Here is a 281,457-nt window from a genome sequence, read left to right on the forward strand (position 1 = left end):
GTCAGATTTGGGTAGGATCTAGGAATTACCAAGTCTCACTTAATCAGATTCAGATTCAAATGATAAAATTGACTAGCTTAAAACCTGATATTTATACATAATTAGATTGACTTTTTAGTCAGACTCGGGTTTTAATCAGATTCGGGTTTGGGTAATTTGAATGCAAAACTTAATACCAAATATCGGATCTGATTATTAATCAAATCTATAATGGGCTAGCAAATCCTTTTTAACAGACTTGGATTTGGATATGGATAGGGTATCATGTTGCACCCGACTCGTTGACATCCCAAGTAAGAATCGGCTTTTGAAACATCTAATTATAATATGTGAGCAGATTTCTATAAGGATTCAAAATTCAATGGCTATAAATTTTAAATATCATAAAATCATATTTATTCATAAAAAAAATATGATTCAACAATCGATTCTTAGCAAATGGATCCGTGGAGTCTGATTCATCAAACATGACTTGAAATACTCAAAATCACAAATGCCCCACCAACGGTTAATAAGAGGAACAAATTCCTCAAGAATAGCATATAAGAGGACACCACAAAGATGGTAAGCTAATCCTCATAGTTTGTAATGCATTTCAAATACTCACTCAAGAAATAATAATAGAAAAACAATTTTTTTGTGTTGCAACATTAGCAAACCTAAGGAGCTTCACTTTTGGAAGCCAGAAGGATGTAACGAAAGTGATGCAAAATGGAAAATTCATACGGATTTTCTGACCCTTCCAAACGAAAGATTTTTTTTTAGTTGAGAGTTTTTTTTCTAAAAATTCACTTTTTATAGGAAACATTCCTGTAAAAGGAGATGAAAGAATGGTTTCTGTCAAGAGAAAATTTATTTTTCCACTCTCCATCACCCATCTCACCGCTTTCACCACCACCATCCATCTCACCATTGCCACCACCATCCATCTCACCACTACCTTCCTCCTCCTCCTTTCTCTCATTTTTTCACATTTTTCCTGTTCTTTTTTCTCATGCTACACAAAAACAGGTGAAAAACTTTCTTTAGAAAACTTCTCATATAAAAAACTCTTAGGCAAAAAGTTTTCTCTCTTCCAAATGTGCCCTTTGATTTGACAATGAGGATATGAAAAACATGACCGCGATTTGGTGTAGTGGGATGGGGCCTAGGTTCAAATCTCATGAGCGTCACCACTGTGCAAGCCCAAGCGTGGTGACTTTCAGAAACTGAGGGTTAAGCCCTCGGAGTTTCAGCGATCGTAGGTTCAGTAAGCAGTACCAGCGCGATTAGGTCTTTGACCGTTAGATGGTTTTTTTTGAGTGAAAAAAAAAATACCGCGACAGGAAAAGTGGAATGACAGTGTCGTAATTATATAGAAGACCGAGGGCCTTTTCTCGGTTAGCCGTTTTCTATACATACCTCCAACTGTCAGAGTTTCTCCCTCTCTCCATCCCTTCGCTCTTGGCTTTTCCGATAAGGCAGGAAGAGGTAAAAAGCTTCCTCATTTTCAAACTCCTCCTCCTCGTAATCTAGGTAATTTTTTTCTCTTTTTCCTTGTCAAATGTTAGATCCGATATCGAGATTTGATTCCTTTATCGCTTTCTTTCTGGTTTCCTTTTTCTTTTCCCTGTTTTTTTGGAATTTAAGTTCGTATTTTGTGGGCGGTTGTCGCCTCGCCAGTGTTTTTTAATGTGAATTTCTTCTTTTCTTCAGTTTTGACTGTAAGAAATGTAGAGGAACATGCAAAGAAAGTTCAATCTTTAGAGAACAATGTGTCTATTTTATGGTTCTGCTATGATTCCCTTGTTTGAATGAGTTTGATAGATCGAAATCGATGTTCCTTCTCTGAATTTTGGTGCATGACTCGGAAAAACTGGGTTTTTTTCGCTCGTGAATTTGTTTTCAAGGATGTTATATGTTGCTTTCGGGTTTCCTGGTTGTGGAATAGAGTGATTGTCTTTCTTTCTGATTCAGAAGCTTTTGTTGTGTTGCTTTGTTCTTCTCTTTATAGCCTAGAAATTAGGTGTTTTCTTGCTGCTAATTGATTGAGTTGCTTCTACTAAACGTAACTTTGGATTGAGTGCTTGGACTTGTGTGTTTAGCTACAACTGCAGAGATGCACCTGGTGAACTATATAACATGGGTACTACCACCACGTCCCCTACCCATATTGATGCGGTAGGGACCGGTATAAGGGTCAATTGGGTTTTGGAACTGTCATGATTTTATCCATCTTATGATCCACCCAATGTGTGGTCAATGTACAGGATCAGAAGTATCCAATGTTCGCTACATATGTATTGGTCATTAATTTTTTGTCGAAGGAGTATCTTTGTCATGTTTTTGATTTTCAGTTCACGATTCAGTCTATAACTTCATCTTGCAGAGCATTTTGTAATAGACTTCTTATTATATGCAGCGTTGCTGCATGGTGGGCATGCAGAGACCTGCTTGACAGCCATCCATCTTGACATTTGATAAGATGGGTGTAGTGTTCATCTTGAAAAATGTTGAGATGGATGGTCATCAGCAGGCGCCACTGCATAAAAAATGACCTTTTTGTAATATATATCTTTTTCGTTAGGTCACCGTTAGGACCCTCTAAAAATCATAGTTTTAGGTGTTTTATGCTAGATAGGAACCATTAGGTGTGTTTATCATTGCTTATTTACTGAGAAGCAAGCTTTTTTTCAAATTGATTTGATGTTATGCATATTTTATCATATCAAATTTTAGTACAATATCAACCATTGATTTCTTTACCTCTTTAAAATACACATTTAAGAAAAAAAATGCTTAATCAAAGACGTGTTTTCTATTGAATGAGCATTGATAAACACATCTAATGGTTCAGATCAGTGTTGTGAAAAGCGTTGAGGCGTAGCGAGGTGCTCCACCAAAATCTGAGGCGAGGCGTAAGCCTCTCCGCGTAAAGCGTAAGCCTCGATTTTTTTTTTAAACTTAAAAAATATCTAAAATTATAAATAAATAAAAAATACTTTATTGATGAAGCAACAACCAACAAGAAATAAAAAATCTCAAATTAATACTGAAAAAATTGATCGACCATAGAGACGAACTCAGTCTGACAGATTTCCAACATCTTATCTTTTTCATGGGCCCTCATCGTCTGTTCAGTGGTAATTTTTTTAACATGTGGTGCAATGAAATTGATTTCATCAAACTCCAGTCGTGTCATTGAGACTCATAAATGAACCCACCTCATTGATAACACAGTTGTTTTCATGGCATCTCTTATTGGAAAACAGTATAAAATGTGATGTATTAGACAGTCAGGGAGTTTGCTAAGACGGTCTTCAGGACTTGCATCCCTCTCTTCCATCATGACAAGTACAAACAACTACAAAAGACAATCAGGTTATTATAAGAACATGCACTGGTTTAACGAAGGTAAAAAACAAATATACACCCCACACACTGTAAAAAATGAAGAAAAAAAGAACAACACGAGGGATATAGCAAATATATTCACCTGACATATAAGGGAACATCGATTCACATGCACGAGATAAAATTGAAACATGCACAAAAGAATCACATGAGACGGGGGGGGGGGGGGGGGGGGGAGTAGATCGATTTTGTTTTTGTTTTTTAAGCAAAAGAAGATGTGTAAATGCGCTGAGAAGAAGAAGAGGAGAACGAGAGAGAAAGAGAAAAAACTAGAAACGAGAAAGGGAGCGTACCTGTTTTGGGGGTCCACCACGAGAGAGAGAGAATGCTGTGAGATCCGAGAGAGAGACTGCTGTGAGAAAAAAAACAGAGAGAGAGTGGTGTGAGAAAAAAACGAGGGGCTTAAACATAAAGAGCCCCCGACCCCTTTATGTTTAAGCCCTAATTTTTTGTCAAATGAGGGTTTTGACCCTCATTTGACCAAAAGTAACTAGGCATATGTGCCTCATCCTGAGGCACGCCTCGCCTCGAGGCGTATGAGGCGCACGCCTCGGGGATTTGCGCTTTACACATACACCTCAAGGCATAAAGCCCCTCGCCTTTAGGTGAGGCACGCTTTTTGCGCCTTGAGGCGCATTTTTAATAACACTAGTTCATATATAGCATAAAACACCTAAAACTCTGATTTTTAGAGGGACGTAACAGTGACCTAACAAAAAAAACGGGCAGCACAATCCCCAGTCTCTCTCTCTCTCTCTCTCTATATATATATATATATATAATGTACTGCCACACCCATTTGTTTAGAATTTTTCATGAAGTACCCATACTGCAGCTGTACCTATATGACAGTTTTATTTGGGATTGCTTAAACTTTCTAGGGAAAAGAGTTTGGTTTACTGAGGTTGACCAAAAAATTGAATATTTTTTATGCAAAGACACCTTTCAGTTGGAAGAGTAAATTGGAACTTTTATACCCTTTAAGGTGGTTGTTGACCGCCATACTAAAACAGTTAAATGGGCAAGAATCAGCTTAGTCTTCACCGAAACTACAGCCTTTAGTGCACTTACATCTAAGATGTATCTCTACTGCTTTATACATATGGAGTTGCCCAAGTCATGCATGAGAAAAAACAACCAGGATGAAAGTTAACTAATGGAAACACGTTTGAAACCATCTCCAATGTTCATATACTAACCTGCAAGTGGCATCTGAAGTCATGTGACTAATCTAACATTGTTTGTTTGACAATGCAGCATAATTCTCAGAGCTTTCCTTTTTAAATGTTTCAAGTCTGTAATGAATCAAGGAAAAAAAATTGTAATGATAGTTAAGGGCTAGAAACTGACAATTGCCTTCCTTTTTTAGTACCTCTCCCACCTAATGAGTGCTTCTTCCAGACCCTTTTTAGCAACCTTCAATTTCAATAAAGAATAGTGTGATTCAACTAGGGGAACAATACTCATCTAGTTATTTTCAGTCAATATCGGATTGGGGCGAAGACTCGTTACACTCTAAACAAATGAAACCAAAATATGCACTGCATAGACCCAAGTATCTGCAGAGGTCATCACACATCATCCACTAGAGAAGTCAACAAGTGTGCATGCTCTATGAGACATCTACTGATAATTGAACCAACAGAATAAAAGTCTGCATCATAATTAAGTGTTTAAGCATCTAAACTGGATGTAGGCCATGAATGAAGAAATGAAAGTACTTTTAGATGTATGTGGTACATGGACTTTAGCTGACCATCCCAATAGAAAAAAGATAATCAGATGGCATTGGATTTACAGGATTCAATTAACTACACTCAAATAAAAAATGCAGGAGAAAAAAAAAGGATGGGAAGTGCCTCTACTAAACTGTATCACATATACATCAGTTAGAACTTTATATAGCATGTATATGTATTAGTCCCCAATTTGTGGCATATAGGGACAAGTTGATAATCTGGTTATGTAACTAAACATCAGAATTTCTGTCCTTTTCCTCCCTGCTTGTTTGTGCTGGATTTCTTGTATTTCACATTTTTTTACTTCTAATCACTTAAAAAAGAATGAAAGGGACTGGTGTGCATGTATGCAGTCATTCTTTATTTCTTCTAAGAACAGTGGTTATGATCTTTTACATTTTATCTACTTTTTCATCTTTACTGGCTTTTTTCTATCTTTCAGAGAATACCTAGTTGAAAATATGTATGAATTGTGTATCCCAATCATCTCCATAAGCTTGTTTCTGTTTTATTAAAATTTCCTCTTAAATTTTATGCATAGGATATCTACTTTTAAAGGACAACCTGAAATTAAGCTTTGATATTACCTTGCAGGCAATTATTAACAGCAATATATATTGGCAGCTATGGCATGCTCACTATCTATTACTCCATCTAATCTTCAAGCCATCAAATCCTTGGATAGGAAATTGTACAGTGGCCTGAAATTGCCAAACTGTGGGAAGCTTGTCCATACCAAGCAATCAGTGAGGCAACACCATTTATTTGTTCCTAGAGCAATACTTGAACCCCAAATTAAGATGGAACTAAAAAAGTTCGGTTTAAGTGATAAAGAATGTGAAGCTGCTGTTGTAGCTGGAAATGCTCCAGAAGCACCCCCTGTTCCTGCTAAACCACAGGCTCCTGCTGGGACACCAGTCGTCCCTTTACTAGTATGTTCTACTTGGCATGTCCAGAATCATGTTGAAATTTTTTAACATTGTTTGGATGTGATTTTCTGGCTTGCTTAGTTTTTTTACGTGCACAAATCCATATATAAACATGTCTCTCTCTCTCTTTATATATATATATATATATATATATATATATATATATATATATATATATATATATATATAGTTACTAGAATATGAGAACTACTCTGTGAACTGCGATTTTCATGGACTTTTTTTTTTCTTCTCTTAAATCTAGCCATACAGGTGTGGCCTACATGCTTGGCTTTAATGGAGCAGCTCTTGAATCATCTGATTATGATGCATAAACAAGACTTTTAAGGCTTTAAAGTCAACAATTGATAATCTCATAAATATTCAAGTATCCAAAAATTGTATTTTTTCATCGAAAATACATGATCCAATAGTTGGTTCCTAGCAAATTCACCATGCCGAACACATCTACATGGATCTGCAAAAGAAGTGTTGGCAATGCCTAGTTCACATGGTAGTTCTCATATTTCTAGTGACTCTCTCTCAACCTATATATATATATATATATATATATATATATATATATTGATTCTATGGTGGTACTGTACTGCCATAACTTATGGTGGTACACACTAGATTTTCATGGATCGAAGCTTCAAATGCAAAATCTACCTTTGGATCATGTTTAGCAGGTGCTTTTTATGATGTTCATGTTTTAAAGTTGACTGAAATGACGTTTTATACCATTTATAAACCACCTTTATTTTCATAAATTATGAGTGGTAGATTTTTCACCATCTCAAAAATGATTGTGGTGTATCAAACATGATAGAACCTTCTATCACAGTAAACAAACCATGCTAAACACATCTGTGTTGTTATCTCTCTCTCTCTCTCTCTCTCTATATATATATATATATATTGGTAATGATAGGGTGCTCCCTGAGTACCTACTCCCACCTAATAGAAGCTTTAGATTTTCAAATTTCTTAAACTTTTTTTGTTGATCAGACCCTATAGATATGATCTATAAGCATTATTCAGTAGAAAACAAGTTTTGGATCATATGATTATAGCATACATGTATGTTTTTTAAGACCTTTAAAAATCAATGGCTCACAATGTATAAACATTTCATGACTTAAAAAATTCTATTTTTATGTTCAAAAACATTATCCAAAGCGTGATTCCTATCAAATAAACTATGTTTCGTGCATCCATAAGGTTTAATTGAGAAGATACAAACTACACCCATGATTTCTAGTCCCGGAGCACCATACCATTACTCTCTCTCTCTCTCTCTCTATATATATATATATATATTGTAGAGGGTAGTTATCTACTCCGTTTTGTGCCTACCACGAGTGAACGGGGGGGGGGGGGGGGGGGGTTCCATGTTTTTTCCAAATCTGACCCCGCGTATGCGTTCGGCACGGTCAATTTGCTAGGAAACAATACTTGGATTGTGTTTTTCGATAAACAATGTGAGTTTTTAAGCCTTGGATATTTATAAAATTTTTACACCATCAATTTTCAAACCTCTTAAAAACCTATCTGTGCATTGGAGTCAGATGATGCAAGAGTCGATTCCTACGAAATCAAGTACACAGTATTCATCTGTATGGCCAGATTCGAGAAAAACACAAAAAAGAACCCTTCAAAAGCCTTGTAGGCTGTGGTAGGCACGGGTCGATGTAGGCAGATACCCTCTACTTTCTCTCTCTCTCTCTCTCTCTCTCTCTCTATATATATATATATATATATAAGGATTTGTGGATATACAAAAACTTTAAGGAAGCCACAAAATCGCATCGGTATGCATGCATGTCTTAATGTATGTAATGATCGTTTTTTCCCAGTTTTTAGTTTAGTGATGTTTTGCTTAAATATGATTTTTTTTATTTATTTAGCCTCTTACCAGGCGCCCTCGCCGAAACCGCAAGTCAGCTACATTAAGAGCTTCTTTCCAGGAAACACTTTTGTCCCCTGCTAATTTCATCCTTCCCCTTTTTATTCATGAAGGTTAATGGAAAGAACTTTGGCTTCATGTCTTATTTGTATCTTTATGACACATTGTCACTTGCTATGCATCAAGGTTTGAACATGTCCTTCAACTGACATCTTACAGCAATGCAGGTGAAGAAGATACTCCTATTGGAGCTATGCCTGGATGCTATAGGCTAGGATGGAGACATGGACTTTTAGAAGAGGTGATCCTTTTAGAAATTTGGATCTTAGCCTAATTCTAACTTACGTGACTACCAAAATGCATTTATGATAGTCTAATATTAGTTTACATGAATATTTGTGTTAGTTTTCTTGGTACTCTCATCAGATGTAATACTTATAGCCTTGGCAAGAAATGAACTGGTGATTATTATTTGCTTATAATAAACTTTGAGCTGTTGTTTTCTCATGTAGGTATACAAGGCTCGAGATGTTGGTGTTAATAATGTTGTCCTCTTTCCAAAAATTCCTGATGCACTGAAGGTTTATTCTTTTTGCCTTTTTTTTTCCTTCCCCTTTCTTCTCTTAGTTCCTTTTTGTGTTATTGACATTATAGGAACCTTTTGATCCCATATCCAGTCAGCCGCAGGAGATGAAGCTTATAATGAGAACGGCCTGGTGCCTCGAGCAATACGCCTACTTAAGGACAAATATCCAGATATTGTGATCTTATATCCCTGTCTACTCATAATTTTGCCTCATAAATGAGATGCTATTTTTGTTATTCTAACAAAGTGTAGTGTTGATTTCTTATTTAAGGTTATCTATACTGATGTTGCTCTAGATCCTTATTCTTCTGATGGACATGACGGTATTGTTAGGGAAGATGGTAAGCCTTCTTCTTGATAAAAAGTTAAGTTGATTTCTTCTAACTTTGTGTATAACGGTATCTTCACAATGCTTGGATGACTATCCTTTTACTGAAGCATGTATCTAAACTCACTCTAACTATCCCTCAATTGATTTTTTTTTGGTAAAACTAAAAGTTATGATGAAAAAGCTTTCTCTCACCTTCAGCTAGCTATAAGATATATATTATTTCAAAGTAGACTAGAGACTTCTCTAGAAGGATTCACAGTTAGAACTGCCTTTGGTTTTCTGTTGTCTTCAGGGTGCCAGCAAAAATATTTAGATAAGTTCATTGATCCATGACCATGAGGCTTACACAACAAATACATGTTATGTTTCTTTAATGACAGGCATGATAATGAATGATGAGACAGTTCATCAGTTGTGCAAACAGGCTGTTGCACAGGTGAGCTCTGATGCCTTCAGTTTTTGTATGTCTATCCGCACTTGCACATCCATTTCTAAAGAAGTATGTAGTTTGACACATCTTATCCTGTTAATAGGCTCGAGCTGGGGCTGATATTGTCAGTCCTAGTGACATGATGGATGGTCGGGTTGGGGCAATTCGGTCAGCTCTAGATGCAGAAGGCTTTGAGAATGTCTCAATCATGGCATATACTGCAAAGTAATTTTTTGCACGTTTTCATGCTAGTTGCTGTTCTGGAAAAGCTATGCTTGATTTAGGAGAAGATCCAGATGTTCTTCATACAGTTACTATAGCAATTTTGATCTCCTTTTGCTTGCTTAACGACAGGGATTGGTTTATGATATGACAAGGATAACATTCTTCCTATTGATACCCAGATATGCAAGTGCATTTTATGGTCCGTTCAGAGAAGCGCTTGATTCAAATCCTCGTTTTGGAGACAAGAAAACGTAAGTATTTATCTTTTTCATCTTGACCTGTGCTGCTCTTGCAATTTGTCTCTGTCAGCAATTGTTATTACAGTGACTGATATTGTATGGAAAATAAAAGTTATCAGATGAATTCAGCCAATTATAGGGAGGCTCTCATTGAAACACGTGAAGATGAAGCTGAAGGAGCTGATATCCTTATGGTAACTTGTTTCTTTTTATCAGATCATTAGCTGCTATAAACTCTTTTTATTGGCTTCTTCTCATGTATGCAATATATGCATCCTATTATCTCCATAAGAGTTTGCAATTTGAAATTTGTATGACAGGTGAAACCAGCCATGCCATACTTAGATGTCATAAGGCTTCTTCGAGATAATTCTTGTCTGCCTATTTCAGCATATCAGGTGATGCATGTTCTTTGTTTGTCTTTATTTGGGTGATCATGGGTCTTGACTCATCCAGCTTGCATCTCTAGCTGCTATTTCTATGTATAAATTTTTTTTTGTGATATTGTTTACAATAATTCAGCTCTCAGCTTTCTCTGCTATTTCTATGTATAAAATTTATGACATTATATTTCTTCTCTTGTTGTCATCATAGCTAGGTCTCTCATAGTAAGGTTTTGAAAAGTGTTGTGGTTTGTAGTCATTTGTATTGGTACCTCATCTTGACACAACCAAAACATTATCCTTGATCTACTTTTAACTCCCTTAAGACTCTCTTCCTTAAATTCACCATCGGCTCCAACAACCATTCTTGTGAGAATTGGTTGTGGTTTCAATGTGGACCCATCAACAAATTGCCACATATCTTACCCATGAAGGTTCTTTTCACCGCCGCGGCTCACATAATGTAGTTTTTCTCATCAAATTTTATGAGAACAATCGATACAATTTCTTTACCAGTAAATAGCGGAGAAGAAAAAGCGATGGAGAGACAAAGACATGAAAAAAAAAGATTTCAAATAGAAAGGTCTTGAAGAAGTTTGATGACACACCTCCCGAGGCAACGAACCAACAAACCAATGTTCCACCAATCTCATGATCCTCTTCTTGATTTTCACGTACAAGTTACAACCAAAAAACACCAAAGCTCTGATACCATGTAATGTAATGTGAAAAATACAAACAAATGTATATTATGAGCAAATACAACATGCACAAATGGAGACCACTTATGGGTCAAGCTACAACATGCAATTATCACCACACCACTTTATTCTGCGTGAATTCCAAGTGGGACCCATTGACCAAAGTAGCCGTGTCTATTACATTGCAATCATCCCCTCTTCCGTGTCTCTTACATATGAAATGAAAGAAACTGCTTTCAATATCATCAAGCTTTTTTTTTTTTTTTTTGCTCTTCTAGATGATGAGTTGTACTATTTCTCACTGCCGCTTAATTTTGGTTTCTTCCTGATAAAGGTTTCTGGTGAGTACTCGATGATCAAGGCTGCTGCAACGCTGAACATGCTTGATGAGGAGAAAGCAATGATGGAGTCCTTGTACTGTATCAAACGTGCAGGTGCAAATGTCATCCTCACATACTTTGCCTTGCAAGCTGCTAGATGTTTATGTGGCGAAAAGAGATGAAGGCGGCACTCTTTTTTCATGAAGGGAATATAACGTGGTGTTAAATGTATAATACATTAAATCTTGTGTGAAACTATGATGGTTATCTTTTTTTTACTGGTGTATTCATAATTAAATTCAGTTTTTAGATCTAAGGATTCCACTCTTTTCACTGTCTTCATGAAGGCTCGAAAAAAGAACTTTTATTTTCTTGTTAATTCCGCAACTCGTACAGATAAGGCTCAAAATAAAAGAAGCGTGGTCAGCTTCTTTTCTCATAGAATGGTGACAGGAGAGAGAGAGAGAGAGAGAGAGAGAGAGAGAGAGAGAGAGAGAGAGAGAGATTAATGCAGCAGATCAATGGATGTAGCAGTTGGTTGCTGATTTTCCACTTCTGCTTGGAGATGAGCTGTATTGAAAGGGAACTCTTCTTAGTCTCGACGAGTTGCACTTGGATTCAGTTGCAGATCTCTGAGCTTCTGTTGGAGTACGGTAGCTTCTTTTCTAAGGGATTGGTTCTCACTCATGATCTGCTCATGCTGGTCAGACAGAGAATTAAGCCGTTCTATAAGCTCACGGTTTTCAGAACGCAGGTGCACCACCTGCAACCAGAGCTCATCAAGGAGCTTTTGTTTGCGCATGCGTGATCTGCGTGCCGACTCTCGGTTTGAAAGCATTCTGCGCTGTTTCCTCTCATCAATCATGTTCTTCTGTTCTTCGGCTTCATCCGAAGCCGAACTGCTCCATGAAGAGGTCTGTGAATTAAAGTCCTGGTTAAGGGAGTTAATTTGGAAGCAGGCTGGCAGGTAAGGCATGGAGAAGCTGCTAGAGTTGAAGCCTGGTATGCTGCCCTTTGTAGCAGAAAAGTTGGCCTGGAGGCCTCCGATGTAGGTAGCCTGCGAGTACGCTATGGTTGCAACTTCATCCATTTTAATCTTGGGAAATGGCCTGGTCTCAAGATAAGGTTTCAGGAAGAGACTTGCGGGGTTGGGGAGAGATAAACAGTGGATGGCCTTGAGTTTGAGAAAGAATGCAGTTGCTGTGTTGGGGAAGGGGAAGGAAAGAAGAGGTGAGGATGGATGTTTATAGGGGGAGTAAAGGCCAAGTAGGCCTCTTGCAAAGATAAAGAGAGCAACAGTTCTACAGTTCCTCAAAAGAGCAGACAACAAAACTCTCATTTGATTGCCATGCGTAGTTTTCAGCACCACAACTTGTGCACGTATCTACAAGGATTAATGGATAAACAAACATGTCTACTCTTTCATTTATGCTTTGTCCATTATTTATTCCATGTGCTGCCACCAAGCACTTTGTCTTAATGGCAGCATTATAAACAACATGAATATCATGGTGCAGTTGATTAGTGCCTGTGCCACGACTTGCAAGGAAATTTTTGGGTTGTTTATCGAGTATAGAATTTACAGATTTGCCCCTGAATCTACATTGAGGTCGCAAAATGTCATGAATGTGTGTGTAAATTGAATTACTTCAGTAAATGGTTTAGATGAGAACCTCAATATTATTATTGAGTCTTCTAAGAGAAACAGCCATGACGGAGGGAAGACACATGAGAGGATCAAATTTGCTGTCTGAAAAACTGTTATCCTTTAATAGAATCCACTGCCAGTGATGCCTGAGCTCTCAAAATTACATTGCAGAGAATCTGGCGAAGACGAGGAGCCTCCAAGTGGACAGAATATGAAAAGACAAACCACCTGAGTAGTTTTAGTTTTTGGAATTTTTGTGATTGATGTATTCTTCTATATGATGTACTGGTCGGGGTCTTGCCTAACCCCAGTTGATTATCCAAATAAATAAATAAATCATAATTTCTTGATCACTCAAAGATGGTCATTTTAGGCAAGTGGTTTGAGAATTAATGACATGAAGATAGTGTGTTAAACTCGTCTTTGGTGCTTAACATGTTTGTTTATATGTGAAGGATGCCTATATGAATGTATGTAGGTGTGTACAATTATGCGTGTAAATGGGTGTATAAATGTGGAAGTTCGAAAGGTCCTTGTTTTGTCTGCCATAGGTTCATGTTATTTCTGAAAAAGGAAAAAAGACGAGCCACAAAGATTTCCGTACCAAGCCAATATGATTGAAAGCACTTCAACGTGAAAACATGGACCAAGCATTAAAATGAGATCAAAGTAGAGATGGTTATGCTGTTTACTATGTGTTTGTTGTGGATGAAACCCTAGTGTGAATTTTATCAATTGGGGTTGCAAATTTGCCCAACGTTTGGGATTGAGAGTGATGGGCTCCTTTTTTATGATTAATTTTCTCAAGAATAATTGTGTTTTTTGACTTTTAAAATTCTAAACAAAGGAGCCAATAATTGAGTGATCCAGCCGAGCCAGGCCAAAGCCAAGTTCAGCATCGGCTATGGTGTTATACTCCTTTCTAAAGAGGAATTATACGGTGAGGATACATCCATTGATTTACAAATCTGAGTTTAATTGGGATTCTTTTTTTTCTAAAGATTTTACTTTTGTAAGTGCTTTTTAGATCAGGATTTCCATTATGGTCATGCACTCATGGTAGGTCCAACAATTCTGGTTGGAAATATCCTCTCAAGGGATACAGGAAGCAGATGCAGGAAATGTGAGAAGTGAAACATTTGAGAGGGATACAGGTACGAGTATGCAGGGTAGAAAATGAGTGAACTAGAACAATCATATAGAGTGAAAGAGGTAGGACTGTACAAACCATCCAGCTCTTTATTCAGTAAATAATTAATGGAATTGAAGGTTTCCACTTGGGTAGGGAGCTTCTTTGCCACTATGGAAGCTTCCACTGCCCATGAAAATGAGTTGCAAACATGATAGTTGTCGTTGGCTCACAATCTCCATCTCTTAGCATAATTATGTCTCTAAAGACAATGTTACTAATGAGCTCATCATGGTATGAGCATGTTTAGCTCTCCATGTCGTCTTTACCAAAAGCATTTTCTTGCTAGGTTAGATGTGTCCATGTCATGGAAAGCAAGCACAATAGCCACACTACAAGGATGAGGGTTAATAGTGGTGTTTTTTTTCGCCGCTTGCTTTATTTGTCGCCACTATTGTCCTATAACGGCACAAATAAGTCACTGAAAGAAAATAACATTTGTTGACCAATAACGACGACATTCATAAGGCGTCATTAAAGGGTGAACCAATACCATCGAAGAATTTTGTCGAAACTAGAAACACTAATAGCGGTGAGGTATCCTATAACAACGAGGTTGTTTTAATGGCGAGATACCCTATGGGTTTCTGTTATAGGCTACCTATAGGTTATAACATTCTTGTCTCATTGTTATAGCTAATAACAACAAGCATTAACTCATCATTGTACGCGATAACAGCTAGACAGGATCCCACCTATAATGGCGAGATATAAATGTCACCGTTATAGGCTATAAACCTGCAAATTGAAAACTAAAAATTAATTCTAAAAAATTATTTTACATTTAAATACATACACTTCAAATATACTAAAATTAACAACCGAAACATACATTCAACAAAAATGAAACAAAAACTTTAAATACACTTTAAAAAACAAACATACACTTTAAAAATACAAACCCTACATATATCCTCTCCAAGCCTACAACAAACACACTTCAAATACAAACCCACTACATTCTCAAACATACATCCCCAAACATTCAACAAACTTTAAACTATTGACATGCACTTCAAACATACATTAAACAAAAACTTGAAATATACTTCAAAAAACAAATATACACTTCAAAAATTCAAATCCCTCTTGCATCCTCTTCAAGCATGCAATAAACACACTTTAAATACAAACCCTCTACATCCTCTCCAAGTTTGTAACAGACACACTTCAAATACAAACCCCTTACACTTCATTTCATCCCCTCAAGCTTACAACAAACATATACACTTCTAATATTCACATAAATCAAAATTTAATCATAGCAATTGTAGCAAAGAGTAGTCTATAAATCAAAACATATACATTTCTCATATAAGCAAAGAGTTCAAAAATTACATCTTTGTACATCCATAAAGGTCTGCATCTCCTCTCTGAGTTTTCTAGTTGCTTCTCTCTCTCGCTCTATTTTATGTCTATTTGCTTCTCTCTCGCTTAATTTCTTGTTTAGTTGCTTCTTGTTGTTGTTCAATTTTCTCTCTTAATTGTTGGTCCTTCATCTGCATCGCCTCTAACTGAAAAGATATCTACACAATTTGAGACTAGGTGGAGTTGGATGGTTTGTATGGAGAAAAAATGCACTCATCCCCTTCACATGTCTGTACCGCACCTTGATGACTTTGGCAAAAACGTCTCGCTACATCATCGACATGCCTCTTTGTGAAGAAGATATTGAATTTTTAATCTCCATATATTACAATTTTGTCTGCACGTCGTTAATAATTGATTATATATCAGTAACTAATGATAATATACAAAAAAAAATGGATGAATATGATAAGACAAAGTGTAAGTTACTTATAAAGGTGTCTTATGCTTCACTACAGATGAATGTTGTGCGATCTGAATGGGTGTGTGTCTCTTTATAGAATGCACTCACTGTCGATTCTTATCCATCTATTTTAGTCTACAAATAATAAATTAAGAATCTATTAGATCAATCATATTTAACACTATAAGCATATACAAAAAATTAACTTATACTAAAGAAACTTATCCTTGTATGATACCTCTGGAGGTACGAAAATGATCTATTAGTATGTTAGGCCATCTATTTTTCTCTATTCGTTGAATTTTTTTTTGACGTCCACTGTTAACCAAAGGAAGATCAATTAGTAAATGAAAATCTAAAAAACTGAATATTTATTTACTTATAAATATATATAAAATATTTACTATCCAATAGTCTTCAATGAAAAATGTGCAAATCACTTTTCACACTTCAAAGTTGACCCCCTTTAGAGGATGTTTTCTCCTACATCATGGTTTTAAAACTTCTGGTAATGCTTATAGAAACCTTCTTTCACCCTTGAGTATGATCGTTGAAGTCACTTCTTCACGCAACATTGATGTTCATGTATATCTTTATCTAAATCAAACTCTTTTTGCACTAAATTATCAAAATATAGTTAGTAACACTCATTTTATAGATTAATTTGTTTATTAAAATATAATTAGCAATATACTTATAAAAATTTCTTTACACAACACCATCTTCTCGTCATCTGGGACCTTCTTTCATGAGTTGTGAGTGAGTATGACCCACTCCTTGATGATGCATGAAAGACTTTTAGAGAATATAGAGGAGCCATCACCCACGACTCCTTGTATCTCAAGCTTGATAGTTACCGACGCCTTTCCTTGTTTGATTTTCCTTTGGTGGGTTACACATTTGTTCTTTTCATGTTTGCACTGAGAAGATTATGAAGTTGCTATTTTGTAGTAAGAAATAAAACAAATATTAATTGAAATCATAATAATAAAGTTTTAATTGTAATAAAGAAATCCTGATTAATATTTACCTGAGGTTGTTGTAGATGACTCTAGAGCTGTAGTGACCTTTGGTGTGTGGGGGGTCGTCTCTTTCTCCCTTGAAGTATCACTCACCTGTGATATGAAGTCGATCCCTTTTAATTTTTCACCTTGGTTAGTGGGTTGTGATTTGAATCTTAGGGAGGAAAAATGCTCATGTCCTCATCGTAAATATGTCAATATTTGTTAATTTTATGAAAACAATATTAGATCAAACTACAATGTATAAAATTAAATCATACAAGAACAACATTAAATTTGATTCATATTATAAAGAATCGATTCATAAATTGCAGATACATTAAATAAACGACAACAACAAGATCATAGAGTTAAGATAGCACACAATTATGAAATATAAACAAGAGCTATATACATTTTTGAACTCATTTGAAGAGAGAAAAAGAACACAAAGGTAGAAAATAGAGCAATAACACATGCACTTACATTACATTTTTTTGTGACTCTAGATTCTTTGTCAACTCTTCAATAGGTAGATGTTCAATTGTACCTATATCAATTTTTTGGTATAGCCATGAGTCCTCTGACCAATTAGGACTTTCTGGCAACAAAGGGTCTTCCTTCTCCATTTGTGATGGAGACATGTTGCAATGTTTATGAATCCTAAAATAATACACGTGGTTTATTAAGGTCTACATATCAAATTTAATACCAAATTCACCCTAGAGTAGTAAATCACATAAGCATTCATTTCAAAAAATATATTTCAGAACCTCACATAAGCATTCATTTCAAAAAATATATTTCAGAATATAATCATATAGGCACATAAGCATTCATTTCAAAACATATTTCAAAACTTAATCACTTATTTGAGTATATTCATAAATCTTTGATATAAGAAGTTTTACAAAGAATTGAAAGCTTACTTTTCTAATACAAAATTGAAATTGGAAATTAGAAATTGGAAATGCAATTTTTATGTTACAAAAATATAATTTTATTTCAGTGTGAGGGCATCAATTCAATAAGGATAAATGCATTCCAACTATGTTTAATGTGTAAGGGCATCAATTTAAAAGGGTTGACAATAATCAATATACCATAACAAAAGTCATTTGCAAGTTCACTTGTCAAGGTGATAACTGCAAGTTTTAAAGAGAGATTCAAACACCCATATCATGCAAAACTCCAATATTTGACTGGCCTTTCCCACAAATGGACATAACCCCCAATGATTGATTCTAAATTAAACGACTAATTAATATTTGAGGGAATTAGACATTTGTGGTGCACCAAAATTGCTTCTTAAAGTTTTTGAAAGTTCACAAGATCATGCTGCAAGACATTTAAAAGGGGAGATATTTGTAACTATGTCTCACGAACAAGCCAACTTATCCCAGTCCTTGTATACACATCAAATTTGTTGTCAGCTTTCACTCTTGAAGGAGAAATGAATTTAATTTGCATAGTAAATAAAGCAAATATTCAAAGCCTAGATTTCTCCAGTCAAATATGATAATAGAACATCACCTCCATATTCACCACAACCTAAATGTAGTTGCATAGAAACTCTCTCTTGTTTTAACTATTTTGCTCAATGCTAACCAAGTCCAAAACCATAAGAAAGGGTGTGCAGACAGCACCATTACGGCACTGGTCTATGCCATTACCAATGGACCAAACAATCATCTACTTTGGCCTGACCAAGCCAAAGTAACCAACGGTCCCAAGCACCTTTAGTTTTATCGGCTTAGCTAACACAGATCCAGTTCGGCCAAGTCGAGTTTAATCTTAGCTAAGTTCAGAATGATGCATATTACATCATAGGAAATCTGATCTCGCCTTGGCATCATCAATAATGATAAACTCATGGTCCACTATCTTTGGGCTCAAGGATCGCAGAATTGTTCTGAATTATCAATTGCAACTTGCTCCACCCGGGCCATGTTTGGATGTAGCACGAGATCCTGATCTTAAAGGTCAAGAACATAAGCGTCAACCAAGGAATAACAGCCAAACTTTGATAACTGCAACTCTATTATTATTGGATCCTTATTTTAAAAAGTGGAGAAGATTCGTAATTTGGACATCTAAATTGACTATACAAAGCCTTAAACTTTCCCTTAAAGAAGAAAGATGAATCTATACTGAAGTTAAGCAGCAGAACAGCTCCGTACTCAATCCCCTTGCTTGACCGTCCATCTAAAGGATGGACGGTGATAAAAGAAGTAGCATTTGTGGTCCTACAATTCCCAGCCCATGAAACGCCATCACTATCTTTGAGGTGGACAACAATGGTGGGCCCAAGCACGATGCCACCATCTTGACTCCTATATGATATCACACATCCAATCATAACAAGATTTTGGAGACATTTTGCCTCAGAAGAGCAGTTTTTTCAATTACATGGGGCAAAATGAATGGTGTGAAATGGATATGTCTCTCACCAATCACAAACCCAGAATAAATCAGCATTCTTTTTTTGCAAATCATGCTTCATGGTAGTACCCACAAGCCATAAGTGAATATGCCTCATTTATTTGATTGATTCAAAGGCTTGGATTCTCTGGATCCATGCTTGGCCATAGTTTTCTATGAAAAAGCTAACCACACAAAGAACACAACTAAATAATTTTCTATTATGTGGGAAGTCTATCCATTCTCCATTTCTTTTGAATCATATTGGAAATATAATGGTGATCTAAGAAAAACAACCTGGTTTTGTACTTTAACTTTGTCACAAGACTTTTATTTTTTATGTTGATTGTTTAGTTCATTTTGCAAAGTTAGTGCTTCTTTGCTTTACATGGAAGCTGTGAGTAAACAAGCTAGTCATTGTGCCCTTGAATTTTGATAGACATCCTTCATATTTTCAATGACGACATATTCTTTAATCACCTTTTGGTATTGCATGGGCCAAATTCTTTCATTGTATCATTGTCTTCTTTACTATGAGTGTTTTCCTCATTATGTGGGACGTGCATAGTAGCCTGTCTTTGGCTGTCAATGTTGCACCCAAAAAGAAAAAAAAAGAACTGAAAGAAATTTAGGGTAGACTATATAGTATCTGATGACTTAACCTGGACTCAGTTGTATCTTACCTGAACTGAAACTCATGTCACATAATAATGGAGAGTAAAAGGGTTACCTTATTTGGTCTAACATAACTGCATGGGTCCTAAACCGGTTCTTAGTCTTAATATGACAGGTTATCATGTTACACTTTAAGCTATGAATAAAGGGTAAAGATTTAATACAGTCAATTGGACTTACAATCTAGTTAGAATATCACGATCCAAGTTGTTTTGACTCAATCTAATATTGTAGATGTGTTCAGCATGGCTGACATAGTGGGAATCAACCCTTGGATCATCTTTTGTGGATGAAAAAACATGTTCTTTTTAGTTGAGAAAAATCAGTGTCTTTATAGTCATTTATTAACCTATGAATAAGTATTAATTATCTGAAAAGATGGAACAGCGATTAGGAATTGATTCACTAGCTTTTCAAGTATCACGCATGAGCTTATTCTGAAAAGATAGAGCTACCTGAGATTTCAGGGCCTTGGCCAAAACGAGCCATAGGATGGTCACTTTAAAGCTTAGCTTTACCTTTTTTTTATTAAAAGTGGAAAAAAGAACTACAGATTTTTGTAATTTTTTCATTTTTGTTTTCTTCCTACTATGAAGTAGAACATGGCTGATAAGATCGTTTGGGGAATCAATATTACATATCAAAACAACTGTTCTTATGTTTTTGTCTTGTCATCTATCTTATTCAAAATGACTAATGTGCATTTTAATGTTTTCTAATTAAAAAGAATGTGTGTGTGTGTGTGTGTGTGTGTGTGTGTGTGAGAGAGAGAGAGAGAGAGAGAGAGAGAGAGAGAGAGAGAGAGAGAGAGAGAGAGAGAGAGAGAGATCTTTGGTGCAAATGTGCATTTCATAAAATGAGTGTCAATGAGTAATATCTCATTGCTCACACATTTTGTGCAAATTTTACCTTATGTAGATTTATCATGGTTCATTTACTTTAGAAAGTACCTTGGAATGAGATTTTAAGTAACTAACTATATTTTAAGTGAAAATGAACAGTCCATATTGCACCAAAATGTAATTATAAAAAATGCCGTCGACATCCAAAATGTTAGACTATATACTAAATAAATAATATTAGTCCATCCGTATGGTCTTGCCTACTTGAAAATGTAATGTATGATGAGATGAGATTCTTGATAATGTACGGACATCCACATCAAAGATTCGACTTATCTGCGACTGCTTTACTCATTAAATTCAGTAGCAATAACGCCACTTCATGTCAAGCAGAAGACATGATTCACGGGTGCTTATCTTGAGACACTTCTTTTTTTTGTTTATTTTGAGAGAGAGAGAGAGAGAGAGAGAGAGAGAGAGAGAGAGAGAGAGAGAGAGAGAGAGAGAGACAACAGTTTGTACCAAAATGTTGCAGGTGGAATTGGTTAAAAGATGGCAATTTTACAGGTGATAGTTAGAGACACTTGCACAACAGTTTGTACCAAAATGTTGCTGGTGGAATTGGATAAAAGATGGCAGTTAACCAATAAAAAGTAAAAAAACTTTCTGCCCTCAATAGTTTCTACCAAAATGTACAGTTTGTGATGATCGAATTGGTTAAAAGAAAGCAATTGGTAAAAAGTAATGACATTTTGCTCATCAACTTTTTGGTCAAAGAGAAATTGGAGGAATATCTTGTCCTGTCATGCTTACTCCCAAATCAACTAGCCCTTGATGCACTATGTTATTTCACATGACTTTGGTGGTACTTTTGGATGAATTCAAGAAGGATATTACATGAAGCAACAAAGGAAAATTTATATATTCAATAACAAAAAATCCCACTTGAGATTTCTCTCAAGAAAGGGAAATCCCACTTGAGATATAATGATATGTTCTTCAGGGAATTTGGCAATACAAAGATTACTATGGAATATTTTATTTGCACACACAAATATATCTATATATGTGTTATTATTTTTTATTCATTTACATGTTTTTAATGCAATATAAACATTTATTGTCCCTTTAAAGAATTGAAGTATTAACAGTGCACTTGAAAAGGATGCATCAACTATTAGATGCACAACTTGGAGAGCTTGCCAATACCATTTCAGTCCTTTTCGAAGTTGACTGGGCGTGGCCAAATGGGTTTCAAATTTAAAAAGAAAAATTATATTCAGGGGCCAACTTTTTGTCCCCCATCTCAAAAATGCGCTTCACTTTTCTGAAATTTCTGATGTTAGCTATAGTATCCAGAAATTATCAAACAGGGCTTTAGTAACATCCATCATTTTGAAACCTGAGTTTGTGTGTGTGTCCATTGCATAGTTACCAAACAGCCAAATGAATATAGGAAGCAACGAGTGAAGCCAAATCAGAGAAGCAGGTGTTTAAAAAAGCAATATAAAGCATGAAGCAAGATTGGTTTTAAAAGAAATTATTAAAGTCTGTAGAAAACCAAAAAGAAAACATGATAAAAATAAAAGAATCAAAACATAAACAAAAAAGAGGTGAAAAAATAAATGAAGGAAAAACGAGTGAGAAGGGAGGGAACTAAATGAATGCAAGAGAGAAGTGAGAGGGAAGCACGCTTCCTCCTTAAGTAGGTGCTTTTGATAACATTTGATAAAAAAAGAAAGGCAAGAGTAAATATTTTGAATATTTGATAATAATGGTTATTATTTTAATTTGACTTGTGATTTAACTTGAGTTAATACATAATAGCAGCGTTATTTTTCTGTTTTTGCAATTTCTGAGAAAAACAAAAGCCCTTATCACAAAATTTCAAAAATGTGAAACACATTTTTTTGAATTAAGAGCAAAAGGTTGGCTTTTAAATGAAAACTTTCCTAGTTTTAAATTGTCCATTAATTGATGAGGGCATAAACCATGTTATGTCAATTTGTGTGTAGAGAACAAAGGACACAAAATGGGCTAAAAAAAGAAAGTGGGACTCGGCGACTAAGCGTGGCTGTGAGTGGGTGATGTGGGTGTGGGGTCCGTTGGCCAACCTAGCCGAGCGTGGGTGACGGCTGCACCACTCCCTCACCCAATTGCTCGGCCTCCACTTCCAACAAAACCCATTGGTTGGGATCAGCCGGCCACTACCCCTCCTTCAATAAAATCCCTCCCTCCCCCAACGTATCGATCGTACGTGATATGAAGTGAATCCATCCGAAGCAGGTTATATGTCCCCCCCCCGAACAGGGGAGTTAGCTACATCTCATGTTCGGGGGTCCCAAAGAGCACCACGTATGTAAGCATGTGCGTCTCGTATCCCCAGGTTTGTCAGCATTAATTAGAGTTAAAGTTTGATGCGATTGCAAAGACTTAAGTACCCTCTTCTCCATTGGTGCAAAAAAAAATGACGATTCTTGAAAAGGAGTGGTTGTAAAGACTTAAGTGCCCCAAAGATGATTATTTAAGACCCAGTCTCTGCACTGCAGGATTATTCGAGAAAGAAATCTCCCCTGGAGAAGGCCATGAACATCAACCCTCTCACTCTCTCTCTTCCTTCTCTTTCTGCTTCTGTGCACATTCATCAGAAGATCCTACATTGCTCCATCAAGCACCGACTGACCTGCACATTGACTGTTGTGGAGCCTGATTCAGAGTTTTTACCCTTACAGGAGGAGGGTCTGGGGGCTCCTCCCAGCGTGGGTCATCATTCAACTTGCAAAGTTGTGGAGTCTGATTCAGAGTTTTTACCCTTACAGAAGGGGGGTCTGAGGGCTCCTCCCAGCGTGGGTAGCATCATTTAACTTGAAGAGTTGTGGAGTCTGATTCAGAGTATTTACCCTTACAAAAGGGGGGTCTGAGGGCTCCTTCCAGCGTGGGTAGCATCATTCAACTTGATTCGTTGTGGAGTCTGATTCAGAGTTTTTGCCCTTATAGGAGGAGGGTTTGGGGGCTCCTCCCAGCGTGGATAGCATCGTTCAACTTGATTTGTTGTGGAGCTTGATTTAGAGTTTTTGCCATTATAGGAGGAGGGTTTGGGGGCTTCTCTCAGCGTGGGTAGCATCGTTCAACTTGATTCGTTGTGGAGCCTGATTTGGAGTTTTTGCCTTTACAGGAGGGGGGTCCGGGGGCTCCCCCCGACACGTGTTCCGGGTGTCGTGGTAAAAAAATGCACAGGGTATCATGGTGAGAAAGACATATTTTTGTTTCAAGCAAGGTTGGGAGAAAGCAATGGAAAATCCAACAAGGAGCATGCCATAATCAAGATGTGGATGTCAAACGAGAATGGTGTTGTGCAACTCAAATAACATAAAATAATAGGGGTCTGGTTTTTAGTTAAAATGATGAATGAAATGACAATAAAAATCACTGAAAATTTACAGAAATAAACTAGACTCAATAACGAAGACACCACTTTTTACGGATTTGGAATATGACCTCCGATTAGAGAGATATGACCCTGACAAGTTGGTTCTAATTCGGGTAGCGATTTACAACGATTTGCTTACTGAATAACACTACAAATCGCTATAGTGATTTGCAGAAGACACTACAAATCGCTATAGTGATTTGCGGAAGACACTACAAATCGCTATAGTGATTTGCGATAATACTACAAATCACTATAGTGATTTACGGAAGACACTATAAATCGCTATAGTGATTTGCGGAAGACACTACAAATCGCTATAGTGAGATCCAACAACACAATAAATCGCTGTGGGGCTCGTTGGAGACCTAAAAACACTATAAATCACTATAGTGATTTGCGGAAGACACTACAAATCGCTGTTGAAAAGCCGGATAACACTATAAATCGTTGTGGGGCTCGTTGGAGACCCGAAAATACTACAAATCACTGTTGGAAGGCCCAAAAAAATTTGGTCTGGATGGCGCTGCCCCCCGAGCCCCCCGCTAGGGGCGCCCCCCCCCCCTGGACCCTCGCCCACTGACCGCGTAGCGGGATCCGCGCCGAGGGGGAGCCCCGAACCCCTCTCCTGTAAGGGCAAAAACTCTAAATCAGACTCCACAACACATCAAGTTGAATGATGTTACCCACCCTGAGAGGAGCTCCCAAACCCCCTTCTGTAAGAGCAAAAGTTATGAATCAGGCTCCACAACTCATCAAGTTGAACGATGCTACAGTCAGTGTGCATGTCAGTCGGTGTTTGATAGAGCAATGTAAGATCATCTGTTGGATGTGCACAAAAGTAGAGAGAGAAGGGAGAGAGAGTGAGAGGGTTGATGTTCATGGCCTTCTCTAGGGAGAACTCTTTACCTCCCTTTGATTTCTTCTCTAGAGAGAGAGAAAGGGTTTTACATTGTTTTACGGAGAAGGAAGAAAAAGAAGACGACGATGAAAAGTTTAAACGGACATTTTTGATGGCTAAAGTTTGTTTCGTCGAATGACCATCGGATTGCCGACTCACCATCGGATCGTCGGCTCACCATCGTTTCGCCGGATTACCATCGGCGAAACGATTAATGAAGGTTCGTTTCGCTGGGTAAACTTTGAAGAGTCAACATCATCCTTGACTTTCTGGATAGAGGACATGTTTATCCTTTTTTTGAACGGTTTGTTTTTTCTTTTTTGAATGAAGGGCATTTTTTGTTATTTTCTCAAACCATCGCTTTATGAGAAGAATAGCAAGAAAGGGTACTTAAGTCTTTGCAACCACACCAGACTCCAATGCTAAGTGATGTCAACATACACGGGAATACGAGCCCCCATGTGCTTGTATACGTGATGCTCATTCAGACTCCCGAACACAGACATGGGATTCAGTGAATCATCAGGGGCGAACATACACCACCCTCCCGAATCCATCTCATCACCAACTTTCTTTCTTTCTTTTTTTCGAAAGGCAAGCTGGGGTTAAAAGCAGACCCCTACAAGTTATACAATGATACCATTGGGATTCGAACTTGCAACGTCCCAACACACAGCGTGAAGTGCACTAGCTGCTCCTACCAGACAAGCGGAGCTAGCCCCCCGTTGGTGTCTCTTCACCAACTTGCTTTGCTTGAAACTTTGAACATCTCAAGGGGGTGCAACCTCCATGATCCAACGGAAATAGATGTTTGTCAGGATGGTATCGGATCTTGGATTGATTTTCAAAACGATTTAGAGAATTGGTCGATTCTGATTCTGAGCCGAATTAAGCTAAAATCTACCAATTTTTAACCAATAAAATATTAAAAAATATCAAAATATTTTACACTTATTTAAAAATAAGCCATCGTTTTGCATCATTTTTTTGCCGATACGATACAATACGATATTCAGGCCGATTTGCAAAGATACTTAAGAGACTGGTTTAAAGAACTTATAATCATGGCCTACTGAAAAAAGATGCTTAAAGAACTTAGTTAAAAGAAACCAATGACACCACAGTGCGCTAAAGATTGTCAGTGTTTTTTAGGTTGAAACATTTAAGAAGTCTGTTGCAAGACGCAAGGGGTGAAGTGTAAAAGAGAGAAGTAGCAGTCAAAAAAGTGCCATTTATGTGAAGTGTTCAGCATTTTGGAACTGTAGGATGAAAAGAATAAAAAGCAACGATGAAAGCAAGTAAAACATATTACTAAAAAAAATCTGTAGATAAAAGTTTTGTTTTTCATTTAAATGCTTTTTTTCATGTCTTTTGTAAGTTTTGCAATAAAAAAATTATCATATAATATGAGAAAAGCAATTTTAACATTAGTGAAAGTTCATTTTGATATATCTTTGGTGCGGATGTACATGCAGCATCAATGAGTTGAAGCGGCCAATATCTTATTGCTTATATTTTTTAAGTAAATTTAACTTTATATATATGATGTACATGGTCTGTTTGTTGGAGAACGACTTTTAAATCACTGTGTGTGTACAAGATTTCTTGGTAAATCAAAATCAATGACCATAAATGCACCAAATTATTACAACTAATTAAAAAAAAGTATTTTTATGTCATAAAAACATGATCTAAGGGTCGATTACTAACAAACTAACTATGTTGAACACATGTTCCGGGTTAAATTGAGTCAAAACAACTTGCACATATGAGTTTTAACTCATTGATACTGTATATCCGCACCAAAGACTTATCCTATATGCTTGTATTTGGTTCTATTGAAGGCATAGAACTATATATTGAGTATAAATCACAAACATATCATGGTTTTTAGTTTTCTTTATAAATCACATTGATTTCATAGCTTTATTTTATAGATGTGAGTATTATTTGATGAAACTTTGTAAAGGAATGCACTTTGGACTGATAGCTTTTGACATAAAATTGTGATTTTATTAATCATGAAATTTCAATACATTGTAGACCCGGACCTAGGTGCGCCCCTCTGAATGCACCTAGTGTTGCTGCAAATGTGCAAAGTGCATCATCAAAGTGCCACAATATTTCACCTTAAGAGCCCTTGTGCACACGGGCACGCGAACGATATATTTAGTTTTGTGCATTGCACAACAGTGTCTGCAGGTCACCCTATGATACAACAGCTTTTAAAATATTAAAAATAGAGAAAAGACTTTATTTAACCCATCAAAAAAATTCTCTAACAGGATCTTTATAAACAACAAGTGTTATGTCTCATAATAGAAAATAATTTATTTTGAAACTTTTTTCAACACTTTGTTAAAGTTTGTCACCAAAAGAAAACCCCATTAATTATATGACCTCCTTTTATATTCGTTAACTCATTTCTTTGCTTTGTTTTCAAATATTTTTTTGACCTTTTGGGCTATGCTGGCGTCATTGGCACATTATAATAATTGTGGTTATGCGTTTGTTATTTCTTTATTTAGATTTGGAAAGGATGTTTACATTGGTATGTAGAGGATAAGCTCATCATCATCTCATAATTATACGTTTTATAATTACCATATTATTGATGTGGTGCCCAAGATACGTGTAATTTAGACAAGATGGAGAGGGATCAGCAGCCTCTTTTTTAGTCAGAACCTTTTCTTTACTAATTATAGTGCTCATTGCAACAAGAAAGAAACTTTTGATCTTTTACAAACCTAACACCATGTAGGCGTGTTTCAGAATATGAGAGAAATTTTAAGGAAGTTGTGGATATGGTTGCTGAAGACATTGAGGTCAAATGACACTGAAACTCTATAAAATAACTTGGCCCAATGAGCTAGTTGGAGTTACCATCCAAATTGGCAGTGACCAACTTCAAAAAAGTTAAAGTTGCCTGCAAGGACTTGGCACATCTGGATAGATGGATCGGCCCAAGCATTCAAGTTGAAGGATGTTGCAAGTTCGATACCCTTCGTGTGCATTGCCACAAGATTGAAACCAATGAAAAACCATGGGTGGGGAACGTTCACCCCCCCCCCCCCCCCCACCACCACCACACACACACTAATGCTCCTCTTTAAGAGGAGTTACCCCTCTCTCGCTCTCTCCTACTACCAAAATGGTAGAAGAGAGGGGAGGAGGTGGGTGTAACGACCCCGATTTATAAGTCGGTTTTTCTCGTTAGCCCCGGTGAGCAAAGAGGAGGGTTTGCAGAATTTTGATACCGTGGACAATGAAACAAGGCTACGGTGAGCATGACACCTCTTAACAAGGGGTGTCTCAGCCGGTCTGTTTCAATCACAGGTGAATCCAAACCCAGATCTGACTCTGAGGTGCTGGTACCAGCGTCGGACTTGAGTCTGATCAGGTCTGCCATAATAAAAATCATAGCTGGGTCTTATAATGATTACATGAACTAGACGCAAATTAATATTCTTTATCCTTTTTATATTGAAAAATCAAGAGTCTTAATTGGAACTCGAGTCAAACACGGGTCTTGTATGAAATTTCACGAATGATACACACCTTCATGTATAGTAGTCGGACTCTTAATTTGGATCTGACCTGTTTTTTAATCGAACCTCCTTCTTTATCACCAACCTTGACCCTGTAGAGTTTGGTACGATGGTTTCTCCTCATTTTTATGAAAAAAAGGTTCAAAATTTTAAATTGGCACCAAAAGTTACGTCTGACATCATGTTCAAACTATCCAAGTTCATGAACTCAAAAAAGCTTATTACTTCAGCATCCGAGTATGTGCTTGGGTTTCATATCAGATGTGTGACCGAGTTTTGTCAAATCCAGTACTTGCACTACTGAACCTTTATGCTAGAGATAAGGCTGGGAAGTTAGGCGAGTCACTCATAGTTGGGCTTGTGCTCAGCCCATAAAAAACTCATTCTAACTCATAAAAATGGGCTCGGTGAGCTGACCATGAACAACATTAGGTTTGACTTGGTTCATATTAAGGTTGCCAGACTAGAAAGCGGAAGCGAAAAATGACATGGGAAGTGGAAGCGAGAAGCAATGTATTTGAAAATATATAGGAAGCGAAAAGCGAAGAATAAAAAAATAATATAAGAATTGAATGAGAATCAAAATGGAATGCAAATAAAAACTAAAATAAAAGTAATTATTCTTAAATTTCATGATATTTTATTGTAAGAATTAAATTTTTAACAAAATCTAAAAACAATGGCTTCCAATTTAGAGAAAGCATGGAAGTGAATGGAGCACGAAAGGAAATACATAAAAAACAAGAAAAGTAGAGTGAGAGAACATATGAGAAGAATAGATAAGTATGTGAAAAGTATAAGAGAAGTGTGGGTGAATCAATATTCTCAAGTTTCAGAAGTGAGGAGTATTGCGCTTCTGAAGCAAATTTTTGGGAAGTGGGCTTTCCACCTATCTAAGAAACTTTCGGTAACTCTAATTCATATAGACTTGTTAAGTATTAATATATATTTTTCAATATATCTTATATCACGTAATGTGCTATACAATAAATAGTTGAGTGTTCAACTTGGAAACAATAGGTTTATAGTTCAAATCCTATTGTTTCTAGATCTGAAACAAAGTGTTTCTTTGTGTGTAAATATACCAGCTTGAGTTGGCTTCAATAAGTAAAGAGTTCAAATTCCATCACTTGCATCTTTGAAAGTGTTTCTTTTGTAAATGAGCCAGCTCAGTGCAATTTGTTTAGCTCAGGCTCGTCATGAGCCCGTGCCCAGCTCAAACTGCTAAAAAATGATCGAAGCTTGAATCAGATCATTCCACTCATTTGTTGCTATTTGCTTCAAATTTATGGTCTTTTGAATCATCGTTTTTTTATCACTCTTTTGTCTTTTGCATAAGTTTTGGGAAATATTTCTTGAAGGGTATAACTGCTACATTTAAAAGGTTTAATCATATATTGATCATTTTTGAGAAGTTTATGGGTCCTTTTCTGTCCCATTTTTTAATATACTTTATTCCTACAGGTGTCCCAATGCCTTGGGTAATGAACAGATATGCTGTAGCTGTTTGGGTGATTGCAGGAGTGCCTAACATGTCTCATCACGCTTATTTATATCCTGGTCGTGCCTGGTCTCGACCTCTTTTTGGTTTTCTGTAGGTCTCTTTCTCTCTTTGCCCTTCTTCTTTTCCTATTCTTTCTTTTCGAGGCTGGTCAGTGTGGTGGCCGGGCCGTCTCAACGTTATCAGTATCAGTATAAATGATTTTAATATGTCACATTACGATTGACACATAATATTTTTTTATTATTTTCTGATTGATTCACTTGAGTATCAGTATCGGTATCGGTGGTGGCCCAACGATTCATTCAGGGTCCATACTGATAGTGACAACATTGGGCTGTCTTTGCATAGTGTAGAAGAGAAGGAGGTTGTATCAGGAATCAGATGCATCAATTCTTTTAAAGGACAGCTTTCCATAACTATTTTTCTAACGTCATTTATTAGCCTTAAGAACTCTTTTGCATGCAACCTTGCACCAACGGCTTCATGTTGAAAATGCATGGTGGGCGTCTTAAGGTTTTGGTTTGGACATCGATCATCATGCAAAATGTTGCCATGCTTATGAAGTTTCTTGAATATAGTTTTATTTCATTTCATGGCAAACATATCCTAAGCTTGTATACCACCGTGGGGTTGCTCGAGTGACAAGTGAGGTGGTTGCTAAGGTGTTGAGTTGAAGACCCCGGATCAAGCTCCACTGGCAAACGAGTGTCTGTAGCTTATAGAGCTGGGACACTTAAGGCAGGATAGTCGTGGGGTTTTCTCTTTGATTCAGCAAGGGTTTCATCATAATAAAAAAACTAATACTGTCCCTAATAATTATTAAGGTCTCTATATCATAAATAAACAACATAAGGATATGTATTTTTATCTTGCAGGGATGTCGCCCATTAGGGTATGATTGATGGCTTGTCTATGAAATTATGGAACGTACTCTGATGTTGTGTTCCAAAGTCCAACGTTTGTTTTACAATATGGATATACATGGATAATGAGTCGGATTACTTTGTTTTGAATCGTATGATCCGATCCAGCCATCATTTTACGTGTTTTAACAAGTTTATTATGAAATTTGGGCCCGAATATAGATCCAATTAAGAAGGTATGATAGAATTAGAAAAAAGAAAGAAGAAAGCTTCATGAAGCATGTTAGAATTTCCACGTAAAGCAACAATCAAGAAATTATTTGTAGATGCAGTCAATGGGCATTCATCAAACAGTTTGTTCCTTCAAAGGAAAAAAAGAAGAAGAAAGAGTGGTAATACATACCAAGGATCAATATTTTACTGTAGCAGTTCACAGAAAAAAAAAACACCACAAATTCACACCAAGCAGAAATCAAACTCCACATAAAATTCTTATCCTTGAAAACCAAAAGGGGAACATTCCAATATCAGATCTATGGAAATGCCAGCCAACTCATTCTAATTCCCCTATTTCAAATCACTTAAAGAAACAACAAACACCTAAAATCAGATAAGAGATTATGATTATCCAATCAAAATAAGAAAAAAATGAGTAGAGACAAATCCATGACTAAAAACAAGAGAGAGAAGCAAAAAATCAAAGGCAGTGAGAGTAAAAAAAATGAATAGCAGAGAGAGAGAGAGAGAGAGAGAGAGAGAGAGAGAGAGCAGGGAAGGAAGGACTCACAGTCTAAAGAGGAAAGAGAACGACGATGAGGAGGAAGTGTTGGAATATGGATCGGATCCAACCTTATATGATTCGGTTTGACATGGGTACATCATGGGATGTCTTGACCCATGGGAGTTACAGGGCATGCAAGGTTACCACTACACTAAAGCCTCCCACTACTGGATTCTATTAGAAGTTTATAAAAAAGAGGCCTGGTTGCTTGATGAGAACAACCAAGGGGTATCCGCTTTCTATCATTTGGGTTCAGGGTCCTGCGGCCTAGGCTCATTGTGAGCGTCAATAGGCTGAGGGGAACACCAAGCACCTGCATACACTCGTCTCATCCATGGCGTCAATGGGTATGTATATATTCTTGCTTTTACATTCTAGTTCTATTTTGTAAGAACGCCAACAGAAGACATAGACGAGGCTGTCACATAAAGAACGATGAGAGCAGGGAAGGCCATGGCCGTGACAAAGAGGGCTATGTCATTGAAAGCACCCCAAAAACTTGCCCCTTCTCAGATTCCACCATCATCCAACAACCAACAACATCCTGACGATCAACGAAACCCCAAAAACTTGCTTGTTGTCGTCATCGCCATCACCATTGCCCTTTCTCAAACTCTCCACCGGCTGCACAGAGGAGAGAGAGATCTGAACTAAGAATATCAACATTACGACAGGTTCAACAGACATTGAAAATGGAAAACAAAACACACATGACCCAGACCGGCAAAGAACACATAAGCCAAAAAAAAGGGCACAAAATACAAATAAAAAACAAAGGCGATCAGTCCGGATCTGGGAGAGGCCTTAGCGATAAGTGGTGCTGAAGATCAGGAAGACAGATGCGTAATGAGGCGTATACATCCGCCAGAATATAATTTACTAACTTGTTGAAATTAACCGGGATCTGCCTGAAAATAGCATTGTTGCGCGACATCCAAACAACCCACCAGGAAGAAAGCAACCAAGTTCTCCAAATGATCCGCCAACTTTTACATTTATGAACTGGCTGGGGGTCCCACAAGAGGTCCACATCGAAAGACTCCTAGCGTACGCACATGACCAGCTTATTCCAGGTAACCTTAAAGATATTCTGAAAGACCTGGCATTCCCAAAATAAGTGCAACACAGATTCCTCGACCCCCTCGCAGAGAGCACATTTACTCACAATACAGAAACCTATAGACTTGAGGAAGCTATCCGTCTGCACCCGATCTTGCAGAATAAGCCAAGCAAGGAAGCGCGCTCTCAAAGGAGGACCTTTGCCCTAGATAATACTCGTAGGGAATCAATTCACACTTGCCAAAAGGAGAGAAAGGTAGGTGTCTCTGATGCGGAAGGAGTGGTTCAGGGTGATCGCTCTACAAAGGAACTGACTCTGATCAACGTCGTCGTCTTCGCCACCCCACACAACAGACCAAGCTTGAATCCATGATCTACGCAGGTGCGAAAGGGGCGACCTAATCGCGCGCTGACCCCCAAACAAAGACTCCACCGATTCGTATTTAGCCATAAGAAAGTTTGCACAAGGGGACCCCTGTTGGTGCTCAAGCTAGCTTTGCTTAACAACTAGAACAATACTTCTTAACCTGGAGTTCAAAATCCCCAACCCCCCTCTATTCTGCGGCAGCCTTATATTGTCCCAACCCACAAGGTGACACTTTTTATTGTTACCTTGCCCAGACCACAGAAACCTAGTCAATAACCCAGAGAGCTTCTTATTGATCCACATAAGCATAAGAAACATAGACATAAAAAAATTTGGCATCGCATTTAAAACATGCTTGATGAGGGTAAGTCTGCCAACAATCGAAAGGTAGGAGGCTTGCCAGGTCGAAATCTTAGTCTGAACCTTTTGGAGAGTGGTGTTCCAAGCAACCGATGAAATATGTGAGAACTGAAGCGACAGACCAAGGTAGGAGAAAAACTTATCTGAAGTGGCGCACTGAAAGATCTTCTGACCGATGGCCTGCATATGCGAATGAACATTGATCATGGAAATGCAACACTTATCATTGTTCAACGAGAGGCCCGACATCGATAGGAAAAACAGGATGATGAGCTTGACTCTTAACATTTGTTCGATGGAGCCAACGCCGAAAACAATCATGTCATCGGCATAAGTAAGAATATTGCTCTGAAACTCCTGAACTCCGAGTGGCTTAATAAAACCACACCCACGACTCTCTTGAACAAGACCATAATGCCTTCTGAAACGATGTTAAAAAGCAGAGGAGACAAGGGGCATTCTTGCCGAATACCACGCCCAAGCTTGAACTGCTTACCACGGACCCCGTTAATCTGAATTTGGGATTGTGCATTAGTGACCAACTCACGCATCCAACTAGAGAAGCGTCGACCAAATCCAAAGTTCTCCAACATGTGAAAGAGGAAATGTCAGTGCACCAAGTCATAAGCTTTGTGGAAGTCAAGCTTAAGAGTAAAGAACGACCTCCCGCTGGACTTGAGAGAGTGAACCACCTATGTGGCCAGAATAAACAAATGTTGCATCCGTCTATGAGGAATGAAGGCAAATTGAGCATCTGAAAAAATCCGATTAGCGATAGAGCGCATCCTAGTAGCCAATACCTTGGCGATGATCCAGTAGATTCTCCCTAAGACAGAGATAGGACGGTACCGCGCTATGTCTACCGACGTAGCGTCTTTCGAAATAAGAGATACAATGGTCAGGTGATAGATAGATGGTAACCGACTGTTGTGATGGAACTCAATGAACATACTCAGAATATCATCCTTAATGCATGTCCAAACGGTGCAATAGAAGTTTACAAGATAACCATCAAAACTAGGGCTTTCCAACCGGACAAAGCTGTTATTGCCACAAAGATTTCCTCTTCAGAAAAGGACACCTGCAAAGACTTGGATAATGCGTGGTCAATGCAACGAACAAATTCCAGACCCATCGACCTACCGACCGAGGGATTTCCGACATAAAGCTTGATGAAGAAATCGGTCACCGCTGGGAGAACCTGATCCTCAGAATGGTAGACACCTTCAATGTAGATGAAAGGAATGTCCTGCCTTCGATACCTATGAGAGGCAATGGAATGGAAAAAGTGAGTATTTCTGTTACCCGCTTTAAGCCAAATGGCACGAGACCGCTGCCTCCAACGGATCTCCTCTTTCATGCGCCATGATCGTAATAATAGAGTCATTTCTGCAGATCTAGCATTCAGGCTGGCAATATCGGAGTTCAACAAGGAGGCTGAATCCGAGAGAGACTAATAGATCAACGACAACTCACACTCCCAATCCTCCAGATGCTGAAATTTGCTGATATGCCTCGAGATAAGCCATGATTTAATTGCTCGAGACAAGCGGCGACACTTAACCACACAACGAGTAGCCACCCTAGCTGCGGTGCATGAGCCACACCAAGATAGACGAACTACAGACTCAAAGTCTGGCTCCCTGATCCACCATTGTTCAAATCAAAAGTTGATGTGTCAAGAAAATCCATGACCCCATCAGATAACCAACTAACTATGGTCAGAGACAAATGGAGGGAAAAGACAACATGAGAGGTCATTTAGCGAGGCCAGCAGATCCAGGGAGACGAGCACACGATCAAGCAGGCAGTAGCACGGGTGAGAGCGGCAATTAGACCAAGAGAAAGCTTCACCACGATGCGGAACATAATACAGCTGGTTCAATTGAATAAAATTTTGGAACCCAATCATAGAAGCCGAGTAGGAGATAGGATTACTCAAGTCAGAGGAGGACAACAAGCACTTAAAGTCACCCATGATGAGGTGTTGATCCCTGAAAGACTAAAGGATCCTATCCAGGTCAGCCCAAAATTTTTTTCGATAGCTCTGGCGGTGCAGACCGTACACCATGGTGACCACTGCTAGCACCGGCTTAGCCAGAAGAGGAATGACAACGAATAGGGAAAATGTGCGTTCATCAAGCTGGTAGACTCCGAGAGACGACCCCCCAAGAACAAGGATACCGCCCGTAAAGAGCAAGGATGGCTTAAAGAAAGAAACCGCGCCATGCCAGATCTCAGAGACTACCAAGCGAGGAACCTCCGCCATCTTGGTTTCACAAATCGCGACAAGGTCAGGGTTTTTCTGTTGGATCCAACTGGCAAGGAACAAGCACTTTTGAGGGCAGTTCAAGCCCCTGATATTCCAGCATAGAGTCTTCATGTCAAAAAATCAGAAAAGCCCCGCAGAGAGCGGATCCACGCATAATGCCTTGGAGATACCCCAAACTGAGATGCGAAGAACTTTGAAGGTCGTCGCCTACCCCTAAGGGAGGCGCCCTCCCGCCCCGATGGAGAACTCCCTCTGGTCGCAGACGAGGACGACAAGGAGACAAAAGGAGGACCAAAGGCATCAACATCCACCAAATGCAAATCCTCGACGATATCAACGAATGACTCCCTTATCAGGATAGAGATGCTGTGAAACTGCGACTGAGAGAGCGAGAGATGAAGACGCCGAGCTGCTACGTCCACTGAACAACCCAAGAAGGAAGATAGATGGATGCATTGGGAATATAGATCGACCACCAAAGACGATGGTTGAACGGGAGAGACATCTTGACCAATAAAATCCAACTCCCCGAATGGATGCAACACGATAGAAGATGAGCGGGGCCCAACAATCGCGAAGAAAGGGAATGGAGGGATGAAACTGCATGAAATCCGACATAACGGAGAGGTGTAACAACGATCCCCGATAGTCGACACCACGAACGAGTGACCCTCTTCGAGCAAGCAGCGTATACTAGGCGATGCCAAATCACCAAGCTGACGTAGATAAAATACCCCCACAACTACTACACACGTCGAGAACTAATCCGACGACCGAAGCAAGCACACCTGACCAGAGCAAACCTTAGGAATAGGAGAGACGCCAAAGCCCATAGCCCTAGAAGCCACCGAGATGCCAATGCCCAGAGCCCTCGGCGCCACAAAGGTAGAGACCATCAAGATTAAAGGCAAGGACACAACACACCAATCGAACATTCTCCGAACCCCTCAATACCAGGGGGGGAGATCGAGGCATAACAAACCCGATAACACCGCCAACCCCACCACAATCGAGCTTGATGCCTCAGGAAAGGACATTGAGAGGGGGAAGAACAAAAGGAAGAGAGTTGCGGATACCACCCCCCATATGAGCCCCAACATCCCAAGCGACTCGGGGCACCCCCCAAAGGCGACAATCAATATCGGCTACCGTGCTCATCAAATGGTAGGCGGCGGTAGAAGAAAGCAGCATGGGAACTGATAGGGGAGGATAAATGTTGCATGCAGGCCCTAAGATAGGCCGTATAGGAAGTTGCGACAGATAAGACGGTGCACGAAACCGAGTACCACCGTGGAAGACAGGACCCATGGGTGATATAACCTTGAAAGGCGAGCGGATCACTGTCCACGACCCCTCGAAGATCTCAACTTGGCACGAGAACCTAGCAACGACCAAAAAAGGCGCCACCAATTCCAAAGGCAGCATCGAGCCTCGAGCAACGCTAAGCCCACGCACCCTCCCAAGGCAAGAAAAACGAGCACGAGGGCGAGGAAAAGTGAAGGGGCAGCCTGCCATTCCCCTGGCCTCAAAAATACCTCGAAAAGCAGAAAAAAGGTTAGGTGAGGATAAAAAATGCCTGCTAAGGGAAATCATAACACTCTCAAAACCCACTGAGCACATGGGCGACCTCCCAGACTTGTAATAAACACCGAAAGGAGACCCCGAACATCTGACGACATCACACGAGAGCGCTGGGACAGACAAGGCGTCACGTGATCCAAGTGGGGCGAATTGTGCTAGAGGATCACCGGGGTGGACACGACCCAAAATAAGCAGGAATCACTTACCCATGAACGACATCGGAAACGACGGTGACGAAAGTGTTGGCATCCAAAATGACCCGATCTTGATTGCCAGGAAAAAAGAGGAAGGATCCTGCAACTTGGCGATCCTCACCCATGGCGAGAAGGAGGCCTTGCGCCACGAGATCTTAACCTTGGACGGATCCCAATCGCAAGGAGGAGGATAGCTGATATCACCAGAGCGCCTGCAAAACGGGTGGTGCCTGAAACGAAAGGGCGAGGCACAATGAAGGCAGGCGCGACGCTTACGAAAATTGAGTGTCAAACAAGCGGCACACCACCAGTCACCCGACTGAGTCTAGAGAAGACACGAACCAGAAATGCTCCTTGAGAAGGACCGCTGCCTGGAAGGCGAAACCTCCTGTTAGTTGCGAGAGTCGCTCGAACACGGAGAGCAACGATAGAAAAACGGGGCCCGGAGAAGAGCACCAACAGAGCAAGCCTGAAGTGGTTCAACCTTGACGGCCTGCATGAAGTGACAGACGTCACAAGGAAACATCGAACCGGAGGCCAGACATGAATCAAACACCTCCTAGAGGGAAAGAAACAAATGAAAAGATAGGCGGAATGGGAGGGCAACAAGGATGCCTCAGCAACGCAAGGTGAAAGCGAGCCCCCATTCGTTCAAAGCCTCTTGGATCGAGGAAAGGGTCAGGTGGTTGGACCACAGAGAGAATGAGAGGCATAAGCCCCAGAAGAAGGGGGAAGGGGAGGGCATGGGGCCAGGTAGAAAAATCACGCAAAATCTATCCCAGAGGAGACAAGAGAGAGAGAATGAAAGAGAGAGCAGAGAGACCTTATAGGTAGGAGAATCTCTGTGGTTGTGGTCGGTGGAATACCGTCAGGAGACACAGGGCGATGGCGCTGATAGAGTGGTTGTGGCCTAGTGGGCGAAGGTGTCGGAAGATCGAAGCCTCGGTCGTCCGGAAGAGGGGCAAGGGGGGGGGGGGGGTCCATCCTAAGGATGTTACCCATGAGATGATGATGATTTAATTACATATGTTGACTGTGATATGATGTGTAACATGTATGAATGATATATTGCATATGTCTATGATGTAACATGTATGAATGATATACTACATATGTCTATGATGTGTGGCATGATAATGATATGTATATAATGAATTGAATGAATATAATACTAGGACATGCAGTATTAATGCATAAGATGCATATAGGGGTTTTAAATGCATGTAATGTTGTTTGCATAGCATGAGGTCATGATATATTACTGATGTAATGCATGCATATGTTAACTATAGCATGCATATGGAAAGTGGTAGCATGATATAAACTATGCATATAACATGAACCTTAATGTGAATACAATATGTTATTTAATAAAATGCATGTATGCTTTGACAAGAATGTTGAGCATTGGTTCTGAAAGAGAACATTTGACATACTGGAAGGGGTTAAGGCCCCCTGTATGATTAATATTGCACTGACCTATGACCTTAATAAAGATAACCCCATGTTTGTGATTTTTACGTATACCCTAAGGAGGTATATGTTACTAGAAATCCTAGGTTCTCGGTATATCTTGCAGAGGTGTATGATACCAGTTAACTCAAGCTACATTTGAGAGGGTAGTGGTACACACTCTTGGGACCCTTTGTCGGAAGATCAAGCAATGGGTCCTGGTGGGAGATGATTCCTCTGGGGCCAAGAGTGTGATGGCCGTTGGATTGACGTTGGTGGTCAAAATCCTTGACGAAAGTTGACGAAACTCCGAAATCCTTAAAAAAGGTTGACGGAATCCCGAAAGAGAGTGAGAGTCTCGCTTTTGCTGCCCGACTCTGAGAAAACTCAGTGGGAGATGGAGCGGAAAGGAAAGAGCCTCCGGTTGGAGTGGATTGAAGCCTCCGCTGGACAGAAGCAATACCAGCAAATTAAGGGGGGCAGGAGATGAAAGGAACGACGGAGGAGCAGTCGATGAGCAGCAGACTAGTGGATGGGGAGGAGGGTTTAGGGGGTTCAGGGACATACAAGAGGAGGGATTGGGCGGGTAGCGAGGGTTGCAATGGCGAAGGAGGAGGGTATCGGTGGGTAGCGAGGGTTTGAGTGGCGGAGGAGGATGGTGGGTAGCGAGGGTTTCAGTGTGGGGGGGGGAGGGTTTCAGAGAGAGAGGGCTCATGCGAGGCTCGCTTCGCCTGACGCTCGAGATGAAGGGAGGGGGAGAGGCGAGGTTCAGTGCTCCACTGGTGTTGGGCGTTGCGGAAGGGATGGAGGTAATGGAAGCAGCGGATGTATATCGATGGTGAGGGAGATCGACGATGAGGGAGGCAGGTGACTCAATGGTGAGGGAGCTCGGCGATGAGGGAGGCAGGTGACTCAACGGTGAGGGAGCTCGACGATGAGGGAGGTAGCAACGGGGAGGCTCGGGAGGTGGCACGCCGGAGGCAATGGCTGTTCAGGAGGAGGAGATCGACGAGAGAGGGGAAACCCTCGGAGAAGACACCAACGAGAGAGAGAGAGAGAAATGTATCTGTGTGGGCAGTGATGACCACCTTATGTTTGTGAGCAGTAATGGTTGATTATGGCAAGCAAGCCATGAAACTACACTGGTGGAGGAGGCTGGCTCTTGGTGTGGCCAGAGACTCAGGGTGAAGTCAGGCAAGGAAGGAGGGCAACAGCAGCAGCCCGGGGGGGGGGGCATCAAAGCGTGTATTTTTTTTAACTGTGCGTCCCTGTTTATTTCGTAACGGGAGGTGGAACGCCGTTTCTCAACAAAGTTGGACGTAGCAGACGGTGTTTCTTGCGTCCACTGCATCTAACGTTTGTTAAAAAAAATGTGATCCAATCGGCCACGGCGTTCTGCGCGATCAAACAACCCCTTAAGTAACCCGGTTTTGGGCGAGGATTCTTGATCATTACAAAAAAAAAGAAGAAGAAAAAAACATAAAAGTGGGTATGTAGTGGACATTACATATGCATGCATGTACGTAGCAAGGGAACACCTGTGCAGAAGAGCTAAAATGCCGCACGCATCCTCAAGTAAGAGAACTTCATTAGAGACCCAAGTTGTCCCGAGTCAAGAGGATAAAAAAGCCTGGCACGTAAAGGTATTCAGGTAATCACGAGGGCGTGTAGCATAGGACCATAGCCCTTATTCATGGGCTGAATGCAATAAAACTGTACCAAATTAGGCACTTTCCTTTGTACGGCTTGTGCACTAGCTACGGTTGGCTTCCAATGAGTGGGCCCAGTTTCATATCTTATTCATTGCTTAGATTCCTGTCTGGTTGCAAATCTTCCACACAAACACCAAAAGCTAACCTATTTGCCCACAAGGGCTCTGCTCATCTGGTAGAGGCAACTTGTGAACTTCACCAAGTTCACTGGACCGTCATAAGTTTGAAACCCAAGGAGAGTGTCCTTTGCCACAAGGTCAAAGCTCGGTGTACTCTCTTGATGGGCAGGAGGACCTCAAGGTTCTACCAACAAGAGGCCAGCCAATGTATGGTCAGTAATGGGGGAGGGGGGGTGTTTCCCTTGACCTAGCCAAAAAGAAGGGCTAATCTATTAATTCAGATATGCCCTACAGGGATTGCCGATCGACATAGTTAGAGAGGCAGGTGCAAGAATTAGAGATATCCTCTTTGTCTCGTGTTTGATTTCCACCATTGGCATCTCCTGTGAACAGGAGGGGGCAGAACGGCAAAATCTAACGAGTCAAAAACTCGGGAGATTTTGATTTTTTTTCATAAATCTCACATTTTTTTTGGAAAAATCTCGGCAATAAAAAATAAATTAAAAAATACAAAAAAAAAAATTATAAGAAAATATAAATAAAACACATTTAAAAATGAAATTCTTGAGATAAATATGTGCTAAAACTGTAAATATCGCGATATTTGTCACGGTTTGAAAATCTCGCGAGAAATTGCCATTTTAAACTTTCAGGTAATTTCTCACGATATTATCAAGAGATTTTTTTATAAATCTCGGGATATTTGTTACAGAGCATAGGACATTCTAGGGCAGCAGGTCTCCCTCAACTGACATCATTTTCCCCAAATAATAAACAAAAAACATCTTCCTTCAAATACCAGAACTTTAGAGATTTACACATAAAATGGCTGGATCGCTTTTGGAACTACCCAAGTTTTCTTCAATACGCTTTCAGATTGGATCCGACCTAGTGAGTTATTTAGACCCAGAACTAGCTAGGTTGGCCTGGGTTGGTCTTAATAGAGCAGCACTAGGATAGGGGGTGACCTTCTAGCAGGCCCTCATCCCCCAACTTGGATCAAAAGGAAACAAAAGAAGCAAATCATGAAGGATGTGGCTGCAATCAACTGTTTTATGAGGAGAGCAGGGATTGATTGCTGCTTTAGACTTTGTTGGTTTTGATCTGCTTTGCTATAGTGATTGGAACACCTTTTTGTGATATTGGTTTTTGTTCTCTTGTGCCCACTAACCCAACCTCTCTCTCTCTCTCTCTCTCTCTCTCTCTCTCTCTCTCTCCTTTAGCATTATAAATAATGAATTACAAAAGGTAAAGAGAGGCTTATGTCAAATGTCTAACAACATAATCAAGCTTTACATTGCACCATCTTGATCATTTGGAATGGTGCTTACGTGAGGGGTGCTGAATGGTGAGGGGCCAGCACAACATACCCACACAAAAAAAGTTTTTATCTTATTGCATTCACTGTTGCATGGGCACTTCTGCCTCTCCCCCACACATTCGTCAGCGCAATTTCTGCCCACACCTATCCTGTCCTGTCATTGGACCTCCCACATGCGTAAGCGCATCTCTCTCTCTCTCTCTCTCTCTCTCTCTCTCTCTCTCTCTCTCTCTCTCTCTCTCTCTCTCGTGGCTTAAACTATTATGTGCAAATAGGTTGGCCCAGTTCAGCCCAAGTGGCTTCCGATTTCAACCCTGGCATCCAAGTTTGAGATGGTCCAACCGAAATAGGGTGCACTTCCTACTTCCAAAGATGCATGTAAAAGAGCCTGTCTTGCTAGTGGGGGCAAGAATTTGCTCGGCTGGACCAGGTATGTTTCTGGGAGGATGACAGTCACAAATTTGTTTCTCAAGATCTTCTCACCAGTGTTGTGAGAGGCGATAAGCCTCAGTACCTGAAGCGTACGCCTCAGAGGCGAGGCGCACGCTCAAGGTACTGAGGCGTACTGTGATGCGCAAATTGCCCCTCATCAACCTCCAGAACCCCCTCCTTCATCCCCAAGTCTTCCTCCGCCCGATTCGTCGGCTGTGCTAACCCCAAGTGCCGGTGGATCCACCACCACGTGCCGGCCAGCTGCTCCACCGCCGCTCCCTGCCTCCCCTCCCACCGCTTCACTTTCATACCAGTTGTGAGAGGCGTACGCCTCAGAGGCGAAGCGCAGGCTCAACGCCTCGCTTCGCCTCATCGCATTTAACAACCTTGCTTCTCACAAGGGAAAATCATGTGATTAACTAAAAATAAGGAAAACCTTGTTACGTTAAACATTTTAAAAGTATATTGAAACTAAAGAGACAAAAACCATTATCTACGGGATTTATTTGGAATTTTATCACTCTCATTGTGATTTATCTTTGTATGATTTATTTGCGATAAATTCAAGATATCAGTTACATGCGTAGAATATAAATACGGATCCAACACATGGGGATGAGTTAGGTCCAAGTAGACGGATCTATCCAATGGGGAGCCCTGTATGGCAATGCCTAGGCATTATCGAGGGAAACCTAATCAGATCTGCTCTAATCAGATTCAGATTCAGAGTTGATGGGATCAAATAAACTGAAACTTGATCCGATAGCTTAAAATCCAATATTTATACATAATTGGATTCAGACTCAAATTTGGATGCAAAACTCAATAGTGAGTCTGGATCCACTATTAGTCGGATCTGAATTTGGCTACGGAATCCAACTAATTGGATGTGGATTTGAGTCAGATCCGGAATCCAACTATCATTGCCTGTATATCTCCTTCATCTTCCACTTTGACATGTATGTTAAGGTTTTCATGAGGGTTCCTAGTCTTGAATCCCACCATTTAGCTATGTAAGAATATAGTTGCATATCCTAGGACATGCTTCCATTTGGATTTGTCTTGTATGGACATGTGTGCATGCATGTATGTATGTGTATGGGTATGCATATATGTATGTGTGTGCGTGCATCCATGCAGTTATTCTGTTAATGGTCTTATCGGACCCCCATAATTTATGATGGCATACGAATGATTTACATAGATCTATTCTCCAAAAGCAAAAGTTAACGTTTGGATCACGCTCAGCATGTTCTATATACTGTCCCTTCAGCTTGGTGACTTTAACAAGTAGCTCCTATCAGATGAGTGGAGCCCTCGTAGGCAGTAGGGTAGAGACCTTGTACATAGGAACAATGAACAAGTGTAACAATTTTCCAAGAAAAAGCAAAAGTTTTTCTTTTTTGAGAAGCACATTCTACCCCACAACAGAAGTTGTGGCTACACAAGTAATAGTAGTTCAGATTGTAAATAGTTCCAACAATTCAGACCTATTAACCATGGACAGCGATAATACTGACCGATAGACATAAACCATGACAAGTTTCAATTTGCTAAACTCAGAGAAAGGCTCGTGAGGCTAGCATAATCCAAAAAAAAAATTACTAGCAGGCCTCTCTCTCTCTCTCTCTCGTATGGGTGGTTTAGGCATCCCGGTGCCCAGACTGCGAAGCATTATTCTTGTCGCCAAGCAATGTTGGTTGGCCCACCAACCGGATAACCCTTGTGCTAGTTTTCTTCTTGCTAAATATGGGGATCCAACTCTTATTCCAGTTCGTCTAGGAACCCGAGGTTTGGCGCTCTCGCACTTGCGTAAATCGTGGTTGAGGGCTTTAGCCTGCTTTAGAGACCATTTTGAGGTCTCCGGAAATTTTGGTCAGTGGTTGCAGTGGGCGTTGGCACCAAGCGGGGAGTTTCTCACCAAAAAAGTCTATAGATCGTTGCTACCGCCAGGGGCTGATTGGTTGCCCGAGGATGTGCTTTGGGCAAAGGGTCCTTCCCCCCGTTCGCGAGTCCTGGCTTGGTTAATTTTGCACGATAGGATCCAGACCCACAGTAATTTAAAGAAGTGGGGCATTCAACTCCCGAGTTGGTGCGTGCTTTGTCAAGCTGCAGAAGAATCAACGTTTCACTTGTTCTGGTCTTGCCCAATATTTATGGAAATCTTTAGTAGAACCTGGAGGCATCCGGAAGTATTTGTTAAGGAGGAGTCATTTGCGCTAGATCTGATATTGGGGCCGGTTTGTATTAGGCGCAGCAAGAGGTGGAGGTTCATCTGGCGGACGTGGTTGCTTACCTCTTGGTGGTTTGTTTGGATGGCGCGTAACGATACTCATTTTCGTCATATTCGAGTTAACATTCAAAACCTGGTGCATAAAATTTTGGTAGATGTTTATGCGATCTTGCGTATGCATCTTAGTGATTTCACTCCCTCCTGCTGATGCTACCTATCCTTTGTCACAATCTGGGCACGCGGCTATGGCGTGAGCCATTTTATCTGTCTAATGTTCTTTTCTCTTGTGCTTTCTTTATTTGTTTTGGCTTTTGTTCTTGTTCAGTTCATGGGTTCAACATTTTGTTGAACTTCATGAGTGGTAATGTTGAATTACTTTCGTCTCTCTCTCTCTCTCTCTCTCTCTCTCTCTCTTGGTAGAAAAGAGGGCAAGGAACACTAAAGGGTCGTGCTATCCTTGCTACTCTTGGTAGAAAAGCCAGCAAATGAAGAACAGTTCAGCTTCCAGCATGATAAAAAGAACCAAGACGTACTTTGTGAACATGCAAAACCAAAAGCAAAATAATATTGGTTTTTTCAATTCAGGCCAGATACCCAGAGAAGGAGCAAGCACAGTTGCATAAAGCTGCATTGGTTGGAGCTCAGATAACTAGATATTACTTGTAGACAACCATATTTTGAAATACGAAGAGGGGGGTTGATCTTTTGTTGGAATGGTTTTGTATAAGCACTCATACCTAAGATCGTCAGGCTTGAACACTCAGCAGCTTGACCTGCATTACCAGTAGGATTATTACCTGCAACCAGGTGATAAATCATGACTGTCCAACTCTGAATATCAGACCACGTCATGGACAGCTTTTGTAGGAGACATGAGAACCAGAAACAGTAATCACCTTTCAGGGTACCATAGGCACCATGGTCAGGCAGTATTAAACATTAGGCCACTAGCGATCATGGAACTTGAAAACTGAGAGCAAGCTGTTTGCTGGTTATGACTTTTCTGGAAATGACATAGAACAAGATTTCAAAATAAATAAAATTTTTTCGCTTGTTCTCACCTTCAAGATTAAAGCCGGGTAGCCACCCAAGGATGTAACATCCAACAAGTGCAATCACTCAACCATGTTGACTTGGTTCCAGAATCACATTACCTAGGTGGGCTGCTGGTCATCCGTAGCTACTCAAACAAGGGTGTATAAAAAGAAAAAGCCCACTGAAACTCTTAGCTAGAGAAATGTTCTTGAAGTAGAAGCAGCAGCAGGAGCAAACAGCAAAACACCACCACCACCACCAACAACAACAACAACAACAAAACCAATGGGGGATCTGCTTGTCTGGTAGGAGCAGCTAGTGCATGTCACCTTGTGTTGGGACGTTGCAGGTTCAAAACCCAATGGTATTGTTGTATAACTGACAGGGGTCTGCCTAACCCCAGCTTGCCTTTCAAAAAAAACAACAAATATTAAATAACATAGATTGCTGTTATTATAATTGTTATTAACTGCTATCACTATTCCTAATAAATGCTGACAAGGAAGAAATAGTTTGGAAGGCATGGCATTCCAGAAGGAACAAATGGTTTGCAGAGCTTAATACAGGGCATTTGTGTGCATACAGGAAAATCACCGAAATGTGAGTTCAAAATGGGAAGTTTTCATCATGAAATATCTTAAAGGCATTTCTGATGGTACCCTAAAAATCTGACAAGATGATTCTATTTAGCACTCGATTGCTTCTTGCTATGAACAAAGCTTAAGATGCAGCTTCATAAGATCATACCCAAATTCAATAAGAATGAGAAAATGAAAATTTTCCAACCATCTAGAAAAGAATTATCACCTACAAAAAATTATTAGTATTCTTGCTAGTGCAAGTCCTTAGCCCATTGTTAGACAGTAAAAAGTAAGAGCAGAGAATGACCAGAAGCAATCACAAGGAGAAATCAGCCACAATAACTTCAGATAAGTTTTAGTAATGAATACTGAAACTGCATAGAAAAGTTAAATTTTAGATCAGCGCAGCAGTTAGCAATTATCCGTTCAAGCAGGATAGCATAGGTAGATTAATAACTGCTAGATACAAGGAAATTTTCACCGACTTGAATGCACTTAGACAAGGTTGTAGTGCATCAACCTATGTCAAGGTTCATTGACAGCATTTTCATCAGCTTAACACCTGACTTCGGGAAAATAATGGAATCCGTGCACATGTTAATGACTACAAAGACTTCAGGTATATGCAAGTCTTCAAAAATCTTTTAACAGAAAGGAATAACATGAGGATGTGCTCTTGAACAAAAGAATAAACATAAACCCCAAGCAGAATTTTGCAAAAACCTTCCTTACAGCAATATCATTTTTTCCTAAGGTCAATGCCAGCTTCTTTAGCCACAGCATCTAAACCTTTCTTCTCAATGGTCTTCAATGCTTTGGTGGACAGCCTCAATTTCAAGTACCTCTTTCCTGCTTCCCACCAAACTTTCTTGTACTGTAAATTTACAAACTGCAACTTCTTTGTCTTATGATTTGAGAAGGAGACCTTATTGGCACGGTTTGCCTTTTTCCCTGTAAATGGGCATACACGACCTGAAAGGAGAAGGTAAATAAAAAAAAAAAACTACAGATTAGCTTTGCCATTTCAAGAGCCCAAAGTGATGAATAAATCATTTCTCAACTAGAACATAAATCAAAGGAAATAGCAGTGTCTATGTTTCACTTCCATTAGATAAATTATATATTTTTAAACCCATCTCCACCATTAGTTTCATAAATTGAACTGAAACTGACATAAGAAATGTGAACGATCAACAATCACATGCTCATGGAATTGGAATAAAAGGCTTCTCTTTATCATTGATTTAAAATCAATGAAGATGCTTTAAACCATGAAGAACTTTCCATGTTTAGGATAAAGCACGAACAAAAAATAGGCTTGGCATGATTCTTATGATTCCACCGCAAAATGCACATCCAAGATTGCAAAATGATTATCATAATATGAGCCAAAAGATTTTAATAAAGGTCCAGAAATGGAAACTTGAATTAATCTAATTTTGAGGCATCACAAGCCAAGCAAATTGGCTGACCAAGGCCCTGTGCAACTAGAGCAATTCAAGCAAGGATGAACACACAACCATTCAATTGCTTAAGTTCCCTCTAAAACTAATGTAACTTCTAAACGGTTTACTAAGCAGCAGGCACTGCTTTCCTTTCTCTCACAATAATTATCACTAACTACAACCCAGTATATAATAAAATTCTCTACTTACCAAAGTAATACAAGTACATACTCTCACAAATGCAAGTGTAAAGGACAAAACCTGAGAGGAGTTGTACGTGACAAAGGACTGAGCTATATGTGCTAAATGAATCTTTCATAAAGACAATGATATAATCAAATAAATAAGACTATAGACTTAATGGATATTCATGGATCTACTCCCTTGGAAGAGAATAGAGGCATGATAACCTTATAAACAAAACATTTTGACCATATAATAAATGAGTGCATACTATGCTGCATGAATATATGCTATAATGCAGTGTAACAAGGAAGTGCAGAAGACAAGAAAAATTAACTCAATTTCAAAATATGAAAAAAAGCTGCTTGGGAGATGGACTGAATAATTCCTAATAGTCTAGTCCCAAGAACAGTGGAAGATTATGTTTGGCCATCAAAGGAAACATGGCCAATGTCGAGAGGCCCAATATTTTTATCAGTAAAATCATGGCCACTGGAAATGAAAAGTAGCTTAGAGAGCTTGCTCTCAAAGTGTGATTCTAGCCACTTGGTTTAACTGGGAGAGAAGGATCACATATAAAACCAAGGAGAAATCATATCCCAAGATATGGACATCACACGGCAAGTGAATCAAGATCTTTATCAAGTAAGAGGAGCAAGGAGAAATCATTGCCCTATTTAAGTGACTTTTAAGGACAAATGAAAATCAAGCTCTCCTCTGTGAATTTTTGAAAAGGTAAAAGCAATATTGTTAAAAACACGCTTCAAAGCGCAAAAAGTGTGTCTCTCCTCAAGGCGAGGGTCTTTTTGTCTTGAAACTCAAGCCCAAGGCACAACTATGGTCGAGGCGTGCGCCTCATACGCATTGAGGTGCACACCTCGTGATTAGGTGCGCCTCACGGTGAGGCGCATGCCTCATTTTGGCATGGTCAAAGCCCTCATTTTACCCAAAATCCATTTAAAAAAGAAAAAACTAAAAACAAAAGGGGTCCTGATGTTAGGGCACTCCCCTTTCGTCTCCTCTCTTCCCTCCTCTTCACTGTCAAAGAAGAAGAAGAAGAGATGAGCAACTGAGCGTGCTCTCTCTCTCTCTATGTCTCTCTCGTCTCTCACTCTCCCTCTCTATGTCTCTCTCGCTCTCCCCTCTCTTTCTCTCTCGTCTCTCACTCTCCCCTCTTTTTCTCTCTCATCTCTCTTTCTCGCTCTCCCTCTCTCTATGCCTCTCCCTCTCGTTGTCTCTCTCGCTCTCTCCTCCTTCATTCTACTTTTTTTTGTTTGTCATTCTTTTTTTTATGTTAGTCATTCCTTTTTTTTGTTAGCCATTCTTTTTTTTTTTGGTTTCTGCCAACACAAGGAGCGTTGTTCTTATTATCTGTACTCTTCTGTTTGGATAAGATTGCAGTTTTTTTGTCCCTACATACACATTAAATGAAGGCAGTAATTCATGAAGACGAGTTTCCTAATCATGAGCAACATATTAGTAATAGCATGTTAAAGTGATTTTTATATTTATACCCTAGTCGGCAATAATATTAAAATTTGAAAAAGAATACAAATAATAATGAAGAAAAGAAATAATAGATTTTATTGATTGTTAGAGATTTTGTTACTTAATTTTTTATTGAATGCTCATATTTTATTTCTTAGATACTTACATAGATCAAGTTGTTGCATTAATGTTACTTTTACATCTTAATCTCATATTTTTTGGTATTTATTTGAGATTTTCTCTTTCTTATTAGTTGTTACTTCATCAATAAAGCATTTCTTTTATTTATTTATATTTTTAGATATTTCTAAAGTTTATTTTAAGTTTTTAAAAAAATTTGAGGCTTACTTTTTATGCCTCACTTCAGTTTTTGGTGGAGCGCCTCACTATGCCTCAACACTTTTCACAACATTGGGTAAAAGTAAAGATATTATTTCCAAAGAAATCATAGTTTTATACGTAATTCACTTAAGAAAAAGCCTCAATGCTTTTTTCTTACTGTAAGAGGAATGTATGACATCACAAGTTCACATGCATGTGATTCAAATACTTTCTGCAAATGTTAATTTAGATGTTGCTAGTTATTAGTTCTCGTCGTGCAAATGGATTATTTGTTCTTGCAAAAGTTTAAGATTAACAGTTTGCTCATCTAATTGTACAGTTCAAAGAGCACAGAATGGATTTGTAAATTCAATGTTCACGAAGGTGCAATTTTTTCTATTATTATAGATGTTTTGTGTAGAGTAATCAAGATCACTTTCCTAATATTGAAAAATAATGATTTTAGTAGACATGACAGTCTTACAGTACTCCAACTTCTGAGTCCTTAAAATCCGCGAGATGCTAGCAAAAGGATCCTTCAAATCTTATAGAAAAAGTTCACAATCTTTTCCATTCCTTTCTTTAGCAAATGAAAAAACTACAGTTCAGAGAAGCGATCTCGATCTTGTTTATCCAATTATGAACAGTAACCAAGCACGCTACCAATACCAAAACAGAATTAACCAGACTTGGACATTAAAATGAAAAAGCTTCCTAGAAAAATTTTCTCTCTTTTGCCTTCAAGTAACAATGGTAACATTATCATGGGCGTTGACCAAGATCAATTTCTTGAATTAGCAATTGATGGCTAGATGAAATTCTCCATCAGACAACACAGTTTTCATTTTATGTCCAACCAAAAAATCAAACTGAAACATCAGATTTGGTGAAGAAACCCTTATCCGTCCAAAAGTCAAGAGACTGTTTGGACATATATGCTTATTCAGCAAAATGGTAAAAGCGAGGAAATTGCATTATGCACCACACTCTAATATCCCAGCCTATCCCATTTTCCTGTACAAGCGGGTGCACCAGAACGCCCACTAAAGGAATACTCGAAGAAGTCAAGAAAAAGTACCAAGCCCATCGAAAAGCAAACAAGCAAAACGCAAAATCAGAAGACGGTTCATAAAGAGAACGACCAACCAAAGAACATTTAACATGATTCTGCTCCGACCATCTGATAAGTTCCACTAATTTATACCACCAACTGTTGTTCGGACGCCCACACTTCTCCAGAAACCTGAGATAAGTTAGCAACTTTATCTCGCTTTTCTGGATAAATAGACGCACCAAAACAATCCAAACAATAAACAATGCAAACAAAAAAAAAGCCATCACAAAAGATAAGCAAAAAAAAACACTGACAACATAACAAATGTAGGGCTAGAACCAATAACCAGAATTCATGAGAGAGAGAGAGAGAGAGTTACGAGCAACGATTGGTGAACGAGCAGAAGAGTCAGAAAGAGGGGAAATCGCGTTACAGTGAGCGACTGAAGAGGAAATTTTGAGGCCCCTGAATTGGGAGCTCAGAGACCCCAACTCCGAGCGCTTTGAAACAGGAACCGAACAATGTGCAGAAGAAGGTTTGGGGTTGTTAGTGAGGAGGAAGAGCGAGGAAGGTGAGAGCAGAGCTGGTGCAGCCATGGCTAAAGGATAGCGTTGGCTCCCGTTTGGCTCGTTCTACTTCGTACCCAAAAGCAAGAAAATGGTAGTTCTCAGGGAACGAGTGGGGTGGGTCATTACCTCAACCGTTGGTTCCTTTGAATCGAGGATCCAATTTTGTCAGACGGCTGTACTTGCACTCTGGTGAGAGTTATGGGTGTCAATGGGTCGGTTTTAATCAGGACCCGACCCGTACTAAACCTTATAAGGTCAAGTTTGGTAATGGCCCGATTAAAAACCGGGTCGGATCCAAAAGGTTCGATTAGTACATGGAGCCGGGTATGGTTTGTGAAAATTTCTGAGTAAGAAATGTGCTTTTCAATATAAAAATATTATTTTATCAGGTATGTATCGGGTTTGGTTCATGTAATCCGTGTGTAAGACGTGGTTATGGCTTTTCTTATAGTGGACCGGGGCTCCGAACCCGGTACTGCATCTCAAAGTTAGATCCCAATTTGAACTTACTGGGTCCGAATCAGATCGGACCCTTTGACAGCCCTAACGTGAGTGGAATGAGCAATGGATGTGGTGATAAGGCTTATCATCATTCACTGGTGATAAGGCATAGCCCTGTTCATCATAGCAGTCAATGAGGCCCATTGACCTATTTGGACGAATTCTACGATGGCATGTGGTTGGGCATGCGTGGATTAGGGTTGACCGAAATTGAATAATTTGAATGGGTCTGGATCTAGGTAGAGATCCAAAATACAAGTTTCATGGGTTTGGATTTAGATAGAAATCCAAATTGAATCTCAATATAGAGAGATCAATTTGGGATCCAAATATGGTAAAATGGTACCAACTTGTAGGAAACCTAAAGGTCCATTGTCTTCGGTTCACTTGATAAATGGAAAAATGGGCAAGCTTTGGAAATCATTTTTGGGAAAAACATATTTTTTTATATAAAAACATTGGATCTTATGTTTGATTCTCAAGGTTTTGTAGTCCACGCTACATCTTACATGTGTCTAGTGGCAATGTTTTAATCTCTAAGAGTCACCTAAGAATTTCTGAGCAAATCTCAAGATACACACGAGGTACGTACCTCCAACAAAGCACTAAACTATGCCTCACCTAGTAGAGTTCTTTATTATGCTCTGTATTATTATCCTATACACATTATTCTTTCAATTTTCATATCTTTAAGTTAGTACCTTATACAATTAACAATGTATGTCCACTAACCACTTTTAACACAGAATCACATGTCATATATTTAAGGATAATGACCCACTATAGAGTCTATTTATTAAGTCACAACACCTACAATGCCCCTCCCAAGGCATAAGCAGGACATTCCAGAAACTCTAAAACTCTACACACATTTTTCAAGATCATATATCAATCTTTTACATGCAGCAATATCATGATTATCTCTATACAAAACACATTTATAATTTAAATCGTGTCATAAAGTAAGAAACATGCAGCATGTATCATCTCATTTAAGCACCATACAAAATATCAAGGTTATTGATTCTTAAGCATGCTAAACAATTATTCTATTAAAAATAAAATAAAATTAACATACTTAAAACTCATGGAATCATATCAAAAGATGCCTAAACAAACTAGCATGTATTTTATTTAAGTAAGAAAAATTTGCAAATGTTCACCTACCTGGAATACTTAAATTTTAATTTTAAGGAATTGCCTTAGTCTTCTCGCAAGTTTTGATCTGAAATAGACAAATATCCTATATAATCATTTAAAGTCTCGTCTTTATAAAAATTATGAAAATATCCTTAGACTTTAATGTCAAACTTTGACTTTATTCTTTCAGAGTTTATCATCATATCCCCTACTAATGGATCCTACTCGAAGAGAAGAATCCAACAATCCACAAATTACTTGAATCCGATCTCAAGGTACCAAGTTATACCTTGTTTACTAATCGGCATACCAAGGGCAAAATAGTCTTTTTATACCCCTAGGTTCCTATAAATTTTCTGTTTTGTTTTATCTTTATACCCCACCTAATTTGCATCCATTACAGTTCAAAGGATATTTCGATTAAATTCTGGATCCAGATCTACTCTTATTCTAAAGCGGATCATTAAAGTTTCAACTATAACTTAGACTAGATCTTGAATCTGATACGCCCGATCCAAACATTTTCGTGATGTTTTGGCACAAGTATGGTATCAATGCTGGAAAAGACTTAGATTTGGACTAAATCCAACTAGTTTTAGATCTACTTTAGGTACACACAATCCGATTTGAGATTTGATCCAAACCCATATTTGAGTCATATTGAAAAAATTGAGGTCTTCGCCATCTCGATTTTCACTCCGCTCTATATACCTATCCAATTTCACTTACGTATATATATATATATATATATATATATATATATATATATATATATATATATATATATATATATATACATTTTCTAAAAACCCGACCGACTTGGTCTAGATCGAGTCGATCTAGCCCAATCATGGGCCCGACTCGGTCTAGACCAAGTCGGTCTACCAACAACAGAACCAACTCAGTTTGAACCACGTCGGTCCGCTGAAAACAGAACTGACTCAGTCTGTTTAGATCAAGTCGATCTGCTTAAACTATGGGACCAGCTCGGACTAAACAAGGACTTACTTGGCCGGCGATGGCGTCCCTCGCTGCCGCTGCGCCTCCTCCTCTCTTCCCCTCTTTCTCTGAATCTCACTCTCTCTCAAGGTGTGCCTTCTGCCTAAAAAGATAGGGAAAGGAAGAGGGGACCCATGGCTTTTATAGTCATGGGTGGGGTAACTTTTATCCCCTCACACCTCTATTTCCTTAATTGGGGGAGATGTTTCCCCCCTCCCTCTCCCCACTTTCCATTTTGTGGGAGAGGGGTAATGCTCCCCTCTTCTCATAACCGCCCCAAGCGGGCGACGTCATTGTTGTTTCTCTGCCACCAACAATGTTGCCGCCAGTCAAACCAAGGCGGGTGGCCATCGTAGAGAGGAAGGTGGGGCAGAGCGCCACCATCGCCCCAGGAAAAGGTCCCAAGGGCGGGGAGTTTTTTTTTTTGCTAAAAGAGGCCCAAAACTTATAATGTTTATGCTATTATGAATCCAATAAAGATCCAAAGTCCATTTAAAATATCTAAAATCCATTATTGGATTATCTGAGATCAAATATTAAAGATTCAATATCAGACAATGTAAGAATTTATAGATGCCAATTGGGTCTGATATTATTCAATATCCGACCCAGAACCAAATTAAATTCTAATATAAAAATTCACACACAAATAAGAATTTAGACCACATTTAAATCAAAAATTCATTTTTACTTATAGAAGACTTATGAAAAATTCATAGGTATTACAACTCTGCTATGCTTTCGTCAAGCAGTGACAAACATATAGTTGTCAAGGAGCCTGCCCTAGGCACTTGAGCCTCTAAGGTACCCCCTGTGGCTCCTCATTCTCTCAATTGATCTAGTTTTGGGGCAACAAGCATGGCAAGGGAGGAGCCAGCCCCTCTAGGTCTTACCATTTGGTTTGGTAGGTTGGGTCTCCCTCTAACCCGGGTCACTCCCTCAAGCCTGAATCCTCCCGAGGGTATCCCTTCAGTTCTTATTCAAAACGGCGCCAAGCCGCAGGTGTTGTTTGAGGACCCAATGGGCAGAGTCCATGAGGGTTGTGTGTACCCCCCATAGTCTAGGCACCACTCCGTCGGGTTTAGGGGCAAACCCAGTTTTCATTGGGTTTTTTTAGCAACCCCTTGGTGATGTTAGCGGTTAGCATGGAGTTGAACGTGGTTGCATTTGCACACTCACGATAGTTGTCAAAGGGCCGTTCAGTGGGGGCCCTAGCTAATGGTGTTTCATCATCCACAACCTCAAACAAAAGATGATTCAACGCATCCTGGTGTTTCTCATTATGTTGTTTCTACAATAACTAGTGGTTTTTCTGGTGGCAGTTCTGCTACTTCTCGCTTTTGAGACCAGGTGGTAGGCTGGATTTTGTTTTATCTAAACCTTCCTAGGCAATCAATGATTGATGGAAAATATATTATTTTTATTTCTCAACTTCTCGCTTTTGAGACCAGGTGGTAGGTTGGATTTTGTCTTATCTAAACCTTCCTAGGCAATCAATGATTGATGGAAAATACATTATTTTTATTTCTTAATCATTTTGTGATGAAATATAGAGATCTTTCGGCCATTGTCTGGTTTGCAAGTGGGATACCAAAGCAAAGGAACAAGAATTTTATGTTTGTGAGATCTATAAGCGATGAAAGCTTCATGTTTACCCAATATTTTTTGCGCTTTTGGACAATGAGTTTCGGGTGCATTTTTCATCTGAAGCTGATTTGACGTCGGTTCTTAGGAGAGGACCGTGGATGGTTTCTGGTCACACTCTACCAGTGGCGGAGCCAGAAGTTTTTCCTTAGGTGGGCAGACTTTGGGTCTCGGGGACAATGCTATGGTCTTGAAAGACGATCCATTTATTTGGACTAGTTGCAGAGCAAAAAAAAATCGCTGGAGGAACAACCGTTCGTGGAGAGATAAAACTTAAATAAGCCTTTGAATTAAAATACAATTGTTACAAACACAAACAACTAAATTTATGAACATAATAAGATAAAACCTTAAATTATACTTTTAAACTAAAATAAAGATTGTTCACTTAAGAAATACAAACAACTAAATTCATGAAAATTTTCAATTGACATTTTCTATTTTTCATATTTTGAAAACAATTCATAATTGCATCATCACTGATGGTATCAAATGTCTCCTTCTCTATGTAAGTAACCAAAGCATCATCGATTCATTCATCTCTCATTCTATTACGTAGACGACTTTTGATATTGTTCATAGTTGAAAATGCTCTTTCAACACTTGTTGTTGCAACTGGCAAAGTTAATGCCAACTTAATCAATAGATACATATAAGAAAATACAATGTGCTTTTGAGTTGCTATCATCATCTCTGCTAGCTCTGCTAAAGATTTTAAACTTGAAAAATAATCACTGTTTCGCATGTCTGCAATATATATATATATCCAATTGTTTTTCAAGTCTAATTATGTTCACTGTAGAAAAGTCCTTGGGGTAAAGCTGAGCAAGACGAATCAACTTATCTTTATCAAAAGCAGAAAAAGAATTCTTCGGACTCAAGCATGCCATTAAAAGGAGGAGCTCTGTATTTGCTTCAGTGAAACGATCATTCAACTCTTGAAGTTGTAAATTAATAATAGCATAAACACATCAATACGATAATGATGCAATGTGGTGATCTTTTCAACCTTACGTCTTGGTCGTCCTTGAGGTGTATGTGAGTCCCCTAGACCAGAAATCAGAATATCAAATCTCTTACAAAACATGAACACTTTGTTTATAAGAGAGTCTCATCCATTGTCTCTCAGACCTTGAAGGCATTGTTTTGATATAGTGACTAAACGCATAGCCTTCACGATGTCTTGATCTTTTCGCTGAAGTGCTTGTGAAAGATCATCAGTTATTCCCAAAACTTTACACATCAAATGTAAGCAAAAAACAAATTCAAAATCTTGCAACTGATGATATAAAATAATTGCATCTGAGCTTTTTCCTGAATATGTATCTTCTGCAATGAAATCTAACACTTGAATAACAGAAGAATACATACTGAGTAAATTAACCAAAGCATCGTAATGAGAACCCCACCGAGTATCACCAGGTCGTTTGGAACTTATTTCTTGATTTAATCCTCGTCATGTTTCAAGTTCACCCAATGCAAGTGCTTCAACAATTCGCATAAATTCTGCTTCTCGAATAAGCACAGATCTCTTGCATGAAGTGGCAATCAGAAGCAAAGCCCCAACCGATAATCGAGGGACAGAGGGCAAAGCCCCCTGTCGTGAAGGGCTTGCAGAGGCAAAGGGGGTGAATCCCCCCACCGGAAAAACACAAGTTGGGAAAGTCAAGCGATCCAGATGATGTATGAACTACCATTTTCATTCAATGATCTGACAAGATAAATCTTATACATCTTCCTACTCAGATAGCACAACCAAGCAGAAAGCATTCACACTGGCCAACCTAATCCCCAAGCAAAACATTGACACCACAAATAGTACCTAGCAGAAGTCTCATAGAATTGTAGTCCTATACTTTATGAGCATAGAAACTACACCAGAAGTGTGAACTATAAAAGGGTCCAGTTGATCTACAAAAGCCAAAAGAACTGATTCATTGTGGATTTTGCATCCAAAATAATAGACCATCTAAGTAGATGGCCAAGAACCAGAATGGAAAGAGAGGTCAAGTGGTAACAATAAATTCATGATAAAACACATGGGGAAAGAAATCATAAACAACAACAAATAAATGAAAAGATATGCTTTATTGTCTGATCTGCAAGTATATATAACTAAAGCAAAGCATTAGAGCGAAGAATCAACATGCAAAGGAAACAACCATTCTACGTACCCATATTCAGATGCCCTTAACATCCTATAATAATGAAAACAAAAAATCTGTTTTAATTGATTAACTAGAAGACAAGCATGCATTCTGAACAAATCGGCTAGGCATAAAACTTCAAAAGATGTATTACATGTAAAAGCAAAGATACTGAAATATATCTCAGCTTACCAAAATCAAGCAAACTCAAAAGTCAGAGATAATTAAGCTCTTGATAAAAGTCAAATTTGTGATGAATTTTAAACCATGACAAAATATGTTCTCATTTGATGCGGGAAATGTTTCAGATTTTTTAGTATAAAGAAATATTTTGGCAGATAGACTCTGTTTTACATTAGCAGGGTTTTTCCCCTTTTTGCTTCCACAGGTGAGGGTCAGCTACCTCGGTCAGTGACCGATAGCCATGATCAGCTGTCGATTTTCTGATTACCTGCTGATGCTCGCCGAGGAGTTGAGGCCCTGAGGGGCTTCGATCACAACGGTCTCTCCGGCGCCGCCGACATCCCTGTTTCATCGCCGACATCACAGGCTCACAGCCATCACCAGACCACCGAGTTGGCCGGAATCCTGAAACCATCGTTGGATGAGTTTCTTTCAAAGGGATTCCGACCATGGATCGTCATCGGGGAGCCAACAATGGTTTTTATCGCCGGGCGTCGCCGTTTTCACCGGAAATAACGGCTTCTCTGTGAGGTCAAGGGGGTTTTAACTTTTAAGCTTTGGCCGGCCATCCAGCTGTCATCGCCAGAAAGTACAGGGGATCAGATGTTCGCCGAAGTCCACTGGGCGTCGTGCTGGCAGTCGTCGCCGACAGGTCTTTCGGTCGGCGACATGGGTCGTCTGACGCTTTGCGGTTTCTGAGAAACCGAAGGCTTCGGTTTCTCAGAAACCGCAAACATGGTTATCGTGTTTTCAAAAACAGGGTTATCGTGTCTGTCTGCCGATCGACTAGAAAAGCAAGACAGAGGGGAGGTTACCTGCGACAGTGCGACGGTCGGCGGCTACGCCAGCTAGCGATGGTCGTCGGCGAACGAGGAGGAAGGTCTGACTGCTACACCGGTGCCTCACATCGTCAGAGCTTGGGGGGCACCGCGGGTTCACCGAAGGGAGGCCGGCGACAGTCACCAGTGGATGCAGAGGACAGGGGAGGAGAGCCGGCGAATGGGGTTGCCGGTGACGGAACGCCGAAACAGAAGGTTAGAGCCCATAGGAAAGAGAAAAAGTGGCGAGGGTTTTACCCCTCGCCCCTTTCGACAGGCTCTAGACGCATCGAGAGCCCGAGTCCCAACTCGACTCGGTTTCATGAGACAGAGTCGACTCGGTTTCCCGAGTCACGAGTCGACTCAGTTTCGAATTCTAGGGTGGGCGACCGCCCACCCATGCCCACCCGTGGCTCCACCACTACACTCTACATATTAAAACTTGAGACATATGTGTCATGCCCAAATTTCAGGGTTTAAGGTCTATTTTGGTATGAATTAGAGTGCATGGTCTTCCATTTGCTTATTTGTGCAATGATGCCTTCTACTTGATAGCAGATGCTTGGAGGGAAAACTGATTGTTATTGATGATAGAACCTCTACCCAAACTCGCTTGCACTGTGCTAGAATCCTCGTAGAACTTCAATCCCATTCGGAGATTCCTTATTCGATCCCCATTGTCTTAGATAGGTTATATAAGGAAGATCTTCATATTATAGCTGAATTGGGCATACATATTTGTGAGGTGTGTAAGGTAAGATCACATGCCACTATAAATTATTAGCAGACGAATCCAGCATCCAATGCGCTACTCCCCCAGGCGTCCAAATGAGGATGCTAGCACTTCTCACTCTAGAAAACATGTCACTTCTGCTGTTTAGATTGTCGGTTGTCGTATTTTGAAGAAAGAAGTTTATACTTGCCTCTCTGCTCAATACATCGAAAGCCCTTCTCCTTCCTTTATGCCTGTGCATCACACCACGAAAGATACCATTGATGAGATTTTTTTTGGTAATCTTTTTTACTCTGACCCTTCTTCTCCTCCGGGCTATCCTAAGAAGCAAGAGGTTTAGATAGTGGCTAAGGTGTGCAACAAGGATCCTTTGCGTGATCTTGCTTCATTACCTTTGAACATGGCTTTCAGACCATTGATTACAGGAGATCATCATACACATGCCCAAGCTAGGTGTATGGTTGTTTCTCCTATGCCTCCTATCAAGTTAGTGCTCAAGAGTGCTATAAAGGTGCACTGGCCTAAAAGGACTAAAATTGAGATGCTAAATGAACTCCAAGTAATTTTCTTGGGGGGTTGAGTAGGACCACAAGATATATATGAGTTACTAAAAAAGAAAAAACAAAAAGTTAGAAACACACCACTCCCATGAGAGCGCAAGCCAGAAATGTGATGAGACTGATCAGGAAAATTTGCTGTGATCTCCCTCCAAGAATTGAAATAGATATCTCTATCGTAGGAAGAATAGATGCTCTTGTAGAGGCTATAAGGCCTCATGTGCAAATCGCCCCTCGACCTACCCTCAGAATAGTACTGCATAGAAGAATGACGGGTTCCTCAGGCTATGCAGCTCCGCTGTGCTCTCCGCTCTCCTCTATCACGTCTCTCTCTCAGGAAAGGAAAATCCCTCATCTGGTGCAGTGGTGAAACATTAACATTGTCAGTCATTCATCACTACCCATACTTCTTTGCATTGAAGCACTATGGGTTTTCCTGAGAACATAAGAAAAATCAAAATTGAGGTGGATTTTCTCCCACCAACGATCAAAACCAGTAGTGGTACCCCAACTCGCAGAAGTTTGCAAAGTTGCCAGAGCAATGTTTCCAAGAAAAGCTTACTGAATCAAAGAATGTGATCCAATCATACGAATCAAGATCCACTTCTTCTAAGCTTATCCTCAAAGACTGTTAATCATGGTCCCCTGAATCTGCAAGAATTGACACAGACACCGAGTAGAGTGATATGATATCATATTTTAGGCTTTTTGATGAAGAAAACTGATACTATTTTAGTCTTTTAAAAATCAATCAACAGTTATATAGCTTTAGTTTGAGCTTGAGCAACTAAAAAAACTCAAACATTTTATGCTATCATATGAAGTTAAAATCATATCCAGATTAGATCCGATCCAATACCTTTTCGAGAAACCCACTCAAACTTTGAAGAACTACAAGATGGGAAGTGTTGCTTATAGAGTTTGATCTAAAGGTTGTCCATCAAAAGTCAATCAAAGGGCATGCTTTGGTCAACCACCTAACTGCTTAATGGTAGATGTTACAAGCATCTTGACAATGGCTCTGATCCTAGTGAATTTATCTCAATTCCTTGCTAACCATAAAGATTAAGAATTTTCCACAATCAACCCGGAAGACATAATACGGATAAGAGTTAAAAACCCTGACAATGAACTCTAGGTTACCTTCCCTAGTTCTGGGTTTCACAAGAAGATCTTGGTTATCAAATATTATGAGCATGCTCTCTAATAGGTTGCCCTAGTGTTCATAAGATTGAAGGTGTTGACACCAGAAACTTTTTGGGTTTCCAACCAACAAGTATGTTGGCCCCAACACATTATAATCACCTCGATAACTCGTTGAAAATAGGATGATCGATTTATTCACATGCCAAAGATTTAAATGTAAACTTAAAGCATTCTCGCTTGCAAGGAGCAAAATACTTTGCGAAAGACTCTTTTGCATAAGGTTGATGATAAATTCTGGGCATGTTCATTTAAAAACATCTTCAAAAGTTGAGAGAGATCTTTTCATAAAACCACACAAAGAGCCCAAGTATATTTTAAAAACTTTTCGACCAAAATTGGTTTTTTGTTGTATTTGGCATCCTCTAGATATTTGTTCAAAACTAGAGGTTTCAAGCTTTCTAGTTAAACAAAAATAACTTTGATCCAGCATTGAGTGAAAAGTTATAAGAATTTTTTTTTAAGAAAAATAGTTTTGAAAAATAGGGCTAGCTTTAAATACATTTTTGACCAATCAATGGGTTAAATTTGACTTTTCACACAAAAAGATTTTTCATACAGGAGGATGTTAACTTTTCAACACACCAAACCATGAATTCATGATGCACATTTTGTTTTTTATGGCCAAAATACCAAAAGACATTCAGCATAGAATACATATGTGTGTCGGCAAGACCCATACTTGCGAACACACTCTGTCGGCAAGTCTTATACTTTATGTCTGGCAAGTATGTATTTTTCACTCCTTTTTTTTATTTTGTGTTATTTAAGAGTGAGAATGAGCAGGGGAGGATCCCAAGGCCTATAAATAGGCATCTCCTCTACCCTTTCTCCTCATCTTCTGTCCTTTGTCCCTTTGGAATAATAAGAGGCTTCTTGATGCTCTATTTGTAGGGTTTTTGAGGCTTTAAGGGATTTATATCCCTTGGGTTCTTAAACCTCTCTCTCTCTCTCTTCTTATCCTCCAACTGAAGTGCAGCCCGAGCTTGGATTGAAGCCCCAACCTACAAAACCTTCACATATGAGGAGAGGGACCCAAGATAAATCTTACATTCTCTTTAATTCATTTTCAATTGAATTTTCATTTCCTATAACACTGTTTTCTTGCATTCTTTTTCCAAAAAAACCTCTTTTATTGGAATCTTTATTCCAAAATTTATCATTACTGTAGGAAAACCCCTTTTCCCATTAGAATCCATTTGGTTTGAGCCCAAAAACTCTTACTGATTTTCATCCTAGTCATGGATGGGATGCGAAAGTGCTGCCGGAATCATTCCAAGAAGGGTTTAGGTTTTCTCTGAAAATCGAGTAACTTCTCTCTATTTTTTTTGTTTCTTATTCCTTTCTTAGTTTCTTGCATCATTTTCTTCAAAAAATTTGATCTTTCTTGAAAATCTTGTTTTCCTAACTAACACATCTTTCTTGACTGGGTTTCGTTTAGGTGAGACCACCATCCAAGCTTACCTCAAACTACTTCCTCAGGTAAAAGATTTCAACATTAATCAAGTTATCTCCTATCAACGGAAGACATGACTTGATCTCGTAGGAAGTTTAACTCGTTAGTTTGATTTTTTTTTTTAAATAAAACCAAAGATCCTGAAAATTTGTAATTTTTGCTAATAAAAATATTTTCACTATTCTAATATTTAAAAAAATATTTTTTTATTGATAACAACATAAAAAGTGTTAAATATTAAAAAATATCCATACTTGTCGTTTGCTCGTATCGCCAGGAACGCGTGGGCAAAATGATGTGTCCCTATGACAGTCCACTACGATGAAGGCTACTTTCCACTCGATCCAAATCTAATTCAACAAATTATCAGCACAAAAGCTTGCATAGTTGACAAGCATCGGATTTTTTTTTAATGCACAAAAAAAAAGAAAATTGCCTAGACAATATATATATATATATATATATATATATATCATTAAATATTGCCAAGAATTATTCTCTTCTCCTTTTTTTCTTTTGTGAATCTTTTGTATTCTTTAAATAATTTTTTTGCAGATAAAAACGCAAGAAAAATAAAAAAAATTTAATTTCTCACGAAAAAACAAGTCGTTATCTTCCAGGTTTAAAAGTCGGCCAATAAATGTCTCTTTGTGGGTTGCTTTCTGGGTTCAAAAGCAAAAGTCAAAGTTGGAGTAAATGCCTTTATAACAGCTTTCTGAACAGAATCTCAGCCACAGACAACAAAGGAGGCCAGGACGCAGAAACACAGTAAAAAAACTATTAGCTTAGAAAAAAAAAAAAAGCACTATTGTGAATGACATTGTCCTGTCCGTAAGAGAGAGAGAGAGAGAGAGAGAGAGAGAGAGAGAGAGATTCCCCTGCACCAAATCTAATGCAGTCAGAAGGGATTATCCTCACATTGAACATGTGTACTTGGTCAGGCTCTACCACGCAAATGCGTGTACAGTTTTTGAACCATCAATGTCTGCAACAAGTTCACTTGTTCACAGTGATTAAGGTCAAAACAATGTAGTAAATTAGTGGCAAGTGAAGATAAAGGCTGAAACTGTATGGAACTAAACATATGACAAAAAAGTCGGTGGGCTCTACCTGTTCAACCAAAACTACTTGTTTAGAACTGTTCATAAGCTGTCGACAATTAATTAGCAATTCATGAGACCATTCAAAAGTATCCAAAACTGTGAGACGAGATAATTTCCCAGTCCTTTGGAACATAGCGCTGAGGGAATCTAGATTCCCAATCATGAGAATCGGGATTCCCATCTTGGAGAATTGGGATTCCCAGTCATGGGCATCAGGATTCCAAATCATGGTAATTGGGATCCACATTTCATGGGAATCGTGATTCCGATTCTGCTCCCTGGGAGTCACGATTCTCATACATCATAAACGATTCTGGTAACTATGACTTGAACTTTATTTTACTTACAAGGCAAGCTAGTTTATATCAGAGTGGGATTATGACTAAAATCCAAGTAGGGTATTTTGCCCAATGATTAAAAAGACTTTCAACCAAACGAACTACATACTCTTAATTATGATTGACAATGTTGCATAACCAGAATACATTGTAATATTCTCCTTTCATTAAGAGAGTATATCACAGGAGAAAACAAGTCAACAAGCCTGACAAAAGTTGACACAGGAAATTTTTTAGTTCTGAGAGCCATCCTCATAAGATGAACTTGCTATAATCAGTCTTCACTATATGAGCCATGCAAGAACAAGATAGCACACCCGTGCCGTGAATCATGGAATCTAAAAATATAAGCTAATGCAACTCGGCCTCAACTGAATCTGATCTAGCTTGGTTTATCTACCAACAGAATCAGAGATAGGCTAAACAATTATAACGTGATAGAGGCTTTTATTAAGCAAAATCATCATCATCATCTTAGTAGTCACCACGTCAAGCAAACACTTAATTTAGTATGTGCTTCCGGTGGCGACGCCTTAGTTGTCAAAAGCACTACTAGGCCTAGGGATGGCACTGGACCGGGGGAAAACAGGGCCCCATCCCGCCTCACCCCATTTGGACCGGGGATGAAGGGTATGAAACGGGGATGGAGGCGGGGACGAAAGGTTAAAATCCATCCCCGTTCGGAGATGGACTTACACTTTTTCCCGCCCCGCCCCGTCCCCACCACGATCCCTGCCTAGCCCCGCCCTGCCCTGACCCATCCCATCCCATCCCATCCCATCCCATCCCCAGTCCTTCTAAAGGATGGCAATAGACTACGGGGAAACAGGGCCCCGCCCCGCCTCATCCCTGTTTGAACCGGGGATGGAGGACATGAAACGGGGATGAAGGCAGGGGTGGAGGTTAAAATCCATCCCCATGCGGGGATGGAGGTTCTAATCTTGAGATGGGGGCGGGGGTGGAGACCCTGTCCCTCGCCCCCGCACCGATCCATTGCCATCCCTAAGTAGGCCCCTAGGCGGACGACCCCCAAGAAAGAGTAGTCAGGGCCTAGGAAGAACTAGCCAGCCTATGCAGGACCAAGAAAACAAAATATCAAGAAAAACATAAACATTAGAATAAATAGTTAATTTTAGTAACAAAAATATGATTGTAATTATGAATTTAGCACAAGTGTGTAATTCAATGTAAAATATTGTAAAATTCATAAAATTGCGTATCATTGAACATAAAGCATATCTATAAACACGGGCATACATGTAAAAAAATAAAACACACGAAAAAAGGAAGAAAAAAGAAAAAGAAAAGGAAGAAAAAAGAGAGTGGAGGGGGGAGAAGGGAATAAAAGAAAAAAAATTCAAAAGAGAAAAAAGAAAAAAGACAAAGGGTAAAAAGGAAGAAGAAGACAAAAAAGAAGAAGAAAAAAAAGAAGAAGAAGAAAAAGAGAAAAGACAAAAGAAAGGGTTTGAGACACGAGGAATAATAAGAAAGAAAAAAAAGAACAAAAAGATAATAATAATCGTGTCCTTATGGCCTAGGGGGGACAGCCTAGGCAGGAAAACAATGCCTTATTGCCTAGACCCATAGGCCTAAGCGGTATCCTTGCACCCAGCCCGCCTAGGTGGCCTAGTCACTGCTTTTGTCAATTAAGGTCGACACGACACTCAAACACTTCATGAACACGACATGACACTTCATGGACATAGTCAAACTAGTTTCATATACACTCAACATTGAGTCATTAACTTTGTCTATTTTCTTTTATGATCTTATTTACTCATTTTGTATTCACCTGAGTTCTTTCTTTTAAAATTTGTCATCAATTACATCATATTCCAGTTTCAACTAGTTTCATTGTTTGATTGTTTTTTTATACACATACATACATCTATGTGTGTGCACGGCATTGTCCCCATATACTAATTTTTGAAAATTATCATATAGAACGAAGTGTATTTGTATTGTGTCCCATTCCCGCATCCGTATTCATGTGACAAAGGTAGTCGCCATCATCATCATGATGCAAACTAGGTAAATGTTAGACACTTATTCAGAAAGCACAACAATGTATACATTTGTGTTGCATAACCGTTCATCCATTAACTCATCACCTTGGCTTGGCTGGATATGGAGGACACTCGCTTTAGATAGAACATGCAGAGATGTTATATTCAGAAAGAGAATCTGAATGGAAGAAACAGACAGTGGCTTTCCACTACATGGTACGAGATTTGGAAAGAGAGAAACCCAAGGATTCTCAACAGGGAAGTCATCTCCCCACAACTCTGTTCAACATGAGATTGCAACACTGCAAGATTAAATGGCCAGCTTGAACAAAGAAATAGATTGGAAATTGTAGAGTGGGAACTGGCTTCTGACTTTACCTGTGAATTTTCTGGTTTGGTCTCTTGTACATTTGGAGAGATCAATAAAGTCTAGTTCAAAATGGACTGCACGAGACAAAACTCCTCCATACAGAAAATCTTGCATAAATATTAAATGACAAATAGCTGCACAACCATGTTGGCACGAAGCATATAGGAAATCAAATTAAGCAAGAAAAATCTTCTGCAATAATACAGTCATTTACAGGTTGTACATGCTGCTCTGCTAGTAGTGAAGTATCTCAGGCTTGGAAGGTCTGAATTCACCATGTAAAACTTGTAATACATGTAAGTCAAACAGAATTTTAAAGAGATCCCTAATGCTTAACAAAACAAACGAACAAAATTTCACATCAATACCGAAGAAGCTGTATCTACATAAGGAACCATTCTCTCAGATTCACTGGGTCGGTACCTGGCAATAAATTTTATATGAAGCCTATTGTCGGCTTTGAGTCCTCCAATGCTCATAGTCAGGATCATCGGTTGGCAATTGATACCGGCACACAGGACAAGTATTTCGAATGCTTAGCCATGGTAAAATGCAGTCACTATGATAATAATGGGAGCATGGCAGACGCTTAACCAATTCCTCCCTTGAGATATCATCCTTACAAACAGCACAGAGGTTTCTTGAACTATCTAAATCTTCCTGTGTTAAAAGGACCAAAGGCAAACTATCCACAAAAGCCTTTGAAGCTGGTGGATCTCCCTTTGGAAAATTATCATTGTCAGCAAATTGCCCCAGTAATATCTCATATTCTGCAGTGTACACAAAATCCTCATGATCACCTGTATAAAACTCTGCATCATGTTCTACATTATCGGAATTGCTTCCCTCCAAATTATTGACTGCAAGGAGAACGGCCCAGTCGAGATTCTCCATTGTTTCCATGGCATCATTTCCATTGCCCACACCCATTTCAGAGTGAACTTCAACATTTGAAATCTCAATACCATTTGATTCATGTAACTCCCATACTTCAGAGGGCATGATCCTATCTTCTACATTATCAACAGCCATCCTTTCTTCATATATAGAATCAGCCTGGCTTAAAACCTCGCTCTCATCAATCCCACCGTCGACTTCTTCCCATTCGAAGTCTTCATTAGAGTCTCTTCTATCATCTAAATGGAGACAATCCCAACATAGGGGAATACCCAAATCATTACTCAAGGCATCTGATTCAGATCGATCATCTACATCCAAATTAGATCCCAATCCAAGGACGCATGAATCGTCATCATGAGGATCCACACCCTCCTCTTCATCCGAGTCGGATTCCAACCCCACAACCCCAAAACCATCGATTCCCATTCGAAGATCACCATTCTGACAGGAACTCCCATCCACAGCAACGACATCCGAAGTTTCAAGGCCAAAAATCGACGACGAAGCCCCGACCGAACCAGCTTCAACGCTAAGCATCACAGAAGACTCACCAGATTCGATCATGGAACCACTGGAAACGAAACTCCGCAAGGACGCAGTAATTCCTACGGGATAATGGGCGCCCGATTCTTCTTCCACCACAGACCCATCATCAACAGAAGGATCGAGACAACGTTCTCGATCACAAACAACATCCCCATCATCATCTTCTTGATAATCATGCTCCGAGAAGCACCTCCAATCCCCGCTATCGAACCCTAACCCTAGTCCCAATCTAAATTCAAGCCCCAGCCCAAGATAATCGGAACCCAAATCGTCGTCTCCCTCATGGCCCCCAAAATCGACGCCGGATCGGCCGTCGACGGAAGAATTGGTGGGAGAATCCAACTGGGTGCTCGAGAAATGATCGAAGAGATCAAGAACGAGGTCTACCTGGTCGAGATACCTCTGGTCCGAGTCCTCCACCGGCCTCCCCCGGTCTCCGGAGAGATCTAGGGTTAGGGTTTCATCGAGTTCGAGGAGAAGGTCACGACGCGCACCGAAAGAATCGCGCTGCCCACCGCCGGAGGGATGGATCTCGTGATCGTAGCCCCTGAATGCGAACGGGATGGCAAGATCTAGGGCTTCTTCTTCTTCCTCCTCCTCCGCTTCCTCGGTTACGCGACGGTGGAGATGGCGGAGCTCGCCGAAATCCGCCATTGCGGAGAGAGAGAGAGAGAGAGAGAGCTTAAAACCGAGGGATGTCAACGGGTCGGATATATAACCAAATCTGGATCAGTTTAGTTGGTTGGGTAAGCTGCGTCCGATTAGTAATCAGATTCGGATTCATTGTAGGGTTTTTCGGGTGCAAACGGGTCAGACATGGGCTGCCAGATGTGAATTTGAATCCGAAATACCAACAAATACAAACAGTATATCCAAATCCGGATCCAAATCAAATCCGAGGCGGTAAGGTTAAATCCATATCCGAAATACATGTGCTAATACTGGAAAAAAAAAGCTCCTTACATGTAAAAAAACGTAGTCCGGTTGGATTTTGAATGGGTTGTATTCTAGTTCTGACTAATCGAATTCGATCGGAAGGTACGAATCTTACTTAAAAGATTCATATCCGAAAACTTATGGGACTCGAATGGAATATCTGACCATATCTGATCTCTTTGCAGCCCTAATAATGATAATAATAATAAAAAGATGAGTCATGATCTCTCTCTCTTTTTTTTAATAATGGCGATGATAATATAAATATTAATAATGACAAAGTACAACAGTAATAATAATAATAATACATGAATATACAAAATTGAAACCTTATCTTGCATGTTCATTTTCCTCCATATACAAAATGCAATTAGCGTTATAGTATGCTATTGCTACCTAATATTTAGGTTAGCATGGGTAGAGAAGCTAGTGTATGTTGAAGACCTAACCACTTTCACCCCCTAGTATTAGACCGCTATAGTCGCCCTAATCAATATCATGGAGCAAAATGGGACCCAGTGGGAAGCAGATTCTCTGAGGTAGAAATAATAAAATATCTCCTTTGTGGTTCTAAGAGACCAATAATAATGATCATTCCTATTTATGATTGCTTGATCTACCACCTTCATCAAACCTTGTCTCATAATCTATATGCGGTTGATTTATCTCCCATTCAATTTACTTTGGGAGAGTTCCCTAAAATCCTTTTCAAGTGAAAACCAATCTTTCTCTTTTTTTTTAAGGGAAAAAGCCCAATCTATTTTTGTCCATGTATGCCGTTTGGATCATTAGTCTCAATCTTAGCCTTAAACTATAAATTAGTCCCCAAATCCCAACTTTGGGAGAAACCCAAGTTAGAAGAGTTCCCAAAAATCCTTTTCAAGTGAAAACCAATCTTTCTCTTTTTTTTTTTAAGGGAAAAAGCCCAAACTATTTTTGTCCATGTATGCGGTTTGGATCATTAGTCTCAATCTTAGCCTTAAACTATAAATTAGTCCCCAAATCGCAACTTTGGGAGAAACCCAAGTTAGAAGAGTTCCATAAAATCATTTTCAAGTGAAAACCAATCTTTCTCTTTTTTTTTAAGGGAAAAAGCCCAATCTATTTTTGTCCATGTATGCCGTTTGGATCATTAGTCTCAATCTTAGCCTTAAACTATAAATTAGTCCCCAAATGGCAACTTTGGGAGAAACCCAAGTTAGAAGAGTTCCCAAAAATCCTTTTCAAGTGAAAACCAATCTTTCTCTTTTTTTTTTAAGGGAAAAAGCCCAATCTATTTTTGTCCATGTATGCGGTTTGGATCATTAGTCTCAATCTTAGCCTTAAACTATAAATTAGTCCCCAAATCGCAACTTTGGGAGAAACCTAAGTTAGAAGAGTTCCCTAAAATCATTTTCAAGTGAAAACCAATCTTTCTCTTTTTTTTTTAAGGGAAAAAGCCCAATCTATTTTTGTCCATGTATGCCGTTTGGATCATTAGTCTCAATCTTAGCCTTAAACTATAAATTAGTCCCCAAATCGCAACTTTGGGAGAAACCCAAGTTAGAAGAGTTCCCAAAAATCCTTTTCAAGTGAAAACCAATCTTTCTCTTTTTTTTTACTGGGTGGCTGTCAAGCAGGCCCTGTCTTCAACATGCAGAGATTAAGGTGGCAATGGATTGTGGAAAATGGGATCAGTTGGAACAACCTTATTTGGGGGCGGAGGATAGAAGATATAAAGCTTTTTTGTGCATTTTTTGAGCCATTTAAGTGTGATGATCGTACCTAACGCACGGTCATGGATGGCCAGCATCATTCTGCCGTAGATATTCACCCAAGGGTTGCACAGTGTCACGGGCTGGGAAGCGAAGGCCCCCGTGACGTAGCTTCGGGCAATCACACACCGAAGGCCGGCCCTTTTAGCACACAAGCAACGCACAACACACGCGCACGAGCGGAAGCAAGAGTACGCGTATGCACAAGCACAAGAGAGAGAGAGAGATGCAAAAAGCTTCTTTATAGATACTTGAAAGCAAAGTACATCAAGAGGGGAAGAGAGGGTCCGAATACACGGGGTACTTAGGCCGTAAGGCCTTGTGGGGCACTCTAGAGTGCCAAAGAGGTATATACATCAGAGCAAAAAGGTGAAAAACATGGCGGTCCGGAACACGCTCCCCCGCCTAAGTTGGCGCCGTCCTCGACGCCAATTGTTCATGGTAGCCTTCTACAAGCTGTCGATGCTGAAACATGCTGCTAGCTTTATCCCAGGTGGCTTCACATTCTGGCAATCCTTTCCACTGCACTAAGTACTTTTTGACTTCCCCTAGATAGTTGTTGGAATGGTTGAGGATGATCTCTGGATCTCTGCCTGGTATACTAACTGTTGAAGGAGCTCGTTGCGGGATCGGAGCACGTTGAGGTATGCTCCGTTGAGGATCTCCTTCATCTTCGTGAAATGGCTTCAGGTTGCATATATGGAATACCGGGTGCACTTGGAAGTTTGTTGGCAAGTCCAGCCGGTACGCCAAGTTTCCCACACGTTTGATAATTGTGAAGGGGCCATCATACTTGCGAATAAGGCCTCGGTGGTGGCCCCGAAAGATAGCTGTGTGGTCAGGAAAGAGCTTGGCCAACACTTTGTCTCCAACTCGAAATTCTGCTGGGCGACGCTTCTCATCTGCCCATTTCTTCATGCGCTTGGTCGCCTTGTTTAGATATGCCTTTGCCAACTCTGTCTGATCTTGCCAGTTCCTGACAAACTGGTATGCATAAGGTGCTTTTCCGCGTCCTCGCGCAGCAAGGGAGTGCGGAGTCTGCGGCTGTTGTCCAGTTGCGACTTCAAATGGACTATGGCTGGATGACTCGCTCTTTTGAAGGTTGTAGCAGAATTGAGCCGCATCAAGTAAATCAACCCAATCCCTTTGGTTGGCACTGACAAAGTGCCGCAGGTATTCCTCCAGCATGCCATTTATTCTCTCTGTCTGTCCGTCGGTTTGGGGGTGGAAACTTGTGCTGAAATGCAAGTTCGTCCCCATTAAGCGAAACACTTCTCGCCAAAACTTGCCAGTGAAGCGTGCATCGCGATCACTGACGATGCTCTCTGGAATTCCCCAATGCTTAATTACGTTCCGCACAAATAACTTTGCAGTATCCGCGGCTGAGCAGGTGGCAGGGGCAGGCACGAAGATAGCATACTTCGAGAACCTATCCACAACCACATAAATCGAACTGCAGCCTTGTGCTTTCGGCAAGCTTACAATGAAGTCCATGGTTATGCACTCCCACGGGCGACTAGGCACAGGTAGGGGCTCCAGTAGTCCACCCGGTCTCTGATTGATGGGCTTGTCTTGTTGGCAGATCAAGCAAGTCTGCACATAGGCATCTACGTCATCGCGCATCTGCGGCCAGTAGAATGCACGTTCCAACAATGCTAAGGTCCTCTGTTGTCCTGGGTGACCCGCCCAAGTGGTATCATGGCACTCGTGCATCAAGCGCCTCCTCAAGGTATCTTGTCGCGGAATATATAGACGATCGCCTGCGGCGCGGAGCAAACCATCCTCTAGCCAGAATCTCCGCGTCTTTCCTTCCTTCACCAAAGTGATCAATTGTTGAGCTATTGGGTCACTTTTTGAAGCTTCACGCACTTGTTCGAGAAGATCGCTCGTCGGTTGACTCACACTGTCATCCCAGGTGAGCAAAGCTGCAAGTTCCGCCTTTCGACTCAAGGCGTCGGCCACCACATTGGTCCTGCCTGGTTTATACTCAAGGACCATATCGAATTCTGCCAAGAAATCCTGCCAGCGTGCTTGCCTTGGACTCAGCTTCTTCTGAGTTTGGAAGTAGCTTGTCGCAACATTGTCAGTGCGCACAACGAATTGTGATCCCAAGAGATAGTGTCTCCATGTGCGGAGACAATGCACGACCGCCAACATCTCACGCTCGTGCACCGTGTATCGACGTTCAGCGTCGTTCAACTTCCTGCTTTCAAATGCGATGGGATGTCCTTCTTGGAGCAACACCCCACCAATAGCAAAGTCAGACGCATCGGTCTGCACTTCAAAGGGTTGCCGACAGTCAGGCAACTTTAGCACTGGCTCCTCTGTCAAGGCATGTTTTAACCCATCAAAAGCCTTCTGGCATGCATCAGACCATAGCCATGGTCTGTCTTTCTTCAACAGATCTGTGAGCGAAGCCGCAATCTGTGAGTATCCCTTGATGAAGCGTCGGTAATAATTTGCAAGCCCCAAGAAAGAGCGCAACTCAGGAACCTTAGAGGGCGGCTCCCATGCTTGAATAGCTTCAATCTTCTTGTGGTCCATTTTGAGAGTGCCGCCTCCCACAATATGCCCCAGAAAATGGACTTCCTTCTGGCCGAATAGGCACTTCTCTCGCTTGACATACAATTCGTGGTCCTTCAAAGTCTGAAACACAATCTGAAGGTGCTGAACATGTTGCTCCATCGAGTCGCTATACACCACTATGTCATCCAAATAGACGACGACAAACTTGTCGAGGTGCGGGTAGAAGATCTTATTCATTAGGGTCGAAAAGGTAGCGGGCGCGTTTGTCAAGCCAAAGGGCATGACAAGGAATTCGAACGCCCCATATCGCGTTACACAAGTAGTCTTTGCCTCATCCCCTTCTGCAACTCTCACTTGCCAGTAGCCCGATCTCAAATCCAACTTAGAGAAGACCTTCGCCTTTCCAAGCTGATCAAACAAGTCTGCGATCAAAGGAAGCGGGTACTTGTTCTTCACCATCATTTTGTTCAGTGCCCTATAGTCGACGCACAACCGCTTCGACCCATCGTGCTTTGCTTGAAAGAGCACGGGCGCTCCAAAGGGAGCTTTGGATGGTTGGATGATTCCTGCTTCGAGCATACCATCCAATTGCCTGCGTAATTCTTGCAGCTCAGGAATTGCCATGCGATAAGGAGCCATTGCGGGTGGCCGTGCACCCGGTATTAATTCAATCTGATGATCTACCTCACGCCTCGGAGGTAGTTTCTTCGGCATCTCGGCGGGCATAACATCACCGAACTCCTTTAATACTGGCGCTAAAGCCTCTGGGACATCCGCGACTTTTTCTACCTCATCTGTAGCACGGATTGTGACAAGAAAAGTCTCATCACCACTTTTCATGCCTCTCTTCAACTGGAGCGCAGACACCAAATGCTCACAAGGCTTTCCTGTCATCGCAGTAACCATGCAGGGCTGACTCTCACTCTCAAAGCTGACAACGTTGAGGTGGGGCATCGGCACTGCCCTGTTGCTTCTCAAGAATTCCATCCCGAGGATGACTTTAAAATCATCCATGGGTGCGACTGATAGCGCAATCCTTCCTGACCAGTTGTGGATCCGCACTGGTACATCCCGAGCAACGCCATAGATGGCTTTAGCCTCTGAATTAACCGCTTTCATGCGGCTCTCTTTTTGTTCCCACTGTAATCCCAACCGTTCTGCTTCTTCACGCGAGATGAAATTGTGCGTGGCACCCGTGTCTACCAATGCCTTGGTAAGTCTTCCGTTGAGCAAAAGTTCCAAATACATCAATTCTTTGCATACCGTCGGTTCCACACTGTTTGTGACCTTTACTGCGTTCATCATCTGCATTGCGCCAACTGTTGGCGCCTCTGCAAGTTGATCATCTTCCTCGCCCTGAACAGCATTCGCAACTCGGGGTGCGCGGTTATCTCCATTCCCTTGACCGCGGTTTCTATTGGGACATGTATCCTGCCAATGATCCCCGTGGCAGATGCGGCAGTCACGGCGACGATAATTACCACCTTGAAAGTTATTCCAATTCTGATTATTATTTTGGCCATCTTGACGGCCATGATTCTGCTGGTTTCCCCGACCAGCATTTTGTCCTTGGTCGTTTCTTCGATTGTCCCTTCGATTGTTGCGATCATTTCCCTGCTGTCTGCCTTGAAATGCAGGGTCATTCCTATCCAGCTCGGCAAGTTTCTCTGCAACCGCAAGCGCCTCAGCTAATGTTGCGGGGTCATGCCGAATAAGTTCTTGGTTTGCCCATCCTTGCAACCCGTTGCCAAAGTAAAACAACCGATCCTCATCATCCATTCTCTCCACTTCCAACATTATCGAAGAGAATGCCTTGACATAGTCATGCACTGACCCTGTCTGTTTTAATGTCAATAACCTTTTGCGGGCCATTTTCTCTTGATTTTTAGGTAGAAAGTAGTCTCGCATTTCCTTCTGGAGGTCTTCCCATGAGACTATAGCAACCAATCCACGTCGAACATCACCTAAGCGACGTCTCCACCAAAGGGTCGCTTCATCCGCAAAGTACATTATTGCGGTGCGCAGCCTATCAGCGTCCTCTTCTATCCTCGCAGCTTCTAGAAATTGGTCCATCTCGTAGATAAAATTCTCGAGATCCTTTGAGTCCCGCGTGCCTTTATACTTTGCAGGCTCAGGTAGCCTGTAACGTGGTCTCTCCACATATGTCGCAACACCGCCAATCGGGGCAGTTCTCAACTGCCGCTCTAACTGTTCATTCTTTCGTCGAACAACATCCAATTCAGCAGCCATGATGTTGAACCGACCCAACAAATCATCAAATCTGGTGGAAAAGTCCTCCACCGAGTAGTTAAGTTTAGTGGCAAGACTTTCCACCGAGTCTTCCACTCCCTCTACTGCATTGAGATCTCTGAAAGCAACACAAGTTCCATTAACCAACTTCTCCATGTTGGTCACTGACCCAGTCAGCTCCGCCACATCGCGCGAGATGGCTGACACCCGATCATCGGCCATGAAGTCTTCTTCAGCAGGAACCATACTGCTTGAAGGAGTCATGGCAATCTTCTTCGGCGCCATTGTCACTCCCAATGTCGACAAGGCTCTGGTACCAACTTGTCACGGGCTGGGAAGCGAAGGCCCCCGTGACGTAGCTTCGGGCAATCACACACCGAAGGCCGGCCCTTTTAGCACACAAGCAACGCACAACACACGCGCACGAGCGGAAGCAAGAGTACGCGTATGCACAAGCACAAGAGAGAGAGAGAGATGCAAAAAGCTTCTTTATAGATACTTGAAAGCAAAGTACATCAAGAGGGGAAGAGAGGGTCCGAATACACGGGGTACTTAGGCCGTAAGGCCTTGTGGGGCACTCTAGAGTGCCAAAGAGGTATATACATCAGAGCAAAAAGGTGAAAAACATGGCGGTCCGGAACACACAGTATGTATATTCTTAATACTAAATTTTTAATCCTAAAGCTTAAAACAACTCTTTTGGCTTCTTCGGTTCTCCGACTCTCTCTACAGCTTGACCTCTTCTCCTCCTTTCTCTTTCTAACGAATACAACAATAGGAGATAAAGACAATAAATTTGGTGAGATGTGAGAACAAGGATGTTCTAATTGGCTTGAAGGTTGACTGCGGTAGAGAAGGGGTCAACTCCTCCTTGTTTTTCTTTGTTCAGTGTTATGTGATGCATGAGACTCAACTCCTGTGATCCAAGAGTTGACTTCTGTGTGTAGTTTCTGAATGTTTAGCTCAAGAGTCGACTCTTGAGTGGGTTATTGAGGTATATAGTGGATTTTGATGTGATTTTGAACTATATACCTTGGGATTTGGTGGAACCAACTTGCAGCAGTCATGCATAGATCGGTTGAACTTGTGTTTGTTGTATCTTTGATCTGCACTCGTGTTTTTCATGATTTTTCAACTGAACCATGTTATTTTTCTCATATCTTTGCTCAAGAAAAGTTTTAAGAACAAAAATATGGTTTTGTTATTGTTGTAAACTGTGGATATACAAAACTGTATTTGTTGTTATTCTCAAGAGTATTCACAAACTGATTCTTGGTATTTGTTAAATGAGCTAAAATTTCTATAGTTCTTCCTTATTATAAAAGAGTTTAAAATTTTGAGTTATGTTCATGTTATATGAATTGAAATCTTGTAGTCCTTTCATATTGAAAATTGTGTTGAAAATATGATTTTCATACTTATCATACAAAATGAAATTTTGTTTTAGCATGTAGGTATTTTCAGTGTATTTATTTTAAATCTAAATTGTTAGTTTTTGAGAAAAAAAAACATGTTTTCAAAGATGATATTTCAAAAATTGTATATACAATAAATTTTATGTGAAGAATGTATGATTTACCATGTTTTATGAATTTACAAGTTTCTAACTGCATTAATGTTTAGCTCTTTGGTAGAACTATGTTGGAATTGATAAGTTAAGGATGAAATATGTGTTTGAGAGCTTGAAAAAGATGACTCTTGGGTGGCAAAAATCTAGCTTATGTAACCAAAGTTTGTATTCATGTCATAATCGCTTAAAATTATTCTAAGCTTGGCATTTTTATGAACCATGTATGTGGTGATTGTTCGTTTTAACTCTTAGCATATTGAAATGGAGTTTGGAGTAAAATCATCATTTGATAGAGTATCGTAGGTCAAAATAATGTTTTGGCGGAGCTACTCGAATCTGCAAAGTATAGGAGTTGACCCTTGTTGAACAGGAGTCGACCCCTACTACTTGGTAGAGGTTGGAAAGACCCGAGGGTCCACCGCTGCTTTGTAGGGTTGACACCTCTCTTGGATAGGCTCGACTCCTGTTTTTAAAATAGTTGACTCTTAATTCTGAAGAGTCGACTGATTTCAAAAGAGTTGACCTCTATTTTCAGAAGAGTTGACTCTGTTCAGAAGAGTCGACTCCTGCTCCCTGTAAAGTTGACTCTTGTAGACTGAGAGTCAACCGAATCAAAAGAGTCAACTCCTGTGAGATGGTTATGAGTTGTTTGGCCTAAGAGTCAACCCCTATGTATCATATTGAGATGTATTAATATTTTTAGCTCGGGTAATGGTTGTTAAGCTTAGGATTTGAGTGAATCACCCTGAGAACAAGTTGGAAGACCTATGTATGATGTATTTATGGTTTTGATGCATGAGTATGCATTCGATGGTCCAAGGGAGGACCTGGTTCGCATTAAGATGCTCTAATATTCAAGCATGCATGTATGTGATGATGCATATGAATGTGTTCATGCTCTTTATTTTCAATATTATTAATAAAAAGTTGTTATGTCAGTAATGCAAGTGTGACATTACATTTTTTAGCATGCAAAGTTTTGCTTGGTTGTGATTTGTATTTGCAAGTGTGGCAATACGAGATTGTAAGTGTTGATGTGGGCACAAAATTCTGGTTTTGTATCGCTAGGATAGACAATACATAATTATATATGTGGCATAATGTTGATTAGGGTACGAGTGTGACCTTATGTGTGCAATGAGATTGGTGTATAAACGTTGTTTAATTACTTACATTATGTAGCTTGTTGGGCAAGTGTCAAAGGTACTGGTGTGGGTACCTAAATACTTTGCATTAATGCACATAAATTTAAAATAAAGTGAAACAATTTACATATAGCTGTGTGGTTATACCCTAAAAGATGGGGCAACCTATCACCTTAAGTGACTTTGTATTTGTCTAGTGAGTGAGTTTGTATCAATCCTATGAGATGTGCTAAGTTGACGATGAACTCCTTCTTAGTTGACGATGGTGTGTTATTGTTGTGGGTCTCGTCTTAGTCACTAGGATGGACTAGCTCAAAACCACAGTGGTTTAGGAGACAAGGACTCCTTTATGTTGGAAGTTTTGCTACGTACGGTAGCAATATTGCACTACAACTTTATCTGAGGAAATGAACACCTTGACGAAGGGTTCTAAATCTTTATATTGGTGTAACCGTGTAATCTTGGGGTTAATAAAAGATATAAAATATGAGTATTTGAAAATACACTCTCATGTACATCAGTGAGTGTACAATGGCCCGAGATGACAGTGCCCTCATGAAAACAGTTAAATAATATCAAAATAAGTAATTTGCATTTTCATCATGTAGAGATCAAAAAAGAAAAACTTAAATAGAGAAAATAATTAAAATATGTGCATGCATTTAGAATTGTGCATGTCTTGGTCTATGTGACCTATTGTTGGTATTTTCTCTAGAGTTTGAGGACATGTTAAGTGAAATCCCATAGAGCGTCAAGTGTATGACTCTTGGTTGTTTTGTGGACTAGGGTAGGTCCTGTTTGCTTGTTGATCTAGTTGTGTTCACTGTCACAAGACAGAAGGTCAAGTTACTTACTGAGACAATGGTTGGTCTTAACTCTGCTTGGTTTTTCTTTTTCAGCTACCCACGGGTAGGCATGCTTTAGTGATAATGGATCTAGTGAATTTGAGTATCTCTGGAGCTGGATCATGGACTCATTATAATCTTGAGATTGTTGTGTATTTTGGGACTTTCACTTGTAATGAATTTTGATATTTTATAAATGGACTATGTATTTCAAACTATGAGACTTAATTCAATTAGTTATGTGATTGTTAAATTTAATTTAACACATTGAATGGTTTGATAGATTTATAACCCGACCAATCTCTTTATCCGATTTTGTTTGTAAATGATTTTCGTTGTGATTTTTAAACTATTAAAAAAAATCATAATTTTTGAGTTAAAATTTTGAGGTGTTATAGTAGACACTTAATAATATGTGATTGCTTTTAAAGGCAAGATGCTCAAACAGTTTGAAGAACCTGAGCATATCAAATAAGTTATGTAATTAACAATGTAACCTCCAGATGGGTAGCATGGTGCTTCAGCCTGAAGGGAAAGATGACAAGTCACCCTATAGGGGTACTTAGGCCTTTGAACATTGTACTGTTGTGTAGGCACTTGCTATAAAAATGTATAAAACCCTACTTTAATAAAGAGAATCAATAACACATTCAGACTTGGGCTTACTTTGTAAAGGGTAAGTGGTACAAAGCTCTGTTTGACCATATTATATTTATTTGATAGCAATGACATCTCGCTTGGGTCTTGGAGTTAGCGGGGCAAGACTACCAATGTGTCCTAAGTGGTAAGTCAATGTCTTATGCAGAAAAGTTAGGATGCACCCTCAAAATCTCGATCACTTATAGGTTTTCTTTCGGTCACAAACAACCCTTAGTAGATCAGTCTCAGCAAGTCACTTAGAGAATTAATATACCTAGAATAACAAACACCCGAGTGGTCTCCTATAAAGCTACGATTGCATTGCGAGTACCTGCAGGAGGGTAATAAAGAGAAACTTAAAGCCTTAAACTCAATCATATTTATACATGAAAACTTGTATGAAATATGCCCTAATAAGTCAACTCATATTCATAATATTGTTCTTGATTTATAACATCTTGCATAGAAATATGATTTATGTGTGTTCGGTTTAATACTTTGTATTTTAATTGTGCATTATAATTGTTTAATTGATAGTTGATGTTGTGTGCACTTAGTTTGTATATGCATGCATAGTTATAGTGTAACACCTTAACAATTTAGACAGAAAATTTTGGTATTTTTTTTTTAAACAACAAAAATATTGAATCCAAGAGTTGGGAGGGTTACAGGGTAACACAAAGAAGTACACAAGAACATTCAATGACATTAAAAGTAAAACCATGTCTATTTATTACAATCTCACTAGTGCAAAGACAACTAAATTTATCATAGTTTTATGCAAGATCATTAAAAACTGAGATCTCATGGCTTCTTCCACAGTGACACCCACAATCGCTCTGATTTAGTCGCTACCTAAAAAATATTGATTCAGAAGGAGTCAGACTACCCCGTCTGAGTAAGAAGCATTATATCAATATGCACGTGCTCAGTGTCATGTGTACACATATATGTGCAATATTTTTTATGTGTTATTGAAATAACAAGAAATCATGTAATAGAACTTGCTCGAAAAGAAATCATTACGAAAGCTAAGTATGCTAACACATGATATCCAATTTATGAGACAGTAATTGAAATGCACCACAATTTTGATGTTGTCACTCATCACATGAATCATTCACATTTATAAAATTTCAAAACCATGAACTACAAGTAAAGTGTACTAAAAAAGTTCTAAAAGTAATTTGACTTTATGTTTTTCTTGTTACTTACCCTGTGGGTACGTACATGCATTCAACATCGTATCAGACCGAGATCATATGGGGGGTCTATTATGCCTTTCAGTTTAATACCCTGTATGATTAGCCATACGAATATCTAGAGGGGACGAAACATGACCGAGAGAGTACTCCCCAGTGGCTAGAACTAAAATTAGGATGCACCCCTGTACTTCTGCAGAAGACTTGGATCTACCACCTAGGACACACTAGTAGTTCTGGCCCCTAACTCCGAGGACTGGAAATCGGAAAAGACGCCTAACTCTCACAAAAAACGTAAATGTCTCACAAAGCTTTTACCATCTACCCTCTTTAAGGTAGAACATGGGTCCGGTAACATGCACCATCTTTCGGGTATACCCAGATCCCTGAGCGGTAACATATACAGTCTTTCAGGTATACCTATAATCTCAAATTTTGGTTATATATGGATATAATTATCTTTTTGTTTGTTTCTTTGTGCGAGTCATTGCACCACAGGAGATTTTCAACAATCTCAACCCACACTCGGGGTGATCTCACTGTATGCACATTACCAATTCAATGCCCAATAGGCACCAATAATATTTTCTTGAAATTTTTGGCTCAACTCTGAGTCGAGTACTTATACTTGCAATATTTTAAAATTTCATTTTTAGGCTAGGGTGTACGTTTTGTACCCCACTGATCATGCACTCACATGGCATGTCTCAAGTATAACTTTTAATAAATGCTCCTATGACACTAGAAAGTTCTGTGGAACCATAAGTTCAGTTTTGATTTTTTTTTTGTATAATCATGAAATACATATTTCTTTACCATTTAATTGAGTTTTCAAATGTACGACCACCCTATTGAATATACGACCATAAATGTAATGATTTTTTTTACATTTTGTGAAACTATGCTCGGGTTTGTTCATTTTATAGACAAGATGCAAGATGTCAGAACATAAAATAGTTAATCTTATATCTTTTAGTGTTTTTAGTGCAATACATGACACCTCGAGGGTAAAAAGGAACCCAACCTGCATTTGGGTGATCCAGTAAGGTATACTACCATGAACTGTTGTGCAAAGGCAGCAATAAGGTTTTCACTGAAAACCAAAGACTCATTCATGAGCCTCATCATGAAGGTTTGTTTGCCCACAACCATATTACCTTGTATCATTCATACTTTGCACCTGAATTGGTCATGTGCAGTTGTTATTCAAGTCTAATTTTTTATTTAAAGTAAGACACACACATTATCACCTCCACTAGTCTATGCCTAATCGCATACCTATACCCAACTGAATTTCACAAACACACCTGTGGGTGTACTTGTAGATTCACATAATTATGTACATTTCATTCAAGGATTCATAACCCCATGCTTGTGTGTGTTGCTAGCATGAATTCACAGGTTTACCTGTATATATATTCTTTTAATTCACAAGCATACCCTCGTATGCATTTATACAATCGTTTTTCCGTGTGGGTCATCCACTAACCCATAAGCACACACAAGTGTTTAAACTGCAGATTCACATACATAGCAGGTTATACACATACCCGACTTGCATACGTAGCCGATTTCTATGCTCACTTATGTAGCATACACTCTTAGGTGCAATAATTTGTATGACGGCATGTACTGGGATATCTTTGTCGTTCCAACACACATTCATGTGTAAACTCCAGATTTCCAAACTATACATTTTAATGAAATATGAATTATATATATTATGCTGAAATTTTTCTGTGAAAAAAATTACACATCGTGTGTGCAAGCTTGTAATCCACACTATGCATTTTTAATGAAATATGGAATAGATATTATGCTGGAAATTTTCTGTGTAAAAATTTCACATCGTGTAAGCGGATTATCTACATGCTAGAAATATTATTTTGGACAGATTCGATAATGTGTGTGTGAAAGTCATGTGATCGAGTCTGCACATGATCAAGCTATAATCACGTTAACTATGAAGCTATAGCCAAAAAGAAATATTAGGAATACTAGCATATGCAAGTTCATCGTTAGAGTTCAAGACTATAAAAATTTATGATTAAGAATGTTAGCATATGCAGATCTGTTGTTCATGAATACATGCATATGCACATCCTTAATCAGGATTTTACTAGAATCAACATGTTCATTTTCTTTTATACACATTTCTACATAATTTGGAAATTAGATATACATAAACACGCAGGTTCATGTTTGAACTGTATTTATAAATATACATATACACAACACCCTGATCTGCATATTTTATGTACACTATTGTTCTCAATTAAACCATATAATTTTTTTATATATGGTTATGGAGTTCTGTGTACATAAATATAGAAATATCAGGAGACCTCTACGTCAACCATAACTAAGGTTGGTCGAACATATACGTATTATCATATATATAAACAAATGATCCAGCACATACGTGTACCTCCCAACACTATGCACAAGCATAAAGAGATTATGCCCTTACCTCGATTTGAAGAACCGTGTCCCGAAAATGGTATTGATTGTCGTCGTTTTCGTCTGAAGCTTTCTCTTACTGTGAGAAGTCTAATGGTGGTTCTTGAAAGTTTAGGAGAGAGAGAGAGAGAGAGAGAGAGAGAGAGAGAGAGAGAGAGAGAGAGAGAGAGAGAGAGAGAGAGAGAGAATCATATTTCACGATTTTGATGTAGAGAGCCTTTCCTATTTTATCTCCTTTTTGATTGGGCCTTTCAAACCTTTTTGAAAAAACTAGAAACCATCCAAGCAAATCACAATTTTCTCTTTTTTTTTCTTCCTTTTAGTAGTGCCCTTCCTCAACTTATGGTGCAAGAGTCCACATAAAATCATGGAAAGTGGGGAGAGGTCTTAGCTTCTTTAAAAAAATATCAGCAAGTGGTAACTTCGCATGTTACCACTTGCTTTTAAAGTAGCTAAAACGTAGGGGTTTGGTTTTCACGTTTTTATTATATATATATATATATATATATATATATATATATATATAAAGATTTCAAAACATGAAGGTGCAAAAACCCGTGTGCACTAGGGGGTTTCAAACCAGTGTCCATCCCCAAAGGGGCAACGAACCCCACCACTACACTATGTTTTATTTCATAGAAATTGGTGTATCTTTTAATTCATTTAAGAACGTCTAGTCTCAATTCATTTTTGTTAAAAAAGAAAACATGATTTTCTCAGCAACGTGCGTGTACGCATGGTATGTTTTGATCCTGCGTCAAATCCCCAAGAGGTAACGAGCCTCTCCACTATGCCACACTCCAATTTGTTGCATATTTCGTCTAAATTAATTTATATAAGCTCTTGTTAAGTGCTTTCCCTTGATGGTTTCATCGTTTCCAAGTGGATTCTCCTGACTCCTCTTACACACCTATGAATTTTTATTAATTGCTTTCCGAGTCTCGAATAAGGATCACAAAATGTTCAGATACATCAGGATCCAATTGCAATTGGGTTGGATCTTTGGGTCTTCTTGAAATCCAAATCCAATTGCAAAATCTGAATCAAATTTACTGAACCTGCATGATCCAGTTCGGATCCAGTATCAATTCATCAAATCATTCCAAAGACATGATATTATCATATTTTTTTGCAAAAAATTTCACTTTTACTTATCTAGAAAATTCTCAAAATTTTTGAATTTTGCATATAGTGTGTTTCCTATTGCGACTCATCGTAATCTAACCTCCTACTTTGCCAATATTCAGATAACGAGTAGGTTGATGGAGTTGTTATGGGATGTTGCAGGAGTGCCATGTCAACTAACAATTTGAATCCTGAAATCTTGATTTTGAATTTAATGATTATTAAATTTAAGACTACATTGCAATAACTTTTATTTATTTGATAATTGCTTTAATTTTATGAATGATGGTGTGTTTGAATACTTGTAACTTGCTTAGAATATTTAACCGATTTCAAATTAATGATTTCTACTATGATTTCAAAATTATTTGATAAAGGGTTTTATCAAGTGATATTTTCTCGAATTCAGTTTTAGGGAGCTATTAAACGTTGATGCTTGCAAAGGCGGACTCCTTAGAGCTTAATAGATGAGACCTCGTATTAAAATGCACATTTAAGAAAAAAAAATTATATTTTTGTGTTAAAATTTTGGGGCATTACAACTTAAAGCAGTATTGCGGGGCCACAATCTCCCCTCTCAACACTAATTTGAGTGGTTGGTTATCTTTGACAAAGTATAGATGGAGTCTTTCTTGAAGAGTATTGCTTTCTATTTGGCGAGTAAGAGCAGGGCATGTGGTGTTCAGTGGTAGAGCCAAAAATCCAAATTATGGTGGGCACAAGTGTGTGACCGTGGCAATGGACTAGCTAAGAGAGAGAGAGAGAGAGAGAGAGAGAGCAACACATTTGGGTTAGGGATGCCCACCCTAACACAAACCCCCGTAGTGGGGATTTTCAGGTCAGGGTGGGCAGTTACCTAGACTCATGTTTTCAAGTAAAAACAAAAAACACTATCCAAATGGTGATTCCTAGCATTTGGGTTATGTTGAATCCATCTATTAAGTTCAATTGAATCAAAACATTTAACACCTAAATGATGTGGAGAACTTTGTACATGCAAACATCAATCCTACAAACTTAGGGCTACGGGTAATTAGTATGGATGTGAAATAGTTAAGATTTATGTTGAATATCTGACCAAACCCAAAATCCATTTAGTCATATTCAACTGTTAAAATGGGACTGATTATTAATCGGATCCATATTCAGTATCAAGTTTTGCACCTGAATCTGACTCCTAATAAGGCAAATCTCCATGTCTAAAGTTCTAGCTCAAATACATGATGCACTTTAAGTAAGTCGAATCCAGATTTGATTTTGGTTCATCCCTATCCCACTTCGAATCTAAATTTACATCTGATTATGCTATATATAATCAAGTCAGCCTTGGTAATGCTTAGATTCAACCCAAGTCCGACCCTTTTACAAACTTAGTAATTAGTGGCAAACACTGTGTTATGAACCATGTGACAAACACTGTGTTTTATGAACCATCCACTTTAATAAGCAGACGTTTATTGCACGTCCTTTCTTGTGAAAGTGGTGGGGAGCAGGGATCTAGGGAGCGGCTATGTGCCATAGCCAATCACAATACAAGATTTTATATGAGGCCTGCACTCTGTAACTATGGGCCCCATGCAATGGTGTGGTGTGATTGGCTATGGCACTTAGCCACGTCACTTAACCGCTCCTCGGTTCTCAACTCGGTCTCTTTCTGATTGGACCATTCACCTTAATGAAGTTTTGTTCCACGTCCTCCTTCCCATGTAGGGTGAAACTAATGCTCCTGTAAAAAATTAAGTGGTAGAGCTCACATGGTAAATGTAAAATACCCTTTTTTATTATGAAAAAGGGTAAAAAATTCGCATCATGTGTGTCTGGAGGATGCGTGGAACACAGCAGATGCATGTTCGCACCCTAAAGTTTTCAATTCCCATTTGACAGGCATTTGCATCCAAACTATTTCAAAGTGTAAACCAGCATTCATAACATTTGGTAGAGCAAGACATGCATGGATAGAGAATTTTCCTAACATTTGGCTCATTTTTGTGTTATGGGAACACAAGATAGTCCATGTGGATTTAGCTTTTGGATCCAGATGGGTAGCCCATACATCCCTAGTTCTGGATTAAGCACATTAAAAAAAAAATACTTTTAACCTAAATCTGGTCCAAGGTTTGGATTTTTTTTTTTTAATAAAAGAAAGACAAACATTCTCATTTTAATATATATTTTATCAACATATACATACATTGTTTACAATGCAATGTTTGAGCACGCTGAATTGGAATGACGAGCTGTCATTCAAAGCCATTAAGCATGAGTATGTTGAACCAACGCATCGGAAAGTATGAAGCTGTCCCCATTTTTTTACTTTCTTCAGCATCTTCCATTCTCTCCAATCTCAGGTGATTATGACCAGTAATACCTTCATGTTTTGGAGCTGCACTCTTAGAAACAATCTAACCACATTAGCCTCCATGAGATCAAAACCCAACTCCTTCACTCAAAGTCTTCTCTACCCAGCCATCTTTGCTGCCGTTGGGAGAGAAACACATCTTGCTAAGTGCATAAGCTATCACACACACACAAAATCGGCACCGACTAGCCAATCTAAAACCCATCATTTGAAGGTTGTCATTTGTTCTTGCCCTGCCCTGTAAAAAAAAAGAAGCGATCCAAGCAACCTTGCCCTTGGAGGTTGGTCAGCCCGGTTGCGAAAAGGGTGCCCTGCACCCGGTAACATGAGGTCACACTGTACTTTCTATTTTTCTCGTGCTCCCACATTATTATGTTCTTATTGTTCGTAATCCTCACCCCTGCTAATGATCCCATTAAGCTTTACAACTGCTGTGTGGTAACTAACTTATCTTAACCTGAGAGCTCAATTTGTGCTACAATCTGTACCATGTGGGTTGGTTTGTGTTGATGCAACGGGATCTGAGCTCTTAGGAACTACATTGGGTCAGAGACATTGCTGGGGCAGGTCCAGCTCATGCAGGTAGCAGTGTGGCCAACTGAGGGACAGGTGCAGGGAGAGGACATGGGATAATATTTGTTATAAATCAGTGTTGTTAAAAGCAAGCCTCGTCTTGAGGCGAGGCCCTCTGCGCTTCAAGGCACCAGCCAAAGGCGTGAAGAAGAAGAAGTTTTTTTTTTTAAGTTTTCGAAAACAAAAATTTGAGGCTTACACGTCGCCTCAGTTTTTGGTGGAGCGCCTGGCTTTGCCTCAACACTTTTCACAAATGTTTGTATCAAAGGCACCCATGGTGCAAATTGTTTTTGATCGGAACTCCTAGATGGAATCAGGATGTTCAAAATAATAGGGATTGGCTTTTGAATTGTCATTCGAAAGGATCAAGCGTTGTACGCCATTTACCCTATCAAAACCTGCCTAAGTATAGTAATTCGACCATTTAAAAACTTCCTATCAAGAAAAACGTGAGATCACTTCTGAACAGTTGGTCTCATGAAAGAACCTAAAAAAGAAAAAAAAGGTGCGTACTTGATGCCTACAAACGACTGTAGCAAATATTGTCGTGGAGGACGCTGTCCAAATGGTGGATAATGGAGACCTATTGTACTCATTACATGCTATACAAAAGCTTATATATGTGCATTAACTGATAGCTTTATAGCTTGTGCTAGTTTTATAATTTTCAACATTAAATTTACAGTCTTTATTTACTGCAAGTTTTGCTTTTGAAACTATGTATATTAATAAATTTCAAGAAGCAAGGTAACATAATGATTTCAGTCAATAACATAACCTAATAGTAGCAGCAACAGAGGACCAGACGTTCTCTCCAAAAAAGAAAAAAAACAGGGAATTAGAAGTCAATCACAATCTAAGGTGCAACCAATGCCACAAATCATGTTCCCCAGAAGATATTTTGAAAATCTGGATTTCGTTGCCAAAAAACTCGGGAAAGTATTCTTAGCTTTGTATAAAATATAACAACTACATCTGAAAATATCAATGAAAATGTAAACAATAATAAGTACTCTGAAAAAAGTGTTTTTGTTTCACTACTATCACAGTAAAAAGCCGATATTTGTAGAATAAGCAATGTTTTGCAAATACCATGATTTGGTTCAGTATAGTATTGGCTTTCGGAATATCAGTGGTATTTTGGTGACATCGGATGCAACAGAAGAAAACAAGAACAGAACTAAAAAGGATCGACCGGAGAACGTAGCAGCGAAACAAAAATAAAAGCTCAAAGAGTTTCATCCATACAGACCAAATAAAGAAAGGACGTGTACCATAGTGCAGGCAGCATACCGGTGTCGACATGGGGCATAGTTCGGGTACGCTGCGGGTAGGGTCCGGCAATGAACCGAGTTGGGTCCAATGCAAACCTGACATTTTTTTGTTAAAAGCCCTTTTTGTCAAACCAAGGTCAAAGAGAGGGACCATTTTGGTCCTGCCCCACCTGATACAATCCCCACCTCCCTCTCTGTCAAAAGGTTTAAACCCTTGACTCTCTCTATTCCGCTCTTCCCCCTCTCTAGCTCTAGTCTTCTCCTTCTTTCTCCCTCCAGTCTCTACTCCTTCCCCCTCTCGCTTTCCCCTTCTCTCTTGATTTCCCCTTCGACAAGAAAGAGGAAAAAGAAACAAGAGAGGAAGAGAGAGAGACAGAGGAGGGGAGAGGCGTTGCATAACTACTGCTTCTTCTTCTTCTTCTTTTTCTGTTGGTATTGAAAGGGAAAAAAAGGAAAGAAAACAAACAGCATATATATATATATATATATATATATATATATATATATATATATATATATATATATATATATATATATATATATATATCCGTCTTCTCGTACCCGTGCCAATGTGACATAGATCAGCGCCAAGTTATTCTGCAGAGTTTCATCATCCATATAAACCAAACCAAGTTGTGAAGCTGAGATTCATCAGTCAAAATAAAAAGGATAATGTCTTAACGTCAATCATCTGGTCCTCCATAACGTCGATCACCGAAAGATACCTGAAAAATCATGTGAAAAAACCATGATTATTTGTATCTCAATTAGCATAAGTTAAGATCATTCTAGAGGCAGGCCAAGTTCATAAGATATTAGATGTATCTCAGTTAAAAGTTGCTCAGGGGTTAGGCAGAACCACCCACCAGTGCAAACGGAATCAAAATTTACAAGAATAAAACACTATAACTCGCGAAGGCTTGCCTGTTACAATTCACTGCAAGACATAACACCCACAGTTGAGGCACCAGATAGGAAGACAAACCATGTCCTAATGTGTATAACCTATCACATATAAGGTGAAATGTGTGGTGGGGAATTAATATAACCGATAAATCAGTCATATACAGCAAAATATTGGAATGAAATATGGGGTGCTACCAGATAAGGGAGAGTAAAACGGAATGCCCAGATCCCGTGCCCCAAGGCCCAACTTTAAATACCTATAGTTTTTTCTTTGACTATATTTGAACATCTTCATGACTTAGCATGTATAATAACCGATACAGACCCTAGGTGAACTTTTTTTTTAACAATATATAGATTTTTTCAAAACTTAGCCGGCCACAAGGAGGGTTGGCGTCGTGGGGTAAGGCCTTAGCCTCTAGGCCGGTGGTAAAGGTTCGATTATCAGCATTGCACCTCTGCATAAACCGATGCCCTTAAAATTTTTAAAAAAAAAAAATCCTCAGCACATTTTGATTTTTTTGACAAATTAATAGGAGCTCTCTCTCTCTCTCTCTCTCTCTCTCTCTCTCTCTCTCTCTCTATATATATATATATATATATATATATATATATATATATATATATATATATATATATATATATATATATATATATATATATATAGTGAGCTTTCTTATGCCTGCCAAAATGCTTTGGTAGGTAGTACAAATTGATAATTCCTTTTATGCCTATGTACATCATTATTAATCCAATGTTCTGGTTATATTATTTCCTAACACAGGAAACAGCCAGACATGCAATCTCGGTGGAAAGGCTATATTTTAATTTAGGTTTTCATTATCTATTTGAGGTTCAATTTAGATTTAGGGTTTCTTTGTTCTCTATCAATACTCATTATAGGGATTATTATGGAATAGATGATGGATGATTACTTCTTGATGTTTTTCTTGGATTAGTTGTTATTTTTCAGTGTTTCTTGCTTTTTGTAGAATAATAGAATAACAAAAAGAACAAGATAACATAGAAGCATTTAAGTGGTTAAGCCAATATGGCCTACATCCATGATACAACCAGAAAGCTCAGGCTTTATATCTTATTAGCTAGCAATACAATGGGCTTTATATAGCCCAGTCATGAGAAGCGATAAATACAAAAGAAAAGGAAAGCAAAACTCTCCAAAATGGTGAAAAGGAAAACTCTGGTTGCACAGAAGGAAAGACAATCTTAACACTCCCCTCAAGTGGGGAATGTATATCAAAACAACCCCACTTGCTCAAAATGATTTTAAATTGTGCATGACTTAATCCCTTAGTGAGAGCATCAACAAGCTGATCCTGACTCTTGGTGAAAGGAGTACATATTTCTCCTTTTTGATTTTTTTCTCTAACGTAGTGGCAGTCAATCTCGATGTGCTTCATTCTTTCATGAAAAACTGGGTTGCCAGCAATATGAATAGCTGACTTGTTATCATAATACATATTTATTGCCAATTCAACGCTTACTCCCAATTCAGTGAGAAGGCACTTGGTCCATATAAGTTCACAAGTAGTAGCATCCATTGCACGATATTCGGACTCAGCATTGGATCTTGAAACCGTGTTTTGCTTTTGCTTTTTCAACAAGTAATATTTCCTCCAACAAAAATACAATATCATGTGGTAGACTTTTTGTCTGAAGATCCCGCCCAGTCTGCATCAGAGTAGCCTTCAATTTTATGATGGTTATTTCTGGTATAGAGAATATTCTGTCTAGGATTACTTTTGATATATCTGAGAATACAGTCAATAGCATTAACATGACATGGCTTTGGGTCATGCATATATTGACTAATAACATTGACAGCATAGGCAATATCTGGTCTTGTCATAGTAAGATATATAAGTTTCCCTACTAGCCTCTGAAATTGTTCAACGTCTCTTTTTGAAAGACTTTCTTCATCAATATCAAACTTAGCATTAGTCTCAATAGGAGTATCCGCGAGCTTGGATCCAGTTTTACCTGTTTCTTTGAGAAGGTCTAAAACATATTTTCTTTGAGATAGAAAAATATCTTTCTTAGAGTAGCCAACTTCTATTCCAAGAAAGTACCTTAAAGTTTCTAAATCTTTAATATCAAAGGCTTTATGAAGGTACTTCTTGGTATTGAGAATTCCATCATCATTATTTCATGTTATCATAATATCATCAACATATACTAGCACAACAGTGAGATTATGATGATTTTTAAGAACAAAGAGAGAATTATCAAAAATGCACCTTTTAAAACCTTTTTTCTCAAGAGCAAGACTAAGTTTAAGATACCAAGCTCGCGGAGATTGTTTTAACCCATAAATAGACTTCTTCAATTTGCAAGCAAGTTCTGGATTTCCCTCTTGGGGTTGTCCAGAAGATAACTGCATATAAACTTCTTCTTCTAGATCTCCTTGAAGAAAGACATTTTTAACATCAAGTTGAAACATTTTCCAATTATAATTGCAAGCCACAAACAAAAAAATCTGAAGGCTATCCATTTTTGCTACTGGTGCAAACATTTCTTCATAATCAACACCATAGGTTTGAGTAAATCCCTTAGCCATCAAGCGAGCCTTAAAATACTTTGTAGTACCATCACTCTTAAATTTTCTTTTATAGACCCATCGACATCCTACAGTCTTTTTATCTTTGGGTAGCTTGCAAATTTCCTAAGTTTTATTTTTATTTAAGGCATATAATTCTTCTATCATAGTTTTAACCCAAATATCATAACTTTTTGCCTTATTAAAAGTAGCGGGTTCTTGCACAATTGAACTAAGAAAAACAATGTACCTTTTTGAGAGATTGTTATAACCAATGCATTTTTTATTAGGATGCTCAGTTGTCATGTAAGTGACAAAGTCTCTGAGATAGCTCGGTGGCCTAGTAGTTCTCTTTGATCTTCTTATAGATTGCTCCTCCGGTTGATTGAATGAATCACTTGGCTGAGTGGCTTGAATAGCACTTGGCAAAATATGGGTTATAGCTTCAATGTTGTCGGCTTCAACTGGTATCACATCATCAAAAGGACTAACATTGGGAAGCACAATAGGATCAAATATATTTTTCTCCCCCTGATAAAGGTTTTTGGATTCATCAAAGTTTTCTAAAAAATAGGGAGTAGCTTCATCAAAGCTAATATCTCTAGAGATATATAAACGACCGTGAGTAACATCATAGCATTTATACCCTTTCTTGGATGAAGAATATCCTTAAAAAGATACTTAATAGCATGATGAATCAATTTGTCCTTTTCATATGGGCTGTAAGACTCACTTTCCTTCCTTTAAGAATTTCCATCAGAGATTTTCCATCAAGACGTTTACTAGGAAGCATGTTGATCAGATAGCATGCAGTAAGACCATCATCACTCCAAAAGTATTTAGGAATATTCATTTGGAAAAATAAGGCATGAGTTTTTTTCCAACAGTTGCCTATTTTTCTGTTCGGCGACTCCATTTTGTTAAGGTGTCCCAACATAAGAAAATTGATGGTCAATGTCATTTTCTTTTGCAAATAGCTCAAAGAACTGATTCTTAAATTCAGTTCTATTATCAGACCAAATAGCCTTAATTTTGGCAACATATTGAGTCTCAACAAAACTGTATATACCCAAGTAAGTTTGAAGAAATCGTCTATAAAGGTCACATAATATCGAAAACTAGAATATGAGTCAATAGGAGCTGGTCCCCACACATCGGAATAAATTAATTCAAACGTGCAAGAAGAAACAGTCTTTGAATTAAGAAAATGATGACGTGATAAATTTGCAAGTCTACAAATATCACAATTATTGCAATCAAAATTATGGCCAGAAAATAAACTCTCAAGAGTATAATTAGATGGATGTCCAAGCCGAATATGCCATGATTTACTTTCTTCTCCCTTTGACATGAAAGTTCTACAGTTTTACTCGAGAATATATAGCCCATAAACTTTTATTCCTTCACCAATTGTCCTCCTCATCTTGCGGTTCTGAAACAATACATTAGTTGAAGAAAAGGTGACAGTGCAATCAAAGTCTTCAACTATTCTGGCAACAGACAACAAATTTGATGTAAACTGAGGAATATAAAGAACTTTGAAAACAAACTGATTGTTAAAGAAGTGTATTTTTTCAACCCCTTCCACTTGAACGACTTTTCCATTGCCAGCAATAACAATTCTTTTTCCATGATCATAACTGAAATCTTTAAGAAGAGAAACATTTTTTACAATATATTTTGAAGCTCCACTATCAATTATCCAAGTGTTATAAGAGTTAGAAGATATACCTTTATTGGAAGAAGATATGGCAGAGTGGGAGAAAGCAGTTCTAGCCTGTCCATCTTTTAAAGATTGGATAAGATCAAAGATTTTATCTAAAGCTTGAGTGTTATCAAATCTTTGTTCTATAGTAGCATGGACCTGTTCTTTTATAGGTCTTTCAGTGCCAGGTCGACCATGTATCCTTTTTGTAATGAGTGCAAAACCATTTCTTGTTTTTTTGCTTTCCACAATCATAAAGAGTTTTCAAGGATTCTGTTTTAACATTGAAGGCAGTCTTATCAGGAGTTTCAATTTTGTTGACATGGTTCATAACTTTCCTTCTTGATTCTTCTCTCATAAGAGTAGCAAAGACAAAGTTTAATGAAGGAAACTCAAAATTCATAAGGATCTGACTTCTCATTTGTTCAAAATCAGATCCATGGCTAGCGAGTAATTGAAAAATGTGTTCTTGCTCTTTGGCTTTATGAAGAAGCCAAAGATCAGTGATAGTGGGTATATAGGAGTCCAATTCATCCCACATCATATGCATTTTACTAAAGTACTCACTGAGAGGAAGATCACCCTTTTTTAATTCATGTATGCTTTGAGACAACTGATACATTCAGGTAATATTATATTGTTCTCCATACAGTTCACTAGTTGACCACCAAGCATCTTTAACAGTACTAAGAAACAAAAAACCTTAAGCAATTTTGGGTTCCATAGAGTTAAGTAACTATGACATAACTAAGTCATCATTGGACTTTCAATCATCATATTTTGGATCTAACATTCAGGGATTAATGATTTTCCCAGTTATAAAGCCAAGTTTAGATTTGCCACTCAAATAGAGCGCAACTGCCTTAGACCAATCAATGCAGTTTGTCTCATTTAACAATATAGATGTGATTTTAGAGCTAGGACTGACCTGTTCATGCACAAAAAACAATCATGCTGGATGAAGATTGGCTAGTATTTTCATAGTACCCATTTGCCATGATATTGTTCCGATAACAAAAAATGGCTGCAACACAATAACTCCTCTTACTGATCTGATATGCAGATAAGATCTCCAACAAACACACTATTCTTGCTACACTTGTAGCAACACCCTGATCGGATTGCACCTTACGAACTGCCCTATTATAAGGACTTTGGATCACAGAGCAGCTAGCGCCTAGATGTTGATTGTTGGATCTGATTAGTAGAAAAAACAATAATAGATACACAAGAATAGAGATTAATTCGGATCGCTGGATCTTGAATGTGCAGCAGCACAAGGACCTTCAATGATAACTCAAATAGTGAAATAAAACAAAAGGCAGCGTGATTGCCTTCTCATGTTCCGACAACCTTCACACATTTATTGAACCAAGAATCATCACAGTAACAGTCTGGTAAAATATGCAATGTGCACACTGTAGCAGCAGAAGATCAAGACGATCATAAAAAGATCAGCAGAAGTGTCTGCTAACAGTTCTGGAATAGCAGTCAATCACCCAAATGAGCATGAATCCTGAAAGTTCTCAACAAAAGATAAGGTAAACAAGCACTTATCTGCAGACTGGATCTGATGTCTCTGAATATCTGAAGTCTGTTGTTGAGCAGCAGGTTCAGTTGCTGATGAATAACATATTTAGACACCAACAAGAACAATTTATGATTCACGACTGTGGACTCCAATAATGATGAGGTTCTCAATACCTCAAGTTCTGATGCAGAGATCTTGCTATGATCAGGGCAAAGGAGGGCAACAAATAGAAACAACAGACTGACAAGGAATATGAAGCTGAAGCAGAAAATGACCAAACTCGATATGGTTCCTAACCCACACACACTACGAACTAGCTTCACAGGTTTAACCAGAAGATCAAGTATTTTCCAAGCTCTGATACCATGTAGAATAATAGAATAACAAAAAGAACAAGATAACAGAGAAGCATTTACGTGGTTCGGTCAGTATGGCCTACATCCACGGTACAACCAGAAAGCTCAGACTTTATATCTTATTAACCAGCAATACAAAGGGCTTTATATAGCTCAGCCATGAGAAGCGATAAACATAAAAGAAAAGGAAAGCAAAACTTTCCAAAAGGGTGAAAAGAAAAACTCTGGTTGCTCAAAAGGAAAGACAATCTTAACACTTTCTTTGCTTCGTTAAATAATAGTAGATGTAGTTTAGCAATTTTCCTCCATCCTTGGGATTGAGGGTACATCACATGCTAAAGCACTAAAAATAAATTGTATTGTAGTACATGGAAATATGGCATTTCATAAAGAAGTGTTTATCTCCATGACTTATATGATTCATTTTTGTGATACAAGATAGCATGTGAACCCACATGAAGAATTAAATCAAGATAACAGTATAAACCTCGATTTAGTACACCTTTAGTGTCAATGGGTCAATTCATGGGAGAATGATGGACATTTTGGGTCTAGGTCCAACCCATCAGGTGACCTGATTTGACATTGTTAGTGGAATGTTTAGTAGGTAGTTAGTAGGAGTTAGTGGGTGGAGGTTACATGAATGTGGAGAGACCATACGTAACCACCCCTATCTCCTATTATAAAAGGTGGGGGTTGGGTTGTATATATGATGAGTGATATCAGTCATTACTCCTATTGCCCACATACTGGTAATTTTCAGTGGGTTCAGGGTCTTGCTCACCATCAACCTAAGGCTTGGGCTCATCATGGGCATCGATAGGCTGAGGAGAACGCCAAGCACCCACATGTCGCTTCATGGCATCTACAGGTACATATTTGCATTTTAGCTTTGATTTTGCAAATATGTCAACATCCTCCTATTAACGTAAAAAAGAAAGAGAGAAGTGTTTAAATCCAAACATAAATGAAGATATTGAATAAACTTCATCCTGTGACACAAGGATGGTGGTGCCCTTCATGTGCGACACTCAATGCCTTGCTCACCAGACACTGTATGTGGTGCAGATATGATAAAAAATTTATGACACTCGCACCTTTTAACTGCTTCATGGACTATTGAGGGGAAAGCAAGTGAGCCAGAATCAGATGGTTGAACCACATACAAGATGGCGAGAGAAGAATATGAGGTCATGTGCTCATGCTTTCAACCATAAGAGAAGGGATTGGTCCTGCTCATGATGCTCTTATGTCAATTTTCTGAGACAAAGAGCATGCCATCGATGCCATGGCAGCCAGGTAAACACCAAACCCCAAACCACTTTTATTTCTGAGGCACGTACCCCACCCCTGGCTGAGCAAACCATATGATCTGCTATGGGCCAACCGCCAGTAAGCATGGCTTGTAAGGAGGGTGTCAATCCTATCATATTCTTGGGGAAATTTAGCTATGTCATCCAACCAAGTTTGGGTTCATGGGGGAGTTTTGATCACCTCACAGGTTTACCTACCAATGATGTTTGGCTCACCAAGCAAGGAGCCTCCAAATTTTTTTTGACCATCGGGAAAGCTATTCAAAGGCTGGTCATGGGGGTTTGAGGCCAAATCATAAGGGGCCATTACCCAAGCAGATCCTCATGCATATCTGGAAAGGAAATTTGAATAAAGGTAAATGTTTTTTTAGCAGATCCTGAATGCCCACTCTATGTGATGGGGCCTCCCTAGAAACTTCCTCCTAAGGAATGATGAGGATTCTTTAATAAGGTGGGATGGCCAAGGAATATCTTTATGTATTTTTCTACCTTTTATATTGGGATGATTTAGAGAACTACCATCGAGCACCACTAAACAAGAGACAATTATGATGGGACCTCAAAAAACATTTTTTTATGGAAGGACTTAAAAGATTTGGAGGGATCATAAGCCGTTTAACACCTCTCCCCAATGACTCACATGTACCTGCTAATGTGGGACCAAACACTTCATCTTCATCTAATGAGGGAATGATTGTTCAAATTCCCTCTTCAACGGTTTGTTTTGTGGAGACTAATAAGGCAGACATGGGTCATTATAACCACACAATCCATATCACTGAGATATGGATCAACTTGGGAGAGCTCCAATGCATGGACCTGAATCAGCCTTCAAACAACCCTTTGCACATAGAATTGGATCATCCTTTAATATCAGAGATGACCCAGACTACGTCCAACTCGAACCTAGACTCAACGGAGGATAGAGTATCATAGGAGCACGGGTTGGACCCTATTGTATGGGTCCAACAATCTAGAGACAAGTAGGCCTTCTCAGATCTTGGACTAGACCCACCCATTGGCCAGACCAAGACCCCACCTGGTCAGCCTATCATATTGGACATACCTATGTTGTCTAAGTCGTTCCTACCATTCTCAGTATCCACATTGTCCTGATTGTCCATGTCGTTCAGACTGTCCACTTCATCTAAGCCAACCTATGAATCCCCAACGTCTGTCCCACCCCCAATGCCTACATCATCACCAACTTCCCCTCCCGACTTGTTACATCTACCTCAATGACCATCATCGAGCTCACTACCCCAACTATCCTCACAAACATCAACATTGGATTAACCCTCTCCCATTATCGCTTTGGCATAACAGGTTGAATTATTTGACACCATTGTTGCCCACCTGAATGTTGTCCCACATGATGATTTGCAATGTCTAGGAGGATCGCATATTAGAGGTGTGCAAGAAACTAAAATCACATCTCTTGACATGGCTTTTGTGAATTCTTTATGACCCAATTATAACTTTGCAGAGAGGCTTGCCCATGGACGTGTTGGGGGTATCCTTGCAGCTTGGCACGAAGACATTTTAGGCATTGTTGAATATGTTGGAGAATTCCCGATCTCAATCCACTTTCCATTGATGGGTCCAACATCGATCCCGGTGACCTCGGTTTACGGACCGTGCACTAGGGACCAAAAGCAAGCTTTTTGGTTGGAGCTATGATTCATTTGGGATGTGATATTGCCACGTACCACCATTTGTTGGTGTGTGGGAGGAGACTTCAATGCACTAATTAGAGTTGAGGACTCAAGTGGTCTTTAGTTATACACAAGAATCATGCATAATTTTGCTTCTTTCTTGGACTACGGGGGTCTCTCTGATCTGACATTAAAGGGGGCAAATTTATGTGGTCCAACAAACAAGCACAACATGTCTTACTAAAGTTGGACAGATTCTTAGTCACCTACCAGTTGTTGCAGCAATATCATAATATGAAGGCATATGATGACTCGATCATGATCTCAGATCATGCATTGATTTGGTTATCTTGGTCTGAGTCAGTTGGATTCAAGAAATCTATGTTTAAAATAGAACTTTGGTGGTTTAGGATTCCCGAATTAGTGGAACTATTACGGACTTGGCGGGAGGAAGCATCATTAAATAGGAGATGGGCTGCTCAACATGTGATCTCCAAGCTAGCCCACGTGCGAAGGAATCTCATATAATGGAACAAAGAACATAATGAAGCAAAGTTCAAGGATATTCATCAGTGAGAAGACCAACTCCAACACTTGCAAGAGAAACAATTTGAAGAATCAAGGTGTAGATATTCAAAGATATGTTCACCGAAGTGCATTTTCAAGGTGTAGGAAGATTTGTATCTTGTCTTTGATCATTGATGGTCAATGATTTGAAGAATAAAAACTTCCTTCCAAGGCATTTGAATATTTTATTAAACAATATAATAAAGTGGGAGTGGGTTCCTTTGATTGGCATGACCATGGTTTCTCGATGCTCGATGAGGTTAATAGGAATAGATTAGAAGGACATTTCAACATGGAAGAGCTTAAGAGAGATGTTTGGGCACTTCCTAATGGCAAATTGTTGGGCTTGGATGGTTTCCCCATAGAATTTTATCATCTTAATTGGAAATGTGTGAAAGAGGACTTGCTACATATGGTACAAGAATTTCACTCCAATGCGAAAATACCAGCAATCATGGGCAAATCGGTTCTCATACTCATCCCCAAGAAACCATAAGCTGAAGCAATCAGTACATTTTGCCCCATACCCTTTCTTAGTACTTGCTTCAAGATCATTACCAAATTGTTGGCATGTAGACTGAAGCCGATCATCCATTCTCTTGTGTCTCCCTCACAAAGGGTGTTCATCTCAGGAAGGAGATTGCATGAAGCATGTGTGTTGCTGCAAGAGACCCTTCACTCTATCAAACTCTCGGGTAAGCCATCCTTTGTATTAAAAATTGAATTTGAGAAAGAATTCAACTCCCTTGATTGAACATTTCTATTGGTTTGTCTAAAAAATATGGCATGTGGTGAGAAATGGATTTTTTGGATTAAAAGTTTGCTTCAAGCTTCTTCAATTAAGGACTCATTGAAAATTGAAGTTGTTGAAACACGACAACTTAAACGGCTAAGTCAAAGATTGGGCCAAAATTATCGTGATTATCGTGGTAGTTATGATAAGCTTTGTAAATCTACCAAGATATCTTAATCTTGCTGGATATCTTTCTATATTTTTTTGCGTTTATCTTTCCTACACACCTCTATAAATACCTTGTATCTATGGCTATTTGGAATATGGAAAAATATCAAGAGTGGCTTAGTCGTTTCGTGGATGTAGGTCGGCAAGAGACCAAACCATGTTAAATTCGTGTCAACTTCGTATTCCTTTTGCTTTTCAAGAGGCCAAAACTCAAAAAAATGTGGGCTAGAGCCATGGAGGAAGAGTTAGATGCACTTCATAAAAATCAAACCTGGGAGATTGTTTCTCGACCAATTGAACAAAAAATTATAGGATGTCGATGGGTCTATAAAATCAAATATAAGAGTGATGAGACAGTTGAAAGGTACAAGGCTCGTCTAGTAGCTAAAGGATATACTCAAACTCAAGGGATCGACTATACTGAAACCTTTGCTCTTGTGGCAAAAATGAATACCCTTAGAATTGTTATCTCTATGGCTTGTAACCTTGAATGAGATATGTTTTAACTTGACATTAAAAATGTTTTTCTTCAAGGAGAACTTGAAGAAGAAGTTTATATGGAGTTACCTCCAAGGCATCCCAATGAAGGAAAACCCAACATTGTGTGTAAGTTAAAGAAGGCTATTTATGGTTTAAAACATTCATCACGGGCATGGTATTCTATGCTAAGCTTGACTCTTGAAAAAAGAGGTTTTCTTCGAAGCACTAGCGATAATACTTTATTTATTAAAAAAAATGGTCTTGATATCACTGTGGTATTAGTCTATGTGGATGATATAGTCCTAACCAGAAATCACAAGGAGGAAATTGTCAGAACTAAGGAATATTTACATAAAGTCTTTGACATCAAAGACTCGGGAAGGCTAAAATACTTTCTTGGGATTGAGTTTGCATAATTAAAAAGGGGCATTTTTTTGTCACAAAGAAAACACACGTTGGATATTCTTAAAGAAATAGGCAAGCTTGGAGCCAAAGCAGTTGAAACTCCATGTGAAACAGGAAAAAAGGCTAACAAGCTTAAGGGGGAGCTTATAGAGGGCAAGGACAGATATCAACGACTGGTAGGAAGGCTTATTTATCTTATTGTAACTCATCCTAATATAACCTACACCATCAATCAAGCAAGTCAAGCCATGCACGCCCCTAAACACAATGATTTTAAAGTTGTTGAGAGGATTTTGAAATATCTTAAATAGGCTCCTAGTCAAGGCTTATGGTACAAGAAATTCGAGCATTGTGATATAGTTGGATACTTTGATGCAAACTGGGCATGGAATGTTCAAGATAGACGATCCACTATGGGTTTCTGTATTTTTATAGAAGGGAATATGATTTTCTATAAAAGCAAAAAAGCAAAATGTGGTTTCTCGATCCAGCGTAGAGTTAGAATATCAAGATATGGCTTCAACAGCAAGTGAAATCACATGGACACAAATGGTGTTAGATGATCTGAGAATTCATAATAAATTCCCAATTTCTATGTATTGTGACAATCAAGTCGTGATTCATATAACCGCAAATCTTGTTTTTCATAAACAAACAAAACATATTAAAATTGATTGTCATTATGTTTGTGAGAAGGTTTAGAATCGTGAAATCCAAACTCCATTCACATAAAGTTCAAATCAGCTAGCTGATGCCTTGACAAAAAGTCTATCTCGCGATCAGTTTTTTAGCATCATAAACAAGTGGAGCTGCTATGATATCTTTGCCCCACTTGAGGGGGAGTGTTGAAACACGACACCTTAAATGGCTAAGTCAAAGATTGGGCCAAGATTATCATGATTATTGTGGTAGTTATGATAAGCTTTGTAAATCAAGCAAGATATCCTAATCTTGCTGGATATCTTTCTATATTTTGTGTGCTTATCTTCTCTACACACCTCTATAAATACCGTGTATGTCTGGCTATTTGAAATATGGAAAAATATCAAGAGTGGCTTAGTCGTTTTATGGATGTAGGTTTGCAAGAGACCTGACCACGTTAAATTCGTGTCTACTTCATATTCCTTTTGTTTTTCAATTCATATCAGAAGAACTTTCCATTATGATTAACTTAGCAGTAAGGGTTGGTCTTTTTACGGGTTGTCAAATATCTAATAGTGTAAGCATCTCACAACTATTTGTGGATGATCTCTTGCTATTTGAGGAGGCCTCAGAGCACGTGTGGACTATCATAAGGTGTTTTGGAGAATTTTTGGGGTTATACATGAATGGTGCGAAGAGCGAAATTCTTGTCCTAAATGATCCAACAGGTGTCTTGCAATCTCAGGCTTCCGATATTTTTTTATTGTGGTATAGGATCATTGCCAATGGAATACTTGGGACTTCCACTTCATTTGGGAATCTCATGAGAAATGCATTGGGTGGGATGGAGGACCGGATTAGGGCCAAGGTGCAATCATGTGCCACCCAGGTTTTATCAAAAGCTAGCCATATCCAATTGGTATGATTTAATATCTCTACTATGGTTCACCATTTTCTTTAAATTTTTGCCTTATCGAAGAAAGTGGAGAAGAGGTTTGTAAATATTTTCTAAAACTTCATTTGGAATGGAAGAGAAGACCGAAGGAAGCAAGTTTTGGTGGGTTGGGAGGTCATGTCTCAACATGTGAATGTGAGCGGTCTTGGTTTACATCATCTCCGTCAATTTAACAGGCACTTTTAACAAAATGGGTTTGGGAGATTTGCACTAAAGAAGGTACCTTGGCTACCATGTTCTTGGAAAAATATGGGCTAGAGGGTTGGCCTTGGAATTGGTCTGAATCTTATAAGTGGAAGGAAGGTTATGGCATATGGAAGGGCTGGGCTTTGGTTGTTCATAAATTTTTGTATTAGTGGTGGGGAATGGATCCAAATTCCAAAACATTATTCTGGCATGACGTGTGCATGGTGTGTGTGCGTTGGTGTGTGTTCAAATATGGGGGTGTGCATGGTGTTCATATGTGGGTGTGTGTGCGTTGGGGGTGGGTGTGTGTTCCCTTAAAATGGACAGGGATCCTTTCTGTTCTAACTGGGACTATCGCAACTTCGCACGATAAAGCACGACAGCTACAACTACAACCACAACTGGGTTGAGGCAGCTGCGAATGCGATCTGGGACGAAGGAGACTGCAACTTCACCAAACAAAGGCCATTATCTCGGAAACACACAATTAATCTGCTCTTCACTGATCTCTTCGGAACGGATTGTCAGACATCTATTTTTCACTGTGCCATCCAGGTGCAACCCTACCAAGCCTCTCAGGCTTATGGATTCTGTCACACCGACTGGAGGGTCGCTTTTGGCGAATTTTCTATTTATGCTTCTGCAAAGAAACGTAGTAGACACCTTATCTGGTTCCTTTCTTCAGGTAAAGACTCAGGACATGAGCGTTTACTGGGGTGCTCACATAGTGGAATTCATAAGTTTGTACTAGGGTTTATTGTGACTATGTATTATTGTATCTTTGTATCTCTGATCAGCTAGTGACGTTCTGTCGCTGGCTTCAAATCTGAGTACAGCAAAACTGTATCTTCCTATTTTAATGCAATCTGACTTATTTTTCTTTCGAAAAAAAAAAAAGAAAACCAACCGTGAGAAATTATCCGTACACGTAGATGTAAGACTGAGAGAGAGAAAGAGAGGTACCGTCTTGTCAGTGGGAGGACACAAAGGGCTTCATCCAGGTTGCAACGCCCGCCAAGATGGTGGAGACCGTCAGTATTTGTTGGCGGATTCGGGGAGCTAAACGAGGGTACACAAGTGCCGCAACCAACACAGACGACGGGAGCAGAAAGGCTGTACCCGCTACAATCGTGTACAAGGAGGCTTGCAGGGGGTGTGATGCGAAATCGTCGGGGCCGATCCCACCAACTTGAACGCACAACCCTACGTTGAGTCCCGCCCATGCTTTGTCATATGCCCATCCCTCTCCTCCCTGCGACTGATTGGGGTTCGCTCCAAGGCTGCCCGAACTGGGAGATTCCTGCAGAGAGATCGAAGGATTCGCCTCCTCGATCGGGAGTTTCACCTCCCCAGGGCTATCGACGTCAGCCGACGACAAATCCATTGCTTCAGCGAGCGATAGATGAAACAATTCTAGTACCACTTATACTGCTAAGCCGGAATCGGAGACAACTCTATCCCTAACCCAAACCCTAACCCTAACCCCTTCACCAAGTTTCCATTGTCTTTTTTTTTTTTTGAGAGAGAGAGAGAGAAGGCCAAATTTTTCAATGGGGGCCTTTAGAAATTCCTTGGAAACTTCCCGTTTAGGATATTACAATAGATGGCCACTGCCGGTACCTACTTTGGCCGGTGGACGGAAGTTACTTTCCGGCGGGACAGTCAAGTCTCCCGGGGTTAGAGCATCGACGTTCAAGACATAAACCACCGGGTTGCCGATCCTTTGCATTATGAAAGACAACCATAAATGACAAACATATCCCTTCCCCACCAACATAGCCATAGATTGCTCGTTTTACAAAGTGAAGGATAAGGTGAGGAGTGGGAGCCAAATGGCTGGCCATAATGGAGATGAATATTGGATTGGTGATGATAGTATTGGGAAACGAGGAATGTAAACCTTGACGTTAATCCTTTTACTTTGGATGGAAAAGAAAAAAAAAACAGTTTTTCACTTCCTGGATCCATTAATTTTTTTATGATTTATTTCGTCTTTTATTACTACTACTGCATCATAAGTACTAATTGAAGATATAATAATCCAGAATGTAGAATTTCAAAAAGTTTCATATTAAGAAGAATTGGCAGAGGAGAGAGGAGAGGGCAGTGTGGCAGCCAAACAAGTGAATCAAGTGACTCGCAACGACCCAAGTGTGGGAAAGAACTTTTCTTTTAGATAAGCAAGCTGGGGTTAGGCAATCCCCACCAGTTACAATTGGGTTTTGAACTTGCAACGTTCCAACACAAGTTGACGTGCAATGGCAGCGCCTACCAAACAAGTGGAGCCCCTCTTGGTGAAAGAACTTGATGGATCGGATTGAGACGAAGACATACCTATTTCATTTAAAGAACGATGGATGAAGCAATTCTACCGCCATTTCTGCAGCTAAGCCTGAACCGGAGAAAACTCTTACCCTAACCCTAACTGCTTGTGCAAACCAATATAGAAATGCCTTGGTAACTAATTCCCGTTTCGGATATTACGATAGATGACCACTGCCGGTACTTACTTTGGCCGGTCGACGGAAGTTACTTTCCGGCCGACCGGCGGACTGGTCAAAACGGACAGCCAAGCTGGCAGGTGGTCGGATTCCGCCGGAGTTGTATCCACTTCTTCTAAACGAGTCTATCAAGTGAGTAGCAAATCTGACCCAAGTGTGGGAAAGAACTTGATGGATCGAATCACGTATGGGTGCACCTTGTTTCTTTTGCATGTTTCCTTCTATGCATAACGTGCATAGAAGGAATTTTGAAGAGAAAATCCAGTTTCATATTCAGATCTGACTTGGATGTCAAAATGGAATGACGATCCAATTCTGATCTTGGTATTGATGAAGTTAAACCTAGCGAAAGTGGATCGATCCTATTAGCTTTTAGTGTGAAAATTTAAACATGCAAGTTAGAGGGAGGGTCACGTGCATGGTAATTGCACACTTTTAGTGTGCGGCTGCATCTGATCGCCCACCATCTTTGAGGTATGGGCCGTCAGCTGTGAGCCCCAACGGCAGATGGTGTAGATTCTAGCCTAGTCAGGTTGGATAAGATTAGGGGTGGGCATCGGGCCAGCCTGCTCTGCATATGCCCATTTAGATCTCGGCCCATCGGGTTTTATTTGCGGCCTGCCCTGGAGATGGCCCGGCCCATTTATTAATGGACTGGCTTTTGGCTCAGTTCTTAACGGGCTTTGGTTTGAAGAGCAGCTCACCCAGCCCATTGGCCCAATGGGCCAATGTTCAATGGGTCGACAACCCATACCAAACCCATTTGTAGATTCTTTTCGAATGAAGTTGATAAACTCTTTGATTGAGACTTTCATTGCTGGCCTTAAGAGATACATGATGCTTAAGGTACAAGAAGCTAGACCCATAAACATCATCCAATACTACAAGCTAACAAGATTTACTGAAGACAAGCAAACACACTTGAGCACAAGGTGGAACCAACCAACTAGCTCTTCTAAGTTTGGACACATTACTAGCAAGGGAATGAGTTCTTCCAAGCATGATGAGAGGCTCAGTTTGGCATCCAAGGAGCAGACAAAAGAGAACAACAAAACCCAACAATGGCCAATTAATGATATGCACATTAATAAGGTATAAGATGCTGAAGGAGTGAAGGAAGCCTTTGTGCTACTATTGTAATGAAAAGTAGCAAAAAGGCCACAAATATAAATCTCTCAATATGTACATTGTAGAAAGTGAAAGCGAAGAAGAAGGTAGTGATACCCCCAATATATGCATGTCACGGGGAAGCCCAAAAATACACCCATGTCCATGCATTTAGACATTGGATCCATACACAATTTTTTGTGTGTCCACAACGAAAATGTGGGTTGTGAGATCCACCCCTAACACCAATTTGAGGTTAATGGTTGTGGGTAATGGATCCAAGCGTGCATGGGTCAATGCCTAAATGTGGAGCTCAATATCCAAGGTCATAATTTCTGGGTTGATATGTTTGTTTTCTCTCAAGGTGGCTGATGTGGTCCTTGGGATGCAATGGTTCTAATCCCTAAGAAGTGTAGTATGGGATTTTAAAACTCTAGCTCAACATGTTTTTTTAAACATGAAGACCAAAGAGTTGAGATTGAATCCCAAGAGGAATCACCTTTAATAAGAAGTCAGTTGCAAGAAAATAGTAAAAAAGGCTAAGAGTAAACTCCAAATATTTGTAATGAAGATTATAGAAGCCTAAATTCAGCTCATAAGAATTTAGCTCTAGAATTAAGTGACTTCTTAAAAAATTCATAGTGGTTTTTGAAGAGCCAAAGAGGTATCCCACCCATGAGGAGTAATGATCACCAAATCCCAATCAAATCAGGCTTCCAACTGGCTAATATGTGTCCCTACCAGTACGCCCAAATCCAAAAAGATGAAATTGAGAGATTGGCCAAGGAAACGTTCCAAAGTCAACCGACCAAGAGCAGCTATCCTCAGTATTATTGGTGAAATTAAAAATGGGTCTTGAAGGTTTGCATTGATTAGCAGGCCCTTAATGCCATCCCTATTTAGGAAAAATATCCAATACCTGTAATTGATGAGTTGTTAGATGAGCATCATGGGAGAAACTTATTTCTCCAAATTCGATCTTAGGTCGAGATACCACCAAATAAGAATGACTCCCAATGATGTCCATAAGACGACCTCTCATACACATGATGGCTACTAAGAATTTGTAGTGATTCTTTTCGGTCTCAACAACATGCCAACCACGTTTCAAGTCATTGTGAACGGTGTATCTCGTCCCCACCCACTTATGGAATTTCATCTTGACATAATCGAAAGTCACTTTGAACATCTAAAGGTCACGTTGGGGCTGCTATCTATGAACCAATTGTGTGTCATACTATCCAACTCTAGTTTTGGCCAAGAGAGGATAGAGGTCATGTGATTACCTCCAGGGGGGTTGAAATGGATCTGAACAAGATTGATGCAATTTGGAGTTGACCACTTCCCCAAAGCTTGAAAACACTCATAGTTTTCCTTCGACTCACCGGGTATTATCGGAAGTTCATGTAGGGCTATTCTCAAATAAGTAACCCACATACAAAAGCTTCTTAAGAAAAACAATTTCCACACTGGTTTTCGCTCTACCAGACTTAACGTTTGTGCTTGACAATGATGTTTATAGATTGGGTGTTGGGGTTGTATCGTCTCAAAGAGGTCACCCAATAGCCTACTTTAGCAAGGTCATTGCTGAAAGAAAGAAAGGCCACTCAACTAATGGGAAAAAAATTCACAGCTATCATCATGGGCGTGACTAAGTGGAGGACTTGTCCCATGGGGCACCATTTCATCATAAAATCAGAAAATAGAAGACTGAAACATGTGTTGGATCAGTGAGTTTCCACCCCAATCCAACACAAATGGGTGTCGCTATGATTTTGAGATCCAACATCACAAGGAAGCACAAAATCTTATAGCTGATGCCATTTCAAGAAGAGAGACAGTAGAATCATATTTCTATAGTCACTTTTCTCTAACTTGATGAACTTAAGAGGGATTATCAACAAAATGATAAGACTAAGAAGTTGATTCAAGAAATCAAACCAAGGTCACAAGATCACCCGGGGTATTCTATACAAGTAGAGAAATTAAGATAAAAAAAAATATGCGAAAGCAATATAGGATCTAACAAAGGCACAATCAAATCACAATACAAGGGTTTACGTGGTTCGGTCAACACGACCTACATCCATGGGGCACGGAGAGAATAATCCACTATAATGAAAGTAGAGAGTACAATGTAGAGAGTACAATGTCCAATAGCTTGCCCAAAGCTAAAGATAATAACAACAAAGAAATCACATGAAGAAATGAATACAAGATTACCTCTCGGGTGCACAACCCGAGTCAAAGCCCACACCACAACCAACACCTCTCTCTGAGGATCAATGTGTGGTGACGAACCTTCTTTCTTCCTTTTCTTCTTTCTATTCTCTCTCTCTTACTTCTTCTCTCTCTGCACACAGCCACTCTACCCTTCTCCTTCCAGCACATAGCCTCTGCACCCCTATTTATAGATGGCATAGAGTCTTCTAGATATGAACCTTCTAGAAGTGAGCCTTGTAGACTCATTCCAGAAACCGAAGGGGTTTTAACCCTTCAACTTCCTGCATTAATGAGAGTTAGGTGGCTATTCCACTTCCCCACATCATTAATTAGGGGATAGGGCTGACCCTTCAACTTCTCCTGCATTAATAAGAAGTGGGTGACTATTCCACTTCCCCACACCATTAATTAGGAATAGGGCTGGACCCAACAATCTCCCCCTCCAGCCCAAGGGGATACTCCAATTCAACTAATCAACTGAAGTTCATGCCGGCCAATTGCCGACATGTATTTTGTTTCTCCATCGATAAGGCCTTTGTCAGCATATCTGCACCATTATCATTTGTGGAGATCTTTGCAAGATGAAGCAATTTTTTCTCAAACACATCTCGGATCCAATGGTACCTGATATCTATATGCTTTGACTTTGAGTGAAAACTTGGATTCTTGGCGAGATGAATGACACTCTGACTATCGCAGTACACCAAGTACTTGTCTTGCTCAAAACCCAACTCCAACAAGAATCTTTTCATCCACAACTTCTCTTTGCAAGCTTCTGTAAGAGCAATGTACTCTGCTTCAGTAGTAGACAAAGAAATACACCTTTGCAATTTTGACTGTCATGACACAACTCTCCCTGCAAAAGTGAGTACAAAACCAAATGTGGACTTCCTCGTATCAATATCTTCAGCCATATCTGTATCTGTGTAACCTGTCAAGACAGGTGATCCACCACCAAAGCTTAAACAAACTTTGGAGCTCCCTTTGAGATATCTAAAGATCCACTTTACTGCTGCCCAATGCTCTTTTCCTGGATTTGCAAGGAATCTACTAGCAACACCTATTGCATATGCGATGTCTGGTCTCGTACAAACCATCGCGTATATCAAGCTTTCGACTGCTGAAGCATAAGGGACTTTCTTTATTTTCTCCTTCTCCTCGTCACTTGATGAACTCTGCTCCGAGTTCAGCTTAAAGTGACCTGCAAAAGGAGAACCAACTGGCTTTGCATTGTTCATACTGAACCTGTCCAACACCTTTTCGATGTATTTCTCCTGTGATAACCATATCTTCTTGGTTTTTCTATCACGAGAGATCTGCATGCCCAATATTTTCTTTGTTGGTCCCATGTCCTTCATTGCAAAGGTCTTACTCAGTTCCTTCTTAAGCTTGTCAATTATATACATATCTTTTCCAAGGATAAGCATATCATCAACATATAACAAGAGAATAATAAAATTCTCACTGAACCATTTTATGTAAACACAATGATCTGCAGCCGATCTATTGTATCCATTTTCAGCCATAAATGAATCAAATTTCTTGTACCACTGTCTTGGAGCTTGCTTCAGCCCATACAAGCTTTTTTTCAACGTGCATACAAGATTTTCTTTATATTTGACTTTAAAGCCTTCTGGTTGCTCCATGTATATCTCCTCCTCCAAATCACCATGAAGGAAAGCAGTCTTCACATCTAGCTGCTCAATCTCCAAGTCCAGGCTAGCAGCAATACCTAGAGCAACATGAATAGAAGACATTTTAACAACAGGAGAGAAAATCTCTTCAAAGTCAATACCTTGCTTTTGACCAAAGCCTTTCACAACCAATCTAGCTTTGTACTTTGGTTGAGAACATTGTTCTTGAGTCTTCAACCTGAAAACCCACTTGTTCTTCAAGGCCTTTCCGCCTTCTGGTAGTTCCACCAAATCATAAGTGTGGTTCTTCTGCAATGCATCCATCTCATTGTGCATAGCTATTAGCCATTGCTCTTTCTGCTCACACTCTTGTGCTTCCTAGTAACTCTCTAGTTCACCTGCATCAATAAGCATCACATACTCATGTGAAGAATACCTTCTGGAAGGTTGTGACTCTCTGGAAGATCTTCTCAATTGGGGTTCTGGAAGAGGTTGTTCTCTAACTTCTTCCTGCTCAACATGGCCTGCAGATAAATCAACATCTGCCTCTGCATCATCTTCCTGCATTGTTCTTCCTTCAACTTGTGCCACTGGAGGAGTAACTGGATCTAAGTGGATAGATCCACCTGCAGAAGTCTGAATTGACACTTCTTTCTTGATATCTTCAAGTGTCTGGTCTTTAAAGAATACCACGTCTTTGGATCTGAATATCTTCTGCTTCTCTGGATCCCATAGCCTGTAGCCGAATTCGGCATCACCATATCCCAGAAAAATGCATTGCCTCGTCTTATCATCAAGCTTGGACCTCTCCTCCTTGAGGATATGTGCAAATGCCCTGCATCCAAATACCCTCAGGTGCTTATAAGACACATTCTTTCCTGACTATACCCTATCTGCAACATCATTTGCTAAGGCATGAGCAGGAGACAAGTTGATCACATCAACTGTTGTCCTTAAGGCCTCGCCCTAGAATTTCTTTGGCAGCTTGGACTGTGCAAGCATACACCTGATTCTTTCTGCAATTGTACAATTCATCCTTTCTGCAATTGCATTGTGTTGTGGGGTACCTGGAACTGTCAACTCATGGTGAATTCCATGAATTTTACAATATTCATGGAATGGACCTGTGTACTCGCCACCATTATCTGACCTAATGCATTTCAGTTGTTTTTATGTTTCTCTCTCAACCATAGCATGAAATTGCTTGAATACATCAAGAACCTGGTCCTTGGTTTTCAGAGGGTATGCCCAAACCTTCCTGAAGAAGTCATCTATAAAAGTAACAAAATAAAGTGCACCACTGAAAGTTTTCACATCAGTAAAACCATTAACAGTTTTTGTTCTCAGAGGACCACAAACATCAGTATAAACTCGCTCCAGAATGTGAGATTTTCTATGAAAGGCATTTCTAACAAAGGATACTCTATGTTGCTTACCAGCTAAGCAATGAACACACGGGTTTAGACGTGTACCTTTTAACTCTAGGAGTTGCTCCCTCTTAGCAAGAATCTGCAAGCCCTTCTCACTCATGTGGCCTAATCGACTGTGCCACAAATCAATAGAAGAGTCCTCAGTTATATTCAACTGTTCCTTGCATACCTTGCCTTGCATCTTGTAAAGAGTACAACATCTCTTTCCTCTAGCCTGAACCAATAACCAGCTACTGAATTTCCACTGTCCTTGGCTAAAAACACTGCTTCTGTCCTCTTCATCAAGCTTTCCTACTGAAAGCAAATTCAACCTCAAGTTTGGAACATGTCTGACATCCTTGAGCACCAACATGTACCCAAGACTGGTCTGGAAATGAATATCTCCAATACCTATAATTTCTGGCGTTCATGTGTTTCCCATTCGAACAACACCAAAATTACTGGTCCTGTATGTACTGAAATATTTTCTCCGTGGTGTGGCATGGTACGAGGCTCCTGTGTCTATGACCCAATCTGTATCCTGACATACACAGATACATGGATCATTAGTAATAGACAAAATCACAAGCTCACCTTCAACTATGGCTGTGGTATCTTCTTTGGTTTCTGATGATTCTGTCTCTTTCCCTTTTTTCTGATTTTTCTTTGGCTCTTTGCACTGATTCTGAAAGTGCCCTTTCTTTCCACAATTGTAGCAAGTGATGTCCTTTCTTGACCTGGACTTGCTCCTATATCTGCGGTCATTTTTCCTGTTCCTTGACCGACCCCTGCCTTTAGATGAACTCACCATCAATCCTTCACCAGAATCCTCATTCGGTGATGGTCTTCTCCTAATTTTATTGGAAATGAGCGTACCTGTGACCTCTTCCATATCCAATGTTTTTTTTTCATAAATTATGGTTGTCACAAGATGCTCATAAGATAGTGACAATGCGGTTAGTAACAACAAAGTTTTATCCTCATCTTCAAGTTTAACATCCAGACTAAACAGACCAGCAATAATCTTATTAAACACACTAAGATGGTCAAGAATGGGAGTACCTTCCTTCATACGAAGACTATAAAGTTGTTTCTTGAGGTGTAACTTGTTGGACAAGTTCTTGGTCATGTAGATGCTTTCTAGCCGCAACCACAATCCCGCTGTTGTCCTCTCTTCCATCACGTTACATATGACTTCATTTGATAGACACAACTCAATCACATCAGCTCCCCTCAAGTCAAGATCATCTCATTCATCATCGGTCATGCTTTCTGGCTTATTCGCCTTCCCAACAAGAGCCTTGTGCAACCCTTGTTGTGCAAGTAGAGCTTTCACCCTTCTTTGCCATAAAGAAAAGTTTCCTTTGCCATCAAATCTCTCCACCTCAAACTTAGAGCTAACTGACTTAGAAGACATGATTTTCTATAAACCTGCTCTGATACCACTTGTAGAGAAATTAAGATAACAAAAATATGCGGAAGCAATATAGGATCTAACAAAGACATAATCAAATCACAACACAAGGGTTTACGTGGTTCGGTCAACACGACCTACATCCATGGGGTACGGAAAGAATAATCCACTATAATGAAAGTAGAGAGTATAATGTAGAGAGTACAACGTCTAATAGCTAGCCCAAAGCTAAAGATAATAACAACAAAGAAATCACAGAAAGAAATGAATACAAGATTACCTCTCGGATGCACAACCCGAGTCAAAGCCCACACCACAACCAACACCTCTCTCTGAGGATCAATGCGTGGTGACAAACCTTCTTCCTTCCTTTTCTTCTTTCTACTCTCTCTCTTACTTCTTCTTTCTCTGCACACAGTCACTCTACCCTTCTCCTTCCAGCACACAGCCTCTGCACTCTTATTTATAGATGGCATAGCGTCTTCTAGATATGAACCTTCTAGAAGTGAGCCTTCTAGACTCATTCCAGAAACTGAAGGGGTTTTAACCCTTCAACTTCCTGCATTAATGAGAGTTAGGTGGCTATTCCACTTCCCCACATCATTAATGAGGGGATAGGGCTGACCCTTCAACTTCTTTTGCTTTAATGAGAAGTGGGTGGCTATTCCACTTCCCCACACCATTAATTAGGAATAGGGTTGGACCCAACAATACATGTGTCAATTATCATGTTTAGGGACAGATTTTCACCCCAATAAGATCCCAACTTATACCCAACGTCTTGCATCAGCTCTATGCCATCACAATGGTTGGACATGAAGGATATGCCAAGACTCTCCACCAAGTTCAAAGAGAGATCAACTGGCTTGCATACACAAAGATATTAAAAGTTGTGCCAAGAATTGTGATGCTAGCCAAAGAGCTAAGCATGTAGCCACGGCTCCAGCCGATCTTTTCCAACCTTTGTCTATTCTAGGGTAAGTATAGGACATAAGCCTGGATTTCATTGATGTGATGCTTAAGGTGAGTGGCAATACCGGCATCATTCTGGTGGTAGACCAACTATCCAAATATGGGTACTTCATAGCTCACCCATGCTGCTACACGACTAAGGAGGTAGGTAGCCAACTTGTTCATATAGAGCTAGTCTTCAAGCACCATTGTATATCGCTATCTATCATAAGTGATAGGGATCCCATGTCTGTTAGTGCATTTTGGGAGGGGTTTTTCAAGATTGATGGAACAACACTGGACATAAGCACCACATATCACGTACAAATGGATGGGCAAACCGAGGTGCTCAACCGATGCGTAGAGACTTACCTAAGGGCCTTCATTGGAGATTGGCCCAAGCAAATGTCCACTACTTGCCATGGGACAAATGGTTATAGAACTCGAGATATCAAATGACCACCAAAATTACATTACACCATTTGAGGCAACCTACCTACTTGGGAGATAGTGAAAGAAATAATGTAGTTGATGTATCTCTCATTGCAAAAGACCAACTTTTGAAGTGCCTCGAGCAAAACTTATTGGATATCCAAAGCTATATGAAGCAAAAGTGTGATGAACACCACAAGGAGCATGACTACAAGGTGAGAGATCTGGTGCTCCTCAAATTGCCACCACTCAAGCAGTTGACTTAGAGATGGGCTAAGAACAAGAAGTTAAGTCCATGATTAATTTGGGCACTACAAGATTATAGAGCAAGTGGGCAAGGTGTGGCCTACAAACTTAATCTTCCTCCCGAGGCATAAGTTCATCGGTGTTCCACACTTCATGTCTCAAGCCATACTATAGAAAAACAACAGTTCATATAGCCCAGCTCTCCAATCTTGGCGAGCTTTCTCAATCAAGTCCAACTCAAGTGCTCAGCAAGTAAAGGAGGCAAGTGGATGGAAGACAAGTCACAATTCCTATTGAATGGAGTGATTCCAAACCTGATGAAGCCACATAGGAATGCAAGGATGACTTCTTGACTAGGTTTCCCAGCTACTTGCCTTTACAAGACAAATTTTAAGGGGGTGAGATTGTTACATTCACTATAGGCTAGTCGGCTAAAGAGGGACCCATTCTAAGGTAAAGCGGTAATGATTCTTGAACAGTACTCACCAGTGCAATGGGATACCCAAATATTTGATAGGTAAAGCGGCCCTACCACATTAAAATATACAAGTTGCCAAATCGCTTAACCCCAAGATTCACCATTGAAAATAATTACCTTACTTTTGTCACTGTTTATTTAAAGTCCTGTCATTTTTAGAAGCATCACAAGATAAGACATGGAGAGCTAAAGTTCTCCCCTGATGCCTCTCCAAAGATAATGATATCGTCTGCAAAAAGAAAGTGTAAAAAGTTTGGGATGTTTGGGAGTTTAATCCCCTTAAACAATCCTTGTGCACCTGCTTCATGTAAGAGGCTTGTAAATCCCTGCATAGCCAAAATAAAGAGGAGCATTGATAGGCTGACGAGAATGCCAAGCACCCACACGTCACTTCATGGCATCTACATATACATATTGGCATTTCACCTTTGATTTTATGAATATGTCATCCTCCTCCTCTTAACGTAAAAAAGAAAGAGAGAAGTGTTTAAATCCAAACATAAATGAAGATCTTGAGTAAACAACTCCATCTTGTGACACAAGGATGGTGGCGCCCTTCATGTGCGGCACTCAATGCCTTGCTCACCAGGCACTGTATGTGGTGCAAATATGACAAAATTATGACACTCGCACCTTTTAACTGCTTCATGGACTATTGAGGGGAAGGCAAGTGAGCCAGAATCAGATGGCTGAACCACATACAAGTCCAGACATACAAGACGGCTGGAGAAGAATATGAGGCCTTGTGCTTAGGGATGGCAGTGGACCTGGGGAAAGCAAGGCCCCGCCTCGCCCCGTTTGGACCGAGGATGAAGGATATGAAACGGGGATGGAGGCGGAGACGAAGGTTAAAATCCATCCTCGTTCGGGGGTGGAGGCGGGGATGGACGTGCACTTTTCCCCGTCCCAGACACGATCCCCGCCTCATCCCCGCCCTGACCACTTTTCCCTGCAATATCTCTGCCTCGCCCTGCCTCATCCCCGTTTGAACCGGGGATGGAGGACATGAAACGGGGATGGAGGATAAAATCCATTCCCCACCGGAGATGGAGGCAGGGGTGGAGGATAAAATCTTGAGCCGAAGCGGGGGTGGAGACCTTTTCCCCCGCCCCGCTCCGCCCCACTGCCATCCCTACTTGTGCTCGTGCTTTCAACCATAAGGGAAGGGACTGGTCTTGCTCACGATGCTTTTACGTTAATTTTCAGAGACAGAGAGTGTGTCATTGATGCCATGGCAGCCAGGTAAACACCAAACCTCAAACCCCTTTTATTCCTGAGGCAGAGCAAACCATATGATCTGCTATGGGCCAACTGCCAGTAAGCATGACCTGTAAGGAGGGTGTGAATCCTATCATATTCTTTGGGAAATTTAGCTATGTCATCCAACCAGGGGTTTGAGTTAGTGGGGGAGTTTTGATCGCCTCACGGGTTTACCTACCAATGATGTTCGACTCACAAAGCACGGAGCCTCCAAAAAAAATTTCGACCACCGGAAAAGCTATTCAAGGGCTGGTCATGGCCCATAAGGGTTCGAGGCCTAATCCTAAGGGGCCATTACCCAAGCGGATCCTCTGAAAAGGATATTTGAATAAAGGTAAAACTCTTTTTTTAAGTAGATCCTGAATGCCCGTGATGGGGCCTCCCTACAAACTTCCTCTTAAGGAATGATGAGGATTATTTAACAAGGTGGGATGGCCAAGGAAAATCTTTATGTATTTTTCTACCTTTTATACTGGGATGATTTAGAGAATTGCCACCTGGCACCTCTAAACAAGAGACAATTATGATGAGACCTCAAAAAAACATTTTTTATGGAAGGACTTAAAGATTTGGAGGGATCATAAGTCGTTTCACGCCTCTCCCCAATGACTCACATGTATGATCTGCTAATGTGGGACCAAACACTTCATCTTCATCTAATGACGGAATGAATGTTCAAATTCCCTCTTCAACGGTTGGTTTTGTGGAGACTAATGAGACAGGCGTGGGCCATTGCAACCCCACAATCCATATCTCTGAGATATGGATCGACTTGGGAGAGCTCCAATGCATGGACCCGGATCAGCCTTCAAACAACCCTTCTTACATACCTAGATTTGGATCAGACTTTGATACCAGACATGACCCAGACCACGTCCAACCCGGACCTGGACTCAATGGGGGATAGAGTATCATAAGAGCCTGGGTTGGACCCTGTTGTATGGGTCCAACAATCTGGAGACAAGCCAAGCCTGCTCAGATCTTGGATTAGACCCACCCATTGGTCAGACCGAGACCCCACCTGGTCAGCCTATCCTATTGGACAGACTTATGTTGTCTAAGTCATCCATAACATTCTCAGTATCCACATCGTCCCAATTGTCTATGCCGTTCAGACTGTCCACTTCATCCCAGCAGACCCATGAATCCCCAACGTATGTCCCACCCCCACCACCAACTTCCCCTCCTGACTTGTCATATCTACCTCAATGCCCATCATCGAGCTCACTACCCCAACTGTCCTCACAACCATCAACATTGGATCAGCCCTTTCCCATTATCGCTTTGGCACAACAGGTTGAATTATTTGACACCATTGCTGCCCACCCAAATGTTGTCCCACATGATGATTCACAATGTCTAAGAGGCTCACATATTAGAGGTTCTCAGTTCGACAAGGGGAGGGACATGTCTTGGGATGATCGACTCACCCTTATGGAAGTCATAAGAGTCATTAAACGGAATCTAGTTATGACATCGTGCAACACAATTGTAGAAGAGATGAGTGGAAAGCGGAGACGAGCCAAGAATAATAAGGCAGGATGCCTTCCCTCAGGAAGTAATATGTGGGGGTGTCGTTCATGAGTTGCTCAATCTTGGTTCAGTATGAAGATGTTTATGTGGAACATTAGAGGCTTTAGGAGTTGCAATAAACAGAATTTCTTGGCCAACATTATTAAAGAGAAGAGATCGCAAGTGATTTGTGTTCAAGAAACTAAAATCACATCTCTTGACAGGGCTTTTATGAATTCTTTATGGCCCAATCGTAACTTTTCAGAGAGGCTTGCCCATGGAAGTGTTGGGGGTATCCTTGCAGCTTGGCGCAAAGGCATTTTAGGCATTGTTGAATATGTTGGAGAATTCTCGATCTCAATCCACTTTCCATTGATGGGTCCAACACCGATCCTGGTGACCTCAGTTTACAGATCGTGCACTAGGGACCATAAGCTAGCTTTTTGGTTGGAGCTATGATTCATTTGGGATGTGATATTGCCACGTACCACCAATTGTTTGTGTGTGGGAGGAGACTTCAATGCACTACTTAGAGTTGAGGACTCTAGTGGTCTTCAGTTATACACAAGAATCATGCATAATTTTGATTCTTTCTTGGACTACGGGGGTCTCTCTGATCTGCCCTTAAAAAGGAGCAAATTTATATGGTCCAACAAACAAGCACAACCTGTCTTACGAAAGTTGGACAGATTCTTAGTCACCTCCCAGTTGTTGCAGCAATATCATGATATGAAGGCATAGGCTGACTTGATCACGATCTCAGATCATGCACTGATTTGGTTATCTTGGTCCGAGTCAGGTGGATTCAAGAAATCTATGTTCAAAATAGAACTTTGGTGGTGTAGGGTTCCCGGATTAGTGGACCTATTACCGACTTGGCAGGAGGAAGCATCATTAAATGGGAGATGGGCTGCTCAACTTGTGATCCCCAAGCTAGCCCACGTGCGAAGGAATCTCATACAATGGAACAAAGAACATAATGAAGCAAAGTTCAAAGATATTCATCAGTGGGAAGACCAACTCCAACACTTGCAAGAGCAACGATTTGAAGAATCAAGGCGTAGAAATTCAAAGATATGTTCACCTAAGTGCATCTTCAAGACGTAGGAAGATTCATATCTTGTCTTTGATCATTGATGGACAACGATTTGAAGAATAAAAAAATCTTTCCAAGACATTTGAATATTTTATTAAACAATATAATGAAGTCGGAGTGGGTTCCTTTGATTGGAAAGACCATGGTTTCTCGGTGATCGATGAGGTTAATAGGAATAGATTAGGACATTTCAGCATGGAGGAGATTAAGAGAGCTGTTTGGGCACTTCCTAGTGGCAAATCGTGTTAGGTGTAAGAAGGGAGGGGAAAGAGAATTCAAAAGAAGAAATGTAGGCTATTTTTCTTTTTGGAAAAAGTTTGGTTTTGATGATGTGGAATAGTCCCATATTGAAGATGTTTGAGTTTGTTGTGGGCTTTATAACCCACATGTAAACTCTTACACTTGTTCCTAAGAACAAGGGGTTGGGATGACTACCACACACACGTGTGTGCGCGCACCTGCCCGTCGTGCCGAGTTGGGTCGGGTTCGGGTTGGGTCAGGTAATTGGCCCTTAAAGGCCATATCCAATCAAGACCAAAGTATCTTTTTGCCCAAAGTTTCTGTGGATATTTGGATTCTTTAATGGGATATGAGAAATGATAACGGGTCATGACTCCTCGTAGTCTGTGCCCATTAATGGCTCTTCGGATTCCGTTAACTGGTCTCGGCTCCTCAAATTCCGTAACGGATCCCTTCCACATTTTTGTAACCGTTCGTGGGTTATAAAAATGCAGTTAGGGGTGGGGTTGCAGATATGATTTACGCATAATTCTGAGGAAGAAAGGCTCTGCGTTTTCCCTTTCCCTGTTGCTCTCTCTCTCTCCTAAGTTATCCCGAAAAGGGTTTTTCTGCAACATTGATTCGTAGAGGTTGTCTTCAAAGGACGATCTGTCGGAGTGCACTGATTCTGATCATCGAGGCTATTGTATCCTAGGGGAAGGACGTTGGACCCTGATTGCACTGCATGTGGGGGCGAATCTTCTCTAAGAGGAGTACTTTCGTACGCCTTAGCCATTTATACAATATTAACATGTTTCCATTGTTTTTATTGTGTTTTGTGCATCTGTTTGTTCATGTGCTGTGGTTTGGATTTTGGTTTTATGCGAAAACCGACATGCTTGATCCCTGTTTATGTTTTGATCAACTATTTATCATGATTACTTTGTTAAATCCTATCATGTTGTATGTCATGTTGTTGATTGTGAAACTGTGTGATCCGAAAATCGATCCAACAAATCGTTGGGCTTGGATGGTTTTCCCATAGAATTTTATCAGCTTAATTGGAAATGTGTGAAAGAGGACTTGCTACATATGGTACAAGAATTTCACTCCAATGCAAAAATACCAGCAATCATGGGCAGATCGGTTCTCATACTCATCCCCAAGAAACCACAAGCTGAAGCAATATGTACATTTTGCCCCATACCCTTTCTTAGTACTTGCTTCAAGATCATTACCAAATTGTTGGCACGTAGATTGAAGTCGATCATCCATTCTCATGTGTCTCCCTCACAAAGGGTCTTCATCCCGGGAAGGAGATTGCATGAAGCATGTGCGTTGGTGCATGAGACCCTTCACTCTATCAAACTCTCGGGTAAGCCGTCCTTTATATTAAAAATTGATTTTGAGAAAGAATTCAACTCCCTTGATTGAACATTTCTATTGGTTTGTCTAAAAAATATGGCATGTGGTGAGAATTGGATTTTTTGGATTAAAAGTTTGCTTCAAGCTTCTTCGATTAAGGTCTCATTGAATGGGGAGAGAGGGCCTCCATTCAAGCCTAAGAGGGGTTTTCATCAAGGAGATCCCCTATCACCTTATTTATATTGGCAATTGAAGTTGTTGAAACACGTCACCTTAAACGGCTAAGTCAAAGATTGGGCCAAATTTATCATGATTATTGTGGTTATGATAAGCTTTGTAAATCCAGCAAGATATCCTAATCTTGCTGGATATTTTTCTATATTTTTGTGATTATCTTCTCTACACACCTCTATAAATACAGTATATCTATGGCTATTTGGAATATGAAAAACTATCAAGAGTGGCTTAGTTGTTTCGTGGATGTAGGTCTACAAGAGACCAAACCACGTTAAATTCGTGTCAACTTCATATTCCTTTTGTTTTTCAAGAGGCCAAAACTCAAAAAAATGTGGGTTAGAGCCATGGAGGAAGAGTTAGATGCACTTCATAAAAATCAAACCTAGGAAGTTGTTTCTCAATCAATTGGACAAAAAATTGTAGGATGTCGATGGATCTATAAAATCAAATATAAGAGTGATGAGACAGTTGAAAGGTACAAGGCTCGTATGGTAGCTAAAGGATATACCCAAAATCAAGAGATCGACTATACCAAATTCCTTTGCCCCTGTGGCAAAAATGAATACCCTTAGAATTCTCATATTTGTGGCTTGTAACCTTGAATGAGATATGTTTCAACTTGACGTTAAAATTGTTTTTATTCAAGGAGAACTTGAAGAAGAAGTTTATATAAAGTTACCTCCGGGGCATCCCGATGAAGGAAAACCCAACGTTGTGTGTAAGTTAAAGAAGGCTATTTATGGTTTAAAACAATCATCACGAGCATGGTATTCTAAGCTAAGCTTGGCTCTTAAAAAAAGGGGTTTTCTTCAAAGCACTAGCAACAATAATTCATTTATTAAAAAATTTGGTCTTGATATCATTGTGGTATTGGTCTATGTGAATGATATAGTCCTAACCAGAAATCACAAGGAGGAAATTGCCAGAACTAAGGAATTTTTACATAAAGTCTTTGACATCAAAGACTTGGGAAGGATAAAATACTTTCTTGGGATTGAGTTTGCATATTAAAAAACGGGGATTTTTTTGTCACAAAGAAAATACACGCTGGATATTCTTAAAGAAGCGGGCAAGCTTGGAGCCAAAGCAATTAAAACACCATGTGAAACAGAAAAAAAGGCTAACAAGCTTAAGGGGGAGCTTATAGAGGACAAGGACATATATCAACGACTGGTGGGAAGAGTTATTTATCTTACTGTAACTCATCCTGATATAACCTATGTCGTCAATCGAGCAAGACAAGCCATGCACGCCTCTGCATAGTGATTTTAAAGTTGTTGAGGGGATTTTGAAATATCTTAAAGAGGCTCCTAGTCAAGGCTTATGGTACAAGAAATCTGAGCATTGTGATATAGTTGGATACTCTGATGCATATTGGGTAGGGAATGTTCAAGATAGATGATCCACTATGGGCTTCTGTATTTTTGTAGGAGGGAATATGATTTTTTGGAAAAGCAAAACGCAAAATGTGGTTTTTTGATCCAGCATAGAGACATAATATCGAGATATGGCTTCAACAACAAGTGAACTCACACGGACACGAATGGTGCTAGATGATCTGGGAATTCATAATAAATTTTCAATTTCTATGTTCTGCGACAATCAAGTCGTGATTCATATAGCCGCAAATCTTATTTTTCATGAATGAACAAAACATATTAAAATTGATTGTGGGAAAGTTCAGAATCCTGAAACCCAAACTCCATTCACAAAAAGTTCAAATCAGCTAGTTGATGCCTTGACAAAAAGTCTATCTCGCGATCAGTTTTTGAGCATCATAAACAAGTGGGGCTGCTATGATATCTTCGCCCCACTTGAGGTGGAGTGTTTAAACACAACACCTTAAACAACTAAGTCAAAGATTGGGCCAAGATTATCGTGATTATCATAGTAGTTATGATAAGCTTTATAACTCCAGCAAGATATCCTATTCTTGCGGGATATCTTTCTATATTTTTTGTGTTTATCTTCTCTACAAACCTCTATAAATACCTTGTATCTCTGGCTATTTGAAATATGAAAAAATATTAAGAGTGGCTTAGTCCTTTCATGGATGTAGGTTTGCAAGAGACCGAACCATGTTAAATTTGTGTCTACTTCATATTCCTTTTGTTTTTCAATTCATATCAGAAGCACTTTCCATTATGATTAACTTAGCAGTAGGGGTTGGTCTTTTTACGAGTTGTTGAATATCTAATAGTGTAAGAATCTCACAACTATTTGAGGATGATCTCTTGCTATTTGAAGAGGCTTCAAAGCACAACATGTGGACTTTGTGGACTATCATAAGGTGTTTTGGAGAAATTTTGGGGTTACACATGAATGGTGCGAAGAGCGAAATTCTTGTCCTAAATGATCCAACAGGTGTCTTGCAATCTTAGGCTTTCGATGTTTTTTTATTGTGGTATAGGATCATTGCCAATGGAATACTTGGGACTTCCACTTCATTTGGGAATCTCACGGGAAATGCATTGGGGTAGGATGGAGGACCGGATTAGGGCCAAGGTGCAATCATGTGCCACCCAAGTTTTATCAAAAGCTAGTTGTATCCAATTGGTATGATTTAATAATATATATACTATGGTTCACCATTTTCTTTAAATTTTTGCCTTATCGAAGAAAGTGGAGAAGAGGTTCGTAAATATTTTCCCAAACTTCCTTTGGAATGGAAGCGAGGACCGAAGGAAGCAAGTTTTGGTGGGTTGGGAGGTCATGTCTCAACATGTGAATGTGAGCGACCTTGGTTTACATCATCTTTGACAATTTAACATGGCACTTTTAACAAAATGGGTTTGGTAGATTTGCACTAAAGAAGGTACCTTGGCTACTATCATGATTTGTATGCAGTCTCATGTAGCAATTTACACGGTGCGACTGCTGCCCTTGTTACGATTTATAAGAATTGTCATATCATGATTTACAGGCAAAGCCATGTAGGGATTTCTAGACTCACTATGTCATAATTTACATGCAACATCGGGTTACAATTTACCTAGTGTAACTGCCGGAATTGTTACGATTTGTAGACACCCACAAGAAGAAAAACACAATCAACATAAGAATTTTACGTGATTTGGCTATACAACCTACATCCACAGGAAGCTTGCTTTGATATATTCGCTTACCAACTAAGGAGAGGTACAAGACATTTATAATACACGAGACACAGGTAGAAAGAAAAAACTTTCTAAGAGATGAGGATAACACGATAGAGATAGACGATGACTGTTGGGAGATCATCCTTCCAAAAAAGTGTCCTTCTAATTAGGTGTCTATCTTAACACTCCCCCTCAAGTTGGGGAGTTGATATCAATGAGCCCCAACTTGTTGCATATTTACGTGAATTTGTCATTTCTCTGGGCTTTGGTAAGAATAGCTGCCAGCTGCTCATTGCTTCCAATAAATGAGGTTGATATAACCTTGCTTTGAACCTTCTCTCTAACGACGTGGCAATCCACCTCGATGTGTTTAGTCCTCTCGTGAAATACTAGATTTTCTCCAATGTGAATTGCTGCTTGGTTATCACATCTCATTTGCATTGGCTCTATAACTTTGATTCCTATGTCCTGGAGCAATTGTTTTATCCACACTAACTCTCATGTTGTTGAGGTCATTGCTCTGTATTCTGCCTCGACACTTGAATGGGCTACTATGCTTTGCTTTTTACTTCTCCATGTAACAAGATTTTTTACAACCATAGTACAATAGCCTGTAGTAGATCTTCTAGCATTTATGTCTCCAGCCCAATCAACATCATTATACCCAACAATACTGAGATCATCATTTCTACTCATGAGAATTTCTTTACCAGGAGTAGACTTTAGATACCTTAAAATTCTGTAAGCAGCTTCCAAATGTGGTGTTTGGGGAGAATGCATATATTGGCTAATGACATTAACGACATACATTATATTTGGTCGAGTAACAATCAAATAAATAAGCTTATCGATTAATCTCTGGAAGCTTGAGATATCCTTAATGAGTTCTCAAGCATCCTGTCTTAATTTATGAATAACCTCGATGGGGGTTTCAGACAGTTTGCAACCCAACATTCTCGTTTCTTTTAGGAGATCCAATGTATACTTTCGTTGGCATATAAATATCCCTTATTCAGAGTGTGCTACTTCAATTCCAAGAAAGTATCTTAATATCCCTAAGTCTTTAATTTTGAATTTTTTATGAAGATATTCCTTGAGCTTTGAAATTAAGAATTCATTATCACTGGTAAGAATTATGTCATCCACATAGACTAAGGCAACAATGGTCTTATTGTTTTGTTTTGTGACAAACATTGAATGATCTGCTTCACTTTTAGCAAACCTAAAGGCGCAAGAGCGTCACTAAGTTTGGCAAACCATGCTCAATGAGATTTTTTTAGGCCATACAATGACTTTTTTAGTTTACATACCAGATTTTTACCTGAGCATTGAAGACCCTGAGGAATTTCCATGTAAACTTCTTCAATAAGGTCGCCATGAAGAAAAGCATTTTTTATGTCAAGTTGATGTGTTTTCCACTTCTTGTTTGCAGCCACAAAGAGAAGAATCTGTATAAAACTCATCTTTGCAACTAGAGCAAATGTTTCATCATAGTCCACGCCTTCGACCTGGGTGTAACCTTTAGTAACCACTCTGGATTTATATCTTTCAATAGACCCGTCACTGTTATATTTGATTTTGTAGATCCATTTGTACCCTTTAGTTTTTTTTCTTGGAGGCAAGTGCACGATATCTCAAGTGTTATTTTTTTCAAGCATAGTCAATTCCTCCTTCATAGCAGTTTTCCAGTTTGGATCTTTTTTAGCTTTTGAGAAGTTTTGTGGCTAACTTTGAGATTATATTTTGCTAAGAAAAGCAAAGTAGTTGTTCGAGGCCTTTGAAAAATCAACATAATTTTCAATAGGATGGTCGTCTGGCCTTCTTACCAGGTAGGTATAAAAATCCCGCAAATGTGTAGGAGCTCATGTAGTTTGAGATAACCTGAGAGGTTGCTCGACAACTTGATCATTATCTTTGTTTGAGCTCCCTGCACGATCTGGTCCTTCATCAACAACTCCTTGGTTATTTGATTCCAGATTGTCTACTAGAAGGAGAATGGCATCTTTCTTCACTACATGCTCCCCCTGAATTTCATCTCTGTTCTCCTTTTGAAAATAAGTCTCATTTTCAAAGAACTATACATCTCTAGATGTGTAGAGCTTTTTGTTTTTTGAGTCATAACATTTAAAACCTTTCTTAACGGTGGAGTAGCCCAAAAAAACACATTTGAGAGTGTGTTTATCTAATTTGCTTCGTGGGCCTTCTTGGATATGAACGAAACACTTACACCCAAAATTTCTAAGATGAGCTAAAGACATTTCCCTTCTCCAGATCAACTTCATGGGAGTTTGGTTTTCAATAACAGAGCTCGGTATCCAGTTGAGAATATATGCAACGGTGGACACAACCTCATTCCAAGATTCTTTGGGAACATTGCTTTGAAACATGAGAGCACGAGCAACATGAAGGAGTTGCCAATTTTTTCTTTCGGCAACGCCGTTCTGTTGTTGTGTGCCAGTGTAGGTGTTCTGAGGAAGGATACATTCTTGAGCCATATACTCTTTAAAGGCCTCACTTATATACTCTCCACCATTATCAGATCTTAACCTTTTAACTTTGACACTGAATTGAGTTTGAACCATGGAGCAAAAATTCTTAAATGCTTTTAAAACTTCACTTTTGTACTTTAGAAAATAAATCCACACGGCACAGAAGTGATCATCAATAAAGGTAGTGAAATATTTAAATCCTAAGAAAAAAGTGGCAGGGGCTGACCCCCAAACATCTGAGTGAACAAGCTTAAATTTTTTATTGCATCGACTTTCAAACATGTTAAAGGAATTTCTTGTTTGCTTTGCATATTGACATGCATCACAAGAAGTATTGTCTCTAACTAATGATGGAAACATAATATTCAAGATTTTGTCTGAGGGGTGACCAAGTATTTGATGTCATAGTCTGTGAAGGTTACTTGGTTTCTGCATATTAAAACTCATAGGGTTATTTTTCAAGACATATAGTCCATTCTACTCTTGTTCTCTACCAATCACCCTCTTGCTCTAGATATCTTGAAACACAACTTGATTAGCCAAAAAAATAGCTAAGCAATTACATGACTTGGTTATTTTGCTGATAGAAATAAGATTGGCAAGGAAGTTGGACAACAGAAGCACGTCTTCTTTAGCATTTCCTTCAAAGAAGGAGGCATGACCGATCCCTTGAACCGACACAAGCGCATCATTAGCAATGCGGACCAGATTATTGGCTCCTAGGGTAATATCATCAATCAACGTATTTTGACCTGTCATGTGATCTGTGGCTCCAGAATCAAGAATCCATTTGGTGGAGAACGATATAGCATTATAGGCTAGAGGAGTACCTAGAGTTTCTTCTTTGTTTTTGTGTTGATGGTTTCAAGCTGATATGGCCAGATTTGAATGAGTTAGTTGTTGAAGGAGCTTGGTAAGGTCATCTATATTGGCGGCTAGACGTCTTTTCTTTTAATTTTTTCTCCATGAATCTCCCAGCATTGATCTCTGGTGTGACCAGTCTTCTTGCAATGACTGCACTTAAATTTTGATAATTGGTGCTTTCAGATTTAGGACCGCACAGATTTGAGGTTATATAAGCAATTCTATCATGGGTCTCATCTTCAGTCTTTTGTTGAGACCTCATAACAGTTTTGCAAGTTTCTTCCCTTTGAATTATAGAGCAAATGGTGTTTAATGAAAGAGACGTACTAGTCATCAAAATTTGACTACAAATGCTCTCATACTCTTGACCTAATCCAACAAGAATTTTAAAAACTTTATCTTCCTCCTCTCTTTGTTTCAACATGTTGACCTTATTGGTGATGAGGCGATAATGGCGAAGTTCATCCCACATTCCTCTTAGGGTGTTCAAATAACTATGGAATGACTTATCTCCTTTCTGGAGTTGGGCTATTTGCTGTTGGAGTTGATAGATTCTAGCAACATTGTTTTGTTGTTTATAAAGATCTTTCACGGCACTCCATAAGTCCATAGCAGATTCAATAAATAAATAGAATTCTGTTATGTTTGTTTCTATAGAATTCAGAAGCCAAACTATAACTAGATGGTCGACAAATTGCCAATCATCATATGTGACATCAGTCATATTAGGTTTAAGATTTTTACCTATGATGTGGCCAAGCTTTCTTTTGTTGCTCGGAAAGAGAGTAGTTGCCTTGGATCATGCACTACAAGAAAATCGTGGATTAGCGACGGACTATATCCATCGCTTATCCGTCGCTAAGCCATTGCTAAACTGTTTAGCAACGGATTAGCGATAGATAGAAGCCATCATGAATTTTTGCTCGCTAATTAGCGAAAAAACTTATCTATTGTTAATTCCATCGCTAATTTGCGACAGCTTAGCGACGGACATTATTCGTCGCTAATCTGTTGCTAAATTTAAAAAAAAAAATAAAATAAAATTGATCTCTTTTGGGCGGTATTCCGGCAGCGATAAGCCAGACTTATACCGCGCTCGACAGGCATTGCACAGAATGATCGCTCTGCCTCATCGCCGGACTTGTATCGTTCTCCATGATCTGGTGCTCTCCGGCATCACCGTCCTCCGTGAACCGGCGTCGTCGCCCTCCATGAACCGGCGTCACCGTCCTCCGTAAACTGTCCTCCGTGAATTGGTGCTCTCCGGTGTCACTGTCCTCCGTGAATCGGCGTCGTCATCCTCCGTGAACCGGCATCGCCGTCCTCCGTGAACCGGCGTCATCGTCCTCCATCAACCGGCGTCGCCGTCCTCTGTGAGCCGGCATGCTCTCTGGCATCCTTCATGAACCGGCGTCATCATCCTCCGTGAACCGGCATCGTCGTCATCCGTGAATTGGCGTCGTCGTCCTCCGTGCTCTCCGGCGTCGCCGTCCTCCAGCGATCACTCTGCATCATCGCCACCCACCATGAACTGACTTGCACAGCGATCACTCTGCATCATCGAAGTCAGTTTAAATCAAGTGTGGTCGATTTAAATTTCGAACGGGGAGAGAGGGAAAATTTCGCGCTCGTTTTAAATCGAAAATTAGCGAGGGATTTAGCGAGGGATTTTTTTCGTCGCTAATCCGTCGCTAGGGAATTTTTCCGTCGCTAATTAGCGGCGGATTAGCAACAGAAAAATTTCCTCGCTAAATCCCTCACTAAAATGTTTTCTTGTATTGAGAATTAGCGACGAAAAAAATTGTTATCGTTAATCTGTCGCTAATTAGCGATGAATTAGCGATGAAACAACTTTCATCGCTAATTCGTCGCTACTTAGCGACGGATTCATGAAGAAAGTTTTCTCTAGCTAATCTGTCGCAAATTTGCGACGGAAAAAATCCGTCGCAAATTTCTGTCGCTAATTAACAGTTTTCTTGTAGTGATGGCAGATAGTTGCTTTCGTTGAGAGGGTTATAGTAATCTTCAAACCGGGGTTCTTCTCCTGAGTCCCGATTTTTGTTGAGTTGCTCCCATCACTGGCCATAGATGCAGAATAAGGGATGCTGATTTGAGATTGAAGAACAACAGTCAATCTGCCCAGATTGCACACTTTGATACCATGTCATGATTTGTATGCAGTCTCATATAGCGATTTACACGGTGCGACTGCTACCCTTGTTACAATTTATAGGAATCGCTATGCCACGATTTATAGGCAAAACCATGTAGTGATTTCTAGACTCGTTATGTCAAGATTTACATGCAACATCGGGTTACGATTTATCTGGTGTAACTGTCGAGATTGTTACAATTTTTAGACACCCATAGGAAGGAAGACACAATCAACACAGGAATTTTACGTGGTTCGGCTATACAGCCTACATCCATGGGAAGCTTGCTTTGGTATATTTGCTTACCAACTAAGGAGAGGTACAGGACATTTATAATACACGAGACAAAGGCATAAAGAAGAAACATTTTAAGAGATGAGGATAACATGACAGAGATAAACAATGGTCGTTGAGAGGAGATCATCCTTCCAAAAAAGCATCCTTCTAATTAGGCGTCTATCTTAACAGCTACCACGTTCTTGAAAAAATATGGGCTAGAGGGTTGGCCATGGAATTGGTCTGAATCTTATAAGTGGAAGGGGGGTTATGGCATATGGAAGGGTTGGGCTTTAATTTTTCATGAATTTTGCAATAGTGGTGGTGAATGGATCCAAAACATTATTCTGGCATGACATGTGCATGGTGTGTGTGCGTTGGTGTGCATGTGTTCATGTGTGGGTCTGTATGTGTTCATATGTGTTGTGGATGGGTGTGTGTTCCCTTAAAATGTGAAGCAGGTTATGTGTCCCTCCCCCCCCCCCGAAGATGGTCGTTAGCTACATCTCGTGTTTGGGGGTCCCAATGAGTGCCACATATGTAAGCATGTGTGGCTCGTATCCCCATGTTTGTCAGCATCAGTTAGCGTCGGAGTCTGGTGTGGTTACAAAGACTTAAGTATCATTTCCTCCATTGGTGCCATAAAATGATGATTCTAGAAAAAGAGCGGTCGCAAAGACTTATGTACCCCAAAGACGGTTATTTAAGACCCAATCACTGCACTGCAGGATTATCCGAGAAAGGAACCCCCCCTGAAGAAGGCCATGAACATCAACCCTCTCTCTCTCTCTCCCTTTTCTTTCTGCCTCTGTGCACATCCATCATATGATCCTACACTACTCCATCAAGCATCGACTGACCTGCACACTGACTATAGCATGGTTCAACTTGATAAGTTATGGAGCCTGATTCAGAGTTTTTGCCCTTACAGGAGGGAGTCCAGGGGCTCCCCCCGGCGTGCGTGTAACTATCATATTTTTTTTTGGGGGGGGGGTGGTGGAAGGAATGTATAAATTCTTTCTTTTCTTTCCCTCGTGTAACTGTCGAAAAAGAGCAATAAAGTGTTTTGTTTGATATGTTTTCTTCAATTGTTTCTTGCTTGAGGTTTTTGTAACACCCTTTCCTGCGATTTTCTGTTTTTTTTTTCTTTATGCGACTTTCATAAATCGCTACTCGATTTAGTGATTTTCTAATTTTTTTTTTCTACGAAATTTTTGTAAATCACTGCGCGATTTAGCGATTTATGAAAATTGCATAACGATTTGCTATTTATTTTTGCTACAAAATTTTTTTAAATCGCTACAAAAATCGCATAGCGATTTGACATTTATTTTCGCTGTGAGATTTTCGTAAATTGCTACTCGATATATCGATTTACAAAAATGGCATAGCGATTTGCCATTGATTTGGCAGGGAGGTGGGTCCTGTCAGCGAGCACGACATTAGAGGTCAAGATAAGGACCTCGCGATGCCAGAACCTGACGAATGCCCACCAAGACTTAAGGGTGTAAACGCCCATGTTGAGTAGCGTCAGGGTGCCTTGGAAGGCATAGCCCTGATCGAAAGTATTGTCGACGTAGGGGTAGACAGATTGTACTTTGAAAGACTCCGTTGTAGGTGTACAGGAGAAAGATTTTGTTGTAGGTGTCCCTCGAAGGTGGAGGAGGGACCGCCGTAGTCGGTTGCCCGCTGAACGAGGGCAGCATTTTGACCACTGCTAGCAGAAAGAGGATGATGATCACCATCGGATCGTCGACTCTTTGCCTCTCTTAATACAGTGTTTCACGAAGAAGGAAGAAGAAGATGACGATGGAAATTTCAAACGGAAAAGAAAGAAAGAACGTTTCAGGTTTGTTTCGTTGTTTAGACTGTGAAGAGTTAACATCATCCTCGACTTTTTGGATGAAGGATATTTTTGTCTTTTTCTTGAACCATCGTTTCCCTTTTTTTGATTGAAGGACATTTTTGTTATTTTCTTAAACCGTCACTTCATGGCGAGAATAACAAGAAAGGGTATTATTTTCTTAAACCGTCATTTCATGGCGAGAATAGCAAGAAATGGTATTATTTTCTTAAACCATCATTTCATGGCGAGAATAGCAAGAAAGGGTACTTAAGTCTTTGTAACCGCACCGGTCTCCAACGCTAATTGATGCTGACAAACATGGAGATACAAGCCCCATGTGGTTACATACGTGGCGCTCATCGAGACCCCCCGAACACGTGATGTAGCTAACGGCCGTCTTCGGGGGCGAACACACACTACCCTCTTGTTCCCCACCCTTAAAATGGATAGGGATCCTTTCCGTTCTAACTGGGACTACCGCAACATCGCACGATAAAGCACGACAACTAGGTTGAGGCAGCTGCTAATGCGATCTGGGACCAAGGAGACTGCAACTTCACCAAACAAAGATTAACTCAAACACGCACAATCTGCTCTTCACTGCTCTCTTCGGTACGGATTGTCAGACATCTATTTTTCTCTGTGCCATCCAGGTGCAACCCTAGAAAGCCTCTCAGGCTTATGGATTCTGTCACACCCACTGGAGGGCTGCTTTTGGCGAATTTTTTATTTATGCTTCTTCAAAGAAACGTAGTAGACACCTTATCTGGTTCCTTTCTTCAGGTAAAGTCTCATAGGTACTTTCTATTGGATCTTCTGAAACTCAGGACTTGAGCGTTTACTGGGGTGCTGACATAGTGGAATTCATAAGTATGTACTAGGGTTTATTGTGACTATGTATTATTGTATCTCTGATCAGCTAGTTCTGTCGCTGGCTTCAAATCTGAGCACAGCAAAACTGTATCTTCTTATTTTAATGCAATCTGACTTATTTTTCTTTTAATAAAAAGAAAACCAACCGTGAGAAATTATCCGTACATGCAAATGTAAGGCAGAGAGAGAGAGAGAGAGAGGTACCGTCTTGTCAGTGGGAGGACACAAAGGGCTTCAACCAGGCGGCAACGCCCGCCAAGATGGTGGAGACCGTCAGTATTTGTTGGCGGCGGATTCCGGGAGCTAACCTAGGGCACGAAAGTGCCGAAACCAGCACAAACGACGGGAGCAGAAAGGCTGTACCAGCTACCATCGTGTACAAGGAGGCTTGCAGGCGGTGTGATGCGAAATCGTCGGGGCCGATCCCACCAAGTTGAACGCACAACCCTACGTTGAGTGCCGCCCATGCTTTGTCAAATGCCCATCCTTCCCATCCCTCCCCTCCGTGCAACTGATTGGGATTCGCTCCATGACTGCCCGAACTGGGCGATTCCTTCGGAGAATTCGGAAACTGCTGCTTCTCGATCTCGAGAGGGATCCCCACAGAGCTATCAGCCGACGACATACCCATTCCTTCAGCGAGCGATCTAGCGAGCGATAGATGAACTTTTACAGCGAACCCTGAATCGAACAAAATTATACTCCTAACCCTAACCCCTTCACCAAGTTTCCATCGGGGCCCTTTAGAAATTCCTTAGAAACTTCTCGTTGTTTTTATTTTGAGAGAGCGGGACAGCCAAGTCTCCCGGGGTTAGAGCATCGACGTGATTGTGCTCCTGGTCGGATGACGTGATTTAGCTCGTGGTCGGAGTTCTCCTGATTTGATGAATGTGGTTTACAATCACTATATATCATTTCTATGCAAGAAATTCGTTTTTCATATTTTTTTTTTAAATAAAGATAATTAAGATACGAGTAGGGGAACAGGGTGACGAGGAGTCACCACGGTTTCCATACATATAAGATGCAATTATGCACCCAAGCCTGCCTTGCCAATTTGTTGTTCCCCAGCCCAGTGCAACTCCGAATCAGTATGAAAAAAGGAGTCAATAGTAGACATGGTAAATTGATATTATACAGTCTACAGTTGAGCCTCAACTCAAGAGTAACCTCGGTCAAATTATATTTTAATGGCGAGGGGACGTGTGCAAGTCCACGAGGAGTCATTGGATTCTTCTAGACACAGGCAAGTCAACCAAGTCTTAGCCACCATCTCGACTCTAGAGCCAAATACCAAGTATGCAATGAACTGACGTTCAAGACATAAACCACCGGGTTGGCCGATCCTTTGCATTATGAAAGACAACCATAAATGATAAACATATCCCTTCCCCACCAACATAGCCATAGATTGCTCGTTTTACAAAGTGAAGGATAAGGTGAGCAGTGGGAGCCACATGGCTGGCCATAATGGAGATGAATATTGGATTGGTGATGATAGTATTGGAAACGAGGAATGAAAAACTTGACGTTAATCCTTTTATTTTGGATGAAAAAGAAAAAAAACAGTTTTTCATTACCTTGTTCCACTATTTCTTTATGATTTATTTTGTCTTTTATTACTTCTTACTACTGCATCATTAGCATTAATTGAAGATATAATAATCCAGAATGTAGAATTTCAAAAAGTTTCAAATTAAGAAGAATTGGCAGAGGAGAGGGCAGTGTGGCAGCCAAACAAGTGAATCAAGTGACTTGCAACGACCCAAGTGTGGGAAAGAACTTTTCTTATAGATATGCAAGCTGGGGGTTAGGCAATCCCCACCAGTTACAATTGGGTTTTGAACTTGCAACGTTCCAACACAAGTTGACGTGCAATGGCAGCTCCTACCAAACAAGTGGAGCCCCTCTTGGTGAAAGAACTTGATGGATCGGATTGAGACGAAGACATACCTATTTCATTTAAAGAACGATGGATGAAGCAATTCTACCGCCATTTCTGCAGCTAAGCCTGAACCGGAGAAAACTCTTACCCTAACCCTAACTGCTTGTGCAAACCAATATAGAAATGCCTTGGTAACTAATTCCCGTTTCGGATATTACGATAGATGACCACTGCCGGTACTTACTTTGGCCGGTCGACGGAAGTTACTTTCCGGCCGACCGGCGGACTGGTCAAAACGGACAGCCAAGCTGGCAGGTGGTCGGATTCCGCCGGAGTTGTATCCACTTCTTCTAAACGAGTCTATCAAGTGAGTAGCAAATCTGACCCAAGTGTGGGAAAGAACTTGATGGATCGAATCACGTATGGGTGCACCTTGTTTCTTTTGCATGTTTCCTTCTATGCATAACGTGCATAGAAGGAATTTTGAAGAGAAAATCCAGTTTCATATTCAGATCTGACTTGGATGTCAAAATGGAATGACGATCCAATTCTGATCTTGGTATTGATGAAGTTAAACCTAGCGAAAGTGGATCGATCCTATTAGCTTTTAGTGTGAAAATTTAAACATGCAAGTTAGAGGGAGGGTCACGTGCATGGTAATTGCACACTTTTAGTGTGCGGCTGCATCTGATCGCCCACCATCTTTGAGGTATGGGCCGTCAGCTGTGAGCCCCAACGGCAGATGGTGTAGATTCTAGCCTAGTCAGGTTGGATAAGATTAGGGGTGGGCATCGGGCCAGCCTGCTCTGCATATGCCCATTTAGATCTCGGCCCATCGGGTTTTATTTGCGGCCTGCCCTGGAGATGGCCCGGCCCATTTATTAATGGACTGGCTTTTGGCTCAGTTCTTAACGGGCTTTGGTTTGAAGAGCAGCTCACCCAGCCCATTGGCCCAATGGGCCAATGTTCAATGGGTCGACAACCCATACCAAACCCATTTGTAGATTCTTTTCGAATGAAGTTGATAAACTCTTTGATTGAGACTTTCATTGCTGGCCTTAAGAGATACATGATGCTTAAGGTACAAGAAGCTAGACCCATAAACATCATCCAATACTACAAGCTAACAAGATTTACTGAAGACAAGCAAACACACTTGAGCACAAGGTGGAACCAACCAACTAGCTCTTCTAAGTTTGGACACATTACTAGCAAGGGAATGAGTTCTTCCAAGCATGATGAGAGGCTCAGTTTGGCATCCAAGGAGCAGACAAAAGAGAACAACAAAACCCAACAATGGCCAATTAATGATATGCACATTAATAAGGTATAAGATGCTGAAGGAGTGAAGGAAGCCTTTGTGCTACTATTGTAATGAAAAGTAGCAAAAAGGCCACAAATATAAATCTTTCAATATGTACATTGTAGAAAGTGAAAGCGAAGAAGAAGGTAGTGATACCCCCAATATATGCATGTCACGGGGAAGCCCAAAAATACACCCATGTCCATGCATTTAGACATTGGATCCATACACAATTTTTTGTGTGTCCACAACCAAAATGTGGGTTGTGAGATCCACCCCTAACACCAATTTGAGGTTAATGGTTGTGGGTAATGGATCCAAGCGTGCATGGGTCAATGCCTAAATGTGGAGCTCAATATCCAAGGTCATAATTTCTGGGTTGATATGTTTGTTTTCTCTCAAGGTGGCTGATGTGGTCCTTGGGATGCAATGGTTCTAATCCCTAAGAAGTGTAGTATGGGATTTTAAAACTCTAGCTCAACATGTTTTTTTAAACATGAAGACCAAAGAGTTGAGATTGAATCCCAAGAGGAATCACCTTTAATAAGAAGTCAGTTGCAAGAAAATAGTAAAAAAGGCTAAGAGTAAACTCCAAATATTTGTAATGAAGATTATAGAAGCCTAAATTCAGCTCATAAGAATTTAGCTTTAGAATTAAGTGACTTCTTAAAAAATTCATAATGGTTTTTGAAGAGCCAAAGAGGTATCCCACCCATGAGGAGTAATGATCACCAAATCCCAATCAAATCAGGCTTCCAACTGGCTAATATGTGTCCCTACCAGTACGCCCAAATCCAAAAAGATGAAATTGAGAGATTGGCCAAGGAAACGTTCCAAAGTCAACCGACCAAGAGCAGCTATCCTCAGTATTATTGGTGAAATTAAAAATGGGTCTTGAAGGTTTGCATTGATTAGCAGGCCCTTAATGCCATCCCTATTTAGGAAAAATATCCAATACCTGTAATTGATGAGTTGTTAGATGAGCATCATGGGAGAAACTTATTTCTCCAAATTCGATCTTAGGTCGAGATACCACCAAATAAGAATGACTCCCAATGATGTCCATAAGACGACCTCTCATACACATGATGGCTACTAAGAATTTGTAGTGATTCTTTTCGGCCTCAACAACATGCCAACCACGTTTCAAGTCATTGTGAACGGTGTATCTCGTCCCCACCCACTTATGGAATTTCATCTTGACATCATCGAAAGTCACTTTGAACATCTAAAGGTCACGTTGGGGCTGCTATCTATGAACCAATTGTGTGTCATACTATCCAACTCTAGTTTTGGCCAAGAGAGGATAGAGGTCATGTGATTACCTCCAGGGGGGTTGAAATGGATCTGAACAAGATTGATGCAATTTGGAGTTGACCACTTCCCCAAAGCTTGAAAACACTCATAGTTTTCCTTCGACTCACCGGGTATTATCGGAAGTTCATGTAGGGCTATTCTCAAATAAGTAACCCACATACAAAAGCTTCTTAAGAAAAACAATTTCCACACTGGTTTTCGCTCTACCAGACTTAACATTTGTGCTTGACAATGATGTTTATAGATTGGGTGTTGGGGTTGTATCGTCTCAAAGAGGTCACCCAATAGCCTACTTTAGCAAGGTCATTGCTGAAAGAAAGAAAGGCCACTCAACTAATGGAAAAAAAATTCACAGCTATCATCATGGGCGTGACTAAGTGGAGGCCTTGTCCCATGGGGCACCATTTCATCATAAAATCAGAAAATAGAAGACTGAAACATGTGTTGGATCAGTGAGTTTCCACCCCAATCCAACACAAATGGGTGTCGCTATGATTTTGAGATCCAACATCACAAGGAAGCACAAAATCTTATAGCTGATGCCATTTCAAGAAGAGAGACAGTAGAATCATATTTCTATAGTCACTTTTCTCTAACTTGATGAACTTAAGAGGGATTATCAACAAAATGATGAGACTAAGAAGTTGATTCAAGAAATCAAGCCAAGGTCACAAGATCACCCGGGGTATTCTATGCATGGGTCAATTATCATGTTTAAGGGACAGATCTTCACCCCAATAAGATCCCAACTTATACCCAACAACTTGTATCAGCTCTATGCCATCACAATGGCTGGACATGAAGGATATGCCAAGACTTTCTACCAAGTTCAAAGAGAGATCATCTGGCTTGCATACGCAAAGATATTAAAAGTTGTGCCAAGAATTGTGATTCTAGCCAAAGAGCTAAGCATGTAGCCACGGCTCCAGCCGGTCTCTTCCAACCTTTGTCTATTCTAGGGCAAGTATAGGACATAAGCATGGATTTCATTGATGGGATGCTTAAGGTGAGTAGCAATACCGGCATCATTCTGGTGGTAGACCAGCTATCCAAATATGGGTACTTCATAGCTCACACACGCTGCTACACGGCTAAGGAGGTAGGTAGCCAACTTGTTCATAGAGCTAGTCTTCAAGCACCATTGTATGTCGCTATCTATCATAAGTGATAGGGATCCCAAGTCTGTTAGTGCATTTTGGGAGGGGGTTTTCAAGCTTGATGGAACAACACTAGACATAAGCACCACATATCACCTACAAATGGATGGGCAAAGCGAGGTGCTCAACCGATGCGTAGAGACTTACCTAAGGGCCTTCATTGGAGATTGGCCCAAGCAAATGGCCACTACATGCCATGGGACAAATGGTTGTAGAACTCGAGATATCAAATGACCACCAAAATTACATTACACCATTTGAGGCAACCTACCTACTTGGGAGATAGTGAAAGAAGTAATGTAGTTGATGTAGCTCTCATTGCAAAAGACCAACTTTTGAAGTGCCTCGAGCAAAACTTATTGGATATCCAAAGCTATTTGAAGCAAAAGTATGATGAACACCACAAGGAGCATGACTACAAGGTGAGAGATCTGGTGCTCCTCAAATTGCCACCACTCAAGCAGTTGACTTAGAGATGGGCTAAGAACAAGAAGTTAAGTCCATGATTAATTTGGGCACTACAAGATTATAGAGCAGGTGGGTAAGGTGTGGCCTACAAACTTAATCTTCCTCCCGAGGCATAAGTTCATCGGTGTTCCACACTTCATGTCTCAAGCCATACTATGGAAAAGCAACAGTTCATATAGCCCAACTCTCCAAGCTTGGCGAGCTTTCTCAATCAAGTCCAACTCAAGTGCTCAGCAAGCAAAGGAGGCAAGTGGATGGAAGACAAGTCACAATTCCTATTGAATGGAGTGATTCCAGGCCTGATGAAGCCACATAGGAATGCGAGGATGACTTCTTGACTAGGTTTCCCAGCTACTTGCCTTTACTAGACAAATTTTAAGGGGTTGAGATTGTTACATTCACTATAGGCTAGTCGGCTAAGAGAGACTCATTCTAAGGTAAAGCGGTAATGATTCTCAAACACTCCCGTCCCCAGTGCAATGGGATGCCCAAATATTTGATAGGTAAAGCGGCCCTACCACATTAAAATATACAAGTTGCCAAATCGCTTAACCCCAAGATTCACCATTGAAAATAATTACCTTACTTTTTTGTCACTGTTCATTTAAAGTCCTGTCATTTTTAGAAGCATCGCAAGATAAGACATGGAGAGCTAAAGTTCTCCCCTGATGCCTCTCCAAAGATAATGATATCGTCTGCAAAAAGAAAGTGTAAAAAGTTTGGGATGTTTGGGAGTTTAATCCCCTTAAACAAACCTTGTGCACTTGCTTCGTGTAAGAGGCTCGTAAATCCCTGCATAGCCAAAATAAAGAGGATCACCTTGCCGAAGACCTCTGGCGGGTTGAAAAAACTGTCCCCTTTTGCCATTTATGTTCATTGATATTGAAGCGGAAGAGAGAATGACCCTTACCCAAGACCTACATCTTGTTCTAAAAACTGATCTTTCAAGACACTTGAAAAGATATGGCCAATGTAAAGTATCGAAAGCCTTCCTCAATTCAATCTTTAAAAGGAAAACACTTTTCTTAAAAGCATGAATTTTATGCATGGCTTCATGTATCAATACGATGCAGTCATGTAGTCTCCTTCCTAGTAAGGAAGCTCTCCGAAAGAGCAAATTTATTTATGGAAGTACCTTCTTGAACCTATTAATGAGGACCTTGGTCATTAAATTCAAGGTGGTGTTTATCAGCTACATGGGTTTAAACTTTGATATGTCACTTCTCTGGTCCTTTGATACAATAATAAGTGAGGGTTGGCCCCATCTATGTGGCAATCTCCCATTCCTATAGAACTCCCCAAATACCTTAAGCAAGTCTCTCTTCCATGAATCCCAAATGGATCAAAAAAACTCAATTGAAAATCCATCTGCCCTGGAGATTTGCCAAACGAAAATTTTCAAACAAACAATAAGGGAGGTGGCCACTAAAATGGCCAGCCGTGGTTAACCATCTCCCCTCAAACCTCATTGGGCTTGGGCGGAGGTGCCGCCCACTTTGACCCATCCACTCTCTTGGCTTGGTTCTTCATTGGTCAGCCTTCTTCATTGGTCAGACAAAGAGTTGAATAAGACAAAGATTTCAAATATGGGACTCTCACTCCCTCATGACCAATGAGAGTCAAGGGCCTCAACCTCCCCCATTAAAGACTCCAAAAAATGTGAACGGGGTTTTTTGCTATTCTGGAAAAGTTTGAAAGAAGCTTGAGGCTTGAAGAAGAAAACATCCAAAATTTAGAGGGTTTGAATCTTGTGGGTTAAGTGACAAACCTGAACCGTGATTGATGGCAAGAGGAGCTTGGAGAGGTAAGACGTGGTGTGTCCCTGCTGCTGCTGTCCCTTTACTGGGCTTGTAGTTCATTCACCATTATCAATGGTTATATGTGTCACGCTGGCTGAAATTTCCTTGCTGAAATTTAGTGACTGAAAATCGTAGTTGAACTCGTGTAGCATCATAGTGTTTGCTGCCAAACATTCCCTGCACATTTTGTGTAATTGCTAAGCATTGTGCGTTTCTCCCAATTCCAGCAAATCTGGTTAATTTATTGACTATTATCGCACGCTTTCTTGGTGATTTACTGTGCCTCAAATCTGTCTCGAGCAACTCACACTCCCATCGTGTAATGCCTGACGTTGTTTTGTGTATTTTTTGGTGATCAGATTCGCCTACTAACAGAGCGACCAACACCTGTTGTTGTCACTGCGTTAATAGTCCGTTGTTTGGGCTGAGACTGTCACGCTGAAACGGTTCAGTGACGGTCCATCTATGTGGCAATCTCCCATTTCAATGGAACTCCGCAAATACCTTAATCCAGTCTCTCTTACATGAATCCCAAATGGATCGAAAAAACTTGATTGGAAATCCATCAGGCCCCAGAGAAATTCCCAAACAACCTTCCTAATTTCGTCCAATGAAAATATTCCTTCCTACTCTGATGAGGTCGTTCCCTCAGTTAGAGTAGAGGAAACGCCATCATGTCTATGTCCATCCTCAGAGTCTCCATGTTAAAGTTGTAAACGGAACAACAAAGTTGTCATTCCATGATGTCATCACCTTGATATAAATGATCATCAATATTAAGTGTTTGTCCATCCTTCTCCACGAGGAGGCAAACACATGAAAAATATTTAGTATCTGTATCCTCATGTGTTAGCCAATCAACTTTGGCTTTCTGTTTCTACCTTTCCTCTTCCCTTGATCTTCATTCTGTAATATTATTGATTCACTAGGTTTGCCGTGAGTTTAGTTGGGCCGCACTCTTTGCATCTAGTTTACTTGCACCTGCTTCAGTTCCTCTTCCCACCTTTGTATCAGATGAAATTTTGTTTGATCCAAGTCCTTAGTCCATCGTATAAGATTCTTTCTGGCAAAATCTAATTTTCTTATAACTCTTACTACCGCACATTTCAATTCTTGCCTTGCAATCCACAATCCCTTGTTTTTTTCTAAAATTTCATTTCTTAGCCACCAATTTTTAAACATGAAAGAACCCCTGCTGGCCGGACAACCTTCCCTCCAAGTCAATCTAATTGCACCATGGTCAGAAACCATCCAAAGCTCAATAAAGGCCCTTGTATCATGAAAATCATGTCCAGCTTACGCAAAATTGGAAATTTACGCTAAATAAATCTGGATTTGTTGTCAACAATAAAACAATTTTCAATTTGATCATGCCGAAACAAAACAGAAAATTCAGTAGGGATAAATCTACAGCGGAGATGTATTTAGCGCTAAGGTAGGACCAGCCTAAGCGCGATTTCTGCACAATTTCGATTGGAGTTTAACAACTGAAATGCCTAAACAAGAATCAATAAATTAAAAAAGCATGCGATGCAGAGAAAATATCAGGGGTTAATAACAGTCCAAACCAAATCAGATTTGAATCGCTAAACAGAACGGAAACAAAATCATTCTCAATACTGTTTATGATTTTGAGAAATAAGCGTACCTATTTCCTGATAGCAGAAACAGATTTTATTCGAATGATGAAACACGGAATTGGTATTCAGCAATGCAGGAAATCAAACATATGCAGTCCTCAACAGCAAATAGATGTGGTTTCCAAAATTGGTTCCACTAGCGGCCAGTATTGATGTCAAAACACGGGGGACTATGAGAATCTCCAACCCTGTTTCAGTATGGGTTTAAATCAGACAAACAACCCAGCTATTGTTCAACCCACATGAGAAGTCCAATATTAATTCAAAAACAAAATTTAAATCTATCAAGGAAACCAATTATATCCAACTGAAATAAGTCTAGTCAGGACTTTGAATGAATTCAGCATGAACCAGTGTGAACAGGGTTTCAGCAGAATGACGCTAGATCAATAGATGCAGGCTGACTCAGTTTCAAACCGAAATTCTGATGCATAGGCAGAAAATTAATAAAATGCAGAGACTAATAGCTGATCTTAACACATTCTAATAGAATTTTTTAACAGTGTTCAATAACAATAAAGGAATAGAAATATATATTTTTTCTCCATGTTTTGATATTTCTATTTGGATGACTTAGCATTCACTCCCAAACAGACCATTGGCTATTTTTCAAACCCGAAAGAAAAAGGACGTTAAAATAAGATCAAACAAAAAAAAGGGATGAGATCAAATCTGTTTAGCTCTGGAGATGAGAGACTGGCCAACACAAAATCCGATAACTTCAGAAGTGCCAACATTTAAAGATATATTTTCATCTTATGTTTGTGATGCGCGTTCGGGTCCGATGATACATCTTCCCTGAACGTGTCTTCTAGATGCCCTGCATCAACTGTTGTTCCTCACAAGTGATCTTGTGATGCCATATAACCGAAGGAAAATCAGCACTGCATGCACAAACTCTGATTCGCTTATAGGGTCGAGGGTAGTTTGAGTGTAGGACTTCTTGTGTTTGAATGTGGTTCGGAAATGGATCGTATGTTGGGCTATGCTTTAAGTAGCTTGTATGATGATGGGCTTGGTCTGAATCTCATTCCACTACTAAATCTGGCTATGGAGCTTGAATTAGGTTGAGACTAGTTCAGGGTCGAGTTTGAAGATAATAGGCTTAGTCTAAATCTTAAGTTGGATCCATAATGACAATGAGTTTGGTCTTGACCCAATTCACAAGGATAATGGCTCTCTGTGAATTAGGTCAGAGAAGGCTTAGATAGGGATGGATAGAGGGAGTGAGATCAAAATATTGGGTCTGTTTCTGAGTAGGAATTGGGAGTATACTGAATGCTGGAAAAAAATATTGTGTTGGTTTGGGTTGGTTTTGGAACGTGTTGGGTCATTAAAATGGGGCAGATGAGTTTTCTAAAAGAAAAGGCAATGGAGGTGCAATAACCCAGTTTGAGTTACTTTGAAGTGATTCGTTTCAGTCCATCCACTTCCACTGTCATGAGGGAAAGGAAGAGGTGTGGTGGTGGGTTTGGGTTTGGATTTTGGAACGTACCGACCTTTTTCATGGACATGGACAAACGGAATTACCATATATATCAGGAGAAAGGGAGCTAGCGCAATTCGCGTTGATGTGACGTACGTCGAAAATTATGGAGGGTAGTCAAGGTCGTTGGCCTGATTCCATGGCCTTGTGCAAAACTTCAAAGATACATTCTTCTTTGACCCATGGAAAAACATGAAACGTGTTCGGAAATTAGTAGAGCACTGAAACACAGTCAGACAAAGGACAAGTGTTTATTTGAACACGACTCTCTCTCTCTCTCTTATATATATATATATATATATATATATATATATATATATATATATATATATATATATATATACACACGCAGTTATTTACTAGGCAAAAAATTTTAAATATGTCTGTTATAACACAAAAATCAATTCTCATCTTACACATGTTTATCCCAGTTATTTACTAGGCAAGAAATTTTAGTCATGTGTCTGCTATAACACAAAAAACAATTCACATCGTACACGTTATTCTCAGTTATTTACTAGGCAAAAAATTTTAGTCATGTCACGGTAAGAGAATTATTCTTGGAGATGAGGTTGGTTTTAGGATGACCGAAGAAATTGTGCCAGAGTCACATTTAAGATAAGAATGGTAGTGGATGGGGGGCGGGGCCGGGGACATGGTCTCCGCTCCCACCCCCATCTCAAAATTCTGCCCTCAATCCCCGCCTCCATTCTTGCATGGTTTTTTAATTTTAACCTCCATCCCTGCCTCCATCCTCATTTCATGTCCTCCATCCCTGGTTTAAACGGGGTGAAGCGTAGCGGGGCCTCGTTTTTCTGTGGTCCACTGCCATCCCTAAAGGCATTTTAGTTATTTTACAAACGGAGATCGGGGACGGAGCGGGGCAGGAGAAAGCGTAAGTCCATCCCCACCTCCATCTCCACATGGGTTTTGATTTTAATCTTTATCCCCCACCTCCATCATCGTTTCTTGTCCTGCATCTCGGGTCCAAATGAGGTGAGTGGGTTGAGGCCTAGTTTTTTCCAGGTCTAATTTAAGCTATGAACATACTGAAAAGAACGTGAGGAGAAAGAAGTTCCCAAAGTATATACACTCTTGCTATGGGTCCACGACAAATAAAGATGGCGATTTCTCACCGTCCTACCTCACTTATTTAACGTAAAATAAATGAGGTCGTTTTCTTTGTAGACAAATGTCAGGTCTGCAGCGTTCGTCTTTTATGGGGGCTAGTTAATTTCCACATCTGCCATATTTGGGTGGGACCACTTTTTTTTCTTCCTGAAAGCTATTTCTAATTCAAATTCGGTGTCCTTTTTATTACCATAAACCCTGGGACCCTCTTTGAAGGAGGAAGTGGAAAACCTTGGGCGTTGCCCGCCCACGAATACGATCATCCTCCCTTACAAGGCTCACTTCTCATCTAACTGTTAGTTGAAGGACATGATTAATTTCTCACCTGTAACTACAGCTTGTCGACCATTGTGTGGGTGTCCATTGTGCCATTGTGAAGGTGATGAGATGAAATTTGTGTATAGCTTTCAGAGGTGGTTGAGGCGACTGCCTACGGCCTCAAATAAATAAAAAAAAATATAACGCTTATATTTCACATGCAGATGTCCTCGAATGAAACATGGCACATGCATGTGCCTCGTGTTGAGGGTCTCCTCTTTTGCTTATTTATATGCATGTGATAGTTGTGCTGGTAAATGAGACCAATGACCAGCTGAGCTTGAATACTTCAAATTTGCTTTGTTGGCTCAACTCGAACCTAAGGTTGAGTTTTTTTTTTTTTTTCAAAAGAACCCTAAGCTCGAGTTTAGGAAAATTCAAAACGAATTCGAGCCTATACTTTGCATATGTTGATAACGAAATAAGGTAGGTAACAAATAAAAGAACATCTTCATTCGTTTACCAGAGTTTTCTTTGAAGAAACATTCATTTACCATACTTAGTTACAGCAACAAATTAATAACTCCGAGAAATGCTGGCAATTTCACAAAAAGAAGGGATAATGTTCACTACCCTCGTGGTGAGGAACCTCTTAGTGAAAAAAAAATGTATTTTTAAAAAAAATTAACTTCTTTTATATCTGACCCCAGATGTGATCTACATATTAGGGTTAGAGAATCATGAGGGCGTGACAGAAAACAATGAACATAAATAGGACGATGAGGAACCTTTGTGAACACAGAATCGCAAGTTCCATATCGCTTATAGAAACAGGCATGGGTAACTCATGCAAGCTCTGTATACTGCAAACAAAAACTCAAAAGGAGAAAGAAAGAAAAGAAAAAAAAAAGTATCATCCTCCAGATAAATTTTGGTTAACGATTTCAAAATTCCAACATCTAAAAGAGATCAGCGCCACCTATCTGATACGACTGTTAGATCGAGATATATCATGTAAGAAATTATTACAACAACTTACAGTCCTTCCTCAAAATTCTAATTTTGTCCGGCTACATATATATTGAGGATTCTATTTCAGTAACCCGTAATAAACAGAAGCTACCTCAAATAGTTCTATCGTTACTACCATCTGGGGTCTAGCCTAAGCCTTCCATATGTTTAATGATGCAGAGAGAGAGAGAGAGAGAGATGGTTTATGGATAATAGCAGATACCTATCAGCCCTTTGTAACATCGAGCAATTGTACGCGGTTTGGCTATTATAAAAGCATAAATAAATAGCATATATAGACTGAAGCTTGTGCAAAAGTAACAAGAGTTTACCGTTTGAAGCAGACTTCGATCAGTCAGGTCTCTTCCGAGAAGAATTTAAAGAATAGGGAGTTGAGCTTCATGATGCTCGCAGTGCACCCCATCGGACTTGTTCAGCATAAAACGCGTCACTAGAAGAAGCAGTGGAGTTGAATAACGGAAACATAGATAAGGTTTCTCTGCCTATCTGGGGTGGGGGGTTGGGGGGCAATTGTTGCCTGTGGTGTTGCCTCTGCGTCCCCTTAAGAGTTTCTTGAATATATATATATATATATATATATATATATATATATATATATATATATATATATATATATATATATATATATATATATATATATATATATATATATATTTTGTAGACATGCCCATTTTGACCAATCATTATTTCATAGATTTTGTTTAAATGTTTGTTTTCTCAAATATATATTTTTATTCAAAACTATTAGATTCACTTCAAATGTATTTTTGGCCTAAAAATGATGTTTTAAACTTTCATCCAAAAGAAAAATTAAAGACGACACGATAAGCTAACAAAAAATCACCTCAACAGAATGTTAGATCAAAAGTTATGGTGAAAACAAAATTCCTAGCTTATTTGGATCTGATTTTAGATCCAGATGGATTCCGCCATCTTGTTATTCAAACACACTTGTCATCCTTAAGCCTTGTGGTCCAAACTTACCAGCATCTAGCGGGAATACTAGTATTTGTGCTGCCGCAACAACCTTGTCAGGTCTTGTCTTTTAATCGTATTTCAAATTATTTATCATATCGATGCATGGTTTAGTGAGCTGTAAAGATAATCATTTTCTTTGGAAACTCTTTTGGGCTCAGAGTTAAAATCAGCCATTTGGTTTGTCAAAATTTTACTTGAATTGTGTCATACTTTGAAACCATTTTTTTGAAATTAAAACTTATTTCATTCATAACTTTTTTGTTACGTGTCGAAGTGATTTTTGTTTGGTTGAAAAGCTTGAAACCACTTGTTTTTAATGAAAATATTTAAAGGATGTACTTTTGAAAATCAAATAAGAGAGAGCGAGTTTTGGGCAAAAATGCTTCAAAATTTGATTTAATTCACTATAAGGGTTTATAAAAAGGGCTTTCCCTCATTATTTAAAAAATTTGTGCCCAAAGTACTGATCAACCTTATGCCAAACGGATCCTTGCAAGTGAGGATACTTCAAGTTCACATCTGAAATATTTTGCAATGTGAATAAACCATCTCATTTCTGATGAGTACCGTAGTGGACTCTAAAGTGTTGTGACTAACTTTTATATTGGTTGATAAAATAAAAAAAATTGGTGTCAATAGATACCATTCTTTGTTATCAAGTATGTGCAACTCAGCTGATAACAAAGTAGTTGACACACACAAAAATTTGATCTAATCAAAGCTAGAGATTCTCTCTAGAAGAGAAGAATCCAAAGACAGAGATAATGTGAAGTTGGTGGAGGTTGATTTAGCATAATCGTGTTTGAATGCTTCTTTACTTAAGGGTTACAACTACTCTAAGCCAAGGTTATGTCGAACTTGTGTTGGTGCTTAACTATCTATTGTTTTGGCTTTGCCAAGACAAGTCAAACAAGGGTCCCCTAGAGAAGGGGGTCTTGTCGACAACTAGGCATCAGTCTCACGACAAAATAAAAAAGAGAACAGACTTTGATTTGAGAGAGATACCTAAGTTGATGGCTTCTAGTACTAGTGGAGAGATCCAAAGATCCAAAATGATAGGACGGGTTGGAGGGTTTGAAAACCAAGACAGAAAATCAGAGTCTCTACAATCAAAGTCCTATGAAAAAATATAAAAATGAGAAAAAATAGATGAAACATGCATTTGTTTTCAATCAAAATGATTTTCTAACTTGTTGAGAGTTTGATATTTTTCTAGGAAAATGTAGATGACGTGAATTTTCAATAAGGTTTTGCATGTTATTTCATAAATAAAAGCAAGAACACAAAATCTACCTAGTGTCTTTACCTAGGAAAAACATGAAAGAAAATACATTAGAAAACGCTATGGTTTTCCATCCAAAACATTTTTTATGCGGGAAAATAAAGATGAATTAGATTTTGTATTTAGATATAGATCTTATCCAAAAGATCTACCCAGGTCCAAATGTCAAAAAAACACACAAGATCAGGATGCAAAGACGGGTCTCAGGAATTGGGGCTTCAAAACTTAAAAGAAAATAGGATCTGATCCACCCAAAGGAAGGTGTTTTCCAAAAAATCTTAATAGAAATTGCTACTGACTTTTTACCCAAAAATGTGGAATTCGGAAAAACTCAAAATAGAGAAAAGATGAAAAATATAATTATCTTTCCAACGATGTAAGGCATGCTAGAAACTAATAAGCCCCGGAATGGTCCTAAAAATAGGTGTTGAATAGGCATTATTGTCCTTATTTCATATGTTCTAACCTATTTTCTAGCTCAGTGTACAAAAAATCTAACAAAATAAAAAAATAATTAAGAAAGAGGAGTTTGTTATCTTTCAAACGCCACTGAGATCGCAACTATCTGACAGCCGGATGGGGAGATAAGCATCCATGAACACAGATTCACAACATAGGAGGAATACTAGTGCCAAATTTTGAATCGAAAAAAACAAAACGCTAGAGGGGTTTTCAGCTCTAGTTCAAAACTAGACAAATTTAAACTTGATTCTCAGACTTTCAATGATTCTTAAAACACAAGTTTTCATTACTAGATCATTGAGATACAGATAAAGGAACATGTATTTTCTGTAAAAAATAGTCATCGAAATAATTATTTTTTAATGTTCATGCATATTTTCAGAGGCCATTGAAACAGAATCTGAAAACCGGTCGGACATCTGAAACATATTCACATTTGTCTGCTTTTCAACGAATATAAGAACAAAAAAAAATTAGCTACGAGCGTAGAGATATGGCTTTGTCATTGCGATAATACGAGAAAATAAAAAAACATAAAATAAAGCTGGATTTAGATCTGAGGTGGATCCAGATTCGAAAAGTACCAAAAATAGTGACTAACCTCGCAATGCTAGAATTTTGGCAACTTCGATCTTCAGATCACGCGAACGATCCCATCATGTTCGCCAATCTGTAGATCTTAAAATTTTAAATGATTAAAAATATAAGTTTTCTATCAAAAAAATTTAAAAAATGGATTCGAGATTCATATCTAAATTTGAGAAGATTATAGGAATTGTTCTTCAAGATCTTGCCCCTTTATTCCTCCGTTGAGCAGGGATAAGCCAAATTAGGGACTAGAGATCATTATTGCTAGAGCTTGCATTGTGAATATAGGCATACCTCATACACAAATTTCTAGAAAAAAATAAGTTTGGTGATGAAAACTATCAAAACTCACTCGTTAGAACATTCAAACTTAATAAACAACATAAAATAAATAAAACATACAAAAAGAAGAACTAAATCTCATATCAAGCTTAGGTAGCCATTTTTAAGTTAATGATAGCAGAGGACCAAGAGTGACACTTTGGCTAGGAGCAGGCTCCAAAAAGAGCGTGCGACAAAGGATATGGTGCTTGCTTGTGCAGCAGAACATGCGAATGCGCGAATCCACCTTCTCAAGCATAAACTTCATTCCACGTCCCAAGGGTATCTGGTAGGCGATCGGTAGTGGGAAGCCCTGATCATCTGTAAAGGTGGGTAGAGGTAGGCAGTTAGCCCAATAACCAGCCCCGAACATTCAATGTCCACCCTTTTCCAAGAAGGAGCCCCTCCTCCTTACGAAATGACCCCACAACCTACATGCACCTCTACCGTGACCACCACTAGGACCAGCGAACGAATCCATCTTTCGGACTATACTACAAATAGAAACAATAATACAATTTAATCTAAACATGCTATAAAATATCAAAGACTTACTTACAGCACGATGGGATGCTCAATGGTCAAGATTCACCTCTTTCTGGACTGGCTTTGATACCCAGTTGTAACGCCCCAAAATTTCAACTTATGATTTCGAAAACTTTGACGAAAAACCTTTCAAGATAAGAGTTTTTACTTTTAAAATCGACAGCGAAAGCAATTTAGAAAGGAGCACAAGTTACCAAATTCTAGGTATGTTAGCAGTAAAATCATCATTACTTATGAAACAACTACTCAAGGGAAGTGAGTAAACAAAACAATAGATTATTAATAAAATCTGCAGTTTATTATAAAATGGGTATTTTTTTCACTATCCAATAATCTAAAGAAAAACTCAAAACTCAGAGCCAAGACATCAGCAGAAAGAAGAAAAATCTTGAGTCATGTTGCATCACGCCATCGGTTGCCTGTGAAGTCCTACTCGTCACCTGCCCATGAAATGGGTCAGTTTCATAACAAACTAGTAGGTGGACGAATAGACAATGTAGAATAAAATAAAGCAGGACATTCATGAGACAAGAAGTTTATTTCATTAAAAGCAACATGTACAATATGTAATCTATTCTAGTAGGTGCAACATATGCAAAGATCTATTGTCTTCAAACAGATATACCAACAACATTGCAAGCAATATAAATCTCAATCATCTACAACTATTATGAAAGAGATATTCTTTAAGTTTTGATATTAATTGGCTTGTGAGTACACACAGACGCGAAACGTAGAAACAATCGAGACCAATCCAGGGGTTTATTATGTCAAGTGTTTTTCATTAACCTGGATGGCTGATTGAGTCCGTTCCAAAGGAGACGGTCAATGACCAAGAGAGTAAATCTCCAAAGGCATTCGTAGTCCATGGATGCATCCAACTTCTGCAGAATTACCTGGGAGTTACCACCTAGGATAATTTATGGTAATCCCAATTCTCCTAACTCTGATGACTGGGAAAGTCGAGTCTTTTGCTCATAGGGTGGTTGTTAACAACCTGTCCATCAGAGTTTTTGTATCATCCATCATCTCCCTTAATGAACTGTGATGGTCGAATGGGTACGATGGGGGTTTCTTATCTGTCATCCCATTCTGCATGCTCTAGTCTGTTAGACTCACTCGAGCATCTTGCTTGTGAAGGCAAATTGTTATCATTTATGTGATCTCAGCATTGTGCCATATGCATGCTTCGAGGTTGCCACAACCTCATCATTCAAACATGATAACACCCATGTGACGTACATGTCCAAAAGTACAATTGTATCTACCTAAAGGTATGACTACGATGAGTGGGCAATCATTTAATATCTTGTAATTCCTTTAGTTCATACATGACATGTATTGCTCTTTGAGCATTTGGCCAGCAGAGGCGAACATCATTATTTTTATTTATTTCAACAAAGTGCTCATTGCACACTTCAAGATACTCAACGACCTCTCATACTACTTATCGTAATGTATATACTATATCTGTCTAAAGGTCCGACTACGATAGCAAGTTATGGGTTTCTCGAAGGATAACCCATCATAATATTTCATAAAATCAGTAATATACTTGGCATGCTCAATCACTACGAAACAAGAAATCTTAGAAAAGTCTTGGGATCCCTGTGGATCCAATCATTTCCTCTGAGTAAACGACTCAGAGTACTTTTAGTTGCATCTAGCAACGCACAGATGAAATGTTCATTTTTTAAAAGCAGAATTTTGTGCTCGAGAAGTCGGGCCTTGCACCAGGAACATCCTCTTCTCAAGATTTTGGTGCATGTACCCAATTTTGCACCTTTTAGAAAGGCATGAAATATGATATGCACACTTGCACACCCCACGAGGCTTACCCGAGTGTGGCAACAAGATCCAACATGTAATAACAAATAATGCATCTACAGTGTAATCACAACAGTGAGCAAATACAGAAATGTAGTAATAAGAATCACTGTAGAAATGAGCCTACCTATATAGAATACATCAAGCATGTAAATTTTAAAAGAGTAGGAACGAGGAAACACAAAACAAGCAATCACAAGTTATATTTCTTTACATGTAAGCAGGTATGAAAAATCAATTATTCTATCTCAGAATCCTTATACTTTATTTAATTCATCCCAAAATCCTTGTGCGACTTTCCCCTACCTCAGGATGATGTGTCGTTGTGTACGCCTACGAGTGTAGGTGATACAGGGCTTGGGTCACGGAGCCAGACCACGATTTGACATACAAACTGCAAATAAACAAAACGTGATTATCGACACATCGCAAGCATTGTCCGAGTTGGGGTCAATCCGAATCCGATATTCGACACCATAGGGTTTTGGACGTGGTTACATGCTCTAATTGCTTTTACCAAATAGCACAAGCGAAAACCCATTTGGTTTCACTAAAAAGAGGAGTCTGGCAGGGAGTGTCAGACCTGTTTGCTAGAATAGGAGGGCGGCAGGGGCAAGCCCTCTGCCAACCGAAAACAGAGAGGCAGCAGAGGCATCGCCCCTGCCTGTTAGAACAGATAGGCAGCAGGGGCAAGCCTCTTCTGGTCGAAAACATTGAAGAGAGAGGGAGAAGGGAGAGAGCGGCAGAGGCCGCTAGCCCCCCTTCTGGACCTTCGACAACCAACAGGGAGAGAGAGACTATGGGCGACAGGAGCCACCGGCCACCTGCTAACCTATTGGTAGGCAACAGAGGAGGGGGAAAGGGCGGCAGGGGGCACCAGCCACCTGTCGACCTTCAAGCAGGCCCCAAAGGAGAGGGGGAGGGGCGGCAGGAGCCACCTGTCAGACCCCCTCCCGCACACAGAGAGAGGGGGGAAGGTGTGACAAGGAGACTGCCAACCTCTTGTCGACCCTCCGATAACCAAATAGAGAGGGGGGGTATGGCAGGGGCCACCGGCCCCTGCCGGCCCTCCGACAAACCACAAGAGAGTGAGGGAGAGCACAGCAAGGGGGTTGTCAGCCTCCTATCGGCCCTCCGACGAACACAGAGGGAGATAGATGAAGGAGGCAGAGAGAGAGAGAGAGAGAGAGATGCAAGTGTACTTGTGAGGTGGCCGACCATGGCAGCGTCGAGGGTTGCGAGAAGGGGGTGCTGGCACAAGGAGAGCGAGGAAGAGGAGGAGTGAGAGGTGTGACGCTGAGATCCCACCCTCCCCTCCTGCGATGCTCTTAAAGAGTTTGGGGGCGATAATCGGGGAAACCCTCAAGGATTTCCCTTATCCGGTCGAGGGGGTGGGGAGCCGCGAGCCCCTGCGGCCCTCCTTCGATAAAAAGAACTTGCACCCCCCCCCCCCCCCCCCCCCCCCCCCACACACACACACACACACCTTGTGTTGAGCGATATAACCCTAACGTGTGTTCGGATCCAGGACGGATCTGGATCCGACTCGGGTCCGAAATGAATAGTTTTTTTCGTAGATTTTTACAAAGGGAATCAACACCCTTAACACTCGAGCGACCTGGGTGAGTATTTTTTCTATGAAGGATGTGGAAACTACCCTCAAAATCAGAAACCTAGTAGCACTGGCTAAGCCAGTCGTACTCATGATCGTTGTTCCAACAGTGTAAACCCGTAGTGCACTCCTCGCCCCTGTGGAGTCGCCAAGCTTCAGCTGAGCGAAGGCTTCATTTTTGGCTGATGCTCATGAGAAAGGAACCCTGACCACGGTCTAGTCGCCAAGGCCCCTTCCATTGCAACAATCCATTGGGATTTTATATATATATATATATATATATATATATATATATATATATATATATATATATATTACATGGGTAAATGGAACGAAACCACTTGAATCAATTATGTGATCGGTCAATTTGTTAAATCAAATTATGTCTTCAATGCAAATGGTTTTGTCGGGTAAGGTTGTCAGGACCAAACAATTTGGTTTACCTACTTATAGTGGTGGGTCCGATTTATTAATTTCCTTTGGCCATAGTCGACGACAGACCAATAATTTTCAACAATATTAATTCCAGCTGCCTTGGCCTTATCTCATGACTGACGGACGATTCAAATTTGAGAGGCGGTTTTGAAAATTAACTATAATTTTTAAGTGCACATTCTGATAAACTTACTTTAATAGGATTTTAGTCAGATTAGGACGGAATCCAGATCCATTTAATAGGATTCGTTGGAGCTAGCAGTACTTAAATGATTTGGATTTGAATTGGAGTCTTGCATCCAAATCTGAGTCTGAATCTGAAGTGAGTCGTGAACCAAACTGAATCAGACCCGTTTATGTTCTTATTGTAGGTAGTTGACCATGTTTCAAAAGAAATTACATCATCAATTAATTAGGGGGCAGTCACTACCTGCCCGAGAACACAGGATCTGCTCCCAAGTCCCACCCAAAAAAAGAAAGAGCAAATGGGTACGAAATTTCGGTATTATTTTTCAAATCACAATGCCTAATCCTTTTTATGATTCAAATCAAACTAAATGTATGACAAACATGCCACCTAAATGTATGATGCATATACCAACTGGGACACATCACCTTCTGTTGAAATGTTGCAAGTTTCATAACTAGTAGGGGTCTGCCTAAACCCAGCTTGCCTATAAAAACACTTGTGATATATATATATATATATATATATATCATACCAATGGGGGCTCCGCTTGTCTGATAAGAGCAGCTAGTGTCACCTTATTCCAATCCCAATGGTATCTTTGCATAATTAATAGGGATCTGCCTAAACCCAGCTTGCTTATCAAAAAACGTGATTATATATAAATATATATATATATATATATAACTCATAAAAACCTGAGCCAATTAGTAAACTCATAATTTGTCGTACAATTAATTGATGTGGTGCAGTTGGTTGGACCACCTTGTCTCCCAAAGATTTATTCTCTCTTTTTTTTTTTTTTAAGGCAAGGCTGGGGTTAAGCAGACCCTATCAGGTATATCTTAAGCCCAGGTAGCATTGCAGAGGGATTGGAACTTGGGCCTTCAGCTTGGCACAGGACCCCTCTTACCACATGAGATACCACCTCGGTGGTATCTATTCTTCTTTTTTTTGTCTACACCAGCGAATTTCCTCCAAAGACCACCATTGAACAAGTTGTAAAACAGTGCCAAATAATTGAACAATAAGTATATACGTTATTCAAAAAATTACTTCTCTGTTTGGATGATGCCTAAAACCAAGCTCTTAATCAGCTAGGTCCGTAAAAACCTGCCCTGTTTTTTCATTTAACCAGGTTTTTTACTTATCAAGTACAGTTGGGTGGGAAGAGGGGAAAATGAGAGATACAGTGCCTCTAATGTCACCACCATATTCTAGACATTTTGATTTGATTGTTATTTTTAGTATAACCTCACTCAAAGTCTTAACCATTTTTAAAATTGTTTTCAATTTACTTATAAAAAAAAAATTTAGTCTCAAAATTTTAATATTTAAAATATAATTAAAGTTAAAATTTTGGAGGCGTTACAGGTAAGCTCTACCATAGTGAAAAATATCACAAGATTTATGAAAATCTCATGAAAATATCATGAGAAATTGCTTGAAAGTTTAAAACAGCATTTTTTTGTGAGATTTTTAAAATATTGTGAGATTTATGAAAAAACATAAATACCGCAATTTAAATGTGATATTTACGTTTTAAATGGATATTTATCATGAAAAATCCATGTATTTTTATTTGTAAATAAATTTTATTAATAGTTTCTTATAAAATATTTCTTGATTTTTTAATTTATTTTTTTATTGCTGAGATTTTGTTTAAAAAAATGCAAGATTTATGAAAAAAAATCAAATTCTCGCGAGTTTTTTAAAAAAGAGATTTTGTCGCTTTTAACGTTTGTCACTATGGGCTCTACATGAAAATGTCGAGCAAGCTAGTGACTAGCTGGAAATGGCCAGAATGCAAAACCATTTTAATTTATTGGTAAGCATTTTTGGCGTTTTTTTGGCCAGCCCTCACAAAATGACTAAAACTTGTATTTTAAGGTTTTTTCCAATGAAGTCCTTCCCTTTGGCATTTTGCAAAATCATCCTTGATTTATGTGATTTGGCAAATTAGTTTCTCACTTTTGGTTAATCCTCGCAAAGTTGTCCTCACCTTTTGGTTGTAGCAGTCTTAGTGACAAACGTTTTTTTGGGCAAAATCTCGTTTTTCAAAAACTCATGAGAAATTGAAAAATTTTCATAAATCTTTCATTTTTTTGGCAAAATCTCAGCAATAAAAAATATAAAAACTAATTTTTATAAGAAAATATTAATAAAAATTATTTAAAAATAAAAAATACAGTTTTTTCATGATAAATAGCCGTTTAAAAACGTAAATATCACATTTAAATCACGGTATTTATGTTTTTTCATAAATCTCACGCGAAATTACAGTTTTAAACTTTCAAGCAATTTCTTGTGATATTATCACGAGATTTTTCATAAATCTCGCGATGTTTGTCACTGTGGTAGCAGTTACATGCTTGTAAAATGTTGCCCTCGTTAAAGGATCTTTTTGTACAACAATAATAAGTTGCATTCATTTTAGTTCACGTGCAAAACAATCAATCATTTTATCACATAGCCATAGAAGTGCGCACTTATTGTCCTACTGTAGTTAATTACTGAGGGTAACTCATGTGCGCAATGCCATCGACTTTGACATTCATTGGTCGATCCTTTAGCAGTTGTTGTCCGAAGTAGAAAACCAAAGAGGCGCATATACCATTTGGTACGGGTCGCCAGACGAAGAGATGGATAGTCAGATAAAGGCAGGCGGATAGTATAAAGAGAGACAGAGAGAGAAATACTACAACAGAAAATTTTTCAACAGAATAATAAGAAAGAATATGAACAGACACGAACAAAGTGAAGACATTAAAATATTTACATTAAAGCATTTACATAATACAAGTTGTTTGTTGCAATTTTGTCGACTGGTTGTTGTGACTGAGAATGCAATCTTGTATGGCAGGCTAACCGATGACCAAATGTGAGCTGGGAAAGAGGTGAGTGTGAGTTGGACCATCTGTGGAAATCTTGGCATGCACTTTGAGTATATGTTCCTCTAAATCTCACGTACAGTTGATGAGTGTATTTCAGACGGAGTTGATCTGGTTCCTACAGAGGAAGGAAAAAATAGATGCACTAAACAAAGAAAAGTTCAACAAATTCAATGGCAAAAAGGAAAGCGTGAAGGGAAAAAAATAAGAATAAAAAAAAAATGAATGAAAGAAGCACGTAGCAAAATGTGCCAAAACATAATTACTTACCCTTTCAAATGCATTACGAGAATAAAAAAAAAAATAGGAGGAAGAAAAAATTGCAAGCTCTCGATCATGCAATACCTAATTCGAGGTGTTGCTTAGAGCAGATAAAGGCCATAAATGACAAGCACAGGGATAGATGAAAAAACATCTGAATAAATTTCACCAAGAAGAGGCATAGGTAGGCATCGAGGTAGATGAGGGGGAACCCTCCGATGGTGGATGGGAGTCGTGTGATTTAACGGTAGATCGCCTCTGTACATACATGTTGCATGACTATTGAACAAAACATTCATATCAAAAACATGGAATTGAACATAAGCAACCAAGTAACAACGTCGAGTCTTTGTAAGTGTGTTCCTCATGGACATTGCCGTCCGTGAGACTCGTTGTTACTTGGTTGCTTTCACAACAGACATTCTCAGGCGATATTAGAAGAAGTGTATATATTGATGGAGGCTGGTTGATGGCATTGATGACGTAATGTCCAGAACCCAAGCCTTTGTATACCTTAAACACGATCCACTCACCAATAACAGACATCACATCAACCATGGTATCACGCATGGCTTCCTACGTGTCAGTGAGCAAGTATATGAGAGGCGCTTGTAAACGACTATCGATGGTAGGAAGAATGTAATAGAAGCAGGACTTACACTCTCCGTCTTTGCACTTATTTCATCTGCAGCTTGATTATACAATATGCAACCAACCTCATTGTATATGGCGCAAGAGATCTTATTCGTACAGTCGATGACAGTAACCGGGATGCAGTATCTTCTAAAATAAAGATATGATGGCTTATCAATGTGTGAATGTACAGTCAAATAAGTTACACAAAAGGTGAATCGGATGATATGTCATGATGTGCATGAGTTTAGAAGCGTGGTTGTGATTTCATCATGGAAAGTATGATTCAATTTCATTGGAATCTAATGAACCCCTCACCTTTTCATGGATAAACTGACCTGTCGGCACTTTGCCCAGATTGCCTCATCTAGACAAGATGCACAGAACTTTTTTTTTTACAGTTTGGGCAGCCTTCAAACCATTAGTGGCGTATCAAGAGAGACAAAAGTGAAACATGCACAAACAATAAAGACATAACCCTGTCACAGCAAGTTGTTCACAGTCAAAAGAGTGTGATACAGTGCTGATAGATACAGTGGGAAGATATGTGTATCATGGCTGCATTTGGTGTGTTGAGTACCGTTCGAATGAAAACACAGTGTGCGAGGAACGAGAAGTCGATGAGGTTGATTCTGGTACGTCAGTGGTGGGGACGACAAGGGTGGTAGTTATGTTGTTTGTCAATGCCCTGCAGATTATATAATGGTGTGTCATAACAAGAAAAAGAAAAGGTAATAAAAGATGGTCTTCTAGGAGCAAGAACATTTTTTCCAGAGCAGAGGCTTCTTCAGAGGGTGGGTACGGTACACCATGATTTTGGTGTGCGAAGTTGTCTTCAACATGATGCAATCATGGACACAAATTTGTACCATCCTTATCAGTAACGTCTATGGCTCTGAATTGTATGATGACCATTACATGCGGGAAACTACCTTTTCGGAAGGCAGAAAAGGCCTGATTGTCAGTGATATTTTGAGATACAAATTTTGACCTAATCATTTTATGTGATGAGACGCATACTAAAATCTAGTTTTTTTGGCTCATTATAAGGTTCTCCTGGTTTCAACTTTATTTTTTGCCTCTAAACCGGCATTCTCACGGTTTTTGTCCAAATGAAAAATTAAACTAAAGGATCTCAGAATTTCAATGACCCAAAAATTAGGTCAATATAATATCAGAGTAAAAAGTTGCGTCCAAAAGAAGGTGACTTGTTTAGGTAAAAAAAATATTTTTCAGGTAGGACCCACTTTCAACGCATCTGTTACCACCAAAAGAACAGAATTTGGTTTTTTACTTAGAAAGTGTACTAAAGTTGAGGATGTTAGCTTTCAACTTCAATAAAATTCACCTCAAACGGACATCCAAATAGGAAGTTATGGCCGAAACAAGTCAGCTTGTCAAACCTGTTTTACTCGATTTCACTGACGACAAGTCAACTTGTGACAACCTAGGTTATTGTTAGAGCCCTTTAAGGTGTCGTTAGATTTTTTTTTACCAAGAATTATCGTCAAATCCAATTGTTGTTGGAGTTTTTTTTATCAATAAATTGTCGTCAGAACCACTTGTCATTAGAGCAAGTTATCATTAGAGTCACTTGAAATTAAAGCAAGTTATCGTAAGCATTTTGCCAACACCAACTCATCATCAGCTGCTTTTTTTCATGCCTTTGGGATGGGATTTGCTTTCTCAGCCTTCCAAAATCGTATTTGGAAACCTCTCATTCCCAAAACTCCACTTTCCTGAAAAATCTCTCTCCAAGGCAATAAACCTTAGAAGAATCTCAATCGGCTATTCAAAACTGCCTGTTTATGAACCATCCATATAGATGGATCTTGGATACGCATACAACATATACAAATCTACCTAAAAAACAATAAATAATGAGTCATCCTCATATTTCTTTATCTGGAATCTACACTCTGCCAAAAACCCGTCAGGGACTAGACCTAGCCTTGCCGACCACATAGTGTAATAATTATAATTTTTAAATGTTAAATAAATTCATTATTTAAGGATCTTGAACCGAATATAAACATGATCTGTAGTCTATAAACTCGATCCATTTAATATTCAGATCGGAATCTCTTACCAGATCTGAATATTGATCCAGACCCATATTAAAAAATAAAATGGATCTTTTAAATAAATTTAGATATTAACTAAATGAATATTTTTAACAGATTCGAATATTAATCTGAATCCATATTTTAGGGATATATGCTAGGAAATATTTAAATTATTTAAGGGCAAAATAGTAATTTCATAAAAAGATATATTTTGAGAAATAATTAAATTATCTAAGGGTAAAATAATATTTTACCACCTTGAGGGTATATTCAAGTAAATATTTGAAATATTAAATGACAAAAAAGGTAATTTGTATACCCAAGTGGCAGCTAGCTTACTTGGAATTAGATCAAGGGCATTTCACTATATTTTACAGGTCTTTTGAATTTTTGATAGTTCAAGGGTTTTTTAAAAATTTAAACCATGGTTTTTCGATAAACCATCTCCCAGAACCTGTGGGAGACATGGTTTTCAAAAAACCATATATATCTCTTTCTCTTTGTTGTTGACACACAGAAAAGGAGGTGGGGTTATCTTTGTGCTGACACCTAGTAGGGAGAGGTGAGTCACCCTCTCCCACCTTCCTGATGAATGACACCCAAGGGGGGGGCAACCCACCCCCTTCCCTATAAATACCCTCTCCCCCATTCTCTCTCTAACCCATTTCCCCTCTCTCTCCTCACATGCCCTTCTCACCCTTCTCTCTCCTCTTCCCACTTCCTCTCTCTAGTTTTTGAATCCATATGCTAAACTTTTCCTAATTTGTTCTGTTAGAAAATATGGTGCCCCCTACCGCTACTTATCATCAATCTTTGATTTCTCTAAAGGAGTGTTGACAGCTTAGAATCGACTTTTCGAGCTTGGCTAGCAGAGGTTCTGCCCAATTTAGAGGCACTCTTGAGACCCTGTTGTGGAAGCACTGTCAAAATCATCGCTCACCATCGAAGATTTTCTGATAGCACTACATGATTTTTAACTACCAAATAAACTATATATGTACCAGTATGACTCATCTAGTTCCTTGTATAAATTTATAGGACTTCGTAAGCCCTCTTTTGAACCCTTAGGATTTCTTTTATGAATAAAAATGCAGTCATTATACCAAAATTTCAGTCCATTTATATTCATGTATATGGGAGGTTCTATCAAAAAATTTAAATAAAGTTTATGATTTTTCATACTAAAATAATGCATGTTCTAATAAAATTTTAAAAATAATTTTTGGGTTTTTCATACTAAAATAAGGCGGATATTGTCCAATTTTTTATAAAAATTTTAAATATTATGATCAAATATAGAGTAAATAATGCTTAAATTATATTACCCAATGAGCAATTTTGTCTTATTTGCATTTGAAATACTTAATTTAATTAAAAAGAAATTGTTGTTATTTTAAGAAATTTAAATCATATATTATCTATTAAGGATTTAATTTGATATATTGTGGAGGATGTGAAATAAAATCGTAGGCCCTGAGGTGGCACTAATTTTCTAAATTAATAAAAAATATCTAGCATTTTCATTTGCAGAAATTATGAGCTCAAAATCCTAAATCTAATTAAATTATTTTATGAGAATTGTATGAAATATGTATGCTAAGAATTGCATACAAGATAGTGGTTGAGCTATGAGTGCTAACCAAGGATTCTGAAATTATTCGAAGATCCATTTATATTGAATACATTATTCATGTTGATGATTAATGGTATCTGTGTTTAATTATAATTGTGGAAAATTTTGTAACTACATGAAATATTTTATGGGCATTGACCTAAAAGTGCAACTATTGTGAATTATGAGCATGATGCATTTATTTTTAATGGCATGCATTGAAAAGATGATCTCAAAAAGATAAAAAAAAAGTTGTACTAAAATTTATGGAGCTAGTTGATAGTGAGAACTTGTCATTCAGCGAGTCGGTCAAGTAGTACCGGCACTTTGCACTCATCCCTGTCAAATCCCTATGAAGAGTAATATGGGTGAAAACTCAAGAGCAAAAAATCTATCCCTGTGAAGGGTTGCGAGCGTGAAAACCCAAGATCGAAAAATCTAAAGGACAATTGATCATGTTTCTGATCCACGACTAATGTAAAGAGGGATGGACTCAACTGACAAAGCTGGCAGTCCAACTATGTACATGTGGTTAGCAGTTGACTGTAATCATAGCCAATTACGGGAAGCCTTGATAAAGGTTTCTTTACTCTGATGTCAGTGTCTCTACAGCCAAGGATAAAATGTAAAATAAAACTTGTGAATGAATACCCTCCTGAAAGCATAAATGCTCATAGTGGACCAAGCTAGTACTACCTCGAGTTATTAAATTGGGATAATCACTTAATTCTGTGAAATGTTTGCTAGCGTGACATTTAATACAAAAACAATTTAATTAAAAGGTAATAATATGATTCATGCATATAAGATAGATATATAGAAACATAATTATATGTTTTAATAATTGCATAAATTATTTTTATATTTATAAAAGAAATGTGAGATGCAAACAGTTCTTTATGATTATTTAGATTAAGTTATTTTGATTATATATGTAACTTATACGGGATTATGAGATGCAAGCAATTCCTTATGATTATTCAATTAATTATAAATAGTTTGATTCAATTCAGTTAAAGAGATTTTCATGTGAATATGTATTGTTAGATTATGATTGTGAAAATTACTGGAAAAAGATTTGTCTTATGGACGTGTTTTAAAATATCACATATAAAAGTTGTGACATATTTTTGTGTACATAATTTTGTACACACTAGAGACCCGAGAGAGGTCTACTAGTACATACGATGACCTTAAAATGTTTTACTTGTTTTTATTAAAGATTTTCAGGTTCACAGAGATGAATGGGCAGATGCTATAGTATATGATGACTTAACTATGATTTTGATGTAGACTAGGTTAAGTTGAACTGTATCTGAGTTTTCATGTTTTTGGTTTGTATGAACTCTTATATTCATTCAATAGAATGAAATGTTTTTGAAATAATTGTTATGGTTTTTCTTTTACCAATAATGGGCCCGAAGATCATAGTGGGTTTATGTTTTAAAACAACTTTTGTTGTGTTTCAAAAAGCAAAGATTTTTAATGAAATTTTTAGTCTCTGAATTTTCAAGGTGTTACACCTAGCCCACTTGGCTAGCCATTTAGCCTAGTCTTAGTCTACATTAGGCTCAGTCTAGGATCTAGATCCTCCAACTCACACCCCATATCGAGTATGCACCAAGCTGAAGTGTCGCTCGTGCTCCCACGCTCGTCAACTGTAAAAAGGGATACCTAAGCCTGAGCTGAGCTTGGTTATATTTTAATTGTTATTTTATTTATTTTATTTATTTTATTTATTTTACATATTTTATTAAGTTCAAATTTGTTTAACATTTGCATGTTTGTCATTTTTTGTGTTTTTCTTGAGTTTTGGTGGCTCCCGCCACCAAACTCGTTTTCTTATAGGACTCGCGTGCGAGGTATGAATCTTTGTAACATTGTCACTCCAAAAACAATGATTGAGGGTTCTTGGTTCAATTGATACCTGCTCATAAGTGGAGGAAAGGCTCTTTACCTTGAAGAACGGTCCCCACACTCTTTCAAAGTTCAGATCCATTTCGGTTCCATTTTAAAGAAAAAATATCTTTTTGGTGAAAAACTTGTATTTTTAAACCCTTTAGAAATTTAGGGATCCACATAATGTTGATCACAGTGGGACCGTTCATTAAATCCAAGATCTAAGTTTCTAAAAAATCAACATTGCAATGTTAGTAGTTTCATATTTTATAAATTTTGGATATTTGATCCACCTCAGATCCAAATCGCGTTTTTATGTATTTTGTCATGTCAGACTCTGTTTATGTGACGAAGTCATATCTCTCTAACTATAAGTTTGTTTCTCGCATTCTTAGGCTCATTGGAAAGTAGACGAGCATGGATACATTTCACATATTTTGCATGTCTTCATAATATGTCTCTATAATCTCTAAAAATAGATCGGAACAGTTATTTCGGGTGACAATTATTTGCCAAAATACTCGCTCTTTGATTTGTATCTCAACATCTCAGTATTGAAATTCATGTTTTTTGGCTCGTTGAAAAGTTGAGAGTGAGATCTAAGTTTGTCTTGTTTTAAGCTGGAGCCTAAAGTCCCCTTGTGGTTGTCATTTCTCTGATCTAAAATTAGGATGCAGTGTTTTCCCTATTTTGTGAAATAGTCAACTAGTCTGCATTTTCGGAGTCTTATCTCCCCAACTACTCATCAGATCATTGTAATTTTGATGGCATTAAAAATATAATAAAATCCCCCTTCTCTTTTCTTTTTACTATTTTTTTTTATTTTCTACGTCAGTAGTCAAAAAATAGGTAGTATCAGTCAGGATAGGGGCAGTAATGGCTATTCAACACTCATTTTAGAAGTGTTTCAGGGGCCATATCTTGATACCTCTTTGTCAATTTTTTGAGTGCCATATGTCGTTGAAAAGGTATTTTTATCTGTTGATTTTTCTTTGTTGGGAGTTATTTCAAGTTTTGCAACTTTCTTATTCAAAAATCAGTATCAATGTTTGTTGTTGTTTATCAACTTAGAAAAATTTTGGTAAAACACCCTCCCTTTTGGGCTCGATTCACTTTTCTTGAGTTTCAAAGCCCTGGTTCCTAAAATTCATGTCTGTATCTTGCCCGTGTGTGGTGTTTGTGCCACTTGGATTTAGATATATTTTTTGGATAAGATCTATATTTGAATCTAATATTCGATCTGCTTTTCTTTTTCGTGCAAAAAACTCAGTATGGATACAAAACCATAGCATTTTCTTGTTTGGTTTTCTTTTCTTTTCTATTTTTAAGAAGAAACCCTAGGTAGATTTAGTTTTTTAGAAACAATTCAACCCCTGACAAGATAGGAAATTCATTTTGATTGACCCATTGCTTACTTCATGATTGTTCTTTCATATTTATCCTCTTTTTTAGGATTTTGATTGTTGAGCCACTGTTTCCTGTTTGATTTTTCAAAACTCTATACAGTTCTATAATTTGGATCTTTGGATCCTTCCACTAGTACCAAAAACCATCATCTTGGGTATATTGGTGGTAGATTAAACAGACTGTGAACCGCCTCGCAGTACCAGAAACCTTAGTTTAGGTATATCGCAAAAGGTCTGGTATGAAGAAAGTTTGTTCCATTAGATCCTACTTGATGTCATATCACAGATTTATAGAGCTTTCGAGAAGATCTAGGAAACTTATTTTTTGAAATCTTGATCTGTGTACTATTTGATTGATTTGGACTCTTATTTTCTCATAAATCATAAACCTTGGTTCCACAAATGGATCACATTGATCCTCCAAGGAACCTAATTTTGTATTTGTGTCAGGGTTTCTAGACTCCTAACTAACTCAAGTATGTGACCAGAAATCCATCTAGAAATCCAAAGAAATAGCCCAGAGGCTCTCAAGAATTGTGATCCTTAATTAGGGAAGATGCATTTCAAGGACTGGTAGGGACTTTCCACTCGGATCCTTCGGTCATCTCATGGATAAAGAATTGGATCAGATAATAAATAGATCCTAAAGATCAAGAAGAAGAAGAGGAAGATGATGAGGTTCAATATGTGGAGATGGACAAAGGCAAAGGAATAGCTTATGAACTCTTAAACAAATCTGCTCTCAAAGAGATGGAGAATTCAAATGTTGCCTTGAAAACCTTGATGCAAGAAATGCAACAAAAGTTTCTAGAGAATGAAGCAAAGTTAAGGGATTATAAATAGGTGCACAGATAGAGGAGTTAGAATATCTCAGCCAGAAAAGTCTGACCCATTAGTGTGCCAGAAATAGTAATCCCAACAGGCATAATTGTGTCATCCCGCTCTAATGACTATGAGGAGTGAGTTCAAAATCTTGAAGAAGAATTGAGAAATATGACCCGACAAATTAAAGGAACCAAAGGTGAAAGAAGACCATATGAGATTCGAGACTTCATTTTGGGTCAGCACACTGAACCTTTGGATCTCACCTCCAGAAAGTTTATGAAGTTTGACAGGACGGGAGACCCTCAAACTTATATCACTCTCTTCTTGGATACTTGTTCTAATTGTCTTCACAATGAGCAAGCTTTGATCTGATGCTTCCCAATAAGTCTTAAAAGAGAGGCCTTGTCTTGATTTTCAACTCTAGATATTCATTAGATCAAACAACTTTAGCCCCTTATAAACTTATTCATTGAGAGATTTCAGTGTAATATAGATGCTCTACACACAATCAGTCAACTATATGATCTTAGGCAAAAGAATGATGAGGACACTTAAGACTTCATTAACAGGTGGAGATTAGTATATCATCACATGAAAGATCCAATCTGAGAGTTTTATGCCATCACCCTCATCATGAACAACTTCAAACAACCCCTCAAGGGCCTCTTAGCCACCCAAAGGTGTGAGGCATTCGTAGATTTGATCGATGTTGCTACTTGGATGGAGTCAAACTTCAAAATAGGTATATATGATGGGATTATGGTCAATACTGGGTCTGAAAATGATAGATACAAAAGAGATGAGTCACCCAAAAGCCAGGTTAGTGTGGCTACTCTTTGAAGAGAAAAGAAAAAGTCTAAGTCTCTTAGACAAAATCATAGATGACATAATGACAGAAAGTTCATCGTGATCCAGCAGACTCAATCCCATGTCTTGGATATTTTGTTGCAACATGATGATTTTAAACTGCCTAAAGTGTTAAACCCTCCCCAAATAAAAGAAAGGGACCACACCAAATTCTGCATATATCATCAAGCCCTTGGTCACGACACTAAAGAGTGCATTCCCCTTAAACACATAATCTATAACCACATTGACAAAGGTGAACTGATCTTGAAAAATGAAGAGGTTCAGGAGGAACCAAGTCACATTCAAAATTTGGAACTCCATATGATTAGCAAAGCTGATTCAATATTGACAAATTTTGTCATGTTTTCCAAAGTATAAATCGACTTAGCTTATCAGAAAGGAGCCTCACAACAGTAAAAATCATCACATCATGCATGTCCTCAGGTCCATGATGTGATTCTCAAGTCAAGGAGAAAGGTGACAATGCTTATGTCCAAGTTTTAGAAAAAATGATTATGCCTGAGTCTTTCACTAGAGTCATTATTATAAAAGGATGAAGAAGTTTGCGCCATAGCTCTGAAAAAGAAAGCCTTGTGGAAGCTCCAAAAGAAAAAATTCTTCCCATGGTTTCGTAAAAAGTGATTGTGCTTAAGTCATCCACTGAGGTCATCATTATTATGAAGAAAAATGAGGAAAGCCCTGCAAAGGCTCCATAAAAAGAAAGCTTTGTCATGGTTCTAGATGCATAAACACAAATTGTGCTTGAATCAACCATTGGTTCTCTCATCATGGAGGAAGAAAGTGTGTCTGAGAATCCTATCAAAGAGAAAGATCTTGAATTTGTTGATGTTGTGAAAATGTTTTACTCAACCAGCTCAACAGATACAGACAATGGGGCTTTGCCCCGCCTTGCCTGCATAACTATCCAGATTATGTTATGGATATTTCTCAAGAAATTGAAATTTCTCATATCTCTCTTAGGAATAGGGATGGCAGTGGACCGGGGGACAACGGGGCTCTGCCCCGCCTTGCCCCATTTGGACTGGAGATGAAGGGCATGAAATGGGGATGGAGGCGGAGATGAAGGTTAAAATCTATCTCCGTGCAGGGATGAAGGCGGGGATAGACTTACGCTTTTCCCTGCCCTACCCCATCCCCATCTCAATCCCCTCCTAGCCCTGTCCCCAATCCTTTAAGGGATGACTATAGACTAAGGGGAAACAGGGCCCCGCCTCGCCCCCGTTTGGACAGGGGATAGCGGACATGAAACAAGGATGGAGGCGAGGGTGGAGGTTAAAATCCATCCCCGTGCAGGGATGGAGGTTTCGATTTTGAAACGAAACGGGGGTGGAGACCTTGTCCCCCGCCCCGATCCATTGCCATCCCTACTTAGGAAGAAGAAAATTCTATTGATGATATTTCTCAAAAAATTAAAAATGTTTATATCTCTCTTAAGGAAGAAGAAAGCTTTGTTGATAAGACTCCCTAGGACAACTCAAAATTTGTCAAAAGAAGATGTAGTCTCATTATTCCCATGCCATATCATTCATCAACCTTCTTATCCTAGTTTGGATCATGAGTCACCTACAGTCTACTGCCAAGACAAATCCAAAGCATGCCTCGTCCTCTACATCAGGATAGAGAGTCATAGAAGGTACGACTGCACCATCTAGATCTAGTTTGCTTTCAGCCTCTTATAGCCCAAAGTCATGTGTTCATCATTCTAACATCTTTTGTGAATATGAATAAGTTTTTTAATTGTCTTTGTAAATAGTTATTTGAAAAATCCAAAAAAAAATATTGGAAATCATAAAAAATCCAAAAAAAAATAAAAAAATTTGAAATTCCAAAAAAATCAAAAAATTTCAAAATTTTCAAAAGGATTGCCTCTTTTGTTGCAAAAGTTTTGTCATTTGAATGGATTTTGCCAAGACGTCATTGTATTTATGAGTTCATGTACACTTCATCCCACTTCTTGCATCATTAGCAATAGTCATTTTATTTTATATTATTGTAAAGAAGAAACTTGAAGGTAGAGCCTTTATGAGTAGAAAATATAAGATGATTGAGCTTGCACTGAAGTAGAAGGATAAATCTCTTTTTAAGACCTAAAAATAACAAATGATGAGTCATACAAGGGCATGTACAAACTCATATTCTATGATTTAAGACTGGTGATTCACTTAGAGAAAAAACTCTTCAAGTTGAAAGATGTCAAGACAACCTTCGGTTTTGTCATTACTCTTTATCCCCTCCTTTAGTCGGTTTTGTGGATTTATTCATCTTACACTCTGGTACTTTTTGCTCATAAGTGTTATTTTCAACATCTTTAAAAGGATTAAGTTGGTCATCTTATTGTACAAAGCAAAACCTACCCATTCAGGCCTTAACCTAGGGTATTTTTTTATTTTATAAAGAGCAACATAAAAAAAAGAGTTCTAAAAATTGTCAAAAAAGGCATTAAAAAAAGTGGTATTATAAAAAAAAAATATGAAAGGGCTCCAAAAATTTCAGTGCTTTCTTTGCAATTGAAGATCTCAAGTAGGAGATGCCCAGGATTCATTAACTCATTCTTTGAACCTTACGTTTAACAATGACATGTCCAACCTTCATTGATACCCCTTTTGAGCCTTGTGATACCCAAAGTTTAAAAAAAAAATCATTATCATTTTATCCATTGCCATCGTCATTATCATGTACTTCATATCCCAAAGTTCAATAACCCGTGTCCTATTTGTTTTCTTCAAGGTCTTTGAAAAATAATTGTCTGTTTGAAAATATTTAATATGGATCAGTTTGATGCAATCCTAAGAAGTGTCATTTTGAGTCAATCTTTTAGAAATATGTTTTTATCTGGTTGCATTTTGTCTTGCTTGTTTCGTCTTAAGACCGATGGTTGGTCGTCGGCAAGACTTTCTACTTTGCACGGATACACATTATGTTGGAGAGACTCTCGTGTGAAAACAAGGTTTATTCTTTATCTTGAGACCAATGGTTGATCGTCGATAAGACCCGCACACCTTGAATGGCTGATCAGTATGCCAGAGAGTAAGGAACATCTTAAAATGCATTTTATCAACATAATTCTTAATTAAAGATGACAATGTCAACTTTAAGTAACACAATGTCAAGTGTATTCTGTATTGTTTTCTCAAAAATTGATCTTTATGCGTTAGAAAATTCATCTTATGAACTTGCTTCTGAATTACCTTGATCAAAATGGGTCAAAACAAAGTATTTCACCATGAATCATCATATCATGTCATATGCATTCTTTCTGCATGTTACTGATAAGTTTTTCTTGTAGCTGACATAGTTCTTACTAACCCAATTTCCCATGTTCTATTAGAAAAAGTTTACCCAGTCTTAGCTTAAGATCATCTTGTAGATAGATGGACATTAGGTTCATAAGTTATCGCACAGATTGATTGAGCAATCTGAAACCCATTTCATGAGCACATAAATCATCCTAAACCCAATCATATTTTCAAAAGCGCATTTCTAAAAAGGCATTGTTTCATTTTATTTCATCAAAAGTCAAAATGTCTCAGTCTTTTCAACTCTTTTTTCCAAAAAAAACTACCATTTGTCTTTGTCTTTTTTAAAAAAAGTATTTATTTTTGTCAAAACCATTAGTCATCTTTCATCGATTTCAAGCGATAAGACACCTGTTTCGTCTTTGACTAACCGTGTTCAACAAGACTTTCCTCTCACAACACTGAGTTCAAGGGAAAGCTCTCGTGTGAAATAAGGTATTAGCTTAGTCTGCAGACCAACCTCGTTTGGCCAGACCTTTCTTGACTCTAAGTGTTTGGTGTCACATAGAGACCTTCATGTTAATCTATGTATACGTCTTTTACTAATGTCAACTATCAAGTTGTCTATGTCTTTTTGTCAAAGATCTCTTTTCGAAAATGCTTTGTCAGAGTCAAATGTTCACTCTTTTCAAAAGCCAGTGTGTCTACTTCTTTGTTATCGATCGAGCTTCGCATGCTCGACAACGAAGAAAGGCATCTTTAGACACGAATTTTGATTGAGTCATTTTATGTCATGAGATATGTACCAAAATCTAGTGTTTTCGGGTCATCATAAAGTTCTACTAGCTTCAATTTTATTTTTGGCATCTAAAATAACAACTTCAAGGTTTTTAGGTTTTTGTCCAATAGAAAACTTAAACTAGAGGATCTTCAGATCAATATGACATTGGAGTAGAAAGTTATGTCCAAAACAAGGTGACTTATTTAGGTAAAAAAAAACTATTTTTTAGGTAGGGCCCACTTTCAACACATTTTTTGACCACCAAAATGACTGAATTTGGTTTTTTGCTCAAAAGATAGGTTAACATTAAGGATGTTATATTTCAAATGCAATAAAAATCACCTCAAATGGACATTCGGATAGGAACTTATTTCCAAAACAAATTAGCTTATTAGGTTAGTTTTACCTGATTTCTTTGATGACAAGAACTTGTCATTAGAGTTTTTTAGCAAAAAAGATAATGCTAACCTAGGTGTTCATAAATAGGGAGTCACCCGCTTATTTCTTCATCTGAAATTTGTACTATCACTCTACCAAAATCCTGTCATAGACTAGACCTAGCCTAGCTGACCACCTAGCCCACTTAACCTAGCCGTCTAGCTAGCCTAGTCTTAGTCCATAATGGACCCAGTCTAGGATTCAGATCCCCCAACTTACACAAATATTAAGCCCGCACCAAGCCGAAGTGTTGTCCATGCTCCTGTGATCGTCAACAGTAGAAAGGGCCACCTAAGCCAGATGTGAGTTTGGTTGTATTTTAATTATTATTTTATTTATTTACGCATTTTATTGAGTTCAAATTTGTCTAATGTTTGCATGTTTGTCATTTTTCGTGTTTTTTCTTGAGTTTTGGTGGCTCTCGCCACCAAACTCGTTTTCTTCTAAGACTCACATACGAGGTACGAATTTCTGCAACGTTGTCACTCTAAAAACAATGATCGAGTGTTCCTGGTTCGGTTGATCCCTTCTCATTGGAGGAGGAAAGGCTCTTTACCTTGAAGAATGGTCCCCACACTCTCTCAAAGTTTGGATCCGTTTTGGGTCTATTTAAAAAAATCCTTTTGGTGGGAAACTTGTATTTTTAAACCCTTTAAAAATTCAGGTATCCACACGATAGACCCTGAATGATATAGCCAAAGTTGTAATCCACTATGCACCAAAAGAACATTGCAATATAAATGCACTACATCAAAGTAGAAATGTGATCCAGAGGGTATTGCGCAAGGGGGTATGTGTAACTTTAAATCGGTGATTCGGAGAAGTCTTTGCCTAGTCAACTTATTTGCGTATACTAGGTTTACGTAGTCCAACAGAACCACCATGATATCTGCAAACAAAGGTGAGAGTAGATGTAAGACAAGGCAACTTAATAATGTTTTTATAACAAGAAATGATCGTGAAGAAGAATGATTGTGACATTACCAAAGGCTATGTCCACTGTCTCTGGATCTATAATACTATCTAACTGCATGGTATCCCTATAGGAGAGTTGGTACATTGATTCTGAAGGACTTTTTACAGCAATCGTGTTCTTGTGGAAGATGATTTTGGAGGTCGAAGGGAAGTGTGAAAACTTTGCATTGGAGCTTTTCACTCTGAAGTTAGATATGTAGTAGGCTTTGAACTCATGCAGTAAATGGTTGAAGGGTTTAATGAGTTGGTCGAACACACTCGCTTTGATCCTATATCCCTACAATTGTTTGAAGGGAAAGTTAATTGTTTAAGGGACATCTTTGTGCTTATATGCAAATTCTTTTAGTGATCCAACTCTAAGAGCAGAGCCACAAATGTGCCTCCCCATCGGTGAGTATGAACTTCATTATATTCCTTTCCTTCGGGCCACTTTTGTAATGAATGATCTGTAATGTGTAAAGTACGCTGCACTTGATGGTGTCGTTGTTCATGTGTGGATGTAAGGCATGCAGTGGCACCAATATTGACTCTTCTATATTTTGGTTTCCACCTTAAGCTACTTTTCTCTGCTCTTTATGTTCAATCCTTTGGTTTTCTTTTGCAATTGGTTTTTTCTCTTTATCCTTTATCAGATCATTGATTTACACATATGGCAGTAAAGATACTAAGTATAATGATGGTGAGAAGTGTGTTAAATGTATAGAAAGCAAAATGATTGTGTAGGTGCAATTTAACCAACTGTTGTTCTTCAAGATCTAGGTTTCCACTGTCATTGAGGCTTTTGGATTGGTCATCCATTGGATGATCGATCTACATATATCACATCAGTAAGTATAATGGCATTGTTGAGTCTGTTCGATGTAGAGAAAGGAAAGAAAGAGGCAGCCCAAAAATAAGTATTAAATTATAGGTGTAAATAGCATATTGTCATAAACAAAAATCCAGAAGAAAACAATAATGCGACCTTAGTTGTTGCCATATGTATATATTTTATTTTGTCATGTTTAAATAAAAAAGAATGTACAAAAATTTGCAAGTACCTTGTGAATTTACTTTCTCATTTTTTTAAAAATGAACAGAAATTCACATGCACCTTATGAAATTCCTTTCTGGTGCAAAAATTCATCAATTACAAATACATGTTCATTCTGTATTTTTCTCACATTATATAAAAACAACACATATCCAACAACTTACAAGATTCAAATAACTTAATTCTCTGTTATATATACAATTCATCCTCCTCAAAAAACAAGACTCAAACAATTTCATTCTTTATTATATACACAATTCATCCTTGTGAAAAAACAACACCCAAACAACTTCATTCCTTGTTATATACACAATTCATCCTCCTCCAAAAACAAGAATCAAACAACTTCATTCAAAAATAACTTTAATTAATATACATAGCATACACATTCATTAATTAATGTACAATGATTTAAAAACAAAAAGATCACATAATCATGTTCAACCATTCCATGTAGATTTGTAAAATGAAGACTTTCATATTCTAATGGCTAGAAGACTTTCGTGTTCTTTAGAAATGATGCATCAGTTGAAGAAAAAATTACAGAATCATGCAATATTTGGTACCAAGTACTTTTAACCTATAAACACAACCTTAATTATGGATAGTCATAGTTTTCTTAGGAACAGCTGAGTTTGATGCATTCAAGAAACTATGAACTAGAAAGCAAAATGGACATATAGTAAGAATTGTCAACAAAACTTCATGATGGCATATTACTTAAAGACAAACTCTATAATGCATTGGTGCCCACTTTTGTATGTAACTATATGCAAAAATTCTTAAAAATCGTAAACCCTAAACATCTAAACATACATAATAAGTCCACAACAACAACCAAACAGAAAGAAGAAGACCATGAACAATGTAAAGAAAATGAAAAAATAACAAAACAATACATATTACATGTAAAAATTCCTAAAGATCTCAAACCCTAAACGATGAATCCGGTGACAAATATTACATGTTTACATTGGGGTAACATCCACAATAGAGAAAAATACATAATAAGTATACAAAACAACCCAACAAAAAGAAAAAAAAACTACATTGTAAAAAATAAAAATAATATACATTTTTATGAGACTCACCTTAATAGCTAGTCAGAGAAGTAGATGAGAAGGATACTGCAACTTTACACAAAATAGAGCAAACAACTTTCACGAAAATGGCCAGAAGGGTTGGGGTTCTAGAGGCAAGAGATTTGGGGTTACTGCACTTTTCAAATATAAACGAGAAAAAGAAAAAAAACTTAAATGTGTATTTATATGGGACAAAATTTTGCAAGAAAACAATTTCTCAATATGGGTTCGATTCAACTATGAGATTTCTTAATTTCTTACTTTCGTAAATATTTTAGAATTTTACATTACTTCATATGATACTCGTCAACAATTTCTCAATATCAGACTTTCACAATTTTTATGATTTTCACCGGTTTTTACACGAAACTTCTGACGAGTTCCGCAAATTGTTTGGATTTTCACATTTTTTTTTGGAATTTTGCAATCTCATATATAATTTTGTTGACAAGTTTTGTGGGTATATTACTTTAGCATCATGAAGTGCAAAAATCAGAAATTCGCACCTGTGAGAGGTAAAAGCAACAAGAAAAAATTGAGAACCTGCCATATTGTTTATTGTTTATTCGATGAATTTGGCAAATTGCAAGGCATTTTAAAAAATGTGTCACTTTTGCCATACAATACAGTCATTTTTTGTTCATTAATTAAAGCTTCAGACTTGCTCAATTTGATCGGATGGATTCTATACATCTTCCAGAGGATCTGGCCAACTTTCAATCAAACATTGTTCAAGCACAAGCAAAGCATTACACAGATTTGGCATAAATAAGCCTTGACTCAGCTTCAACCAAATCAAAGCTTAGGAAAAATTTGAACTCCAAATTATAAAAAAAAAAGTGCAAGAAATTGGACAAATAACTTGTGCAATATCCCTACTTATCCTAGCTTTCAGGAGAATCAGGACAAGTAAGCTGATTAGAATCCACCTTGAATAAAACAATTTGGGATATAGCAGGACTCTTGCGTACGGTAAAGGAAAGCCCGTTAGAAAATGCTGCATTAGTTCCCTTTTTAACACTTTCAAAATCACCTTCAATTGACCACTGATGAGAGAGCAACTGATAACTGTAAAAAACATTAATAATTTACCAAGGCCTATCTTCTTCTAATAAGGATGTCAATGGATCGGTTTTTACCTGATATCCCACCGAATCTGCCTCTACTTAGATTTTGTAAGCCAAGACCATTAGGGGGGACACACGTTTTGATTATTTGCCTCCAAATCCAACAGATATAGGAATTTGGTGGATTTTGAAATCTGGTTACATGTAAAAAAGCGGATTTGGGATGCGTTTTTCACCATTCAAATCCAAATCTGAATCTGCGTCTCTTTTAGCCAACATTCAATTAATCAAATCTTGAATTAACAGCATCTGACCAATCCTAACTGTTTACATTCCTACTAATAGAGTGAATCTTCTAATAGCAAAACACTAACTCCGAATCATTATTTGACAATGTAATCCAAATGTCAGGTCCAAATTAGGAATTATCAGAAAGTGAGACTGGATTGAGCATGAGATACAATACTTTTTGAATTTATAACCGAAAAAACAAACACCCAGAACAATGACCAGGTTGCGCTGGCTCAGCCTGCCATACCTACAGTCATCCTCCCAGCACCATAAAACTCTGAGGCCAAGACACCCCCCCCCCCTGCCCCTGGGGCCTACACTACACGTTGGCTTGGGCAGAGGGGCGACACTCATGAAAATCAAACCTTAACTGCCCGTCTAGCAGAAGGCCCCACCCCACTATGCCAACCCCCCTTGGGGCTATGCTGGGCAATACTTGAAAATGCCCCCAATGAAATATCTCCGGATAAATTGCTCCTTAATCAACCACCTACAAGGAACATCATATTCAAATTCGCAGTGCGCAAACCTACAAAATGGTAAAGTAGGCTGCTATTTCTCAGGTGAAAGTTTTCGTACGTTTGAAACATGCTCCACAAAATAACCTAAAAAAACACAATTTTCACATTTGTAAAACTTTGTTTATAAAAGCATTCCTCTAGCCTACAAGACACGTTTGGAAGTGAAACAATAATAGAAAAAGTGAGTAGGAATTCCAAACGTTTCAAACAGGAAAATTTTTGAAAAAAAATTATAAAAATGCAAAAATCCTTCACATAAAAGGGGGGGTGGAGGAATTTTTCTTGTCAAAAATTCAATTTGCATACATCTCATTCCGTGGATTGCCACAAGAGCAACCAGATGTAGCTCTGTAGATGGCACTGGCTAGCGCTAGCAGAAATCATGATGCATTTGCCATTGGTGATAAAGCAACCCTACAGTTGACAAAATTGGCCGCTGAAGATTGTTCTAGCCAGATGCTGCTTAAAACATATAAGCAATGGAGGACACGTGCAATGAAGCTTAGACAGAGAAAAAACGATCAAGGAGAGGTATAAAGAAAATTCCAGTAAGCACTTGCATTGAATTGATTGTTGCTGTCGATGAAGTTAATCTTGCATTTGGATTAGATGGTGAAAGCTTAAAATTGGAATCCCTATATCTATATGCCTGATACCAAAAAAGTATTGCTGGACATGAATGATGGATCAAAGCAGAGGCATTTGCCTTTCACCAATACAAGAAGAGGCACACCAATTTGTATCGTGAAAAACCTTGTGCACCCAACAATCCCCACAATCTTTTGAACTTTGTGTCCAGAATATGTCATCAGCTGGCTGTTAGTGATTCAAAACACTTCCATCTATTCAGATCTTGTTTCTGCAATGATTTCATGTATCTTCATACAGAGAATTGCTTGTGATCAGCATATGGTCTTCAGCCTGCTCTTGTATCATTAACTCAATGGGGTACTGCCAGAAATCCAATTGTGATCAAGTTTAATCAGCCAAGACTTGAGCAGAGAAAAAAAGAAAGTAATGGCTACCATTTGCCAAATGCTTTCTATCCCAAAGAGTAGCAGAAAAACTTTCCTAGTTTGTTCCATATCATTCCGTGAACAAGAATCGAGGAAGGATCTGGATCAGCCTTGATCACCTTGATGTCTAAATTTTAAATGCCATCCATTCTGAATTCCAATGCCAATCTCAATCTTGTCTTCAATTTATAAAGTGAATTCATTCCCATTGAACAGTTTCAAAAGCTGGTCCAAACGAATTGCTAAGAGTATGGATCGATTCAGAATAGCTCATTCCATTTGGTTGGCCATACTGCAAATAAGGAAAAGTTAAAAACAGTGCAACTTAAACTAAATGTCAACCATAACACAAATGGGCAGTTTCTTTGAAGACCATTCAGACACTGGTACATTGTACACACGCCAACAGGAACATTGAAAACAAACTGAAAAGGATCCAGAGCATGTGAACCTGCTGTTGCCCCAGCAAGAATGTCTACAAATGTTGTCAAAACTAGTTCAAAGGGAAAAGTGGAAGAGAGAGAGAGAGAGAGAGCAATCTTGACAAGGTATATTACATAAAGAAAGAGGAAAGGAAATCTGAGAAAGCCCAGGGAAGAGTTTTATCAATTTTCGGAGAAAGAAACACCCTCTAGCATTTTCCCATGGATATGAGGGATCAGCAAACAATAATTAACATGCAATATTAGGAAAATAATCCAGTTTGATAGATGTGCACCACACCTTAGTGCACACACATACACATGCTAAGACAAATCCCATTTTACAGCTATTTAGAGCCCACAATGTGTAGAGAAGTATGAATACTATTGAGAAAAAGTATGAAGCACATCGACATGTCACAGAAATTCAACCAAGTAAGCTGAAAGCTGAAAATTCACAATATACACTATAAATTAACTTCCTCATGGCTCTCTTGATAAAAGCATGCAAAGTCATTCTCTTTTACAATCATCTTGGCAAACAAATATGGTTATTTATGCTTCTCGACCAAGGAGCAGAGTGTTAGGGATATATAAACCAGTGGAAGGTGGACATCTCAACATGGAGCAAATCATTGCCAGATGGTTTATAGGCCAATAATGGTTCAAATTCGCTAGCAAGACATGGTAGCATTTTTGCTTTGTGGTGTTAGTAAGAGCCCCAGCAATGATGAACATGCCCATGATGAGGAAAGATATACTAAACATCCAATATTCATAACAATCAAACATTTCAAATTTTAAAAATGCATACCTTCAGCAATTTCGCCAACATTTACTTTTTTGCTTGCTTCTTGAATTTAGGAGCTTCTTTAAATGAATCGCTTTCTTTCATCTTTATGTTCATCAACCATCTTATTGGTGTTCTGATCAGCTTTCTTCATCTGCTTAATGGAATCAAATAATGATGATCGTTCATGTAAATTTGATGTCTTGGCAAATGGATTAGATGGCCGCAGAACCTGATCAGATATGACCTTTCCACTAGATTCATTTGCATTTCTACTAAATTTTGTTTTTTCTGTAGTTGTCTCATCCTTCCCTTTTTCTATCTCAACCTTGGCAAATACAGGGGAAGGGATGATGGAGGAGTTAAATGGGAAGGCATTGGTAATAAGTCACTAGAAACAGCTACTGCTCTTTGCGGTTCAGCAATAAGCAGGGCTGCTTCTCCATATGCAGAAAACAGCATGTTATTTGTGGTTTCATTCAATAGGCGCTCATGTAGACAACATCCCATGGTTAATCATGCAAATCAAAGGATAACCATCATCTATAAACCTAAAACAAATTGAAGTTAGCACTCAAGACAATACACATGCAGTGCGAATTGGACCACTATTTATTGATAAAAGCAATTTTCTGTGCACCATAAAATGATATTCAAAATCCATCAGAGCAATTAAAACCAATTCTCCAGGAAATACCTCTAGCATATTAGTGAATCGTTCAGCCAAAACAGGAAGCTTCATGGCAGTAACGAGTTTTCTAGCACCATTCAGTGATTTCTCTAGTGACAAATGTCTGGCCAATTCAGTTGCCCTCACAAGCTTATCACCTAAGAAAGCATCCACTTGAAATAAATTACTGGGTTCATACTAGGTACAAGTAAACAAAATCATACAGACCTTTGCAGCAGCTGGCAACGAGCCTTAGGATGCAGTGGTAAGTGAAAATTCCATGTTAAAAACTTCATCATCTTGCAAAGAGGTGTCGACCAGCAGCAGCCATTCCAGCAATTTTTTCTTCAACCTATAATTCAAAAACTTATTAGCATCGAAGGTGAAAATCACATTTAATATACAGCACCAAAAGAACACACAGCTAACCTGAGAGAGGTACAGATTATTAAGTTCCAAGATCAGATGAAGCCAAAGGACATGAAAGACTAAAGGGTGCAAGGACAGGCTTTGGATGTAATATTGTGTATTTTTATACTTAACTAAGTGTTGAAGAAAAATCGATAAATGCTCTGATACCATCTCTATAACGGCCCCAACTCGTACTCGTTAAAAAGTAACAAAAAAAAAATTTAACAATTGCGAAAACATTCTCAGAGACCCAGAGTCTTCTCAGTTATAACACATCCACGACCACAAAAGATCTTATACTACCATCACCCAAACCAAACCAACTTTATTAATTGTCACGTTGTCACAAGAAAAAATCGTCACGTAGTCGTCCAACTCTCGTAACTCTTCGCAATAGTATTTTTCCTCACTGAGCCTCAGAAACTATAAAAATACAAAAGTAAGAATGTAAAAATCAAAGTTCTTGCATAAAAGCCTCTCTAATGAATCAAATAAGTAAAAAGAATATAAATAAAAATCATGCAACATTTTAGAGAGATGCAATTATGACAAATTCGCAATCCAAATAATCATTCAAATAATAGAAAACAATTACTAAGCAAGAGAAAAATAATTATTATCAATAAAGAACATCAATTAAGCAAAAAAGAACATTTATCATGCAGTAAGAAACAAATATCATGCAATCATTGATTTAGAAGAAGTAATAGAACAAATAAATATGCATGATCTAACGCATAACAAGAATATAGATGATTTCAATGCACATGCATGAATAAATTATTATCTTTTATCAGAGTTTTCTTTTAAATTCATGTCTCTATTAAATGCATACAAACTTTAATTCATCTTTTTTATTACTGTTGCCTACATATACTCAAAACAGGTAAACAATTTTCGAAGTTAAATTAGGTTCTCAATTGTAGCTTAACACAACTTGTATTTTATTATCACCTTTAACCCTCGACCGATATCAAGAATCAACACCATCCATCGAAACATTAGAAATCAACGTCTAATGCCGAAATACTACGAAAATCAACAACCATAATGTCACTTTCTTAGTATACAAAAAAAAAAACAGTTGTATCTACACACCACCCTCAGGCAAAGTGACGAAATCTCCCTAAAACCGTGACCGAGAGATGAACCACCTAGTTGAGTTTAGGAGCACATCAGCGAACACAAAGTTTTAGTATCCCCACAGTCCCCCATAACCGCAAGTCCAAGATTCTTACACTAAAGAAAGACATTCAGAAAACGTGAATTGCATTGTTCTTTTCTTTTATCTTTTTATTATTTCAATCTCATTGTTTTACAAAACGCACGTTGGTTTTGCATGTTGATTTGCAAAATAATGAGATTAAAATAATAAAAAAATAAAAGAAGAGAACAATGTAATTCACGCTTCCTGGATGTTCTTTCTTTAATATAAGAATCTTAGACTTACGGTTTTGAGAGACCGTGGGAATACTAAAACTCCGTGTGCGTTGTGCCCCTGAACCTAACTAGGTGATTCACCTCCCGACCACAGTTTTAAGAAGATTCCGTCACTTTGCCTGTAGGTAATGTGTAGACCCAATTGTTGTTTTTTGTATACCAAAAAAATGGTAGTACGGTTGTTGATTTTAATAGTGTCTCGACATCATATATTGATTTCTAATGTTCTGATGGATAATGTTGATTCCTAATATCGGTCGAGAGCTAAGGATGAAACCCAATAATAAAATACAAGTTGTGTGTTAAGCTACAACTGAGAACCTAACTTGATTTCAAAAATTGTTTACTCATTTTGAGTATCCGCAAGCAACGGTAATAAAAAAAAAGAAATTAAAGTTTGTGTGTGTTTAATAGAAACATATATGTAAAAGAAAACTCTAATAAAAGATAATAACTTATTCATGTATGTGCATTGAAATCATGCATATTCCTATTATGCATTAGACCATGCATATTTAATTGTTCTATTTCTTTTGCTAAATCAATGGTTGCATGATATTTATTCTCTACTGCATGATAAATGTTCTTTTTTGTTTAATTGATGTTTTCTATTGATAATAATTATTTTCTCTTGCTTAACAATTATTTCATATTGCTTGAATGATTATTTGAATTGTGAATTTGTCATAATTGCATCCTTCTAAATTCTAACACTCCTACTTTTGTGTTTTTACAGTTTCTGAAGCCTAGTGAGAAAAACTGCTATTGCGAAAAACTACAAAGGTTGCACGACTACTTGACCGTTTCTTTTTAGGACAACGTGGCTACACATTTTACTTAATTTATATTCATTTGCTTATGTTTCCAGACTATATGAATTCAATTAATAAAGTTAGTTTGATGATAGTATAAGATCCCTTGGGGTTGTAGGTGTGTTATAACTGTAAAAGCCCGAGTCACTGAGAATGTCTCTGCAATTGTTTTAAAAAAAATAATAATTTGTCACTTTTTAACGGTACAAGTTGGGGACATTACATTGGAGACACCTGAGAACATGATAAGATTATTACAACAATTTGTATATGTTATAATACAAATATCTACAACATGACTGATCAAATCATATTACCAGTGGATGAACATCAGGTGAAATGCACACAACTCAAAAGACCTTTGTTGCATTCAAACCAACAACCCAATAATGATCCCCATCAGACTTCTTTTCTTTTGCAGCACCGAACTCATTTCAGCAATCAGTGATACTCAAAATTAATGTGAAGGTCAGAAAATTAAAAGCATACATGACAGTCCTATTAAATACCTAAAGAGTGGAATCCAACTATCGGCATACTGCTTTGTTAATACTCTCAGAATACCCTGTATATGATGCCAAGAGAGTCCAATGTAAATAGTGGAAGCATAATAGTTAATGCAAGAGACAGAAAATTTGCAACATATAGTTGATGCAAGAATGAGTCAGACTTAACAAACCTTGGAATCATATGAACTTAGCAAACCTTCTTCACTAAACCCAGGCCATGTAAGATATGAACCAGGAGTCAGTGGTATGCGACCTTTGGTGATTAGAGTTCTATCAGAAATGTGCAGCAATTTAAATTCTAACACCTGCAAACCATGATGAGACAGTCATTTTTAGTAGCCCAAAGGAAAACAATTTTCATCAAAAAGAGAAACCAACTAGTAGAACTTTTATGGAAATCTTACCCTCTTATTTCGTTTTTAACTTTAATATATCATGTTGTAATTTTCTGAATAATAAGTGCTAATAGCAGACCCTAAGATGTAATCTATCTTGTGCCAAATAATTAATCTGTGGTGTCCCCTCGGACACATGATCAGACGTCAGAAAATGGAAAGCAGAGGCCACATTTAAAATTTTTCAATGGACAAATGTTTCACAACTGAAAGATAAAATTTGTGCAAGTAGAACCTGTTCTCCAGTGGAAAGGCATTCAGAAGCATGTGTGACAACAACAAGCTCGTCCTTGTGGCCGGAAGTAGTCACCACTGGTACATCAACACAGAGCACATATTTCTGAAAAATGAAAAATAACATTCATGTCAATTCAGTTGATCTCAAAGCATGAAATTAACTACCCCAAAAGAAAATCTAGAATAGTTTTATTTTTTGGATAATCCAAGGGAAAACCCCATCACCAACTACACATTGGCTGGCCTCCAGTTGCTAAAACCCTAGAGGTCCCCTCTGCCCACCGGGGAGTACACCCAGCTTCGACCTTGAGGCAAGGAACACCACCTGTGGGTTTCAAACTCATGATATCCCGTCAACTTGGTGATGTTCACAAGTTGCCCCCACCAGACGAGCAGAGCCCTTGTGCGCAAAAATCCAGAATAATGATACTAAATCAAACAACAACTACGCCTTCATCCCAAAACAATTGAGGTCGGCGATATGAACCAACAAAGAAAATCATTCTGGGTCTTCCACATGAATCCTTTTCCTCCATTCATTTTTATCCAATGCCATGTCCTCGGTGAGGTTCAAAGCATTCATATCCTTTCCTATCACCTCCATCCATGTCTTCCTAGGCCTACTCCGACCTCTTTTAACTAATATATTTTCCCATTTCTCCATCCTTCTAACTGGAGCACCATTAGGCCTTCGTCGAATATGTCCAAACCACCGTAAACGATTCTATCCCATCTTATTTTCAATGGGTGCAACGCCTACCTTCTTACGTATCTCATCGTTCCGAATCTTAGCTTTTATTGTATTTTCACACATCCATCTCAGCATACGCATCTCAACTACACTCATTTTTTGAATATGATGTCTCTTGGCAGCCCAACATTCTGTACCATATAGTAAAGTGGGCCTAATAGTCGTCCTATAAAACTTTCCCTTCAACCGCAATGGCATTCTACGATCGCATAACACTCCAATTGCACTCTTCCATTTCATCCACCCAACCTTTATCCTATGATTTACATCTCCATCAATTTCTCCATACTTTTGAATGATAGAACCCAAATATTTGAAAGAATCATCCACCGGTATTTCTTGCTCGCCAAGCTTCACTACACTCCCATCACTACTTCGTTGCTTACTAAATCGACATTCCATGTATTTTGTCTTACTCTTACTCAACTTAAAACCTCTTGCTTCCAATGTCTGTCTCCATAATTCTAACTTAGCATTAACCCCAGCTCTAGACTCATCAATCAAAACAATATCATCAGCAAACAACATACACCACGGCACATTTTCTTGAATTGATCTCGTAAGCTCATCCATCACTATAGCAAATAGGAAAGGGCTTAAAGCAGATCCTTGATGTAACCCAACCGTTATAGGAAAATTGGTTGTCACCCCTCCACAAGTGCGGACATTGGTTACTACTCCTTCATACATATCTTTAATTATACTAATGTACTTGAGAGAAACACCTTTCTTCATCATTGTCCACCAGAGAACATCCCTAGGTACTCTATCGTAAGACTTCTCCAAATCAATAAAAAACCATATGCAAATCTTTGTTCCTCTCTCTATTTCTCTCAATAATTGTCTAAAAAGATGTATAGCTTCCATAGTTGATCTTCAAGGCATAAAACCAAATTGATTCTCCAATATCATGACAACCTTCCTCAACCTAGACTCAATCACCATCTCCCAAAGTTTCATAGTATGACTCATGAGTTTTATACCACGATAGTTTGTGCAATCTTGTATATCACCCTTATTCTTATATAGAGGCACCAAAGTACTCTTCCTCCACTCATTAGGCATCTTATTTGTTCGCCAAATCTTATTAAAAAGATTTGTCAACCATTCTAAACCTTTCTCTCCCAAGCATTTCCAAGCCTCGATAGGTATACCATCTGGGCCAACTGCCCTTCTTGATTTCATTTTCTTCAAAGCCTCTGCAATTTCTTTCTTTTGAATCTTGCGCATGAAGTCACGATTCATCTCATGAAAAGGAATGAAAAAGTCTCCAAGATCCTGAGCATAACTTTCATTAAATAGCTTATCAAAATAATCTTTTCATCTCTCCCTAATCTCCTCATCTTTGACTAAAACCCTTTGTGTTACATCTTTGATACATCTAACCATACCCAGATCCCTCGATTTCGTATCTCTCATCTTTGCAAGCCTATAAATATCCTTCTCGCCCTCTTTGGTATCCAACTTGTCATAAACCTCCTTATATACCTTATCCCTCGCGTTCCGAACTACTTTTTTAACTTCCTTCTTTGCTATTATATACTTCTCCAAATTCTCTTTATCACAACTTTTACTTAGATTTCTATAACACTCTCTTTTAACCTTAATAGCTAATTTGATATCCTCGTTCCACCACGATGTATCCTCACCTAGCGGTGCACCGCCTTTAGACTCACCCAATACCTCCTTAACCACCTTTCTCATGCCACCCGCTATCTTATTCCACATAGATTTTGAATCCTCCTCGAGACACCAATCAACTTTCTTAACTACCCGCTCTACAAACATTCCTTGTTTAGCTCCTTTCAGCGCCCACCACTTAATTCTAGGATCTATCCTATGTCTATCCCTTTTGCAGCATTGTCTAATTCTAAGATCTAAAATTAAAACTCTATGTTGTGTAGCTACACTTTCTCCCGGTATAACCTTACAATCGATGCAACAACCCCTATCTCTCTTTCTAAGTAGGAAAAAATCTATCTGACTCGTATAATAATGATACTAAATAAAAACAGAATATTTATCATAAATAGAAAGACAGTTGGGAAGAGGCAAAACATATCAGCCTCTCAAACAGGTTATATGTTAGTAGAGTCCAAGTGCATCTATTCCAGAGTCCAAATAGATTGGCCTGATACGATGGTTGCATGTTTTCCAAAATCATCTCATTCCATATCTTTGGGCACCCAAAGTTGACAAATCAAGAAATTTCTAGTACAAAAATTCTAAAATGAAAGTGGCTAGCTATGTCACAGGCAGATACAAGTAAAGGAGGGTTGTCGTCCCAGCATGAGATATATATGCTAAGTGTCCATGCGACATAGGATTGTGGTTATCAAGTCATTGTAAAATCAAGGGAGATTATTCTAGACTTTTCTTCTAATATCTAGTTGCACTTGCATGCTCAAATAATCTTCCCAGTAAGAGACTGACCAAATACTTGCCAACTTATCATGACATGTTTGTCATGTGACACTTTATGGTAGTTTTATGAAATAGAGAAGACAGCTCGTGTAGTGACATTAGTAGAAAAAGGAAAGGCCCAAAGGATGGTGGTCCTTAGAGCATGCCTCATGTTGAGTAAGTCGATATTTTGGAACATTTGGCATTTTTCTATTTTATTGAACAGAAAAGCTAGCTGTAGATAGAACTATGGAAGCACAAGTCAAGATCTGGCTGTAGTATTTCCCTATTGCATTATTTTGCAATATCCACTTTGATTAGAATCTGATATTGCTTGTTGTTTTGAGTTTATGATGAGTTATGTCATCTCGTTTAGCTTCAAATACAGTGCAAAGAAGTCAATCCAAAATTCTCAACAATGGGTACTGGAGTAGTGCCTCCTATTTGAAATTTTAACATATCAGAAGGTATTAGTGTTTCGATTTTTCAAAAACATAGAACGGCCTGTTTGTCCCTTTTACATGGGATAACACTCCTATAAAATTTCTCTAGATATTATGAGTGATTATCATGTTTCTCAGTTGCTAACCATGATGACATAATCAGCACTAGCAATTTTTTACATAGAACAGAAAGTTGATGAGGTAATGGCTTTACATGATATTTTCAGTATCAATTGTCAACTTATTTTTAATTTCAAAAGGCAATCTTTAATATTGAAACAGGTGCCACTTCAACTATAAAGATTTGCCTCACTGCCAGCAAGGTTATATCTGCCGCAACTCTAACAAAGATTTCTCCCAACATCATATTCATCCAATGGGCTTCATTAGTTTAACCTATCATGTCTACACTGACCATAATTAAGAAGCTCCTTTTAACTGGAATCCTTAGGAAGAACCGACAATAACAATGGCACATTTCAGAATATGCATGCAAATGAGATCTTGATTTTCATGGTTCAGAAGCTCTTAATGTGGATGCCTTCACACTTCAGTTCATGAGCTAATAATCAGAAGAATGAATAATTATTAGTAAACAACAATTAAGAAGGCTATGTACTCCGCAATAAAGATGGCATGCATCAACATTTATTTGTTGACATTATTAAATAGTATGAGATTTTCTTTAGAATTTGACTCTCCTCTTTGGAATTCATCATTCATTTTATACAATTGCAAAAAATATAAATGAAACTGCCATAATCTGTGAAATAGGTATGGGTGCAGGTGCAGCAGGGTACAGAGATTGTGACAAATTTCTAAAAGGATTTGTATAGGGATACAGCTATATATATATATATATATATATATATATATATATATATATAGAGAGAGAGAGAGAGAGAGTAGAGTAGAGTAGAGTAGAGTAGAATAGAGCGTAGGAGCTTGAACATTAGGTGCTTGTGATACGTGCCGGATGGATTTTTTTGTTCTGGTATTTTTTTTGCAGTTCCAACCTCATAATTGTGTTGGGCATGGTAGATTTACGAGGAATCCACACCTGGATCATGTGTTTTAGATGAAAAAAATGATATTTAGAGCCTCAAAAATTTACAAAGATTTTGGACCGTTGATTTTTCAAACCTTATAAATACCCACCCATGTATCGGAATCGAACACTTCAAGAGCTGATCCCTATAAAATCAAGTACATAGATCACATCTGTATGGTCAGAATTTAAAAATAAAACAAAAAAAACTTAAAAACCCATCAAGCATGTATCGCAAGCAGCTACCCTCTACTAATATATATATATATATATATATATATATATATATATATATATATATTATGAACTGTCACTCATGAACCAAGCCCAAACGATGTCCAAGACATATAGTCAACTAACAATTAATAATCAACAAAAATATTCTTCATTAGATACCAAGCCATAAGAGTAAATGTGTCAGGTCAAGTCTGTAGTCCATTTAACTCGTACCTAAGAGTACCAATAACAATATCAGTGTCATACCATGTCAACAGACTCAACACCGGAATAAGAGCTGGTAGAAACAATGTTGTACATATCGTATTGTACAATACGTATCATTACTATGGGGTATTCTGATACAATACACCTCCATATCTCGATAGAGGTGTGTATCATATGATACACCCTCGTATCCTACGATACACTACAATACAGGGTGTATCTTAAGATATGATATAAATGCAGTTTAAATACACTTATTTAAAAAAAAAATAGAAAACATATAAGGCCCCTTGGGGCTAGTTCATAAAGAGCTTAAGAGTGATAAACACTTTTTTTGTTTATGTAAACACACATTATTATGAATCTTGTAACTTATTAGCTTAGATTCGTTATTTAATATACATATTATCATTTATAGCATATTATCTTGATTATTAAATGTTTGATGTCTTATGCATGTCATTCATAGCATATTATTGTTTTGATAAGTAATATTATAGTTTTATCTTATGCAATTCATCATTGTTTGATGATGTCTTATGCAGCTCATAGAGATACAAATGCTTCACATGTGATTTTGTGAAGTTCATCATTGTTTTTTTCAAGTTTTTTTCTGATTTTTCTTGATTTTTTTGAAAGTTTTGAAAATTATTCATTAAAACTTTACGATTTTTACGATATGATATGTATCTAACTTTCGGCCCGACCGATACGGGTTATGATACAATACTTACAACCTTGGGTAGAAGTACCATGTACAGAGAACATAATGAACTGAATAATGGAACCTAGGAGAAAAAGCAAAACATGGCAACCATAAAGAATCTAATATTTCTTCAATAATGATGTTCATATATTTAAATCAGCACTCTGTAAAAAGTAATAGGCGTGTTCTCTAGAAATTAGCAAGCTTGTGCTGCGTGCATATGCCCTTTGTGGTTAATTGAAATCAAAAAATTGTAGCCTTCCTTGAGAAGTGTTCTACACTGAGAAACCCTGAAAAAATATAAAAGAATGCAAGCAGTAACAATATGAAAAGCACTTTAGCTGCTGTAGAGAAATAGAATAAGCAAAGCAATCAGAGAACTTTGAAGGCCAAAATGTGATTTCCACACTGAATTCAGAAATTAACTCATCATCTTGCTTCACTTATGAGGGTCATTAAATATTTCCTAAAAAAAAGTGATTGCATAAAAGCAGTAAAAATAAAGTGAAAAAATAAAAGATAAAGGGAAGTGTGACACAAGATTTAAAATTTAAAACTAGATCCTAGTTATTAGAAAGACTAGGAATGACCAAAAAAGTGCATCTGAAATGAAAGAAACTTCAATCTGACATTCTTGGAAAGTATAAAACAGAAAGACAAATCAGATGAGCAGAAGCTTGACAGCTTGAAATTTCATAGTGAGATTTTAGTTACTGGGGATATGAACACAATCGCACTCTACGCAAATCAAGAGATCAAGGAATTATTTATCTGTATTTATCTGCCATATGAAGCATCATGCAAAAAAATGCAAGCTTTTAAAATATTTTTAGGAAGAGAAATTTTAAAAATATTATACACCATCCATGTGGGGAAAGAAAGAAAACTAGCACAATTCAGGTTTATGTTCCTTAGTTGTTACTTGTTAGCAGTTGAAATTTCATCTTTATTACCACATATTTGTAGGTCAATATCGGTAACATAGGAAGCATGCTCTTTAATGACACACCAGTCCACCAATTTTTCATATTCCAGTGGGAGTCTCTGATCTAATAATGCCACTTGGCTGCATCAGTTGACATATTTACGTTACAAAGAATTTATTTGATCTGACAACAATTTCTCTGGAGAAACTATTAACTTCACAATTTTTTTCTAAGATATTTAGTCAAAAAAAAAATGTATACAAAGCTTTCATATAGGAAATAACTTTATGAATCAATGACAGTGAAAATTCAAATGCCAAAAACATAATGAAAGGCATACGTCAAAAAGCTGGAGAAATTCTTCATAATTTCTGGATCTCAGAAAACCTTAATAGAAATGATGTTTTATGTTGAATTCTTTTACAGATATTCAAGATGATTGGTATCCATAGTTGATGGTTAGCAACATTTAGAGCTATATAAATGCATTATTGTCAACATCCAAATTAATAGGAACATTAAATCTTATCCGCAAACATCATATCTAACATTGTTCACAGTCCCTCACAAACTCTTATTCCATGGGTTTTTCTTCCCCCAATTCGAACATTCCATCACAATATGAAACACGATACATAGAAATCGACATATCTTCTTACCCCCAACCTATGTCATAAATGACACCCAGAATTTTGGCCTAGGAACATCCCAAGAGAAAATACCTAGCAAAAATCAGAGTAAACAGAAAAACAATTGTGAAACCACGTAGGACTGTCGATATGCCAAGATTAATTTGATGTGTGTACCATGTTTGCTTCTGATCTAGCAAACACTTTGAAAATATCATAGCTGGATGCTATCATTTGGAAATTGGAATATATTGGAGAAAATATAATAGCATTTTCCAAATGTAATGACATTAGTGGAAAATCACCTGAAAAAAATTTAAAAGCCTGAGAAAGAAGAGGCACTGTATTGTAGCCAAACAAAAAGGGTTGTGCCTTTGGAAAAACGATAAAAAGTTTAACCAAAAAAGATTATAAATTCCTAGAATCGAAGTAGCCAGAAGGAACTTAAAATTTTGTAAGCAAAGCAATCAGAGAACTTTGAAGACCTATTGCAAGTTCCGCATTGGATTCAGAATATCTTTCCATCATCTTGCCTTGCAAACAAATATCATGAAATATCTCCAGACACAACTTGAACAAAATAAATTGCACAAAAGGCGAAGTGAAGAAATTAAATTATTAAAAATTAAAATAAACTGAAACGGTCACCAAAGAACTAGAACACATTATCAATTAAATACCACAGATTATATGGCTCTGATAAACAAGAATCATAAGAAATAGGCACCGTAAAAACATATGAAGTGTGAGGGTTTAAGCTACAGAACGCAAGACTATTGTATTTGCATATCACAGTTACAATTATCCTCAAACAAATGAGCCTAATTTACTGGACCAACCAACCACATGTCTTCAATAAAGTCAACATATAGAAGCATACTTTACAGTAACTTGATTTCAAAATAGATCTGGAGAAAAAAGATAGACTACGTGATGAGTTAGCATTACTAGCAAAAGCTCTAAGATAATCACCCATCTTAGGCAATGTCAAGTTTCAACACAGCCAAAGAAAACTGCAGTAAAATGCAATGACAAGAGTCACAAGATCAACGTGTCGTAACAAAAGGATTGATAAAAAAGAAAGGAAAAAGTAAAAATTTTATACCATATTCAGAAGGGCATTACATAGAAAACAAATGCTAATCTAACAGCTAAAAAATTATGAAACCAGGAAATCTTTTAAGGATGGGGAGGCTTTTTTATCCTCATTAAAGGCTCAAAGTAATTGTTTATCATCAGCATAACTTACTGCTACAAATTGATTAGGATAAAAGCTACCAATAACTTTATAGACCAAAACAAAGAAATCACCGAGCTTCAATGTCATTCAAGTGGTTAATGATGAGGGCAAAAAAATCACAAATAGGACAAGATACATGTGCTGGCTTTGCAATTTTTTTTCATAGTAGCGACACCTGTTCGACAATGTTTTGTAAGAGCAGAAACTTTTCTCAGTTTTTATTGTCTGGGTTTCTTTTCCATTTTACTATGTTGTGGAATGTCAAAGGGTGATAGACTTCCCACTTGTGGGAGAGAGAATGCAAGTTTTTGAAATAAATTTTACTGGACTGCGGAAGAATACAAGACAGCATATAAAAATAAAAATAAGATAAAGAGAAAAAATAAAGATCCCAACACTAAAAAATGGCAAAAGGCAGAATACAAAAGCAATGTTGACAAAATAGACAAGTGGATGGGAAAGCTTACCAATCCAAAAGGTCTACTTAATGTTGTCAATAATTAATATAGCACCCAAATACCAATTTCTCAGTTTTTCCTTGCATTCAAGCTTGTGAGTGCAAGGGGCTTGCTGGTGCAATAACTACATAGACTTTATTCAAAAACAGGTGCAAATGCATTTGAGTACACTAATGATATGAATGGTTCCAAAGCATGTAGCACCCAGACTCTATAGCCCTTGCATAATTGAGCAGGAGGATCAATCCTTCTGCAAAGGAGAAGGAAACAAGAACCATGGATGATTCACTTTTTTTGGGCAGATTATCTTGGGTGGTTCTTAAAAACATTTGATCACAGAAATATAAGATCACTTCATGCACAGAGCATACTACATTTAGCCTGTTAAGGTAAACATCTCCGGTGATAGTTTAAACATTTTAACCTAATCAATACATACACTCACATGGATTAAATACAGTATGGGGTACAAAACAGGTTTTAAAAAGGATGGTGCAGAGCGCGCACACACACACACACACACACAGCGAAAGAAAAAAGATTAATAGATGTCATTTCAAAAAATTTATCTATCTGAAAATCAAAATCTTGTATACAATGCTTTCCCAAAATAAAGATGAAAGACAGATAGGAAGGATACAATTTTAATTTACACCACAGATCCTTCCATGATCTTTTTCTATTCATCAGAGGATAGTTCAGCAATTAATTTGTGACCAAAAAACAACATATTAGATTTATCTTAAAATATTAAATAATTTAATAGGCTTTGAAGATTGAACTTATCATGAATACTATTAAACAGACCAGAATGCCACCTTCAGTAAAAATGCGAAGAAAATTGAGGCTAGTTATTGCTGCTACCCAGCCAACACCAAGTGCTACATTCTTCACTTCTTCTGCATCAAACCGCATGGACCACTAAACACGGAGGGGAAAAAAAGTCACTGATAGCTACCATATTTTTTACTAGTGCAAGATATGATGTAACTAAATGAGCAAAAACTACCAACCTCACTGTTGTTAGCCCAGCTACTGAAAGGGCGATACATGAGAGTGCTAGTGTTCTTCTCACCCCTATGTGGATTTGCGAATAGGCATCCACTATCATTGAGAGCAGCCATCTTAACTCCAAAGTAATCAGTCATTGAAGGAACTCTAAAACCCCGACCAGTATCATGGAAATCAACCTGCAGACAAAATCTGAGATTCTAAATGGCTAAAACTAGAGTATGATTAATGCAATTTAGAGTTTAATTGAACTCATAATCAGAACAAGTTTGTCAAGTAATCAACATAAGAAAAATAAAAACGATTCAATGCATAGCTAATGATGCTAGAAGTATATGGAAAATCAATGAAACAGAAGGAAAATAGACCACTCAGTTCCATTCCTACAAATGTCAAGATGTACGCAGGGGCAAAGAAATGCCCCAACTACCTCAACATGAGAAGATTCTCCACTTTTGAAAGAGGTTATACTTCCAATCATGTTGTAGCAAAGAAAATGACGTTTTCCATCCGGAATTGGCGTGGAACCTGGTTGAAAAGCATCCTGCATAGCCATTTTCGACATTTCTGATCTTCTAATGCTGTCAAGTTCCTTGTTAAAATGTAAACTGTATATATATATATATATATATATATATATATATATATATATTATTTAATATTATTATATTTTCTTTTATTATTTTCTTTTTCTATTTTTCATTATTTTCTTTTTTAGCATCTAGTTTAATAGAAACTAGATATTTGATCCAGTCAAGTTCCTGTTGGAACTTGACTGTGCAAATAGCTGTTGGACTGTAGTCCAACAGCTATAATAAATGCTGTTGGACTATAGTCCAACAGCTATAATAATAAATGCTGTTGGACTGTAGTCCAACAGCTATATTAAGAGACGTTGGAATCCAACGTCTCTTTTGGAGAGCTCAAAATGAGCTCTCCTCTCTCCCACTTTTTTGTATATATAGGGGTGAACCCCTTCAATGTATATTACCATGCTTCTTAAGCATTTTGTTCATGAATAAAGTATTATTTATTTTTCAAGTGTTCTTCCTTTTATACCCTTTCAAGGGTCATGCTTGTAGTGTCTCCAATAGACACTTGTTTGTGAGTTATTTGTGCATTTGTTGAAGACCACCATTTCATTACATGGTATCAGAGCTACGAAATCCTTAGATCTTGAAGTGCTTCCGCCTCGATTTCCGTGGCACATTTACAAAAGGTGTTTCATCACCTTGTTCTTGGCTCAAGAAGATTTATCTGAAGAAAGGCGAACTTGTGCTACAAAAAATTTTGGTTTTGTATCCTCTCTTATTCCTTTGTCTACTCTTTTTCTTTTCTTTTTATTTTTCTCTCTCTCTCCTATTTATTCCTCTCTTACCCTTGTAAAAGATGGATGACAATGATAAGATCACCATCATTCCTATGAAGCTAAATGATACTAACTATGTAATGTGGGCTTCGATTATGAAGCACCACATTTGGGGAAAAGGTTTATGGGGTATAGTGGATGGTTCCGATTTGGAACCTAAACTATCTCTTACCAAGAAAGAGGGTGATAAAGAGGTTCCTCTAACGGAAGAAGAGAAGAGTAAGGCATTAGCCACTTATGAAAAGAAACGGAAAGAATGGAGGATAGGGCATGCAAAATTTATGTCATGGCTCATCAATAGCATAGACATTAAAAAATGCCCTAGTCTAGCTAAGTTTGAGCATGTCGATAAGGCTTGAGAATACCTCAAAAACATGTATTCCCTTAAAGATATTGCACATGTATGCAATTTACAAGATAAAGTTCGGACAATGACTCAAAAAGATAAAACTATTCGAGAATATTATAATGAGTTGTCCGAACTTTGGGAAGAGTTGGCGTTTCTTGAGCCCAAATGGCATTGTGCCGAAGACATCGAGCTTCGCCAAAAGCAACTCGATATGGAACATTTCTATCAATTTGTGAATGGTCTAAGGCCGGAGTTTGAATCCACCAAATCGGCCCTTTTACATCGTGGAAAAATTCCTTCTATTGTTGATACTATAGAAGAGCTCACTATGGAGGAAAATAGACTTAGAAAAAATACTCCAAAAGTTGATAATGACTCTGTTTTAGCTGTATCTAGACCGGGAAATCATACTCGTACTTACAAGCCGCCTCATTTTGGAAGGCAAAATGGCGACTTTGATAAAAGAAAAGTTATTTGTCATCATTGTCATGAACCGGGGCACTATAGGCCTCAATGTCCAAAGTTAAAAAGAAGAGAAGAAAAAAGAGTTGCATCTGTTGAATCTGAGTCAAAAGATCAAGATGCACCTGTGTCTATGGCTCAACTGATGGAAATCCTTCAACCTCTTCTCAAAGGGGTATCCTCCTCAACCGAAGCCTCAACTGGAGCGGCAGTTGCATCTTTCTCCGGTCCAGGTAACTTTCCTTGGCTTTTAGATTCTGGTGTTTTTTTTCATATGACCCCAAATGTTAATAGTCTATCCGAATGTCTTAAAAATAACTCAAGTGTGTCAAAGGTTTTTACAGCCGATGGCACATCTCTCGAAGTAAAAGGAATAGGATGTTTTGAAAATCTTCAAAAATCCAAAAGATTTTTTATCCCAGAAGTTAGATATATCCCTAAACTTAATTTGAATCTCTTATCTGTCTCGCAAATATCTGATTATGGATGTAATATCTCTTTCTCTTCTCATGGTTGTTGGGTACAGGATCGCCAGTCAGGGAAGCTGATTGGGGAAGGCCATAGAGAAGGAGGACTTTATTACATGGACTTTTTGGAATTACCCAAGAATGCATTTTGTTATAATATTCAGAAATTAGAATTAGATTTATGGCACAAAAGGCTTGGCCATCCTCATATGTCTAAAATTCAATATTTTCCAAGTTTGGAAAAATTTTGTAATTCTGAAAATTTTTCTTGTAAAGACTGCATTCTTGGCAAAATGAAAAGGTTACCATTTCTTAGTAGAACTTTTGTTTCCTCACGGCCACTTGAGTTAATACATTCGGATGTTTGGGGCCCCGCACTAGTTATTTCCAAAGGTGGTTATACATACTATGTCATTTTTGTTGATGACTTTTCTAGACATACTTGGATTTATTTTCTTAAACATAAATCTGATGTCTTTGCTAACTTCCAAATATTTCATAAAATGGTTAAAAATAAGTTTCAAAATGATATTTCTGTTTTTCGCACTGATTCAGGGGGAGAATTTATGTCCAACGAATTCAAAGACTATCTCAATTTACATGGTATTACACATCAAAGATCATGTCCACACACTCCACAACAGAATGGCCTAGCCGAACGCAAACATCGGCACATTATGGAAACTACTAGGACATTGTTAATTGCAAATCAAGTTCCAAAAAGTTTTTGGGCTGAAGCGGTCCTAACTGCCACCTACCTCATTAATAGGATGTCATCTTTCTCATTAAAAATACAACTCCAATAGAAAAGCTTGTTAATTTAACTCCAGATTATTCTAGATTAAGAGTCTTTGGATGCAAATGTTTTGTTTTCACCAACAGAAATGACAAACTCTCTCCTCGTGCAATCCCATGTGCCTTTTTAGGATATGCTGATAATCAAAAAGGCTACAGGTGTTTCGATTTTCAAAATGACAAATTATATGTGTCAAGAAATGTATCTTTTTTGGAAAAAGAAAGCTTCTTTGAATTTGAAAAATCCAAGAATGTCACTGAATACTCGTTTTTAATTGATCCAACTTCAAAATCCAATGAATGTGATGTTGGATGTGACCTTGACAATGATCAAAGTCCTATTGTTATTGAAAATGATGATAATGAAGAGCAAATCCATAGGGATGTTAGTCTACAATATTCAAGACGTAGAGAGCAAAATCTTCCATGTGCATTACAAAAATACTCTGAAGTCTCACCGAGAAGAACGTCTAGAATCTCTAAACCTCCAGAAAAATTTGTGTCTTATGAATCTTTTTCACCCACGTATAGGGCCGCCATTACATTAATACAATCAAATGTTGAACCATCATCCTATTCTCAAGCAAAAAATCATATAGAATGGATAGAAGCCATGAAAATAGAATTGGATGCACTAGAAAAGGCCAATACTTGGACGATACAAGATATTCCTCCGGGTAAGAAACCTATAGGTTGTAGGTGGGTATACAAAGTCAAAACCAAAAGTGATGGAACCCTGGAAAGATATAAGGCTCGTTTAGTAGCAAAAGGATATGCTCAAGAGTATGGCATCGATTATGAAGAAACATTTGCTCCTGTGGCCCGTATGACCACTGTTAGAACTTTAATAGCCTTGGCCTCCATTAGAACATGGCCTATCTTTCAATTAGATGTCAAAAATGCTTTCTTGAATGGGAATCTCGTTGAAGAAGTATACATGGAAGCCCCACCTGGTATTAGTATCCCTAAGAGTAAAGCTCTTCGTCTAGAAAAAGCTCTTTATGGTCTTAAACAAGCTCCAAAAGCCTGGTATGACCGATTTAGTCATGTTATGCTTGATATTGATTTTCAACCTTGTTTAACTGACATTGCTTTGTTTGTTAAGAAATCTGATGCAGGCATCATTATTCTTCTTCTCTATGTGGACGATATGATCATCACCGGAGGAGACAAACAGGGAGTTGCAAATATCAAATCTCTTCTTAAAACTCACTTTGAAATGACTGACTTAGGTTTATTAAGATATTTTTTAGGCATTGAAGTTGCTTATTCCCCTCGGGGGTATTTGATATCTCAATCTAAATTTGCTCTTGATATCGTTTCCAGGTCTGGAATTACAGATGATAAGAAAGTAGACACTCCAGAAGTGGTCAATGTTAAAATGAAAATTGATGATGGAGAACTTCTTGATGATCTTACTCCTTATAGAAAGCTTGTTGGAGCTCTTTCTTATCTTTTCATTACTAGGCCAGATATAACTCATGCGGTTCATACAGTCAGTCAGTTTCAGCATGCTCCCACCTCCGTACACATGGGAGCGATTTTGCGTATTATTAGATACTTAAAATCCTCTCTTTCACGAGGACTCTTCTTGTCTGCTTCATCTTCATTAAATTTAATTGCATATACTGATGCTGACTGGGGAAGTGATCCCAATAATAGACACTCAACTACTGGTTTTTGTGTGTTCCTAGGTGAAACCTTAATTTCGTGAAAGTGCAAGAAGCAGCAGAAAGTCTCTCTTTCCTCCACCGAAGCTGAATACAGAGCCATGACAACCACCACTATGGAGGTTGTTTGGCTCAGACGATTGCTGGCGGATATGGGAGCTAAAGCAACGCAAGCTTCAAAGATGTGTTGTGACAACAAAAGTGCGATCTACATTGCAAGCAACCGGACATTCCATGAGCGCACTAAACACATTGAGATGGACTGTCACTATGTCAGAGAGGAATACTTACATGGAACCATTGATCTGCCATATGTTACATCAGAATATCAATTAGCAGACTTCTTCACCAAGCCTCTCGCTGCTCTCAGATTTCACTTCCTCTTAGACAAACTTTCGCTCATTGTACCGTAAGTTTAAGGGGGAGTGTTAAAATGTAAACTGTAATATATATATATATATATATATATATATATATATATATATATATATATATATATATATATATATTATTTAATATTATTATATTTTCTTTTATTATTTTCTTTTTCTATTTTTCTTTATTTTCTTTTTTAGCATCTAGTTTAATAGAAACTAGATATTTGATCCCCTGTTGGAACTTGACTGTGCAAATAGCTTATAATAAATGCTGTTGGACTATAGTCCAACAGCTATAATAATAAATGCTGTTGGACTAAGAGACGTTGGAATCCAACGTCTCTTTTCTCTCCCACTTTTTTGTATATATAGGGGTGAACCCCTTCAATGTATATTACCATGCTTCTTAAGCATTTTGTTCATGAATAAAGTATTATTTATTTTTCAAGTGTTCTTCCTTTTATACCCTTTCAAGGGTCATGCTTGTAGTGTCTCCAATAGACACTTGTTTGTGAGTTATTTGTGCATTTGTTGAAGACCACCATTTCATTACATTCCTCACTTCCCATCCTCAGACGAGACTCGCTCGGTGGATACAACCCAATATGAATGCTGTTATTTTCATCTGAATCATCTTTGCTATAGGTTTTCCTGTGCAAACACTTCTTGTCAACTGGAGAATTCAAATCATCACCATCCCCACCAATCTGATCTAGAGTACCAGAATTATGAGCATCATGATTATCTTCCTCATCAGGTGCAAAAAGCTCATCAATGCTTGAACGCATACTAAGAGCACCTTCCACTGGGGACTTAATATGAGGAGGCACAGCACTCTCCCACACACCAAATTTACCCATAACATCAATCACCGCCAACCCATTTTACTTAGGTTTCCAGGATATACAGCAAATTTCCGGTTATCAATGTCCTGCTTCTGCTCCACATCCCAAATGAGTACCTGTTTGTCAAACCCACAAGCAGCTAAGTAATTTCCGTTGGGTGACCAAGACGAGAAAGTGACTTGTTCAGTATGGCCTCCTTTCAAGGGAAACAGTTTCTCGGCAGTATCTCTGTCATACATTACCACTTCATTTTTCAGCCCAGGAACAGCAAGCATCTCACCATCAGGCCTCCAGCTTAGCCCGTTCAAAACAGTCATGTCCAAGCCATTGTTTGGTGCCTTTTTCTCAAGGACGTTTATTGATTTCCCTGAAGAAAGCTCCCAAAAAATAACAGTATCAAACTCATCGATAGATGCCAAGTACTCATCCTTGGGATCAAAAGAAAGACTTGTCACAGGACCTTTGTGTCCCTTCAGCACACTGACTATTGAACCACCAATTGTGGCTATCAGCTTGATGCCATCATCATCACCAGCAGCAGCTAATAAACTGCCAGACTTGTTAAAAGCAAGGGAACAGATGGGTAGGCTGAACCTAGAAACATCACGCTCAAATTCCCCACCTGCAAAGGAAAGACCCAAATGTGAGAAACGGGGAGAAGAAAACTGAAGCATAACATCTGAGGAGCATAAGCAATCACAAAACAAATCCGTTACTTAATCCAAGTTAGACAAACAAATGGTAGTTGATTCCAAGCAACATAAAACATGTCCTAACTATGAGTGTCAACCGGTCGGGTTTGGTTCGGACCCAGGTGAAACCAGACTTGAACCAGAATTTTGGGTATTGTATCAGTTTGATCCTGGGTCTAATCAGATTTACTATAAGAGAAATTATACCCAGACCCGATAAAAACTACATGAACCAGACCCGGACCATACCTGGTAAAATAATAGTTTTTATCATTTTTACAATGAAAAATTGCAAGTTTTAATCAGAACTCGGTCCGGCCCGAGTCTGGTATAAAATTTTACAAACTATACCTGGATCCATGTATTAATCTGACCTTCGGGTCTGGACCAGGGTTTTAATCAGTTCTTATTTGTCACTGTAACCAGACCCTATAGGATTTGGTTTGGGTCGGGTCCGGGTAAATCTGACTCATTGACACCCCTAATACCAACTTATGTCACATAAGTGCGTGTGTGGATAAGGGTGCGACACTTTAAAAAAAACTTGGGTGTGCGGGTGCGGAGAGTATATATATAGTAATGGGTAGGTGCTAAATTAAATAAGCTAAATGATACATGCTAAAATTGATTTATGTACTTGATTTTATAGGGATCAGCTCTTGAAGTATTTGATTCCTACACATGAGTGAGTTTTTAATAGGTTCGAAAAATCAACAGCCTAAAATCTTTGTAAATTTTTTAGGCTCCAAATATCATGTTTTTCATCAATGACACATGATTCATTTGTAGATTCCTCGTGAATCGACCATGCTCAACACATTCATGTGGTCAGATCTGCAAAAAAAAAAAGTACCGGAAGAGCAGAAAAACTCATTTAGCATGTATCATTCATATTTCGTTTAGCACCTACCCACGTAGAGAGAAAAATAAATGGGCAGGCGCTAAATGTTACATGCTAAATGGGTTTTTCTGCTCTTCCGGTGTTTTTTTTGCAGTTCTGACCCCATAAATGTGTTGGGCATGGTTGATTTACAAAGAATTCACACATGGATTATGTGTTTTCGATGAAAAAAATGATATTTGGAGCCTCGAAAATACACAAAGAATTTGGGCCATTGATTTTTGGAACCTTATAAAAACCCACCCCATGTGTCGGAGTCGAACACTTCAAGAGAAATTTAAAAATAAATCAAACAAAAGCCTGAAAAACTCATTTAGTATGTTCCATTTAGCAAGGACCCATTACTCTCTCTCTCTCTCTCTCTCTCTCTCTCTCTCTCTCTCTCTCTATATATATATATATATATATATATATATATATATATATATATATATATATATATATATATATATATAGTGCATGGTAGATGTGCAATCCTTAGGTGCATGCCACCTGCGCAACTCTAAGGGCCGTTCATCACTCCTATGATGGACGGGCACAATAAAAGTGAAAAAAAATGCACAAAAACTCTGTTTTTGTGCATTTTTGCCTGTTTTTGAGCGGGTCATTCATCAAGGCAGTGATGGACGGCCCATATAGTTGTGTTGTGAGCTACTACTTTATATATATATATATAAGTAGTAGCTGACAACCTTTAGGTGCACAGCTACATGCGCAATTGTGTTGGCCATCCATCACAGGGCTTGATGGACGGCTAGCACAAAAAAATGAAGAGGGAGAGACAGAGAGAAGAACAAAGAAGGGAAAGAAAAACAAAAAAGAAGAAAAACCAAAAAGAAGAAGAATGAAGAAGGAAAAAGAAAGGGAAGAAAGAAGAAAAGGGGGGGGAGAGAGAGAGAGAGAGAGAGAATTGTGCCCGGTCGTCGGTGACCTCGTTGGTCACTGGTGGCCTCGCCAGCCTTGCAATGGAGAGAGAGAGATGGAGAGAGAGAGAGAGAGTTGGGGGGACCCCCCTTTTCCTGACCTTTTTTTTCATAACCACACCCCCCAGGACTCGCCAGTATGCACATTTATGTATATAATATAGATAAAAATGAACTTGTATATATACATATATATAGATACATATACATATACATATATAAGCATATGTATGTACATTTATGTATGTAATATATAATATAGAAAAAAATGAACTTGATTAGGGTTAAATCTACCTTTGAACAAAAATAAACCTCAGATTGACTTCACCAGACACTAAAAAAGAAAGTCGTGTCCAAGTTTGCAGTGCCCTGTTAGAAGAGACATAGGTCCCAACAAGTTTGAAGCACACAGCAGTCATCATCACAGGGGCCTAAGGTTGCAATTCCTATCTACCTCATTACAATAGTGGCCAAATTCCCCACCAGGGGAAAAGGGAAACAGGATGATCAAACAGCTTGCTGCTACATACATAAACACTAACACAGGACTTCAGGGAATCGTCCGTTTTTGGCAGCCAAATTGAAGCAATATTTTGTTTCGGACCTACTGGCACCCAAAGCTACAACTGAACAAGGCTGAAAACCCAAACAATTTGAGGTGCCAACCCACAAGTCTCGCCATGACACCCTCATGAGCCTATACCGATATGTTCCCGAAAAGAATAAGATATTTTCAAAACATCACTTATCTTGAAATATTAGGATTTAACAGAATGTAACACTATATTTACACAACAAATATACCTATTTTTTCTTTTGCAATAATATACAGATTTTTCTTAAATTTTTCTCAACAAAAAATTTATTCAATTTATTGTAAGATTTTTCTCAACCCACATTTTGTTTTCCAGAGAACGATATGTGACTGGTAAAAGTTTGTCTCGAACAGAGAAGAAACCACCGGTTAACCAATCCATAAGGCCCTAGAAAAGTCAGCCACACCACAGGCATGACCATGAGTTAGCTTGATCAGTTGACACCTGACTTGTTGGCCCCACAACAGTCAACAGTTCAGACTTGTGGTTAATTGTCTATAAAGCCCATCAGGGAGTTTGACTCCTTATTCAAGGTTGGACAGAACACACTATCTAGCATAAACAGGGCATTGTTCTTACAGTTCTACAGGACATTTTTATTTATTTATTTATTTATTATTTTTTAAAGCCGTCCCTTGTCCCCTCATCTTCGTCCACATTGTTCCAGGGGGAGGAGGGTTGGAACGAAAAAATCATGTCCCGTAGGGGGGCGTTGTTCCAGTGCTCTGCACATCCCGTGTTTCACTGTACCAGCTTCGCACCTGACATGCAGGACGCACAGTCAAACGCGCCATGAGCAACTAGGCCTTCCTCTGTTGCACGCTTTTGTCAATGGGTGAAATTAGTTTAATCCCCAAAACAAAAAAGGACGCTCTTGGCCATCCACTTCATGAAATTAGCATGCTGCATTGTCCAAACCACATATATGGAAAACAAGAGAATGGCAGGTGTCCAAAGCATCTTATTGTGGTTTTGGCAACAAATAAAAATGGTGTTTCCATCTCAATGCAAGGCTTCCAAACAGAGACTAAAATGCATTTTAAAACATGACCAAAGTTGAATAGGAACATATATTTCAAACATGAAGCTAAGAGATCAATGGTTGCCACTTGAGTCGAGCTTGAATCACGAACCATATTCATAAAACAATATTGTGAAAGCTATGACTTTGTAAAGTTGCATATAAATTCAAGAGAAAACAGATTGCTCAGGGACTATGAATTCTCATGTGTGCCAAGGGCTTGTTTTCCCAAATTGCACTTTTGGTCCTCTTATGGGCAGAACATACTCTACGAATCGAAAGGCCAGCCAACTAAGAAAAACCAACTAAGCGTTGCAATGGTGATTTGAGAGTAGTTATTTTTCTTCACATTACAAAACCCCATCTTATGAAGTAGTTTACACCATTAAGCTACAAGCTCTATGTGAAGAATCCGTATTTAAATAGCATCACATTGAATGAAAAACTCTATAATACAACAAAAAAAAAGCACTAATGTTCATCTTCATGTTCTTTCAAGTACCATTCTTTATTAACAAAACGCATGAGCGAAAACCTTACAAAAAATACAGAATATGTTAATTAAGGATATTCGAAAGATTAAACAAAATCATCTGGCATTCTCCCCAGATCTACAAACCCAAATTTCTCTACAACAACCAAAAACATAGCGTAGTTGGAGCGGGCCTCGGCTGTCAGACAGGAAGTCGGGGTCCGACTCCCATGAGCACTATCCCTTTCGTGAACCAAAGCCCAGCATAGGTCCTGAGGGTGAGGGTCCTAGCCCCGGTGCTATATGTCGCCAGGATGGTGATGTTGTCTCCACTCCCGGACACAGTTTCCCCAGGCAAAATATGGAGAAGAAAACTCGCGCAACAACACACGCAAGCATTAATTTGACAAAAAAAACATAAAAAGCACCGAAATAAATTTAGAGCCAAACTATCATAATTCCAGAAATCACGCTTCTTGCATTTCTCCGTATCAAGGGCAAACACGGTTTGCTCAAGAAAGAAATGAAAAAGAAAATAACAGATTGAGAAAAAAAACACAAAAAAGAGAAAACAGATCATACAAGAAGGAAAAGGAAACCCTAAAAAGAGGCGAAACATGCAATTGGATGTTCGATGGTCAGGATATACCTGGAAAAGCGAAGAGCTTGACAGATCGGGAGGAGGAATTGGGGCTGATGGCGAGTGCCGTCACGGTGGCGTTATGCTGAAGAATCGCCACAGAAGAGGAGAGGGGTATGGATGGATGATGATGGTGGAGTCGGGGCCGGCGGTGATGATGTGCTTGGCGCTGCCGTCCCAGATGACACTGCAGTGAGAAGGGGTGCCATTGACGCACTTGTGAGCTTCCCTTAATTCCACTCTCCCTCCTATTATTTCTCTCTATCTCCCTATCTCTCTTTTACCGTCTCTTTCCCCCCCACTCTCTCTCGCCCTGTTTCTCACTTGCCTTTTATAGCTGAGAAGAGAGGCGCAAAGTTTTGGCGCCAGATGCTTGTGGCGGGAAATTAGCAAAATTTACGAAATTACCCGTAGTAAAGATTATCTATGACGAACAAGTTATTCTGGACATGACGGTTAAAGAGTGCAAACGTGTCGGTACAATCTGGATAATGATAAGGTTCGATTGAAAATCGAAATATTTGGGCAAACGGAGCTTGAATCTGAAACTAAATCCGAAATGGATCATTGGGATCTTACATGTGAAAAGTACAAGCGGGTTGGGTTGGATTTTGATTTGGATCCTGACATAGATCCGACAGAAAATATTGACTAGAATTTGAACCTGAATCAAGAAAATTCGTCGGATTGTATAAGTTGGAATCTGGTCCAAATATAAATATAGATTTTATTTTTAACATCTATATCGAATAGTAATATGTTCAATTCGGATCTAGGTTCGATCAAATATGATCCATTTGCACTGCAAATTACGGGATCCTGCGCTGCTATCGAATAATAATATGCAAGGGCATATTCGGCATGTTAAAAGTGGGGGGGGGGGGCGATGCCAAGGTGAAGGAGATGGTTCTCCTTTGGTGGTTAATTTTCTGATTTATTTCTTTCATTCCAGAAAAAAGAAAAAAAATCTTGAAGCGATGATTGATGGCAATTGCAGTATCACTCCCCTCCACTGTTATTCCCCATATTTCCTTCCAAAGACTCCCCATCTCCTTCATTTCTGCTACTCTCACCACTCTAACCATTCCCCACAAGACATGCTCCCGCCTGCTTCAAGAAATCACACACCACCAATCAGCAGAAGCAGGTTAAGAGGCCCACGCGACATGATCACCTCAGGTTTCAACCCCACAACCTTCGTTTACAATTTGCTTGATCAGCATGTATGTCAAAACTTCTAATATCGCGTACGCACGCCAAGTGTTCGACAGAATGCCTGAACGTGATCTCGTATCTTGGAACACGCTTGTTGCTGGCTACGCTCAATTTTGTTTGATGGGGGCTGCGAATTCTGTTTTTGAACTGATGCCCGATCGAGATGCCATATCGTGGAACTCTATGATGGCTGGATATGTGCACGGTGGGGATTGTTGGGCCTCGGTAGATCTCTTTAGTCGGATGAGACGAGCAGGTACCGAGCCAGATTGTACTTCCGTTGCTATAATTCTTAAAGCATCTGCAGCTTTGGATGAAATTGTGTTGGGAATTTTCATTCATTGTCTTTCTTTGAAGATGGGTTTCGGTTCGGATGTGTTTGCCTGTAGTGCTTTTGTTGATATGTATGGTAAATGCAGGGAATTGGGTGATGCACAACAGGTTTGGTTTTTAGTGAAATGCCCGAGAGAAATTGGGTTTCTTGAGCGCCATGATTGCATGTTACACTCAAAATGAGCAACCGTGGGTTGGTCTGGAATGCTGAGCTGATGGCTTCCATGAACGAGATCGGTTTTGGCTTCCTGGCTCGGTGTGGCATGTTCCTAGCCAACTGTAAGTTGATCCTGGCTTTACTCGAAAGGTTGAGGCCAAAGGCAACACCTTTCATTTTCCTTGGGGTGAGATAACCATTACCCACAATGACGTCTATCACTTGTTGGGCCTCCCAATGGGTCTCGATCCTATTATGACTTCTGACGAGCATCTGACCAAACTTTTTCAGGAGACTTTTGGATGTCCACCTCCTTCAGACAGCAAGGTACCGATGAGCTGGCTACGAAAGGAGTTTGTAGTTTTAGCGCATGGCGTTCGCCATTCTCTTTTTGTTTGCATATCGACCTATCTCCTGTACTTGATGGGTGTCATTCTTTTCTCTTCAGGCGATAGGGCACGGGTGCCTCTTAAGTACTTGGAGTTCGTAGTAGAGCCGAGCCAATATGACTGGTGCAACAATATGCTAGCTCACTCATACCACTACTTCAGCCAGTTTGTGTTGAGGAAGATCGCAGATGCTTTGATAGGCTGCAATCTTCTCCTCAAGGTATGCACTTTTATTTTTTCTTTAAGACTTTGTTTTTTTTTGGTCGTCTTTTGACTGCTCCTGACTTTTTCTTTTCGGGCATTCTCAGTTGTGGGGATATACACGGATCCCTGTTAGTAAGGTGATCGTTTCACTTCCTTTTGGTCACCCCAGGTTGGCTTGGTGGCCAGCTCATCATTCTAAGGGAGAGCATTCACAGTCGATTCTCAGGACGGCGATTGACTCATTGTATCATTCCAAGCTACAAATTTCTCTCTTCTTTTTCTTTTGATTCTTGAGTGCAGTGCTTCTCGATGTCTCTTTTTTGCTTTTGACTTTCCTCTACTTGCTCTTTTTCTTCTCGGGTGGCATGGACCCTACACCATAGAGGAGGAGGAGTCTTTGGGAGCTGCCCTCCTGTTAGACTGTGCCCCCTATGGTCTCTTATTCAATCGGATGGAAGAGCTTTACTATCCAGATAGGGTGATGAGGCAGTTCGGTATCCAACAGAGTGTCCCAATAGCATGGGCCTGGAAGAGGATTTACACTTCTCCTTGGTACGAGTCGGAGAGGCGAGAAGATTATGGGAGTTGAAAACGCTTGGAAGGTTCGCGGAGCTTGGGTGCTACAGACATCACCTTGGGAGTGACCCCAAGACGATGCTGAGTACTTGAGGTGGTATGCCTCAGTGCAGTTTGACCTACTTTGCCATAGGATATGCCAGGAGGGAGCAGAGGCAGCGGCTGCAGCACAGATGACACATTAGCTTTTGGCAGAGCCTTCTCGAGAGAGAACTAGAGGTTGATCCTGATGTCTTCTCTTATGAGGAGCTGATTGGCGAACTATCGAGGCTTCGTCGAGATCGTCCTAAGCGAACGAAGGGAGAAGAGCCAACTCGGCAGTGTCCTTGACTTGGGTTTGTACCTGGTTCAAAGCCTTCTTGAGGTACTTTTGTTTTTTCTCTTGTCACTTTCCTTTTCTCTTTTGCTTTGCCGCTCGACCCTGGGCTGACCTATTAACTTGGTCGACTTTTCCAACAGAAGGAAAGAGAAGTGTACGTGGTGCGGATTCATAGCCTGGAGGATGCTTTGTCTAAGCGGACTGTTGCGCTGGAGGAGGCCTAGGGAGCTCGAGGCACTATAGAGGAGCTGCACTGGAAGAGGCCCAAAATGCTCGAGATGTGTTGCCTTTGAGGAGGGTAAAGCAGTTGCATACAACTGCAAGCCACTATTGCCTTTGAGGTACCATCGTCACTCTCTTTTCCTTTTCAAGTTTTGAAATGTAGTCTTCAACACTAGATATTGAGATCATACCATGTTTGGTCTTATAGACCCACTTTTTTCTTTAGAAATTTAGACCCTTTTTTGACAAATGACAAAATGTTTTTGAGGACTTTGGCACTGCGTTTTGAAAAATTTTGCAGAAAGGCAAGCAGTTAGAGTATCGCCAGAAGCTGCGGTTCGTACTTCGAGAGTTGGACCTCACCGAAATGCTTCGTGCATACACAGAGAAGTTGTTGGCTTATTCCAACAAGGAGATAGACCAACTCAACGGATTGGCATCCACACCGGTAGCGGGTTATCCCTAGGGAGGCCACCATTACCTGTTCGGACGGATGTCGATCACCCAGAGGCTTCCTCATCAACTAGAGGCATAAAAGCACGTGGGTCCACTTAGAGGATGGTGAGCAAAGACCCTCGAGGAGTCCAAGCCAGTAGCAGGTCGGTGGAAGGAGCCGGGGACAACCAAGGGGTGTCTCAGGAACATGATATTATGCGTGATTGCAATATGATGTGATGCACCTCTTTGACTTCTCTTTTCTTTTTGCATGCTTGAATGAACGAGTGATATGGACACATGTGACTTCTGAGCATAGGGATATGCAGGGAACGGCACCCTTTCTCGTATAGTAGAGTAATTGTTTTCCACATAAGCCTATCATCTGGCTAGGGAACATAAACTTTTAGTTTTGAATGCCATTTTTACAAAACTCGTGATTTTGTGTGTGCATTTAGTGCCTCTGGTTGCCTCAAATCAAAGTGCCTTTTTTATGAGATTTCAAATTTTACCATTTTGACTTTCTTTTCCTTTTTTAAAATTATCATTGATGTGGAAGAAATAGCTTGGCATTCACCATCATCCTCCTTATTGGATCCTAGACTAAGGTTAAGAGATAACTAGTTATAAGGGTCCATAATGGGATATTTGTGCTACTGGCTGCCACATTTGGACTTTTTAGATATTAGGACTCAATTTGCTTCTAAAACATGGAAAGTACCTCGGGATCTTCTTATGCCTTTGGGAAAGAGAACATTGGAGACAAGTTTAGGTTCACCTTAAGCCAGTTCGCTTTTCTACTTTTTTTCACAACTATTATCCTCCTTGTTACACATGATTTTGTACAATTTTCCCATTCTTTCACGTGTGACTCTTTTTGTTCTTTCTAACTTTTTTGCGTGCAACCACTTTGGCTCTTTTGTTTCTCAAGACTGCAATCTAAACCTACGGTCGGGTAATAACTTTAAGCGGAATCACCAAGCCTAGAGGTATGACAAAAACTCTTTTTTCTTGGGATTCGTGATTTTCACTCTTTGGCCTTGTTTGTTTTTCAGCTAGTTTGGCTATTAGATAGAGTCCACCTTAGGTTAGTGATTAGGCATTCTCTGGAACCGACTAAAGGAGGTTGAGAAGCAATACCTATGATGCTACATTCTGAAAAGATAGATGTTATGCATGAAATGTCTATTGCTCATGTTGGAGCCTAAAGTTTAAGGAACTAGTTTATAAATTTTTAATAGTGATGTGTATTATTGTACTATAAGGCATGCACTAGCATGCATGTACGGGTAATCGCTTCTGAGGAGCAAGGGGTTGTTGTAAACCTAGTGGGAGGCGCAAGGCACTCTCGTTTATGGAATAAAAATATACACATAATTAACCAGTGGCGGAGCCAGAAGTTTTTCGTTGGGTGGGCAGACTTCGGGTCTCAGGGACAATGCCAGAAGTTCCTGGCGATGACTCCATCGTAGGTGGGCTTGCCGAAGGTGGGTCTGTCCGGGTCCTCGGCGGAAGGGAGGGCTGCCCTCTTCAAAGATGGGTGGTCATCGATCTCCATGGCGAGGGGCTGACCACCGTCGTCGGCAGCGGATCTCTTCCGCTTGTTGCTATTTTGGTCTCTCAGCCCTTCATCTAGACGCCGAAAATTGATGGTGTAGGCCATCGGTTTCAGAGAGAGAGAGATGGTCGTCTTCTCCTGTTCTATTTCGTCCTTGGTGGCAGAGGGAGAGAGACATATAGAGAGAGCGAACGAGAGAGTCTAAGGCTGCATACAGGTCGGACTACAGTCCATACCCGTGTGAATTTACGTCTGAATCAATTCATTTATGGGCTAATCAAAGACTCTTTTAAGCTAATGTATGTAAAAATATAAGGTAAAGTAACAAAATTATTGGATAATGTGCAAAAAACTATTACTGATATTATACCTGACACTTGTACGAATTTTTTTTTCCGGTTTCTAATTTTGGGGTGGGCGACCGCCCACCCATGCCCACCCCTTGCTCCGCTACTGTAATTAACGCTGGTCATCGCTTTTGCAAGCAAGATGCTTGTTTGGTTTAAACCCCCAGTATAATGATTGGGTTATAAAAGGTTGAGACATATTCGTACCCTGAAAAGGTACTTGGGCTATTGAGCCCTATGATGTTTAAGTATAGCAGACATCGATATTGTAATAAACAAGCCTTAATTTAACAAACGCATTCAGTGTTTGACTTACCTTAGAGAGGGTAAGGGGTACAACCTTAAGTGACCTTTGTTGTAACTTTTCGAGAGTGATGGTGTCTCTATTGGTCTCTAGTCACTTATTAGTTAGGAGATCAGGCTATCAAATGTGTCATAGGTGATAGATCCACAACTACTACAGCCAATTCTGGATGTATTATATACTGAATGTTACGCCATAGCAGGTTTTCTTCTTAGTCATTGATCCCCCGTTGTGGATCCGCTTCAGTCAAGCACCCAAGTAAAATATAACTTATGAGAATAATATACTCTTGTGATGTTGCAGTTGTTTGCGATGATCATCCCTCACATCCTCGGGGTAAATGGTAATAAGTGAAATAAAGACCTTTTTACTCTCATAGATTATACTGAAATTATGTTTTGTTAATTCAAAATGATTATGAGCATGATTTGAATGTTATTGTTGAATATTCATAAGTTGCATGAATTTTATAGCATGTTTTATTATTTCTGAATAACTGTATTCCATTATGATAGTTTTAATGTTATAATTCTCGTAAATTGCTATGTACCTATCAGGCTTTCATGAGTCTAGCCCTTTAAAGGAATTTCAGGTAACTGGCATGTTGAACAGTAGATGGCGAGATACAGTGACAGTGTCAAGAACTAGGACTTCTGAAGATATAGAGCCAAACTTTGGACTTTGTTTATTTTGATCACAAGCACATGGATTGTTGCTTTAGGATACTACCTCTCGATGAGTGGGGGTGGTGCATTTTTTGGATTTTGGCCAAAGAGAATAGTTGGAGTCTTGTTGGTAATAATGATCTTAGGACTGTTGTGATTCATCTCTTTCAAAGTTTCATTTAACGAAGGCAAACCGTCACCAATATGTGAATCCAATCTTCTTGTTGTGCCTTGGATCCTGGCCCCATTTTCCCATTCTAATTTTTCTTGTGAAAAAGATCTATTTATGAATGGACCAGGGTAGGATCAGATGGGTATGATCTTGAATTTGTGGGCCCTCTTCCTAACTTTTTCTGGTTTCAAGATGGCTATAAGACTATTGTGAAGATTAACATCCTAAAATAAAGATAACAGACCCACGAGGCTTGATTCAGTTGGAATGGCATTCAGATCTTCTTTGGGGTTTAGAACTTTCCCTCTGACAAATTAGGGAGAATCTATTTGCTTTTGGATTATTGCCTTTCCTTTTTCTTTTTTATCATACCCTAGGCCTTCACCTAAGTTTGTCTTGGATACTTGTATGAGAGTTTGAACTCCTTGGTTGTTCTTCCCCAACTCCTTAAAGTGTTGGCATCATTAATCATCTTTTTAGGAATCTGGCAAACTCTGGATACTACTGACATTTTCTGATATTTGAATCATCAATTCTCTTTGACAGCTTGAGGAATTTGGACCGCTTAGAACAATCAATGGTGGCCACTTTGGATGTCTTGCTTATACTAGATTCTATGGCGACGGATAAACTTTCTCCTTTCTCCCAGATGGAGGGGATATCCATTGACACATCAAGCCAAGGAATTATGTATTGAGCCAATTAGATGGTTTTATCATCAGTAAAAATTACAATGACCTGATCTTTCCAAAGAATTTTTATGCATTGATGATAGGTTGAGGGAACTGCCTTAAGGTCATAAATCTATGGTCGCCCCAAGAGGAGGTTATAGGAAGCTAGTACGTCCATTACATAGAACAAGGTTTAATGAGAGATTGACTTGATGTTTACATCAAGTATTACTGTCCCCAGAGTTGAAGTCACATTCCTATCGTATCCACTGATTCAGATGCAATTGCCTCTGATCTCTAAATGGGTTATGTTGAGCTTCCAGGTGATCAAATACAGACAAATGTTCAAACCCCCTCCTCTATCAACCAGGCAGTGGGGGATAGAGAATCTCTTGATTTGGACAATAATGTGTAGCGCCTTGGTGTATGGGAACACAAACTTTGGAGAGTCAACTTCAGAGAATGAGATGGGCACCTGGGTTATGACTTGGGACACCAAGGCTATTAGACTTTTTGGCTCTGTTGATGAAGGAACTCTGACTTTCTTTAAGATGTCTTCAACTGCTTTTCAGTGTTCCGCGGATACTCTTATGAGTTTCAATATGGTGATCGATGCAGTAATCTTGGACAAATGATTTTTTATGTCATATTGCCCTTTCTTTGGAGGTTCTGCCTTAGTTGGAGCAGTTTGGACTTCGACTTTGAGAAGTTATAGCGGACGAGATCTCATCTGAAGGGGAAAAGGTGGAGCTTTCTTTCTGAGGTACTCTGGTTGGTATAGACGTTCGGATCGGGTGAGATGATAAACTCTTTTTGCTCAATCCAAGAAAATAGTGATAAATGGTAGTACCATGACACCTTTTGTTGGATACTACTCTCATGGGTTGGTTCATAAATCTCCCCTATTGACTAATCCAAACAAACAACATTGACTTCCTTCTGACTTTTTTGTTCTTCTTGCACAGTGTATCCCACCTTGATGACTGGCGTTGTGGTTCATCTTAGAACTAGGTGATATTTTCTCTTGTTTTCTTTATTGATAAAGACTTGTGGTAGCACCATAATGTGTGACCGTCTGTGGCCAACAGACTAAGGTGACTGCTCTCTTGGATTGGTGATTACCACTTCTTTAAGATTGTTATTTTGTTCATGATCCAGGAATGGACTGGTGCAAACACCCATGTCCTCGTTTCTTGTGGTTTGCTCATCCCTTCTAAAGAGTTTGAGATCACCTTTGTCCAACAAATCCTGAATGAGGTGCCTTAGGTTGATACATCTTTCAATGCCATGTTCTGCAACCCTTAAAACTTACAGAACTTGGTGGGATATATCCCATTGAGTGTCGGGGGATTAAGAATCTTTGGTAACCTGATCATTTGGGCTTTCAATAATGACTCCATGACTTCGATGAGGGATTGACAGAATAGGGTCAACTTTTGTTCTTTGGTCCAATTAGGGTTCCAATTAGAACTCTATAACTTTGGCTTCTGCTCTCCCTGTGACCTTTACTGTTCTTGGGGTTTTTGTTGATTCTGGTGATGTCCAAATTGCCCCTTGCTTTTTTCAGGTTGACGATACTGACTTGGATCTTGAGTTCATTTTTTTTGGGCCCAAAGTCTCTATTGCTCCCAGATTTGACTATCAAACCCTCGTACATTCCTATCTTGTGTTTGGACTCCATCCAACTAGCCACATCTACAAGACACTTGAAAATGTTGCACTTTTGGGTGGCCAGAAGTCCTTTCGATGGTTGGTTGAAATTGTTCACAATCAGTTTAATGGCATGGGACTCTGTGATGGGATCCTTCATACAATGGTACACTGATCTCCATTGGTTGATGAAGTTTTGAGTGTCCTCATCTTTCTTCTGCTTAAGATCGTAGAACTTTGATCATGGGCAGAGCATCTATTTTGCATAAAAAGCGCTCGATGAACAAATTGATGAGGTTATGAAATTGTCTAATTTTGTGGATATATAGAGTTGAGAACCAGGACAAGGCTTCCCTCTCAATGCTTCTCAAGAACAATCAGATTAGAGCTCGGTCATTGTTAAGACTGTCAGAACAAGTATCCAGGGACAAAGCAACATGAGTCTCCAGATTTCCTATCTCATTGAATTTTGAGAACTTTCGGGGGGGGGGTCCCAGAGGCTCATTATCTTGACCTAGAATAAAGTCCAAAATTTCATAGGGCATTCTTTCTCCTTTGACATTCCTTATTTGTCGGGTTATGTTTCTCAATTCCTCTTTTAAATTTTGGACCTGCTCCTCGTATTCATTGAGTTGAACATTCGTGATCCTGACAGCGGCCTCTGGAAGCTTAATATACTTAACCCTCTTAGGTTGTACATTCTGGACATTCTACCTGTGACTCTTCTTGAACTGTCTTAATTGAGCATCATTCTCCAAGAACTTTTGTTGCATTTGCTGCATTATCGCTCTCAAGACGACATTGAAATTTTCTATTTCTTCCAAAGCAAGGGCATATTTGTATGGGACTTCGCGTGCTATTCCCTTGCCTTTGTTCATTTTCACGTGCTGAACTTTGTCCTCTTTTTCTTCCTCCTCTTTTTGATCTGCTTCATCAAAATCTGTTTCTTTGAGATCTGTTTTTCATTCTTCTAACTGATTCAATTTTGCATTCGTGTAATGATTGAAGAATTCGAATCACAATTCTTGAGAGCCTCTGAGCAATTTTTCGATGTTCTTAGGTGCAATTATGGCCATAGACTCAGATTGGTCGGGGTTACGGGAACCCTAACTCATCTTAGTGTTCGAGTTCATGGCAGGATTCGTAGAATCCTTTTGCAGAACCTTGACTTATAATTTACGAAGAAGCAAGAGTCCAAATCTATCAAGCACCACACATATCAAGATTTTAAAACTAAGTTTTCTGAATTTTCTCGAAAGCTCTATAAATCTGCGAGGTCACTTCAACTGGTATCTAATAGGACAAGTTGTCTCTGTACCGCGCGAACCTTTCGCGATATACGTGAACTAAGGTTCCTGGTACTACGAGCGGGTTTACGGTCTCCTTTATCTACCACCAATATACTCAAGCTTATGGCTTCTGGTACTGGTTTAAACAAAAAACAATGAAATTGTCTTTTGAAGGGTTTGGATGTTATTGGACTTGGTTGTGCTGCTTAACATAACCTGCCATTTGATCCATCTGATGACAGGAAGGGCTGAACCAATCCAACTAAAATGGTTCAGTTGGTGGGACTTTGGATGTGATTCCCATACATTAGGGTGCGTTTGATGCACTGAACGCACAACATCTGGGCAGCGTTCTGTCCAGAACGTGCCAGTCACACCCCAGCGGGTGCAACTGGCATGCCCCCACTCTAGCTGTTTTAAGATATAATAGCAGGGAAGAAAGCGGTTTTTTCTTGGACCACTTTGTCCCACTAATTAGAATGCAGTACAAGCTCCGCACAGGACCACTTTGTCCACACGAGGAACTTGTGCCTCAAATCAAACACGAGTTCAAAACCCACGGGGGGGAAGGGAAGTTCCTTGCCATAAGGTTGAAGCTAGATGTTCTTCTCAATGTGCAGGAAAGATTTCAAGGGTTTTATCAACTGGACGTCCACCTGTCAAAATACGATGGGTGATGCTAGGGTTTTTCCTAGGTTGACCCGTTTCAATAACTGAAGTTGGAAAACACAACGAATACTAGTCAAAGCTCTTAACTGCAGTTGTAAATAAAACCCTAGAGCACCAACAATGTCTTGGATCAAATGATATTGAAAATCACCATTGATGGTGTAAATAAAACCTCTTAAATTAAATTCTTTCATCAAATGGTGATTTTCTATATCACATCACATGATCCCATAATGCCTAAAGCCTCATTAGTCTCTACCTAATATATAATATCCTCAGTTTAACTGTCTTGGTATTTATGACTTACAAAACTGCTGCTTTTCTTCCCTGATTGCTCTTTTTCCACTTATACGTTAATCGTCAAAGGCCTGATGGGGGCATTACACATGCAGTCGATAAGATCAAGTCGAGAGGTGCAAGTTACAAAAAGCCTCCTATCTGCTTTTATAGAAAAAGCTCAACATTTTTGTTTTTACATGTAACCACTTTCTTTTATTTATGCTTCAAGGATACTCTTACTCCTGAAATCATTAAGTTAACCCCCTCCAAAAGGATTTGACATAGTGGAATGGGGCCTAGGCTACTTAGGTGATAGGTTCAAATCTCATGCACCACTTGCCCAAGGCGAAGTATGGTGACTCCCTGAAGGCAAGGGGTAAGCCCACAGAGTTTTATGTTGTGGGTATACTGACTGTAAGTACAGCAGTGAGAGCCAGCCCGACTAGATCTCTGATCCTAGGAGTGTAAATATCAAAATAAAAGTTAACCTTTATTTAGTTAAATAAAATAGCTAAAAATATTCTCATTATTGATTTCTTCAGTGATGGAGGATGTTGAGTTATTTGAAAAAAATACATCATTTTGCACTTTGGGCAGGTATTATATTATTTGGTCCTATTAAAGGCATGGAACTATTGAATACAACTCAAACTTTTTGTATATTTTTAGATTTTTTTTTGTGTGTGTAGATCAAACCTTATGGATGTGGACGACAAGGTTTGTTTAACAGAATGAGTTTTTGTGATTGGCATGTAAGTAGGTTTTTTAGAGTTTCAGAATTTACAGCCCACAATGAACTAAAATTTCACAACATAAAAGGTCATACTTTTTCATATTTTGAAATCAAAATAACAAGATCCAAGGGTTCATATTTGGGTCAATTAGATCCAAACCCAACCTAAATAGATTATCTAAGAAATGGGGTTAGGGCTGTAATTAAAAGATAAAAACAACGTTAAAATGTCTTAGGGATCTTGATGGGATTTTTTGAAAACTTAGGGGCATTATTGCCCACTTTTTGGTATTTGGTTAATTACCAACCTTTCAAGGGCAGGTTAATAATTAACCTGAGGGGCATATGGCTGGGGTGGGCTGCCACTTGGATCAGCCCAAGCCTCCCCTTGCAATACGCATCCCCTTCCCCTTATCACGGGCTGGGAAGCGAAGGCCCCCGTGACGTAGCTTCGGGCAATCACACACACCGAAGGCAGGCCTTTTAAGCGCACAAGCAACGCACAACACACGCGCACGAGCGAAAGCAAGAGTACGCGTATGCACAAGCACAAAGAGAGAGAAAGATGCAAAAAGCTTCTTTATAGATACTTGAAAGCAAAGTACATCAAGAGGGGAAGAGAGGGTCCGAATACACGGGATTCTTAGGCCGTAAGGCCTTGTGGGGCACTCTAGAGTGCCAAAGAGGTCTATACATCAGAGCAAAAAGGTGAAAAACATGGCGGTCCGGAACACGCTCCCCCGCCTAAGTTGGCGCCGTCCTCGACGCCAATTGTTCATGGTAGCCTTCTACAAGCTGTCGATGCAGAAACATGCTGCTGGCTTTCTCCCAGGTGGCTTCACATTCTGGAAATCCTTTCCACTGCACTAAGTACTTTTTGACTTCCCCTAGATAGTTGTTGGAATGGTTGAGGATGATATCTGGATCTCTGCCTGGTACACTAACTGTTGAAGGAGCTCGCTGCGGGATCGGAGCACGTTGAGGCATGCTCCGTTGAGGATCTCCTTCATCTTCGTGGAATGGCTTCAGGTTACATATATGGAATATCGGGTGCACTTGAAAGTTTGCTGGCAAGTTCAGCCGGTACGCCAAGTTTTCCACACGTTTGATAATGGTGAAGGGGCCATCATACTTGCGAATAAGGCCTCGGTGGTGGCCCCAAAAGATAGTTGTGCGGTCAGGAAAGAGCTTGGCCAACACTTTGTCTCCAACTCGAAATTCTACTGGGCGACGCTTCTCATCTGCCCATTTCTTCATGCGCTTGATTGCCTTGTTTAGATATGCCTTCGCCAACTCTGTCTGATCTTGCCAGTTCCTGACAAACTTGTATGCATAAGGTGTTTTTCCACGTCCTCGCGCAGTAAGGGAGTGCGGAGTCTGTGGCTGTTGTCTAGTTGCGACTTCAAATGGACTATGGCCGGATGACTCGCTCTTTTGAAGGTTGTAGCAGAATTGAGCCGCATCAAGTAAATCAACCCAATCCCTTTGGTTGGCACTGACAAAGTGCCGCAGGTATTCCTCTAGCATGTCGTTTATTCTCTCTGTCTGTTCGGCGGTTTGGGGGTGGAAACTTGTGCTGAAATGCAAGTTCATCCCCATTAAGCGAAACACTTCTCGCCAAAACTTGCCAGTGAAGCGTGCATCACGATCACTGACGATGCTCTCTGGAATTCCCCAATGCTTAATTACGTTTCGCACGAATAACTTTGCAGTATCAGCGGCTGAGCAGGTGGCAGGGGCTGACGTGAAGATAGCATACTTCGAGAACCTATCCACAACCACATAAATCGAACTGCAACCTTGTGCTTTCGGCAAGCTTACAATGAAGTCCATGGTTATGCACTCCCACGGACGACTAGGCACAGGTAGGGGCTCCAGTAGTCCACCGGGTCTCTGATTGATGGGTTTGTCTTGTTGGCAAATCAAGCAAGTCCGCACATAGGCATCTACGTCGTCGCGCATCTGCGGCCAGTAGAATGCATGTTCCAACAATGCAAAGGTCCTCTATTGTCCTGGGTGACCCGCCCAAGTAGTATCATGGCACTCGTGCATCAAGCGCCTCCTCAAGGTATCTTGTCGCGGAATATATAAACGATCACCCGCAGCGCGAAGCAAACCATCCTCTAGCCAGAATCTTCGCGTCTTTCCTTCCTTCACCAATGCAATCAATTGTTGAGCCATTGGGTCACTTTTCGAAGCTTCTCGCACTTGTTCAAGAAGATCGCTCGTCGGTTGGCTCACACTGCCCTCCCAAGCAAGCAAAGCTGCAAGTTCCGCCTTTTGACTCAAGGCGTCAGCCACAACATTGGTCCTGCCTGGCTTATACTCGAGGACCATATCGAATTCTGCCAAGAAATCCTGCCAACGTGCTTGCCTTGGACTCAGCTTCTTCTGAGTTTGGAAGTAGCTTGTCGCAACATTGTCAGTGCGCACAACAAATTGTGATCCCAAGAGATAGTGTCTCCATGTGCGGAGACAATGCACGACCGCCAACATCTCGCGCTCGTGCACCGTGTATCGACGTTCAGCGTCATTCAATTTCTTGCTTTCAAATGCGATGGGATGTCCTTCTTGGAGCAACACCCCACCGATAGCAAAGTCAGACGCATCGGTCTGCACTTCAAAGGGTTGCCGACAGTCAGGCAACTTCAGCACTGGCTCCTCTGTCAAGGCATATTTTAACCCATCAAAAGCCTTCTGGCAGGCATCAGACCATAGCCATGATTTGTCTTTCTTCAACAGATCTGTGAGCGCAGCCGCAATCTGCGAGTATCCCTTGATGAAGCGTCGATAATAATTTACAAGCCCCAAGAAAGAGCGCAACTCAAGAACCTTAGAGGGCGGCTCCCATGCTTGAATAGCTTCAATCTTCTTGTGGTCCATTTTGAGAGTGCCTCCTCCAACAATATGCCCCAGAAAATGGACTTCCTTCTGGCCGAATAGGCACTTCTCTCGCTTGACATACAATTCGTGGTCCTTCAAAGTCTGAAACACAAGCTGAAAGTGCTGAACATGTTGCTCCATCGAGTCGCTATACACCACTATGTCATCCAAATACACGACGACAAACTTGTCGAGGTGCGGGTAGAAGATCTTATTCATTAGGGTCGAAAAGGTAGCGGGCGCGTTCGTCAAGCCAAAGGGCATGACAAGGAATTCGAACGCCCCATATCGCGTTACACAAGTAGTCTTTGCCTCATCCCCTTCTGCAACTCTCACTTGCCAGTAGCTCGATCTCAAATCCAACTTAGAGAAGACCTTTGCCTTTCCAAGTTGATCGAACAAGTCTGCGATCAAAGGAAGCGGGTACTTGTTCTGTATCGTCATTTTGTTCAGTGCCCTATAGTCGACGCACAACCGCTTCGACCCATCGTGCTTTGCTTGAAAGAGCACGGACGCTCCAAAGGGAGCTTTGGATGGCTGGATGATTCCTGCTTCGAGCATACCATCAAATTGTCTGCTTAATTCCTGCAGCTCAGGAATTGCCATGCGATAAGGAGCCATTGCAGGTGGCCGTGCACCCGGTATTAATTCAATCTGATAATCTACCTCACGCCTCGGAGGTAGCTTTTTCGGCATCTCGGCGAGCATAACATCACTGAACTCCTTCAATACTGGCGCTAAGGCCTCTGGGACATCCGTGACTTTTTCTACCTCATCTGTAGCATGGATTGTGACAAGAAAAGTCTCGTCACCACTTTTCATGCCTCTCTTCAACTGGAGCGCAGACACCAAACGCTCACAAGGCTTCCCTGTCATCGCAGTAACCATGCAGGACTGACTCTCACTCTCAAAGCTGACAACGTTGAGGTGGGGCATCGACACTGCCTTGTTGCTTCTCAAGAATTCCATCCCGATGATGACTTTAAAATCATCCATGGGTGCGACTGATAACGCGATCCTTCCTGACCAGTTGTGGGTCCGCACTGGTAAATCCCGAGCAACGCCATAGATGGCTTTAGCCTCTGAATTAACCGCTTTCATGTAGATCTCTTTTTGTTCCCACCGTAATCCCAACCGTTCTGCTTCTTCACGCGAGATGAAATTGTGTGTGGCACCCGTGTCTACCAATGCCTTGATAAGTCTTCCGTTGAGCAAAAGTTCCAAATACATCAATTTTTTGCATACCATCGGTTCTACACTGGTTGCAACCTTTACTGCATTCATCATCTGCATTGCGCCAACTGTTGGCGCCTCTGCAAGTTAATCCTCTTCCTCACCCTGAACAGCATTCGCAACTCGGGGTGCGCGGTTATCTCCATTCCCTTGACCGCGGTTTCTATTGGAACATGTATCCTGCCAATGATCCCCATGGCAGATGCGACAGTCACAGCGACGATAATTACCACCTTGAAAGTTATTCCAATTCTGATTATTATTTTGGCCATCTTGCCGGCCATGATTCTGTTGGTTACCCTGACCAGTATTTTATCCTTGGTCGTTCCTTCGATTGTCCCTTCGATTGTTGCGATCATTTCCCTGTTGTGTGCCTTGAAATGCAGGGTCATTCCTATCTAGCTCGGCAAGTTTCTCTACAACCGCAAGCGCCTCAGCTAGTGTTGCGGGGTCATGCCGAATGAGTTCTTGGTTTGCCCATCCTTGCAACCCATTTCCAAAGTAAAACAACTGATCTTCATCATCCATTCTCTCCACTTCCAACATTATCGAAGAGAATGCCTTGACATAGTCATGTACTGACCTTGTCTGTTTCAATGCCAATAATCTTTTGCGGGTCATTTTCTCTTGATTTTTAGGTAAAAAGTAGTCTCGCATTTCTTTCTGGAGGTCTTCCCATGAGACTATAGCAACCAATTCCCATCGAACATCATCTAAACGACGTCTCCACCAAAGGGTCGCTTCATCCGCAAAGTACATTGTTGCGGTGCACAGCCTATCTGCGTCCTCTTCTATCCTCGCAGCTTCTAGAAATTGATCCATCTCGTAGATAAAATTCTCGAGATCCTTTGAGTCCCGCGTGCCTTTATACTTTGCGGACTCAGGTAGCCTGTAACGTGGTCTATTCACATATGTCGCAACACCGCCAGCCGGGGCAGTTCTCAACTGCCGCTCTAACTGTTCATTCTTTCGTCGAACAACATCCAATTCAACAACCATGATGTTGAACCGACCCAACAAATCATCAAATCTAGTGGAAAAGTCCTCCACCGAGTAGTTAAGTTTAGTGGCAAGACTTTCCACCGAGTCTTTCACTCCCTCTACTGATGTCTTGATCTCTGCATTGAGATCTCTAAAAGCGACACAAGTTCCATTAACCAACTTCTCCATGTTGGTCACTGACCCAGTCAGCTCCGCCACATCGCGCGAGATGGCTAACACCCGATCATCGGCCATGAAGTCCTCTTCAGCAGGAACCACACTGCTTGAAGGAGTCATGGCAATCTTCTTCGGCGCCATTATCACTCCCAATGTCGATAAGGCTCTGGTACCAACTTGTAACGGGCTGGGAAGCGAAGGCCCCCGTGACGTAGCTTCGGGCAATCACACACACCGAAGGCAGGCCTTTTGAGCGCACAAGCAACGCACAACACACGCGCACGAGCTGAAGCAAGAGTACGCGTATGCACAAGCACAAAGAGAGAGAGATGCAAAAAACTTCTTTATAGATACTTGAAAGCAAAATACATCAAGAGGGGAAGAGAGGGTCCGAATACACGGGGTTCTTAGGCCGTAAGGCCTTGTGTGACACTCTAGAGTGCCAAAGAGGTCTATACATCAGAGCAAAAAGGTGAAAAACATGGCAGTCATGAACACCCCCTTTTTCTTGTTTTAAACTCTCTCTCCCTCTTTAACTCTCTACCTCTTGTCAGCCCCTCTCTCTCCCTTTGAGGTTCACCCTTGCACGACACCACCCAAGTGCAGCATCACCACCTTGCTGCATGGCACACACCACCCGAACACCCCTCTCACTCGGTTTGCCAAGGGCCACCCGACCCTTCACCCGCCACCCCTCTTCTTCCTAGTAGTCCCAGCCAAATGCTACCTTCTTCTTCCTTGGGTCAGCCAGAACCACCCTACTGTGGACGCCCCCTTGCAGTGCACCCTTGTACAACGCCACCACGACTCATGCTTTGCCTGAGTCGACTCCTGTTGTTGCACTTCTGTTCAAAAGGCTGGTGGGTCGATTCATTCATTGCTCGAGTCAACTTTTGTGTATTAAAATTAAATTTTGTACAACCATGGTCGACCCCTACTTAGAAAGCTATTTATTTTTGATAAATTATAAGGGTCGACTTTGCACTGCTGAGTCAACCCCTACTCTTAATGTCTACATTTTCGGTAGGGTCGACTCATGCTCTATCAAGAGTCGACTCCTGACACTTACAACTATTGTTTATCAAGCAAGGGTCGACCCCTGGGATGATGAATCGGCCCATGCTTAGATATTTGAATTCAGTATGCTATAAGTGTTGACTCCTGGGGTGATGAGTCGACCCATGTTTAGATATTTGAATTCAGTATGCTATAAGGGTCGACTCCTGTCATGCTAGAGTTGACTCCTTACCTATACCCTGACCTCAGGGTTGTCTTCTGACTGATATTTCGGTAAGGATTGACTCTAGTCATGGCTAAGTTGCCTTCTACCTGTTCAGTTCCATTTTTGGATAATCTAAGTGATTGAGATTTTAGTTCACATGCAATACATGTATTATTGTGCCCTCTTGAAATTCTAATTATGATAAATGTCTAGCTCAATATCAGAGCTAGGGTTTGTTAACCATGTTGTACGATGTGCATGCATGAGATAAAGTACATGGAGCCAAGGTTCGAGGAACCTTTGTAGTGTGATTTGAGCACTGTGTTATGTATAACATGAGATCTATGTTGAAAAACATGAATTTAATTATGTGTGCTCGTATGCATGAGATATATGATGGTTGGTATATGCTTTCATAGGTGAAGTGTTCATAAAGGCCAAAAGCACCTCTACAAATCTGAATAATGGAAGGTACATGCATACATACACTTAATGAAAATCCTTTTTCATGGGCAAAATGCTTGTAAGAGCAAGAGGATCCGCCTTCACAGGCGAAGTGCTCGTAAGTGCCAAAAGGGTCAGAGTAATTACTGAATAAGTGAGTACATATGATTGTATTATAAAATATCTGGCTACCCAGAAGGGGTACACAGACTATTAAGCTATGGAATGCCTACAAGAGGCACACACAATGATAAATCCCTTTAAATAAAGAGAACACCTTGTTACCCATTCAGAATTGTGCTTACCTTGGAGAGAGTAAGAGGTACAACTCCAATCGACACTGCTATCAATAAAATATGCTTCTTGAGTGACAATGACTCGACGTCCCTGGTCATCAAAGATAAGAGACTGGATCTACTACAAGTATGTCCTAGGTCGATAGTTTTCAGACTTCTGAAGAAGGTTAAGGTGCATCTTTATTTACAGACTCAAGATGAAATTCTCTTTTGATCATTATACCGCTCCTTGTAAATATGTCAGTTAGTCATGTATGATATTAAAACATATAGTATAATAAACTCTCTTACACTCTCAGCTGCGACTCAAAGTTACCCTGGGAGTTAACTTCTTACTCACACTAATTATTATGAAAATATGCCCCAATAATAACACAATCTCTTATGAGTATATTTTGCCTAGTATCCTGTGATATCTAAATTTCAAAATCATGTTTTAATTATGATATACTAAATTGACATGAAATATTTTAATGTTATGCATTTACCTGAAATTTGGATAATTACCTGTCAGGCATTCACAAGTTTGACCCTTTAAAAAATATTTAATGTGAGTAATTGCTGGCAATGGATGAGGTGAGGTGTGGCAACATCCTGAGCCTGAGTGTATTATGAACTCTCAACTTCTAGAGGATCACAGGCCAGCTTGGAATATTTTGTTTATATATTATTTTGATCCAAAGTGTATTATGAACTCTTATATAAATACTAGTGGTTATGGCTTTTGAACATTTTGGACTTTTTGGTAAATAACTTTTTTTTCACACCCACCCGGAGCCTTTTAGCCCCAAAGGTGAAAATACTGTCTTTTCCGCTGTGCATAATCCAAAAGGAAAAAAAAAATATCAAAATCTTTAGTAAATTTTAGGGTTAGAGATTCTAGGGCGTCACACATCCTGCTTCTTGACCACCAAGAAACTATAAAAGGAAAAAATGGTTATTTACGGTGACATTCCCAAAAAAGTTTTTATAATTAAGATTCATGCCCAAAAAGCTTGCTAATTCGAATGCACACTTCGTTTATTCTTTGGTTAACCAAAAGCATATGCCTGTGGCTAACTCTTGATCTCATCTTTCTTGTTTTCATTCAAATTCATGATTATATACTTAAAAAAATTCAATTTTACCCTCACATAGAGAGAGAGAGAGTCTTGAGTTTACTAAATATTAACTATAGTTAAAGGGAGGATAGTTATGAGGGGCGTGAATTTAAATAACTGAATATAAAACGAGACAGAATTTTGATTATAAATTTTTTAGTATGAATTTAAATTATAAAAAAGTCTGGTATGTTTTCGGAAATAACCAACACCTCCCAACAAAAAGAAAAAAAAGAAGGTCAAGGCACCACTCTACTATTATTTATAGTACTTAAAACAGATAAGTTTGAAAAAGAAATTAAAAATGTCACTCACAGATAAACTCTTAATAAATACCAAAAGACCAGTTTTGTGAAATTAAATAGATAGTTATTTCATTCATTTAGTGTCATGAATGCAAATGTCTTAGCGTTTCCTGATCATGAACACTATAAATGGGCAGTCTATGTTGGATGTGTTGGCAAGCAAACTGCAAAAGAGAACCACCTAAGGCAAGATGAAGGGCACCAAGGTGATGTTCTTGGTCTTCTTAATGCTCGCCCCATTGGTCATGCAGCATGCCTGGGCAAGAGCATTGGACAAGCCCCAAGGGCTCATAGACCTTCCAGGCATAGTTGTCCCTCCCCCGTTTTGGGAAATCATCCAGTGCCTCACTTCCTTGACTGAATACATCACAGAACTGTTTGGCTTCTTACAGCATGGGACCATTCCCAGTGACTTGGCGTGTAAGGCAATAAAAAGCCTCCCTGCACCATGCCTTGATGGGTTGCACCACCTGCTCAATATACCACTAAATCTGGCCACCCAACTTCAGGCTGTATGTGGAGTTGTTGCACTGCCTCCAGTGTAATGTGCCCTTGGCTTTGGAGGGGCTGGAGAATGTTGTTTCTACATTGCTTCTCTAATAGTTGATCCATAGCTATTGTTTGGTGCATAGAATCCGTGATTTTGCACGGTTTCTGTAATAAATTGGTAATGTACTTGAAATTCTGTCTTTGTTCTTAGGATTCTTATTCTTTTTTTTGACAGAGAAAGCTGGGGTTAGGCAGACCCCTACCAGTTATACAACTAGTATACTATAGGGATTCGAACTTGCAGCGTCCCAACACAAGGTGACATGCACTAACTGCTCCTGCCACACAAGTGGAGACCCCGTTGGTTTAGGATTCTTATTCTTCTTACAATGATGGTGATGCTTCCTTAACATGATGCTCCCTTAACATGATGCTCGTACTTAAAAGATTGTTTTTAGGCAAAATATGCATATGCACACACGTCATTCTTAATGCAAAGAGCAAAAGCGAGCTAGATTAACTGCAAATGCAGCCCCTACTATACGATCAGAATATCCATATGTCTGCCTTATTAGGTGTGTCACGGTTATTAGGAGTCATTGGAACATGAGAACTACCATGTGAACCACGGTTTTCATGGATTTTTTGTCCTTTTCTCTCAAATCTAACTATACGGATGTCATCTACATACTTGGTTTTATGAGGGCCAGCTCTTGAATCATCCCATTATAATGCATAAGTAAGATCTTTTAAGTCTTTAAAATCAACGGCTCATATTCTTCCATGAATATTCAAGCATCCAAAAGTTGTAATTTAGTATAGAGAATATACGATCCAACAGTTGATTCCTAGCAAATTGACTATGCCGAACACAACTACATGGTTAGATTTGCAAAAAAGTGTTGGATATGCTCAGTTCACACGATAGTTCTCATGTTTCTTTTTTTTTTGTTGATAGGCAAGCTGGGGTTAGGCAGAACCCTACCAGATATCTCTTAAGCCCCATGTGGCAGAGAGATTCGAACTTGGGCCTTCAGCTTGGCACAGGACCCTGCTTACCACATGGGATACCACCACCGTTAGTTCTCATATTTCTAGCCCTCATATCTTAGTGACTCCGGTTACTGGATCTGTTTTTTGTTGGCAAAATGGTAGTGCACCAGTTGATGTTCAATTTGTTATCCATGACAGTTAAACGTTGCAACGATGGCTGGCAGATGTACACAGGACAGATTTCTGGATCAAGTACAACCAAAGTGAGATCTACCTGAACCTGTGGCCACAATTACCATGACCTCTTTGAAAGTATCATATTTTATTAAAATATTTTTCAAAACATGACAATATTGCATTTGTATCAGGATATTAACGTGACAAAATGCTTTTGTGTGTGTATCCCCGACAACGATATTTGCCACTAAGGTTGAAACCTAGCATTAGGCTGACCAGCTATCAAGCAAGATGTAGGGGCACATATAATCTGACTAAATGGATATTGGGCTTTCTAAATATTTAACTCCAACCATATATGTTGTTCCAAAACACGCGTGTGCAAGAGAGAGAGAGAGAGAGAGAGAGATTTCCAAGAACCAGAATGAAAAAGAAAATGGCATGGATTACACAGCACCAAACTTCAAAAAGGACAATTTTCTTGTTGCAGTAGGTACATGATAATTGCGATCAATACAACCACCAAAGCTACAATGTACTTGCGAGAAAGTTGCCCTGCTTCAATCGTTCTCACCGTCACAATGGTAGATGAAAGATCAGCCTGGTCACCTGCAGAGGAGTTTAGGGTCTCACTCAGAGGACCAGATGTAACTTCTGCTGACACATCTACCTGCAGTAAATCCACGGGGATTATTGTATCATACTCATCACAATGCAGTTGAAAGGCAAAACAGCCACCGAGTGAAATAAAACAAGGAAAGCAACCAGAAAGGAAAACCACATATGGAATGTGCAGCCATGGGTATGAAGTTAACAGTAAGCTGGGAATTCATAAAAGAGAAAAAGATTACTGAAAAACGTATCTATAAGTTTGTTTACACACAACATGCAGTTAAGGAGAGAAGATCAATATTCACCTATAACAATGTTGTCAAACAAAACATTTTATAAAGAAATAAAATCTACTCTCAGATAAATTACATGATGAGTATATGACCTGCTTAAGATGATGAAATGTACTAGATACTCGTTTATACTTTTCTTATAGGATTCAAGACACTAGTTTTGAAAATATTCAAAGTCTTCAAAGCTAAACACAAACAAAAGCCTTTGTTAAACATTGTTATGGATTCTATCATTATAATTAAAGAGCCTCCTTGGTTCAGACTTCCAATTTGTAGAGTCAACCAAAGCCAAAAGCTCTAATTCTCAATGCTACAAAATGTGTTCACCCAATTAAAGAAAACAGATCTTAATAGGAAAGCGATCAAATATTACTTAGGGACAAAATTTTCCAAGGCACACCTACAAAATATTAAAAGGTAAAATGAAGAGTCTAGATATGTCACTTCACAATTAGGAACACCAAACTTCTTTGACACTCAAATAAACTAGGCAACTAAGTACAAATTTAACCATAAAGCAAAAGCAAAAGCAAAAGCAGGTTATCATAAACAGGAGAGCTTGTCAGCATCTAAAACGGTAAGAAATTATACATACACACATACATATATATGGTGGAGGTTGGAGATTACTTTCTATAGGTACCTTAACAATAAAAGATGAAAGGAGAAACACATGTAAGGAAAGCAAAATTTGGCACACTCAGAAATAAACAAGATAATATATATATATATATATATATATATATATATATATATATATATATATATATATATATATATATATATATATAGATAGATAGATAGATAGATAGATAGATAGATAAATAGGAGAGGGTTGTGTATGTTCGCCCCCGATGATTCACTGAATCCCACGTCTGTGTTCGGGGCTTTGAATGAGCACCACGTATACAATCACATGGGGCTCGTATTCCCGTGTATGTTGACATAACTTTGCATCGGACTCTGGTGTTGTTGCAAAGACTTAAGTACCCTTTATTGCTATTCTTCTCATAAAGTGATGGTTTGAGAAAATGACAAAAATGCCTTTCATTCAAAAAAGAAAAAACAAATAGTTCAAAAAAAGGACAAACATGTCCTCCATCCAGAAAGTCGAGGATGATGTTGACTCTTCAAAGTCTTCTTCTTTTTCTGTTCAAAAAAAGGACAAACATGTTTTCTTCTTTTTTCTCCGTAAAACACTGTAAAACCCTTTCTCTCTCTAGAGAAGAAACATGTTCATCTCGTTCCGGTGACGGGTGTTCTACGAAATGTAAATCCCCCCTTCTGTAAGGGCAAAAGGCCATGAACACGTTGGGAGGAGCCCTCAGACCCCCCTTCTGTAAGGGTAAAAGCTCTGAATCAGACTCCATAACTCTTCAAGTTGAATGATGCTACCCACACTGGGAGGAGCTCTCAGACCCCCCTTTCTGTAAGGGTAAAAACTCTAAATCAGACTCCACAACTCTTCAACTCCAGGGAACGAGATGAACACCCGTCACCGGAACGACGGCTCCGCTGAGACCTCCTCGCTAGGGAGAAGAAGACGACGTGGTAGAGCTTCTGCTGGCCATCCTCAGCGCGACTGCACCGACTGGGTTGCTGTCGAGGAGGAGGGCGAGAACGGTGACTCTTAGCTTGGGCAATCTTTCTTTTGATGATTGTGGTTGTAATGTATCGTTGAAGTTAAAATGGGGAATGAAATGACAATATAAATTGCTGAAAATTTACAGAAATAAACTAGACTCAATAACAAAGACACCACTTTTTACGGATTTGGAATATGACCTTTGGTTAGGGAGATATGACTCTGACAAGTTGGTCCTAATTTGCAGAAGACACTAAAAATCGCTATAGCGATTTGCGGAAGACACTACAAATCGCGGATTTGGAATATGACCTCTGGTTAGGGAGATATAACTCTGACAAGTTGGTCCTAATTTGCGGAAGACACTACAAATCGCTATAGCGATTTGCGGAAGACACTACAAATCGCTATAGCGATTTGCGGAAGACACTACAAATCGTTATAGCGATTCGTGAATCGTTATAGCGATTTAAGGAAGACACTACAAATCGCTATAGCGATTTGCGGAAGACACTATAAATCGCTATAGTGTTTTGCGATTTACGGAAGACACTACAAATGCTACAAATTGATGTAGGAAAGCCCGATAATACTACAAATCACTGTTGGAAGGCCCAAAAAAATTTTGGTTCGGAGGGCGCTGCCCCCTGAGCCCCCGCCAGGGGCGGCCCCCCTGGACCCCCGCCCGCTGACCGCGCAGCGGGATCCGCGCCGGGGGGGGAGCCCCCGGACCCCCCTCCTGTAAGGGCAAAAACTCTAAATCAGGCACACAAGTAGAGAGAGAAGGGAGAGAGAGTGAGAGGGTTGGTGTTCATGGCCTTCTCCAAGAGGAACCCTTTACCTCTCTTGATTTCTTCTCTACAGAGAGAGAGGGTTTTACAGTGTTTTACGAAGAAGGAAGAAGAAGAAGATGACGATGCAGCAATGTAGGATCGTCTGTTGGATGTGCACAGAAGTAGAGAGAGAAGAGAGAGAGTGAGAGGGTTGATGTTCATGGCCTTCTTCAGGAAGAACTCTTTGTTTCCCTTGATTTCTTCTCTAGAGAGAGAAAGGGTTTTACAGTGTTTTACGGAGAAAGAAGAAGAAAACATGTTTGTCCTTTTTTTGAACAGAAAAAGAAGAAGTCTTTGAAGAGTCAACATCATCCTCGACTTTCTGGATGGAGGACATGTTTGTCCTTTTTTTGAACTATTTGTTTTTTCTTTTTTGAATGAAAAGCATTTTTGTCATTTTCTCAAACCATCACTTTATGAGAAGAATAGCAATAAAGGGTACTTAAGTCTTTGCAACAACACCAGAGTCCGATGCAAAGTTATGTCAACATACACGGGAATACGAGCCCCATGTGCTTGTATACGTGGTGCTCATTCAAAGCCCCGAACACAGACGTGGGATTCAGTGAATCATCAGGGGGGGAACATATAACCTGCTTTGGATAAATAGAGAGAGAGAGAGAGAATAATGTTATGGTGCTGAGACGGATCCATTTAAAACTGGATCCAATATGGCATTGGATGGACTGGAATAAGAAGAGACCCAACCCAAAACGACATTGGGCGGTTCAGAGCTTGGAGTGGAGCATGGAGCAGATAGGATCAGCAAGGAACCGAATACAAGGAGGGGCCGATTGGCCCTAGTGGGTCACAATTGAGTGTCAAGTGCCTAGATGGGCGTGCAAGGTGTTTTATGAAGGCTCTTCGGTGTTGCCTCTTAGCCAAGGGAGGTTGTACCTATTTTGGAAAAAGCCTTTTAGGATTTTCCATTTTCTATTTATTGTTTCTTGATATTGTGAAGGATGTTAATGCATCTCTAAAGCCTATAAATAGTGGTTCATTTTGTATTGCTGGGATATGAAAAACATATTGAACAAGAGTTGAAGCTCTCTCCTTCGCAAAATTGTCTTTCCTCTCTCTTTGGGCATGGCCCCTTCTTCTCTTCTTTCCTTTGACCCCTAAGCCTTCCTCCAAACTTGGGTCCTTTCTTTGACTTTGTTGTGAGTCCCTACCCTTGACTCGTCTCTCTTTCTCACTACAAGTGGACCTATCTGATCACTACAAGTGGACCTAGGCTGCAGCCCAGGCCGATCTTCACCAAGGTGCTCAAGGACTCACCATTCCGAAGGGCTCGTGTGTTTTCGATGGTTCCAACCCAGCCCCAGTCGTACTAACTAGTTGCAGACCTTCTTAAGTCCCAATAATTCAAAACCACCTTCCCTTAGGCTCAAACCCATTTCTGAATCTTTTGACCCAAACCAAATATAGTTAACCAACCCAACTCTACATGTGATTTGCAGAATTTGACCCAACTTCCCTAGGTCATATCTCCCTCATCCGACCTGATCTAATCCTCCAATTTTAACCACAGGTTTTCCAAAGTGTTTCCAACATACCCTCAAAAAATCAATCCTAAACCCCAAACCAGTTAAGAGAACCAACATTTTTACCGAACCCTACCAAACCTGAATCTCAGTCTAGAACCAATTTTTGTTTTCCTGTTCCACACCTCATAAATCCCAAACCCCGAAAAGTTAGACCCTCAAATTTTAACCAAATCTTTCCAGACGTGTCTAGAAGCTCCACCTAAAAAATCAACCATTTATGTTCAGCCAATTGGGAGAAAACACATTTTTTCTAAAGTCTGTCAAAACCAAACAAAACTTGTTTTTTGTTTTTCCCTATTTGGTTTTATCTGAATTTTGTTTTGTATCCAATTTGAATCCCTTGGGCTCCGAACGTATCAAGTGCTCCGGGAGAACCTACTCCCACCTACTAGAAATCATAGTTGTAGGTTGCATCTTCTCAATCAGACCTTGTACATGTACTTAACATAGTTTATTTGATAGGGATCATGTTTGGGATCCAGTTTTTTGGACATAAAAATAAGATTTTTTAAGTCATGTAATTTTGGTACTTTGTGAGCCGTTGATTTTTGAAGATCATAAAAAATCTACATGTATGCCATAATCACATGATCCAAAACTAGTTTTCCACTAAATTAATGATTGTAGATCATATATGTAGGGTTTGATCAACAAAAGATGCTCAATTTTTTTGAAATTTTGTACTATGATATCATACAGTGGTACACACTACACACACTTGTTTATATAGATCTAGCTACCAATGGTAAATCTAACCATGCAGATATGACTAGCATGATTTATTCAATATATTAAAAGGTTTTATCATGACTAATACACCATAAAATTGCATTTTTAAGACACTGAAAATCAGCGACTCACAATTCAAGAAAATAAGAGTAGTCTAAAAATGGTATAAAACATCATATTCAAGTCAACTTTAACACATGAAACAATAAGTAGAATATGCTGAACATGATCCAATGGTTAAATTCTCTTTTAATGCTTAGATCTATATAAATCAAGTGTGTACTACAATAAGGTACAGTGGTACAGTACCACCATAGAACTTATATATATCATAGCATAATTTTTGTATTTGGGTCCTCTCGTGTCTTGTATTGGATCCATGACCCATAGAAGGGGTATTGGACCATAATTGTACTTGGGGTGGGTCTCATGTTGTTTTGGACCTCTCAAACTTTGTATTTTAGGTCCATGACCTAAAGGTGGGTATTTGGGAAACAAGAGATATTAGTGAGGGGTTTTTTAGTCGTTCCGACATATGAGAGCCTATAAATAGGCCACATGTAATCATTTTGTGGATCATCCTACATGTCAATGAGAAATTATCTCTTGGCCTCTCTAATTCCTTAGAGTGGATTGGCTCTAGCTTGCTAGAGTTTGGCTAAATTGGTTCCCAATTGAGATTTTCCTCCTCAATTTCCCCATTCTCTCATTCTTACTTATCTCTCCCTCTTAGTTGATCTCCCTTCTCTCTTTAATTTCCTTCCATCCACCACCTCAATTGAAATTATCTCTCTCTATATATATTCCAAAGTTTATGCAATATATCCATGTATTTTTCTATTTATACTCTTAAAAAATAAAATATGGATCTTTGCATGAAAAATAAAGAATACAAACAAAAACAATGATGAAAGGGTGTCCCAGTCACAGAATTTAGGTACAATATCTAATATTTAAGGAAATTTACGTTAAACACCTAGCTTATGAAAAAATTACGTTTAACCGCTTCAATTTCAAAAGTTTTCAAATAGAAACCTATTTTTGAATAAACTGCTCATATGATCGCCTATGTCATGTTTTCTCTCAGCTCACGCCAGTTGACTCTTAAAAATGACAATTTAACAATTTCTTTTTCTTGGATGATTGAATGTCACATTCTATGTTTAAGTACAGTTAAGGTAAAATGAGTAACTTTGACAAAAACTTTTTCTCTATGACATCACTCCAGTTGGCTCTTTAAAATGACTCTTAAACAATTTTTTCTAAATGACTTAAAGTCACTTTTCATAGTTGCAGTGCAGTTAAGGCCAAGCAAGTGATTTTGATAAGAAAAGGGACATAGGCGTTTATGTGAGCAATATGTTGAAAAAGTAGGTGCCTATTTAAAAACTTTTGAAACTGGAGCAGTTAAACCAGGGTTACCGAAAGTGCCCCTAGACATGGGAAAGCACGCTTCCTCGAGATGTGGTTCGGAAGCACGAAACGTTGTGCTTTCAAAACGCTAGGGGAGGTGTTGTTTTGAAATGGGAAATGTGGCTTCCCTTTAAGGGGGAGCGAGCTTCCCTATAATGGGAAGCTCGCTTAGCAGTAATGATTGTTTTGCCCTTTAAAAAATTGGTTTTTACCAAAAAAATAAAAAGAAAACCTTTTTTAAGGCTATAATGGTTATTTTCCATTATAAACGGGAAAGTAGAAACCCTTTTCGACTCTCTCTCTCTCTCTCAAGTCTCGACCTCCGGCGAACCTCGGCTTCGACGACCTCCAGCTTTGGCGATCATGGCTTTTTTTAGGTACGGGCCCTCTCTCTCACTCGCTTAGTATCTCTCTCTCGCGCACGTGCTCTGACTCTTCTCTCCCTCTTTCTTTGTCTCTCTGTCTCACTCTCTCTCCCTCTATCTCTATCTTTTTTTGTCTCTCACTCTTTCTGTCTTTTGCTCTCTATGTCTCTCACTTTTTCTCTCTGTGTGTGTCTCTCACTCTTTCTCAGTCTCTCTCTCTCTCTCTCTCTCTCTCTCTCTCTGTATCTCACTCTTTGTCTCACGCATTTCCATTGATTACATGCATGGCAAAATTGCTCCATGATTGTTATAGTTAATATTGTTCTCGGTTTTGGTTTTTCATGTGCTTTGTTGCATCATAGGTTGACTCAAAATGGTTGTTCTTCAGTTTTTTTTCATATTATTTATGTATTTATGGTAACTTGTTTTTGTTAATAAATGTATTTGCAATTTTGCACCACTTATTGTTAATGGTTCAGTCTCTGAAGTTAAAAAATTCTTTTTCCTCAATCTGATTATATATTGTGTGTTTTTGTTTTAATCTCCATGGCATTGTTTGTAACTATAATTTGTATATCCTTTTGGTATATGATGAGCATTGCAAGATCTTTTTTATTGCTTTAGACCAATAGTGGGCGGCTTTCTACTTGCCTAGATTTCCAAGTGTCCTTCGCTATTGTGAAATTAAATTATGTTTTAAGTGCTTAAATGCATTTTGTGCATTTAAAAATTTAACCATATCTCCATGTAATCTTTTAGTTTATTGATTTTTCTCTTACAAAGATCACAACCTCAAATAACAAGTCATTTCTTGAAAAAGGTACGTTTAAGGTTGTAAGCAGCATATTGTTACTCGTATTGGTTGACCCACTAGTAACACCATATCATATCGTATTGTAAACATAGCATAATTTTTTAATAAAAAATTCAAAAAAATTAAGAAAAATCAGAAAATATTAATAAAAATTCTAAAAAAATTATATGATATGAAATAATGATGAATTGCACAAACCAGTGTTTTAAAACTTGCCGAGTCAACTCGTTGACTCGGCTCGGCTCGGCCCTCCAGCGAGTCAACCCGGCAAGGCAAACTCGGTTTGCCAAAACTCGGGCTTGACTCGACCTGACTCGGCTTGACTCGGCCGAGTTCTGGGATGTTTGAAATTTGATTTTTGGGTATTTCAGAATAAAAAAAAATTTGTTTCTTGCATCAATAGGGAATAATTAATTGGCTTGTATAATTTGGTCAGTTGTCTTGAGAATTTCTTCTTTGATTTTGTTATTGATTTTCTCACACATAGTATGTAGCCCATACTTTCTCTCAAATATCTTTCTATTTTTCAAATTACTGAAATGGCTATAATGTTAATTTATTTTTTATGACTGAATAGGATCATGACTTTGAAAAGAACTTGTCTTTAGCTATGTGCAGTTGGAAGTGTACACTACATGAGCAAATTTCATGTGCTTGTTATGACTGTGATTCTTGAGCCTATAGTATGGCTGAATTTCTCTTACAAAGCACATTGGATATCCTTCATAGTTTCATCGTAAAAACTATAAGCCTCGACCCCTCATTCTACTCTTCAATATTGTCTTTTATTAGATGATTTCCTTGTGAGTCTATTCTGCATAATCAGATACTGTGGCCAATTTTTTCTCGCAGTCATCCTAGTGTAGCTTAAAAGTGTAATTCTATATTGTACATGGTTACTTTTGATATGTGGGCATGTTTCATAAAGCACAAGTCCAATATTTTCTGAGCCAAGATCAAACTCTGATTTTGAAGTGGATTGGGCCTACAAAAGGTAGAACCTGGTGAACTGGCCATTACAATATTTATGAGTTGGTCAGGTCTCATCAACTTTAGTACAGACTAAGCATGGACCATTTTAAAAAGTCCCAACTACAAACATATTTTAAATAACATGAGCCCCTGTATATGAGTTTATCATCTCTTGTTTACTGAAAAACATATTTTAAGACAAATTATATATTATTTTCTTTTAAAATCAAAAGTTAACAAAACCCGGTCCGAGTCACCGAGTTGACCCGCCGAGTCACGAGTCAATAAAGAACGAGTCGAGTCCCAAGTCACGGGTTTTAAAACCTTGGCACAAACTACATATATAAAATCACATTATGAAGCCTTCATGTCTCTATTACATACCACAAGAGTCATACTTTCATATTACATAAACAAAAACATCTCACAAGAATAAATTTTATAATAAAACATGAATACATGATACATCAATAATCATAATCATCTTCATTATCTTTTTCTTCTTCTCTTTCTTCTCCTTCTTTGACATCCACATCGTCCCCAAGGTCTGTGGGGTTTTCATCATCTACCTCTTGTGCTCCTTCCATGTCAATCCATTCAATGTCATGTTCATTCAAAAGAGCCTATGCTTCTTCTTCAACCCATGCATCTGATGGGATCAAATTGCTCTTTGTGCCTCCTTACTGATAACTTTTTGATTTGCTTAAAAAAATGACATGAAAGAGAGATAGGGGTTGTGTAATACCCACGATTTTTATCAGATAAATAAACTTAGATTTTAAGTCATTAAGGTGATACAAGAATATTTTATTGTTTTAATTATTTATTCGTAATTGGATCTTGGATAACCTATTTGGATCTTCAATGTTGGATCCCAAATATCCTGTTTAGAACTCCGATATTCCATTCGGATCTTAGATATAGGACCGCGAACCTTAAATTGAATATTTAATAATGGATTTCGGTCAAATGGATTGGATTTCTGGTAATGGATCCTTATTATCGGGATCAAAATTGATATTGGATCCAAGATGAATGAAGCGGATCGACGAAGTTTAAATCAAAATTTTAATGGTAAAATTTCTATATGGGGTCTACAACACTTTAGTGGGATTGGTATAGCCTAGGTGATGTTCGGATCCATAACATTTCATTTGGATCTTCGTCGAAACTTCAATATTAATCTGAATCCTTGTATGGAAACCGTAAGGATCAATGTATATTTAGTTGGATCCATAAGAATTCATTTGGATCTATAGTTCCAAATCATATAATTAAAACTCTAGATTTCTGGATCCAAATTTATTAAAAAGATTTACGAAGCACAATGGATCCTGGATCCATATTAAGTTATGTCAATTTTTGATTAACGTAAACGGATCCATATCAATTGGGGGGTACATATATATAATATCATACATATGTATTAGAAAATAAAATAAAATAATAAATAATAAAATATATTTGGATCCACAGTTAGATCCATATGGATCCAACCTGCAGACCCAAACAATGGTTGGGTCACGGATCCAAATCGCGATCGGATCCAACTGTGACGGGTCACGGGTTCGGGTTCAGTCGAATCAAACTTGCACCCGTCGGTGCGTTAAAAACCAAATCATGAAAAAAAAAAGGTTTTGAGTTAAAAAGGGGGTGGGGTTGCTACAGGCCCTACCCGATAAGAAGGGGTGTTAGGGTTCTCTCAGAACCCTAACGCAGGCTGTATCATGTAGAGGAGGAGGCAGTGATGGTGCGCAGCCGCCGGCAGCGATGCTGTCGTTCCTTCTTCCCTCTCGTACTCCCTCGACCTCCTCGGCTCGTCGGAGGAGACCCCACGTCGGCAAGCTTTTTATCTCACTCTCACTCTCTCTCTCGATCGGTGTCGCAGTAGTGGAACAGCAAGGTCGACCGACCATCATCTCTCGACAGCAACCTCTCCTCGCCGGACAAGGTAGGATCCTGTGCTCTTATTGTAGGTGTTGATTGATATCTTGAATGGGATGGGGTTTGTCGAGGGAAGGAGACTGGGTTTTCGTAGGTAGTTTAGAAAGGGGTTCTTGTAGGGATCGATACCCCCTTTCTGATTAGATATCAATTGATCTATTGTTTGTTAGTGTTTCTGTCATGCCGAAAATTACTGTGTATTGCATGCTTCGATGCAGGTGTTTGAGATTCCATTGGCTGCTACCCAGATTTGGGGGGGGGGGGGGGGGGTTGTGTACAACTCTAATTCGAATGGAATATGGGGGTTATGGTTGCTGAAATCTAGCTTGATTAATATATTTTTGGCTGTCATGGAACCCTATTTGATCACGGTTGTGGGAAAACCCAAAAAATCAACAAACTTGGGGGATTTTCGACAACAGTAAAATCCAGATGTTCTTGTTCTAGTTTTATAGGCTTGGAAGATTCAATGGGATGTTTCTGTTTTAAGTTTGGAGTGAAATGAGTGATGAATTGTTTTGGCAGAGGTGTTTGGTAGGAAGGATCTGAGTAGTTTAGTTGTTGGTTTTGTTCAGTATGGTATGGTTTTGTCTCTTCAGTAATTTGTGTGTTTTGTTATACATATTATTAGATCAATCTATTGTTACGTTCTGGCAAATTTATATGAAGGTGACACTATGATTGTGCTGATTTATTTGAATTGTGCCTGGAGATGGACTTGATATGCATGTGTTTCTTGTATTAATTTCTTTTTGCTACTAAGATGTGTGCAATCAACATTTTAGACATGAAATCTATAATGACTGTTAAAGGATTACCTTACAGAAATTCTTTGTAAAGCATTACAGTTTATTTCCGCATGTAAACCCTGTATGATTTTCTGGTGAATAAATGTCCAAAACTCATGATTTATGGTAAAAGTTATAGTCATTATTGAGATTGTTGTCTTTAATGAAAATCTTGAATTAATAAACAAAGGTATTTTGTCCTTGATGTGTTGTAGGTTTTCAACCTACTGGCTAATGTTGATCAGTTTGTTCATGTTCTGTACAATGATGGTGAAATAGTGAACGTGCCATTTAGTTAATCAAGTCTATGCTAATGACAATACTGCGAGATCTTGACGTTCAGCATTCAACTGACATGTTTCCTTGTTTTATCATCTTTTCCCAATAAAGAAGACTTCAACCCTTGAAAGATAATATAGGTTGTATAACACGGGTTGAAGTAAGTCAAATCCTTAGCATTTGACCCATACAATGACTACCTGTTATATTAATTCTGTTCAAATTAGGAAATCTGGTCCACATAATTTACGGTTCTGTTATTATAAATCTGATCCAGACAGCATAAGGTTCTGTTATATTGTGTATTTGAGAATGTTCAAATTTTTGCATCGGATCCACACAGCTTAGGGTTCTGCTATGTTTACCAATATATTTGAGAATGGTCAAATTATAAAACCAGATTCAAACAGATTGTAGTTCTGTGATTATGCTATATGGCTCTCAAGAAAAACTAAAATTGGGTCTGCGTGTTTTTCAAGGTTGAAACAGCAAATCAAACTTTGTAATATGTTAAACAATAAATTGCATCCTTCCAGGTTTCTCTAGTGTTGTGACTGATCTACATGAAATACCACGTGCTTAAACTGCTTTTTGTCAGAAAATGTATGATTTGAATTGCTTGTATGCAGCATGTTAACTGTGTTTAAGAAATGAGGTTATATTGGTTCCAAACATATGATGATGCACTTAGTGACATATGGACATGTGCCTTTCCGCGAGGCAGACACTTGGAGAAAACCCTGCCTAATGGGCAATATGGGTTGAATACCCGATACGGGTATTTGGGCTATTAGCTTGTGTGTTATGGCAAGAAAAATGATGAAAACTTAATCATAAAGGTTGTGCGACCGACTGGTTTAAAGGTACCGGGGTCTTGGTACTTGTGATCATCGCAAAAATTTTTCCTCTCGTGATGTTCTCTCTCTTCCTTCTCTTTTCCTTTCCAACCTCTTATTTTCCTCCTTTTTGAGGGAAGAAAGATAAAAGATGGAAAGAAAAGAGAGAAGAGAAGAGAAGAGGAATTCTTTTGCGGGTCTCACTTGACCTTAATTTTGAAAATATTTTGAAATAACTCGCCTCCGTTTTTGAAATATTTGCAGGAAAACTGGGAGACGGGATCCGCTCGTCGGTACGAGGTTCGATCGTTCCTGGCGCCTTTACCAGGGGTAATCGAACCAAGGGTTGAACTAATGCCTTTTGCTTTACTAAGAAATTATCTAAGAAATTATTCTAAGCCTAAATGCACAAAAAATCATGCTTATGCTAATGCAAAGATGTATGCCCTTTTTTTAAAAATGTTCTGATTTTTCCAAGTGTTTCTGAGATGAGTCTGATAAAGTGAAGAAATGATTTCTAACTTTAGAACTTAAGATTAAAGTTCTAAGTTTTTAGAATAATCAAGAGCTTGGGAAAATAAATCTGGATTTGGACAATGATTTTGAAGTTTTGAGATAAAAGAAGAAAAAAGGAATTTTCAAAGCATAAATGGACTTTGAATTAGAATTTGGATGAATATTTGGAATGGAATTGAATTCTATCTTTTGAAGTTGTTGAAATCAGAATAAAATGCGGGAAATAGAATTTGAGAAATAGAATTTGATTTGAAAGTTGGAATTTCAAGATAAAATCTGAATCCAAGTTTTGGATTCTGAATAGAGTTTTTAGTTGATTTTTGGATTTAGGATCCGAAATAGGAACTTGATTTGAAATCTGGAATGAAGAGGAATTGGTTTTAAGAATTGGAATTAAAGTGAATTTGGATCTGGATTTTTGAATGGAATTGGATTCAAGATTTGGAATCCGATATGGTATTAGGATCTGAAATCTGAGATCCGAGATAGGGTTGGACTCTAGATCCTAAGATAGAATTGGATCTGAACTCTGAGATTCAAAGTAGAATTGGATTCTGGATCCTAGAATGAATTTGGATCGGAAATCTGAGATCCAAAATAGAGTTGGATTCTGGATCCTAAGAACTGGAATTTGGACCCGAATCTGAGATCCAAAGTAGAATTGGATTCTGGGTCCTAGAATGGAACTGGATCTGAAGTCTGAGATCCAAAGTAGAAAGAGGATCTAGATCCTAAGTGGAATTTGGATCTGTAATCTGAGATCCAAAGTAGAGTGGAATTCTGGATCCTAGAATGGATTGGATCCAAGATTTGGAATCCAAGATGAAAGATGGATTTAAAGTCTAAGATCCGAAGTGGAATTGAATTTATACTTGGAAATCTGGATCCAAGTTGAGATTTAACTTTGGATTTGGGCTTTTGAAAGTCCAACTGGGACTTTTATGGATCTGGGTGTTGAAAACCCAGATTAAATTTAAGAAAGGTCAAACTTTTGAGAATGAGTCAAGAATTTCAAAGTTTAAATGGAACTTTGAAATTGAGTTGGATTTTTGAAATTTCAAAATTGATTTGAGAATTTGAACTATAAATGAATTTCAAAGTCAAATTTGGACTTTGAATTTGAAGCTTTGAATTTGGAATGAATCAAGAATATAAAGATTGAATTTTGAAATTTCAAAGTCAAATTGGACTTTGAACTTAGAATTTAAATCTTTGAAATAAGATAGAAGAATGAATTAAACCATAGATTGAAGAAAGATATTTGAGATCACTTGGATTTTTGAAAGAGAATTTTGAAAATATGATGCAATTCTACCCTACATGATGAATGAATTTGAATAAGTTTGAAATTGGAATTTGAAAAGCTATTTCATTCTTTAAATAAATTAAAATAAGATTGAAAATATAATACATCCTTGACTATGGTCATTGAATGTATTGTATGATAATCTATATTTAAATTCAAAAGAAGAATAAAATACATTTTTAGTGCTTTTATAGAATTTAAAATGAAATTAACTCTCAATATACCCTGACTATGGCCATTGGTATATATTTTGAGTTAATTTTAAGTTAAATTCTGATAAAAGAAGAAAACATTTAAGGAAAATATGATGAATTTTGAAGACGAATCCAGTGTGGATCCAGTGTTATTTTGTAAAATATAAAAATACTAAGTTTTGTCCACACCCTGACTATGGCCATTGATGTGGATCATCAACTTAGTATTTATTATCTCTTACAAAAATGGTGCACGTGCCATTCGTGTTTCCATTTGTGAAATTTTTTTTAAGAAGTAAGATGAAAATGACATAAGAGCAAGTGGTTCATGATATTTATATGATCATTCATTCTATTCTAGAACTGGAAATATAAATATTCTCATTTAGCATCTAGCTATTACAAGCTTAAGAATCGAAATTAAAATAATCAAAACTTAATCTAAAAGAGAGAACCAAACATCTCACGTATCCCTGCAAGAAAAATGGAGTTAGCACAAACCAAGAATGTGAACATGTAAAGAAAGATGGAAAGTGTTGTATCAGAAATTAACATACATATGGTCATACAAATAATGAAATGCAAATGTATCTATCTAACTATAATGCTTATACTAAATAAAATGAGATTATGACAAATATAACATGTAGATAAGAAACTAGAAACATTAATAAATGTGACATACAAAGAAGCATGACGGATGAGGTTTAATGTATTTATTAACTATAAGATGAATGCCACACAATTTTGTGGAAGGTTTGTGAATGGTCTAGTATGCCCATATGCATGGTGATTGAGTAACCTACATGATCTGTTTACAAAATATGCAAGAAAAGAAAAAAAAGGAATGATGTAAGGATATGCTGAGATGTAGAAATGCTGCTGTTATATAACAGAAAAGGGAGTTTCAGCAAGGCGAAGATGCTGACAGATAAGTTACACAGAAAATTTTAGCAGAGAGAAAGGAAATAAATAAAAAAAATATGTTGTATCAAGTGAGGTGCAGAGGAACGGGTGACAATAGTATTTAACAGCAAATGAATGTTATAAAGAAAATACAATCACTCACAGATACGCAGCAGATAGCTTAACATAAACAACATACGAGTGATGACTACCGGAAGGGATATTGGGGCATTTAATCTGTTATTTGAAGCCAGACCTAGGCACTGGTTTGAATGATGCTCTGTAAGTGCCTCTTCAACCAACGAACCAGAAAAAAATGAATTTATCTATGCAAACTGATTTCAGCAATCCATTTCTACCACTTGAACATGTTTGATATATTCTGGCATTTTTATTGAGATGGTCCTAATCGCCTGGTAAATCTCAGCTTCAGATTCTCACAGGATGAGGTTGCCCAATTCTGATGTAATTCATGCTACGAACCATATTCTAACACCCCTTTGATGGCTCCTTTTGCCAAAGCAAAAAAACTCGGCTTCAAAGCATTGACTCTTGGCTTCGGAGGGTACCCAATTAACTAGGTCTCACTAAGATCAGCTAATTCCAGATTGCTTTCCCATTTCATAAGAACATATAGATTTCCAATGAACGGATTATTTGATAGATCAGATATGATTAAGATCCCTGTGAGCAGTAAAAGCTCATCGGAAATGAAGTTTGCTAACAGGTCGACAACCTGCTACCTGATTGTTGACAGGTTAGTTACCTGAGAGGGAACTACTAACTCAAAAACTCAAACGATATGAATCCACACGATTCATTACTGCTAAATCTAGGAACTTCAAGAATATATGTAAGTTGGAATGCTGGAAACTTCCCCTTTGAGAATTGGTTATCATTGAGATTCGCATATTCTATTGATGCAAGATGATATATAAGACATTACAGGTAAACCAGAGACCAAAATTCAGAAGGGTCAATGGGGATATAGTGAATCAGCTAATGAAGGTTAGTTCTGTTGCTATTTCAAGTCTTGAGCAATGGTTCTGACTATACAACCCCAATATCGTTCCTAACGAGGATGTCAACAGCAGCACAGGTGGGTTATGCTCAGAAAGAAAATGTAGCAGAGAAAGTTGATTGAAAACAGAAGAAAATAACAGAGTCCACTATTCCACGGATCTAAGAAATTGCCTAGAACATGGCAATCGACATGTATGGATGGAAGTTATGAAACAGGGCCAGCATATAATGCCATACGAACAAGGTTTACAAAAGCTCTGAGTGTTCTTATAACTCCTAATCAAAATGAACGAGGAATCAGATAGAGTAAAAAAAAATGAAAGGATTACATCTGAGTAGGGGAGAAAGCATAAAATCAAAATATCACCGGTGATCCCTAATTAACAGAAAGCAATCAGGAAACAATAGGAGATCAAACCTTAATGTATACAAGAAACCAAAAAAAAATCATAGATTACAAATTGATTACCAACAGAGCATCAGAAACTAGATATAAACTGGGAATTACAATAAGTGAAGAAGATTGAAGATGGCATAAACCATAAACTGGAATATAATGTAGACAAAATAACGAAAGAAAGAAGAAAAAAAAAAGAGAAAGAAAAGAAAAAAAAATAAACTGATATAAGGCCCATCTTTAGAATAAATCAATTACGAATCAAAAATTTTTTGATCGATTAAGTAGAGCATCTCACGACGGATGCTGGTATCTGCGACATATTGATGCTCAACTATCCAAATGCCGATACTCTGTTCTGTCATGTTGAGGACAAGAGGATTATGAAAAGAAATGAAGATGTCATGAAATAAAACATAAAAAACAATGATGAATCATAGAAAAATTAATAGCAATCCGACTATATGTTAACCCGAAATAACAATAACAACTGCCAAAAGTAAACAATGGAAAAAAAGAATCCTAATGCAAACCAGGAATGGTTTGACAATATAACCCTTAATACGAGTATTGCTGCCGAGAGAAAAAAAAAAGAGGCAGAGACTATTCCGGCAAACAAAATCAATCGGAGAATTGGGCTGGATTGCAGTCGTGACAGGAATCTGGCGAGATTCTGACATCTATCCAGGAAATTGATCGAGGTAATCCAGCAACTCGACTATTAGCACCAGCACGGTTGCCGGAAAACAAAAAAACTGACGGGGACACTTCTGACGGAGCAGGGTCGACCCACAATTCTGAGCAAGACAATCCAGCAACACGGCTATCAGAATAAGCACGATCGCCAGAGAATCAGCGGATAGTCATCTGATTAAGTCGAAGAGAGAGAAAATTTTGACACATCGATGGTTAATGGGACATTATCCAGCTCAGGTGATCGGACAATTGCCGGACTCCGGCAGAACTCAGCGACAAACGAACGGGAAATAATAATAATTAAAAAAAAAGTACACATAACCGATCAAAATTAACCAAGAGGGGAAAATTAAAGCAAAGTAGGAAATTGAAGTAAAATGGGGAAAACATGCAATCAGAAGCAATGTCGGAATGCAGAGATTCTATCAATGTCGCACAGGGAGTTGTTGAAGTTGCCATAAGCAACTCAACGCCTTTAATGGTGCATTTATGGGCCTGAAATAAGAAACCGAAAGCAAAGGCAAATAAAAGAGAAAATGAAGAAGGGAAAGGAACGACGCTTACCTTCTTTGATGGAGCAGGGAGATTCGCCCTTTTGACTTGCTCGTATTGCGTAACCTTGCGTAGGGATTGACTTCTTTCAGCCCATTGGGGAAGAACCAGAGGAAGAAAGGAGAGGGATTAGCAGAAACAGGAAAGAGAGAAAGTAGGGGGAAGGCGATCGGTGCAGAGGAAGCAATGAAGCTTCGAGAGGGAGGAGGGAAATGGATACCAGAATGATCGATGCTCCAACGGAGGCCTGTGGCTTCTGTTTTATAACAGAAGGCCGTTAGGCCTTCTTCTCATTTGGTCCTGAATTTTTTTGAAAATTCTAAAAAAGGGGTTCCTTTTAAGAATTTTTTCTAAAAAAAATAGTTTAAGATGGGGTTTTTAGTAAAACTTAACTTCAAAAGGCTAGAAATCATTTTGTTTTTCTCGTAGTTTTCCATTTTTTTTTTGTTTTTGTGATATTTTTCTATTTTTTGTATTTTTAGAATAAAATCCTAAAGCTTTACGAGAAATCAAAGACTTAAAACTAATCTTTTTATGTTTTTGTAAAATATTTACAAAAGGGAATTTTTTAGAGCTATTTTGAGAAAATTTCTTCAGAAAATGGATTTGTGTCCGAATTTTTGAGAAATATTCGAGGTTTACAACCTCGAACTGAGAAATATAGGGCCGAGGATCCAACAGAGTGTCGGATGAGCCGCGCGAGCCTTTCAAAATTATTTTTTTGGTATTTTTGTGATTTTATTTTGGAAATCAGACAACGGGGCTCAGATTTGGATTTAAAATACTGAGTTCAGACCCGGAGCTGAATTTGAATATATCAATGTAGAATTTAATCCAGAAATCTGAAGAAAGACTGAGTTTTAGCTTTTGAAATCACTTTGATTTTCTAAAAAAAAAATAGAGTCAGGGGCAAAAAGGTCATTTTTACAAAACTTTGAAAAATTTGGGGTGTTCAGAGATGCCCCTCTTTGCTACTAAGCCGGTTGAGAGCCGAGCTTAGTGGCAAAGACAACACTCCAAATTTTGAAAATGCCCCAGTCAGCATGTCAGAACTGGGTGTGGAAGAATTATTTTGAAAATATGGTTTTTCAGGCTTAAAACCTTATCCTGAATGGTTTTTGGGGGACGAAATCCTCGAAAATGCTATGATTGAGTAGAAAATGAGGAAATCGTGACGAGACTTTGGATGGAAATTCTGAAATGGTGGAAAATGAAAATTTTGATCAGGTCTCATGGGTGAGACAAGATACTCTTTTTGGAATGATTCAGGTTTAGCCCTTAACCTCGATGGGACGAAGATATATCAAAAATGAATTTGGAAATGAGGAAAGGAATACATGAGGACCTTGATGGGACATTTTGGAAAAGGCCTTGTGAAATGAAGCTCGAGTATGATCCTTTCTTGGAGGAATATATGAAGCATGGGTTCCTTGATGGGAAGAACCATGGTGGGACTGGAAGAAAACATCTCTTCAAAAACGAGGAATCTCACTGGAATGTGACTCACGTTTAACCCAAACCTGCAAGGAAGATACCTCGTGAAGCGAGGTTCCGGGTTAACTCTTGATCTGGATAGGAAATCTACCATACGGGTTTCTCAAAAACGGAGAAAGCACGATGGGACCTTCGGAATTTGGATGAACAAATTCGAGAGGGGTTTTTGCGAAAGGAGGAAATATAGGGTCCCTAAAGCTTTGAAAAAGGGGAAGAAATGGTGTGTCTCATTGCTGAGACTGAAATAGCTTTTGAAATTAAATGATCTTTCGCAAATGGTTCAGGTTTAACCCTTATCCTGAGTGGGGGAAATTTACCATACAGGTTTCTCAAAAATGGAGAAAACCATAATGGGACCTTCGGAATTTAGACGAACAAATCCGAGAGGGGTTTTCGCGAAAGGAGGAAATATAGAGTCCCTAAAGCTTTGAAAAGGGGAAGAAAATGGGCGTCTCATTGCTGAGACTAAAATAGCTTTTGAAATCAAAGAATCTTTCGCAAAATGGTTCAGATTTAACCCTTATCCTGAGTGGGGGAAATCTACCATACAAGTTTCTCAAAAATGGAGAAAACCATAATGGGACCTTCGGAATTTGGATGAACAAATCTGAGAGGGGTTTTCGCGAAAGGAGGAAATATAAAGTCCCTAAAGCTTTTGAAAAGGGGAAGAAATTGGGCATATCATTGCTGAGACTGAAATAGCTTTTGAAATTAAAGAATCTTTCGCAAAATGGTTCAGGTTTAACCCTTATCCTGAGTGGGGGAAATCTACCATACAGGTTTCTCAAAAATGGAGAAAACCATAATGGGACCTTCGGAATTTGGACGAACAAATCCGAGAGGGGTTTTCGCGAAAGGAGGAAATATAGAGTCCCTAAAGCTTTTGAAAAGGGGAAGAAATTGGGCATCTCATTGCTGAGACTGAAATAGCTTTTGAAATCAAAGAATCTTTCTCAAAATGGTTCAGGTTTAACCCTTATCCTGAGTGGGGGAAATCTACCATACAGGTTTCTCAAAAATGGAGAAAACCATAATGGGACCTTCGGAATTTGGACGAACAAATCCGAGAGGGGTTTTCGCGAAAGGAGGAAATATAGAGTCCCTAAAGCTTTTGAAAAGGGGAAGAAATTGGGCATCTCATTGCTAAGACTGAAATAGCTTTTGAAGTAAATGATCTTTCGCAAATGGTTCAGGTTTGACCCTTATCCTGAGGGGATAATCTATACGGAATTCGTTAATGAGAAAACCGTGATGGGACAGGAAGAAATACTTCTGAGGCAACTCTTTTTGGGAAATATAAACAACGCTAGGTTGCATCAAAATGAATATTGAATGTTTATTTAATTCTTGGAATAGCTAGAAAATTTTGCCAATAAGATAAAATCATAGCAAATTTAGATGCTTCTATATGTGCACGTGTGTGCAAAGATATTCCCTCTTTTACCTAGAGTATTTCCTCCAATGAGGTTTAACTCCTCAGTTCTAAGAGTCAAATTCAAAATTTTAGCGCTGATGATCTTCTTCAAGGAAGTTATCCATTTCCCTGATATGAGAATAGAAGAAATATTCTTAATTTCATAAAAGCAAGTAATGAAAAGATATTGATAAAAGAATTTTGCATGAGAAAAGATGACTTCTGGCAACTTTGGCAGTTTGATATCTGGGTGTTTTCCCACGATGATCTCTCTTGCACTCTTTTTGAGTCATTGAACTTTTTCGGGCTTTTACATCATCCTTCATTTTGGATGTTCTTGACTTTTTTCTCTTTTTTTCAGGGAAGGGCACGTCACAAACTCCTTCATCTTGAAGATGCTCTGATCCTTCTTTTATCTCAAGGATTCTATTGATCTCACTGGCTCAAAAGGTCTTTAAATGATAGCAGAAATCAAATATCTTTTAGGGTTTGTCGGTAGGTTCATCACACTCGCCTTCATCTCGACGGTGATCTGAACTTTCTCTAGAAGGATCCGTCACAAACTCCGTCATCTTGGAGATGTTTCAAATCTTCTTTGGCAACGGGGGTCTACTCGCTTAATTCGCCTTCATCTTGACGACAATTGAGAGATCCCTTTTGCGGATATTTGATTGCAACTTTTTAAACGAAAATGAGAAGATATGGGTTTGAGTGGATTCTTTTTATAGCTCAAGATATTTTCACTGCCGGATTGCCAGAAAGTCATTTTTAAACATGTGCCATAGCCAAGATCAATATTAATTCGCTTCTGGCTTTTCAACATCATTGAAGATTTCTTTCATTGATCATATCGAGGACATTTCTTACATCCTTTTGGTTGATCCACATAAAAAGATTTGAATTTTACCTCTTTTTCGCAAAAAGTTTCACCTTTTGGAAGGAAATACAGGAGGTAATCTGAAAAATTCTTTTTGTGTAGTCAGACTTTTAGAATCGATAAATGCTTTTAGCAAATTGGCAAAGTTTTCATGAATTCTCTGTGAAATAATCACTCAATATAGATTTTGATGAGACCTTGAGTTGCAATCTTTTGATTTTGGAAATACATGACCAGCAAAAGCTGGAACTTTTTGAAATACATGACCCAACGAGTGTTGGATCTTTTGAAATACCTGACCAGCAAAAGCTGGAATGTTTGAAATACCCGACCAGCAAGAAGCTGGAACTTTTTGAAATACATGACCAACGAGTGTTGGATCTTTTCGAAAATACCTGACCAACAAAAGGCTGGAACGTTTGAAATACCTGACCAGCAAGAGGCTGGGACGTTTGAAATACATGCCCAACGAGTGTTGAATCTTTTAAAATACCTGACCAGCAAAAGGCTGGAACGTTTGAAATACCTGACCAGCAAGAGGCTGGGACGTTTGAAATACATGACCAACGGGTGTTGGATCTTTTGGAAATACATGACCAACGGAAGTTGGATCTTTTGGAAATACATGACCAACGAAAGTTGGATCTTTTTGAAAATACATGACCAGCAAGATGCTGGATCTTTTGGAAATACATCAGATTTAAGTCAGAACTTGAATTTTGTAAAACGGAAAGAATTTGATCCGAATACTGAATTTGGAAGGTTACCGATGCGATGACCGGATTTTCTAAATGAGCTCAACATATGATTGAAAATTTTGAGAAATAGCCAGTGCGAGGACTGGGTTGGGAAGATGAGCTAGATTTGGAAAGCTTTGATGAAAAATTTTGAATTCAATGGACCATCACATCCTAACTGCGTGTGGTCTGTCTTCAGGATTTATCCTCTTTATCCTGAACTGGGAAGGAAGGAAAGAAATATTTCGTCAGCAAGAGGCATCAGGTTTATCCCTTAACCTGAAGGGGAAAAAGAAATGGTGGATTTCCAATGCGAGGATTGGATTTAGAAGGAAGTCCTGGTCGGAACTCAAAACTTCGACTGAAAATAATAGAAGAAAAACCCGAGCTGGAACTCGGATTTCCAAAAGAATGAAAGATTTTCAATGCGAGGATTGGATTCAAAAGGAAGTTCTGGTCGGAACTCAGAACTTCGACTGAAAATAATAGAAGAAAAACCCGAGCTGGAACTCGGATTTCCAAAGAAATGAAGGATTTCCAATGCGAGGATTGGATTCAGAAGGAAGTCCTGGTCGGAACTCAGAACTTTGACTGAAAATAATAGAAGGAAAACTCGAGCTGGAACTCGGAATTCCAAAGGGATGAAGGATTTCCAATGCGAAGATTGGATTCAAAAGGAAGTCCGAGTCGGAACTCGGAACTTCGACCAAAAATAATAGAAGAAAAACCCGAGCTGGAACTCGGATTTTCAAAGGAATGATGGATTTCCAATGCGAGGATTGGATTCAAAAGGAAGACCTGGTCGGAACTCAGAACTTCGACTGAAAATAATAGAAGAAAAACCCGAGCTGGAACTCGGATTTCCAAAAGAATGAAGGATTTCCAATGCGAGGATTGAATTTAAAAGGAAGTCCTGGTCGGAACTCAGAAATTCGACTGAAAATAATAGAAGAAAAACCCGAGTTGGCACTCGGATTTCCAAAAGAATGAGGGATTTCCAATGCGAGGATTGGATTCAAAAGGAAGTCCTGGTCGGAACTCAGAACTTCGACTGAAAATAATAAAAGAAAAACCCGAGCTGGATAATGTCCCATTGACCATCGATGTGTCAAAAATTTTCTCTCTCTTTGACTTAATCAGATGACTATCCGCTGATTCTCTGGCGATCGTGCTTATTCTGATAGCCGTGTCGCTGGATTGTCTTGCTCAGAATTGTGGGTCGACCCTGCTCCGTCAGAAGTGTCCCCGTCAGTTTTTTTGTTTTCCGGCAACCGTGCTGGTGCTAATAGTCGAGTTGCTGGATTACCTCGATCAATTTCCTGGATAGATGTCGAAATCTCGCCAGATTCCTGTCACGACTGCAATCCAGCTCAATTCTCCGATCGATTTTGTTTGCCGGAATAGTCTCTGCCTCTCTTTTTTTTTCTCGGCAGCAATACTCGTATTAAGGGTTATATTGTCAAACCATTCCTGGTTTGCATTAGGATTTTTTTTTCATTGTTTACTTTTGGCAGTCGTTATTGTTATTTCGGGTTAACATATAGTCGGATTGCTATTAATTTTTCTGTGATTCATCATCATTTTTTATGTTTTATTTCATGACATCTTCATTTCTTTTCTTAATCCTCTTGTCCTCAACATGACAGAACAGAGTATGGACATTTGGATAGTTGAGCATCAATATGTCGCAGATACCAACATCCGTCGTGAGATGCTCTACTTAATCGATCAAAAAAAATTTGATTCGTAATTGATTTATTCTAAAGATGGGCCTTATATCAGTTTATTTTTTTTTCTTTTCTTTCTCTTTTTTTTTCTTCTTTCTTTCGTTATTTTGTCTACATCATATTCCAGTTTATGGTTTATGCCATCTTCAATCTTCTTCACTTATTGTAATTCCCAGTTTATATCTAGTTTCTGATGCTCTGTTGGTAATCAATTTGTAATCTATGATTTTTTTTTGGTTTCTCGTATACATTAAGGTTTGATCTCCTATTGTTTCCTGATTGCTTTCTGTTAATTAGGGATCACCGGTGATATTTTGATTTTATGCTTTCTCCTGAGCTGGATAATGTCCCATTAACCATCGATGTGTCAAAATTTTCTCTCTCTTCGACTTAATCAGATGACTATCCGCTGATTCTCTGGCGATCGTGCTTATTCTGATAGCCGTGTTGCTGGATTGTCTTGCTCAGAATTGTGGGTCGACCCTGCTCCGTCAGAAGTGTCCCCGTCAGTTTTTTTGTTTTCCGGCAACCGTGCTGGTGCTAATAGTCGAGTTGCTGGATTACCTCGATCAATTTCCTGGATAGATGTCAGAATCTCGCCAGATTCCTGTCACGACTGCAATCCAGCCCAATTCTCCGATTGATTTTGTTTGCCGGAATAGTCTCTGCCTCTTTTTTTTTTCTCTCGGCAGCAATACTCGTATTAAGGGTTATATTGTCAAACCATTCCTGGTTTGCATTAGGATTCTTTTTTTCCATTGTTTACTTTTGGCAGTTGTTATTGTTATTTCGGGTTAACATATAGTCGGATTGCTATTAATTTTTCTATGATTCATCATTGTTTTTTATGTTTTATTTCATGACATCTTCATTTCTTTTCATAATCCTCTTGTCCTCAACATGACAGAACAGAGTATCGGCATTTGGATAGTTGAGCATCAATATGTCGCAGATACCAGCATCCGTCGTGAGATGCTCTACTTAATCGATCAAAAAATTTTTGATTCGTAATTGATTTATTCTAAAGATGGGCCTTATATCAGTTTATTTTTTTTTCTTTTCTTTCTCTTTTTTTTTCTTCTTTCTTTCGTTATTTTGTCTACATTATATTCCAGTTTATGGTTTATGCCATCTTCAATCTTCTTCACTTATTGTAATTCCCAGTTTATATCTAGTTTCTGATGCTCTGTTGGTAATCAATTTGTAATCTATGATTTTTTTTTGGTTTCTTGTATACATTAAGGTTTGATCTCCTATTGTTTCCTGATTGCTTTCTGTTAATTAGGGATCACCGGTGATATTTTGATTTTATGCTTTCTCCCCTACTCAGATGTAATCCTTTCATTTTTTTTTACTCTATCTGATTCCTCGTTCATTTTGATTAGGAGTTATAAGAACACTCAGAGCTTTTGTAAACCTTGTTCGTATGGCATTATATGCTGGCCCTGTTTCATAACTTCCATCCATACATGTCGATTGCCATGTTCTAGGCAATTTCTTAGATCCGTGGAATAGTGGACTCTGTTATTTTCTTCTGTTTTCAATCAACTTTCTCTGCCACATTTTCTTTCTGAGCATAACCCACCTGTGCTGCTGTTGACATCCTCGTTAGGAACGATATTGGGGTTGTATAGTCAGAACCATTGCTCAAGACTTGAAATAGCAACAGAACTAACCTTCATTAGCTGATTCACTATATCCCCATTGATCCTTCTGAATTTTGGTCTCTGGTTTACCTGTAATGTCTTATATATCATCTTGCATCAATAGAATATGCGAATCTCAATGATAACCAATTCTCAAAGGGGAAGTTTACAGCATTCCAACTTACATATATTCTTGAAGTTCCTAGATTTAGCAGTAATGAATCGTGTGGATTCATATCGTTTGAGTTTTTGAGTTAGTAGTTCCCTCTCAGGTAACTAACCTGTCAGCAATCAGGTAGCAGGTTGTCGACCTGTTAGCAAACTTCATTTCCGATGAGCTTTTACTGCTCACAGGGATCTTCCTCATATCTGATCTATCAAATAATCCGTTCATTGGAAATCTATATGTTCTTATGAAATGGGAAAGCAATCTGGAATTAGCTGATCTTAGTGAGACCTAGTTAATTGGGTACCCTCCGAAGCCAAGAGTCAATGCTTTGAAGCCGAGTTTTTTTGCTTTGGCAAAAGGAGCCATCAAAGGGGTGTTAGAATATGGTTCGTAGCATGAATTACATCAGAATTGGGCAACCTCATCCTGTGAGAATCTGAAGCTGAGATTTACCAGGCGATTAGGACCATCTCAATAAAAATGCCAGAATATATCAAACATGTTCAAGTGGCAGAAATGGATTGCTGAAATCAGTTTGCATAGATAAATTCATTTTTTTCTGGTTCGTTGGTTGAAGAGGCACTTACAGAGCATCATTCAAACCAGTGCCTAGGTCTGGCTTCAAATAACAGATTAAATGCCCCAATATCCCTTCCGGTAGTCATCACTCGTATGTTGTTTATGTTAAGCTATCTGCTGCGTATCTGTGAGTGATTGTATTTTCTTTATAACATTCATTTGCTGTTAAATACTACTGTCACCCGTTCCTCTGCACCTCACTTGATACAACATATTTTTTTTATTTATTTCCTTTCTCTCTGCTAAAATTTCCTGTGTAACTTATCTGTCAGCATCTTCGCCTTGCTGAAACTCCCTTTTCTGTTATATAACAGCAGCATTTCTACATCTCAGCATATCCTTACATCATTCCTTTTTTTTCTTTTCTTGCATATTTTGTAAACAGATCATGTAGGTTACTCAATCACCATGCATATGGGCATACTAGACCATTCACAAACCTTCCACAAAATTGTGTGGCATTCATCTTATAGTTAATAAATACATTAAACCTCATCCGTCATGCTTCTTTGTATGTCACATTTATTAATGTTTCTAGTTTCTTATCTACATGTTATATTTGTCATAATCTCATTTTATTTAGTATAAGCATTATAGTTAGATAGATACATTTGCATTTCATTATTTGTATGACCATATGTATGTTAATTTCTGATACAACACTTTCCATCTTTCTTTACATGTTCACATTCTTGGTTTGTGCTAACTCCATTTTTCTTGCAGGGATACGTGAGATGTTTGGTTCTCTCTTTTAGATTAAGTTTTGATTATTTTAATTTCGATTCTTAAGCTTGTAATAGCTAGATGCTAAATGAGAATATTTATATTTCCAGTTCTAGAATAGAATGAATGATCATATAAATATCATGAACCACTTGCTCTTATGTCATTTTCATCTTACTTCTTAAAAAAAATTTCACAAATGGAAACACGAATGGCACGTGCACCATTTTTGTAAGAGATAATAAATACTAAGTTGATGATCCACATCAATGGCCATAGTCAGGGTGTGGACAAAACTTAGTATTTTTATATTTTACAAAATAACACTGGATCCACACTGGATTCGTCTTCAAAATTCATCATATTTTCCTTAAATGTTTTCTTCTTTTATCAGAATTTAACTTAAAATTAACTCAAAATATATACCAATGGCCATAGTCAGGGTATATTGAGAGTTAATTTCATTTTAAATTCTATAAAAGCACTAAAAATGTATTTTATTCTTCTTTTGAATTTAAATATAGATTATCATATAATACATTCAATGACCATAGTCAAGGATGTATTATATTTTCAATCTTATTTTAATTTATTTAAAGAATGAAATAGCTTTTCAAAGTCCAATTTCAAACTTATTCAAATTCATTCATCATGTAGGGTAGAATTGCATCATATTTTCAAAATTCCCTTTCAAAAATCCAAGTGATCTCAAATATCTTTCTTCAATCTATGGTTTAATTCATTCTTCTATCTTATTTCAAAGATTTAAATTCTAAGTTCAAAGTCCAATTTGACTTTGAAATTTCAAAATTCAATCTTTATATTCTTGATTCATTCCAAATTCAAAGCTTCAAATTCAAAGTCCAAATTTGACTTTGAAATTCATTTATAGTTCAAATTCTCAAATCAATTTTGAAATTTCAAAAATCCAACTCAATTTCAAAGTTCCATTTAAACTTTGAAATTCTTGACTCATTCTCAAAAGTTTGACCTTTCTTAAATTTAATCTGGGTTTTCAAAACCGAGATCCATAAAAGTCCCAGTTGGACTTTCAAAAGCCCAAATCCAAAGTTAAATCTCAACTTGGATCCAGATTTCCAAGTATAAATTCAATTCCACTTCGGATCTTAGACTTCAGATCCATCTTTCATCTTGGATTCCAAATCTTAGATCCAATCCATTCTAGGATCCAGAATTCCACTCTACTTTGGATCTCATATTACAGATCCAAATTCCACTTAGGATCTAGATCCTCATTTTACTTTGGATCTCAGACTTCAGATCCAGTTCCATTCTAGGACCCAGAATCCAATTCTACTTTCGATCTCAGATTCGGGTCCAAATTCCAGTTCTTAGGATCCAGAATCCAACTCTATTTTGGATCTCAGATTTCCGATCCAAATTGATTCTAAGATCCAGAATCCAATTCTACTTCGGATCTCAGACTTCAGATCCAATTCTATCTTAGGATCCAGAGTCCAACCCTATCTCGGATCTCAGATTTCAGATCCCAATACCATCTCGGATTCCAAATCTTGAATCCAATTCCATTCAAAAATCCAGTTCCAAATTCACTTTAATTCCAATTCTTAAAACCAATTCCTCTTCATTCTAGATTTCAAATCAAGTTCTTATTTCGGATCCTAAATCCAAAAATTAACTAAAAACTCTATTCAGAATCCAAAACTTGGATTCGGATTTTATCTTGAAATTCCAACTTTCAAATCAAATTCTATTTCTCAAATTCTATTTCCCGCATTTTATTCTGATTTCAACAACTTCAAAAGATAGAATTCAATTCCATTCCAAATATTCATCCAAATTCTAATTCAAAGTTCATTTATGCTTTGAAAATTCCTTTGTTCTTCTTTTATCTCAAAACTTCAAAATCATTGTCCAAATCCAGATTTATTTTCCCAAGCTCTTGATTATTCTAAAAACTTAGAACTTTAATCTTAAGTTCTAAAGTTAGAAATCATTTCTTCACTTTATCAGACTCATCTCAGAAACACTTGGAAAAAGCAGAACATTTTTAAAAAAAGGGCATACATCTTTGCATTAGCATAAGCATGATTCTTTGTGCATTTAGGCTTAGAATAATTTTTTAGATAATTTCTTAGTAAAGCAAAAGGCATTAGTTCGACCCTTGGTTCGATTACCCCTGGTAAAGGCGTCAGGAACGGTCGAACCTCGTACCGACGAGCGGATCCCGTCTCCCAGTTTTCCCGCAAATATTTCAAAAACGGAGGCGAGTTATTTCAAAATTAAGGTCAAGTGAGACCCGCAAAAGAATTCCTCTTCTCTTCTCTTCTTTCTTTTCTCTTCTCTCTTTTCTTTCCATCTTTTATCTTTCTTCCCTCAAAAAGGAGGAAAATAAGAGGTTGGAAAGGAAAAGAGAAGGAAGAGAGAGAACATCACGAGAGGAAAAATTTTTGCGATGATCACAGGTTTGGCGACCGTGATGGGACCCGTCTTCGTCCGGTTGAATCTATGCCTTTTTCTTTTGCTTTGATATTATCTAAGTCTTTATTCTATAAATGTCAGCTACGTTTTCATGCAAACCTTAGGAGCCTAGAGTCTGTCCTAAAGCTGACATCATTGCATATAGGATTTAAGTATGGTTTGGTAGGACCATATTGAGGAAATTATTCCATGCTCACATTAGACTTAGGTCTGAAATACAACTCTCCTCAATTCTAGGGATTGAATGTAAACAATGTGTGCAAGTGTATGCTTCTTTTCACTTTAAATCTATCTCTTTAGGACTTGCATTAGAGTCATCTGATTTTTTGCATGTTGAACATGTTTTCAAAAAACATCCCTTACCTATATTGTCCCGGTCTTCACGTTGCTGGGCTGTCTCACTGAACCATAGTTTGGGAGAGAGCCTCACAACTGGACCACTTATTTGGGTTCGCGCCCCCCTACCACGTACCTAAGGGCCATAGTCCGAGGTATATCGGTAGGTGCTTAAGGATGTTGGGAAGTCATTACCTTAGAACCGGAGAAATATTTCTATGCCACGTACTTCGAGCTTCGGCTTGGGTATATCGGCGTATCCTGATTGGAATCAGATGATGTGAACCCTAGAGTTTGGATTAAGGTCCTACAAGCCATTTTCAAATATTGCATTTAGAGTCAGCCTTTAGAGAGTGTCGTGTCCGCATCCTTGATTGTGCAGCTTTAATTGTATGGCAATTCTCTTATTTCTTTCATATATATGTATCAAACCCTTTTTCAAAACCCTGGGTGTATTATTCAAAACTTACCCTCGTTTCCAAAAACCCCAGGTATATATTTCTATCTACCTACATTTCTTTTTTCCTTTTAGATCAAATTTTTTTCAAAACCCTGGAAAATTCCTTTAAAATTTTATCAACCTTTTCAAAATTTCTAGGTTGATTCTTTAAAGAATCTATCCATGAGTCTTGCATTCTATCTAATTCCCCTTATTTTCTTTGCCCCAGTATCACTTCAATGGCGTCAAATTCCCTCGATGTTGTCTTTCCCCGAGATCATGTCTTCTATCAGATTCATGATGGATCCCCGGATCTGCGGGTCATCCAATCTCGTCCTTTCTTCCCTCGGTGGTATTATTCTTGTTTCGCCACCTTCTCACGTATGTTTCCAGACCACTTGGATGACTGTGGATTGGAGATGGCATCAGCGGCAGGCAAGCGAACCATCAATGGAGCCCTGATTCAGGCTATGGCAGAACGGTGGAATCCACGTACCTGCACATTCTGGTTTCCTTGGGGGGAAATGACTCTACTGATGGATGAGTTCAATGATATTATGGGATTGCCCGAACCAGCTGGTCAGCCAGATGATCCTGTCGAGCAGCAGTTTTTGATCAACATCAAAGGAGTGGACGTTTGAGAAGCCTTGGCCAGAGCAACAGGGAGCAGATCTTGGCCTCTCACTGAAATTGGTGGAAATCAGTTCATCGACCTATTTGAACTATATCAAAAGTACGGAGCCTACAAAGAGGTTGACACTCTGTCTCGAGCAGCGAAAGACAGAATTCAGCATGCCATGATCCTGTGTACAGTGGGGTTAGTTTTTTTTCAAGATGGCCAGAATTTCATAGATATCAGAGTCGCTCAGCTTTTTCGAAGATGGGGAAACAAGCAGACCCGCCAACTTTCAGTCTCCATGGCCGCATTAGCCTTTCTTTACAGAGGCTTGGCTCGATTTGCTCTCGGGGAGACCATTCTGGTAGAAGGATGCACTTACGCCTTGCAGTCGTGGTTCCTACGCCACGTTCCCTCGAAGGCCAGTTCTTTCAGATTCAACAGTAAGCAGCCAAAAACAGTCATCCAATGCCGAGCTCTGATCGAGAAGCTGCATCCGGAAGAGATTATCTGGGATTTCTTTGACAGAAGAGAGACTATTCCTCGATACACTTATGCCCGTGACAAGCGCTACAAGTTGATGGGCCCTTTCTTTTGTGTTGATTATCAGCCGGAACGATGTCTGAGGCAGTTTGCACAGCGGCAGGTCCGTACCAACACCCGTTTCCCGACAGGCAATGTGTCAGAATTCAACCTGCAGTCAGATCAGTTGTTTGGGGCATATCATGTCGCTAAATATACCTGGAACTCCTTTATTTCTCTGTCTATATTTCCTGGACCAAATGTATCATCTGAATATCAAGAGTGGTGGCAAACTGTCTGCCCACCTTCTCTCTGTCTTTGAATGTTAAAAATATCAATAAAAATTTTACTTTTTGGCCAAAAAAAATTTGTTGTTTTCTGTATTTTGTTTATAGCACAAATAAAGGTCACAAATTTTGGATGATGACCTGATCCCGGGTAAAAGGGATATTCCTTCCGCATTTCTTCAATATATCTTATCATGGTTGACGACCTCGCCTAGGTAACAAGGCACATTTCTCTGTTATCATCAAATGGTAACACAATTATCACAAATCGTGTGATGACCCGATCCCGGGTAATGAGATAATCTCTTGAAATTGTCTACCAAATCCCCTCATTTCTTGCTTTTTCTCAAAGAAATTGTGATTTTCAAAAAAGCTTCTCCATACTCTAACCATTCCCATATTCTGCAGGGAAGCTTAGGCATCTGAAAAATGGTCCAGACAAGGGCTGACAAAAGGGCTGCTCAACAGCACAGTGACAGCGAGTCAGAGGAGATGAATTCTCCTAGATTGTCTAAGAAGAATAACTCCGGAGATGAAAGTGACGTTGATCCAGCCATGTATCGGATCTTCCAAAAAATGATGACTAAGATGATGGCTGAACAGGCCAAAGCTGCTCCCAAGAAGGCAGCTTCTAAGAGCAAAGCGAAGAAAAAGCCCATGAAGAAGCCCGTCAAGATCAGCAAGCAGAAGAAGCAGCGTGACAGCACTTCTGAGGATTCTGGGTCAGCAGGAGAAGTCTCTGAAGAAGAAGAGCAGCTGATCTACATTTCGAAGCACCTGCGGCAGTCCAAGAGGCCAGTAGAAGAGCCAGTGTCAGTGAACAAGCCCAAGTATGGGGCCCCCGCAGAGGATTCAATTCAAGCTTTAACCAAGATAGTCAAGGACTTGCAAATCCGTGACAAAAGAAAGATGTCGTACACCAGGCAGGACTTCTATCTCGGTTTAGAAGGGGACAAGGATCTGGAGAACCTCCTCCGGAAGTTCATCAAGTTTGATGGAACTGGCGACCCAAAAGCCCATTTGGCAATGTTCTTCGCAGAATGCGCCCGGTTCAGTGAGGATAACCGCGCCCTTTTTCTCTATTTTCCCCGCAGCTTGGACGGGATAGCGGCCAAGTGGTACGCTGAACATGTCAATCCCATCGAATTGAGGGATTTTGATAAAGTTGTTAATATGTTTGTTGAACGCTTCCTGTTCAACACGGAGGCTCTGCCTACTCTGAACCATCTGTGCAACTTGAAGCAAGAGCCCAATGAAAAGGCCAGGGATTTCATCCATAAGTGGAGAAGTATTTGCAATAAGATGAGGAATCCCATTTCTGAGGAACATGCCCTCCAAGTCATCCTCAACAATTTCTGTCAGCCCCTCAAAAGCCTCTTCTTCCCATATCCCTCCAAGTCCTTCATCGAATTAACTGAGCGAGCAGAATGGCTCGAAATGGGGGTAGAAAATGGGATGTACGAAGGTGTCTCTTCAGCAAAGAACATCTTGGACCCGAAGAAGAAGGCCTATTTTACCTACTCAGCTCATATCCCCGAAGACCATCAGGGCAGCAACAGCAGGAATGACAGTGGCAGCGGGTCGAAACCTGAGCAGAACAGGGAAAGAAAGGGCAAATTCTTCAAGAGCAATGACAAATCTCTCCCAACCGGTCCTCAACAAAAAGGGGACTTTCAAGAAAAACCAAAACACATCAATTGGAGCAAGGATAGGAAGTTCACTCCTTTGGACCAGCCTCTGGAGAAAGTGCTGGAATACCTACTATCCCATGGGATGGTAAAGTTGCCCAAAATTGCGGATCCTCCAGTGTTCATGGGTAAGTACAGAGAGCAATACTGCAAGTTCCATAGAGCCATGGGACATGATACAGAGCACTGCTTCGTCTTGAAGCATCTGGTACAGGACTGTATCGATAAAAGCATCCTCGTAGAAGATGAAGAGGAAGGCAAAATGGAAATATTATCTGCTCCATTCCCGAAGCACTCGGCATCAACCATCTCCGAACACTCTTTCCTTCCACAGAATCATATCCACCCATGCTCTAGTGAAGAGCTAAAACTTCAGCATCAGGTAATGGTTCTACACCAGGATCAGCCTGTGTATCAGAAAATAGATATCCTCTCGCTTCTTGACCAAGCTAGTATGCCAGTCAAGGATGAAAGAATTCCAATCTTCCCCAAGAGCTTTCTTAAGAAAGAAGCCTGCGCAGAAAAGGCAGAAACCTCTAAAGCAGCAGAGAAACAGGCTGATGATTTCCAGAAGCCCATTACGGCACTCTCCAACATTTCCATCTTCGAATTAACTCATGATTCTCCCAAGCATCAGGAAAAGTTGGATGATCTATTAAGAAAGATCAAGGTGAAACCGGGCACCACGCCCGAGGATATGGCGCAAATAGTAAATCAAGCAATGACTAATGCGCCTATCACCTTCTCTGATGAGGATTTACCTAAACCTCATTCATTTCATAACAATGCACTGTACATTGTGGTCAGGACCAGGGGCATGACTGTCCCACATGTTCTTGTTGATGGGGGCAACAGCTTGAATATTTGCCCAGAAATGACAGCAAAAGCCTTGGGATTGAAGGAAGAAGAATACGTGCCTGATCCCATCACCATCTACGGCTTTGATAATCACGGGCAGACTGCCAAGGGCAAGATCTTCCTGGAAATTTTTATTAACTACTCAGTGCATACGGTGTTATTCCATGTCGTCAACGTGCCGCCAACTTACAACCTGTTGTTAGGATGAACATGGATCCACAACGCCAATGCAGTTCCATCAACTCTCCACCAATGCATAAAGTGGTCCAAAGGTGGAATGATCACCACCATTTTGGACGAAGATCCTGAAGAGAGGCTGCCACAGCCTATGATTCCTCGTCCAACATTCACAGCTGATATTCCAAGCATCCGAGAAGCGGATGAGATCAATCTCAGTGACAGTCTAGAGATGCTGAAACTGAAAGATGTCATGGAAGAGGAAAATGTTGCAGCTACGGTCCAATGGCAGGGACCTTGTTTCTTCAAGCTAGGAGGACGCATTGATTACGCCTCCTTCAAAGATCACCCTTTATTCCCTCAGTTCTCTAAAGCCAGAAAGGGATTTGATCTGCTGATAAAACATGGATATCAGCCATTCCGGGGCATAGGAAAGAACGAAGATGGTATAGTGGAGCCAATCGTTCCTACTCAGCATTCAGACAGTTCAGGGTTGGGATTCACCGGCCAGGATTCCAGCAAAAGGACAGTTTTCGTCAGAGGAAACAACTGAAGATGATGCTTTAGTTTTCCTGTTTTCTTTTTCTTCTCTTTTATCTTGTAGGGACAATACAGTCCCATCTTTTGTTAAAGTCTTGTAAATACTTTACTTCAATCAATGAAAGATCAAAATTTTCTCTCCGGATATCCATCATTTCCTTCTTATACTTTGTCTATGTCATTGTTCTTTACTTATACAAAAATTTGATTTGGCTCGTACTTTCTCTTAAATAAAAACCTTTCTTACATTTTCAGGACCATTAACTCCTGAATCGATGACAAGATTCGTTATCAATCCCAAATATCTGAAATTGGCAAGGTTCTCTGAGATGAAAGACAGAGCGGAGGTCAGTCAGGCAACAGAGCAGACTGAAGAGTCAACTGAATTTGATTCCACTATTCAGGATTTGCCAGAATTTGCTCACATTCAGAAGCAGGATGAACCATCATCTTTGGTTCAAGATCCAACTGAGGATGTCAACATTGGATCGGAAGATGATCCGAAAATTCTCAAAATCGGGTCAAGTCTAAGTGAATTTGAGAAAGCTAGACTCATCCAATTCCTCAAAAAGCATCAAGAAGTATTCGCCTGGACTTACGAAGATATGCCAGGATTGGATATCAAGCTGGTTGAGCATCGACTCAAGTTGAAACCAGAGGCCAGACCAATCAAGCAGAAATTGAGAAAATTAGACCCTCGAATTGAGCAGCAAGTCAAAGAAGGACTTGAAGATCTATTAAAAGCAGGCTTCATCCGGGCCATTGATTATCCAGATTGGTTGGCAAATATCGTAGCAGTCCCTAAAAAGAACGGAAAAGTTCGGATTTGCATCGATTTCAGGGATCTAAATAAAGCCACCCCGAAAGATGATTATCCGCTTCCCAATATTGACCTGTTGATTGATAGCACAGCAGGTCATGCCATGTTTTCTTTCATGGACGGATATTCAGGTTATAATCAGATCAAGCTGGCCGTTCGTGATCAGTCCAAAACTTCATTTACTACCCCATGGGGAACCTTTTGCTATACGGTGATGCCATTTGGGCTCAAAAATGCTGGAGCAACCTATCAAAGGGCGATGGCCGTCATTTTCCACGATCAAATGCACAAGAATATGGATGCATATGTGGATGACATTTTGGTTAAGTCTAAAGAAGAAGAGGACCACCTTGATGCTCTTAGTCAAGTTTTTGAAAGACTTATTCTTTACAAATTAAGACTTAACCCTCATAAATGTGTTTTTGGAGTGGAGTCCAGCAAATTACTCGGCTTCATTATCAGCAAGAAAGGAATCGAGGTGGATCCGGCCAAGGCAAAAGCCATTATTGATATGCCGCCTCCAACTAATCTCAGGGAACTGCGAAGCCTTCAAGGGCGTATTCAGTCTATTCGCAGATTCATCTCTAATCTGGCCATGAGATGCGAGCCTTTTAACCATTTGCTAAGAAAAGGAGTTAAATTCGAATGGGGATCAGAATGCCAACTCTCGTTTGAGCGCATCAAGCAGTATCTACTTAATCCACCAGTTTTGAAGCCGCCAAAGCTGGGAAAGCCTCTCTTGCTATATATTTCAGTCAATCAGAACGCCTGTGGTGGATTCCTCGCGCAGTATGAAGAGGGGAGCCTGATAGAGCACGCCATCTACTATGTGAGCAAAACATTCATTGATTATGAAAAGAAGTATTCTCAGATGGAGAAAACTTGTCTAGCTCTGGTTTGGATTTGCCAGAAGTTAAGACATTACTTGTTGGCTTCTGAAATTAAGTTCTTATCAAAGCTTAATCCTCTCAGATACATTTTGGAACAACCCTTTCTCACTGGACGGATTGCAAAGTGGCAAGTCCTTCTAATGCAATATGACTTAGAGTATGTCTCTCAAAAGTCGATTAAAGGCCAAGCGATCGCAGATCAGTTGGCGGATTTTCCCCTAACTGAAGAAATTAAAGCAGAGGATGATTTTCCTGATGAGCACATCTATAATATCCATCATCCTCCAGTTTGGAATATGTTCTTCGATGGCTCTAAAAATATGTCTGGCATCGGAATTGGAGTCTTGCTAATCACTCCAGAAAAAGAAATGATCCATTTTTCCCTCAAGCTTGGTTTCCAATGCACTCACAATATGGCCGAGTATGAAGCTTGAATACAAGGCCTCAAAATTCTGCAAAGTTTCAATGTCAAAAGAGTACATGCCTTTGGTGATTCCCTACTTGTTGTCAGTCAAGTTAACACTGAATGGCAAGTGAAAGATTCCAAATTGATTCCGTATCACGGTCGCAAAACCTGTGATCATCGCAAAAAATTTTCCTCTCGTGATGTTCTCTCTCTTTCTTCTCTTTTCCTTTCCAACCTCTTATTTTCCTCCTTTTTGAGGGAAGAAAGATAAAAGATGGAAAGAAAAGAGAGAAGAGAAAAGAAAGAAGAGAAAAGAAAAGAAAGAAGAGAAGAGAAGAGGAATTCTTTTGCGGGTCTCACTTGACCTTAATTTTGAAAATATTTTGAAATAACTCGCCTCCATTTTTGAAATATTTGTGGGAAAACTGGGAGACAGGATCCGTTCGTCGGTACGAGGTTCGACCGTTCCTGGCGCCTTTACCAGAGGTAATCGAACCAAGGGTCGAACTAATGCCTTTTGCTTTACTAAGAAATTATTCTAAGCCTAAATGCACAAAGAATCATGCTTATGCTAATGCAAAGATGTATGCCCTTTTTTTAAAAATGTTCTGATTTTTCCAAGTGTTTCTGAGATGAGTCTGATAAAGTGAAGAAATGATTTCTAACTTTAGAACTTAAGATTAAAGTTCTAAGTTTTTAGAATAATCAAGAGCTTGCGAAAATAAATGTGGATTTGGACAATGATTTTGAAGTTTTGAGATAAAAGAAGAAGAAAGGAATTTTCAAAGCATAAATGGACTTTGAATTAGAATTTGGATGAATATTTGGAATGGAATTGAATTCTATCTTTTGAAGTTGTTGAAATCAGAATAAAATGCGGGAAATAGAATTTGAGAAATAGAATTTGATTTGAAAGTTGGAATTTCAAGATAAAATCCGAATCCAAGTTTTGGATTCTGAATAGATTTTTTAGTTGATTTTTGGATTTAGGATCCGAAATAGGAACTTGATTTGAAATCTGGAATGAAGAGGAATTGGTTTTAAGAATTGGAATTAAAGTGAATTTGGATATGGATTTTTGAATGGAATTGGATTCAAGATTTGGAATCCGAGATGGTATTGGGATCTGAAATCTGAGATTCGAGATAGGGTTGGACTCTGGATCCTAAGATAGAATTGGATCTGAAGTCTGAGATCCGAAGTAGAATTGGATTCTGGATCCTAAAATGAATTTGGATCGGAAATCTGAGATCCAAAATAGAGTTGGATTCTGGATCCTAAGAACTGGAATTTGGACCCGAATCTGAGATCCAAAGTAGAATTGGATTCTGGGTCCTAGAATGGAACTGGATCTGAAGTCTGAGATCCAAAGTAGAATGAGGATCTAGATCCTAAGTGGAATTTGGATCTGTAATCTGAGATCCAAAGTAGAGTGGAATTCTGGATCCTAGAATGGATTGGATCCAAGATTTGGAATCCAAGATGAAAGATGGATCTGAAGTCTAAGATCCGAAGAGGAATTGAATTTATACTTGAAAATCTGGATCCAAGTTGAGATTTAACTTTGGATTTGGGCTTTTGAAAGTCCAACTGGGACTTTTATGGATCTGGGTGTTGAAAACCCAGATTAAATTTAAGAAAGGTCAAACTTTTGAGAATGAGTCAAGAATTTCAAAGTTTAAATGGAACTTTGAAATTGAGTTGGATTTTTGAAATTTCAAAATTGATTTGAGAATTTGAACTATAAATGAATTTCAAAGTCAAATTTGGACTTTGAATTTGAAGCTTTGAATTTGGAATGAATAAAGAATATAAAGATTAAATTTTGAAATTTCAAAGTCAAATTGGACTTTGAACTTAGAATTTAAATCTTTGAAATAAGATAGAAGAATGAATTAAACCATAGATTGAAGAAAGATATTTGAGATCACTTGGATTTTTGAAAGAGAATTTTGAAAATATGATGCAATTCTACCCTACATGATGAATGAATTTGAATAAGTTTGAAATTGGACTTTGAAAAGCTATTTCATTCTTTAAATAAATTAAAATAAGATTGAAAATATAATACATCCTTGACTATGGTCATTGAATGTATTATATGATAATCTATATTTAAATTCAAAAGAAGAATAAAATACATTTTTAGTGCTTTTATAGAATTTAAAATGAAATTAACTCTCAATATACTCTGACTATGGCCATTGGTATATATTTTGAGTTAATTTTAAGTTAAATTCTGATAAAAGAAGAAAACATTTAAGGAAAATATGATGAATTTTGAAGACGAATCCAGTGTGGATCCAATGTTATTTTGTAAAATATAAAAATACTAAGTTTTCTCCACACCCTGACTATGGCCATTGATGTGGATCATCAACTTAGTATTTATTATCTCTTACAAAAATGGTGCACGTGCCATTCGTGTTTCCATTTGTGAAATTTTTTTTAAGAAGTAAGATGAAAATGACATAAGAGCAAGTGGTTCATGATATTTATATGATCATTCATTCTATTCTAGAACTGGAAATATAAATATTCTCATTTAGCATCTAGCTATTACAAGCTTAAGAATCGAAATTAAAATAATCAAAACTTAATCTAAAAGAGAGAACCAAACATCTCACGTATCCCTGCAAGAAAAATGGAGTTAGCACAAACCAAGAATGTGAACATGTAAAGAAAGATGGAAAGTGTTGTATCAGAAATTAACATACATATGGTCATACAAATAATGAAATGCAAATGTATCTATCTAACTATAATGCTTATACTAAATAAAATGAGATTATGACAAATATAACATGTAGATAAGAAACTAGAAACATTAATAAAGGTGACATACAAAGAAGCATGACGGATGAGGTTTAATGTATTTATTAACTATAAGATGAATGCCACACAATTTTGTGGAAGGTTTGTAAATGGTCTAGTATGCCCATATGCATGGTGATTGAGTAACCTACATGATCTGTTTACAAAATATGCAAGAAAAGAAAAAAAAGGAATGATGTAAGGATATGCTGAGATGTAGAAATGTTGTTGTTATATAACAGAAAAGGGAGTTTCAGCAAGGCGAAGATGCTGACAGATAAGTTACACAGAAAATTTTAGCAGAGAGAAAGGAAATAAATAAAAAAAATATGTTGTATCAAGTGAGGTGCAGAGGAACGGGTGACAGTAGTATTTAACAGCAAATGAATGTTATAAAGAAAATACAACCACTCACAGATACGCAGCAGATAGCTTAACATAAACAACATACGGGTGATGACTACCGGAAGGGATATTGGGGCATTTAATCTGTTATTTGAAGCCAGACCTAGGCACTGGTTTGAATGATGCTCTGTAAGTGCCTCTTCAACCAACGAACCAGAAAAAAAATGAATTTATCTATGCAAACTGATTTCAGCAATCCATTTCTGCCACTTGAACATGTTTGATATATTCTGGCATTTTTATTGAGATGGTCCTAATCGCCTGGTAAATCTCAGCTTCAGATTCTCACAGGATGAGGTTGCCCAATTCTGATGTAATTCATGCTACGAACCATATTCTAACACCTCTTTGATGGGTCCTTTTGCCAAAGCAAAAAAACTCGGCTTCAAAGCATTGACTGTTGGCTTCAAAGGGTACCCAATTAACTGGGTATCACTAAGATCAGCTAATTCCAGATTGCTTTCCCATTTCATAATAACAGATAGATTTCCAATGAACGGATTATTTGATAGATCAGATATGAGGAAGATCCCTGTGAGCAGTAAAAGCTCATCGGAAATGAAGTTTGCTAACAGGTCGACAACCTGCTACCTGATTGCTGACAGGTTAGTTACCTGAGAGGGAACTACTATCTCAAAAACTCAAACGATATGAATCCACACGATTCATTACTGCTAAATCTAGGAACTTCAAGAATATATGTAAGTTGGAATGCTGGAAACTTCCCCTTTGAGAATTGGTTATCATTGAGATTCGCATATTCTATTGATGCAAGATGATATATAAGACATTACAGGTAAACCAGAGACCAAAATTCAGAAGGATCAATGGGGATATAGTGAATAAGCTAATGAAGGTTAGTTCTGTTGCTATTTCAAGTCTTGAGCAATGGTTCTGACTATACAACCCCAATATCGTTCCTAACGAGGATGTCAACAGCAGCACAAGTGGGTTATGCTCAGAAAGAAAATGTAGCAGAGAAAGTTGATTGAAAACAGAAGAAAATAACAGAGTCCACTATTCCACGGATCTAAGAAATTGCCTAGAACATGGCAATCGACATGTATGGATGGAAGTTATGAAACAGGGCCAACATATAATGCCATACGAACAAGGTTTACAAAAGCTCTGAGTGTTCTTATAACTCCTAATCAAAATGAACGAGGAATCAGATAGAGTAAAAAAAAATGAAAGGATTACATCTGAGTAGGGGAGAAAGCATAAAATCAAAATATCACCGGTGATCCCTAATTAACAGAAAGCAATCAGGAAACAATAGGAGATCAAACCTTAATGTATACGAGAAACCAAAAAAAAATCATAGATTACAAATTGATTACCAACAGAGCATCAGAAACTAGATATAAACTGGGAATTACAATAAGTGAAGAAGATTGAAGATGGCATAAACCATAAACTGGAATATGATGTAGACAAAATAACGAAAGAAAGAAGAAAAAAAAGAGAAAGAAAAGAAAAAAAAAATAAACTGATATAAGGCCCATCTTTAGAATAAATCAATTACGAATCAAAATTTTTTTGATCGATTAAGTAGAGCATCTCACGACGGATGTTGGTATCTGCGACATATTGATGCTCAACTATCCAAATGTCCATACTCTGTTCTGTCATGTTGAGGACAAGAGGATTAAGAAAAGAAATGAAGATGTCATGAAATAAAACATAAAAAATGATGATGAATCACAGAAAAATTAATAGCAATCCGACTATATGTTAACCCGAAATAACAATAACGACTGCCAAAAGTAAACAATGAAAAAAAAATCCTAATGCAAACCAGGAATGGTTTGACAATATAACCCTTAATACGAGTATTGCTGCCGAGAAAAAAAAAAAAGAGGCAGAGACTATTCCGGCAAACAAAATCGATCGGAGAATTGGGCTGGATTGCAGTCATGACAGGAATCTGGCGAGATTCCGACATCTATCCAGAAAATTGATCGAGGTAATCCAGCAACTCGACTATTAGCACCAGCACGATTGCCGGAAAACAAAAAAACTGACGGGGACACTTCTGACGGAGCAGGGTCGACCCACAATTCTGAGCAAGACAATCCAGCGACACGGCTATCAGAATAAGCACGATCGCCAGAGAATCAGCGGATAGTCATCTGATTAAGTCAAAGAGAGAGAAAAATTTTGACACATTGATGGTCAATGGGACATTATCCAGCTCAGGTGATCGGACAATTGCCGGACTCCGGCAGAACTCAGCGACAAACGAACGGGAAATAATAATAATTAAAAAAAAAGTACACATAACCGATCAAAATTAACCCAGAGGGGAAAATTAAAGCAAAGTAGGAAATTGAAGTAAAATGGGGAAAACATGCAATCAGAAGCAATGTCGGAATGCAGAGATTCTATCAATGTCGCACAGGGAGTTGTTGAAGTTGCCATAAGCAACTCAACGCCTTCAATGGTGCATTTATGGGCCTGAAATAAGAAACCGAAAGCAAAGGCAAATAAAAGAGAAAATGAAGAAGGGAAAGGAACGACGCTTACCTTCTTTGATGGAGCAGAGAGATTCGCCCTTCTGGCTTGCTCGTATTGCGTAACCTTGCGTAGGGATTGACTTCTTTCAGCCGATTGGGGAAGAACCAGAGGAAGAAAGGAGAGGGATTAGCAGAAACAGGAAAGAGAGAAAGTAGGGGGAAGGCGATCGGTGCAGAGGAAGCAATGAAGCTTCGAGAGGGAGGAGGGAAATGGATACCAGAATGATCGATGCTCCAACGGAGGCATGTGGCTTCTGTTTTATAACAGAACGCCGTTAGGCCTTCTTCTCATTTGGTCCTGAATTTTTTTGAAAATTCTAAAAAAGGGGTTCCTTTTAAGATTTTTTTCTAAAAAAAATAGTTTAAGATGGGGTTTTTAGTAAAACTTAACTTCAAAAGGCTAGAAATCATTTTGTTTTTCTCGTAGTTTTCCATTTTTTTTTGGTTTTTGTGATATTTTTCTATTTTTTGTATTTTTAGAATAAAATCCTAAAGCTTTACGAGAAATCAAAGACTTAAAACTAATCTTTTTATGTTTTTGTAAAATATTTACAAAAGGGAATTTTTTAGAGCTATTTTGAGAAAATTTCTTCAGAAAATGGATTTGTGTCCGAATTTTTGAGAAATATTTGAGGTTTACAACCTCGAACTGAGAAATATAGGGCCGAGGATCCAACAGAGTGTCGGATGAGCCGCGCGAGCCTTTCAAAATTATTTTTTTGGTATTTTTGTGATTTTATTTTGGAAATCAGACAACGGGGCTCAGATTTGGATTTAAAATACTGAGTTCAGACCCGGAGCTGAATTTGAATATATCAATGTAGAATTTAATCCAGAAATCTGAAGAAAGACTGAGTTTTAGCTTTTGAAATCACTTTGATTTTCTAAAAAAAAATAGAGTCAGGGGCAAAAAGGTCATTTTTACAAAACTTTCAAAAATTTGGGGTGTTCACAGTACTTTACAGTTTAAAGGTACCGAAGCAATTAGAACAATGATCATAATACTGATAAGAAACTTAAATATAATATTGTTGCCCGACTGGTTTAAATGCACCGGCGCATTCGTGCTTGACTGGTTTAAAGGCACCGGAGCAATTTGAGTGGGTTATGCAATCAATATGACAAAGCATTGGGACTGTTCTATACCCCTTGGTAAAATGACTAAGGTTGGGAATTCTACTGCTAGGATAGTGGAAGGAAGTTGGGGAAATACCCCATACTTCGGGAAAATAATTAAATGAAAAGATTAACTCACTCAGATTCGGGCTTACCTTGGAGAGGGTAGGTGGTACAAAACTCTGGGGACATGTGTTTTGGTTTCGAGCGTAAAGCGACTCGTTAGTCCCAGTCCTCAGAGTTGGGGACCCGGACTACCAATATGTCCTAGATGGTAGCTCTTTGTTCTTCTGCAGAATTTAGGGATGCATCCTGTTTTGGTTTTGGCCTTTGGGGGTTTCTCTCGGTCACTGGCCGCTCCCTAGGGATTTCAGTCTCAGTTAAAATGTTCGGGTTAATAAAATACTCTTGAATAATATACCCCCGAACGTTTTCTTCTGAGATAGTTGCCTTGGCCCACGTGTACCCGTGGGATAAGAAAAGATAAACATCAATTAGAACAGTTAGGTATCACTGTGATGGAGTCGTTAAAGAGACATTTGCATATTTTTCAGCATGCTTTATATTGTGAAATTGTAATGATCTGAAATCCTGAAATGGGTAAATACGAGGTGATTGAACTATTACATGAAAGTTATGCATGTTATTGTTATTGTTGTTGCATCGCCTAACTCACTTGCTTATTAATGTTGCATACTATGCCTTACCTGCTCAGTTATTGTTATTGCATAATTGTTTACCTGCTCATTTATTGTTATTGCATAATTGTTTACCTGCTCAGTTATTGTTTTTGCATAATTGTTTATCTGCTCTTGTATATGACTGTTGATTTCTGTTGTTGCTTACTTGCTTATGTATATGTTGAAAATCACCCATGACACCCACATCTCATACTAGACTCATGATATACCTGCATTAAGAGTTACAGTTTTCCTACTTAGACGTGGTAGTCTAATTCAAATTAATTTACTATTTTTCAGGTAAAGAATAGGGTTTATGAGCGGCTGCAGGATGGGGCATTGGATCGAGATTTTTGGATTTATTGTTCCAGGGATCGCTTGGGTTCCTTTTATGATTTTAACTCTGATGATTTTCATTGATATTGAAATGAAATAAATGTTTTGGGTTTACTCTTCACAGTAATGTTCCGGAATGCTTAACCCTATAATATTACTTGTTTCCGCTTTAAAAAAAAATCCTCTTAAATTTTGGGTTAAAATTTTGGGGCGTTACAGGTTGGACGGGTGGGGGTAAAGAAGTTAGTCCAAGACCATAAAATTAGGTTAGCCACTTGGAACATAGGATCTTTAACTGGTAAGTTGGTAGAGTTAGTAGATGTTATGTGTAGGAGAAAGATTTATATTTTATGTTTACAAGAGACCAAATGGGTAGGTGAGAAAGCAAAAGTGATAGAACCTTGGGGATAAAAGATTTGGTATACAGGAATAAATAGGAATAGGAATGGAGTAGGGATTGTTATGAGTCGTGAGTTTATAGATAATGTAGGTGAGGTCCGTAGGAAGGGTGATAGGATTTTACTTATTAAATTAGTATTAGGTTCGGAGATTATTAATATTATTAGTGTTTATGCACCTCAAGTAGGTTTACATGATTCCATTAAGCGTCAATTTTGGGAAGATTTAGATGGAGTAGTACAAGGGATATCTTATGTAAAAAGGCTTTTCATTGGCGGTGACCTTAATGGGCATGTAGGCTTTAGTAGGGATGGATTTGAGAGTATCCATGGAGGCTATGGTATAGGAGAAAGAAACGAAAGTGGAGAAAGGATTTTAGATTTTGGTTTGTCCTATGATATGATCTTAGCAAACACTTGGTTTAGGAAGAGAGAGTCTCACCTAGTAACATTTAAAAGTGGGGTTAATATGAGTCAGATAGATTTTTTCCTACTTAGAAAGAGAGATAGGGGTTGGTGCATCAATTGTAAGGTTATACCGGGAGAAAGTATAACTACACAACATAAAGTCTTAATTTTAGATCTTAGAATTAGAAAATGCCACAAAAGGGATAGACATAGGATAGATCCTAGAATTAAGTGGTGGGCACTGAAAGGAGCTAAACAAAGAATGTTTGTAGAGAAGGTAGTTAAGGAAGTTGATTGGTGTCTCGAGGAGGATTTAGAATCAATGTGGAATAAGATATCGGGTGACATGAAAAAGGTGGCTAAGGAGGTATTGGGTGAGTCTAAAGGCGGTGCATCGCTAGGTAAGGATACATCGTGGTGGAATGAGGATGTCAAATTAGCTATTAAGGTTAAAAGAGAGTGTTATAGAAATCTAAGTAAGAGTCGTGATAATGAGAATTTGAAGAAGTATATGATAACAAAGAAGGAAGCTAAAAAAGTAGTTCGGAACGCGAGAGATAAGGTATATAAGGAGGTTTATGACAAGTTAGATACCAAAGAGGGCGAGAAGAATATTTATAGGCTTGCAAAGATGAGAGATAGGAAATCGAGGGATCTGGGTATGGTTAGATGTATCAAAGATGATACACAAAGGGTTTTAGTCAAAGATGAGGAGATTAAGGAGAGATGAAAAGATTATTTTGATAAGCTATTTAATGAAAGTCATGCTTAAGATCTTGGAGACTTGTCCATTCCTTTTCATGAGATGAATCGTGACTTCATGCGCAAGATTCAAAAGAAAGAAATTGCAGAGGCTTTGAAGAAAATGAAATCAAGAAGGGCAGTTGGCCCAGGTGGTATACCTATCGAGGCTTGAAAATGCTTGGGAGAGAAAGGTTTAGAATGATTGACAAATCTTTTTAACAAGATTTGGCGGACAAATAAGATGCCTAATGAGTGGAGGAAGAGTACTTTGGTGCCTCTATATAAGAATAAGGGTGATATACAAGATTGCACAAACTATCGTGGTATAAAACTCATGAGTCATACTATGAAACTTTGGGAGAGGGTGATTGAGTCTAGGTTGAGGAAGATTGTCATGATATCGGAGAATCAATTTGGTTTTATGCCTGGAAGATCAACTATGGAAGCTATACATCTTCTTAGACAACTTATTGAGAGAAATAGAGAGAGGAACAAAGATTTGCATATGGTTTTTATTGATTTGGAGAAGGCATACGATAGAGTACCTAGGGACGTTCTCTGGTGGACAATGATGAAGAAAGGTGTTTCTCTCAAGTGCATTAGTATAATTAAGGATATGTATGAAGGAGTAGTAACCAATGTCCGCACTTGTGGAGGGGTGACAACCAATTTTCCTATAACGGTTGGGTTACATCAAGGATCTGCTTTAAGCCCTTTCCTATTTGCTATAGTGATGGATGAGCTTACGAGATCAATTCAAGAAAATGTGTCGTGGTGTATGTTGTTTGCTGATGATATGGTTTTGATTGATGAGTCTAAAGCTGAGGTTAATGCTAAGTTAGAATTATGGAGACAGACATTGGAAGCAAGAGGTTTTAAGTTGAGTAAGAGTAAGACAGAATACATGGAATGTCGGTTTAGTAAGCAACGAAGTAGTGATGAGAGTGTAGTGAAGCTTGGTGAGCAAGAAATACCGATGGATGATTGTTTCAAATATTTGGGACCTATCATTCAAAAGTATGGAGAAATTGATGGAGATGTAAATCATAGGATAAAGGTTGGGTGGATGAAATGGAAAAGTGCAACTGGAGTATTGTGCGATCGTAGAATGTCATTGCGGTTGAAGGGAAAGTTTTATGGGACCACTATTATGCCCGCTTTACTATATGGTATGGAATGTTGGGCTGCCAAGAGACATCATATTCAAAAAATGAGTGTAGCTGAGATGCGTATGCTGAGATGGATGTGTGGAAATACAATAAAAGATAAGATTCGGAACGAGAAGATACGTAAGAAGGTAGGCGTTGCACCCATTGAAAATAAGATGAGAGAGAATCGTTTACGGTGGTTTGGACATATTCGGCGAAGGCCTAATGATGCTCCAGTTAGAAGGATTGAGAAATGGGAAAATATATTAGTTAAAAGAGGTCGGGGTAGGACTAGGAAGACATGGATGGAGGTGATAGGATAGGATATGAATGCTTTGAACCTCACTGAGGACATGGCATTTGATAGAAATGATTGGAGGAGAAGGATTCATGTGGAAGATCCAGAATGATTTTCTTTTTTGGTTCATATCGCCGACCCCAATTGTTTTGAGATGAAGGCATTATTGTTGTTGTTGTTGTCGTTGAAAAAAATGACATGAAAAAATTAAAATTAATTGAGTTTTGAATAAAAATGACAAACAAACTTTACAATTTTCCTTTAGAGGCAGTCTTAGGAGGAAAAAAGCTCCTAATAGAGCCTCTAGCTCTATCTCCTGGTCCTCTCGAATAACTCCCTCCTGGTCTTCTTCTTTCTCCTTCACTTCTTTTTATGCTCGCGGCAGCAGCCACGACACTACTACTGGCACTAGCCATACCCTTCACCTTCGCTGCAGAATTTCCTACTACCCTATGCTATGGGTTGTAGGATCAGAAGTAAGGAGCTTATCTTCGTAATACACATCCTTCCAGGGCTCTCCATACCCCATTTCTGCCTCATTCATCTCTCTTTCTTGTCTTTTTCCTCGTGAATCATCAAGTAATTGTTGACATTGCCATTTTACGACATCCAACAATTTGCTTGATGTGCATGTTTGCACATTATGATGTGTCTCAGCTAAATGATGCTTCAACCGAGAGATACCACCTGAAAAACTATTTTTTTAATAGTTTCATTTGTTTCTCAATCAATTTCCACAAGTTATTTGAGTGCACCATTGCCATGCCAGATCTTACGATGCCATATTCCCCCCAAATTACTCAATAACAAGTAAAAAATAAGATTTTTTTTACCTTAACCCACTTCCTTGGGTGAAAAAATGAGTGAAAATGCACTCTTATTTGAGAAAATCGCAAAACACCCCCTTGCGCACAAATTGACCCGTAAATCGATCCCACGAAACCTAGGGTGCGTGGGTTCCCTTCCAACAACCGCTACTCATGTGTAGAAATCGGCCCTCAAGAGAGCTTTTAAACTCAAAATGAAAAAAAAAAGGTTTCGGGCCTTTTTTAATGCGCCAAACTCGTATCGTACGATACAGGTCGATACACGGGTGTATCATACGATACACCTGATACGGGTATAATACATACTCGTATCCAATACAATACATACTCGTATCGAGATACGAGTGTGCATCGTATCATTATATAAAAAAGTAACGATACGTATCGTGTCGTATCGTACCATGCGTCATAATACAAACAACCATGGATACGTTTCTTAATCAAATTTATAAGATTTCTTGATGTATTATTTGTTAAATGCTTGCATTCGGATGCATTTGTTAAATGGTTGCAACAAGAATATGAATTATGGATTTTTCTTAATGTGTTATTTATTAATTGCTTGCATTTGTTAAATGGTCGCAACTGAAATATGAATTATGATTTTTTCTTGATGTATTATTTATTAAATGCTTGTAACTGGATGCATTTGTTAAATGGTTGCAACATGAATATGAATTATATATATTTTGATGTATTATTGATTAAATGATTGCAACAAGATGCATTTGTTAGATGATTTCTTTGCATACATGATTCAGTTTTCAGATTAATATATCAACTTTAATGTTATCTAGTCATGTTTATGATAATATAAATCTTATATTTTGATAAATTAGAAAAATATATATTTGCGCTTCCCTTTCGATTCCTACTCATTTCCCTTTTGCTTACCCTTCAAATCCTTGTTCGCTCCTAGGTTGTTTCCGGTTCGCTTCTCTTCTCGCTCCTGAGACGATTCCTAGTTTACTTCTCTTCTTGCTTCCGAGACGATTCCTGGTTCGCTTCTAAATCACTTCTCTTCCCGCTTCCTGAAATTTTAAAGTGCCTCGCTTCACGCTTCTGCCTCCTGCTCCCTCTTCGCCAACTGACAACTCTGGCTTAAACGTAGTTTTTCCATAAGTCAGGCAAATAAACGTAAAAATCCCTAATATTTAGATTATCTTCGATCCAAGCATACCAACACCCTATCACATACCAGCACAATCACAAACCGTTGTGCCTTTAATTCCTTCTGGTCAATCTAAAGATGCAAAACAAAGTCAAAATGCAGGATAAATCATCACATATGTAAGTTATTACTAACACTGCCTATAGAGGTCATCATTGAAAAGTTGGCAATTAGAGAACATAAAACAAGAATTGCAAAAAAGGCAAAAAAAAAGAGGTTAACAAAATAAAAAAATACCCACAAATTACCAAGGGCTTTAAAGGATAAAATACTTGAGGGGCTTTCTTTGGATTTCAAGATATTAGAAACATACCGAATGTAAAAACTTTAAGGAATTAACATACACAAATAATTTCCATTGCAATGTGCAGAAAATTAAAAACAAATCCTAGATATGTCTGACTTTCTTTAAAGGCTTTAATGATAAAATTTTCAGAAAAGGTAAGTCAGTAAATGAAAAGACATTTGACCAAAGGCTAGAAAATCAAAGGAAAGGTATAAATGTTAATGATGTCATCTGCAGAATTCAAGTATGACAAACAATTTGGCATTATATTAAAATAAACAGAGATGTAACTTACTACAGTCTGTTTCTACTTGTAGAAAAGCTAAATTCGTGGCATGAAGTCTAAATGTAACAAATTCAAAGAAGAATAAATCTTAACTCCTTCCACATGAACAATATATTTGAGGGAAAATTTTGGCAGGGGAGGAACACTTGTACAAGCCAGTTAAATTATGTAATCAATCATGTAAACTAATATATATATATTTTATATATATAAGGTAATACATATACATATATAATATATGTATATGTATCTACTTATTATATATATAAAATATATATATTTTCTAATAGTAGTCGTAGGGGTAGTTTAGTTTTTTTATGCATATTCAATTTCTCGAATATGATTGTAATTTATTTTTGCAATTTCTTTTTCTTTTTTCTTAAATCTCTTTTTATTAATTTGTACAATGTACCTTAGCTTGGGGGGGGGGGGCAACACACTAGTCATTGGACCCCCTCCAACGGTCACATTTGTGACCGTTGGAGGGGCTCCAACGACTATGTGTGGAGCCCCTCCCAAGGCTCTCTCTTGCTCTATAAATAAGGGCCTCTCCCCTTGTATTTGTATGGCTTTGGGTCAAAGCCCAAGCATTCAATAAAGCTATTTATTCTTTTAGTGCATTTGTGAGATTGATTTGTGCTTTGTGCACAAGTGTTCTTATAGTGCATGTGTGCACGTATTTGATATCAAGAATATTAAGGTCTTGATCATAGTATCTTGTTGAAGATACTTTCACATGGTATCGGAGCCTCGTTGAAGAAGGAGGATCATGTGTTTCTTCATTTTTGAGTGCCTCGAAAAACGTACCTTGAAGCTATTGGAGTTTGAAGTGAATCATCTTCTTCGGGCGATATTTTAGAAGCCTCTTTTGTCAAGAAAGACTTGAAAATCTTTTGAGGTACGTGTTATTTTTTAACTTCTATCATCTCTAATGAGCGAAAATGACTCCCACTTCTCCCTTGGGTTTAAGCTTAATGGTTCAAACTATCATGTTTGGGCCGGTAATATAGAAGCTCATATTAAAGGAAAGAGGCTTTGGGGGTATGTTCAAGGTTCGATACCGGAACCCGAACCCGAACCCAAAATTACTATAATTGAAAAAGGGGGTATTAAGATTCTTGAAGGGGAAGAAAGACAAAGGGATCTTGAAGATTATTCAAGAAAACATGATGAATGGGAGATGAAGAACTTCAAGATCTTGTCTTGGATTTTTTCATCCGTTGAAACCAAGATAAACACCAACATCATTAAGTTCAAAAAAACTTCTGAAGCTTGGTTATGTCTTGAGAAAATGTATACTTCAAGAGATTTGTCACACAAATACTATCTCCAAAAGAGGGCTTTGACCCTCCAACAAAATGAGATGACTATTCAGGAATACTTTGCCGAATTATCTTCTATTTGGGACGAGCTAGTTATGCTTGAACCAAAATGGAGTGGAGAAGCTATCGAATTAAGACACAAACAACTAGAGGAAGATCGTTTCTTCAATTTTCTAAAAGGACTTAGACCCGAATTTGAATAAATTCGGTCCTCCCTTCTCTCCGCCTTCACAACTCCCTCAATGAAGATATAATCACAAGGAGACTCGTATGAGGATTAGTAAAAGTAATCCTAGCATTCTTGCTACCTCTTTTACTCAAGAAGATTGTGAAGGGGTAAATGCCGTGTCAAGACCGGAGAATAATGTGAAGGCCTACAAACCTCTTCATTTCAAGAATCAAGGTCAAGGAGGAAATGATCGATATGGCAAAAAGAGACTATAGCAAATTAAATTACTATTTTTGTAAAGAACCGGGGCATATCAAACCCATTTGCCCTAAATGGAAAAAATTACTTGCAATGGCTATGACATCCCAACCAGAGGAACGACCATCTTCATCAAATGAGTCTTTTTCCCTTCAACAATTCGTGGAAGCTTTACAACCTCTTCTCAAGGTAGGCATTTTCGGAGCTGCCATGTCATCTTTTTCACCTCTCGGTAAGACATCTTGGCTTTTAGATTTCGGTGCATCTTTCCACATGACCCCAAGTGCTTGTTCTTTTTTCGATTTTTCTAAAAATGCTCCTACCAACCACGCCGAGCCCTCCATCTTTGGATAAGGCTGGATCAGACACAAATGTTAGTCGTTACGTTGTACTTGGATGCCTTTAGGTTGTGTTTGGGAAGAGGGATTCAAAGGAAAGTAAGGAAGATACAGTTACTGGAACCAGTGGATTATTTGGAAAGATACAGTTACTGGAAGATACAGTTACGTTGTACTTGGATGCCTTTAGGCTGTATTTCCAGGAAAATGTCAACTTCCATGATTATTTGGAAATACTAATTATTCCCTCAAAGATTTGGGTTGCAACTCCACCTGATTTCTTGATTTGTAACATGAATTTAGAGTATGTCTTACAATTTGCATCCAAAACAAAGTGGCAAACTTAGATATCAAAGGTTTGTTCAATTAGAATAGTTTTGGATTCTGATCACATATATTCAGATCAACATTTTAAGTCGGATAATGAATTGATCCAATTCAAAATCTGACCTGATTATATTTTTTACATCTAATCTTTTGTCGAATCTAGTATTACCGCATGCATTTTGGATTTATATTCAACAGTACCTCCTGAGATCTGATTCGAATCTACTGTTTACATTTTTTATTAGAATATTAATCTGGCAAAGATCCGGTCCGAGTCTGGCCCGTTTTCACTCCTAAACTTTGAGTACCCCTACTCGAAACTTTTATTGAATCCGATCCTGGATAATCTAGGTTGCTCATCAACGTACCCACTGTGTGATTTGTGCATCTCCATCCAAAATATCAATGTTAACCTTGACCTGCGAAATGATTAAGG

The 281,457-nt window shown here is 38.8% G+C and overlaps 5 protein-coding genes, 3 long non-coding RNA genes and 2 other non-coding genes across 11 annotated transcripts; 2 read left to right on the forward strand and 8 right to left on the reverse strand.

Moving 5' to 3' along the window:
• Window positions 1-1,418: 1,418 nt before the first annotated feature.
• On the forward strand, window positions 1,419-11,498 carry LOC149818644 (delta-aminolevulinic acid dehydratase, chloroplastic-like). Of its 2 annotated transcripts, none has more exons than XM_089985792.1 (13): window positions 1,419-1,470; window positions 5,727-6,064; window positions 7,969-8,080; window positions 8,195-8,268; window positions 8,480-8,548; window positions 8,645-8,728; window positions 8,825-8,894; window positions 9,265-9,320; window positions 9,418-9,539; window positions 9,719-9,790; window positions 9,891-9,972; window positions 10,099-10,176; window positions 11,197-11,498. In XM_089985792.1, exons 2-13 carry the CDS (start codon window positions 5,759-5,761, stop codon window positions 11,362-11,364), a joined length of 1,293 nt encoding a protein of 430 aa, XP_089841918.1. In that variant the 5' UTR covers window positions 1,419-1,470; window positions 5,727-5,758; the 3' UTR covers window positions 11,365-11,498. The 2 variants fall into 2 exon arrangements, with proteins under 2 accessions (XP_089841918.1, XP_089841916.1); XM_089985790.1 differs by having other exon boundaries at window positions 1,423-1,515.
• Window positions 11,499-46,888: 35,390 nt separating this feature from the next.
• On the reverse strand, window positions 46,889-51,657 carry PRPL28 (Ribosomal L28 family). Its single transcript, XM_089985020.1, has 2 exons — window positions 51,345-51,657; window positions 46,889-47,446 (listed from the first exon to the last, which is right to left on the reverse strand). The coding sequence occupies exons 1-2, from the start codon at window positions 51,559-51,561 to the stop codon at window positions 47,214-47,216; spliced, it is 450 nt and encodes a 149-aa protein (XP_089841146.1). The 5' UTR covers window positions 51,562-51,657; the 3' UTR covers window positions 46,889-47,213.
• A 15,222-nt stretch (window positions 51,658-66,879) lies between these two features.
• LOC149818646 (uncharacterized) lies at window positions 66,880-68,850 on the reverse strand. The gene has a single exon (XM_089985344.1). It carries the CDS (start codon window positions 68,830-68,832, stop codon window positions 67,180-67,182), a length of 1,653 nt encoding a protein of 550 aa, XP_089841470.1. The 5' UTR covers window positions 68,833-68,850; the 3' UTR covers window positions 66,880-67,179.
• A 20,565-nt stretch (window positions 68,851-89,415) lies between these two features.
• Window positions 89,416-146,756, reverse strand: LOC149818647 (uncharacterized). The gene is made up of 3 exons (XR_016427329.1): window positions 146,526-146,756; window positions 142,316-142,495; window positions 89,416-89,561 (listed from the first exon to the last, which is right to left on the reverse strand). It is a non-coding gene; the product is annotated as an uncharacterized LOC149818647 (long non-coding RNA).
• A 32,400-nt stretch (window positions 146,757-179,156) lies between these two features.
• Window positions 179,157-179,589, reverse strand: LOC149818648 (uncharacterized). The gene is made up of 2 exons (XR_016427307.1): window positions 179,466-179,589; window positions 179,157-179,395 (listed from the first exon to the last, which is right to left on the reverse strand). It is a non-coding gene; the product is annotated as an uncharacterized LOC149818648 (long non-coding RNA).
• A 353-nt stretch (window positions 179,590-179,942) lies between these two features.
• LOC149818649 (protein ENHANCER OF LHP1 1-like) lies at window positions 179,943-193,686 on the reverse strand. The gene is made up of 5 exons (XM_089986267.1): window positions 193,531-193,686; window positions 193,103-193,279; window positions 183,040-183,144; window positions 182,580-182,714; window positions 179,943-180,071 (listed from the first exon to the last, which is right to left on the reverse strand). Exons 1-5 carry the CDS (start codon window positions 193,663-193,665, stop codon window positions 179,943-179,945), a joined length of 681 nt encoding a protein of 226 aa, XP_089842393.1. The 5' UTR covers window positions 193,666-193,686.
• On the reverse strand, window positions 189,204-189,275 carry LOC149818650 (small nucleolar RNA R160). Its single transcript, XR_016427493.1, has one exon. It is a non-coding gene; the product is annotated as a small nucleolar RNA R160 (small nucleolar RNA).
• Window positions 190,854-190,925, reverse strand: LOC149818651 (small nucleolar RNA R160). The gene has a single exon (XR_016427494.1). It is a non-coding gene; the product is annotated as a small nucleolar RNA R160 (small nucleolar RNA).
• Window positions 193,687-199,131: 5,445 nt separating the features above from the next.
• Window positions 199,132-206,657, reverse strand: LOC149818652 (protein ENHANCER OF LHP1 1-like). The gene is made up of 4 exons (XM_089986268.1): window positions 206,416-206,657; window positions 205,675-205,786; window positions 204,689-204,956; window positions 199,132-200,056 (listed from the first exon to the last, which is right to left on the reverse strand). Exons 1-4 carry the CDS (start codon window positions 206,655-206,657, stop codon window positions 199,458-199,460), a joined length of 1,221 nt encoding a protein of 406 aa, XP_089842394.1. The 3' UTR covers window positions 199,132-199,457.
• A 567-nt stretch (window positions 206,658-207,224) lies between these two features.
• Window positions 207,225-208,899, forward strand: LOC149818653 (uncharacterized). The gene is made up of 3 exons (XR_016427384.1): window positions 207,225-207,917; window positions 208,013-208,213; window positions 208,396-208,899. It is a non-coding gene; the product is annotated as an uncharacterized LOC149818653 (long non-coding RNA).
• Window positions 208,900-281,457: the final 72,558 nt, after the last annotated feature.

Source organism: Nuphar pumila, chromosome 13 (genome assembly GCF_984573655.1).
Source record: "Nuphar pumila chromosome 13, dmNupPumi1.hap1.1, whole genome shotgun sequence".
NCBI classification, from domain to species: Eukaryota; Viridiplantae; Streptophyta; class Magnoliopsida; order Nymphaeales; family Nymphaeaceae; genus Nuphar; species Nuphar pumila.

Coding starts and splice junctions, on each gene's coding strand:
- LOC149818652 (XM_089986268.1), bottom strand. CDS start 206,657: ATGCTCGTCAGAAGTCATAATAGGATCGAGACCCATTGGGAGGCCCAA. Junction 205,787..206,415: donor GCATTCCAGACCAACCCACG/GTTGCTCATTTT, acceptor TTCTTGAAGCAG/GCGGGAGCATGTCTTGTGGG. Junction 204,957..205,674: donor CAGTGGAGGGGAGTGATACT/GCAATTGCCATC, acceptor AGACGGTAAAAG/AGAGATAGGGAGATAGAGAG.
- LOC149818649 (XM_089986267.1), bottom strand. CDS start 193,665: ATGTCGAAAATGGCTATGCAGGATGCTTTTCAACCAGGTTCCACGCCA. Junction 193,280..193,530: donor GAGAATCTTCTCATGTTGAG/GTAGTTGGGGCA, acceptor TTTTGTCTGCAG/GTTGATTTCCATGATACTGG. Junction 182,715..183,039: donor GCCTTTCCACTGGAGAACAG/GTTCTACTTGCA, acceptor CATGGTTTGCAG/GTGTTAGAATTTAAATTGCT.
- PRPL28 (XM_089985020.1), bottom strand. CDS start 51,561: ATGGCTGCACCAGCTCTGCTCTCACCTTCCTCGCTCTTCCTCCTCACT. Junction 47,447..51,344: donor TCGTTCACCAATCGTTGCTC/GTAACTCTCTCT, acceptor TTCTCCTTTCAG/GTCGTGTATGCCCATTTACA.
- LOC149818646 (XM_089985344.1), bottom strand. CDS start 68,832: ATGGCGGATTTCGGCGAGCTCCGCCATCTCCACCGTCGCGTAACCGAG.
- LOC149818644 (XM_089985792.1), top strand. CDS start 5,759: ATGGCATGCTCACTATCTATTACTCCATCTAATCTTCAAGCCATCAAA. Junction 8,895..9,264: donor CGGTATTGTTAGGGAAGATG/GTAAGCCTTCTT, acceptor CTTTAATGACAG/GCATGATAATGAATGATGAG. Junction 9,973..10,098: donor AAGGAGCTGATATCCTTATG/GTAACTTGTTTC, acceptor TTTGTATGACAG/GTGAAACCAGCCATGCCATA.